Consider the following 288358-nt stretch of genomic DNA (forward strand, 5'->3'; position numbering starts at 1 on the left):
ACATTATTCTTAATTCTATTTTTAATGTGGTCATTAAGATTCAAAAGACCAAAATGTCCTACACAGGACAAGTATAGTTCACTGAGATTTATGTAGAGAAGATTAAATAAGGATAGGTATAAAAAGCTGGTTCTCTTTTCAGCTCTGGAACTTGGTAGCTGAGGCATTCTACCAAAGTCACAGAACTTCTCTGAATTCCAATTTTCTTAGCTCTAAAACTAAATGTCAAAACACTATTTTATTTCAGGAATCAAATAAGTTGGTGTAGTTTTAAATGACATGTATTATGACTACTCAATCCTTCATTATCTTTATTACAATATTAGATTTGTAGAGTTTCTTGGTGAAATGTATTGGATTGCTTATGTGGTAATAGGTCCACGGTACCTAGGCAAGTTTGTAGTCTTCCTTTTCTACTTCTCAATACCTTCAGCTCTTCTCCACTTTGCTTCCTTGCTACCCCTAAGAATGATCTCAGATAGTCCTTTATCTAATGGATATTTGCTCTTGCGGGCCCAGTCTCTTCTCTCAGAACGCTTTGTCTCTTTTCTCACATCCCTCAAGGCTAAATTATCTGGGCTGGCTAAAGTGCAAAGTCACTAATCAGAAGGGAATGGTGTTGTGGTAGAAAGAACTCTAGAATTAGCTCTGAAATGTCTCAAATCTTTGGTCTTCAGTAACTACTTTTCTAAATTTCAGAAAATAATCAGTTCTGGTTTTCTTAACTGCGCAGTAGGGTTAGTGCTAGTCTTTAGCTACTTTTCACATATGAAGATCAAATGAAATAAAGGTCTCTGCAGGGTGCCTTGTAAATAGTAAAAAACACAAAAAGCAAGTAGATATTGCAGTTCAGATTAAACGTATCCATGCCAGTGGAAAGAAGCCAGTGACAAATCTCTGAAAAACTTCCATCATTATGAAGAGGTGTTTGAGTGTGAGTGTTTAACAGAGGCCTTCCAGAGGTAAGATCTGTTCTCTCTTGTTGAATTGAAAGGAATGGCACCGAACACTGCCTAGGAATGAGATACAATTAGTGAAGAAGGTGTTATGTGTATCATTTACATATTAAAAAATGGATAGCCTTAAAAAAAAAAAAAACCCTGATAACCTAGGTGTACAAGTATACCATTTAATTACAATATATACAAGTTTACTTTTTTAAAAAATCATGCAAGGTAGAGATGGTAATGGTAATTCCTTTGGCATCACACCCAATAAATCTCTTGCATACAATATCCCATCATAGCTTTCTCCTTCCTGGAGAACCCAACCATCCCTCCATACATTTACATGTGCCATTCCACCACGTCACACACACATTACTTCAAAAAGGTCACATTTAAAAAGTTAGATAAATATTCCTGTAGTTTGGAACCAGTAATAGAAATAAGTTATTGACTCTCTGGTGAGATGAAGCTATAGTGTTACTCTTAATAACATCAACTGAATTTGAAATTGCTTGATGGTTCTTAATTTCTAAGGTTAGGTCTTATGACTCCAAGTGTTTCTATACTAATTCTCAAGACTAATAGATACCATGCTGTGTCCAGAAAAAGTTTCTGAAACAGAAATGAATAACAGATGGTTTTTCATATATTGGAAGGACTTTGATTCAGATGTTCAAGATGATATTCCAAACACTTGGATGGTATCTAATTGTTCTGGAACTAGTAAATGGAAAACTCGAGTGGTTTATTTAATGTGATTGGATATAGGAGATGGATAGTGTTCTGTTTGACTCTAATTGCACATGTTTTTCCAGTGTATATGGAAACATTAGTTGTACTATATGTTAAATGATTAACATTAGAAAATACAGTCAGCATTTCACAAAACAAACAAACATAACAGAAAATATTTCCAGTTGAAAATTGTCTACATACTTTTTCGTAAATATCCATCAAAATTCAATGTTGAATATTTAATGAAGAATTTCTTCATTTAGTAGAATTGAAAATTAGAAGTGATTCTTGGAAAAGTTGGTGGAGGCAGAAGAGGAAAGTTGAGTCCAGGTTTTTGCTTGTTTGTTTGGGATATCCTATAACCACTGAAAGCCATTGTGAAAGAACATATTTAGATTCCAATTAATCTGAATAGGCATTAAAACAATAGCAAGATTCTTGGGGCATCTGGGTGGCTCAGTGGGTTAAGCCTCTGCCTTTAGCTCAGGTCATGATCTCAGAGTCCTGGGATTGAGCCCTGCATTAGGCTCTCTGTTCAGTGGGGAGCCTGCTTCCCCCTCTCTCTCTGCCTGCCTCTCTGTCTACTTGTGATCTCACACTGTCAAATAAATAAATGAAATCTTAAAAAACAAAACAAAAAAACAATAGCAAGATTTTTTGAGTACTTTGCAATTATCACAAACAGGCTGATGATTCCATTTTTTTCAGTTTACTAGAAGAGCTTAAGTTTTTTATTTATTTTTTATGGCTTTTAAAAGTCTTATTTCTGGGGCACCTGGGTGGCTCAGCGGGTTAAAGCCTCTGCCTTAGGCTCAGGTCATGATCCCAGGGTCCTGGGATCGAGCCCCGCCCGCATCGGGCTCTCTGCTCAGCAGGGAGCCTACTTCCCTTCCTCTCTGCCTACCTCTCTGCCTACCTGTGATCTCTGTCTGTCAAATAAATAAATAAAATCTTTTAAAATAAATAAATAAATAAATAAAAGTCTTATTTCATTTATAGGTGCTCTCATCAATCCTGAGGACAATTTGTCTTCACTTTATTAGTTTCACTTCACTTCTTTTACTTATTAAGGCACATTGGGAATGTGAATATGTTTGTATCTGTGGTATTTCAGCAATATGGAAATAAAATATTGTTCTAAAACAATACCATTTGAGAACGTAATCCATTATGTTTATAATATTTTACATTGAGATCCACTGTTCCTAGTGTTTCTGTGACTTAATTGTTAACTTATTTTACTTTTTATCAAGGTAACCACATTTCTTTCATTTTTCTCTATATCAAATTGTGAAAGAAGGAAGCACACACACGAACACGCATTATCATTAGCCAGTCTAATCTAACTTCAAGTCTTACTCTACCATTTACCAACAACGTGACCTGAACAGATAACTCTAATACCAAAACCTTCACTAAATCATTTTACTTTTTTTTTTATTTTTTAAATTATTTTAAAGATTTTATTTATTTGACAGAAAGAGACAGCAAGAGAGGGAACACAAGCTGTGGGAGAGGGAGAGGGAGAAGCAGGCTCCTCGATATCATTTTACTTTTTTAAATTTTTAAAAATACTTTACTTATTTATTTGAGAGATAGAGAAAGGAGGAGAGGGAGAGAGAGAATCCTGTTGAGGGAGGAGCCCAATCTGGGGCTCCATCTCAGGACCATGACAGAGATCATGACCTGAGCTGAAATCAAGAGTTGGATGCTGGGGCACCTGGGTGGCTCAGTGGGTTAAAGCCTCTGCCTTCGGCTCCGGTCATGATCCCAGGGTCCTGGGATCGAGCCCCGCATCGGGCTCTCTGCTTGGCAGGGAGCCTGCTTCCTCCTCTCTCTCTGCTTGCCTCTCTGCCTACTTGTGATTTCTCTCTGTCAAATAAATAAATAAAATCTTAAAAAAAAAAAAAGAGTTGGATGCTTAACAGACTGTGCCATTCAGGTGCTCCTTCACTACCTCATTTTAAAAATAACATAAGAAATGATGTCTGGGTGGCTCAGTTGGTTAAGTGCCTGCCTTCAGCTCAAGTTATGATTCTAGAGCCCTGGGATCGAGTCCCACGTCGGGCTCCTTGCTCAGAGAGAAGCCTGTTTCTCCCTCTGCCTGCTGTTGCCCCTGCTTGTGTTCTCTCTCTCTCTCTGACAAATAAATAAAATTCTAGGGACGCCTGGGTGGCTCAGTTGGTTGGGCGGCTGCCTTCGGCTCAGGTCATGATCCCAGCGTCCTGGGATCGAGTCCCACGTCAGGCTCCTTGCTCGGCAGGGAGCCTGCTTCTCCCTCTGCCTCTGTCTGCCACTCTGTCTGCCTGTGCTCGCTCTCTCTCTCTCTCTCTGACAAATAAATAAATAAAATCTTTAAAAAAAAATTCTAAAATAATAATAATAATAATAACATAGGGAAACTCTAGAAATTAAATGAAATAATGTGTAATATTTGTATATGTATATACATACACATATCTACAATAAGAATATATAAAGAATGTTTCATAATGTATTTAATCCATGTCTTCATGATTTCTGTGAGGTATTGGTAATCACAATCCTTTCAGATTTTCATCTCAGAAGATCTTGGTGATATGTAGCCAGTAATATTCTGTCAGTCATGGAATTATGTCTGCTAGAATTTCATATAAAATGTATTACTGACACCTATGTAACAGGCCTGTAGTTTTCTTAGTTCCTCCTTTTTCCCCGATTTTAAATAAATTTTGTGGAAAAGTCAAATTGAAAAATTTAAAAAATTTATTTCTCGTCTATTCCTTGAAATGTAAAATGATTCCTTGTTACATTTCTCTGGCTCCAGTGCCTTTTCTTCTTGATTCGCATTGTTATTACGACAGTTCGTACTTCCATGGCAATCTTGGGCATTCTTGTTGCCTTGTTACCATTGTGTAATTGTACAAAGTACTTTAGATGTCTTAAGTCTTTCTTTATCTTATGTTTTATCTTGCTTACATTTCCAAAATTGATTACGAATTATCTTTTTATTCTCACTTGTTTTATCAGTGCTTTTTCTTCTTTACTTTTTAATTGCTTGCCTGTGTTAATCCACTCAATTCATGTCATGTTTATCAATTTATAATTTTCTGTCTTTGTAATTTTCCTCCATCTTGGTTTTTCTTGCATTTGTTATATTATTTGATAGATTTTTTTATTCAATCATTTTCTTTTTGTCTCATTGGTAATGATACATTAAATACTGTCCATTTGCTTGATTGATTATATCTTGCATTCCATACGTTTTTAAAGGAAGTTTTTTACACATTTGTTGACTTATGATCGGGGTATAATTTAGCTTTTCTGTCTTTGAACCATTATTACAATATTGTTTTTCAAACAATAGTTATTAATTTCCTCTTATGTGGCAGCTATTTTGGACCTTGTCTTTCTGAAGTTTACAACACAGAAAATAGACAATCAGTTAAGCAATAGATCAATATTTGTGTACATATTTATAAAATTTACTGCTTATGATAAATGCTTCAAAGTAAATAAATGGGACTCAGGTCAGTCAGTTATTGAGAACAGAGAATAATTGTGGGGGGGGTCGCACATTTATAGAGTAATCAGAGGATGCCTCCTTTAGATTACAATTAAGCTTAAATATAAAATATAAGAAAGGGACAACAAAGCAAACTATAAGGGAAAGAATAGTCTAAGCAAAAATAATAAATTTTGACAAAGTTCTTAGTTATTAACATCCCAGTGTCTTTGGAATGACACTAGACAACCTTATGATGTTGGCAAGGCCATGTTATATGACTTTCTAGTAAATGAGTAACTGAATGAATTTATATTAACAAACAAACCTCAAATTGTGTGGAGATCAGATTGCAATGAATAAGAGTGAAAGGGGAAAAATCAGAGTATTGAGCCAATTTAGGAGTTCCAGAAACATTGAAGATTGTGTCTATGAACACACAGTGGAACTAGAGACAAATAAATCATGAAGGTAGAAACAACAGGTGTATGTGTTTTCCCAGACTATTGAAACACTTATTAATTTAAGTACCTTATTTAGGATATATGCTTTTCAGTTTGCTACTGTATCTACTAATACCAGTCTTGGGCAGGCTGCTTCAGAAATTGTATATTTAAATAACCCAAATGGCCTAGAAGGCATTTAAATTAAGATATGTATTTTAATTTAAATATATATCTCTCTGCATTCATGAAGCTCACATTTATTCAGAATTGGAGAGATGATATAGAATAAATATATAGGTAGTAACATTACTATCACTAAAAAATCCTAGGTTCTATCACTCAACGTTCCTTCATTTCTAAAGAAAGAAAGTTGCAGTAGTTACTATTACTGCCTAAAATATATTAAAACTTAGTGCACGAAACACTCTTGTCAGTATGCTCTCAGTTTTTATAGATTGAGAATTCAGATATGGCATAATGGGGATGATTTGTCTTGATTCCACTATGTTGGGGGCCTCAGGGAAGATTAAATGGTTAGAGGCAATTCAGTGCCTGAGGACTGGAATTAATCTGGGGACATGTTCACTCACTTGTTGAGTAGTTTGATTCTGTCAGCTGGGACCTTGGTTGGCCTAATGGCTAAGAACACCTACATATTATCTCTCTATGTGATTTCTCTGTGTAGCTATTTTGGGCTTCCTCAGAGTATACTAGCTAGGTTGTAGGAGGAATACCCCAAGAGAACTAGGAAAAAATTGTATTATTTTTTAGGATCTAACATTGGAATGCTTGTATCATTACTTCCATTAGAATTACAAGCCTTGGGGCACCTGGGTGGCTCAGTGGGTTAAGCCTCTGCCTTCGGCTCTAGGTCATGATCTCAGGGTTCTGGGATTGAGCCCCGCATCAGGCTCTCTGCTCGGCAGGGAGCCTGCTTCCTCCTCTCTCTCTCTCTCTCTCTCTGCCTGCCTCTCTGCCTACTGTGATCTCTATCTGTCAAATAAATAAAGTCTTAAAAATTAAAAAAAAAAAGAATTACAACCCTTTCCAGATTATAAAGAAATAACATAAGTTCTACCTCTTAATTGGAGGAAACTCAAAGTCACATTATAAAAAGGACATGTGCATTTGGCAGTGTTGTTGCAACCATTTCTGAAAAACACAATCTACCTTGCTACTGATACAGTAAATAATGGGACTCTGGAAACATAATTTGCTTTATACAAGACTTGCAAAGAGCCAGTCACATCATTACTCCATTGCATGTTTCATCTTAGTTTAAATGTTATTTTAATTTTCATCTTAATAGCTTAAGGTCATGGTTGAAAACCACACCATTTAAAGACCATTAGGAAACACATTTTTCAGAATAGTCAAAGAAGCATTTCAACTTATTAGCTTTCCTATGATGAATCACAAAATGAATCAGCTTTATACTAGGAAGTCAGCATGGCTCAATAAATTAATCAATGAACTAAGGCTTCAGCATATGGTATACACACTGTACTCCCCGCAAGATATTTTAGCCTCATTAAAATGGTCCAAACCGGATGCATGTGCAATTTTTTTAAGGCAACAATGAAATCCTTACCAAAAATGATATTTTTGCAAACCTTTTGAAAGTCCTCTCAATATATTTGTATGCATTCTTGAATGTCTACTTTCCTATTGTTCAACGAATCAGTCAGAATATATTGGAAAAATGATGTATTTCCTGTAAAAAAAAAAAAAAACCTGGGGAAACCTGTAATATAATTGGCCTCTTACAATTTATATTTATTGGTAAAAGTTAAGGAAGTGATAAAAATATTGAATTGTGGCTCACATGGAGATTGATACTAATGCATTCTTTTTCCAGCATATATTCTGCATCATAGAATATGAAATAGAAGTGTCATGAGAGGCATATTCAACTTAGCACACATGTCTGTCAATAATAACATGCTGCCAGCAAGTCACTGTGTTAAGTGCTTTCCTTCCTTTGCTTCATCTAATGCTTGTGATATGCCTGTACAGTGTCTTTAAAAATAGAGACCTATTTTTTAAGTCATAAAGACAAGAAATCCTGGGATAAGCAGTCTAAGGCTTATTAGACAACTCAGCAATGCTCTAATTCCTGTTCTTCCTATACATGAACTCTTATACCTCCAGGTCATGTGTCTAAATTTGAGGGGGGAAGAAGGGAAAGGCCCAAAGCTGACAGATCTAGGGACTGAATGTATACATCAGCTTCATATAATTCTTAACAAGAAAATGAAAAGTTTGCTGGAAGGAACACTCAAGTAATTCCTTGCACTTAATTAATGGGAATTGGATCACGTGGTCACCTTTAAATTATTTTTGAGAAGCATGAGGAGACAAATATTTATTTTCTTCTTTTGGATCTATAGGAGAGCAAGGCTGGGGAAAGAAAGGAGCTGTGAATATTCTTTACGGCATTCACTTCACATTGTCTTCCGCACATCCTATGGAGTCATTGCATTTATTGTCATCTGTGATTTACAGTTGAGATGAGGGTGGTTGGCAGGGTGAAGTAGTTTCTCCAGTGTCATATGGTCAGTAACTAATGGAGCTGGACTACAAACTGGGCATCTAAATGCAGAGTCACATTTTCAACTGCTACACAATGCAGCTTCCTGTTACCACCCTGGATCAGAAAGTCATTATTTCAGGAAATCTCCTTTTCTTTCTTTCTTTTTTTTCTTTTTTAAGATTTTATTTATTTATTTGACAAAGAGACAGCCAGAAAAGGAACACAAGCAGGGAGAAAGGGAGAAGGAGAACAGGCTTCCTGCTGAGCAGAGAGCCTGATGCTGGGCTCGATCCCAGGACTATGGGATCATGACCCAAGCTAAAGGCAGGCGCTTAATGACTGAGCCACCCAGGCACCCCAGGAAATCTCCTTTTCATAACTCTTCCCCCTCACATAATCACCAGAGCATATATTAATAATTTTGGATCATCTGAAAGATGCCAAAGTTTCTATAAAAGTTATCTTTATTAAATCAATTAATATATCTTTATTAAATCAATTAAATAAAACAATCAATTTTTAATTTTTTTAAAATTTTATTTTATTTGGTTTTTTTTTCAGTGTTCCAAAATTCATTGTTTATGCGCCACACCCAGTGCTCCATGCAATACGTGCCCTCCTTAATACTCACTACCAGGCTCACCCAATCTCCCACCCCTTTCCCCTCCAAAACCCTCAGTTTGTTTCTCAGTCCACAGTCTCTCATGGTTGTCTCCCCCTCCAATTTCCCCCAACTCACTTCTCCTCTCCATCTCCCAATGTCCTCCATGTTATTCCTTATGCTCCACAAGTAAGTGAAACCATATGATAATTGACTCTCTCTGCTTGACTTATTTTACTCAGCATGATCTTTTTCCGTCCCGTCCAAAACAGAAAGGCTTATAAGTATAAGAAATTTGTCTGTGGTCACACAAAAATAAGGGCAGGCTAGGATTTGGTTCCAATTCCACATAATTTCAAAGTCCTTTGTTTGTTTTCATTTTGTTTGTTTTTACTACACAACAAGGGTTACAATTTTCCTAAATATAATTACGGTTCCAGATGCCACCCTTTTACATCCACTCTGAAAGGAAGATTTGAGAAGCAACTTATCATCTACTTATCAATTCATCACCTATCAATCATTCTGTCTATCATCTACCTATCTACTAATAGATACATATTTAATATGGTGGGAAAACACAGAGTATAAAACTTACCAGTTTAACCATTTTTTAAGTGTCCAGTTCAGGTGTTAATTATATTTATATTATTTGCAACAGATCTCTAGACCTTTTACAACTTGCAAAATCAAAATTCTATGCCCATTAAACAACTTCCCATTTCCACCATCCCATGACAACCACCATTCAATTTGTTGTTTCTGCAATCTTACCACCTTAGATACCTCATATTAATGGAATCTGCAGTACTTCTCTTCTGGTGGCTGGCTTATTTCACTTAACATATTGTCACGTTTCCTCCATGTTGTAACATGCCACATAATTTATTTCTTTTTAAAAGCTGAATCAGATTCCTTGTATGTATATACTGTGTTTCCTTTATCCATTCATCTGTCCACAGTCATTGAGTTGCTTCCACCTTTTAGCTATTGTGAATAATGCTGCAATAAACATGGGTGTGCAAATAATCCATTTGAGATCCTGCTTTCATTTCTTTTGGATATGGATAGTATTATTGGGTCATTATAGAAATAATTTTAATTAATAAAATGACGGAGATTGCCCTTTTTATCTACCCCTGCATCCTTGTAGTTTTATGTGAGAACAACTAACCTGTGGCCTTTGACTCTACAGTTACATAGATCCATACAAATAATCTTGTTTCTCCAGATTTTTAGACCCTTAATGAAATCTTCTGCTTTTAATCCCATTCTGGACATGCATGTCTTGCTTATTCTATCCTTCAATGTCAGTGACTCCAGATGAAATGCATTTATAGTAATACTTTAGGCGTTAGGCTGGGTGTGTGGAACTTAGATGTCTAGAGAGGCAGTTTTATAATGTGATAGAGAGGACAGGATCTAGTTTGGGGTGTCTGGGTCTATCCCAGCTGTACCACTCGTTTTCTCTGTGTCTTTGAGCAAGTATTTCAACTACCCTGTGACTCAGTTTCCGTTTGTGTGAATTGGGATAATAATACAAGCTAATTCTTGGGATAATGTAAGGATTAGGCTAGTTACTATGAATAAAGCTCCTAAGACAATATCAAGTGAATATTATGTGCTGGCTGTATTACTTTTTTGTTGTCATAGTATTTGTTATTGCCCACTCATTTTTCATTCTCAGAAGCCATTCTATTTTCCAAGTCCTCATAGAAGAACATGGTTGTTAGTCCCACCATAGTTATTCAACGTGCCACTTGCCATTTCCTATATTAATTATTTGTCAAAGGTGGTTAAATTAGAATTGAATTATGGTGTGTTCATGTTGAATCATAAATGTTCAGTTGCAGAGCCAGCCAATACTACTGATACATTTTAAAGCTCAACCTTGGTTTCACTTATTTGTGGAGCATAACAAATAGCATGGAGGACAAGGGGAGATGGAGAGGAGAAGGGAGTTGAGGGAAATTGGAAGGGGAGGTGAACCATGAGAGACTATGGACTCTGAAAAACAATCTGAGGGTTTTGAAGGGGTGGGGGGTGGGAGGTTGGGGGATCCAGGTGGTGGGTATTGGAGAGGGCACGGATTGCATGGAGCACTGGGTGTGGTGCAAAAATAATGAATACTGTTACACTGAAAAAATAAAAAATTAATAAAAAAATAGTGTAAACATTAAAAAAACAAAACAAAAAATTAAAAAAAAATAAAGCTCAACCTTCATTCATGATTGAATTTTGTAAATAATTCTGGGCACATAGTAAAAGCTCAGTGTATATACTATTTTATTCTGCTTTATAACAATTATCAAACTCAGAAAGTATGTCATATTCATTGTGATCTTAGCAAGAAAGGAAAAGCTAAGCTCAGATCTTGCCTTTCTTGGCCCAGCTCCTTTTCATTCATTCAAACTGTCAAGATAAAAAAATTGTACAGTGGAGACAAAGAAAAAGAACAACACTAATATTAACTGGAACTTTGGCAACAAATGTCAATTAAAAAAAGATCTAGTGAAGTAGTCCTTGACTTTTAGAACAAATATATACTTAGAAATTTACTGCACCACTGTGCCAAGAATTTTACCTGCCAATAACAGAGAAAATGGAGCTGGAGAAATGGAGAACCTTCTTTGATGCATGAGTCAAGCTTGCCAAGGCATCTTGGTCCAGTCATGGCTATTGACCCTGCAGTAGGTACGACAGAACTCAGAATTGCCTGGGGTGCTTCTAACTCTTATTTTCCAGGTAGAGAGAAAATAAATATATGACCTTAAGGTTCATTAATTGTAAGCATTTCTGAATCTCCCAGTAGTGCTCTCAAATATTATTCTGAGTATGTTCCATTTCTCCTCCAAATCTCTCTAGCAGTCTGCTCTCTGCTCTGTGTCCCAGAAAACTGACTGTAAGGATTAGATCAAAGTCCCCCTTGACGTCTGGCTTTCAGTAGGGTTTGCCAATGATGAGCAAAGGGAAGCAAAGAGAAAGAAGGGAAGAGATGTTGGTGGGATATTTATTCTACAGATTCCCTCCAGCAGAGTTGCCATGAGATGCCAGTGCCCCTCTGCTAAAGGTCACAGTGCCTGTCAAATGTCTTTTGGCCAACAGCTTTTTTTCTAGCTTTTTGCCTATTTCCTTCCCCTTGGTCCTTTAGCACCTGCTACTTCTTCTGTAATTAGTTTCAGGATTCTAGAAGATGCTTGGGGTTTTTTCTAACTCTTACCTATACTTTCATAAAATGTTCTTTTATTAAACCCTTCTCAAATCACACAATTCAAATATCCCATTATTCTCTTTCTGGGATCATGACCAGAAAACACATCAGAAACACTGAGGTGAAAATACATTTTCTTACAAAAAGGGGGCCAGACTTAAGGAAGATGAGAGAGATTATGCATGCTGTACAAATGGCTCAAATTCTCTTATAACATGCCTTAACATCCAGAGTTTACACTTGAAACAAGAATTTATAAGAAAAAGCTTTGACCTTAATGTAAGATGTTTAACTAGGTCTCCCCTACTGTCTCATTCACTGTCTTTATTTGTCAAATGGAGTGCTTACTATTGGTCTCTCATTTCCCATAGATTTTGCTAATGGTCAGCTAAGATCATTAATATAAAAATACTTGTGTAGTAAAACAGTATATTAATATTAATTATTTATATCAATGCAAAAGGAGGTTTTCAAAATTTTTATTATGAGTGTAATCTTTTAAAAAGACAAGTACGAATGAAGAATTGAAATGTTAGCACAATAATTTGAAGGTTAGAAGCTAAAAATAGTTAAGTCTAAATCTTAGTTTGAATATAAATATATATTTATAATATATATAAATATTCAAGTATACTTGAATCAATTTTCAGAAATTTTATTTATGCTAAATGATGAGTATATCATGACTAAGTTACTTCTTATATAGTATTATCTTTTTTTTTTACATAGTATTATTTTAAAGAAGTGTTCCTATTTTATTCAGAGTGTACAATTTTTAACAAACTGCTTTTGGTGACTATTTGAAATGTAAATTTTAATAACTGAAGTGCACATCCTGAAATGCAGAGGGAAAATACATGAGTAATGTGCACGGTAAGTTAAATATTTAATCCAGTGAAATTATTCAGAAAAGGCTGCTTAGATTTTAATACTGTGAAAAATGTTAAAAGCAAGATTTTATTTTGACACAAACAATTTTAATGAGGAAACATACTTGTTTTCTCAAGGGGGAAATATTAAAATTGCTTTAATATTTGCATTTATCATTTTCTTTTACTTAAAGCATCTTGTGTCAATTTTAGTGGCAACAGCAATCTTCTCTCTAGATTAATCTACTTTATCTACTTCAAATAACATTGAAATAATTTTGAGGAAGTGTGTATTTTCGTTAATAAAACATATTAACAATATTTTTTTTTAACAAATTCTACATAAGAGAACTAGCCTCAGTTAACGTCTCTTTGAGAGGGGCTGAAACTATAAAGTACAGTGAAGAGTAATTTAGTGCATTATTTCACATAAAACTCTTTTTAACTAAGATCTTTTCCTTTTAAATTAAAATTTAAAAAGGGGCACTTGGGTGGCACAATGAGTTAAGCATCTGCCTTTGGCTAGGGTCATGATCCCAGGGTCCCGGGATCCAGCCCCAAGTCTGGATCCCTGCTCTGTGGGGAGCCTGCCTCTCCCTCTGCCCCTCCCCCAGCTTTTGCTTTCTCTCTCAGATAAATAAATAAATAAATAAAATCTTTTTAAAAATTAAAATAAAAAATTAATAAAATGAATTTTTAAAGCTGTGACACCTGTCTAAATGTCACAAATAAAGTTATCCCAAATATAAGTTGGCAAACTTTCTAAAGTGCCAGAGAAAAATATTTAACCTTTATGGGCCATTTGATTTTTGTTGTACCTGCTCAACCGTTCTATTGTAGTGCAAAAGAAACCACAGACAATACATACATGAATGTGAGTGGCTGTGTTCAAATCACTAATGTTGCAGCCATAGTGTGCCAGCTCCTTTTCTAGAAAGTCAACAGGCTGTAATTATATTTGATTGGATGGCAGGAGAATTTTCCAGAACACTTTTAGTACATATTTAAAACATTTTAACTAAAATGAAGTCCACATTTGAAATTAGCTGGTAGAGATCATGCTCTTACTAAAAGAGTATGTTTGTGTTTTAAACAGAACTGAGTAGGTTGTGTTTTAGGTCTAAATTTCTCTTTTGTGAAGGAAATCTGTTAAGTGTTAGAATATGAACAATCATTTTGTCATTAGAGTAGTAAACGAAAGATAAGTGTCTCTAAATTTAACTTCAGGTTACAGTCATATGAGTGTAGAGAATGATTCTAATATACTGAGCCTTGGTTTCCCCATCTGTTAAATAGAGCTCTTTGTTCTGAATATTGCATTATTAATATAAAATGCTTAAAGTTCCAGACAATGGCAGGTGCTCAATAAACATTAAATGTTCGTCATCTTTAGTATTTTACAGAAACAGCATTAGACCTGAAGGAAAACTCGTAAACTTTTTTTTAAGTCCTCTGCCATGGTGGCAGAAAACAGAGAACTGCAAGGGTGAAGCAGAAAAGACTCTGTTGATTTTCTTGCTTTTAATTCTCTGTCACTATTTCCTCAAACGAAATAAGACCCTTTTGTGGCATGGAGTATTTGGAATGGCCTGTATTATCCATTGAATAAATATTGCTCTCATTGACTCACTTGGGGAAGAGTATCTGGCAGTTCATAGTAGGATAAAATCACAGGTTGTTAGAATAATCCAGAAATTCATAGTCTTTGTAGTGAAAATCATGCATAAATATGAACTATCCTTACCTACCTTTTTATAGTTCAGTTCGTTTTCAGATCTATCAAAGAGAAACCTTACATTTATTTACTTCATTGAAAAAATGTGAAACAACATTGATCAGAAACTAACTTCAATGCTAAAGTCATGATTATATACTATGAAACAATAAAGGGACATATCTGTAGGAAAACTATTTAAAAAAAAACACATTTAAGAGAATGTAACACTTTTTTTTTCATTACAAGTTATTGACTTTATTTTGTACTTAGAATCATGAAAATACAGAATACTTTGAAAAGTCGAGATACCTTTGCCACATACTCACAAAATGTTCCCCAAAATGATAAGGCAGAAACAGACAACAGAAGCCATTACAATCACAATTATATGAAGTGACTGGATATACTTAATAGAAGCAAATAGCTGTTATTACAGTGACTTATCAAGATCCAAACTACTTCCATTTAGGTCAACCTTATCTTTAAATTCTGTTAAATTAGACCTTTGTATTTAACTGCCTTGCAGTTTTCATAGGCTTAATCTCATCTATTCACAGATTCAAACTATTCATGATCCAGGTACATTTTATGGTCCACAAATAAAAATTTATTTATATATTTTGAGACAAATATTTCAGAAATTGAGACTCTAAGTCAACTTCCTGGATTTTTCTGGTCCTACAGCAGCCTAATTCTTTTGCCAGTTTTTCTCCCTCCTTTCTCCAAATACATTATTTTTTTTTCTTTCTCAGTTAGAAAGAAAGAAAATTATTTGATAAGAAAGTCCTTTTAATGAGAAACATATTTTAATAATAATAATAATAATTAATAATAATAATCTGGAAAGACCTGATTGATGATTTGTATTTCAGGAGATTATTCATTTTTCTTCTATCACCACATTTCTAACCTTCTTCCCCTCTCACCTCCTATTTTATAGTTACTTCCCAACTGGCTTTGCTTTTTCTTACTCCAAACATCACACACAAATAAGAGGAAAGTTCTGCAGAATTCATAATGGCTCTTTTCTACTTAAGTAGTTTCTGAACTCTCCATGAATTTAGAATATCACCCAGCCCCCTGTGGTTTGTATTCTTGCCTCTTCACCATAGGGCCTGACCTATCTTTATTTGTCTCATCTTTAATTGCCTCTATATCCATCTTAACTTTCAATTAAAATGGAAATTTTATTTGTGCCCATGCTTCTGTTTCTTTATTCAAGCTGTTTATTCAACTGGAAGTGTGATCTCTACTTAACCTCACTTGGTGACATATTGAATTTTCAGGCTTCCATCTGTAGAAACTTTCCCAGAGTTAGCCTTCCTCCCATAGATTGTATAACTAATCCTCTCACTATATGTTTCTTGAGAGTTCATCTTTATATATCCCCTGCTGTACTCTATCCATAGAAAGGGCTGCATAAATATTGTGTATTAGGTTATTTTTTTTTCAAAATGCAAAGAAAAATAAAGGCAGAACTAACATTAAATTTACTAGAGCAATATGATCAATAATGTTTGGAAACTCCATTTGGAATCTTTTTTTTTTCTTTTAAAGATTTATATATCCATTTTGAGAGAGAGAGAAAAGGAAGGGCAAAGAGGGAGAGAAGAAGACTCCACACCGAGCACTGAGTCCCACTCAGAAAGTGGATTTTTCCACCCCAAGATCACAATCTGAGCTGAAACTAAGAGTAGGACGCTTAACCCACTGTGCCACCCAGGCACCCCCATTTGGAGTTTTTGATAGTGCCTTGGTAATGGTTTCTGTGACTTTACAGTGGCTTGTCAAGGGCTTCATAATAGTGAAAAACAATGACCAATAGAAACATAGCACCAAAGATCTCTGGTCTTCATGTGGAAAGACATTAAGAAGTAAATTTGATGATGTAAAGAAAAATACCTTGGTCAGAAATTATCTTCAAACATGTTTTTGGTGGTACAAATATTAACTCATTAGATATCCACTGAATCACTTCAATTCGAGTGGTAAGTAAGATCAAGGAAATAATTGAGAATGTGGGATCTTGCTACAGGAAATTTTCCAAGTGCAAATGGGCCCTGGTATAGTAGTTTGATAATTTTATATATGTGCTTATTCATTTATTAGGTGCTTATTCAATTATTGGTTATTAATCTAAATTTTACTTGAGCAAAGGATCCTATCCAAATCTCTTTTTGTGTAACCAAAGTACAAGATGCATTTTGTTGTAACATATTGACTTGGGGGGGGCACCTTAAGCATTAGCTTTCAGCTCAGGTCATGATCTGGTGTCCCAGGATCTACCCCTCCTCAGGGTCCTGCTCAGTGGCTAGTCTGCTTCTCCCTCTCCCTCAGCCCCTCCCTCCATTTGTGCTCTCTCTCTCACTTGCTCTCTCTCTCTCAAATGAATACATACAATCTTTTAAAACAAAACAAAACATATTGACTTGGAATACAATTTCACGTTTTACAAGAATGGGCCTTTTGATGTGGGAGTACTATCAATCATTCTTTTTGATGCTACATCATTGGCAAACATGCAACCCTCAATTCAGCAAAATTGTAGCATATTCTAAGACTATAAATTAATGTCAGATATGGGAACACTAAAGGAAAAAGCAACCTGGTGAGTGTATAGTTACACACATTTACTGTGTTTTAGCCTATAGTTGATCAGTTTTAGTAAGTCCTTAAAGAAAGCTATGTCTTTAACTTAAAAAAACTTCTAATAACTTGATTTCTATTTCATTAAAACTTCATACTTAGTTAGATTTACCGAGGAATTTGTCCTTTCTCTACCAAATTCTCAGGGAGGCTAAATTCTTCTTTTTTTTTTTTTCCTTTTCTTTTGCTTGCTTTCTTTCTTTTTTGTCTGTCTGCCTGTATTTTTTTCTTTTTTTTTCCCTCAGAAACTACTTGGAATTTTAGGAATTAATTTCCAGTGTGCCTAAGTTTTTCTATGCAATTCAAGAATAAATAAAATATTATCGTGCAATTGTAAACTCAAGAGAATAAAGTTGTTCCAGTCACAATTTCCCTTGTCAGAACTTGTAGATCCTGGTCACATATTTAAAGGATTGATCTATAAATTAACATTTTCCCAGATGATTCTAAATCCTTCTGCTCCATTTATCTTTCCTATCCTTTATATCCACTTCTTTGGTCTGTTAGTGTTGAAACCACTTAAAGCAGCTAAGAAGCACAAATTCCAGTGAGTCCAATAAATTCAGATAAAACTCTGAAAGGAGGATTTTTTAGAAAGTTGTTTCTTAACATGGTAAAAATTCTTGAAAGAAGAGAGGGACAGGAATTAGACTGCATTCCCTTTAAAAATAAGTTCGATTTGATTTCTTATAAACAGAATCTATCTGTATCATCACCTTTTTATTCTCATTTTTAGAAATACTAAGATTTGTATCCCTTTCTTTCTGACCTACATATTTAAATAAAGCTGTTTAAAATTTCACTTGCTTTGTAAACAAAGTGCTTGTTTTGATGATCTATACAATGAATGTATGTAGTAAAGCATCTTTCATATTTTTATTAATTTTATTTCCACTTGTTAATATTGCCAACATTTAAAGCCAAGTTAATGGAACACCAATGAGAAAATCAAAGCTATTTATATTAAGCATTTTAAAGTATTTTAAAATATGGTCATGCTCAGTTGAAGAATCCCAGAATTAAAATTTCCTGCATGAAAGTGAGCAGGTTATCGCTTAGAACATGGAAATAGCCATAATACATTTTAGTGAAGTGTTTTATTCTTCATGAATACTTCATTTTCCATTTATCCATAAAGGAATCTTCACATTATGAATATCCATCAATACTCAGTTATAAAAATGAATGCATGAATAATTTCTAAGTGAATATATACATGGCCAAAGTTTGATTTGGCTCTCCATTCAAAAAAAGTAGTGTCGGTGGATATTGGGGCATTATCACTCAATTCATGCTTATATTTTTTCAGAAGTTTATAATCAAAGTAAAAAAAATCTGACATAGCTGAGGAATGCACAATGAAATGTATTTAGATTTTTTAAAACCCTATATATTCTATAAAGATAAGCATAACCATGCCAGAGCCTCATTCATGTATTCACTAATCATGTGGGGGATTACTGCATTAAAAACTAGTATCAAATGCACAGGTGCTAGCTCATAAGCTAGCTCACATACCATAAGATAAGTTTGAACACAAAACTCCTTATCCTCATACTTGCTCTTGGCAATGGAAACAATTTTTAAAGGTTATCTCCGAGATCACGTTAGTGATTTCCCAAAAAATTAGGTGGTGGTGAATGAATGTGGAGTTCTTGTAAACAACGGATGTGCTTAACTATTTACAGGAATGTAGTGATTAAAGTCTAAATTTAACTCTCCTCTTAATGAGAGAAGCATTTGGGAAACTACCAAACAACAGGCTTTACACACAGTGTGCCTTTCTCTGTTCCTGTCTCTTAGAGTGTAGAAAGCTGCGGCACTCATGTTCCTCAGAGGGACCTCGAACAGAACTCCACTTTTAATGTGATCTTTGAGCCTGCTTTCATTTTTTTTTTTTAAGAGAACATCATAACAATTTATAACATAGATATAAAACTGACAGTGTAGGAGCTGACAAAGACAACATGTGACACACACCTAAAACTGTATTTCTAAGACGCTTTTAGTCTGGCAATTATTAATAGTACATATTTAAGACCATATCCTCAATATGAACTGTTATTCAATTTGCTAGATAATAATTCTTTTCCCACAATGAGTGAATACAAGCACTGTTCTTCATTTTTTTTTTCCAATTTAGGGAACATAATACTTTTGTAGAGCAAAAAGAAAAAATCAATTCTTTCTGTATTTAATTTCAGTGTTGGTAGGTCTAAACATTTCAGTGTTAACTTCTTCATACTTCATAAATACTGTGAGTCAGAGAATAAAATGGTTAAATGTAACTTCTTTTTCAACTATATTTGAAATATAAATTACTTTGGTGGTTTTCATCCTACTTTGTAAATCACCAAAACTGAAGTAACTACAATACTATTTAATATTGTGTCAGGAAATGGATTTGATTAAAATACAGATAAAAATTGGCCTTTTAATAAGGTAATAATTGGTCTTTTATTCTAATTTAATTTGTTCTTGGGAGTAAAATATCTGGATATAAATGCCAGGAAATCTTGGCTTTATGGTTTTAATTAGCTCTATTCCAAACAGGGCATACAAATAAAAACTAAGAAAAAAAATCAAAATAACAACATTTTCTAAACAAAAAATTACTACATAACATTAGGCAGGAGGTTAAGTTCCCATTACAAACAATGATAGATTATATTTAAATAAAATATTATTAAAGTTATTAAATTATTCCATCTTTAAAATATGAATCATGGAACTTATGAATTCAAAATCCTAATGGGATACAAATAAAATAAATAAGATTAAAGTAAAATATATAATAGTATTTTACTATACTTAATTCTGCAACTAATCTCTTTTACATATATTTAAGTAAATTAAAATGAAAGCTGCTGCTTTATTTACCTATGAGTCGGTAGAATAGTTACAATGCTTTTACATTTTAACCATTGGTTTCTCTGCATTTTAAATTTAAACTTCATATTACTGAAATGCAATAGATTATATTGGCTTTAGTTAAACTTCTTACGATTTTTGCCTGGTAAATAGAACTTATAAGTAAAGATAGCCAACCCAATAAACCAGGTTGAACAGGGCAAAAGCTGTTGGGAAAATATTCGAGAATAGGAGTCAATTTTAGCAATGCGTATGTGTATCCTTCCTTCCCTCCATGACCCTGTTCTGCAGTCTTCAAAGCAACAGAAGAAGCTGGCACAATCTTTGCCCTCCAAACACTGATACCCATAATCCTCTTCTCCATGGGGCAGAGAAATGTTATTCATTGGAATCAGAGTGGATCCAGGATGGAGTCCAGGGGACATCTGAGTGAAATAATAAGTGAGTTTTTGAGAAAAAAATATAATAAAGAAAGATCAATTTATCTCCTCAAGGCAAACCCTAAAAGATTGATATGCAATTAAAATAATCTTAGTTTACAGAAATCAAAGAGGTATTCAATCCTAATGTGTTTTTAGATTATAGTTTACTTTGTAAGACATGAGTTACAAAGACCATGCAGGAAAAAAACCTCATATATGCAATATATTTTATAGCTTTAGAAAATTGACCTACCAAAATATATTATGTAATTTATTTATTTTAGTGATAATGAGAACAAATAGCAAAGATAACATTTCATAATGCAGAAAAGCTCTGAGGAGCTGTGAATGAATACAAAACACACAGGTTGGGTTTGTAACAGTGGATAAGGCATCATATTTTGGAGACAGAATATATAGGAGTTAAAAACTCAGGTTTGAGAACAACTGTGTTCAAATTTGACTTTTTCTACCAATATAACTATACTCACAGCTAGAATTATATTAACACCTAATCTTTGTGATGGCTGTGATGAGTAAATTTCAGGGCTTATTTAAAAGATAACTGCTCCATCTTGCCCAGTTATAATAGTTATTATTATCAGGATTATTTGAGACACATATCAAATTAACTTTTTATGATACCAGGTTCTGAATAATACTTATATAATAAAAATATTTTTTAAAAAATATTTAGAAATCAAGCAAGTCTAGGATACCATGAAACGCTAAAGAAATCACTTTGGAGTCAGTCAGGCTTGGACAGAAATCCCAGCTCTGGCCAGGAAAGCTATGTTGCTCTGAACAGAAAATGTTAGTGCTCTTCTTTTTATCCCTGTGTCTTCTCCTTTACAAAAGTCACAATAATACATAGATCCATTAGATAATTAAATGAGATGATGTACGTAAAGCAGAAAGCAAAACATTTTAAACATAGCAAGTATTCATCATAGGTAATCTTTTTGTTATTTTCATTGTCATTGACAGTGTGGTATAAAATACATGCTTAAATAAGGAAAAGAACAACAATCTGGACCTCATAAAAAATGCTACTGGAGGAAAAAAAAACCCATTAATGAACTCTTGAAAAAATGGCAATTAAAACATTATTGAAGACTGAAGCTTTAGTAACGCTTCCTTCAGAATTCCTGCATATTTTGGGGGTTATTTTAAAATGTGAATCTTAAGATATGGTTCATATATACAATGGAGTATTATGCCTCCATCAGAAAGGATGAATACCCAATTTTTGTAGCAATATGGATGGGACTGGAAGAGATTATGCTGAGTGAAATAAGTCGAGCAGAGAGAGTCAATTATCATATGGTTTCACTTACTTGTGGAGCATAACAAGTAGCATGGAGGACAAGGGGACTTAGAGAGGAGAAGGGAGTTGGGGGAAATCGGAGGGGGAGACAACCCATGAAAGATGATGGACTCTGAGAAACAAATTGAGGGTAGAGGTTGTATGAGCCTGGTGGTGGGTATTATGGAGGGCAAGTACTGCAGAGATCACGGAGTGTGCAACATAAACAGTGAATTTTGGAACACTGAAAAAATAAAATAAAAAAGTACAAAAAATGTGAACATTACAACTTGTTATAATTGGTGGCTTTATTATCTAATCACTAAATATAATGTTGAGATTATTAAAATTATTTTAACCTGATCTTAAATTCTTCCTAATGAAAATATTTGCAACATTTTTTATCCTACATTTTGAAATAAAGAAATTTCAAAGCCATGAAAATTAAACATTGTATGGAAAAGTTTTTTAAAAAATTAAACACAAAAAATAATTTTAAAAAATTTGGATCTATATTCAAATCCATTTTGTTTCAAATCCAAACCACTAAATATTAAAATTCAGTCAATGTCAAAGTAGCCAATAATCATATTTAGTGATATTTTAAAAGGTAAATGCATCACACAAGTCATAATAATAGAAACAAAATGTGCAGCCTGAAGATAAGGAATACATCCTAAACACAAATAAATTCATTACTCTTTGTGCCTGGATGTATCATAAAAAGCAGAAGCAATATATTATTAAATGTTAATGACATATGTTTTGAGCTTGACACTTGGGTATACTTGACTAGACTCTGAAATTTTAGTAGAACACTAAAATCATGTACAAAATGAGGCAAATTGGTATTCATTTCCTTGTCACTTAATACTTAAATAACATATGTTCAAATGCTAATCTGAGTGAAAATTGATTAAAATACAAGCTTGTTAGTTGACAATTTCAAGGTTATACGGCACAAAATGCGTTCTATATATCACTTAGCACTGCCATAAATGGGAAGATGGTGTGTTTGATGGAAGATATCAATTGTGCATGAGGAAGATGATTAAACATTAGAGTGTCCAAAAGTGGAGAAAAACTGCAAGTGGTTCATTTTAAAACTGGACTAATCTCTGGTGGTCAAAATCAGGGAGAGCTTCTACTGCTGTGACACTTCCAATTGACAATTTTCCAGTTTCCTGCTTTCCCTTCAAAACACCACAAGTTCATAAAGAGAAAGAAGCTACACCTTAATGAATGGTAGATGTGAATAGAAATATGACTTCATAGGTGCTGAGAAAAATATCCTGAGCTGACACAGTAGCAATAAAATAAAATATTTCGACACAGATTATGACCTGGCGACCACTAATGATGGAGTAATCAGAAGAATATACATATTCTAAACCTTATTTATCTGAAGTGCAACTGTTTCATTTCTCAAGTAAAACTCCTGTGGCCCCCCCAAAATAGCAAGCATTGAAAAAATAAGAAATAAATCAATTTAAGTAATATAAAAAGAAACTACATAACCGAGTAGGATTTTCTTTTACCTTAAATAATATAGTTTTGAGACTATACCATTTGTTATTCTTTGAAAAAGTCACTAGGAATATAACTGAATTTAACATTTTGAGAAACTGATCCCATTCTCATTATTAAAGATATATTTGTCTGGCTATATGTTATATACTACATTATTTATATATTAAAGGTTTATTTATTTATTATTTGAAGGGGCGCTAGGGGTAGAGGGACACAGAGAAAAAGAGCGTCTCAAGCAGATTCCCTGCACAGCACAGAGCCCAACATGGGGCTCAGCCTCTAAGACTATGATCTGAGCAGAAATTGGGCAGAAACCTACTAAGCCACCCACGTGCCCCCCACCTCTATTTTTAAAAAATTTATTTATTTATTATTTGAAAGTGAGAGTAAATACTACATTATTTATATATTAGTAATAGATTTAAATATACAAAATATATTTCAAGCACCAAGATACACTAATGCCGAAGAAATATTAAGTAGTAAAGAAAATATTTATGTTAATTAAGTAGTAAAGAAAATAATTATGTATGTGTATTTGTGTATGTTTGTATATTATAATTATTACTTGTATCATATACTAATATCATCAATGTTATTAAATATTAGTAACATTAATATCAAACATTATTAGGTCATGTTACCAATATTATGAAATACTAATATTTCTGTTATTAATTTCCCATTTAAAACTTTGCATGGGAGAATGCAAACCTGAGCACAGGTTTCCTCCACTCCACTTTTATAAAATTCCATTGAAGTATCAGTTGGGATTTCAAAAACTACAAAATCCACATCAGTGTTAAAAACAGAGAGGAAGTGGATTTGAGCAGCCAATTAGCATGTCAGAATTTGTACTGTCTTTGAAAGACAAAGAACAGGTGAAAATAGGCCAACATTTCAGGAAGCCACATTTCAGAAGAGGCTCAGAAAATGGAAAATTTTTGTCTTTTTAATCTCCATTTATTTTTAATTTAATTTTTTTCAGTGTTCTGAAATTCATTGTTTATGCACCACACCCAGTGCTCCATGCAATACATGCCCTCCTTACTACCCACCACTAGGCTTACCCAACCCCTCAACCCCCTCTCCTCCAAAACTCTTAGTTTGTTTCTCAGAGAAAATGGAAACTTGACTGTGGGAGCTATTGTTCCCACCCAAGACACTTCAGAAATACTGTAATGCAGGATGAATGGGGATGATAAACAGGATGGAAAACATGAGGTTAGTTAAACGTCTATCTCCAGAAGAGCTACTGCTGTTTGAACCACTGCTCATCTGTGCATATAAAGAAGAAGCGATGCTGACAGGTCAGAGTCTGTTTATGTTTAGAACTCCATAACTTCTAAAAATAAATAAACAGATAAATTCATGCCTCTCCAGGGAGGATTAGGGCTTATGAAGCTGATATTGGAATGTTCTAGTGATATCCTCATCATCACTTAGAATGTACATGTGTATGTCTGGGAGCAGTAAGATGTCACACTTCCCATCCACACACATGAGAATGAAATGTGACAGTTGCACACTCAACAGTTACAGGCCAAGCTTGCAGGGTCTACTGGTGAAAAATCACAGAGAACTTCCAAGGTAAACTAACAGTACAAAAGAAAAACATGAAGACAAACAGTGAAATGAAAAAATATATATATAATAGTTTTGGGGGTTTTTTTCCAAATATTTATTTATTTGACAGAGGAGACAAAGATCATGCGCACACAAGCAGGGGGAGCAGCAGGCAGAGGGAGAGGGAGAAGCAGGCTCCTGCTGAGCTGAGAGACTGACATAAACCTCTATCCCCGGATCCTGGGATCATGACCTGAGCCAAAGACAGACCCTTAACCGACTGAACCACCCAGGCAACCCTAAAAAGTTTCTTTTATAATTTATATTCACTGTAGAAAATATTTTGCTTCTGAAAAAGTATGAAACCAGTCATATAATTGAACTAATTCCCCTATAGTATCTTTGTTTACTTCTGATTTTTAACTTGTACTTTATGTATAGTATTTTTTCCATAACTAGATTTAAAGATTAATGAAAGCAAACAAACAAACACATACTATTGTTTTGTGTGGGTTTTTTTTTTTTTTTTTCCTCTCCAAAGTGCCTTGTCCATGGTTGGTGAAATAAATTTCCATCATTTTAACTAAATTGAGAGAATACAATAAGTCAGTCTGTCCTCAAATGGGTTAAAACAAGACCCTGATATAGGTATGTATAACATGGTTTTCTGAGATTCCTAATCATCTACGGGAGGAATATTCTAGTCTCAACATGACTACTTTTGAATTAGTAATGAGTGGCTTAGGGCACCTGGGTGGCTCAGTTGGTTAAGCAACTGACTTCGGCTCAGGTCTTGATCCTGGAGTCCCTGGATCGAGTTCCGCATCAGGATCCCTGCTCAGCAGGGAGTCTGCTTCTCCCTCTGACCCTCCCCCTTCTCATGCTCTCTCTCTCTCTCAAATGAATAAATAAAATCTTTAAAAAAAAAATGAGTGGCTTACCACAATTACATTTTTATGACCTTTATCGGTTTCGTAGTCTTGATTTCATCCTTTAACTTTCTCAACTTCTTAGATTTAAAAAAAAAGGTATTGACATAAACACAATTGAATCATATTCTTAACAAGTATAAATAAAAACACAATAATATGTATTAGATGGGGTGGAAATATGGACCAAATGAAAACATCATTGATATTCACAATAAAAAATAAAGAGAAAGATATGGAAAGAAGGATCAAAGGAAGGAAGGAACAAAGGAAGGAAGGTGGGAGGTAAGGGGGGAGATAGAGAGAATGAGGCAAAGAGGAAGAAAAGGGTCTAATATATCCCATGTACAGTAAGGTAAAAAAGCATTTTTATTAATTTGTGCTTTAAAAAGGATTCATGGAAGCTCAAAACCTAAATTGGGACACAGCCAAATATTACCTCTTTTTAAAATAAATTGGAATATTCTGGGATCCTCAGTTAAGCAGTCAGACCTCAAGAAGTTGATTTTGGTTTTGCTTAATAAGACATGTTGATCTTCCCAGCGACTCTAGTCAAGGTCTTTTTTTCTGACTTACTGCCATAAGCTATCTAGAGAACAAAAGGAGGAAATGCTAGATTTTGAAGTATTCAGAATTTTGAGCTTAAGAAAGAAAATGTGGATATGGAAGGAAGAAAGAGAGGGGGAGAAGAGGAAGAAGGAGGAGGAGGGAAGAGGGAAGGGTTAGGAAAGAAAGAAGAGGAAGAGGAAGAAGAAGAAAAACAGAAAGAAGAAGAACAACAACAACAAAGAAACATTTGAAAGGGAGATGAACCATGAGGAACTCTGGACTCTGAGAAGCAGAGGGTTTTAGAGGGAAGGAGGGTGGGGGGATGGACTGGCCCTGTGACGGGTATTAAGGAGGGCAAGTATTGCATGGAGCACTGGGTGTTATACACAAACAATGAATCATGGAACACTACATCAAAAACTAATGATGTACCACTGTACGGTGACTAACATAACATAACAAGAATAAAAATAAAAGGAAAAAAAGAAAGAAAGAGTGCCAAAGCAAGATCCTTCAAGTCTTGTGTGTTTGATTGTCCTGGCTAGCAGAATAAAATGCAGATTCTACCAACCATTAACTAGAGCACTTGAGACATCAAGCAGAGCTGTTTATTCTTCATAAAAGTGCATTCTGATTTACTTGATTAACAAGACCAGATGGCTGAACACTGAACCAAGCAGGGAGTCAGATTTGATTACTGATTTCAGTTTTTCAATCAAAATGTCATTTAGTATTTAAAGAACTCATAAATCACATAACTGAACAGAAAGGAAAGACTATAGAACTTTATTTTGGCTCTAAAGAAAATATTTTTTTGTACCCAGGTAGTTGGTTATATGTACCAATTTAACTTTGGATGTTTGAAATTTAGTTTTTCAAAGCTCATATTTATTTTTTATTCCATATTTCTTAATCTTTACTGTTTGCTTCCTGGGCTTGATGCTAAATTTTAAATACTTAATATAACTTTTTTTCTTAAATAACTATTCTAGAACATTGTGTAGGACATGGGTGTCCTTAATAAATATTTGGTGAATGAAAGATTAAAAAACATCATAATTTTAAGTTTTGCACTCCAATGTTTAAGGTTTCTGAGTAAATGTGACAGTCAAACTGATTAGCTATAGTCCCAGAATAGACACTTGGTTGAATGTCTTTGATAATATAATAATAGTATGTACATTATATATTCCTAGAATGAAATCAGAGAATCTATATGAACTTATAGATTTCCTGATTTTATTCACAATTTCTAGAAGTAAAATTTTCAAAGTAGTGATTGAGCATAGCTATGGATGAGTAAATAATGAAATGGAAAATTCAGGGAGGGTACTTTGCTTTGATTAAAGGAAAACAGTAGAAAACCTGCATTTTTATTTACTTAAAAATGGAGCAAATGGATATTCAAATTGGCATCATTGCCCTCAGATGGTTTGTCCCTTCAGGGGCTACAATATGTCCCACAGATAAGCTAAAATAGGATAAACTGAGAGAGTCACCGGCTAATTCTGCAATGTAAGCTCTCAAATGTGTACTACCAGCAATGTGCCCTGTTCTCTTGGAATACTCTGGGAAACCAAAAGCTAATGCACATAGGGTTTGGTCCTTGGAATATAACATGGAAAGTAAAATATAATTTAAGAATATGTCAAAGTTTTATAAAGAAATTAATGAAAACTGGGAGGAGGGATGAAAAGCATCGCATCCTAGAACTTACTAAATTAGGAGATAATATGGAAAATTCCATGCTTTATTATATACGCTTTATGGTAGGCTTACAAGCTTGCCACTCAAGCATAGCTGTTGTATATAGTTCTCATTTATTTAGGTATTTGGGAACAAATCTGCTTTGAAAACATTTGCTGGAATCATCAATAAAGTGCCATTTTGGTCAATATTGGAAAAACAGATGTTTGCTTTTCTGAGTCTTATGAGAACAGGAATATAAAGGAAGGATTACAAACTTCAGGCACCAGAAAAGGCCTGGGTATGAGTCTTGGATTTTCCACTTCCTCAGACTGTCTTTGTGCAAATTACTGAACTTGTACTCATAAGAGCATAAATGAAATCATGCAGGTAAAACACCTGGTATACTCAGGAAGTGTTGGATATTATTTTAAGGTTGTTGTAATTGCCATTAGATAAGAATTTATAGTCAATCACCCAACACTTAAGTATCTTAGAATTAATAGAACCAATTCTAATATATCAACTTGATGTTATACATGTTGAAGTAGATATAGGATAGGGAAGGGGGAGTAAGGGCACAGAAATACATACAAACCAAAAACACTTTTTAGTTATGACTTTCAAACACAGCTGAATACTAACATTAAAGAGGGTTCTTTAACTCTAAAAATGAAGCAATTTTGGGGGCCACCTGTTGTTAGTACCCAAATCCTAAGAAACAAAATAGAATCAAAGAGAGATCTTAAATAATTTTTTTCAGGTACTAAGAATCTACCATTGAGGAAAAAATCACAGCGTAAGAAACCACTCTTTGAAAGGGGACCTTAGAGTCTTTTCTAAGGTGAAGTATTAATATATATTTTTCCTGGTGGGCAATGACAGTATAGTCATTAAAATCTTATGCTGAGTAAAATAAGTCAAGCAGAGAAAGTCAATTATCATATGGTCCCACTTATTTGTGGAACATAAGGAATAACAGGGAAGACATTAGGAAGAGGAAGGGAAAAATGAAGGGGAAAAATTGGAGGGGGAGATGAACCATGAGAGACTGGACTTCAAAAACAAACTGAGGGTTTCAGAGGGGATGGTGTTGGGGGGATGGTTTGGCCTGGTGAGGGCATGTATTGCATGGAACACCAGGTGTTCCATGCAAACAATGGGTATTAAAGAGGGCATGTATTGCATGGAGCATTGGGTGCTATATGCAAACAATGAATCTCAGAACACTACATCAAATCTAATGATGTACCGTATGGTGACTAACATAACATAATAAAAAAGGAAGGAAGGAAGGAAGGAGACAAAGAAAGAAAACTCCAGTTTCATCTTAATGGGATTTGGCTTTTGTTAGACTATCTCAAGAATCCCTATTAGTCTAAGCGAATATAACATGAGTACTCAAAACAGTATTTCAAATAGTAAGTTGCTGTTTATAAAAATAGAGATTTTTAACATACCGAGCTTTTATTCTTTAGCTTTTTGTCTCTAGTAGTCTTTACTTTTTTGTTGCTGGTAAAATAATGCAAAGTGCCATATTCCATCAAGGCTGCAAAAACAAAAATGAAACAAACAGAAACAAAGAGATCCATCGCAGTCACATAAGAAACCTTAGGTAAGGACTTCCTGGCGATTGTGCTCAGAGTTGTCATAGTCAGAACCGTAGTGATACCTGTTGAGGGAGGGGGAAGATACAAAATAAAACATAGCAACCCATTTTTATTCTTCCATCTGATTTGGCAATGTTGGGAGTAGAACGAAACAATGGAAACAAAAGAATATGATTACCCGTGATTTACAGAAAAAATGATTGGTAACCATAGCTACCTTACTTTCAATGTGATCTTTGTGTCTGCAATGAGTTTTAATCATCTAAATTTGTGGACTACAAGTTGCTGACTCTGCACACTCATTTTCCCATTCTTCATAGCAAGAGACTGTCCAATTTTTAGCTGGTATGAAGATGAATGGAAGAACTTCTTTGCCACCTTTGCTCAGCTATGTGTGGACACAAGCTGAGATCTAGCCAAGGAGAATTAAGTCAAGAGTGTAAACAGTGTCCAACAGATGGCATTCAAAATGCAAAAAGGGCATCAAAAGTTTCAAATTTCCAATTGTAAAGTAGGTAAGTCATGGGGAGGTAATGCAAAAAGCATGGTGATTATAGTTAATAAGACTGTGTTGTATATTTACAAGTTTCTGAGAGTAGATCTCCAAAGTTCTCATCACAAGAAAATAAATTTTGTGACTATGTATGTTAACTAGACTTATGATACTGGTCATTTTGCAACATATACAAATATTGAAACATTAGGATGTACTCCTAGAACTAATATAATGTCCATTGTATTTCAATAAAAATAAAAGATGGCATTAAAGAGATGGAAAATGCCTGTCTTTCCTTCTTCCTCATAGCTTTCTCCATGAAATGCAATGGCCAGGGCACCAACAGCCATCTTAGAACATTATATAATCATGAGAATTAAAATCATCCACAACACCAGCAGAAAATTGGAAGGAAACTGAGCCCCTCACACAGAAATCACCTTTTGACTACATACCTCTGGACTTCTCACATGAAAAACAAATACTCTTCTACCTAATAAGCTACAGTGATTTGAGGTTTTCTACCACACATAGTTAAAATTAATCTAAACTAGTACAGTGTTTCCATATGCAATAACTTGAATTAGCACTATTTTTTTTAAATCTCAAAGTTTAAGCAAAAAATACTGGCTAGCTTATGTCAATGGCTAAAAAAAGCACAGGGAAAATCTTTATATTTTAAAGAATCCAACATATAAATTGGGTATCTCCCTGGGCCTCAGCCCTGTGTATGTATCTCTGTGTATGTCCTTGTTTCTCTTTAGTGCTGCCTTTCTTGTGGTTCTTACAACTGCTAATCTTGATACCCCTAACTCACAGCTGTACAGGACACATCTCTCCTTACTTAAACTGCTGTAATTCTCATTCTATGTCCACCAAATATAGCTCCATGAATGGAATTATGTACTTTTCAAAAAGTATTTAATGTAATGCAAAACTCTTCATAATTTGGCCAATTATTTATACCGTGGCAACATCAATGATGGAAAAAAAATAGAAAGGGTCTCTTTAATATAATGAAGGCAATACTACCTTTATCCTCATGTCTCCTTTGAAACATGCCCTAATAATTCCTCTTACGCACTTGTCTTTTTACTTGTATCATCACGTAGGATTGAAAAAAAAGTGAAGACAGGGGTATGATGTATTGGGAGTCATGGTGACAAATTTAGGTTCAAATTCTGACTCTTTTATCTATGAGCTCTGTGACCTTAAGGAAGTTTCTTAACTCCTCCGTGCCTTTCATCTAAAAAATTGACACAGAAATATCTTGCTTAGTTCTTATAATACATTTATACATAAGATATTTATTTTATTTATTAGATTTTAAGGTGGATACTTAGAATATTAATTTTATATCTTCCTTTCTAATATTAGCATTGTAAAGCTATAATTTCCCCTCTAAGCAATGTTTTTAGTTGCATCTCACAATTATTTATATATTAAATTCTAATTACTTGAAACCTAAGAATATTTTCTAATTTCCAGTTTGACCCAAGTGTTATCTAAAGGGTCATTTTAAAATTTCCAACTAGATAAGGCCATTTATTATCTACATTATTTATATTAATAATTTTTTTTTTAATTTTTAGAAAGGGGGCAAGAGAGAAAGAGTGAGAGAGATGGAGGCATCGGGAAAATCCCAAGCAGGCTCCATGCCCCCACCACGAAGCCTGACTTGGGGCATGGGTGCCACAATCCTGAGATTGTGACATAACCCAAAATCAAGAGTCAAATACTCAATGGCTTGAGCAACCCAAGTGCTCCTATTTATATTAATTTTTAATTTACTTCCATTATGGTCAGAAAATATACTCTGGAAAATTTTGGTATTTTAAATTTTATTGAGATCTGGGTTAACGCTCCATATGAACTTGAAAATATGATATATTCTGTAGTTAGGTGTAGTCTTCTATAAATATCAATCAGGTCAAGTAGTTGATAATTTCATTCAGATTTTCTACATTTTCATTGATTTTCTTCCATGTATTTTTTCTATCAGTGATGAAAAAGGATGTTAAAATATCCAAATATGATTACAGATTTCTTTTTTCCCTATTATCTCTGACAATTTTTGCTTCAATTATTTATTTTTTTTAATATTTATTTGACAGAGAGAGAGATCACAAGTAGGCAGAGAGGCAGGCAGAGAGAAAGAGGGGGAAGCGGGCTTCTTGCTGAGCAGAGAGCCCGATGTGGGGCTCGATCCCAGGACCCTGAGATCATAACCCTGGCCGAAGGCAGAGGCTTAACCTGCTGAGCCACCCAGGCGCCCCTTGCTTCAATTATTTTTAAACCAAAACGATAAAGGCTAGGCATATGGTAACTGCTAAATGATTTCCATGAATAAACAAGTCTTTCTTCTTCCTCACCTAATGCACTTTTTTTTTCTGGTAACTTACTAAATCATAACATTGTCACAGTCAGACAAAAGTAGATTTCCAAATGTATTCCTGGCTTCCATACTTACGTCCCAATTTACTAAAGAAAACACTTAAAGATAGTGTGTGTTTTGATTTCAATATCAATGACTGCATTAAATTTCACTTTATTAAAATACTATTACATTCCTATTCATAAAATAATGAAAACTAGAGCAGAATTTAGCTTTCAGACATTTCTTTAATTTAGTAATTATTATCACAGTGTTAGCTTAAAAATTGGTGGATTTCCTCTTAAATTATCTTTGAATCCATGATAATAAGAAAATCTTTGTGTTAGTAAGCAGATTCATTTATATTTCCTGCTCAAAATCCTACATGTCACATTGAGAATAAAATCGAAAGTCCATAAAGTAACCTACTAAACCTACATGATCTAACAGTTAGCCATATCTCCAATTTCACTTTTCTCTTTACAGTCAGTTCGAGCCATAGCTGTCTTTTTTCTGACCTTCAAGTATGATGGCAGGGAAGATCCCATTTTAGGACCTGGTGGTACTCCCTGTCTGACCTATCTTTCTACCACATATCCACCAAGCTAGCACCCATGCTATACAGGGTCTCTGCTACCTCCTCAAAGAGGTGTAGCCTGACTCCACAGGATAAAATAGCAAACATCATATTCACATGCACAATCTCCTGCCATTCTCTTGCCATTTATTTTGCTTTCTTTTCATAGCCCTTATTACTCACTGATGTTATATGCTCTTTATATTTGTACATTACCTGCACACCCCACTAAAACATAAATGCTATGAACATGGGGATTTTATAGCTACTGTTCACTGTTAACACTGAAGCACTTAGAACACTGACTGCTTCATAAAAAAAAAATTTGGTAAATGTTTGCTAAAACACAACGTGGAATAAATGAGCTCAGGAAATTGTACTTCCATGACATATATATGCATGTTTGTATTTGTGTGCAGATACTTGCTTAAAAAAATTTTGAGCTCCAGATACATAGGGTCCAAAACTGTAAGAGATATTCTTCAAGTTAGATCTGACTATGACTTATCTAAATGTTGATATGCTAATATTAAAAAATATGAATTCATATAACAATACAATTCCACAACTGGCTATTCCCTTTGAAGATAAAATGCCTTGGTTTCTGGCTTCATACAAATATCATGGTAGAAATAATCTATTCAAATTTTCTTTGGGAAAAATATAACAATAATGTTTAAAAACAAAAATATAATATTCAAGTCATACTCATAGTATCATACAAAGAATCTAAAATAATTTATTTACATTGGAACATAAAATAATTTGAAATAATAATAGTTTAAATAGGAAACAAAACTCAGGTATTGAGTTCATTTTATTCACTAGCTATAAGTACACTTCTCTTTAGACCCCACAAGGGACTGCATTTTCAAATATAGAGCTGGGTGCCTCAGGCTTTATCTTGCCACTTCTATATGATTTGCTTTTTACTGTATTTATTAAATGGAGTTATTCACGAGCTATCATAAAAACCACATGAAAACCTCATTATTGTTGAAAACAGACTGTCCCAACTTTATATATTTTAAGACACAGTTATCAGTAGCATGATTCATGTCTTGCACTGATCTTGGGAATGAAATTGATCAATAAGTTATCTTTGTATATCAATACATAAATGGAAGTTATTTTCTTTTAAACAAACACACAGTAATTTGACACATTTTCTTATATGGTTTTGATTATTGCAATTGATTGCCAAAGAAAGAAACCAAAAGTTTATTTTTTCAAGCATGAATTACAAATTACCCTCTTAATCAGTGTTATTGTGCAGACAACTCTCAAAATATTCATAGACTAATTACACATTTTATAGATTACAGAAGCCCAGAAGTTTCTTGCCCCTTTCAGTGACTTGCCCTTTAGAAAAGTTCACTGTTGATTAGCACCATTGTAAGAGCAGGGGATTTCAAAGCCTTCTAAACACACATTGGTCAATAAATGCTGGCTATCAGTGAGTGAGCTAAAAAATAAAATAAAATCTTGATGAACAGTGATTAAAAATATAGACCAAATTGAGATTCAGGGATTATGCATGGGTTTTGTTTATTAATTCCTGCTGAGTATTTATGTTTCCTTTGAACTCCATTAGCAGGAAAATTTTAAATTCTTTGTGATTCTACTTCCTGCTTATTTGTCATATAGTCATTTCAACATTTTATAAAGCACTAGAATACTTGTAAATTTTTGCTTGATTGTAATGTAGAGAAATATTATAACATATTCAATGATGAACTTTCTTCACACTAAAATATTTTAACAGTCCCATGACACTAGAGCATAATATTCATATCATACCAAGTGATGTTCTTGCTGGTACTGCATCTTTATTGATCCAAAAAGACACCCAAGAAAGAACAACGGTCAGGATACATGGAATGTAGGTTTGAATAGTGAAATATCCCATTCGTCTGCTCAGGTCAAAAAAAATTGTCATGATAACATAATCCCCTGGAAGAAAGAAGTTTTATTTTTGCTATTATAATATATAAAAGTATAGATACAAACCTATAGATTTAAATAAAAAATCATTCATTGATTGGCATTTCCTTCTTACCAGAGATTGTGTGAGAAATTTCAGTTGAGTTCCGTAACCCTACAAATGCAAACTGATATAATCTCCAGTATTTAGGATCAGCCACTTCTACAGAAGGTTTTTTCCACTTATACTCAATTTCATTTTTAGGGTACCCATCTAGGTAAAAATTAAAATAAAAATATATAGATTACCAAGATTCAAATCTGTTACTGCTTCAATACCAACATCATTCCAAATTCATTTTTATATTATAGGTATATCATGGCATAAAACATGGCATAAAATTGTCTGAAAAATCATATAATGATTAAATAATGATAATCCATGTAACTCCACTTAACTAAAAAAAAAAAAATAGAATCATGTTAGTGTCTAGGGAAACTCAAGTGTCCACTCCGATATAAAATTCCATCTCATAAATAGAGGTAACCACTAACTTGATTTCTGTGAAATCCTTCCCTTGTGTTTCTGTTATTGATTTTCTGATATGCGTTTCTAAACCATAGTTTATTTTACATTCTATTTGAATTCTAGATTGTTGCCATACTAGATGCATTACTTTATATTTTACTTATTTTGATACAATATTTGTAATAGTCACCCATGTTGAAGTATATAGCTTTAGTACATTTTTTCCATTATAAAGATGTTCTCAAATTTATCTATTTTTTTGGTGTAGACACCTATAATGTTTCTTGTTGGTCAATACTAACATTACTACTAGTAACATTACTATACATACTCACAAAATTCATGCATGCAAATTTCTTTGGCATATATATAGGTATGGAATAGCTGGGGTCATGGGTTACATATAATTTCTATCATCTCATAATAATTTATGAGACAGTTCCAATCTTCTTTTCATAAAGAGTATACCAATAAATTTTCTCAGCAGCCAGAGTATGAAAGTATACTTGGGTCCATATTCTCATTTAACTTGATATGGACAGTCTATTTTTACTGGTTTGGAAGCATATTTTATTTTACATTTTTCTGATTATGAATGAAACCTAGTAATTTTTTCATATGTTTATTGGATTCTTAGGTTTCCTCTTTGGAGAACTGCTTGTTGAATCACATATGTCTTTATTGGGTTTTCTCCATCTCTCTCTCTCTTTTTCAGTCTGAATTAGTTTTATATCCTGAATACAAGATCATTGTTATTTGCGTTGAAAATGTTTTTTCATCTTAGAAGTTTCTTAGCATGGAGGTGCCTTCTCTCAAAAAAAATAATTTTTTCCTGCCACCAAGAAAAATCCTTGGTAATCAAGTGAAGGAAATTTGGGCTGCAAATTCATGTGAGTGTGGGTTTGCAATTATATCCTCTCAAGGAGTTACTTCACCCTAGTTTGCTGATTGCAGAGTCAACTTTTCTTTTAGGCATTAGTGGTTTTGTGTGTGTATGTGTGTGTATACACATCTGTGTATATAGAAGGGGATGCTTCTTCATGTTACCCTAAGCGTCCAGCCTTTGTATCCCAGTTGTATGTAGAAATTATGTTCTATTAGAACTCTAATCCACAAGGCTGTCAAAGTCACAGCTCAAATTTACCTTGTTTGGCAAATGTCCTTGGGTCAAAATTGGCTATAACCTTTCTGGCTTCATTTTTTTATGCTTCAATATCTTCCTGGGGATTTCACTTCCATGTTTTTGAGAAGATTTTTAATAACATAAAGTTTTAAATTGTTTTCAACAAAAGTATTGGTCTATCACATTACAGGAACAGAATTCACTATCAACTTAAAACATTTCCAGAACATTATATCCTTTTGTACCAGGATCACCTCATCAGCATTCAATGAAATAGCACATCTCTCCTCTAACTTATTAAAAATCTGTTCCCTCTTTTCTTTTTTCACATCTTCTTTTTGTTTTATAGGGCTCTAACCATTCTGCTTTTCCATATTTTGTACTTTTTAAGATTATCTTTATCAATGCAATAGAATATAGTCATAGTATATAGGAAATGGGCACAAATAAAAATAGCTCGTTATTTTACTATACTAAATTTCATGATGTTGACTTTTAAAATGGGGTTGTATTGAAATCTTTTGATTATATTTGTTGTGAAGTATTAGGTATAGAAACCTTAATTCTCTGCTGGATCCGAGTTGAATACCTGAAAAGTTAGCTATGATTATTATGTTTATGTTAGTGATAACCAATTACATTCACAGGGGCAGATTATTAATTTCTAGCAATGACAATCAAAGCCAAAGAACTATCACACTAAGAATTTAGTCATGGTGTCTAGGAGGCAAGTATAATAATAACGACATTTTCAAATATTTGCATTTCAACTATTCCTTGAGTGCTTGGATTAATCAAGTCTTTGTTATGATTTGGGTGTTTTATTCATTGAGAAGTTAATGTTAGAAAATTAAAGCAGTGAGATAGATTATAAATTTAAAAGGACATTTTAATGAGACAAAAATCCTTAAGAAAAGTCAAGACAATCATTAATAGAAACAACAAGAGATAATTGGGAATTTTGTAAATGATTAAGTAGGATAATACTCATGAATACACAAAATCTATAGTGAATAAACAGTAGAATGTGATATATGAAAAAGTCAAGTTTCAATAGAATGAAAATAGTAATTTGTGGATATAGGCAGTAACACTTTTTAAACTCATTTTACATGGTTTCAAGACTCGTTCAATTATATATTATCTAGAAAAACATTTTTATAAAAATTAAGTAAATGTGAGTAAATATGAAATAAAATCGATATTCATACAGAAAGATAATTATTTTCTTGGAACAAAATACTTTTTATATTCAAATTATTTAGTTCTAATCATATCTCTGTGTTTCAATCTTTCTTTTGAATAAAATAAGCTTATTTCTACCTAGGCTTTTCCCATTCATTAAAGTCTTCTCAAAGATTTGCTATTCATGTAGTAAATATTATTCACCAAACCAATCTTTGAAACATATTTTAAAATCCAATGTAATAAAGATAAATCTTGCCTCATGGAGATGATAAAATTTGAATCAATATTATATTCATAGCAGTGTTAAAACATTTGAACACAAACCTATCTTCAGGACTACTTTATTTAATCAAAATAGGAAAAAGATACTTGGATAAACCCAAAGTTTTTAAGATGATATAATTAAAAATATACAATTACTATGCATTTATTGTCACTTTTTAATTTAAAAGCAAGAAAAATAGGTCATTTGTAATTATTTTATTTGAGAGACGAACATAATCCACACTTCTTAAAATTATGTTATATTTTATTTCATTTTATTTTACACTTTTTTAATAAAGAGTTTATTTATTATATGACAGACAGAGATCGCAAGTAGGCAGAGAGGCAGGCAGAGAAAGAGAGGGGGAAGCAGGCTCCTTGCTGAGCAGAGAGCCCAATGCGGGGCTTGATCCCAGGACTCTGGGATCATGACCTGAGCTGAAGGCAAAGGCTTTAACCCACTGAGCCACCCAGGCGCCCCTATTTTATGCTTTTAAATAAACAGAATCTAAGGCTAAAATTCTATAAAATGATTACATATTTTGTCACTTACAGCTTGAAAATTCCAGTGGACAGGAATGTTCATCCATGGGAAAGTTATGAAGCTGAAGGTAACATTCTGCATTAATTGTCAATCTATTCAAATGAAAAAAGTAAATATTAAATAATAGGAAATAGTTTAAAGCATTAAAAATCCTTTGTCTAATTTTTAAGAATTATTTTGGTCTCTAATAACAGACTATGATATATTAGAAAATAATAATAATTGTAATGTTTTGAAGTTTTAAGTGGTAATGTTATAGCATTCACAAGTAAGAAAATTTTAAGATTTTCCTCTCCAGCCAACTAAGCTGACACTATACAATTTCTGTTTACAGTTTAAATTTTATACTTCAGGATCACAACAAACACACACATGCAATTAACAGAGCATACATGGTTAAGGATGGTGATTGTTTTCCATTAAATTTCCATAAACTTCTTTCCATTAAGGATGATTCTTAATAAGATTAGGATGATTCTTGATAAGGATATGATGATATGTTCAAGACAATGAGTCAAATAAACTTGAATCTTCATTTAATCCTTTCTTAAGAATGTTTTACTACATTATTGAATTTTATAGCAGGATTGGCTCCTAGAGAAAATCTCAGTCAACCATTTGCATTATTGATTAAAACACATAATATTCACACCACACTCTCTTATGTTTCAGAAGAGAAGGATATCAAGAGGTTTTTTTGTTTGTTTTTTTTTTTTCCCCTTTGCTTTTAGTCCCTTTCATATACCAGGTACTCTGAGCTTAAAAAAGAAAGTTTCCAAAATATTCCACCATTTTAGATTTTAGTGTATGAAAGGAACTCAACATTTCTTTCTTTGTAAAACTGAAAAAGGAAAATTTGTGAGTTGATCAAGTATTAGTATGGAAAACAAATTAGAGCAACTACATTTTTTTCCATAATATTACCTTAGAGTATATAGAACTCGTCCATCATTCCAAATTCGAAGTAGACGATTAGGAGTTGTTATCCAATGTGCATCAGATTTTCTTGAGTTTCTGAAGAATGTGTCAGGAATCCAAATTTTCCCTACCATATTGCTGTTAAGCATAAGCACTTTCATGGTACTGTTGAATTTTAAACGACTGTCAAACCAGGTTTGGGCAAAAATTATATCTATTGTGTATTCCTGAAAGATAAAAAGAAGGGTAACAACCTATAAGAGTAAAGTCACTATTCTAGATGTTTTCTTCAGACATTTAAATTTTTACATTATAAAGTTTCTGTAAGTAAATAACTCTTAAACTCAGTCCTTTCAAAAAAAAAAAAAGTATGGCATTATTTTAACCTTTCTCTTTAATTTTTTACCTGAGACATAGAAATAAAATCCAAAATTCCTAGTAATAACTAGGTTATTACTTATATTACTTACATAACTGCTTCCCAGTCACACTGTAAATTTTACTCAAGATTTTACAATACATGAGATATAGTCACTTGATATAAAAACAAATTATCTTAATGTCAACAATTATATTAATTTTGTGATATTTACATGGAGCTGAAGCTTTAAAAAATCACAAATAAGTACAGAATCAACGTGCAAATGCTTACCAAATTATCTAAAAGACCTTATATTGTCTTTTATCCAAAAAATTAATTACAAGTATGTGGATTCACGGTCTTCAAATATTTCAAACAAAGCACACACACACACACACACACACACACACACACACACCCTTATTAAATGGGTATAACATGCCAAGCACTATGTTGAACTTTGCATGTATCCCATCCTTAAAACCTTACTTGCAACCCTGTGAAATAAGTATTGCTATCATCTTTATTTTAAAATCACAATTTTAAATTGTGCCTAGGTGGCTCAATTGGTTAGACGACTGCCTTCGGCTCAGGTCATGATCCTGGAGTCTGAGGATCGAGTCCCGCATCGGGCTCCCAGCTCCACGGGGAGTCTTCTTCTCTCTCTGACCTTCTCCTCGCTCATGCTCTCTCTCACTGTCTCTCTCTCAAATAAATAAATAAAATCTTTTAAAAAAAATAAAATAAAATCACATTTATTGAGTAATACAGAAGTAAAATGATTCTCCCCACATCACAGAGGTAAATAAGCAGACGATAAGGAGACTGAGTCACCACAGACTGAATCCCAAATCCACATCCACAACAACCACATATAATGGTGGTCCTAGTGGGGCCTGATGGATGCCAGGATTAGAGCACAGGCTGTACCCATTATCAGCAAGTAACTGTAAAGAGGAAATTGTGCGGTAATGAGAGAAGCTTCGAGGAAGTGATTAGGTATTATCTACTTTTATACACTGACAAAATGCTTGCCATATTAAAGCATTAAACTTGATTTAATAAAATTAATAGATAAGAATGCAGTAATTACCAATGCTACTGAGGAAAGTGATTATAGTATGTGTGTATAACTTTGATATTAAGAGAAATAAAAGAGTAAATTGAAAACTATGAGGTATTATATAAGTTACTTCTGGTGGGAGAGATTGGTTGCTCACTCCTGATACAATGCCAGCAACTGACCAATTACATGGGTGGACATATTTAGTGTAAGAAATGGAAGTATAATTGGGAGTTTGACAAATAAATGAAAAAAGGTAAGGAAAATAATAAATAAACAGACTGGAGTCAACTTGTTAATAGGGAAGTGGTGTCAAATCCTAATTTCCAAGCAAGATATTTATAATTGTAATTTACATGACTAGAATAGGAGAAAATGGAATAAAGAAGAAATAGAGACTGGAAAGGAAAACCTTCTTTTGTGTGTTTTATTCTTTTTCTTTATTTATTGAATAAATTTGACATGTAACATTATGTAATTTAAGGTGGACAGCATACAGCATACATAAAGCTACTTTGATACATTTATATACTGTAGTCTGATTGCCATTGTAGCAATATTTATCACATTACATAATTATGGTATATTACTGTCTGTATTAATCTCTGCTGTGCATTAGATCTCCATGGCTTACTTACTACTTATAAGTAGTAAATACTTATTTTGCAAATAAGGTTTTTTTTTTTTGTATTCTGCATTATTAACAGTAGTAAATACTTACTTCAAGTTTGTATCTTTAAACACCATCATCTTATCTGTTTTGGTTGAACAGTGTTGCAGTTTGGGAAATGCATATACATATTAATAATTATTTAAAATCCAACAAAGCCCTAGACATTATGCAATTGAGTATGAGTGTGCTTATAAAGGGGTTAAGCAATATAGATAAACTACTATGAATAATATGTCCATATTATAATGTAATATGTGATTATTCAGTAATCTCTCCATATATTTAGCCTCTATTATGTGTCATTGAACATGACATAAAGTCCTTAAACACAAAAACACTTGCATTGTGATCCCCTCCTGAAATAGTCTTGATTGCCATGAGGTTGCCAGAGTAATTTAGGGAGAGAGATGACTAAAAGTTAGTTCTTTCCAACTTAGTATGGAATGACACTGAATCAAACTGCTGTGGAATAGAGGCTGAAGGTACTTTGCAACCAGGTAAGCTCTATACATTCCATTACCAACAACTTGCTGAAAGTCTTGTTCATAATTCAAGCTGAGTCATACTGCAAAACATATTGCATAAGAAATAATGATGAACTATACTTATTCTGTAGATGCTTAATCATCTTATTTAGTAACATTAATGGATTGGACATGCATTTAGGTGGGCCAATGTGCCCTCATAAAATATCATTGGTGTACTTTCTCACTGAATCTTGTGGAAAATCCTTGGACAGCTTTACAACAGTTATCTTTAACCTTTATTTTTATGTCCTGCTTCTCAGGCCAGATGTCTTTGCTTTGAAATAAATCATAATTTATCTAAAAAACCATTCAGAATCTAGCAATGTAACCTCTGTTAGTCACACGCTTTCTGGTTTTAATAGTAAAGGCAAATAGAAGGAAGCCTTATACTCATTCTATAGTGGATCCTAAAAAGAATATTTAATAACTTTATGTGGCAGAATTACTTTGTACTTTTGTATGAAATCAAACAGTAGAAACTGCTTAAGATAAAGGATGAGGCTTACATAACTGCTAGGATTATGTCTTGGCAAAGATCCAACATTGGTTGGTAAAGGAACATCATGCTACCTGATAGGTATGCTTGGCTGCCCTGTTCCTAACTAAAAGAGCATTAAAGGCTGCACTTGAGAGGGAACTAACATGTATAGGAGTGGGGTTTAGCAAGTAGAATCCTGCTTAGCAGCTGATAGGATCTTTCTTAGAATACCTGTTGATAAAGTGTTAATCTCCATTGAAAGAGTTATGATTTCTACAGAGCAAACTCTGAGCAGAGAGTCTTGGGGGAAACGGGAAAATTTTCCTACCCATAATTATTCCCTCAACCTAGGACCAAGAAGAGAAAGATATAGAGCATGTGTCTTGATAATCCAACTTTCCTAAACCCTTTGCAGATGCAGATGCTAATACTTCCAAGCTCTTTTAAATTGCTAATCCTTAATAAGTGCCTCACTGAGATAAGAAGGTCATTAAAGTTTGTGCTGTTTTATATGTAATCGAAAAATCCAATTTCATTTACTCATTTGTATTAGTGTAACTTCCAGAAAATGATCAAACTGTGCTATTGTCCCTCATGTTCTTCTTTAGAGGTTATAATTATCTGCATAAGAAATAAGCAAAGGAAATATGAAAGGGAATCTCCATTTACTCAGGACAATAAGTACCATAGTGTCCAGTATAAGCATTTTGCAATAAGGACCAGGGCATTTAACATTCAAGATCCAATGTACATTATGATACTTTGTTTTCTTGCAAGTTAGCTGAGAAAACAGCATGAGTGAATAAAGGTGAAGAAATGAGTCATCTTGATTTCTAACTCAATCAAATCAAAACATAGTTGATGAATGTGTGTGTCCCACAGTCTTCTTACTACATGGTTAGACTTGCAATCATGCACATGTCTCACATTTAATAGAACTAGTTAATTCAATATTACTGTCTTTCTACTAATGGAAGAAACTTTACACAAAATGCAGACCTGCCTAAGGAATTAAGATAAGTGCATAATCTCATAATGAAATTTGTTTAATCCTGATCTGGTCTTCACACCATGGCATTAATTTCTCCCTAAACTAGCTATTCCCGTGCCCAAAATAGCATGCTGGGCCAAATAATGGTTTAGAGTACATTAGATACTAAGGCTACGGACATATAAAAAAGGGTACAGGCACAGCTAGCCCACAGTACAAACACGTTAGTGGTAAAAGTTCATAGGTGGCTATTCCACTTTGCTCAGTTATTATAAAAGCACTGGTTCTTGATACTAACACAATATGGTAAGTAAAATCTTGGTATTATTCTATTTTTCAAATAGAAAAAGAGTTATGGAACAAAGATGATTTATCAGTATAAACCATTGAATTCATCCAGAAAAACACTGAGAGATATTTAAAAAGTAGACATGAATCCTGGGTTCCGTTACCAAACTTTTGGGATCTTAAGTTTTATGTCTCTAAATGGAAATTTCCAAAAGAACATAGCATCATGTGCACTCATCATTAATTTTTTAACAAATATTTTTCAGTGTTTAAGTTACTTCTTTGTCGTTCTGGGTTTACAAAGATGAAAGTGGATTCTACCTGTTATGAATACACTAAATATAAAATAAAAATTAGAAATTAATAAAACCTAGGAAAGGTACAGTTAAAGAGAAATGGAAACAGTAGAGGAAACTTTAGGAAGACTTTATGATAGAAGTTGTATTTAGCCTGAACCCTGAAGGATATATGAAATTCAAATACATGCCGGGGTCAAATAATAAAAGTGGGGAGGAAGTAAAGGTGGTAAAATGTAGGGCATAATGGGAAAAAAGAATGTAAGTCATATGTAATGAAAGGAATAGTGTGTTTTCTGACCATCAGGGAATGTGCATTCCTCCGATATATAGGAAATTCTAAATCTAGAAGAGTTTTTGAAAACAATTATCTAAAATTACCAATTACCAATAATTGACTCTGGAACCTAGACAGAGCTCCATCCCATGTATTGCTGAACTGAAAGTCTTAATACTTCATGTGTTCATTTTATGTACTATACTTAATCATGCATTTCCTATTAGATATTTATTCTATAATATTCAATATACAACTTGAAAGAGTAAAACATCAAACTTAAATAATCACAGATAGCTAAACCTTACAAAGGATAAAAATTTAAAAAATTTCCAGTCCTTAAAAAGTTTATAATACACTAGAGAAAATAGAATTAGATTCTAGATGTATATAACAAGTAACCTAAAATCTGTGGGGGGAACAATTCTTATGAACCTGTTTCAGTCAGGGTTCTCCAGAGAAATAGAAGCCATAAGGGGCACCTGGGTGGCTCAGTGGATTAAAGCCTCTGCCTTCGGCTCAGGTCATGATCCCAGGGTCTCAGGATCGAGCCCCACATTGGGCTCTGTGCTCAGCAGGGAGCCTGCTTCCCTCTCTCTCTCTGCCTGCCTCTCTGCCTACTTGTGATCTCTGTCTGTCAAATAAATAAATAAAATCTTTAAAAAGAAAAAAAAGAAGAAATAGAAGCCACAAGATAGATGGATGGATGGATAGATGGATGGACAGACAGACAGAAAGACAGAATAAATAGATTTATCTTAAGGTTTTGACTCAGGAAATTGTGAGGATTTCAAAGGCAAAACTTGCAGGGCAGGCCATCCAACTGAAAAACAGAGAAGAGTCCTTATTTCAGTCTTGAGTCAGAGATCAGTCTGGTGACAGAATTTCTTTATCCTGGAGGACCTCAGTCTTTTCTCATAAAGTGTTACCCGATTGAATGAAGCCCATCCACATTATAAAAGGATGTCTACTGATTTTCACATCTAAAAATGTCTTCACAGCAACATCTAGACAAATACCTGGATACTAAGAGCCAAGTGAACACATAAAATAGACCATCACAGAGATGTAACAGCAGGAATAGACATTCATCATTTTGGGAAGTCTTAAAAAATTATACATATGTGTTTTTGCTAGACAAATTAAAATGACTAATTTTTGTGGTACGAAGAATCATATTTCCCCTGCTCATGTTTCTGTGTAATTTACATTCTTCATTTTGCATTTTTACTCACTCTACCTCTCAGAGAAGTCTGTTCCATATTTTTCAATTGGCTAAATGTAATATATATATATACATATATATATATATATGAAAAAGAGACAAAAATTTGTTAAGAAATGTTAAGAAATTTTTGTCTTTTTCATTCTCTGAACTCCAAGCTTGATCAGAATAATCTCTCAAAGTCAGTAGGTGCACAGGAGTGCTGACAAAGCCAGGAGTCCAGATTCTTAACCCCATTCTACATTCCCACTTTAATCACTAATTAGAAAGGTTTGTTTGCCTGTCTTCTATGCATATTTGTCAATGGATTCAGAATCCATGCAGAGGGATAACAATAGGAGATATTTTGGTCCTTTCAAATGCCAAATATGCTTCAGAACACATAGACTGCCATTTTTTGCCCCATACAGATATCCACTTGTTAAGCGGTTCTCAGATTCAATTTTGGCATTGTATAAAGGTAATAAAATTTGGAATTCTATTTTCAACTGAAGGACTCCCAAATTAAGTCATATGATTTATGTTTATTTATGTCATATATTTTGCAAAGTAATTCCAAAATGTTACCTGCCTTAAAATTACTTCATGGGATCAAATATACAATATTGCCTAACCCCTGTACCATTCGTCGGATAATAAGAGTTGTGGCTGTCCTCATGTAGGGCATCTAATGCTAGGATGAGAAAAGTCTTGGGCATGTCAATAATATCTCTTTCTATCAATCTACCATGAGAAATCCATTACTTCAGATCTTCAAATTTTAAACAATAAGGTCCTCTAGGCATTTATAAATTTGTGAATTTAACCTTCCACAGTTAGACATGCCTTGAGAAATTTCATCAAAATTATGTCCCATTGATACTGAGTATCACATGGAAGGACAATTTCTTGAAAAAATTCTAGGGGCACCTGGGTGGCTCAGTGGGTTAAGCCTCTGCCTTCAGCTCAGGTCATAATCTCAGGGTCCTGGGATCGAGTCCCACATCGGGCTCTCTGCTCTGCAGGGAGCCTGCTTCCTCCTCTCTCTCTCTCTGCCTGCCTCTCTGCCCACTTGTGATCTCTCTCTGTCAAATAAATAAAATCTTTTTAAAAAAATTCTAGGAAATTCTCTAATGCATAGGCATCAAAAGGATGTTTATGCCATTCTGCTTTTCTGAGATAGATATAAAAGAGGCACAAATACACACATGAAGTGTGTGCCATCTGCAACACAGGGAGCTGAAGTGAGGAACAAAAGACGATCTAGAAGACAAAAGAAAGGCTTTCTAGATTCACCATAGCTGCATCAAGCACGAAGACAAAAACTTAAATGGCGGGAGAAAAAGCACCCAAGTGAAGAACCTAACATATAGTCAAGAAAAGTCCAAATTTTTTCAGTATGGAAATTTGGAGTTGAGAACGCATTTAGAAGGGGGCAGTTTAGTGTAGTGATTAAAGATGAATGCTACCATTGGGAAGACTTGCGGGGGTTGAATTCTGAATATAACAATTATCAGTTGCTTTGAATATATTTCCCAGCTCTTTATGGCTCACTTCCTCCTCTCGGATCCCTGTTGTCCATAGTATATAATATTCTTGCTAATATTTAACATAAATTACTTAAAACAATGATTTCACACATAGCAAGTATTCTATAATATTGTGGTCATAATAATGAAGGAAAGAGTTCATATCATTTTTAAAAGGGGGCAACAGAGCTTTTGCAAACATTCCCATTACAAAGATTATGAGACACAGAGCTTTTGCAAAAAAACAAAACAAACAAACAAACAACAACAAAAAAAAAAACAGAGCTTTTGCAAACATTCCCATTATAAAGATTATGAGACACAGCCATATAATGCCTCCTCTGGAAGACAGGAACATTTTATAGACATAGTTTTATTTTTGAGGAAATTTCTTCATGTATAGAGACAGCTAGTTTCAATACCAAGATTTTAAGTCATAAAAATTACCTAGCTTCTGGAAAGCTATAAATATTCATATTATTAGCTCATTTGCAAAATTTGAATCAGTTAATCAGTTTTGTTTCATGAAATATTTGGCCCACTCAAAACTTGGGACACCGAGTCTTGTTTTTCTCCCACCTCAGGGGCCACTCCTTCTCATTCTCCTTTGCTAGTTCCCCTGCCTCTTTCATATGCCTATGCAATGCAGTGCTTCAGTTTAATAACAGTCCCCTTCTCTCCACTCTCAGGATAATCTCATCCAATCTCATGACTAAGTATCATATATGTAGTCTGAAGAATGCAAAAGCTATATTCCAAATGCAACTACTTCCCCTGAAATCCCAACATGCATGTATGACCACCTCCTTAATGTTTTCATTTGGATAGCTAATAGACACCTCAATCTTAAAATTTTGAAATAGAATCTTTGATCTTCATTATCCTCCAAAAAAAAAAATCTCTTCTCTCTCTTCTCTGTTTCATTAAATGACAAGTTTTCAGTGAAAAAATCTTGGAGTCATTCTTGACTCCTCTTTTTCTCTACAATTCCACTCTGGTCTTCAAAATACCTTGGCATCACTGTTTTCAAGTTACTTACAAAATCTGACAAATTCTCATTTGTTTCACCATCACTAGATTTTTCCTTGATTATTGCAATTATTTGTAACTAGTTTCCCTGCTTCCACAATTCACTTTGTATAGTTTATCCTTCACTCAGAAGGATAATAGTCTCACTGAAAATATTAAGTCATATCACCACACTGCTCTAATCAACACTTTTATATCACATTCCCATACTCATTCAGCCAAAAAAAAAAAAAAAAAAAAAAAGGCAGGATCAGACCTGTAAACTCAACTCTTAAAAATAGTGTCTGGCATATAAAAGACCATAAATAGTTATTTATGGGATAAATGGAGATACATATATTTTAATCCCTGCTGTCTATAATGCATTTGAATTAATCTTCAAGAATTAATCTTCAAGGCCAAAAATCTCATAAATTCATGGCTGAGTTCATAGTTACATAGGTCTATGATCTAAACTAGAGTTATACCAATACTTTTACCTCTGCAATTTGTGAGAGAAAGTTACAATCTAATTGGGGAACTTATAAATACACAGCATGACATCTGGAAAGAAATAATCTTCATGTTTACTATTAAAAGCATGGTAAGGAATTCTCCGCAACACATGACTGATATTCAAGTGAGGACTCTGCTTCCTAGAGAAGGCCTATCACGAATGAACATCTGTGTTCCATCTACATGGGTAATATTTGCCATTGATTGGTTCACTCCTAGATAGTTACATTCTTTGTTCCGTTGTCTTAGTGTGACAAGTATTCCTGAATCTGTAGTTACATTGCATTAAAAATATATTCCTCAAAATTGGTGTACTTGAAATTTGTTAAAAGGATAGATCTCAGGATGTCTGGGTGGCTCAGTCAGTTAGGCATCTGACTCTTGGTTTCAGATCAGGTCATGTTCTTGTGGTTGTAGGATTAAGCCCTGTGTTGGTCTCCTTACTCAGAGTGGAACCTGCTTCAGATTCTTTCTGTCTCTCCCTCACTCTCTCTCTCTCAAATAAATAAATAAAATCTTAGAAAAAAAAGGTTAGATCTTAAGAACTCTCACCATACATGCATGCACATACACACACAAAGAAAAAGAAAAAAAGGTAACTATGTGAGGTGACAGATATGTTAATTAGCTCAATTATGGTCATCAATTCACAAGGTGTATGTATATCAAAACATCAAGTGGTACACCTAAAATATATACAACTTTTATCTGTCAATTTTATCTCAGTAAAGCTGAAAGAAACATTTCTTGCTGTTAAAATTAGTCTTCTTATCTAAGCAAGATGGAACATTATATCTGGAAATGATATATTTAGAGAGAATTTGCATGTCTCATGTTTTAAATTATTTATATTAATTACCACTTTATAGATTCTTTCCATTGTCCATATTCTCAATGCAGAAAATGAATTTTCTGGCACTCAGTCTGCTGCTAGAATAGCATTGTTTGTGCTGCTTTAGAAGCACTGACTGCCAGTATTTACCTCAGTCGTTTGGATATAATTGTGCATATCACAAAGCTGAGGGTTCTTATGAGAAAATCCAAGGTTTAGCACACAATTTGCAGAATTTCTATTATAGAAATTTGTCATAATTTCCATAATTACAAAAGATCAAATGTTAAGACTTTTAAATAAGTCTTTTCCCCTTCACATTTTAATTAAATTGCAGAGCAATTGATATTAGTTCAGATTCACTGCCAATCTAAGACCTAAATCTTCAGTATTTTATTAAAATCCCTTCCACTAAAAAAATCTAAAAATAACACATTGAATGAGAGCAAAGGCATTGTCTTTTAATTATATGTACAATTTTAAATACATGTCAGTTAATCAACAAAATGGTTCCGGATATATCAAAAGAAGGTATTGTAGTGAGAGGTTGTGATGTAGTGTAAAGAACACTGGCTGAATGGAATCAGGAAATCATACCATAGTTCCAAATCTGTGATTTTCTAGAATATAATGCTGACCAAGTTTATTCTGTCTCACTGGAAAAATGAAGGCACAAGGCAAGATCGTTATTACCGTCATCCTGAGCTCTAAAGTCTGGTGATCATTAGAACATTGTTGATCATGAGAATGTTATAAAATGTTAGAAATTATCTTTTTATTATGTTATGTAGTCACCATATGGTACATCGTTAGTTCTTGATATAATGTTCCATGATTCATTATTTGCATATAACACCCAGCACTTAATGATTTAAACATAAACAAGGATAAAGGCTAAAATGGACAAGATGTCTTTCAATGATCCTTCCTTATAAAAATACTTCTGAGATATAGGTGTTTTTGTTGCTTTCATTTAATCCTGCTTAATTTCTACTAAATTGATTGTTGAAAATGGTTTTAGGAAATGGCCATGAAACTTGGTTGACTAGAAGTCTTTGAAGGCCATTTCAACATTCTGATTCCAAGTCCCTGTCAGGAATTACTGAATCAGAATCTCCAGCAGCGATGACTGAAAATTTGGATTTTTCTTATAAAGAAAAAAAGTGTTATTTTCTTATATAGTTTGGGTTATAAAGGTCTGGAAATTTTTGACAAGATTCTATCCCTTCCTCAATGCATTTACATATTATATCCACTAGTTTTCTGTATACCAAAAAAAAAAAAAAAAAAAAAGAAGAAGAAAGTAGAAGAGAGAGAGACAGCCTTGTTATACAGAATAATAGATCTCTAACTGTGAACCTTAAGGCATTTAAACACTTTTTGCAGTCAGTATCTACAGATGGGAAAATTTATGTACCATTTCTTCAAACTGAACCATGTAGGCTGCCATCTCTCTAATTATAAGCTCCCTCTATTAATCAGCATATGAGAACTTGTGTGTGTGTGTGTGTGTGTGTGTGTGTGTGTGTGTGTGTGTATTTAAGAGAAGTTTGGTTTTTAGCATTCAACTAAAATATGTGCCTCTACACAATTTTAGAATGTAGTCTTCTATAGGCCTGTAATATTAACCCCTTAAAGTTACCTTAGGCCATGTCGAAGTACCACTACGTGAGGAAAACTGCTTTTTCTTAGACATTTATTGTTTTGTTATGTTTTTTATATTATTAGCAAAGTATTAACATTAGTCACTCTCCTCCTATAAATAAATTTTATGTTGAGATACAAAACAATTTAAGCGGTTGTCTATTAACTTTGGGTTCAGTATTGAAAGCCTCAGGTAGGTACCATATAACCCAAATAATACAATTTCAAGCAAAGGGGTAAAAGAAGAAGAATCAAGAGTATGTCTGAGTCAACTATCAAAAATTAAATAGTGACTTGGAGCAGCTGGCAAGAAAGCAAGTCTAAAACCAGCTATTAATCACGTATGAAAGTCACAAGTTGAAACAACTATCATTCTACCAGAACTTTCCCTTTTAAGCCTAGCCTGAGGCCAGATTTACCAAGCAGTAGGGGCTCATTCTACAACATTCTGTATTTAGTAATTCAAAAAGGACTCAAATTGGAGCTAACCTGGGAATCTCTACCTTGAGGCATATCATTAGAAAAGAATTCAAAATAGACACCTTCAAAATCTGACCAAGATGTACCAGAGATCTCAAAGGTGTTTATATGCATATCCTAAGGCAATAGTTATGGGTAGCCAAAGGATTTTGATAACATTACTTTTAATTACAACAAATTGGAAACATTCCAATTGTTAAATAATGGATGATTAATAAATTTCGGTACAAATACATCCCCTAATATTATGCAATACTTAATGATTTTTTTAAAAAGTAATTAAGTGGAATAACAGTCATGATATAATAAGTGGAAAGATAAAAAATTACAAAATAGTATGTATAATAGAGCATTTATAAAACTATGCACATAAAGATATTAAAATGATAGTAACAATGTTTACCACTGGATAACAATAATCTAAATATTTTTTTCCTTTGACCTAAATGGAATTTCTAATTTTCCCATATTTCTTTTATTTTATTATGTATTTCTTTTATAAGAAGAAAAAAAATATGATTTTTTTAAGAAAAAAAAACTATAAGGTCACCATTTGTAACTTAAAATAAGTATAGGTTCGTACATGGCATTCTTCCTGGCATTTCCCCTTCTGTTTTGATCTGATTTGCATTATTTAACCATCCTTCCCATTAGGTGTTATGCTTCTCTGATGGAAGGAGGTCATATCTTTTATAACTTAGCAGCCAATGCACCAACTGTCACAATACAGGTAGTAAATAAATATAAGACAAACAAAACCACACAGTAAAAATTAAAATGTAGTTTTTTACATCAAGAAATAATAAAATTATTTTAATAAGTTTTGAGATTCAAAGGTTAATTTAATTTTCTAATCTTAGAACTTTAGCTTCCTATGTATGGGGCAAATGAACATACTGGATCAAAGAAGCAGAGAGATGAAAATAACACTCATTCGTTTATAATTTTTAATTTTATCTCTCCTAGTGCTGAATCAAAAAAATACCTAAATTTTATGCTGTTTTAAGATGAAGCTTGTGAAAAGAAATAGATTTTAGAGTATCTAATGCCAAAAGAATTAACATAATATGCAGAAATAAAAAAATTAAATCCATGGAAACAAGTCTTAAGATATTCTACAAACCAATCAAATAAACTTAAAATCGTTAAATATAAATGCATATTTTAAATACTTCAATTCATCATAGCCAAGAAAGCAAAAACTCTTTGTCTTCCCTCCATTAGCATATACAGATCAATTATCCAGATACAAAAGTGTATATATACATATATTTTCCATGCTTTTGCTGTTTCATAATTCCTCAACTTAATATACATGGTGAGGAGTGACTAATTCCTGTTAATATAGTAAAAGAAATAAACAGGGTTTCTTTGACATGTAGAAACTATGCCCAAGGCATTTTCTCCTTGAATCCAGAAGCAGCAGGGACAAAAAAGAGAGAGAATGACGGTGCGGGGGGGGGGAGGGGGGGGGGGACCAGTTGAACTTTAGCGTCAATTGCATGAAACACTGAAAAAATGTGTTCCTTGCAGTGTAAGAAATTTTTTAAAAAAATCTCTGTGTGGGCACCAGCTTTCTCAATATACCTAAAATATTTAAACACTAGTTATATGTCTGGGAAGTTTATTATCAAACATGAGTGATAAGATAAAGTAAAAAAAGACCTAAAATTCAGCCCTCACCATTTTTACACAGATTATTAACTATACCCCCTCAACATCACCCCCTCCACACACACACACATTTGATACTTGGTCAACCCACTTAAATGAATGGAACAAAATTTGATGGCTGGGAAATCCTTTATGTCCTTTCCATAATGAATCATATTTATGACTTTTATAGTTCTACATATACTTTTGCTTAAGAGTGTTTTGTTTTGGGACACCTCAGTAGGTCAGTCAAGCCTCGCCTTCAGCTCAAGTCATGGTCCCAAGACCCTGGGTTCAAGCCCCAGGACCCTGGGCTCCGTGCTCAGCAGGGAGCCTGTTCTCCTTCTGCCTACCCCTCACTCTCTCTCTCTCGCCCTCTCTCTATCTCTGACAAATAAATATGTAATTTTTTTTTTTAAAGAAAGAGTATTTTGCTTTTCTTTTATAGGGAATATTTCTATTTTCCTTTTCTGGTAAAAGGAATCTGAAAGAGGGGATTATTTTTAAATATGCCTATACTAGCCATGAGGAAAGCATCCTGGTTTTTGCCTAGTTTACTTAAGGGTTTGTGTCCTGCTAAACATCTTGTAGTCATCTCCAGCCAATAGTTACTTTGCAATTCAGCCCAGCTGGTGTCCCCGCTACTTTCTAAGTTGTGCTCCTCATCACTGGCGCCCTGATTCCTCTGCTCTGCCCCTGTTCCCAAGACCAATGGCGATTTAAAACAGGAAGAATCTATTCAGCTTCAGCTCTGTACTCTGGGACTATGTGATGTATCACTCTGGCAGTTAGAATGATACAAAGTAAATTCTTCAGACATGAACTGGGACCTCATTCTTTTTTCCGGTTTTTAATTAAATTCCAGCTAGTTAACATACAGTGCTACATTTGTTTCAAATGTACAACAGAGTGACTCATCATTTCCATACACACCTGGTGCCTATCACCTGTTTCACCCATCCTCTCTCCCCCTCTTCTTTGATAACCATCAGTTTTGCTTGTTCTCTATAGCTAAGAGTCTGTGTCTTGGTTTGCTTCTCTCTCTCTCTCTCTCTGCCCCCACCCCTTTGCTCATTGGTTTTGTTTCTTAAATTCCACATATGAGTGAAATTGTGTGGTATTTACCTTTCTCTGACTAACTTATTTTGCTTAGCCTAATACCTTCTAGATCCTTCCAGGTCATTGAGTTTCTCTCTCTCTCTGGGCCCATGATTTCCAAATGCTCCTATCAGTAATCTCTTAATATTGGACTATATAAGGGTGTACCAGTTTCTATAAGTAAGCCCATGTCCAAATTATACCTGTAATTTTCTTCCTTATTTTTTATTGCCAGAAATATTCAGAAAGGTTTTTGTTGTTGTTGTTGTTGTTGTTGTGTTGTGTTGTGTTGGAAAGTTTTATTTAAGTGTTTTGTGTCGCCTTTTAACCAACACCAAAAAGAGAAAAATAATTTTGCCCTTCCAAACTGGAGTGTCATTTCAGAGAGGACTGGGCATGCATATTGAGAGCTGGGAAGTGTCTGCCTCCCTAGGCTGCTCTTCCCAGCCATGCCACCCGGGGTGGGATCACCAGTCCAAGGAGTTCACTTTCTGGGAGCCCTGGGAGACCTTGGAATGAGTGAGGGAGCAAACTCCCATCCTGCAGAGAAGGACTTGGTCTCTTCTGAAGGTAGGGGCATGAGTCTGGTGGGGCCTGGTGGTTCCAGAGGGGAAAGGAGATCCAGAATATTCCATGGAAGCTCCAGGTCCTCCAATCTGTAAAATACGTTTGCTGGAAAAATAAGATGCTTTGAAAATTTCTGCAGTCTGTGTTGTCCACCTACCCATGAGACAACTACTCTGTTGACCAAAGGTGGCAGGAGGGAGGAAGCAGAGGCCAGAGGCCAGGAACTGGTCTGGCCCCAGTGGAGGATTCCAGAAGGGAGTGAGGCAGGCACTGGTCTTTGGTTTCCTAGGTCCTCTTTCTGGCAGCTGTATTGGCTATTAAGACCCCAACCTAGCTGGCCCTTGAGATATGGGCTCCCAGGTTGTGGGCAGTGCTGAAAGAGGAAGGTTGGCCATCCGTCATAGGTCAGTGGGTGCCCAGGCCATGGGTGCTCAAAAAAGTATGCCCAAAGGGAACAAGGCTAGCTGGAGGAACAGGGGTCCTGGGGACGGCCTGCTTGCCAAACTGGCTGAGTCACAGTGGTCATAGTTGGCACTGATGTAGGCCAATTAAGCTATCAGGTGGGGGAAATGTAGTTCTGCTTTGGATGGTGTGCAGCAGGTTTCCCATGGGACCCTTGGTGAAGACTGCCATGTCCTCCCTGTCATAGGTTTCATGGTGCAGGGCACAGGAGAATGCACCTGGTTACTGCGGTGAGCATAGTCCACCATGGAGACATACTCTCGCTCATGGCCTACCACCTTGTATCCAGGCCCATTGCCATACAGGATGGCAGTGAAGGGCTTCTTGTCTGTATCACTCACCATGGGGGCCAGACCAAAGATAGAGTTGCCTGGGGTGTACCTGCCAAAAATGAAGACATAAGGAGTGGTCCACAGTGACAATGGTCAGTGTGTCTTCCAGGGAGATCATGGTGAGGGCCTACCCAATTGCCTGGTCCATTTCCACCACCTCATGCAGAGCCACTTGGCCTTTTCTTCCAAGTTATACCAGGAATTTTCATCTATTGCTGTTTCTATACTTATTCCCCTTATGTATTTTTTTATATATATAAGGTATTTATTTATTTATTTGGGAGAGAAGACAGAGGAAGGGAGAGAGTGAGCATGAGGGGTGGGGAAGGGGGAGGGCAGAGGGAGAGGGACAAGCAGACACCCCACCTAGCAGGAAGCCTAACGTGGGGCTCTATCCCAGGACCACAAGAGTATGATCTGAGCCAAAATCAGACTCTTAAGTGAGCCACCCAGGTGCCCCTTATTCCCCTTGTGTTTAGCCTTCTTAGTTACCCATAATTTCATCTTGGATTCCCTAGATGCCTTATTGATTTTGACTTAATTCAGAGAATTGCTATGCCCCTTGAATGCTCTTTTAGCTAGTCAGAGGGTAAGCTGCAATTGTTTTGTTATCTTGAAATGCTTACCCAAAAGAGTAAAATCACATAATTTCTCCAAAGCCCCCAAAATTAAAAGGTTAAAAAAACATTTTAATTCCAGGTGAATAACCTTTATTAATTTTTTTTTGCCTTCAGTTCTGATTGTATATTTTTTCTGTTTATATTTAAGATTTTTTTTACTATTAACTTTTAAAAATTTTTAATTCCAGTATAGTTAAGATACAGTGTTATATTAGTTTCAGGTGTATAATGCAGTGATTCAGCAATTCTGTATATTACTTAGTGCTCATACATAACACAGAGTTTTAATTAAAGCACACATAGTTGAACAGCCTTTACCCAAATTACTTTATTCTTGTTCAGTCCTCATTAATACATCTGTTATTCATTAATTTAAATTCTCAAATTGTAAACTACAGAATTAATCTATTTATTGACTAAATTATACATTTATTCAATGTTCAATTATTGAATATCTTATTTTTTTGATAGTGACATGAAGGCTGAAGTCATTAATCTAACCTTAAAAAAAGTAAAGAAAAGCATATCTTATTATAGAATAATCTTGTTTTAGGTCTTATCAGTAATCTAAAAAGAAATTATTTTTATGTAGCCAGGCTTAAAAAGAAATAACTATCTTTCCTGAAGCCAAATTTTGGCTAATTTAGAAAATAAACTATTAAGCTAATACCCTAATTTTGTTCCTTACCAGTAACTTAAGTTGTATTAATTATTAAGGGGAGGGGAACCTATCCTCTTGGTTGCTTAATTACACTCAAATCTGTTTGCTTGATTACACTCATATTCAAAGCAATTTTGTTCATTTTATGAAAACTGAATTCTAATTTTCCTACATTGTTTAGTTAAAAGTCTTCTATGTAAACTGCTCCTTATTCATCCCCAGTAAGACAATGTTTCTCTTTTAATAAACACTATCAAGTATTCTATGTCTTTTTTTCTTGTATGTGCTTTAATATCACTAGTTTTAATAGCAATTTCATTTAATTAGCTTTTTAAAAAACTATCACTGGCCAAGGTTAGAAGTGTGCAGTTTGCCTACTGGGAAAACTAAATCTTTGATACCATGAAACTTTGATACAGGAAGATCATCACAGAAGTTTCTCAGTAGCCTTTCTTGATAAAGAATCTCTGGATTACTAATACAGCCTTGAATCCTATTTTTTATTTTAATGACCACGTTTTTTAAATGAACTTATTTAAATTAAAGACAAGAGCCCAAGACTAAACATATATAATTCAGCAAATGTAGATGTCATAAGCTCTAATGGGTTTATCCTCTTCATTGGTTAATTAGAAATTAAACATTTTAACATTCCCCTAAGGAGAAAATTAGCATTTTTAGTGATGTATCCCTTTATAAAATCTCATATTTGCATAATGTTAAATTAATATACACAGGTATATAGAATGCTTTGTCTTTACAAAAGTCAGCAATTTGTTTAGGAATTCAATTGGGGCAGAGTAAATACTCAAAAATGTATGTGAACTTCCCTTTCCCTTGGTTTCTTTGCCCCTGTTTAACCTCCATCTTCTTGACAACCTTGCTGATTCTTCTATCACTTCAGATTCATCTTTCAGGTCCTTAAATGTATGTGTTCCTTAAGGTCTGATATTTATTCCTTTTTTTTCTTTCTTTACTGTAAGACTGTTGTTCCCATCTCTAAGAGGTTCAGCTAATTTCTGACAAATATTTGCTGCAGCTCTAACTTTCTCCTGAGAGCTTCTCAGTTCCAATTCTCAAATTCAACCTATTTCCACAGCCAAGTCATATTAATTTGCAACAAGGAGACAAAGATGTCAGTTGTGCTGTGGCCAAAATGCCATCAGTACAGTAGTTGATGAGGCAGCTGTGACAGTTAATGACAATCATGTGACCATCATATTAAGTAAAAGAAAAAAATGTGGGCTGACAGTAATACTGTAGGAATCAGCACACACAGCCAGTTGTTAGGCATGATGGCTATTCAGATAAAAAAGAGCTTAAGGCCTATAAGAAAGGGATGGTTTCACTGTTGTACTAATGAATAAATGAGGTAAGAGAGAAAATCAGTTTTAAGAATTGTCTTTGGATGGTGTTTTGGGCTGAACAGTATCCCTCTAAAATTCGTATGTTGAAGCCCTAAACTCTAGTATCTCAGACTATGAATTTGGGATTACCTCAGAATAGAAGATCTACTAACCAAACTACAGCAACCACTTAACTGGTGTCTCTAAGCCTCTTAATGGTCTTGTCTATCTTCTACACTGTTAGAAGGGTGATCTGTTAAAAATATAAATTCACCTATGATACCTTCCTTATGAAAAGTTTCCATCATTTCTCTGATCTAAGGGGATACAGTTCATAAAACCCACATTTCCTATTATGGCTCGGAAGAACCTCCTTAATAAGGACCATAAGCATTTTGTCAGTCTTACTTCCTTACTTGTACTTTATGTTCCAGTGTTATAAAACTCCTGGAGGTTCCCCTGATCTTATCAGGTTGTTGCATTCCTACATGACCTTGTGCATGCCCCTGGCTCTTCCAGTAAATCCTTTTCCTTCTCCATTTTCCCCACAGTCCTTCTAGTTATCTCTTTCCAGATTTCTTCAGGGATCTCCTCTTGATGGATCAGGTGATAATTTTTCATGCCTTAACATAGTTCCTACCAACACAGCTCACTGGAGTAAAAGGCTACACGTTCCTAGATAAGGGATATTTTAGCACTAGTCCCTGAACTTGGCATATAGTCATTTCAGAGTTGCCCTGAATTCTTTCAGGATAAGTTATCAGAATTTGCCATATATTCATTCTATTATTGGGCGTATATATTCAAGAACTCCATGGCAGACAATTATTTTTAATGCTCATCACTCACCATATTTATGGGATCAACTGGTCCAATGCTGTTTACATAAACATCAGTTTCAATTACAGTGGGCCTCACTGCAAAATACCAACATAAAGAATGGTCAAAAATAAGATCAGAGGTTGTGTTAAGTAAATCTTAGCTTTAAATAAATCTTCATAAATAACATTTATCATTTAAATAATAAAATATTCTTCATTAGGAAATGAAGAAACATCACCCATTACAAAAACACAAATGTCTTTTGAACATTTCAGTTCACAAGTCAATTATGTATGTAAAAGTCAACATTTTTCACTAAAAACATTTTTTAAAGATTATTTTTTTTTATTTTAGAGAAACAATGAGCATGAGCAAGGGGAGGGGCAGAGGGAGAGGGAGAGGGAGAATTCCAAGCAGACTCCATGCTAAGTGTGGAGTATGACTTGGGGCTTGATACCGGGACCATAAGATTATGACCTGAGCTGAAATTAAGAGTTGGATGCTTAGCCAACTGAGTCACACAGGCATTCCTAAAAACATTTTAGCATACAACATAAAAATGTTATAAATATCTAAATCCTTTATTAAAATTAAGGAAATTAATTTAATAATTAATTTGCTAGATAATTTGCTCTCTGCAATATGCTAGGATTTTAGAATTTGAATGAATATTAGTATCTAAGTATTACGCAATTCTACTTAATGCCTATCAGTTGTGTGCTTGTAACTGTTCAACAGCCTTTCTTCCATAGTGGATCCGGGAGAAGCCCTGATTTGTAGCTTTTGCCGATACCCATGGGTAAATATTCCCACAATGGCTGGTTTAAGGATACAAATGTGAAGTCACTGAATGCAGAGTTGGGATAGTATCTAATAAGTAGCTATCGTGAGCTGGTATAAGCATGCTCTAGCACCAATGGGACTCGAAGCATGGTTATGAGGATTAAAGGAGAGAATGTAAAGTATTTACCTTTAAGTCTGATTCTGATTCTTATGAGGAGCTTCATAAATATTTGTTCTTACTTCTTTCTCCCCTGTTAATAACATTCCTTTAAGTGGTTTATGTTGGCTTCAAACTTAGGTGCATTTTATTTAAATTTCGCAGAGTATATTGTATAGATATTTCTATGGATTTCATCTATTATGTTGTGTATATTACCATTTGTGTTTTCCCAGTCCATCTTAAATGGTATATACTTAAATGGTATATACTGTATATCAGTATGTTTATAGTCTGTCAAAATGTGTAGTGCAGATCAGCCTTTTTTATCAAATTATCATTATCAAATGACACGATTTATGAATACCTGTAATACTGCCATATTAGATGATGATTTTTTGTTTATTATGAAAAATATTTTCATATAGTTTGCTTTATTCCCCTGTCCCACCAAATAGAATATAAAGGGTTCATTTATTAGCTTAGCAAATACTTATTAAAGAGTGAATGTAAAGGGTTCACAATGTTGACAAGAAGAAGAAAACTATTTTTTTATGAAAAAAAAGTCATATCTCAGAGAGATTTATTTAGAGATGATGCAAACAAAAGAAAGCAGATAAGCCTCCTTGAAGATTGAAAGTTTCTATAATAAAGGGCATGTTTAGTAACACTTACTCAGTTCTCCTTTATAGACTGTATCTGATTTCTTATTTCTGGACTAATATTTATCATTCTTAAAATTCAGACACTATGTTTGACCTGGAAGGACACACTTGCCCCTCTAACATAGTTAAGCCTGCCTGTTAGAGTCTCTATTCAGCCCCAAGTCCCCTGTCTTGGAAATTTCCAATCTGGCAGATTACCGATGCTGGCAAGAATTCAGTGGAGAACTTGAGGTATTTTGAAAAAAACAGTATATAATTTTACAATATATAATATATTATAAGTATATATATATATCCTTTTGCAATTATAAAACAAATTACACTTAGAAAAACATTAAAATATTTGCATAGTTTGGTTTTCTTCAAGTAAAGATTTTATTACGTGGTATATATACGTTATTTAGTTAAAAAAGTAAATAAGATTTGTTAAAAATAGCTTTGGTATGCAAAAGTATAGGTCTCTAGACCTACACAATACATGACAATGTAATTCAATCTGCTAGACAACAATTAGATTTCTTAAATAAAAGTATGTCATGTGATTTATAGCAGGCTTTATAATTTAACTTAGGCTGATGACTTCTGAGATGAATTCCTTTAATTGCCATTTATTTTTGATTGTGAATTGAAGCCAATAAATATCAGATAATTATGCTAGTTTTAGCTAGATTTATAGAATGGATTTTATGAAAGCTAATTAATAAAAAAATAGGTTTATTAGTTCCATTTGTAAGTATATTTATTTCCAGTTATAAGCAATTAAGTGCAACGTACCAGACTTATTTAATTAGATTTTTTTCAGTTCATCTGATAAATCAACAAACACTGAACACCTCTTTATTGCATGATAGTAAGGGTTGAATACTGTCTATGCAGATAAATAAATGATACCTGGGGGCATTTTTATTTATAGGTCATACTTTTCACATTTATAGTATAGAACGTTTTAGATATGAGTCATCTATCCTGGTTTCCTAATACCAATATTTCCTTAATCAACCATGAGACATATATATAATATTAGGAAAATATAAACTCTTGCATTAGGGCATGAGCCACATTGAAATATTTCACGAATAACAGAAATCAAGTTCATCTGCGATAGGATAAAAGAAGAATCACATTACTGAGTCCAATGTAGAACATTGCTGTTGATGAAGATATTCAATAAATATCTTAATAAATATATATTTGTAAACTATAAGTATGTCCTTAATTATTATGTACTCCATTTTTTAACTTGGGACTGCTGGTATTTCATCTAGTTCTTTAAACTTCAGCCCCAAAACGTGAGGAAGAATAAGCCTGAAAGTGAACTAAAATATGTCAGATTAATTTTAAAACACCAGCTAGAGATTGTATGCTTCAAAATATATACTAAAGAGGAAAACAACAGAAAACTGTCATTGTTCCTTAATAATGACTCATTACCACTTTTATTGATTCATCTACGAATAATACTTGTGGCTGAAATCACTTAAATACAGGCTTCTTGGTAGAGTGAGTACATTTTCTTAGCTCTATAATTTTGTCAATACAAAGTTTGTTCAATTGGAGGATTTTAATAATATTTCAAAAAGAAAACATCAGATTTCATTCAAAAATAAAAAAGGACACTAAAAAGAAATTGTCATTCCAGGCTCATTAAATGATCTTTAGGATGAAGGCAGAGATTATGTTTAATTCTTCAACGCACATGGAGATGAAAGATCTCCTTTTTTGTGATAAACAATGATGGGAAAAAAGTATTACCATAACAAATCACATTTTTGAGAGATGGAAAGGAGGTAGAGAGGACACTGGATTATTTTTGCAAGATCTCTTTCTGCATTGTGATTCTAAGTACTTTGCTTTAAGTATCTCAACAGAATATAAGATAAACTCTCCGTGGGAGGGAGTGAATATAAGAAAGAATGGACATTATGAGCAACTTAAAGAAAATGCAGAGAACAGTAAGAAGAATCAAAAAAGAATTTAAAAAGAAGAAAGCAGTGAGATCAATGAAGTTTCCACACTCAACTTCCACATAGCTAGGGCAAAATTGAAGACAGCCAACTGTAGAAATAGGTAATCGGTTTTTAATCAGAAGGTACAAAATAAAACAGATTTTAAAAATACTTTCTTCATAATTATGTTTAACCATGCTTTCTTAGATGACATAGTCAAATTACTCTAAGATATCTTTAGCCGATTATGTAGCTTCTGGCTCACTTTTGTATATTAATTCAGATTAATTAATTAAGGGTAATTAAAAATTAACTCAGGTCAATTAAAATCTCTAATGCTAGAATGTAAGTTTAACAGTCTTTTCTATTGTAACAGAATAGGCATTAAAAAAAAAAAAAGAAATAGCCCCACTGATTTCTATATTACCATTATAACACACAGGTTTTGAAAGAACCATAACCAATATGTTTTTCTTGCCCTAGAGTAGACAGCAAGGTTTCTCAACCCAAATATACCACTTTGGGTCCAGATACTTTTTCCCAGGCCTTTTTAACAAGGAAATGTCAACTAACACTCACCATCTCCTTCTTCAGGTTACATATGGACACATAGATATTTGGATATATATGGATAACAAGGTACATATGGATATATAAATTCTTTTTTTTTATAAACACAGTGAATTTTAATTAAGCAATGAGTTACATAAGATTGGGAAAAAAGTAGACTAAATATCCAACAGAGTATAAAAAATTTTTTAATGGACTGTTCACTTGATGAAATGCCTGGCAACTTTTTTTTTTTTTTTTTTTGACTTCTAAGTTTCTATGTCTATTTTTTTTTTAATTTTTTCAGCATAACAGTATTCATTATTTTTGCACCACACCCAGTGCTCCATGCAATCCGTGCCCTCTACAATACCCATCACCTGGTGCCCCCAACCTCCCACCCCCCACCCCTTCAAAATTCTCAGATCGTTTTTCAGAGTCCATAGTCTCTCATGGTTCACCTCCCCTTCCAATTTCCCTCAACTCCCTTCTCCTCTCCATCTCCCCTTGTCCTCCATGCTATTTGTTATGCTCCACAAATAAGTGAAACCATATGATAATTGACTCTCTCTGCTTGACTTATTTCACTCAGCATAATCTCTTCCAGTCCCGTCCATGTTGCTACAAAACTTGGGGATTCATCCTTTCTTTCTTTCTTTTTTTTTTTTTTTTTTACAGCTTTATAAACATATATTTTTATCCCCAGGGGTACAGGTCTGCGAATCGCCAGGTTTACACACTTCACAGCACTCACCATAGCACATACCCTCCCCAATATCCATAACCCCACCCCCCCTCTCCCAACCCCCTCCCCCCATCAACCCTCAGTTTAAAACCACCATGAGATATCACCTCACACCAGTCAGAATGGCTAAAATTAACAAGTCAGGAAATGACAGATGCTGGCGAGGATGCGGAGAAAGGGGAACCCTCCTACACTGTTGGTGGGAATGCAAGCTGGTGCAACCACTCTGGAAAACAGCATGGAGGTTCCTCAAAAAGTTGAAAATAGAACTACCCTATGACCCTACAATTGCACTGCTGGGTATTTACCCTAAAGATACAAATGTAGTGATCCAAAGGGGCACGTGCACCCGAATGTTTATAGCAGCAATGTCTACAATAGCCAAACTATGGAAAGAACCTAGATGTCCATCAACAGACGAATGGATAAAGAAGATGTGGTATATATACACAATGGAATACTATGCAGCCATCAAAAGAAATGAAATCTTGCCATTTGCGACAACGTGGATGGAACTAGAGGGTATCATGCTTAGGGAAATAAGTCAATCGGAGAAAGACAACTATCATATGATCTCCCTGATATGAGGGAGAGGAGATGCAACATGGGGGGTTGAGGGGGTAGGAGAAGAGTAAATGAAACAAGATGGGATTGGGAGGGAGACAAACCATAAGTGACTCTTAATCTCACAAAACAAACTGAGGGTGGATATATAAGTTCTTAAGTGCAATACAATACTTTAGTCGATAGATTCTGATACACAAAGCCTGAAACCATACTATCACAAATTCTGGATAGAAAAAAAAAAATGCCTCCAAAGAGCTCTTCAACAGTTAAGTAATTTATTACTTAACCAAGCTACTATGCATGGTACATATGTCTACTTAAATTTAAATAGAAATTAAATTAAAGTAAAAATTTTTTCTCTTAGACATACTAACCATATTTCATGTAGTCAGTAGCCAATAACCAATATCAAGTATTCAATATACATACATAAGAGAATTTTAATATATATATTTAATTATCTATTTTAATATAATATAATGCAATTTATACATATATTTAATTATATATATATATATATATACACACACACACACATATATATATATATATATATATATATATATATATTCTTTTTTGGAAATGTCTTCTTAGAAAAATAGAAGATGGGCCTCTCATTCTATAGTTAAACTTGTCTTTAGGTACCAGACTTAGTCACCTGCTCCCGCTCCTATATCTGGTGGGAGAGGGAGGGTGAGAAAGGAAATTAGAAAGGAACAATGGGATCTAAATAAACACAAAAGAATACTACGCAGCCATTAAAAAATGAAATCTTGCCATTTGCAAGAATGTGTACGGAACTGGAGGGTATTATACTAAGTGAAATAAGTCAATCAGGGAAAGACTATCATATGATCTCTCTGATATGAGGAATTTGAGAGGCAGGGTGGGGGTCATGGGCAGAAGAGAGGGGGAAAAAATGAAATAAGATGGGACCAGGGAGGGAGAAAAATCATAAGAGACTCTCAATCTCAGGAAACAAACTTAGTTGCTGGGGGGTGGGAGGGGAGGGATAAAGTGGCTGGGTTATGGACATTGTGGAGACTATGTGCTATGGTGAGTACTGTGAATTGTGTAAGACTGATGATTGACAGAAGCAAATTATACACTATATTAATTAAAAAAAGAATTAGGAAAACAAACAAAAAACAAACAAACTAAAACAACAACAAAAAAGGAATAATTACACTAAAAAAACAAATAATAGGCAAGGGGGAAAATCAAGAGAATGTAAGTGAGATAAAGAGAGAACTCAGAGAAAAAGTGGCAAGCAGAAGGGAGGCAGATTATGATTGATTAGCTTACATGTAACTGAAACCCATGCAAAAGAAAACTAAAGCAAATGGAAGAGAATCAAAATTAAACACTAGAGTGGAAGGAAGGAAGGAAGGGGAGAGGGAAGGAAGGGGAGAGAGAGGGAGGAGAAGGAGAGGGAGGGAAAAGAAAGAAGAAAAGAAAGAAAGGAAGGACAGAAAGAAAGAGAGAAAGGGAGAGAGGGAGGAAGGAGGGAGGAGGTAGCAAAGAAGGAGAGGGGGAAGGAAGGAGGGAGGGAAGGATGGAGGCAAAGAGAAAGACATTGCACTTTTAAAAGACCCATCAGTTACCTAGAATAAAAGTTACTCAAAAAGAACAACTCTGAGATAATTAGTGTTATTAATATAGTATAAGTATTCAACTGAAAAAAATATTCAAAAGGTCTCCAGGAAGAAAAGATGAAATAAATTATGAGGGCAAAAGAATTGGATTGGCATCAGATTTCTCAAAAATGATATGCAAGCAAAGAACTTTGAAATAGCCTGATAAAAGGAAAACAGTGAAAGAAAGCACAAGCCATATGCAGCAATCTGTCCTACAAGCATCAAGTCAATGGAAAAAAGTTTTTGAGATATAGAAACTTTTTGGTAAAGCTACTAGTTTAAGACAGGACTGGAAAAACTTCAGAAAAAAGACCAATGGTGAGTATTTTGACATATGTCAAGGCAGATTAAATACTAAAACAAAGACTGAAACAAGAGACTGAACCTAATTTACAACTGTTATAATTCCTGTAAAGCAGAAAATATGTTGACTAAAAATAATACAGCAAAAGAGAAGGAAACGATAGAAAAAGCTCACTGCTCTGTGCACAGTAGGTGGGATTTAAAGGATACCAATGACAACTGATAATCAAAAGAGCAAAAGGTTAAAAAAAAAAACAGGGACTAATGCCATTGGGAAAGTTAAAAATATGAAGGAAAACTAGAACAAAAACATAAAACTTTCAAAGTACTAAACTAAAAGTATTATTAAATGAAATCCAAATAATCCACATCTCATGCAAAAACAGAGCAAATATAACTAAAATATTATGGAAGTGTTGCGAACAAACCTATCAGTCATAGCCACAAATGAAATGGAATTAATTTATCTATGAAAAGAAGAAGATGTTTTCATTTTACCTCAGAAAGTAAAACCTAATAATATGCTGCATACAGGAAGCACAGCTAAAATGAAGCAATTCATGAAGGCAAAAATTAATGGGGAAGGCAAAAAGATACCAGACAAATAGAAACAATAAGAAGCAGCAGGAAATGATACTTCCAATGACACATAATTTAAGTCAAAAAGCTTTAGATGTGACAATTAAGGTCTCCTTTTTAATGGTTAAAGCCATAAGTAATTATGAAGATATTAACCAAGATATTTCTAAACTAAATAACAAAGCAGCTACTTTTATGAGGTAAAATCTACAAAAGAAGCAAGAAAAATGGATAGGAACATGATAAAAATTTAGAATGAGAAGAAATCATTAAATTCTCAGGTCAAAAACTAGAAAAACAAGAAAGAAGTAATACAGAATAAAATACAATGAAGGTTATAATAAAGACAAGATAGCAATTACAAGGAAGTTAATAAAAAAATGGTAGAACTCATTAAGAAATGGGATTCTGGGCTTTGGGAGACATTAACAAAGTAGAGGAAAACACTATTTTAATTTTCTTGGCCAAAAAAAGGGTCAATAATATAACATATAAAGAAATTACAAAAGCAGGGGCACCTGGGTGCCTCAGTGGGTTAAAGCCTCTGCCTTTGGCTCAGGTCATGATCCCAGAGTCCTGGGATCGAGCCCCGCATTGGGCTCCCTGCTCAGTGGGGAGCCTGCTTCCTCCTTTCTCTGCCTGCCTGTCTACTTGTGATCTCTGTCTGTCAAATAAATAAATAAAATCTTAAAAAAAAAAGAAAAAGAAATTACAAAAGCAGAAGTAAAGTTTGAAGCAGAAGAAATTTTTTAAAATCCTAAGAGACTACTTTGAAGACTGCTTTGCAAATAAAATTGAAAACATAGATAAAAGCGACATTTTTCTTAAGGAAATACAGATTACCAAAATTCATCTTGACAGAGTATAAAGTATAAAAACAATTTCCATAGGAAAACAAGGTGATTATTTCAAAAAAAACAAGAGATCTGAATGATTTTACAATGGAATTCTTTCAAATCTCCAAAGACCAGCTGTCAATAAAGTTAAATAAATTGCTAGACCTTTGAGAATAAATGAAAACTCCCTATCATGAAACAATTATTAAAAGAATATCTAAGAAAGATGAAGAAAGTACTCAAATACAAAATGAAACATGAATATCATTCATGAATACCAATGCAAAATACTAAATAGTACATTAGCAAACAAAATACAACACCTCATTAAGTATACACTACATCATGGCCAGGGAGGCTTCACTCTAGGATGCAAATTGTTTCAATTAATATAATATACCATATTGATAGATATAAGAAGGAAAAAAATTCATAATTATTTTCAGAAATGTTAAAAATGCCTTTGACAAATTTTAATACCAATTTCCTGATTTAAAAACAAAATCAAGGGGCACCCGGGTGGCTAAGTCGATTAAGTGGCTGCCTTAGGCTTGATCACGATCTCAGGGTCTGGGATCAAGCCAGGCATCAGGCTGCCTGCTCAGTGGGGAGTCTGCTTCTCCTTCTGCCCCTGCTGCTCCCTCTGCTTGTGTGCTCTCTCTCTCTCTCAAATAAATAAATAATATATTTTTAAAAAGATTTTACTCAAAAAAACAAATAAATAAAAATTAAAAATAAACAAAATCAAGAAAGTTGAGGGAAGATTTCTTAATGTAAATCTTTGTAGGACAAAACATTAGTCATTTCCATTAAGATCTAGAAAAAGGTAAAGTTACAATCTCCACCATTACTCAGTATTATATTAGAGATATTAATAAATGCTAATAGATAAGAGACATCAATTTGTTGCATATGAATAGGTAAAGAAAAAAATTATCTATTATCTTGATAGCATATTTCAAAAAGTCAGATAATGCTTAAATCATAAAAGGTTAGTAAGCAGGAGGGTGGTAAGGTATAAAATAAGCATTCATAAATCACTAAGATTGATACACAAATCTAATAACCAGTAGAGGACATAGCTGAGAAACTATCTTTTACAGAAGGGAAAAAAATAAATACTTAGGACTCAATTTTAAAAATGTGAAAAACCTGTATGAGTAAATCTTTAAGATATTCCTGAAAGATACAAAATAAATATGAAGAATTGCAAAGACATGTTCCCATATTCGATGAACAATGTTATGAAGATTCTGATTCTCCCAGAGTTAATTTACAAATTTAACACAATCCCAATAAACATACAAATTTTGTGGGTTTTTTAATGAAGCTAAATTTATTGTTAATAAAGCCCATATATTTTATGAAAAAATGTAAAATTAGGGTTCCTGGGTGGCTCAGTCAGTTAAGCAGCTGGCTTTTGATTTTGGCTCAGGTGATGATCTCAGGGTTGTGAGATGGAGCCCCATGTAGGGCTCAGCACTGGGTGTGTCAAGCCTGCTTAAGATTCTTTCTCTCCCTCTCTCTGCTCCTCCCACTCCCTCTCTCCCTCTCAAAAAAAACCCAAAACCCAAAAAACAAGCAAACAAAACAAACAAACAACAAAACAGAAAAACTGAAAGAAAAAAAGAAAACAAAATGAAATCACAAGGTGGAACTAGTCTTACAAGACTTAATACAAAATGTTTTAGCCTCAATGTACTGTTTAAGCTCTATTATTAATATAGTGTAGTGACAAATAGAAAAATAGATGAGAGAATGGAACAGAAAGATCAGGAATAACCAAAGTTCACAAGAAAATGTAATATATGAGAAAGTGGGTGTCTCAAATTAACGGAAGCAAAAATTGATTTCTTTCATAAATGATGCTTAGCCAACAGAAAAGCCACTTGGTAAAGATAAAAATTAGATTCATACTTCATACCATAGAGTAACTCCAAATGGATTAGGGAATTAAATATAAACAAATAAAACGATGCAAGTACTAAAAGTAGACATGGATGAATTCCTCTCAAAGTGGAATATAACCAGTAATACTTGAGCCAAACTGTATTAAAAGTGCATAAAATAACCATTGAAGGGGCGCCTGGGTGGCTCAGTGGGTTAAGCCGCTGCCTTCGGCTCGGGTCGTGATCTCAGGGTCCTGGGATCGAGCCCCGCATCGGGCTCTCTGCTCGGCAGGGAGCCTGCTTCCTCCTCTCTCTCTGCCTGCCTCTCTGCCTGCTTGTGATCTCTCTGTCAAATAAATAAATAAAATCTTTAAAAAAAAAAAATAACCGGGACGCCTGGGTGGCTCAGTTGGTTAAGCAGCTGCCTTCGGCTCAGGTCATGATCCCAGCGTCCTGGGATCGAGTCCCACATCGGGCTCCTTGCTTGGCGGGGAGCCTGCTTCTCCCTCTGCCTCTGCCTGCCATTCTGTCCGCCTGTGCTCGCTCGCTCTCCTCTCGATCTGACAAATAAATAAAATCTTTAAAAAAAAAAAATAAATAACCATTGAAGGAAATAGGGAAGATAAGAACTTAAGTTTGTTGAACAATGTTTTAATTATATTCTGTAAAACTGAAGATGAAAATAATTGTACTTGAGTATTTTATTCCAGTTAATTTATTTTCATTGTCAAATGGCATGTTAAATTTTTAGAACTACATTTTATATTTACTGGAATTGAAAAAATAAGAAAATATACTTTGGATAAATCAGAGCCAGGTGTCTCACTGTTGACAAAAGAAATTACAAATAAGGAAATAGGAAACAGTAGAATGAACCCCATGGTGTTTAGTTCGGAAGCAGAGCTGTCAGTATGAACTCATGGTTTACAATACATGTAAAAAGGGATAGAGATAGAAATATAGATAACTGTGAATGTGTTTGTAGAACATATATTTTCTATTTCTCCTCACTGAAGTGGTTAAGAAGCACTAACACCCAGTATTAATGAATATACCTACTGCCCTGATCTTGATTTCTAAATACCTTAGAGAAATGGTGAATTTCACTTCTTGGATCAAGATGAGCCGGGAATATCTTATCAACTAAAAAGTAAGGATATGATCAGAAAATGATGGAGACACATGAAGGGACACAGAAGCCAAACATTTGGAAGTTTCAGTGCCAAATTTATTTTGATCACCAAAATAATGATAGTAATGGGTTATAAGCTATAAAGTAAAACATATATATAAGTCTATACTGAGTATAAATGAATAAATAAATGGAGGATAAACACAGCTCTTCCTTATAGTACAATTACAAATATTATGCATAGAAGGAGTGATGATAATAATGAGTGATGATAATAATGATGATAATAATGAGTTTGCCACTAGGCAAACAACACAGTAATAAATACTGTTACAGATAATAATCATTGATGGATAATGGACAAACATGGGCTGAGAAATTTTTACATAGTTGACTATCCTCCTGACTATACCTCCTCACAACATATGTATTAATCTAGAAGGGGAAAAATAATAACTTTACAGTGGAGAAACCTACATGAAACCACACTAACCAAGTGTTAAAATTAATACCACTAGTAATAAGATATGCTAACATCATGTACCTCCTAATACAACACACTGAAAGGGCACACCATCAATTCTGTGTTATCCTTAGCAAAAATGTATCAACTCAGTGGAGTAATGAAAATACCAAACAAACTGACAGACATTCCACTGGCCAGTACTCTTCAAAGTTATCAAGTTTATGAAACATACAGAAAAATAGAAATTACATCAGATCAGAGGAAAATAAAAAGACACGAGAACAAAATACATTGTATGATCTTTGTCAAAATTCTGAAACAGATAAGAAGACATTAGTGAGGCACCTGCCATATTTTGAATAATGTTTCTAGAGTAGTTAATGGTATTCTTGATATCATTTTCCTGATTTAGTTTAAGATTTCTATGGTTATATAAAATGTTAACATTATGGTTAAAGGGTTTGTGGAAATTCCATGTATGGATACCATTTTATTAAGGCTAAGTGTTACTTTAAAATTAAATAATTAAAATAATCTAAGAAAACAGCAGATTGCATATTAGGAAATTAGATTAGCATAATAAGCCAAATGTTGTAAAACAATGAAATTTAAGAAGATTTTTCAGGGCCCTCAGGCAGCTCAGTCAGCTAAGCAACCAACTCTTGGTTTCCACTCAGGTCATTACCCCAGGGTCTTGGGATGGAGCGTCCCGGCTGGGCTCCCACACTTAGTAGTTTGCTAGTGGATTCTCTCTCTCCCTTCCTCTACCCTGCCCCCATGCATGTGCTCACTCTCTCTTTCTCTCTCTCTCAAATAAATCTTAAAAAAAAGAAAGAAGAAAGTTTTTCAACAGAAAAAATTGACAAAGCCAAATTTTGATTTTATGATAACACTAATAGAATTGAGAAAGTCTTTCAAGATTAATTCATAAATGAAAGAACAGATTACTAATATCAGAAATGATAAAGAGGAAAAAAGTTCAGATACTAAAAACATTAAAAATATCACAAAAGTTATTATGAAACAATTTAAAACTAGCAAATTTGAAAATTTATATTCCTTAAGAGGTTCAGTTTACAAAACTATTAAAGTAATTGAATTGTTAAAAATTCTTCCCCAAATTAGGGACGCCTGGGTGGCTCAGTTGGTTAAGCAGCTGCCTTCGGCTCAGGTCATGATCCCAGCGTCCTGGGATCGAGTCCAGCATCGGGCTCCTTGCTCAGCAGGGAGCCTGCTTCTCCCTCTGCCTCTGCCTGCCATTCTGTCTGCCTGTGCTCGCTCTCTCTCCCTCTCTCTCTGACAAATAAATAAAAAATCATTAAAAAAAAAAATTCTTCCCCAAATTAAACTCTAGGCCAGCATGACTTCATATAATTCTCTAAATATTTAAGGAAGAAATAGCATCCATTTTAGACAAACTCTTTCAAAGATGAAAAGTGAGGGAAAACAGAATTTATTTGTAGAAGTTAGCATGATCTTGGTTCCAACACTGAAAGACATATTACAGGAAGTTAAATAAATCTCTAATGTCCTTCATCAACATAGATGTAAAATTCCAAAACAAAACATTATCAAACTGAATCTAGTGATATTTTTTAAGGTTACTGTATCACAACCAAATGCCATTTATTACAGAAATGAAAATTTGGTTTGAGGTTTAAAAATCAGACACTTACTTACAGAACAAATGGTAAGTAGAATACGGGGTGATATAAAATTGATATGATTATTTTGATAGATGTACAGAAATTATTTGAAACATTAAGGAGGAAAAAAGAACTCCAGCAAAATAAGAAGAGAAAGGATTTACAAAGATTGTCTTAAAAAAAAAAAAGCCTATAGCAATCATACCTAATAGTAAAATATGAATTGCTCTCCCTGATATCAGGAAAACCCAAGACTATTAAAATTTACTCCAGTCTTAGCCAATGCAACATAACATGAAAAAAGTATAATTTTGGAAATAAAATAAAATATTCATTATTTACAAAGAGACACTATTTGCAATGTAGTCATTATTTGTAAGTTATTATCTTTGTAGAAAATCTAGCAAAATATAACAATAAGCAATTAAAAGTGAGAAAAAAATTTCACAAGTTTCCTGTAGACAAAATAAATATGCAAAATAACTTTTCTATATACTGCTAATATAAAATTAGAAAATAAAATTTTAAAAATCTATTTACACTTGCAACACAAATTCCAAATATATAGAATCAAATCTAGTAAAATATATTCAATACTTCTTCACAGGAAACAATAAAAATAAATGCATAAATAAAGAAATATATGATGAATTTGAATATGAATTTAGTGTAGTAAAAATTCAATATGGTAATGATTTCAATTTCCCCATATTTTTTTTTTAAGATTTTATTTATTTATTTGACAGAGAGAGATCACAAGCAGGCAGAGAGGCAGGCAGAGAGAGAGGAGGAAGCAGGCTCCCTGCCGAGCAGAGAGCCCGACGCGGGGCTCGATCCCAGGACCCTGAGATCATGACCTGAGCCGAAGGCAGCGGCTTAACCCACTGAGCCACCCAGGCGCCCCTCTGGAAGTATTTTTTAAATTGACTATATTTTTTAGAGCAGTTTAAGAGTCACAGAAAAATTGAGGGGAACTTGAAAGTAATTGATAAGATACACATTGTATCTATTGAAAAGGAAGATTTGTAACTCATTAAGTGATGTGTAAACTCTGTAAGAACAAGGACTATTTTGTCCTCAGAAACTAGAAATTTCTTTTTTTTTTTTTAAGAGTTTATTTATTTGAGAGAGAGAGAGAGAGAGAGCATGAAAGGGGCGAGGGGCAGAGGGAGAAGCCAGCTCCCTGATGAGCAGAGGGCCCGATGCGGGACTCGATCCCAGGACCCTGAGATCATGACCTGAGCCGAAGGCAGCGGCTTAATCCACTGAGCCACCCAGGCGCCCCTCAATTTCCCCATATTGACCATAGATTTAATGTATTCCCAATGAAAATGTTGGCTGGTTTATATTTTTGTTTGTTTTTAATATCATTAGGGGGACTTAGAAGTTAATTATTATAAAACTTATACATAAATGCAAATGACTAAGAAAAAAAGTAGGATTACCTACACTATTATAGGTTTATAATTAATTAAAACAGTGCTGCATTTGCACAAAATTAGAACCCAACTTACATTTTTTTTTTAAAGATTTTATTTATTTATTTGTCAGAGTGAGCACAGGTAGACAGAGTGGCAGGCAGAGGCAGATGGAGAAGCAGGCTCCCGCTGAGCAAGGAGCCCGATGTGGAACTCGATCCCAGGACGCTGGGATCATGACCTGAGCTGAAGGCAGCAGCTTAACCAACTGAGCCACCCAGGCATCCCCCAACTTACATTTTAAACATTCTTTTTTATGAAATACCACTCAGCTTTTCAGGCAGTTTTATCAAAACTTGGCTGTTGTACCCTCTATTGTAGCAGTTGTAAAATAATAACTTCAGAAATATTTGTATGCCTTTCTTCCCACATCAGACTGAATTTCTCAACAGTGCCAATTAATTATTAAACCTAGCAGTCTCTGACATACATCAGATATTCAAGGAATATGAACTGTATGATTAAAATAATATGAGTAAAGTAGGTTTCCACCAAAATAAGGTCACCAAAATCCCAACATAACTCAAACTTACCTCCTATATCTGGGCGAAGTTTATTGTCATAGCCTTGAAGCAATGAGTTGAGAATTTGTGTTATATCTCCTTCATGAATCCTTGGTGCCAAGACCCAGGTTTTGTTCACTGTTAAATCCTCATCATCTTCGTCATCCACTTTATCAACACTAAATAATTAAAAAAAAATCGAGTGATAGAAAGTTCAACTAAATTCTGTACTGAAAAACACAGTATTAGATAATCATAATTCCTATAATTCCTGTTAGGAAATAGTAAGATGAAAACAGGCATTAATAATATTTAACATTCGGTAAGGCTAATGCTTTCCTCCTATGAACCATCCTATTATAATAATACTCAAAATTAAGAATTCAGTACAAGAAATGAAACACATAATATTGAAATAATAAATTAAATCTTAGCCACCACAGCTGTTATTAAAGGCCATAGAGATTAGGCACTGAAAATGTGAATGGCAGTCTTAGATTTGTACAGTACACACTCTGCACAACTGTATGTGGTGACTCTAAACCACCATACCCCAAAATACAAAAATAAAAGGTAAATAAATACAAGAAAATTTGTAATAACTGGTGAGATATTTAAAAATGCATGTGTAAAAAAGAAGAATAAAGGAAAAAGTATTGAACACATCTATGATTCTTCCTTTCAATTCAGAAGAACTCAGGTATACATTCCAAGAATTTGTCAAAGATTATCTTGTCATCAAATCATGAATGGGTGACTGACCTGCCACATTTATGGAGAGGGGCATGACTATCAGGTTTTATGATTAGAAGTGAGACTTTAGAAATCAAGTAATACCATTGCCTTTATTTTGTAAATGAGAAAACTGAAGACAGTAGAGAACTAGCCAATGCACAAACTCACTTATTAGCAAGGCTGAGAATCAAGTCCTAACTCTCCAGTCAAGTCTTCTCACTATACCGTCGTGTTTAACAAGCATATGGATTCAGCTTAATTCTGCACCGTGGTAGAAAATGCAGCAATATATATATTCATCTACAATTCTTCAAAAATAAAACAAACTCCTCTTCTCTTTATTACTCATAAAGAATGCCATCTTCAAATGAGTATGATCATCCTAGACTGAACATCTAGTACATCTAGTACATCTCAGTCCCCCAGTGAAAAGGGGTCCAAAGACTAAACACTTACATTAGTGAAGTCAGGTAAATCCAAAATATATGAGTTATTTGTATATGTTTCAGAGATAAGCTTCCCTCTAGCAGTAAACATGCAAATTTGATTTAATATCTTGAGTTGATTTTTCTACAGTATCCTTTTAGATTTCTTCTGCTTTGTACATAAAACATCTTAGCTAATGCAGCCCTCACTGTCTTTATCCTTCTTAAATTTTTTTTCCAGGGGCGCCCGGGTGGCTCAATCAGTTAAGCGGCCCACTCTTGATTTTGGCTCAGGTCATGATCTCAGAGTCCTGAAATTGAGTCCTGCTTCAGGCTCCCAGCTTAGAGGGGAGTATCTTAAGGATTCTTTTCCTCTCCTTCTGCCCCTCCCTCCACTCGCATGCCCATGTGCGTGCGCTCTCTCTTAAATAAATAAATAAATCTTTAAAAAATTTTCCAGTTTTATTGAGATATAATTGACATATATTATACTATAAATTTAAGATTTACAACAGAATGATTTGGTATATACACATATTGCAAATCCACCCTTTTATCCTTAAGGAGTACAAATTAATATTTTTTTTTTATTTTTTTAAAGATTTTATTTATTTATTTGATAGAGAGATCACAAGCAGGCAGAGAGGCAGGCAGAGAGAGAGGAGGAAGCAGGCTCCCTGCTGAGCAGAGAGCCCGATGCGGGGCTTGATCCCAGGACTCTGAGATCATGACCTGAGCCGAAGGCAGCGGCTTAACCCACTGAGCCACCCAGGTGCCCCACAAATTAATATTATAAATTAAATCTTCACCTTTAAAGTATTTGCTACCTCATTTTTCTCCATAGTAATTCTATGGATAGTTATTATCAACAGATAGTGGGGTGGGCTATTATTCTCGATATTTCTACTCTCCTTCTTGTCAGAGAATTATACTTTTCACTCCACTGACTTCTGACTTGGTCATGTGACCTGAAATGTTCCTTCCTTGCTGGAGGATTATACTTCCCTGTTCTGTTGAACTCAGGTGTGGCCCTGTGATTTGCTTTGGCTAACGGAGTATGTGTGACATGCATCACTACTAAGCAGAAGGTTTAATGGCAGTGCACAGTTCACCGTATCATTCTCGTGCTTCTGCCAAAAGACCAGCCTTCATAAAGGTTTCACCATTACTTCACTCCCAGAGTGAAGACAACATGGACAGAGCCACAGTTGACCCACAAGGGACACGTAGCCTGAATGAGAAATCAGCATTCAGTGTCATAAGCCACTGAGATTTGAGGGTAGTGTACTACCACAGTATACAACTTAAATTCATGTGTGAACACTTATGGTACATTAAGTTAACAGGTTTTTAATGAAGAGCTTATTTATATTAATTGTCCTGCCATATTTAACTTTAAAAAGTATATAGCATAGAAATATAGTTGTATGATTTATTTAAAATAATTTATTTCCTACAATAAAATACATACATACACATACATGCATTCATTCATAAACTAAAGCACTGAAAATACTGAAGTATAAAGAGTCCCTGCTGGAATGTCCTCCAGGAAAGTTATCTTATCTAATTAGAATTGCTAAGACACTGGCAACAGCCCAAATTTTAGAGCATCCATTTAGCTTTAAATCCCAGTTTTATAGAATGAAACATCTGGTGGTTAGAGGCAGGCCAGTGCACATATAAGCAGTGATCTTTCTTTGAAACATGATTGTAGTCAAATGGAAGTTTCCAGGGAAAAAAATAAAAAGCTTTTTCTATTTTTTAACAGTAGCAACATCCTGATAATCCAAAAGCGCATGCTCATAGTGATTTATATTTCCCTTTTCCCAGCTAGCTCAGAGGTTAAGATGAGGATCTCAGTGCTACCACAAAGCTAACTGTCCTCATTTTTGGCAAAAATAGAAAGGAAATTTCATTATAGTTAATTTTTTCTGCATCTTCCCTCCAAGCTTTCCAAATTACCTTCAGAATATTCATTAATTACATTAAGATCTTATTGGTATTATTTTGGTGATGAAAAAGTACTTGTAATTTAAAAATAATTCACATAGTTTATCTGATGTCTTAATATCTCTTTTACAGGCTGGAAGACTCTTGTAATGTTTATATACATTGAGTGACCATTCATTTGGGGGAAAGAAGTATGATTCTTATGTAACACTGAGACTTTCTTTACTCATGCTCAAGGACTTCTTTTAAATAACTTGAATAAATATAATTTTACAATTAATGGAAATGCATTTAGACCCCTGAGTATAAAATTTTAGTAACTGTTATTTTAAAGATTGATATTTTTTATTGTTACTAACAAAAGCTCAGTGCTTATACGGCACCATTAATTTCTTACCATGTCTCAGGAATTATGTGCTACATTCTTTCCACATTTTATTTCATTTAATCTAGAGTAATCTCATGAAATAAATATTAATATTTCTACTTTACAGATGAGAAAAAATAGATTTATAGGGTTTCCAGGACATACCCTATTAAATAACAGAACAGGGAAGATTAACTTAATTTGAAGGCTGTTTTCTCTCTCTCACATTTTTTGTTTTGTTTTTTTGGGGGGGTGTTTCCATAGTATTATCTCATTTTATCTTTAATAAAAAATCCAGGTGGTTGGACTTGGACTGTGAGTTTTCCAATTCATAAGAATGCAGCAAAACTTACGGTAGGTAATTAGTACATTTGGATTGTGCGTGGATAGGATGCTAATCTCCATCCTTGAATTCCAAAAGGTTGGAATAATAATTTCGGGGAATCACACACACATTCTCTGATGAAAAAGACTTAATAACATGTGTGTTTAACTTTCAATCCAATGTTTTAATTCATTTATAAGGGTAATATCATGTACCACAAAGACAAAGTTGTATTCCACATCTAAATTACCTTATTTTCTAATAAAGGAGAAAACTATTTAAACAAATGATATAGAAAACCATCATATGCGGGACATCTGGGTGGCTCAGTTGTTAAGCATCTGCCTTAGGCTCAGGTCATGATCCCAGGGTCCTGGGATCGAGTCCTGGAGTCCTGCATCTGGCTCCCTGCTCAATGGGAAGCCTGCTTCTCCCTCTCTCACTCCCCCTGCTTGTGTTCCCTCTTTTGCTGTGTCCATCTCTGTCAAATAAATAAATAAAATCCTAAAAAAAAAAAAAGAAAACCATCATATGCAAAGATGTTTATTACAGTATTATCTATGATAGCATAAATTTTAAATACTAAAAGTATGTTTAAGTAAATAATTATGTAACCCTATGATTTATGGATGTATCTGTTTAACTGACTTTGTGAATATCTACAAAAATAGAAAATTACTTTCATATTTTAAAGTTATATGAAAAATAACATACAACAATTTGTTTTTACCAAAACCTACATGTAAAATGGCTGAAGATTTAATGGAAAAGTGGCATAATGAGTACACTAAGAATTCTACACTAGCAGAGCTGCAGAAAATTGAATTTTGTCTATATGCTAATATGTGCTAGAATCTTTTTGTAGAACTTTATAATATAAATACATGAAAAGGAGGTAATTTGTCATTAATGTCTACCTAAAAATGAGTTGGCTTTTCTTATAAATCAGATAGTATTTTGAAATACATTTCTTTTTTTTAAGATTTTATTTGTTTATTGGACAGAGAGAGACACAGTGAGAGAGAGAACACAAGCAGGGGGAGTGGGAGAGGGAGAAGCAGCTCCTCGCTGAGCAGAGAGCCCAATGAGGGGCTTGATCCGAGGACCCTGGGATCACGACCTGAGCCCAAAGGCAGACGCCTAATGACTAAGCCACCCAGGCACCCCTGAAATACATTTCTAATCATAAAATTAAATAATTAAATAGAGCCTTTTATGGAGAGAAGCAGAGCTTGATGCTCTGTTAAGAAAACAACAGTGACAGCCCTGAAAATTCGCTACTCAGTTCTTTCATGGGAACAGAGTTAACGGATATCCCAGCTGCAGACTCTCCAGACCCGACCTGCATGGGCACCAGACCCAAGTTTCCCCCAGCAGCTTTCAGCAATAACTGACCATAGAAGCAGTCCTAGTACCTGTCCATTCCTGCAGGACTAGGGGCTTCTCTATAGGACAACTCCTATTAGACAACTCTCACTGGCCTGGTCAAAACTTTATTGGAAGTGCCCAGGAGTCTGAGACTCCTCTGACACAAACTGCTCCCCCAACCCCCTAATCACCGCAGAGGTGTCAGACCACTACTATCTGAGGCCCATCTCAGCTTACTTCCACTTCCTCCTATTTATCTTACACAGCATTTCTCTGAAAAATCTCTTCCACGTCTAACTCATCTTGGCATCTGCTTCTTCAACATTTCTGCTTCTCACGCTTTTTTAACTGACAGTACTAATTATTTACTAAAGAAAATTTTTGAGTCACCTACACCAATGTTGGTTTGTCTTTTTTTGCCTAAGCTATTTTAAGACATGACACAAATCAATCTGTTTATATAAGTTATTGTATGTGAAAAATTACTTTAATGAACGTATCACTGTTCTTAATAAAACAAGCAAAAGTTTTTAACTAGTAATAACAAACATAGGCTAAGTAAAACAAGGTATGTTATACCATATAATTATGAAGAGAATTCATCTTTATAGCTAGAGAAAAATCATATAAGTCTATATAGCAAGTCAATCAATTAATATAAACTATCTTTCATAAAAAAGCTTAACAATCATCAGGGTTTGCCCCGGATGGCTTTGGTTTACACCTGTTGTCCTAGAACAATAATAGCACCCTCTTTCACTCACAAAATGGCCTCATTTGGAAGATAAATTATATAGCCATCCTTTATATAGTTCATATAGAGGTGACTGCAAATGTCCTGGTTCTGACACCTGGGGAAAACTCTTCCATTAATCTGTTTAAATGATGGAGAAGAAACTCCAAAGCCGGGCCTCATTTATGAGCTGTTGCTCATAACAGATTAGCATTTATTTATAAATATCAGATATATTTCTATAAGCATAAGTCAAGCTACAGGTTCCAGAAGAGAAACATACCCCTTTTAATGTTTCTGAGTAGAAGATATCCTAATGCCAAAGCCTACAGGAGCTAGCTTTTAAAGAGTAGTTAGAGGTATTGATTTTAGATCTGAAATTAAAAGATGAGAAAAACACAGTAAAGAATACAAAAGAGAATTTTGTTTTCTTTTTTCCTTTAATTTCTAGTTGCTAAATTCTTTTGTACAGAGCTTCTTTCTATAGTTGTAGCTCTGAATCATTTTTATTATTTGTAAAAGTTAGTAGGGAAGCAAAAGAAGTAAAAGCATGATAGGGTTATAGATCTGAACTTTCAGAGTTTTAGAGAGATGAAATGATAGTCCACTCAATTGGATGATTTTTTTTTTTTTTTTTTTTTTGGCACAGTGGAATACAGGATCCATCAATTAACACACATAGAGGCAAATACTTAGGAAATTCGAGGAAGGAAGAGGGAGCCTAGCCCCAAATATTAAGTAATTGTGTTCCACTTTGTGTTTCCAAAATGTCCAGGGCTTACCTCTCCCATGAAACTGATCACATTGTATCTTAATTAACTACCTTATTTATTTATGACCTTCTCTAAGCTCTTTGAAAACAAGGGTTAAGGTTTTCAGTGTGGTATCATTGATACATAGCCCAATGGCTAACACATAGTAGGTGTCCAATAAAAATATTCATTGAATAAATGGAAAGAATATTAGATCTCATCTTGCTATTTGCAGCTAAAATTACAGTGAATCAAGGAAATAAACAACTAAAAACTGTAACTGTTGGCCTTAATAGGAGAATTTATTATTATAGGTAATCTCATATAAAATTAATTAAAAAAACAAAGTACCTTTCTGAAACCAGCACCAACCCCTCATAAATAAAAACAAATTTTTTTTCACAGTAACAATACAGTTTATACAATTACTAAGAGGAAATGTAATAAGGTAGGTATAAGTTTTATGTGAAAAAAAAAAAGAATAAGAAAAACAGAAAAAAAAGGCAAAGTAAACATTTTGGCTATAAAACAAGATTGTTAATATATTTTCCCCAAATTAGCTTATAGAATTAATTAAGTTTTAATTTGAATCCCATAGTTCAGACGTTAGAGGTTAAAATCATTATAAGTAAGTACAAGAATCAATACAGGAGTTTACAGAAATTAATGAAAAAGGGAATTGTTAGGTGAAATTTTCCCTGCCAGAATTTAAAAAAAAAACGCACATTTTTTAGAGAAGAGAAAATAAACCATAATTTTCATTAAGTCTATTAAAATGATGACTGGGTTGAAAGTATATTAAAATAAACACTGAATTCTCTATTGTTCCAATTTATATATATAGATCTTGACAGAACATAAATTAGTCTTAGAAACAATATAATTCTTCATGATATTCATATTCTCTAAGCCTTCGATGCTCTTATGCATCAGATAAATTCTATAAGTGGGCTAAAAACTTTGCAAAGTGGAGGCTGATTAAATTAGAACACATATTAAAAGATCTTAAAATTAAGTTGAAGAAGGAAATGGCAATTAGTTCCTTTGAATGCAGAAAAATTACTTTTTTTCCTAAATCTTGGGATTACAAAATGAGAGATTAAAATATTTTCACTGACATAAGGATACCTTCAGACCCATTCACTTAAAAAGAAGAGAATCCAAATGCATAGAACAAAAACAGCAAAACTATCTTTCTAGTCATTCCAGGTGTGACAGTTTGAAGGTTTTTCAAAAAGAACTCTGACTAAGGAAATGACAGACACAAACATACACTCATAAACCACCTGCACAGAGCAACAAATTAGTTTATAGAACATACATGTCAGAGTAACACTTAAATTTAATCTAGCCAATATGGTTACTTTGTTCTAGTCAATATGGCTATTTTGTGGAAAAGACAATCTTTACACAAAACACTCTTCTTCATTTGTTGTAAGATTATTTTGATAATTATACATATCTAGGATGAGTGAGAGTTGAGTAATGTCCCTGTGGTTAAGCAATTCACAAACTGTGCAACCACAAGTAATAGTCCTAGAAATCTACTCAAATATTAACTTGTCCAGAATCTGATTCTAGCAGTCTTAAAGCTACCTGGAGAACCAAATCACACCCTGATCATACCAATATTAAACTATTTATATTAGATTAACTATATTCCAATCATAGACTTTCTGAAATGCCCAGGTAGCTGCAGGTTAGAGTGCTTCTCTGTCCTTAATGCCTAGCACAATCTCTACTACTGTGTTACTCAATGTATTTGTCTAAAAATAAGGAGAAAGTTTAAATCTCCAAATACATTTTATCCGGGAGGAAATGGATTCCTACAGTTTGGAAGTTCACTATTAAACTAAATGATACAGGCTACAACAGGATGTTACTATTTTATTTATTTTTTTAAGATTTTACTTATTTATTTCAGAGAGAATGAGCATGTGAGAGAGAGAACATGGAGTGAAGGGCAGAGAGAGAAGCAGACTCCCCACTGAGCAGGGAGTCCCATGTAGGACTGAATCTCTGGGACACCAAGATCATGACTGGAGCCAAAAGCAGACAGCCAACAAACTGAGCTACCCAGGCACCCAGGATGTTGCTATTTTAATGCCACAGGTTAGATGACCAGAGTAAAGGATCTCTCAGAAGATGTAGGAATACAGTTTTCACTTTTAAAAGACCTATTAAACTGTGAGACTATACCACTGGCCACAGACTAGTAACGTTCTCTCTGTCTCCAATCTCTTGGTCTCTCCTTCACTAATACTGATCCATGACAGCTGACCGCATTCAGTCTTTCCCCAGAGTTGCAACTGACACCAGCTTCCTTGTTATCTCCATTATAGCTCATCTAGAATTCTGAATAGCAAATATAGCATTTTATCACCAACATAAACTACTAGAGTTCAGATTCTCTGGGGACAGGATTCTGTCTTCTTTGTCCTGTTCATCTAGCATATATTCTTACATATATGCCCCGTATTCAGGATACACACACTATTAGGGAAGGATTCTGTCTTACTTACCACTGCATCTCCAGTCATTAGAACTCTGCTTAACACAGAGTAGGCACTGAGTAAATATTTGTTGAATGAATGCTAATGCTCAGTAAATGTTTACTGAGCAAATTAATAGCTAAGACTATTTCCTGAAACATGAGGCTTCAGTTGGTTAAACTATTATAGTACAAATAGAATTAGATTCTGAGATATTTAAAAATAGAAAGACATAAATTTCATCTGCCTCCCACAGAGTACAAGAACTCTAACAAGCTTCTGCTTGAAGAAGTCTAGTGATAAGACATCCATTATTTTGTTAAAGGCCTTTAGTGTTGAAAGAAAATCTGCCTCCCCATAGCTTTCCCTACTCGCTTATGGTTTGTTTGCTATACCTATGTGTAATAAATTCAACCATGATTTTATATAGCATCTTTAAAAATAAGTTGCTATCTGAGTCCTCAAAAAAAAAACCTTATCTGAATTCCAAATTATTCCTTTTAACTCTTTAACCTATGATATTCCTTCTAGATCAAGTGTTCCACTTTGTTGAAGTTTTTCCTAAAATAATTAATCTAGCACTACACATAATATTCCAGATTACGTGATAGGTACACAGTAGATTTTTATACTTACTATGCTTCTACCAATGACATTGTCTGTTCTTTCCTTTCCTTACTCCTAACATCCCTCTTTTCCTTTTTTTCTCATTCATCCATAGTCATGTTATTTGCTATAACTTATATTGCATTTGTAATCTGAGAAGTGTGAAAGAATGCAGGCTCTGGGCATAAAACACATGGACTTGAGTCTTGGATTCAGCATTTAGCAGCAATAAGCATGTTCCCAAAAATTGCTGTGCCCCAGCTTTCCCATCTGCAAAATAGGGAGAAGAACAGTATCTGAGCAGTATTATCCCTTCATACTTGACTGGTTACTTGACTGAGTATAACGTTCTAGGTTGAACATTTATCTTTATAATTTTGGAAACATTTCCCCCATAGTCTTCTGGTACTGTGATGAGAAATCTCATGGCTCTCTAATTTTCTTTCCTTGATTGAGATCTTTTCTAACAGCCTTGGAGTTCTGAGTGTATGTTTCCTTACTGTGACTACAAGATGTTTTGGTTTGAGTAATACCATAATCTAGGCCTTGGCAGTGAGTATAAACTACATATAGGTAGTACTCATGTCTAGTCTATTTGCCACTGTAAACCTAGCGTGTTGCGCTGTGTATGGCACGTAACAGGCATTCAAGAAATATTTGTTGATTAAAAGAATGAATGAGGGGCGCCTGGGTGGCTCAGTGGGTTAAGCCTCTGCCTTCGGCTCAGGTCGTGGTCTCAGGGTCCTGGGATCGAGCCCCACATCGGGCTCTCTGCTCAGCAGAGAGCCTGCTTCCCTTCCTCTCTCTCTCTGCCTGCCTCTCTGCCTACTTGTGATCTCTGTCTGTCAAATAAATAAATAAAATCTTTAAAAAATTAAAAGAATGAATGATCTCTCTGGAACCCAAAACATATCTAATAATGCATAAGGATTCAAGGACTTTACTGCAATTGAGACAACTTTAACCAGTATAAATAATACTAGAATCACTGTAATTCTCAGAATATCTGTTGTTGTATCTTTTCAGGTAAAATTTTAAGTGCTATGTACTTGGCACAAATTTTCTCTCTTGGTCTTGAAGCAAGCTAGAAAGGAGAATGTCATTTCCATTTTCACAAATGAGAACTCTCTGCCTCAAAGATCTTCCTGAAATCACCCTAGAGGGAAATGGTGGAGCTAAAACCGGAATTTACATTCTAATGGCCAAGTCCAGGATTCTCAATTGGTACCTTGTGTATATGTGAATTATCCCCCTGAGGCCCATACATTTAATTTATGCCCACCTTTCCTCTTTCTCTCATGATAGTCATTTATCATATTTTGATAATATCTCAAGAGCCTTTTTTCCCCACTTTTCCACCTTGCCTTGTCTCCTCTCCTTTGGGACCCTGCCATCATTAATATTTTCTTAGACAAATTCTAATCACCTTTATACAACTATAAAATATTAGATTAGTCTATTTCATGATTGAATGAAAAGTCTAACATTTGCTTTTGTTGCTTAGGCAGAGGTATGTCTGATAGTATATAATGAAACAAAATAGAAGAGGGATATAGCTAAAAGACTCTATACAAAGGAGATTTTTCTATTATAGTATTTGCATTTTAGTTCCAAAAGAATTTTGTCTATTGGTTCTTTGAATATTTTATTGTCATGGAACATCATTATTCAGTAATTTTGTCCTCAAGTTTGCATCAGTATTTTATTAGAAAATTAAGTCAAAACTCTAAATGCCTAAAGAAAAATCATTCACTACCACCTCCACAAAATACATTACTGAAATTACTTGAAAATAATACATTTTATAAAGGAAGTGTATTTGAATATTTTCATTTGGGCAACTGACTGTTAAATTGTATGATTATTGACTCATGAAATTGTTTGGAAAAAACAAGTTATTTTCCCTGGGCTCTCTCAAATATAACTGCTTTAGTCAAAGCTTATCATAAATTACTTCTTAGAACAACTAAAGCCTCCAAGCACTTTTTCAACTCTCCTTAAAAATCTGATTAGAATTAGATTTTTCCAACATTATAAATAAGTCAAAACTAGCTAAGAAATTTTAACCAACTTCTCAAGATGCCATGGAGCCTCACGGAGAATGAAACACAGGAACCATGAGTACAGCTTTCAGTTACAACAATAGGATAGGCTTTCATACTTCAGCAATATAAAAATCAATAGTGTCTCTCCTTTATGCATTTGATGGAAACTAATGAGGAAACAAGCTATTGTCTCTGATTAAATATAAGAAATAACAAATTCCAGTTTGGTAAATTTCCAAATAGGTGACTTTGAATATTTATTTTAGAAACCAACATAAGACAACAAAATTCTTATATACAGAACCATTTATGATTTGGCCTTTAAAAGAAAGGCCCTCCCAAATAAGAAAGGGAGATGAAAATATAAATGTAACTGGTTTATACACCAGTTATCTCCAGCTAAATATTAATAGGGTAAGAACTTCACCACAACTGTAGCTACTTTAAAGTGAAGATATAAACTCTCATCATGGAGGCCCTGACAGCTAATTATAACAGAAACATATAGATTTACTTTTGAATATTCTTTTTTTTTTTAATTTTTTTGACAGAGACAGATCAGAAGTAGGCAGAGAGGAAGGCAGAGAGAGGAGGAAGCAGGCTCCCCGCTGAGCAGAGAGCCCGATGTGGGACTTGATCCCAGGACCCTGAGATCATGACCTGAGCTGAAGGCAGAGGCTTTAACCCACTGAGCCACCCAGGCGCCCTTTGAATATTCTTTTATTGATTGGCCAGAATAATCCAAATTACTTACACTATTATGATAAAATCAATTATTTATCTATTTTAACTGCATAACACTTCTCTCTCACTAACTCTTCCATATGGTGAAAAAAAAAAAGTACATGGAATTCCAATTATATTTTACTCTTTAAAACTGCAAAGAAAAACCAATAGAGCAACCATTGAGTTGTTTTATGTTTTAGTTCAAATCTAAAACATATTGATAATGAAAACTTGTAGAAATCACAAATGATCTACTGCCCTTCATTTCCTAGATGAATTAAGTATTTAAAGAAGGTAAGGAGTCTTGACACAGATCATGTCTCCAGACTTCCAGAACCCATCTGTGTCAGCTATACTACATAACTACCTCTGAACAGCTTGAAGAGAGTTCTGGAGCCAATTATGAAAATTGTAATGTAAATATCCTCAAAAACAAAAGATGTTATGCCTTTTATTATTTCTTTAGATGCTTTGTTTTAGATATTTCAATGATCAGCTTGTTTATTAGGTTCCAAGGAAAACTTGCAGTTATAATGGCAAAGGAGCATACAGGTTGTTATTTCAGAAACCCACTGGGTAAATCTGTTTTTATGAGAATACAGATTCATTTGTAATATTATGAAGATGCATGAAAACACTGATACATGATCAGCCAAAATATCTTCTATAATTTTATAATATATTCAAAGAAATAAGTGATTATTATATGACTTATATGCAAGAAATAATTAGTCAGTAGTATGTTTGTGTCCATGCAGAATAAATTTAAGTTTCTAGGGAGAAAGGTAAATAAACTAAAACTGTAATACTTTAAAAAATCATATGTCAAACATTTTCTGGCAAGTCTAATATTGCTTAGCATACTTTAATCCATTCTCTGTTTTTGGAGAGAAGATATAGTTGTTCTATCTGCTGATAATGACAAAAATATTCACTCTAAATATATAGTAAAATTAATCATAATAATTTTGTTTTAGTAATGATGCAAGTAGTTATAAAGACATGTTTTCATCTGCATAGTGGTTGCATTTTACTCTTGAGTTCTAAACAGTATCACATAATACAATAATATAATGTTAAATGTGCATTCATATAAAACACAGTTACATGATATGAATAGTATGTCCAAGACCATAATAGAGTCTGTGTCTTAATATATTTTAACTCCTTTCAACCACTACTCTTATATCCAGGTGCAATACCTGGGCATTTTATTTTTCTGTCAGAATGATTTCAAAGTTTTATTGGAAGATATTACAGCCAAAGGAGCCCAGATCCTGTTCCTGTTAAACTGGAGGCTTGGGGTTGCTAATGTCTCTCTCTTTGTCTCTCTGTCTCTCTTTCTCTGTCAAACACACACACGCACACACACACACACACACACACACACACTCACACACACACACACACACATTCAAAAATTATACAGATAGCTCAATAAAATATACATGTCATCTCTAACATAAATATAACACCCTCTTAACCCTGGTTTTTAAACCATATTTATAAGCTCTCTCCATATGTAACTTTGGGTTTTTCCAGAAGAGCAAAATAATAATAATAATAAAGGGGAAAAAAGCAATATATACTTATAGAAAAGCATCATACATACCATGTTGTGTAACAAGTCTCTAAAATAACTTTCTCTTTAAAATGCAGAATTATCCAGAAAGTTCATCAATGACATTCATTGACTAAATTTAGTACCAAAATCATTTCTACTCCCCCTCCTAGGAACTGAACCTTTACTAGTTTCCACTGTGCCAAGTCAAACAAGCCAAAACAAAACAAAACAAAACAAATCCAAAACTGAACTGCCTCCCATGCTTTCACACTTAGGCTCATCTCATCCTATCTGAAAATAAATGTATCTAACCAGAAAATAAAACGATGGTAAAATATTGCGCTTGTGCCCAGAGAAATGCAAATTACTTAACTTAGAATGATTTCCAAAAGAAAAAGAAATGAGGGGGAAGGGGGTTGATCCCAAAGAATAGTTTTAAGTCCTTGAATTTACTCACCAGTTTCCCAGATGCAGGGTCAGTAACAAGAACATGAGCCTCACCACTCTACTTTGACTCCACAGAAGAAAAGGAGAGAAGAGAAAAGCTTTCCAAGAACCCATCAGGATCGCTTTCTCCGCTCAGTTCTCCAAGCTAGGACTTTTTCTCCCACCTCAGCACCATCCAGGAGAGTACGGTGGGGATGAGTGTGGCAGGGCAGTACACCTCCCAGCCAGGTAGGATGCGACTCCCAGCGGAATTGAGCCGGGGAGCCAATCAGACACACAGGATGCTGGCATAAATTGTCTGAAAAAGAGTTGGACCAATCTACGGCCCAAAGAGGCGGGGCTTCTCCTACTAGAAACCGAGCCCAGTGGGGAAAAGGGCTCCGTTTTTCCCAAAAGAAAAACAAACCTCTTCTTTCTCTCAGCCTCAGAGAAACGTTTGCGTGGCCTTGACAGATTCCCTCCCTGGGGAGAGAAGCTCCCTTCTTCCCCCTGGCCTTCCCTCCTGCCTGACACTATTTCGGGGGCCACTGCCTCTTTTTCTCCCGTTTGAATTCTGAGTCTGCCTTCCCAGAGAGACGCGTGGCAAGCTTACACAGTACCTAATCCGTTTTCCCCAGGCTCACGATGGTTCTGCTAATTTTTGTTAATTATCGTTGTTAATTGTGAGTGTTGGGCGTTGTCTCATTTCGCTTTGCAGTCCCAGCACCTGGCACAGTGCCCGGCACAAATGAGCTCTCAGGAGATGCTGAATATCTAATTGAATGAATGAATGAGCGGGCTCGGTGCATTCCTGATAATCACGTTTCCACCCCCCTTCCGCTGCCTTTATGAGTGAAAAGATTGGCAGTCTCCTCTCTCAGGGCACTAAATCATGCTCCGGAATAATGCCTGGCAAGAACTATCTCATTTTACAGAAACAGAAAGAAAAAATTCTATTTTAAAATGGTCCTCTTAGCCACAGGAGCTGAGACCTATTACATGGGTAATCCTTGGTCTCTGCTCCCTCCCCAGTTGCCTTCCCGTTTGTTGAGCTCCCTTGTTTGGTACCTAACTTCAGAGGCTCTGCTTTGAGTTTGCAGCAGAGCCCAACAGTTGCCATGGCAACCAGAAGCCTCTGGCAGCTTGAACAACTGTAGAGGCAAGACAGTGGTGGTGCTGGTTGTAGAAACAGGCTGTCTCTGCCCAGCCATCTTCTGCCTTTATGCCTTCCTCAATCCCTGCTTCCCACTGAAGCCACCTGGAAGTGAGGTCTTAGGTTGTCTCATTAGTTACCCCACAACCACCTGCAATTGACCAGTTTCAGGGTGAACAGGCAGATAAAAAGAGAGTATTTGTCTCCAGGCAAATAATTCAGGGCAGAAGAAACAGTGTTTGTGCATAAGCCTAGGGTAACTCTTGCTACCTTATCTTCTGAAATCACTTAAAGGAACTGGATGGCAGGAACAAGGCTACAGATATTTCCTGGCCCAGAATAACGGTGCAGTGCTGGGCTTTTCTCTCCCCTCTGACAGATTCTCCATCTTTTTAGTCTCTGAAAATAGTATTGACCTCCTTGTTTTTCTTCTCCTACTAAACATTAATTAGGCAGCATTATTCTTTTCAACAAAGCATGTTAGTCAAGGTAACTCATACCAAATAATTTATTTAACAATAAAGTTTCATTATAATAGATTGTGAGGTGAATAAATTTAGTTAAAAGTTGAAGTCAATATAAATCTGAGTAGATTTTCTTTTTCTGCTTTAATTAGGAATGTGCTTTGTATAGCTATTTAACTGTTTCATTGGATGCCCACACTAATTCACTGATCTGATTAGCCAGGGAACTAGAAATTAATTCACTAGAGGTATGTAGTGAATAGCAAACACTTGCCTTGTTACTCTTTGCATTATGCTAAGATTAGGTAAGATTTTTGCATATTTTAATGGGAATATGATACTGCATAGTGTTATACAATAGTAGTCGATAGTTCTTCCATCAGAAATTCTTAACATGGTTTCACTCTTATTGTTCTTATATATAAATGAAAGAAGCTGAGAACAGTTAAGTGAAATTAATGGAGGAAGGGTGAAGGATATACCCTTGCATGATTACATGTTGCCTGTTTACTCTTATGGAAGATAAAGGCCTGGAGTAATTTCCAGACTGGGAAATTTCCTGTATTTTCCAAACTCTAGATTTTTGGCAGTTTTATGCTGAAATATTTTCAAATTTATCTCACTCCTTTCTTTCAAGCAATTTTATCTATTTCTATCTCTTTGATTTTATTTCCTTTCTATAATATATATCTTCTGGAAAACTGATCCAATTCTGCTGCCATTGTTAATTATAATTCCCCGTAAACTGAGTAAAAGGGATCTGAGACTTCCCGAACCTAAAGAAAGAATAATTATTTTGAATATCAGCCATGTCTTGACCCTGATACTATGTTTCATTTGATTTAATAAACCAGATTGGAGGGGTGACATATATTGTGAGTCCCAGAAAAAGCCAAGTAAGTATACTATACTTATCAAACAAAGCATAGTATCTCACAAGATAATACTCAAGAGAAAACAGATCAGGTGTCATGCACAATTCCAGATTCTGAGGCCAGAAATTGCTATAGGTGAGGAACTGCAGAAAGCTCTCTGTCTTCCATTGTGGCAGTCATTTCCAACTTCAGTCATTTGACCCCATGAGCTATTTATCAATATCTGGAGATATTTTCCATTGTCACAAATTGGGGGGTGTGTTGTAAGCTACTGGCATCCAGGAGTAGAGTCCAGAGTTGCTGCTACATGGTCTAAAATTCAAAAGAAAGATGTCCTACAACAAAGAATTATAAAGTTCAAATTGTAGATAAAATGAAGTTGAGAAGCCCTGAAGTATGTATGAAGGAAACAGGTAACCAGATTCCACTGTAGTTGATGATTCCTTTACACTGTCTTTGAAGTCACAATTCCCCTCCTCCTTCCTTTGATAGTCTGAGCTACAACCACCATCACTCATTTTGTATCTAGCTGCAATGACTATCAACTCATGGTGCACAGGAAATTTCTGTTTTCCAGAATTTGTTCAGGTAGTATCTTAGAATAAAGTGTTTGAGATTCCCTATTAAAAATGCAGATTCATGGGCTTCTGTCCAGACTTAATGAATTAAGATTTTCAGGAAGAACCTCTGGAAGTAATCAGGCATCAGAAAGTTTGAGAATCATTGTCCTATAATCATAATATAACCAGTGAGACAGTGACCTGATTATGTATGTGCTAACCTAGCCCCCCAAAAGTCAGGTTTTGACATGATTCATCTGGTCATTATTAATTTATTTGTTAAAAATATGTATTGAAAAATTCTGATGTCAGACATTATGATGCCTGACCTTAAGGATAAAATGGTGAACAAGACTTACAATTTTGTGCCTCAGTTTCTTCACTTGTAAAAAGGAAATAAGAATTATATTTAGCTGATAGGGGCGCCTAGGTGGTTCAGTGGGTTAAGCCTCTGCCTTCAGCTCAGATCATGATCTCAGGGTCCTGGAATTGAGCCCCACATGAGGCTTTCTGCTCAGTGGGGAGCCTGCTTCCCCCTATCTCTCTGCCTGCCTCCCTGCCTACTTGTGATCTGTGTGTGTGTCAAATAAATAAATAAAAATCTTTTTAAAAAAAGAATTATATTTAGCTGATAGACTTGTTTTAAGGATTAAATGGATTGATATATGGGATCACTTTAAACAGTATGTGTATATTAGAAATTACTAAAAAATGTGAATGGGTAAAGAAGATGTGGTATATACATATACAATGGAATACTATGCAGCCATCAAAAGAAATGAAATCTTGCCATTTGCAATGACATGGATGGAACTAGAGCATATTATGGGGAGAGAAATAAGTCAATCAGAGAAAGACAATTATCATATGATCTCCCTGATATGAGGAATTTGAGAGGCAGGGCAGAGAGTTGTGGGGGGTAGGGAAGGAAAAAAATGAAACAAGATGGGATGGGGAGGGAGACAAACCATAAAAGACTTCTAATCTCACAAAACAAACAGGGCTGCTGGGGGGTGGCAGGGCAGGGATAGGGTGGCTGAGTTATGGACATTAGGGAGGGTATGTGCTATGGTGAGTGCTGTGAAATGTGTAAACCTGTGATTCACAGACCTGTGCCCCTGGGGCAAATAATACATTATATGTTAATACAAAAATTTTAAAAAGGTCATTGTGGTTAACTCATTGAAAGTAGGTTTCAAATCTAATTCATTACTCCAGCCCTAAGCAAAATGCTTGTCATCAAGTAGTTATTTCTAGTAGCTATAGTCTAATAGGGGGAGTGGAGAGTGTTGGGGGACACTTGTTCTCACCCCACCTTCAACGTTATCATGATACCTGGTTTCTCCAAAACAAGAAGACACTAGTATCCTGTTCTTGTTCTCTCAAAGCACTTGTACTTCAGTCAAAACAATAACAGGTTCCTAAATTTATTCCTCAGTATCATACTTGTTTTGTCTTGTCAGATGCTCCTCCTTTGGTTCAGGAGGACTTTCCTCCTCATTTGCCTGGTTTTCATTCTTCCCAGTTAAATTTAGGGCTCATCTTTTTCCCCAAAGCCCTTATTGTTTATTCACTCCATACTAGTCTGTCCTATAATAATAGTTAAAACCTACTGAATGTTTACTATGTATCAGCAGGGATTTTATTAACAGTTCTAAATTACATGTGCTTATAGTCCTCTATTTACTTAAAGCAACAACTTTATATGGGTAGCATAGAATATACTACCATTTTTGGCAAGTATCTGGATTGCGATCCAAACCTTCAGTTTTGTGCTTTTAAATTTTATACTAAGAGAGGCATAGTGCTTATCAGACTTCATATTACAATATGTGTATCTTCACCTTTCTCTCCCTAGAGTGCAGCACAATGAAGGCAGAGACTTCATTTATTTTCATCACCCCCTTTGTCCAAATCAGTGGCTAGCAAGTAATAGACAATAAGTATCTGCAGAATAAATAAGTATTCAATGTAAAATCAAATGAATAAACACATTAATGGCTTTAATCCTTTTATATATTTCTGGAGCCCTTAAGGGATCTTTCTTCAACACCATCAGTCTCAAGTGCACATCTCTAGGTAGATGAAATCTAGATTTTGTTGCTTAATTTATTTCTTCCAATGGGACCATGAGAATTAATTACTTCTAGTTATAGATCAATATGATCAAAATTAACAAATCAAATCATCTTTATTTATATAATCAAGTTATTACTTGAATCAAACAGAAGAGAGAGCCAGCACAAAGAGATTTCAAGACTGAAGGCACAGACTCTTGTCAATCTGTTCAACCTCCTGAATCCTGTATGTGGCCTCTGAAATGCAGCCAAGAGAGGGAGTTCAGAAGCTGATTCTTGGTGGCAGATGGCAATGGATCTATAGCTTCTAACCCTAAGTCCGTCCCATTTTTTTGTTTGGTTCTGTATTGTAATTTTTTTTATAAAGATCTTATTTATTTATTTGACAGAGATCACAAGTAGGCAGAGAGGCACACAGAGAGAGAGAGAGAGGGAAGCAGGCTCCCTGTTGAGAAGACAGCCTGATGCAGGGCTCAATCCCAGGACCCTGAGATCATGACTTGAGCTGAAGGCAGAGGCTTTAACCCACTGAGCCACCCAGGCACCTCTGTATTATAATTTCTTAATACGGCTTTCCGCTGCTGGTTATCTCTACTTTTTCTTGTTTCTTCCATATTTTCCATTCTATCTGATTTCCCCACTCATATGCAAATATGATCATGTATAACATTAAAATATGCATACATACATATTAGCCATCTCATTTCCCACTCTGTCTTCCATGGTTATCACTTTCTCCCATTAATAGCCATCCTTCCCTACTTCTTCAACATTCATCACTCACCAAACTCTATGGTCTGCCTTCTGCCCTCATGACACCAATACCTCTATTTTGCTAGATCCAGCAAATGTTCTGCTTAGCTTGTATGATCTTTCATCAGCATTTGGTCCAGTGGGCCATTTCCTCCTTCTTAAAACACTCATACATGTCATGATACCATGCTTTCCTGGTTTTTCTCATGCATCTTTAGCTAACTGTTTTTAAGCTTCTTTACATATCTTCACATTCTTTACATCTTTACGTGTTTGTTCTATCTGGTCCCAACGTTGCTCAAATATCAGTTCAACTTCTTTTTGTATCACACTCTCACATGCAGCAAACTCATCTATTTCCTGAGCTCCATATCTATATCTATATTTATATTTATATCTATATATATATCTATATCTATATATAACTTTTAAAAAAGGAAAGTGGCACTTAGTTAAGCAGTTTTTTAAGCACCTGACTCGATTTCAGCTCAAGTTATAATCTCGGGGTTGTGAGATCAAGTCCCACATCAGGCTCTGTGCATAACAGGGAGTCTGCTTGAGATTTTTTCTTCCCCTCTCTGTCGGCCCCTCCCATTCTCTCTAAAATAAATAAATAAATAAATGGTCTTTAAAAAAATAAAAAAGGAACTGATTCCCTTCAAATCACATTGTAAGTCTGGAATTTTTACTGGGCTTCAGACACGTATATCCAAATAGTCAAACTGAAACCTCACAGTTTTTCTAGATATACACATCATCTAATATATTATGAACTCTTCCCAGATCTTATCTCCAATCTATCCCAGATCTTATCTCCAGTCTGTCCAGTGCAAATAAATTGCAGTGACTCACAGTCTCATAAATAAGAAGGTCCTTGTTCAAACTTAAGATTGTCTACTATTGGGGTGCCTGAGTGGCTCAGTTGGTTAAGCCGATGCCTTCAGCTCAGGTCGTGATCTCAGGGTCCTGGGATCGAGCCCCGCATCAGGCTCTCAGCTCAGCAGGGAGCCTGTTTCCTCCTCTCTCTCTGCCCACTTGTGATCTCTCTCTCTGTCAAATAAGTAAAATATTAAAAAAAAAAAAGTTTGTCTACTATTAATTGTGTAAAAACAAGAATCTTACTCATTTTTAATACCTTAATTCCCACAAGATTGCAAGAATAATGAAATTAGTCAACTTATATAAAGCTCTTAGAACAGGGATTGGCACACAGTAAGCGATAAATTAATATTAATTATTGCAATTGTTATTATCATTTTCCAACTTCTTTCTATTTCTACTGCCAATTAATGCAAGCAGCCATCCTCTTTTACTTGGACTACTAAAACATCTTCCATTTCCAATCATACCAACCTCTGATTTATTTTTTATGTAATTACCAGTCGGTATAAATTAATTATGTTCTGTGCAAATCATTCAATGATTTCCTATTGTAGGATAAAACTGTAATATTTGTATTATGGCCTTTGAGAACCTCTAGTTTCTGGTCCTTTCCTCTCTCCCCTACTCCATTTAGCACCCCTTTCCTTTCTTCAAAGTGTTCCAGCCAGAATGACTCTTTTTTGGTTTTTTCATTGTTGTGAGTCATTGATACCTTTGGGGTTTGCAGGTGATTTACCCATACCTGGATCACTCCATTCACCCTTCACCCTTCAACTGGTTATTGTCCTCTTTTCAGTCAGCTTAACTGGTACATTTTTTTTTAAGATTTTATTTATTTATTTGTCAGAGAGAGAGAGAGAGAGCGAGCACAGGCAGACAGAGTGGCAGGCAGAGGCAGAGGGAGAAGCAGGCTCCCCACAGAACAAGGAGCCCGATGTGGGACTCAGTCCCAGGACGCTGGGATCATGACCTGAGCTGAAGGCAGCTGCTTAAGCAACTGAGCCACCCAGGCGTCCCTTAACTGGTACATTTTCAAGCAAGCCCTAGTTCCTCTATTTAAATTAAGTCCTCCATTATGCCATCCAATAGCACGCAGTACTTTTCCTTCCCTTTTTTTCCTCTCCTCAGTACTTTTCCTTTCCTTCCTCAGTACTTTTCCTTCTTTCCTTCACTTGCTATATTTTATAATTCGCTGATTTATTTGATTTAAGAAATAGTCACTAAGCACTAGGGTTTCGAGCATTCTTCTATATACTAAAGATGCTGTAATAAACAAATCAGTTTCATGATCTCATGGAGCTAGCTAGCATTTTGTTGAGCTTCCTATAATGTAAATTGCATATATCTTCATTTTTAAACATATTTTCCATAAACATTTGTTTAATTTTTGTCTGTTATTTAGGCTGTCAATCCTTGATAACAAAAAATTTTATCTCTTCCTCTTTTTGTTCACTGTCCCCAATATCTGGTATACTGCCTCATCAGAGCTATTTTCTGAAGGAATAAATGAATGAATGAAGGAATGAAAGTACATGAAATTTGGAATTACATAAATAAACCTTGTAAACATCACAAATCACATAATTAAGTTATATTTGCAAAAAGATGGAATGTAAAATTAGGTCACATAAATTTAAATCCTGTCTACATTATTTTTGTGATTTTTAGCAAGCCATGACACCTCTCAGTTATCTCACTAACCTAAGATTTCTTAATTGGAAAATAGAGATGACAATTACTCCTACCAAAATGGATATGAAGGTTAAAAAAATAACTTTAGTATTACTCTTTGTAAATCATTAAATAATACAGAAATATTTATTGTTGATATTATTATTATTATTATTTGATGATCAATACAAAATTATAGTAAATAAAGAAGACATGACAAAGAAGTACAAGATATCAAGAACTAAAAATGATACAGTCCTGTATTTCTCTAAACATTGGATATCTTAAATTATTTAGATATCTTAACTTATTGAAAGCCTATAAAAATCCTGGGAGACATTTACTACTACAATTCCTTTGTAGTGGCGAAACTAAACACTAGAGATTTACTTCCCCACATCACGTAACAAGTAAGAGGTAGAGCTGAGATTTAAATCTAGAGGTTCAGGTTCCAGAGCCCATGTGTTTGACCTGCTATGTGGTATCGCCTTTTAGATGACCAATAAGTCATGATCTCAGCTCTGAAGGAAATCATCCCTATGTCTGCCAAGACACCTCTCCCCTCTCAGGTTAACCAACACTGTTATTTCAGTGACTACATACTAGGGCATCATTATTGTGAAAACCTTTCATATTTTATTTTAAAGGGCCAGCCCATAAAAATGTCAAAAGTGGAAAAGAGTTTTGAAGAATGACCCTCAAGCAGCCATGTTTCAAAGGAATATAGTCCTGTTCAGGATATGAGACACTAACAGGAAAGAGATCCAGCCCTTGGAGATTAATCAAAGCCTGACATTTAATGAAAAACCTAAAGGTCTTGATGGAGCTTTATTATATCAATTACTCATATAGTCTAACATATTTTATTTTTAAGAAATGCCTTGCTGGCAGGACTGGCATTGAAATAGTAGCCCCAGAACATCTTTGAATGGCCTTATCCAATACCTAACTCCCTTAACATCCAGTTTATAGAATACATTTTGTCTATTTGTGTCGTTTTGACTAGCAGCTGAAAAATAATATAGTTTCTTATGGCCATTAAGGTCCAGGGGTCCTTCAACATGCTTATTTCCCCCATCTATTGTCTCACTATAGCCCTTGGTTCAGCAAAAAACATAGCAACTACAGGCAAATACTGGAAAACCATGTATAGCCTTCAAGTCTCCTCTTAGCTGTGTGATGAAGTGCTATGCATGCCAAAAGGATTATTTTTATTGACAGAAATCTGGGGAGTCTTTATAAGTATAAATTCTAAGTTTTTTAGATTATGGTGGAAGGATTATAATGTTGGATTGTCAAAATGTGTTAAATGAGCCCATGTACTAAGCAAAGATTTTGGATTCAATATGCTAAACAAGGGACTGAGAGTATTTGTAGCAGTTTGCTTTAATGGTTGATTAAACCTTTTACCAAAAGGTAAGGAATGATGACGTTAAAATATTTGCGATACTGTAAAATAGGTATCCAAATTTGGGGGAAGAAATGGTTGTTAGCATGGATTTGTCCCACTCACCAACTCTAATCTATGCACCTCAGTTTGTCCAAGGACACTTCCTTAGCCTTAATGTATTCCTCAAGGAAGCTCTAGCAGCCAAGAAAAATTCTGGAGTAGCTATTACCTGTAGGCCAGGGATGACAGTGGCAAATGGTGCCATTGAACTGGATTCCCAAAATCCAATGGGGATAATGGGATCCCAGGATTCCCCATATTCAGTGGGTGTGATAAAACCCCAGGACAGCAGGAACTGAGTGACAGCACTTAATCACTAGAATTAAAGTGGGTATGGCTACAAAAATGGAAAGTATAGGCAGTACAGTAATCATTATGGTTTGATCTGTAGAGGTCCTCATTGTTAGTCAACTGATCATGGTATCCTTAGGACTAAAGCAAATGGTCAGTCTATAGAATCTTATTGATTTGTATAGTCAGAAAAACATTAGGTCTGGTGAAGAGAGATATCATTTGATTTGCCACAAGATAGTCCAATCCCCTCAACCTATTTTTACTCTTGAGACAGTTTTCTGGACCCAGAGTCTCTTAATAAAGGGGATATTGGATTCCCTTGAAAAAGGTTAAGACCACACAGACAAAAACTTATTCTGTAAATCTACCTCTTAGCCTTCCTCCAAGAAATGTGGCCAACGTTTATCAGAGTGACTATGTATCATAGAAGTTGCCTATCTAGACAGTGAGGCTCTAAGGCCCTAGTTCTAACTGACAAGCAATTCCTGGGAATCCAAAATGCAATGTAGTCCAGTAAACATAGTAGACATCTATAGAGATAACTGGATGTACGGTTTGGTTACCATAGTAGGCCTGTGTGCACCTAAACTCATCATGTGATTTTGTCCCAGCTATAAAATACATGGTTGTGAGCACAGACTCAGTGACTGGCAGAAAACCAGATTAGTTCCTTGGCTAGTAGAGAAAAAAACAAGTAAAGGCTATAGAACTACCTTTATCTACCAACATAATAAGCAAGATGTAATACCAAACTTCTACACATCAAGGACTTAAAAGGTGAAGGAGTAGTGCTTCTTACGACATACATATTCAGTTTGTCTAGTTGGCTTATGTCAAAGGCAGACGGACGTGAAAGAATAACATGGATTATAAAATACCTAAGTAGGTAATTATTCCAGTTAGAGCTGTTATCATGTGTTTTCATTGCTGGGGTTTCCACAGTCCCCTGACATGTGGTATTTAGCAGATATTTTATTGGTGAAAACATTAGTTGACTCTTAGCAGAGGGTCACCAATACACTGTTGCTGAGTTACCTCAGGCCTAAATCTAACAACTGTCCTGAGGATATCATCTAGTCTAAAGGCACTTCAGTTGTTTTTTTATTGTATAAGACAACATACTGTTCCATTACATAGATGACACCATAATGACTGGACCTGGTTAAAAAAAAAGAAGGAACTATTCTAAACACCTTAATAAGACACAGGCTAACTGAAGGTGATAAAGAATTCCACAAAAATTCAGGGCCTTACAACATAAATGAAATTTCTAGGGTTTCAATGTCCTGGACATGTTCTGATATCCCTTTAGAGGTGAAAGTAAATTTGCTGTATCAAGTTCTTCCTATTATTAAAGAAGGAAGAGAATGTCTCTGGATTTTGGAGGCAACATATTCCTTATTCAGGTTTATTACTCCAACCCATTTGCCAGGTAAACTTAAAGTTTGTTCTTTATTAGGGTTTTTATAATTTTTTATCAGCACTCAGAAAAGAGAAAATTCAGCAATAAGTTTAGATTATTGCATAAGCTGCTCTACCACTTGGGCCACAGGATACTACAAATCTAATTATGTTCAAAATGATGGTAGCAGATAGGGATAGTGTATGGTATTGATGGAAAAACTCTTCTTAGTGAATCACAAAGTAGACTTATAAGATTTTAGAGCAAAGCAATGCCATTCTCTTCAGATTATTATCTTGTTTTAATAAGTAGATTCTGACTTGCTACTGGTCTGGTCTGTAGCAGAGAATGCACACTTCCCATGAGCCACCTAGTTATCATACAACCTGAGCTACCCTTCACCAATTGGATTGTTGGGCATGGACAGAAGTCTATCATCAAATGAAAGCAACGCACATGAGATCAGACTTGAGTGAAACCTGAAGGCATAGATTAAGTCACATGACCAAATGGCTTAGACATCTACAGCCCATAATCCAGCTCCATTACCCCTCTCTCTCAATCATTATCCTTAGAACCCCATTAGGAGTTTCCTATGACTAGTAAGTGACAAAGGGAAAAATCAGGCCTTATTTACAAGTGACTCTCAAGGATTGACTAGAAGCACCCCAAAGTAGACAACAGCAGCTCCGTCATTTCACTTCATGGTGCCTCCAAATAAAGTGGGGAAGAAAGGTCTCCCAGTAAGCAGAACTTGGGAGTAGTACACCTGTTCTGTTGATTTTTTTTTTTTCTCCCTAGAATGAGAGATGGTCAGAGGCAGGACCCACACTGATTCATAGGTTGTGATTAAAATCAGAGATTGGAAGGAATACATTGGAAAAATAGTGACAAAGAAGAAATGGAAGAGATATCTGGGTAGATGTCTCTGAATGAGCACAGAATATCAAGATATTTTTTCATCCATCTCTGAATGCTCAGCAAGGAGTAGTTTCAGCAGAATAAGATGTTTATTATCACATGAACAAGATGATATGTTGTCTGACTTTCAGCCTCTTTCCCCAAACACCCTGGTCCTTACAGACTGTCTCTCACATAAAGTGAACATGGCAGCAGGGATGAATATTATGCCTAATACCAACAGCATAGATTCAACAAATATAGTCTGACTTACAGTTTTCCAGCTTTTTTTTTACTTTTTTTATTATGTTACGTTAGTCACCATACAGTACATCATTAGTTTTTGATGTAGTGTTCCATGATTCATTGTTTGCGTAAAACATCCAGTGCTCCATACAATCCATGTCCTCCTTAATATCCATTTTACTTATTTATTTGAGAGAGAGAGAGCTGGGGAAGGAGCAGAGGCAGAAGCAGACTCCCTGCTGAGCAGGAGCCCAATTTAGGGCTCCATTGATCCCAGGACCCTGGGATCATATCTGAGACAAAGGCAGACACTGAACCAACTGAGCCACCCAGGCGTCTAAACAATTTCCCAGCTTTTTAATAATAGATACTAATACTTAGTTCCCAATATGGTAAGGGCTTTAACTAGCTGCCTGGGAATAAGTTGATTAAATAGGACCTTTCCAAGGATGCCATTTTCTTCTGCAAGTTAGCTGAGTTGTCATGATGGGAGGTTGTGAATACACCCCAGTTTACAGTTTTCCCTTTCTCTATTGCTATGCCTGATGACCTAGTCATTTTGGTCCTAACCACAAAATTCTACAGAGGGTTGACTCATTTTTAGCAAAAGTGAAAGGTCCAAATTACAAAGTCTCCAAGAATACTTGAAAATAAATAAGGTCTAATGTGTTGATTCACAGTATTGAAGTAAAATCTTTATGGACAGATCTCACATGACATAGCAATCATCATCAGATATCTACATCTATTTTTCTGTACTTCTACACTGTATTTGTATTCCATTTACAGCAGTTTGTATTTTATATTATGGTGTTTGTCACTAAATGGTAAACTCTCTATGGCAGAGACTCTCCTTTTTGTCTTTGTATTCCTAATATCTGGCTATAGTGGGCACACTGTACCTGTTGAATCAAAAAGGGTAAATACTATAGAAATGAGAACAATATTTAAGTCATAAGGACATAATTAAGAATTGGAGGCTTGTCACAAACAGGTATACAGGATAAGATATGTAAGGGTTAATATGAGGAGAGATTTCTCATCAGAACTAGAGATAGTACAAGGATTTGGTGCAAGTTGAGCCTTTCAGAATTGTGTATACTGCATTTTTTTTTTTTTTTTAGCAAAACAAGACTTGAAAGTTTATAAGGGAAATTGTGTCAAATTTCATGGGTAAAAAAGAGGACTATATTTGTCTGGATATACAGGGAAGTGGCATAGTCCAGGAGAATGAAAAATTAATTTATGAAGCAAATTATAAGGCAAAGAATATAGAAACAAATTTATATTAAAATATTTTATAAGTAGAGTAAATGGGAAGGAACAAATTTCCAAACATATATGCATATTTTAAATATTTCTCTAATATTTAATATTTGATTAATAGTGCTGATTCTTAAGGGTCTTTATAGTATTAATATCAGTGAAATTTTCCCATCAAAAAATTATGAACATCTGTGCATTAGTCTCTGAAAATTATATTTTATTTTATTATTATATTATTCGTTCTTTAAAGTCAATATTTCACTTGGTAATGGTTTCTTCCTTATTGTTAAAGGCATCTATAAATTATTCTGCCCAGAACAAATGTTTAAAATTGTTATAAAGGCATGGAATTTACTGTCATGGTCTTTAGAAATACATTTATCATCATTAATTTTTTGCATTGAAAAGAAGCTTAACATAAAGAACATGTTAGATAATCTTGTGCCTTTATAAAAACATTGAAAAGTAACATAGGATTTACTAATTTTGAACCATATTTCCAAACCTGCCTATTTAACAGAAGAACCTAGTGGAGCATCTAAAAATAGAAATTCTGTACAATCTGATTCAGAGTTTCAGTAGGTAAAATCCTGAAATTTGTATTTTTAAGAAACTTCTCATGAAAATGTATATATGTATATATATAATATATATAAAAGAAACTTCTCATTAGATACATAAGTAAAGGCTATGAGAACCTGCATAAAAATCACTAAATACAATGTCAAAATGTAATTGATACATATTTGTTCAGTGACTATACAAGTAAACTACGGCTTTGCTGAATTTATCACCTTCTCAAGAATGTTAAAATGGTTCCAAGAACTTAGGAAGTATTTATAAACCATTATAATAGTTATCCTTCTCTTAGGGTTTGATGGCCTCATAATGAAAGGGTGGATGGGATTCACAGTCTCTGGAACTTCTTTTTACACAAATAAAATACATATTTTGTTTTGTTTTTTTCTGGGAAGAAGTTTCACCTCATTCTCATTGATTCAGCAAATATGGACTACCTACAGGGATCCTTACTCAAAAGTTAGGAGCTACTGGCCTAAAGTACCCATATAGCTATTGATTTGCACGTATGCTGATCTTCCCTCTAGACCCACCACCTACATTATTTAAATTTTAAGCATAGTGCAATTACCATGAATTCATATATCCTTAGAATAAAAAGGGTAAGTGTGATCAAGAAACAAAGTCAGACAGTAAGACTTATCCACACTAATTTACACATGGAATGCCACAGAAGTTTTGTTTTGTTTTGTTTTCATAAAGGAATTCAAAATAGAAATTGGTACTTCGAGATAATTTCATCAACATTAACCCTCTTTTATAGTTCAGTTGCCTGTCTTGCAAGAACTTTCTGCTGATAGGGCGGAGAAAGGTCATAGTTTTGATGTCCTTCTAGTCCATGTTACTTCAATCTGTCTAGTAGCTGCTGTCTTTGTGGGTTTAAAGTTGTTTGGTCAACCAAATAAGGACACTATAGATTGAATTGATCAATGTCACCTTGAAGGGAGATTAAAAGCTCTTTTTTGCAAGGCAGTGAAATACAGGAGCTAGGAGAGAAAGTTTACTAATATGCTGAATGGCAGAACTAAGTTTTGAAAAGCCTAGATGCAGAAATTAATATAAAGAAGTTATTTTAAATCATGATAACTGAAATGTAATTTGCAAATGGTAAAATTTTCTATTTAGATGTACAATTACACAGGTTTTAACCAATGGATACAATTGTGTAACCACTGTTGCTGTGAAGACGTAGAATATTCCCATTATTACAAAGTTTCCCCATGCACCTTTGTAGTTAGTCCATGTCACGCCCGGCCCTGGAAATCACTGACTTGATTTCTACATCTATACTTTGCCTTTTGCAGAATGTAATATACACAGAACCGTAAAGTATGCAATCTTGTATGTCTGTGTCTTTCATTTTCCAAAATAAATTTATGATTCTGCTTTATTAGGTGTTATCAATATTAGTTCCTTTATTGTTAACCAATATTTAATTGTGTGACTGTATCAAGATTTATTTATTCATTCACCAGTTGATGCATATTTTTCTTTATGCATATAGTTGCTGCTATAAGTGTTTGTATATAGGTCTTTTTCTGGATATATGTCTTCATTCCCTCAGCTAGATGCCTGGGAGGGGGCTTCCTGGTTTCATATTATATTATTATAGTATATTATTTATATTATTGATATCATTTTCATATTGCATCTATATCATGTTATATACATAATAAGTGCATCTTAAATATTATACATGAAGTGCTAAATTGCTCTCCAAAGTGGTTGTACCATTTTGCTTTCCTGAATTCAATGTATGAGAGCAGTTCTACATCCTCGTCAACACTAAGCATTGCCATTTTTTTAGCCATGCGAATATGTATGTAATCAATCTCATTTGGGTTTTCATTTGCATTTCCCCAATAAATAATGATACTGAACTTCCTGAGTGTGTTTGTTTGCAATCTATGTCTCTTTTATAAGGAAGAGTCTGTTCAATTCTTTTCTACTTTTAGTGGATGTATTATTGTTATTATTATTATTGAATTATGAGAGTTCATACAAGCCTTTTAATGGATATAAACATATTGTGCTTCATAGATGCCATGTTTTGTACAAATTGAAGTTTTGTGACAAGTCTGCACCAAGCCAGTCCATTTGTACTATTTTTCCAACATTTGTTCCTTTGTGTCTCTGTGTCACGTTTTGGTAATGCTTACAATATTTCATATTTTTTCATTATCATTATATTTGTTATGGTGATGTTACTATTGTAATTGTTTTGGGAAACCATAAACCATGCCCATATAAGATGACAAATTTAATTGATAAATATTGTGTGGGTTCTGACTGCTTCGTCAACTAGCCATTCCCCCTCCTTCCTCCTCTCCTCAGGACTCCCTATTCCCTGAGATACAGCAATATTAAAATTAAGCCAGTTAATAACCCTACAATGCTCTCTAAGTGTTTATGTGAAAGAAAGCTGTATGTGTCTCCCTTTAAATCAAAAGCTACAAACTATTAAATTTAGTGAGGAAGGTATGTCAAAAGCCAAGATAGGTGGAAAGCTAAGCCTCTTGGGTCTGTTAGCCAAGTTGTGAATGTAAAGAAAAAGTTCTTGAAACCAACACAAAGTTCTATTCCAGTGAACACATGAATGATAAGAAAAAGAAACAGCCTTAACTGCTGATATGGAAAAAGTTTGACTGGTTTGTATAAAAGATCACCAGTCACAATACTCCCTTAAGCCAAAGGCTAATCTAGAGCATGGCCCTAGCTCTTCTCAACTCTGTGAAGGCTGAGAGAGGTGAGGAAGCTGCAGAAGAAGTCTGAAGCCAGCAGAGGGTGGTTCATGAGGTTTGAGAAAAAAAGCCATCTCCAGACCATAAAGGTGCAAGGTAGAGCAGCAAGTGCTGTTGGAGAAGCTGCCGCAAGTTATTCAGAAGATTTAGCTAGAATAACTAATGAAGGTAGCTACACTAAACAACAGATTTTCAGTAGAGATGAAACAGCCTTGTCTTGGAAGAAGATGTGATCTTGGACTTTTAGAGCTAGAGAGGACAAGTTAATGGTGGCTTCAAGGTTTCAAAAGATAGGCTGACTCTCCTGTTAGGGGCCTAATGCAGCTGGTAACTTTAAGTTGAAGCCAAGGTGCATTTACCATTCCAAAAATTCTAGGGCCTTTAAGAGTTATGCTAAGTCTGCTCTGCCTGTGCTCTGTAAATGACACAACAAAGCCTGGATGACAGCACATTTATAACATGGTTTACTGAATATTTTAAGCCCACTATTGAGATCTGCTGCTCAGAAAAAAGATTTATTTCAAAATATTACTGCTCAGGGGTGCCTGGATGGCTCAGTTGATAGAGCATGTGGCTCAGGGTTGTGAGTTCAAGCCCCACACTGGGTGTGGAGATTACTTAAAAATGATATCTTAAAAAAAAAAAAAAATATATATATATATATATATATATATATATATATTTATTTATTAACAGTAAACCTAGTTACCCCAGAGCTCTGATAGAGATGTATGAGATTAATGTTGTTTTCATGTCTGCTAACACAGCATCCATTTTGCATTCCATGGATCAGAGAGTAATTTCAACTTTAAAGTCTTATTTTTGGGTGGGGGCATGGGTGAGCCTGGTGATGGGTATTAAGGAGGACACAGATTTTATGGAGCACTGGATGTTATATGCAAACAATGAACCATGGAACACTATATCAAAAACTAATGATGTACTGTATGGTGACTAACATAATAAAAAAATAAATGAGAAAAAAAATAAAGTCTTATTATTTAAGAAATATACATTTTGTAAGGATCTAGCTGCTGTAGATAGTGATTCCTCTAATGGTGAGTAAATTGAAAATCTTCTGGAAGGATTCACCATTCTAGATGCCATTAAGAACATTTGTGATTCATGGTAAGAGGTCAAAATATCAACATGAACAGGAGTTTGGAATAAGTGGATTCCAAACCTTATGGAGAACTTTGAGGGGTTCAAGACTCAGTGGAAGAAGTAGCTGTAGATGTGGTAGATGTAACAAGAGAACTAGGATGGGAAGTGAGGCCTGAAGATAGGACTGAGTTGCTGTAATATCATGATAAAACTTTAATGGGTGAGGAGTTCTTTCTTGGGGATGAGCAAAAAAAAGTGGTTTCTTAAGATGGAATCTACTTCTGGGGCACCTAGGTGGCTCAGTTGGTTAAACACCCAACTCTTGATTTCAGCTCAGGTCATTGTTGGAGGCCACAGTACGGTTAGAGTCGAGGATCAAACCAGGCCCTGACTTGTGTCCCCTTCAAAGTACAGACACCTTGACAAGGTTAAGGACAGGAAAGTTGAGTAACACTGAGAAAAGGGTCTGTGCTATGTGTCGTGCGCTCGCCTACATGACTTCCCACACACTCCCCCTACAGAAGGGAACAATGTGGTCAGGGTCATGAATTCTTAGTTGGTCCTTGTTGTTCTGTACCTACCATAACCCACTCCCTGGTTGATTGCCTTGCTAATGGCTTTAGCCGAAACTACCTGACATCACGAGGTTTGCTTGTAGTTAATGTTAACTTGTTATAGAAACTTGCGGTCATCTGACTAGGTATTGATGTATTACTCCTCCTATTCTGGTCTGCCTTATAAATGATTGTAAGATGTGGAATAAATTTGGCACTGTTGGACATCCTTCTCAGTGTCCCTCCTGCCCCCATCTCTTTGTCTCTTAATTTCTTTTCACAATCCTCTTACCCTCATGTTTTCCTGGTCGATTTGTCGCGCTGGCCGCGGCAGTCATGATCTCAGGGTCCTGAGACTGAACCAGCATCTGGGTCTGTGATCAGCACAGAGTCTGCTTGAGATTTCCTCTCTCCTGGTGAAAATGCTGCAAAGACTGTTAAAATGACAACAAAGCAATTAAAACATTACATAAACATAGCTGATAAAAGTGCCAAGATTTGAGAGGATTCCAATTTGGAAAGAAGTTCTACTGTGGGTAAAATGTTATCAAACAGCATCGCATGCTAGAGAGAAATTGTCCAAAAAAGAACAAATAGATATAGCAGTCTTCATTGTTGCCTTTTTTTTCATTGTTGTCTTACTGCCACAAGCCACCCAACCATCAACAACCACCACCATGATGTCAGCAGCCATCAATATTGAGGCAAACTTCCACCAGCAAAAAGTTTACAACTCACTGAAAGCTCAGATGATGGTTAGTGGTTTTTTAGCAACATAGCATTTTTTTAATTAAGGTATGTATATTGTGTTTTTAAAACATAATGATATTACACACTTAATAGACTAAAGTATAGTATAAACATAACTTTTAGATGCACTGAGAAACCAAATAACTGATTTAACTCACTTTATTACAGTGGTCTGGAAACAAAGCTGCAGTATCTCTGAGGTATGTCTGTATAAAATTTGTAAATATTTTCTCCAATTATGTAGTTTGTCATTTTATATCCTTTAGTTCTTTGAAGACCAGAAATTTTTAGTTTCAATGAAGTACAGTTATCAATTTGGTTTTCTTTTATGGTTTCTGCTGTGTGTGTCCTGTCTAAAAACACTTTGCTGATTCCAAAGTCAAAAGGATTTTCTCATATGACTTCTTTAGAAGTAGTTATGGTTTGTACTTAATTTTATGATTCAATTTGTGTTCGTTTTTATTTACTTTGCAAATTATGCATCAAATCTTTTTGTGTGTGTGTAGATATCCAATTGGTGCATCAACATTTTTTGGAAAGACTATCCTTTTTACATTGATTTTTTTTGTCATTTTCTGGTGGAAATTAATTTCTAATAAATGTGTAGTTCTATTTCTGGACTGTTTAGTCTGGTCCAGTGATCTTCATGTCTATCCTTATGTCAATATTACTGTAGATTTAAATCTTGAAACCAACTATTGGGAGTTCTACTCTATTCTTGGTTTTCAAAAATTCTTTGATTATTTTAGATTTTTTACATACCTATAAATATTTTAGAATAAACTTTTCAATCTATAACAAAACCAAATCGTCCCCCACCCTGTGGTGGGGGGGAAGCCCTGCTGGGATTTTGTTTGAAATTGCACTAGATCCACAAATCAATTTGGGATCATTGATATTTTAACAATACTGGAAGATACACTTTTTTTTTTTTTAAGATCTTATTTATTTGACAGACAGAGAGAGAACACAAGCAGAGTGAGTGGGAGAGAGAGAGGCAGGTTTCCTGCCAAGCAGGGAGCCCTATGTGAGGCTTGATCCCAGAAACCTGGGATCATGACCTGAACCAAAGGAAGCCACTTAGTGATTGAGCCATCCAGGCACCCACTGGAAGATATACTTTTATGTACATTTCTGTTTTCCATGTTTTTGTTTTTTTGGTGTTCTTTTTTTTTCCTCCTATGGTGTAATAAGGCAATAATTGTCATCTGGCTTGCATTATTTCTAGTCAATACATTTAAGACAATTTCTGTATTTTTCTTGATATGTAAATTTCCTTTATTTCCCTTGATTGCATTCAAGATTTTCTTTTTCTATTTCTCTCCCCACATTTTGAATAAGATAGGTCCAGGTAGGTGGGGTTTGATTTGTTCTCTTAACATATATGCTGATAGGGGTTCTATGCTCTTCTTGGCCATTATTTCTTCAAATATTTTCTCTGCACCCCAATTCTCTCCTCCTCTTGGTTTTCTAATTACACACATGCTTGGCTCTTTCCTATTGTTTCTCTGCTTGGGATTCTCTTTTTTCTTTTCTCTCTTCTTTTGTGTCAATATAATAATAAACCCGTCAAAGGAATTCTTCATCTCCAAGAGCATTTTTTTAAAATTCTAGCATTTTATTTTACTTTCTTAAGTTAGCCTACATTTCATGAAATTTCCTCATACATGTATATTGTCTACCTTTTCTAGATCCTGTAATATCAATTTTAGTTGTTTAAAAGTCCCTATCTTATAGTCAAGTATCAGGCCATTTCTGAGTCTGATTTCATGATTGCTTTATCTCTTGAAAATAATTTTAATATTTTGTTTTACATTTTTGTGTGTCTCAATTTTTTAAGGAAATATCAGGCATCATATATACAATGACAAAGACTAACAATATTTATTATTGGAAATAGGTATACTGTTAGTCTAGGGGATGTACTTATTTAGTTCATAGCTGAACTCAATTTGGGTTTTGTTATTGGTATTGGTATCTTCAGGGATATTATGATGGTTAATATTCTATGTCAACTTGACTTGACTAAGGGATGACCACATAGTTGATAAAACATTTTTCCCAGGTGTGTCTGTGAAGATCATTCCAGAAGAAATCAGCATTTGAATTGGTGGACTGAGTAGAGAAGATGACCAACCTTCACCAATGCAGGTAGGCATTATCTAATCTGTTGATGACTTGAATAAAACAAAAAGGAAGAATAAGGCAATGCACGATTCATCTGCTTTCTCTGCTTGAGCTGGGACATAACTCTTCTCCTGCCCTTGAACGTCAGTGCTTCTGATTCTTGAGCTTTTCGGCTGAAAGTGATGCTTTCGGCGTTTGGACTCAGATTAAGATTTGCACCATTGGTTCTCCTTGTTCTCAGGCTTTTGGGTTTGAACTCAAACTGCACCACCAGCTTGTGCCTCCAGCTTGGAGATAACAGATCATGGGAGTTTTCAGTCTCCGTAATAGCATAAGACAATTTCTTATTGTAAATCTTTTCCTACACATCTGTATATACATACCCTATTAATTCTGTTTCTCTGAAGAGCCCTGGCTAATACAGATACATAATTTTCAAATCCCTCTATCACTGGGCTGTTCTTACCTTGTATATAAGGCAAGGAGTACAGCTCTAGATTTTTTTTTTTTTTTTTGGTGTTTCTGCTCCTTTTCCATCTTTAGTCAGTTTTGCACACCTGCAACCCAAGTAGGATCTTTCTATACATTTTTGTCTTTTCTCAGGTATCAGACTGTTTTGCTTGAACTGCCTGCGGTGTACAGATGGTGGTTTGCTATTTCCCTGGTCCAGTCTCAGTCTTGACTAACTCTGTGTTACTAGACTTTGGAGTAGAAATTTCTGTGCTTTATTCTCTTCCTCCTCTTTGCAGCCAAACTCTTCCTTCTATATATGGTTGGTCTTGGGACAGTGTTTCCTGTCTTTTCCCAGTGATACTAGATGTATGCTTTGTAATACATAGAATTTTAAGCCTCAGTCCCCTATTCCTCTCTTCAGGGGTAAACATTTTGCTTCTATTCCTCCCCCAGAAACAATGGCTTTTTCTGCATCCTGATGTGAAACTGTTTGCTGTCTCTATCCTACTGGTGCTCTCTTTTAGTTTGCAGGAAAGAAGGGTCCAGGAAGATAGTCAGGGCTTTGAGCCTGTCACTGCCATGTCACCCTCTGGCCTCCTATCACTTCATGTACACCAGCACACAAAATATAACTTTCTCCATTTTTTTTCCGATTTTTTTTAAAATTTTATTTTTTATAAACATATAATATATTTTTATCCCCAGGGGTACAGGTCTGTGAATCGCCAGGTTTACACACTTCACAGCACTCACCATAGCACATACCCTCCCCAATGTCCCTAACCCAACCACCCCTCTCCCAAACCCCCTCCCCGCATCAAACCTCAGTTTGTTTTGTGAGATAAAGAGTCACTTATGGTTTGTCTCCCTCCCAATCCCATCTTGTTTCATTTACTCTTCTCCTACCCCCTTAACCCCCATGTTGCATCTCCTCTCCCTCATATCAGGGAGATCATATGATAGTTGTCTTTCTCCGATTGACTTATTTCGCTAAGCATGATACCCTCTAGTTCCATCCACGTCGTCGCAAATGGCAAGATTTCATTTCTTTTGATGGCTGCATAGTATTCCATTGTGTATATATACCACATCTTTATTTTTTTTAAGATTTTATTTATTTATTTGACAGAGAGAAATCACAAGTAGGCAGAGAGGCAGGCAGAGACAGAGGAGGAAGCAGGCTCCCCGCCGAGCAGAAAGCCCGATGTGGGGCTCGAACCCAGGACCTGGGATCATGACGTGAGCTGAAGGCAGCGGCTTAACCCACTGAGCCACCCAGGCGCCCCTATACCACATCTTCTTTATTCATTCATCTGTTGATGGACATCTAGGTTCTTTCCATAGTTTGGCTATTGTAGACACTGCTGCTATAAACATTCGGGTGCACGTGCCCCTTCGGATCACTACGTTTGTATCTTGAGGGTAAATACCCAGCAGTGCAATTGCTGGGTCATAGGGTAGCTCTATTTTCAACATTTTGAGGAACCTCCATGCTGTTTTCCAGAGTGGTTGCACCAGCTTGCATTCCCACCAACAGTGTAGGAGGGTTCCCCTTTCTCCGCATCCTCGACAGCATCTGTCATTTCCTGACTTGTTAATTTTAGCCATTCTGACTGGTGTGAGGTGATATCTCATTGTGGTTTCGATTTGTATTTCCCTGATGCCGAGTGATGTGGAGCACTTTTTCATGTGTCTGTTGGCCATCTGGATGTCTTCTTTGCAGAAATGTCTGTTCATGTCCTCTGCCCATTTCTTGATTGGATTATTTGTTCTTTGGGTGTTGAGTTTCCTAAGTTCTTTATACGTTTTGGACACTAGCCCTTTATCTGATATGTCATTTGCAAATATCTTCTCCCATTCTGTCAGTTGTCTTTTGGTTTTGTTCACTGTTTCCTTTGCTGTGCAAAAGCTTTTGATCTTGATGAAATCCCAAAAGTTCATTTTTGCCCTTGCTTCCCTTGCCTTTGGCGAAGTTCCTAGGAAGATGTTGCTGCAGCTGAGGTCGAAGAGGTTGCTGCCTGTGTTCTCCTCAAGGATTTTGATGGATTCCTTTCTCACATTGAGGTCCTTCATCCATTTTCAGTCTATTTTCGTGTGTGGTGTAAGGAAATGATCCAATTTCATTTTTCTGCATGTGGCTGTCCAATTTTCCCAACACCATTTATTGAAGAGGCTGTCTTTTTTCCATTGGACATTCTTTCCTGCTTTGTCAAAGATGAGTTGACCATAGAGTTGAGGGTCTATTTCTGGGCTCCCTATTCTGTTCCATTGATCTATGTGTCTGTTTTTGTGCCAGTACCACGCTGTCTTGATGATGACAGCTTTGTAATAGAGCTTGAAGTCCGGAATTGTGATGCCACTAACTTCGGCTTTCTTTTTCAATATTCCTTTGGCTATTCGAGGTCTTTTATGGTTCCATATAAATTTTAGGATTATTTGTTCCATTTCTTTGAAAAAAAATGGGTGGTATTTTGATAGGAATTGCATTAAATGTGTAGATTGCTTTAGGTAGCATAGACATTTTCACAATATTTATTCTTCCAATCCAGGAGCATGGAACATTTTTCCATTTCTTTGTGTCTTCCTCAATTTCTTTCATGAGTACTTTATAGTTTTCTGTGTATAGATTCTTAGTCTCTTTGGTTAGATTTATTCCTAGGTATCTTAGAGTTTTGGGTGCAATTGGAAATGTGATTGACTCCTTAATTTTTCTTTCTTCTGTCTTGCTGTTGGTGTAGAGAAATGCAACTGATTTCTGTGCATTGATTTTATATCCTGACACTTTACTGAATTCCTGTACAAGTTCTAGCAGTTTTGGAGTGGAGTCTTTTGGGTTTTCCACATATAGTATCATATCATCTGCGAAGAGTGATAGTTTGACTTCTTCTCTGCCGACTTGGATGCCTTTAATTTCCTTTTGTTGTCTGATTGCTGAAGCTAGGACTTCTAGTACTATGTTGAATAGCAGTGGTGATAACGGACATCCCTGCCGTGTTCCTGACCTTAGCGGAAAAGCTTTCAGTTTCTCTCCATTGAGAATGATATTTGCGGTGGGTTTTTCATAGATGGCTTTGATAATATTGAGGTATGTGCCGTCTATCCCTACACTTTGAAGAGTTTTGATCAGGAAGGGATGCTGTACTTTGTCAAATGCTTTTTCAGCATCTATGGAGAGTATCATATGGTTCTTGTTCTTTCTTTTATTAATGTGCTGTATCACATTGATTGATTTGCAGATGTTGAACCAACCTTGCAGCCCTGGAATAAATCCCACTTGGTCGTGGTGAATAATCCTTTTAATGTACTGTTGAATCCTATTGGCTAGTATTTTGGTGAGAATTTTTGCATCTGTGTTCATCAAGGATATTGGTCTGTAGTTCTCTTTTTTGATGGGATCCTTATCTGGTTTTGGGCTCAAGGTGATGCTGGCTTCATAAAATGAGTTTGGGAGTTTTCCTTCTATTTCTATTTTTTGGAACACTTTCAGGAGAATAGGAATTAGTTCTTCTTTAAATGTTTGGTAGAATTCCCCCGGGAAGCCATCTGGCCCTGGGCTTTTGTTTGTTTGGAGATTTTTGATGACTGTTTCAATCTCCTTACTGGTTATGGGTCTGTTCAGGCTTTCTATTTCTTCCTGGTTCAGCTGTGGTAGTTTATATGTCTCTAGGAATGCATCCATTTCTTCCAGATTGTCAAATTTGTTGGCGTAGAGTTGCTCATAGTATTTTCTTATAATTGTCTGTATTTCTTTGGTGTTCGTTGTGATCTCTCCTCTTTCATTCATGATTTTATTTATTTGGGTCCTTTCTCTTTTCTTTTTGATAAGTCTGGCCAGGGGTTTATCAATCTTATTAATTCTTTCAAAGAACCAGCTCCTAGTTTCGTTGATTTGTTCTATTGTTTTTTTGGTTTCTATTTCATTGATTTCTTTTTTTTTTTTTTTTTTTTTTTAAAGATTTTATTTATTTATTTATTTGACAGAGAGATCACAAGCAGGCAGAGAGGCAGGCAGAGAGAGAGGAGGAAGCAGGCTCCCTGCTGAGCAGAGAGCCCGACGCGGGGCTCGATCCCAGAACTCCGAGATCATGACCTGAGCCGAAGGCAGCGGCTTAACCCACTGAGCCACCCAGGCGCCCCTATTTCATTGATTTCTGCTCTGATCTTTATGATTTCTCTTCTCCTGCTGGGTTTAGGGTTTCTTTCTTGTTCTTTCTCCAGCTCCTTTAGGTGTAGGGTTAGGTTGTGTACCTGAGACCTTTCTTGTTTCTTGAGAAAGGATTGTACCGCTATATATTTTCCTCTCAGGAATGTCTTTGTTGTGTCCCACAGGTTCTGAACCATTGTGTTTTCATCATCATTTGTTTCCATGAATTTTTTCAATTCTTCTTTAATTTCCTGGTTGGCCCATTCATTCTTTAGAAGGATGCTGTTTAGTCTCCATGTATTTGTGTTCTTTCCAAATTTCCTCTTGTGATTGAGTTCTAGCTTCAGAGCATTGTGGTCTGAAAATATGCAGGGAATGATTCCAATCTTTTGATAATGGTTGAGACCTGATTTAGGACCGAGAATGTGATCTATTCTGGAGAATGTTCCATGTGCACTAGAGAAGAATGTGTATTCTGTTGCTTTGGGATGAAATGTTCTGAATATATCTGTGATGTCCATCTGGTCCAGTGTGTCATTTAAGGCCTTGATTTCCTTGTTGATCTTTTGCTTGGATGATCTGTCCATTTCAGTGAGGGGAGTGTTAAAATCCCCTACTATTATTGTATTCTTGTCGATGTGTTTCTTTGATTTTGTTATTAATTGGTTTATATAGTTGGCTGCTCCCACGTTAGGGGCATAGATATTTAAAATTGTTAGATCTTCTTGTTGGACAGTTCCTTTGAGTATGATATAGTGTCCTTCCTCATCTCTTATTATAGTCTTTGGCTTAAAATCTAATTGATCTGATATAAGGATTGCCACTCCTGCTTTCTTCTGATGTCCATTAGCATGGTAAATTCTTTTCCACCCCCTCACTTTAAATCGGACGTGTCTTCGGGTTTAAGATGAGTTTCTTGTAGGCAACATGTAGATGGGTTTTAGTTTTTTATCCATTCTGATACCCTGTGTCTTTTGATTGGGGCATTTAGCATATTAACATTCAGGATAAGTATTGAGAGATATGAATTTAGTGCCATTGTATTGCCTGTAAGGTGACTGTTATTGTATATTGTCTCTGTTCCTTTCTGATCTACTACTTTTAGGGTCTCTCTTTGCTTAGAGGATCCCTTTCAATATTACCTGTAGAGCTGGTTTGGTATTTGCAAATTCTTTCAGTTTTTGTTTGTCCTGGAAGCTTTTAATCTCTCCTTCTATTTTCAATGATAGCCTAGCTGGATATAGTATTCTTGGCTGCATGTTTTTCTCGTTTAGTACTCTGAATATATCATGCCAGCTCTTTCTGGCCTGCCAGGTCTCTGTGGATAAGTCTGCTGCCAATCTAATATTTTTACCATTGTACGTTACAGACTTCTTTTCCTGGGCTGCTTTCAGGATCTTCTCTTTGTCACTAAGACTTGTAGATTTTACTATTAGGTGACGGGGTGTGGACCTATTCTTATTGATTTTGAGGGCGGTTCTATGAACCTCCTGGATTTTGATGCTTGTTCCCTTTGCCATATTGGGGAAATTCTCTCCAATAATTCTTTCCAATATACCTTCTGCTCCCCTCTCTGTTTCCTCTTCTTCTGGAATCCCAATTATTCTAATGTTGTTTCGTCTTATGGTGTCACTTATCTCTCGAGTTCTCCCCTCGTGGTCCAGTAGCTGTTTGTCCCTCTTTTGCTCAGCTTCTTTATTCTCTGTCATTTGGTCTTCTATATCGCTAATTCTTTCTTCTGCCTCATTTATCCTAGCAGTCAGAGCCTCCACTTTGGTTTGCACCTCATTAATAGCTTTTTTTATTTCAACTTGGTTAGATTTTAGTTCTTTTATTTCTCCAGAAAGGGCTTTTATATCTCCCAAGAGGGTTTCTCTAATATCTTCCATGCCTTTTTCGAGCCCGGCTAGAACCTTGAGAATTGTCATTCTGAACTCTATATCTGACATATTACCAATGTCTGTATTGATTAGGTCCCTAGCCTTTAGTACTGCCTCTTGTTCTTTTTTTTGTGGTGAACTTTTCCGCCTTGTCCTTTTGTCCAGATAAGAGTATATGAAGGAGCAAGTAAAATACTAAAAGGGTGGCAACAAGCCCAGGAAATATGCTTTAGCCAAATCAGAAGAGATCCCAAATCGTGAGGGGGGAGAAAGTGGATAAAAAGAGGTTCAGAAAGAAAAAAGAAAAAAGAAAAAAAAGAAACAATTAAAAAAGAAAACCAATAAAGATAAAATATAACAAGGAAAATATATATATATATATATATATATATATATATATATTAGATAAAGTAGTTAAAAAACATTAAAAAAGAAAAGGGTAAAAGTTAAAAAAATTTAGCAGAAGAAGAGAAAAAAATTGTAAAAGAAAAAAAAATTAAACTAACTGCAAGGCTAAAGAATCATGGGGAGAAAGCCATGAGTTCCGTGCTTTGCTTTCTCCTCCTCTGGAATTCCGCTGCTCTCCTTGGTATTGAAACTGCACTCCTCCGTAGGTGAACTTGGTCCTGGCTGGGTTTCTTGTTGCTCTTCTGGGGGAGGGGCCTGTTGTAGTGATTCTCAAGCGTCTTTGCCCCAGGCGGAGTTGCACCGACCTTACCCGGGGCCGGTCTGAGTAATCCCCTCGGGTTTGCTTTCGGGAGCTTTTGTTCCCTGAGCGCTTTCCATAGAGTTCCCGGAGGGCGGGAATGAAGATGGCGGCCTCCCGATCTCCAGCCCGGAGGAGCCGAGAGCCTGGGGCCCCACTCCTCAGCGCACCCTCAGAGAACAGCGCCCAATTACTCCCGTCACCCTGGCCTCCGGCCGCGCTCCGAGCTGGCAGAGCCTGTGACTGGTTCAAGGTAACCCCGAGCTTAGAGCTCACTCCTCGGCTCTGTCTCTGTAGCCGGCTTCCCTGTTCTAATACCCGCAAGCTATGGGACACTCAGCCACCCCCGATCCTTCTGTGACCCGGCGGGACCTGAGGCCATGCTGCCCCTGTGTGGGCTTCACCCCGGTTAAGTCTCTGGAGCAATGTCCCTCAGCGGAACTGACTTTTCAAAGTCCTGATTTTGTGCTCCGTTGCTTTGCCACTTGCCGGGAGCCGGCCTCTTCCCCCAAGGTCTATCTTCCCGTCGCTTTGGATTCACTTCTCTGCCAGTCCTACCTTTCAGAAAGTGGTTGATTTTCTGTTTCTAGAATTGCTGTTCTTCTTCTCTTCGATCTCCCGTTGGATTTATAAGTGTTTGCGATCTTTAGATAAGCTATCTAGCTGATCTCCTGCTACCTGAAGTAGTCTCAGTCTGCTACTTCTCCGCCATCTTGACTCCTCCCCAACTTTCTCCATTTTTGTTTTGTTTTGTTTTTATCTTGTCCTCAAACTTCCTTGTGACAATAAAGTGCTATTAAGAAAAGCTTTCTAGTTAACAGGGACTCCCATTTTATCTGGAGGCCCCTAGCTATTCCAAACTGGTGTGTTAGCCTGAGTTTACCTGTAATTATTCTTCTTATTATTTTTTTGTTTAATCTCTTCTTACTCAGTTGTATGATGATCTCCTTCTTCTAAACTTTGCCAAAAGTGGAACAGTTCTGTGTCCCCTCTGTCCTCTTTAGGAATTGGTTTATATAGTTGCCTTTAACCTTAGTAGTCTGATGGGCTCAAAGAAAGTATTGATTTTGTACATTATTAATCTTTTTCTTGTTTTTAGGGTAGCAGTGACATTCATTGCAGCTTTCTACATCCCAAGCAGAAATGAAAGTCTACTCTTAGCTGTACAAAAATAATTATACAATGACAGAAAAAGTAAGGATTGGAATGATTATAGTCCATGTAAAAAGAAGTCAAAACACCACAGCTTTTATGTAAATGCATATCAAAATTTAAATTAATAAAAGCCTATTTAAAGAATAAGCAAAACAAAGTTTAAACTGAATGCTGAAGTAATGAAACTACATTGGTACATTTTAATTCTGGTTTTCCTACATAAAGAGGAACATTAACAAATGAAAAGTTATGACATTTGAGAACAATCTAGGAGGCTAGAGGATTAGTGTATGACACAGGTTGTTTAGGAGACAAATGAGAAATCAAATTAAGTAGCAAAATATGATAGCTATTTGGTGTAGCTCCTTGTGGAGAATAAAGCTGGTACTTATAAGTAGAAAAGTGAATATTTATTCACTTACTAGAAATTAATAAAAAGAGAAATGTAGCTTGAGATAAATGTTTTATTTATTTATTCATTTTATTTACTTATTCTCAGTTCTTGTACTTTTCTAAATATGTGAGTGTAAACAAATTACTTAACCCCTCAGAGTTCAATATGCAGATTTGTAAGATGGAGACAAAAATATCAAATTTACACATTGGTTTGCCAAAGCATTTTTCAATTTAAGACATGCTTTGAAATTGTTGGTTATCCTCATTACCAAAAATTGAGGATACCAACAATGAAAGAATGTATCATTTAGTATATGTCTACTATATGTTAGGCATACTCTCATGTACTTTACATAAATTATTCCATTTAAAATAAATTTATAAAGTTTTTGCATTTTAACCATTCTATCATCTAGTTTCTTAGATTATTGATCTCTGCCTCTGCTCAAATTCAGAGATTCATCACCATTTCTGCACCTAACTGCCCCATCTCTGAAACTATAAATCTGGTATTTAATACTCAGATCAGAAGTATATTTTGTGCTGCTTGTCTCCTTTTCTTTGAGTTTGTTATTACTGATTCTTCTTGCCATTAAAGTATTAAGAATTAAGATAGAAATTTGTGAGTCCATGAGAAAACAGCCAAGGATGTATCTCAGTATACTTAATGAAGACCATAGAAAAGGAATACAGAGTCTTAATGATACAAATATGTATTGTCCAACCCTGTTGATCAGAGCTCAATGTTCTTTGTGAAGGTGTGATGTCAAATCCATGTGAGAGGATTTACTACTGTGCTTTACACACAAACACCAATTCCATAGGATTTTATTTATTTCCAAAAATTAATTCCAAAAAATAGTTATAGTTGACTTTTTAAAAAATAATTGACTCTTGAAAGATGTGAGAGATAGGGCCACCAACCCCTGTGAGGTCAAAATCCATGTAGACCTTTAGATTCCATGAAAAATTAATTACTAATAACCAACTGTTAACCAGAAGCTGATGTTACTGTTAACATAAGTAGTCAATTAACACATACTTTGTATTATGCATTATATGCTATATTCTTAAGATGAGCTCAAGTAAAGAAAATGTTAAGAGAATCATAAAGAAGAGAAAATACATTTACAGTAGCATGCTGTATTTATTGAAAAAAGTCCACATATAAATGAACCCATATAGTTCAAATCCATGTTGTTCAAGGGTCAACTGCATTTGATTCAAATAAATGAAAATGAAAATACTGGATTCAAGAGACTTGAGGTTCCTATCTTGTAAGGATTCTTAAAGGCTTATGTGTTCTATGAATTTCCAAGAAGGGTCATTAAAATTTTATATTAACTATAAAATCTCCATCTTCATTTTGTTGTTTTGTTTTGTTTGTTTTCTTAGACTAGCTCACAGCTTAAAGATTCTACAGAATGTTTAACAAAACACTTTATTGTATTAAAAAATGACTTCACTATAGTGTCTTCTCTGTATATTTCCTGCACAAACATTTGATAGTTTTGGGACACTGATTTTGCATTCAGTGACTTGACTTACTACTCAAATATCTTTTATCTGGAGATAAGGAGTAGATTTCACAATTGAAAAAGAAAATTGTGACCTAGGGGGGAAAAGACTATTTCAGAAAAACTAATTGAAAGCTTCTATAATATTTGAAAGAAAAAATTAGTTGAAATTAGATATTATTCTAAAATATTTGCATACTCAAAGTAAGCTATTGAGATTAAAAATTATGTCAGTATGGAAAATTAATAATATGTGACATTAAAGGAACAATTACTTTTTAGTAGTATTTGTATTAAATCTCTTTGTATAGATTTTTCATTTCATTTAATCCTTAGAAGAAATCTTCTACTTTAATAGTATATTTATTTTATAGACAAAATAGAAGAAACTCAGAGAAGTTAAATAACTTGCCCAGGGTTACACAGCTACTTAATGGCAGAGCTGGTATTTAAATCTCAGATCTTCCTAACTCCAGAACCCTACTGTTTTCACTATACTTCAAAAGGATTTAAGTAGCTGCTTAAAGCTAAGAGCATATTTGCTTCATTTAAGTAACATGATGCCAGCAAAACATCAAAGAAGGAAATTGCAAATTAGATACCAATGGTAAAAAAGCATTCGTTTCTTTAATCATAAGAGAAGCTTGAGACTTGAATACCCAAAATAACTAAAACCATGTTTCCCACCTATATTTAAAGATATTTTCTCAATCTTTCCTTTGTTCACTCTAATTTATTAGATGCGTGGGTTCGTTAATAGTACTTTATGTATGCAAATTAAACTCAGGATATCGGAATCTGCTAATGAAGAAAAATCAGTCTCACAACATCAGCTCAAGTGTCTTTATTATAATGTCTCATTAAAGAGATCATAGGCTTACTCAAAGACAAGATTAAATAATCACGATGTAGCAGAGGTGAACATAATTTATTAGGTATAGAAGTACAAGCAGTAACGTTGACTACAGTGAAATACTGAAAAATAAAAACCATTCGTATAAGCAATATGTGCCATAGTCTCTGAATCTTTAAGTCACTGTCTGATAATAAAATAGATGCTTGGTAATATCTTAAAGATATTTGAAGCTAGTATTATATATAACTCAAAGCAGAGAAGAGTTCTGTCAGGTTATGATATTTCCTTGTAGGACAATTTCCAATGAAGTCTGCAGCAAATTCTGATAAATTAAGCTTACACTGAGCTTCACCTTATGCATTACATGTGATATTGACTAGTACACGATTAAAAAGTCAGATCCTGAGCTATTGTTGATGATGATTCACTGGGAGTGTCATCTGTGCAAATGGGAGCTTTGTTTTATGTTGAACAGAGGAACTCTTGTAACCAAAGGGATTTAAAGTATAACCCATCTCTAGCTACCAGACAAAAGAACATTGATACCTTTGGGAACTCATGGATTCAATGCAGGCTCAAGAGACAAAATGATTCAGATCGGAGATAGAGATCAGTCATTACAGTGACAGGGAGAAAAGAGTTCAGTAACAAGAGTCTTGAAGTGAAATATAAACATTTCAGAATTGACTGGAAGACGTGGAAAAGAACATGGTGAATGCTAGGGGGGCAGGGGAGACTAGAAGACAGCTTCTTTTTTATTAAAAAAAAGGTAAATGTTATTTATTACTTAATGCAGAGAAACTGGAAATCAATTTAAAAAGTCATCCTCCTTTTGAGTTCACTGGATAATAATGGTATAGTAAATCCCATATACTTTTCATAAATGAGTGTAAACTTAGTTATGCCTAATAAATCCTTTTGTCAACTTCAAATATTTCTGAGTTAAAACAAAGATGAAAATACCTCAGTACCATTTCATATAGATATATGAACCATGTGTATATTTTCTGAATGTTAGAATTAAGATTTTTGTTCCCAGAATGAAGAAAATCAGGGATAAAGTATCTTTCTCAAATATTTCTGCCATAACAAACTTTAATTCTATTTGAGTATTATGCCCCTCACAATAACATTTACCTCTATACTCTGAAAAATTTATATTCTCTGCTTGTCTTTTAAATAAACTGAGATTTTGGAGGTAAGGAAATTGTGTATTATCCATCTTTATGTCTCTAGAGCTTAATATATGCATGGAATACAAGAGTAGCATAATAGGCTCATTGAAATAAGCAATTAAGTAGAATGAATAAGCACTAATACAAAGAGAAGCAATATGTCATTGCATACATAGGACTGGAACACAGGTTAAGAATTGGTCTTAGATGGTGATTTTGGCATTAATGTAAGCCTGTTTTAAGGCTTCAGTTTCTGTGTTTGACATTGAAGAGCTTAAACTAGATCAGTTGTTTTTAAACATTTGGCTTATTTTTAATTTTTTGTTTGTTTTTAGTTATAGAGTCCTGTTCTCAGAGGAAAACTTAGCAAAAATCCCAATACACAAACAAAGGTGAAGACAGAGTTGAGTGGATAAATCAGGGGCATTGGTAATGGAGCCCTGCCTGCTTCTTCCATTGTTGTTTGTTCTTAACCATGTACCTACCATTCAACAATAATCCTTAATCTCTTAAATGAGAATTGCAAATAGTCTAGTTGAAAACCATCTTTCTACTACATGATCTTTAAGCAATGGGTAGATTAAAAATGTAAAATGTATTTGTAAAATGTGTTTTAAATAATAAAATATATAATATATAAATATAAATCATATAACATTAAAATGTAAATAAATAATTTATAAATAAAAAAGCTAAATAAAATATATAAAATATAATAATGTAGCTTTTATAATTAACATACCATCACCCTACCCTGTTCTTGGCATGCCTGTCTTGCTGTGATTGAGCAATTGTCAGGATTTCCTAAATAATCCATTAAAATGTTCAATATGATGTTAAGAATGTAAGATTTCTCTACTTACTTTTAAATGAATTTGTTCTCAGTCTTATAATTGTATGTGACTCCTTTTAATATACCTTCTCTTTAATGTCTAACCAAGTTGTAGCTACTAAGGGAGTATACAAAACAAGAAAGTTAATTCAATATTAAAGACTTTTTTTCAAGTGTGGTTAATTTGAATTCCACAATTTACTCTTCAACTACTTTGTAAGACAATTTTCTTAATCTAACTAAATCATTGCCATACTCATGAATTTAATGAGTGTACAGTTCTATAGTAAATGTTTTCCCTAAAAAAATCCTTAAAATATTAATGAAAAATAATTTTTAAATTGTTATTACAGGTTTGTCATTATTTAAAAATGGTGTAGGTTGTGTTCTACTTGATAATGACTTTGTAATCTTGGCTTGAATGCGATCACAGATATTTAGTTCCTTCCTATTATTAATTTTTATTTTAGTAGTATGTCTTGATGAATAAAATACTTAAAAATACTATTTGACTTTTATGAAAATGAAAGACAAACATTCTTCTGAAATTATTCACTGCTTTCACTGCTAAGGAAATAGAATAAAGTCTTTGTCATATGTTTCAGATGTAAAATTTAAACCTAACATAGGTTTTATAGTTTACATCTGTGAATTAAAAAATTATTTTGAATAAGTCTCATATATTCCTTTTCTACTTATATATTCAGCAAGAGAACATTAGTGTAAAAGATTCAGGTAAACACAGCCCTGACTTTTATGGAAGCTATATAGTAAACAGAAAGCAAAACCTCAATTAATAATAATAATACCTACAGTTTTTTTGAGTGTGCTTTGCTTGTGCCTGACACTCTTCTAATACTTTTAAAGATGTTAAACAGAAAGGAATTTAGTAATAAACTCAAGGTTTAAACCTCTTGGGAAAGACTCCCTAAACCTCTTCATGACAAGGAAATTTTAAGATCAGAAAGCCATCATTGCAATTATTAGCTGCAAGGCAACTGGCTTACAGTTATAATCAGAAATTAGGAATTACCCTCTAGAATGTTGGATTCAGAGCCATTTCACTAATCTCTTAGAAGAAGAAGAAGAAAATCTTTTGGACACCTCTTAGCCCAGTTAGCTTAGCTCATTTCCAAATTCAGATCTCACATTAATTCAGCTGGTTGGCAAAACTGAAATCAGAAATGAGGTCCTAATATCTAGGAAACCGGGAAAGATAGTTTCAGCACACTTAAAGGAAATTGGAATAGTTTTTCAAGTGGACCAGTCTACCCCAAATACTGCTTTTGTGTGCTAAGATGGTACATTATTTTACAAATTGAGATTGCTTGGTTCAAAAATTGGATCAAGGCAGAGGATCAAGGAAACCTATATATCTCCTCCAAGCCTATATATCATGAATTGGTATAAATGTTATTTTTGTTAAAGGAAAACCCCTAATAATCCTGGAAAACAAAAGTACACTATAAAGAGGCCATGTATTTTAGATAATTTTTAAGATAGATAATTTTTAAGATCATAATGAAGAAGAAAGAAGACTGATGCAAACCTACCACAATGCATATACAAAGCAAGCCACTGCAAAGGTTATTGTAATTCCATGATATTCCAAAATTAGCATAAAGAAATAAGGGATGGAAAGGGACTCCTTAGTCAATTCTCAGAGTTAGTATTTAATTAATAATATACCTTCCCTTGAATTAAATGTGTTACAACAGCATTGCTGTCTAAAGAGTTTTATTAGTGTGTGTGTTAACAGGGGTCAGAGGGGGGTGGGGGTGACTAAAAGAAAAATATAAGAGAGCCTAGAAAATTGGGACACCTCAAAAAGTCAATATCCCAAGAATAAAATTCTCTTTATTTTGGCAATTAGGAGGGCACATAACCATGCTTTCTCTGCTTCTCCCATATAGTCTCGAGTGAAACCTGCCAGGTAACACTTCACCTACTTACACAGAATATAAAGACAGCTTCCCTCTCCCTGTCCCAATTCTGGGATAAAACTTGTTTGGGAAATCAACCTATACCACTTGAATGGATTTATATAGGTACATTAAGTACCTATATAAAGAAATCTGCATTTTCCTTCCTTAACATAATAAATTTTCGAGAATTTTGAGGTAATTCATAGACCTAAAGAAAAGGATAAAAGTGAGTGACCAAAATAACTGAACCCAGAAGAAACAAAGCAAGTCAAAGAATATCCTGAGTACTAGATATTCTGAGAAGTTAAAAAATATATCTATGTATATATACATATACATATACATATACATATACATATACATATATATATTTATTTATTTAGAGAACACACATGTGCACATGAGTTTGGGGGTGGGGCAAAGGGAGAGGTAGAGAGAGAATCTCAAGCAGGGTGTGATTTCGCCACCCTGAGATCATGACCTGAGCCAAAATCAAGGTCAGAAGCTTAACTGACTGAGCCACCCAGGTGCCCCTCCCAGGAATTTTTGGGAAAAATTAATCCAAGAGAAAAAAAGCTGCTTGGATAAAGAAGAAAATATTAACCAATATAATACACTTATAATTTAAAAATAGGGTTAAGTAAAGATGGATTCGCTAAAAATAAAATTTATTACCTGAAAGGAAAAATCAGAAATTTTTCAGAACCTAGAGCATCAGTCCAAAGGAGATATTTAGAGGCCAAGCTAATGTGTTTGCCTGTTTTCCTTAAGAAGAGAATTAAGAAAATGGAAGAGGAGAAATGTATGTTGCTTTTGTAGTGGCTTTTGTTTGTTGTTGCCCTTGTTTTATTTTTTAAGTGGTTAATTTTCCTGGAACTACTCCTCGGATTGAAAGGATCTATCAAATGCTGAGAAACAATTATTTTATTCTTTCCTTTAACTCTGACCTACTAAAAAACTGACAAAATTATGGAAATCTGAAGATTAAAGAAGTGTTTAAAAGATTTAAGAGGGGGGGTGCCTGGGTGGCTCGGTGGGTTAGAGCCTCTGCCTTCGGCTCGGGTCGTGATCACGGGGTCCTGGGATCGAGCCCCGTGTCGGGCTCTCTGCTCAGCAGGGAGCCTGCTTCCCCCTCTCCCTCTGCCTGCCTCTCTGCCTCTCTGTCTCTGTCGGAGAAATAAATAAAATCTTAAAAAAAAAAAAAGATATAAGAGGGAAAGGAAATATTAACTGTAAAGGAATAAGAATAAAATATACACCAAATTTCTCTTTTCAACACTAGATACTAGAAATAGAATAATGTCTTTAAATTTATGAAAGAAATTTATTTTCAACTCAAAGCTGTATTCCCAGTAATAATTTAACTTTGGAAGATGAAACATATTTTCAGTCAAAAATTACTCTTCAAATATTAATTGTTAGTTTATCAATCTTGTCATTTAAAGAGTTTTGAGGGACGCCTGGGTGGCTCAGTTGGTTGGACGACTGCCTTCGGCTCAGGTCATGATCCTGGAGTCCCGGGATCGAGTCCCGCATCGGGCTCCCAGCTCCATGGGGAGTCTGCTTCTCTCTCTGACCTTCTCCTAGCTCATGCTCTCTCTCACTGTCTCTCTCAAATAAATAAATAAATAAATAAAATCTTAAAAAAAAAAAATAAAGAGTTTTGAAAGAATTCCATGAGAATGTAAGGCAGAATTTTTTACAAAGCAATTTAAATAAAGAGATAGATATAGAATACAATAAATATTAGCTACAATATAAAATGGTTAAACCAGTGTTTAAAATCTAAATTACCTCTAAGCATAATGAAAGACATTAAACTATCAATCACAGTCCCTATTTTAAAATGTTTGATGATTATGACATGAAATATCAAAATGATTAAAGTAATCACATATTATGACAATATGGTTAATTGCAGGAATGAAAAGAGGGTTAATTTAATTATCCTTCCTGAATATAGTTGAGAAATCCCACTTAATCTTGATAGATATTGAAGAAGTACTCACGAAAATTTAACATGCATTTGTAATTACAAAGAAATGGTTACAACTTTAGATTTAAAAGTAAATTATTTAGTTAATAAGAATATCTATCAGAAATCTATCAAAAACTTCAAACTTAATGCTGTAAAATTAGATACATTTTCAATTATGGTCAAGGACTAGATAAGAATGATGTTGTTATTCAGTACTATTCTGGAAGTATTTTTTAAATTGACTATATTTTTTAGAGCAGTTTAAGAGTCACAGAAAAATTGAGGGGAACTTGAAAGTAATTGATAAGATACACATTGTATCTATTGAAAAGGAAGATTTGTAACTCATTAAGTGATGTATAAACTCTATAAGAACAAGGACTATTTTGTCCTCAGAAACTAGAAATTTCTTTTTTTTTTTTTAAGATTTTATTTATTTGAGAGAGAGAGAGCATGAAAGGGGCGAGGGGCAGAGGGAGAAGCCAGCTCCCTGATGAGCAGAGGGCCTGATGTGGGACTTGATCCTGGGACTCCAGGATCAGGACCTGAGCCAAAGGCAGTTGCTTAACCAACTGAGCCACCCAGGTGCCCAGAAACTAGAAATTTCATTGCATATAGCAGTACATAATACATAAGTGTTAAAATGACCAGATAAAATAATGATGCATAACTATTGATAACTTTTCTATGCAACATAAAAATAGCAACAAACTTACGAAAAACCTAGGAATAAAACTTACAAAATGTGTAGTGTCCATATAAAGACGTTGTTGACACTTTAATTAAGGATGTCTAAGATAACTGGAATAAATTAGAATATTTTATATTCTAGAATAGGAAATCTTTACAATATAAAGATGTGAATACTACTAAAATTAGCTTATAAGTGTTAGAAATACTCTTAAACTGAAAGATAATAATAAAGGTAGGCAATGTAAATTAAAACAATAGTGGTATCATGTTTCACAAATTAGATGCACAATAATTTTTGAAACTTTGTTAATGCTCTTTGCAGATCTAGTTCTAGTAATTTCCAACATGGAATCTACAGGTAATTATTTCAAGATGTCATGCAACAAGGTTAAGAAGTAAATTTTTTTAATAAAATATATTTTTTTAAGATTTTATTTATTTATTTGACAGAGAGAGATCACAAGTAGACGGAGAGGCAGGCAGAGAGAGAGAGGGAAGCAGGCTTCCCGCTGAGCAGAGAGCCCGATGTGGGACTCGATCCCAGGACCCTGAGATCATGACCTGAGCCGAAGGCAGCAGCTTAACCCACTGAGCCACCCAGGCGCCCTTAATATTTTAAGAAAGAGAGAAACAATGGCAGACAGCATTTGTGGACCAAAGAGATAGTGTGTAGAAGTAGCATTGGGTGGAGGAATGGCTAGGTATGCCTGGAACAATATAACAGAAAAAACTAAAAACTGAACATAAAAGAAGAAAAAAAAAAAAAAGAAAAAAGTAAGTGAACAGAATTCACTTGTTTTTCCTAAATAGAAAATCTTTTGTACATTCCAAGGAAGTATTATGTATAATTAATACAGTTTAAGTAAAAAGTGGTAATAGGGAACACAGGGAAAAATAACCTTCCCTTTACAGATATGGCCAATATGGCAAACCCATAAACATAACAGAAGTAAAAACTGACCTAAAACCAGAAAAGGATCCAATACTAAGGATGAGCAAGTAGTAGAACAAAAAGAGACACATGATAACGGCAATCTAGAGGATAAGAACCACTAATATGGTTAGCACCTAGAACTGACCTAAGATAACAGAAATTATGGATGTTTAGGTTGAGAAATAACAAATTTTTTTTAAAGATTTTATTTATTTATTTGACACAGAGAGAGAGATCACAAGGAGGCAGGGAGGCAGGCAGAGAGAGAGAGGAGGAAGCAGGCTCCCTGCCGAGCAGAGAGCCCGATGCGGGACTCGATCCCAGGACCCTGAGATTGTGACCTGAGCAGAAGGCAGAGCTTTAACCCACTGAGCCACCCAGGTGCCCCGAGAAATAACAAAAATTTTGAAAACATATGAAAGTACTAATGTGGTTACATTATAAAACTAGATACATATATAGTACATTAAATTGAAAAAAAAATAACAATAAGCATGTACTATATATGTATGTATGTATATGTATGTACAATCACACACACACAACTGAAAACATTGTCTTCATTAAAAAAAAAAAGGTTTGTTTATAAAAATGAGAAAGAGAAAGAAGAAGAGAGAAGATAGAGAATGAGAATTTGAGAGAATAAGATTCAAATATAAATATTTATGTCACAAGAGCAATAACTTGGTGGATTGGGGCATTGAAAATATTCTCCACATCATCTGGCATTTAATATATACTATTAAGTGCTGATCTACCATTTATAAATATGGAAACTTCAAGGAACTTTTCCCAGTTACTATTCACACAGCTATAATGATCAGTATTCCTTTTTTTTTTTTTTTAAGATTTTATCCATTTATTTGACGGACAGAGATCACAAGTAGGCAGAGAGACAGGCAGAGAGACAGGGGAAAGCAGGCTCCCTGTCCCTGCTGAGCAGAGAGCCTAACTCGGGGTTTGATCCCAGGACTCCGGGATCATGACCTGAGCTGAAGGCAGAGGCTTTAACCCACTGAGCCACCTAGGCGCCCCAGTATTCTTGATGAATTGGATTAATCTCCATGTTTTTAGGGCAGGTGGAAGTATTTAAAGCCACATATACTTTGAAATTTTAGCACATTAATTGGTATAAACACAAAACTTGCCGCTGACACTACTATATTTTAATATTCTTTATTGAAGATAAGCAGTGACAATAGAAAATGTGGAGATTCTTCATTGTAATGCATTGTTCTTTCCATCTAAAAGAAAGCAAAAAATAGTTATCAGTGTTATTTGAGCAATCAATTTGCTGGCTGTTAATCGTCTATGAAAAGACTTGATACTTGACTAGAGAGCTATGTCGCTTGACACATAGCCTTCATCTCTAGTTTGGGTGCATGGCATGAAAGAGCATTTATGGATGAACAATGAGAAAAACAATAGAAATTTAGGAGCTTTGTGGACTGGCTAGAGTGGAGGAAAGGGGGACAGAGAAGAATTGCCCCACAGAACAGAAATTTGATCAGTTCTGAGGAGATAAAAACAGGCAAAAGTTGGGCTTCCAAATACTCAGAAGAATAGGAATTCAATCTAAGAACTCTGAAAATTTACCATCTTCATGACTGAACACCATCTCTAACGTGGAGGAAGTCTGTTCTCTCTGTACATTGAGCAAGGGGAAATCTGGGTCTTTGGCCGATAAACTCAAGGATTCACCAGAGTTGAATCCTGTCCTTTTCCTTGGTTAATGCCAGGAGAAGGGAAATGATATATTTGCTTTATAATTCCTCTCTGGAAGCATTTACTGTTATGTTAGATTTGGTTAGCTTTTTTAACAACCTTACTGGTATTCCTAAAGACAAGATTAATTCCACTTTTTATGCCTACAACCCTAGAAGTGGAGATCAAGACATCATAAGCAAATACTGGGAAATCTAGACTATCAGAATGATCTTCCTGATATCCTTCATTCCACCAGTTGTTGGCTCAGAAAAGCAGTAAGCTAACTCCCACCTATTGTGTCTGCACCTACAGGCCATTCCTTTCACTATAAGATCTTAACCTTCAAAAGAGACACAAAAGGAGAAAACAATTATTCAAATCTTCTGCCATTTTTTTCAATGTTTATGAGAATCTACTCCAGATAATTTGGAAAGCTGAGCAATGATGCCTCTCAGATGCAGAATTACTGAGCTTTCTTCTACTCACACAGTCCCTGACTCAGAGCTTATTATGTATCTTCTTAATCATTTTTTTAAATTTTCATCCAGTTGTTAATGATTATTAGCTAGTGCATCTCATTCATTATTTAATTTTTTCATGGTTCAGACTAGAAGTAGCAATTTTTAAAGAAAATGACATGTAATTGGATGACTTCATAATGCACACCTGATTATATTGAGATTTTCTTATATATTCAATTAATAGTTTACTTTATAGGAAAAAATAAAAATTAGTTTTAGTCATCTCTCTAAAAGTTTCAAAATCAGCTCTCTGATTTTTATTTTATATATAATATATATTTTATATTTTAATATAATAATATATATTTATATATATAATTTTTATTTTATAAAAATTAACCTGAAATTATTATATCTTAAGGTGATCTGGAAAGAGAAAGAAGGTACGTGATCATGTGGAAGACTTACTTTTTAACATCTAGTATTTAAGTAATTGGGCAGTTGGTCTTTGTAGACTGAGAATTTTCTTTCTTCTTTCCACTGACCTCCCAGATTCTTAGAGAAGAGAATAGACTGACTCTGCTCATAAAATACCTGGGACTTTATTTTTGTTAATTCTGCTGTTTCCTACTTCCAGCTTTGTGCAAGAGAGTGGGAAAGGCATGGTCCTCCCCAATGTGCAATTTTAGCTCCCCACACACCTGCAACAAGTTGACTTGAAATTCTGCTTATGTTCATTTTACTTTTCATGAATTCTTACATTTAATGAATTCTCCTCATCTTTTTCAATCTGTATTTTTGCAGCTAAGTTTACCACCACATCTCCCATTGTTTTGTTAATATGGAGGCTCCATTTGTGCACTAAGAAATGCAATCTTTTACCACTTTATCTTTATTTCCTCTGAACTCCTTCCTTCCTTCCTTCCTTCCTTCCTTCCTTCCTTCCTTCCTTCCTTTCTCTCCCACTTTCCTTTCTTCCTTCCTTCCTCCTTTCCTTCCTTCCTTTCTTTCGTTTTTCTCCTTCTTTTTTTTATTTTTAATTTTGACCATATGTCTCTTCCAAAAGAGATTTTGGGGCTCTTCTTTATTCTTCTCCGTTTTGAGATAGTATCACACTAAAATGGAAGTCACCTTGCTTGTATAATTATTTATAAATGCCAAAAGGTGAAATCTGGGCATTGGAGAGGACAGATCAATTCTCTTATTTAATTAATTTTCCCAAAAAGAGATCCTGATACTACTAAATTTTTCTGAATATTAGAAAATATAAAATCTTTGGATTTTTTTAGTCTCAGAACATACTTATTTATAAGTTTATCATTTCTGAGTGTAATTCTTACATAAATTCTTGCTAAGGTGACAATTTTCAATGTTCTTTTTTAAAAAATTAAAGTATATTAATTTTTAGAATTAAATTGATAAATATCCATTAAGTATCAGATATTTTGGGAGGATACAAAACATTCTTTCTATGAATATAAAATTTAGTTACAAGAATAATGTGTAGAGGCAATACAAAGGAATTTGTAATATCTTCCAATAAGTAATAAATACCAAATTAAGTTTATGGGATAAAAGTTATTTAAGGATTTAGTGAGCGAAGAAATTCCTAAATATGGAACTTAACCTGCATAAAGAAAGACAAACCCTTGCAAGGACACTGGTCAGCCACTGACCACTCTGATGAAGTAGGGATATTTGGTTCGTACCACTTGGATATAGAAATATGGGAGAGATTTGAGGGTAGGCTTAAGAACGCTGTCTCCTAGTATTGCTGTGCTTGTTTTATTTGTACAGAGTAGAGACAGGAGATTTACTCTGCTGATTTAATGCAGAATTAATAAGAAGAGAGGGATGGACTGCAGTAAGTCAATTAAAAGCTACTGCAGTAATTTCTGTGGAAGAATAAAGGTCAAGATTAAAGAGATGGCAGGAGGAAATGTGGCAGAAATTTGTCAGACTTTGCTTATTTTCTGGATATAAATGGCCAGTTTCATCACAGGAAAAGTCAAATACAGAAATAAGTTAAAGCCCAATCAGGTTCAGTTGCTTCTTTCTGTCATTTCTAAGTATCATACACAATTTTGAACATTAAAGTACATAAAATTGGCAAGGAATCCTCTTTAATGAATCCAGAAGATTGTTGTGGGAAAAAATGGACACTTCTGGAAGAGTACCAACTATATCTGATTGTAGTATGTGGCAGTTTATTAGGCATTTGGTGAATATGTGTTAACCATCTTATGTATAAGCATGTAGCTGTACGAAAACATGGCATATATCATATATTAACACTGACATACCAACCATTTTACGGCATATATATGCATATGACTTAGTGTTTGTATTAATTTGTGAATGATCAATACATACAAACCCACCTAATATGATTATTTCATCCTAGAGGAAATAGATCACTGATAACTTAGGGCTTTATGATTTAATTAAAAACTGTAACCCTTTGGGGTGCCTAGGTGGCTCAGTCGTTAAGCATATGCCTTCAGCTCAGGTCATGATCCCAGGGTCTTGGTATGAGTCCCACATCAGGCTTCATGCTCAGCCTGGAGTCTGCTTCTTCCTCTCCTTCTATCTCTCCCCGCTGCTTGTGATCTCTCTCTCTCAAATAAATAAACAAAATATTTTAAAAACTATAAGCTTTTGATATATGGAATTGTTTAAGCACTATATTGTACACCTGAGACTAATATAACACTGTATGTTAACTATACTGGAACTAAAATAAAATAAAATAAAAAAGAAAGAAAATAAAATAAGAAAGAAAAAAGAGAAAAAAAGAAAGAAATTATAATCCTTCGTGAGTGAGAGCTCTTTATTAATGCAGTAATCTGAGAATTCAATAATTCAAGTTTTGCACAGTTAATATTGATTTTAGTCAAGTTCTAAATTGTTGCCTAAAATAAACTAGTTAGAGCCTTGCCAGTTAAAAACTAAAGAATGAAGAGTGCTCTCTATAAGAGTGCCCACCATGCCCCTGTACTGTACTAACCATACAGTCATTATCAGGTTGAATTCTCTCAACAACCTTGAAGACTAGATTTTAATAAACATAGTCATAAATCACAATGATTAATTATTTATTCTTAGGTACTATAACACAGTGCACCATATGTGTATAGTCTTTTTTTTTTTTTTTTGGTTAAAACTACTAATAATCATTTTCATGTGTAACTTTCTCTATGCTTTTAAACTCACATAAATGCTGTTCATATACATAAATGATATTTTTCCCAAATGGCATATCAGTCATAAGATGCTAAATTATAATGCAGAAATAAACAAGAGCAAAATTGGGCAATAGGTACATTTCTTATGTATGTTCCATATGCAACCTAGGTCAGCAAAGAGCTCTGTTCATTGTAGTCACTCAGAGAACTGGTCTGACAAGGATTCCACCTTGACAGTTCTCAAGTTCACTGTAGCAGAAGGAATAAAGTAGAATTAACTGTGCATTGAATTTTAAGGCTTCCATTTAGAAAAACGCACATTACTTTAGCCAAAGCAAGTCACACAGCCACATCAAACTTGGAAGAAAAACTAAATATGTAGCACAAAGATAAGTGAGATAATTTTTCAACTTGACCTAAAAATGTTTGTGTATGGGAGTGGCTTAAAATAATTCACCATGGGGGCGCCTGGGTGGCTCAGGAAGTTAAGCCTCTGCCTTCGGCTCAGGTCATGATCTCAGGGTCCTGGCATCGAGCCCCGCGTCGGGTTCTCTGCTCAGTGGGGAGCCTGCTTCCCCCTTCTCTGCCTGCCTCTCTGCCTACTTGTGATCTGTCAAATGGATAAATAAAATATTTAAAAAAATAAAAATAATAATAAAAATAATTCACCATGACTTAAAATAATACTATTAAACATTTTGAAGTATTGTATTATATAAAGAGCTAAAATTTGTTTATTTTCTGGGTAGTAGTGTAATAGTAAACAGCTTGCAATCAATCTGAGTAACACACTTTAATGGATTTGTTTCTCTTCTAAAAAATCTGTAATTTTTTTATTATTGGAAAAATAAAGATGAATTAGATTTTACCTTTGGCTCAATACTGGGCAAAAAGACCTAAAAACTCTTCCAAATGACCACAAATTACAGTGAAGTAGTTTAATTATTTATAAAGAATAAGTTCTTTATAAATATACCTTGCTAAATAATCCCCAATGTTAAGATCCCTAAATTTTATAAGAAAATCTTCTACATGACTTGATAAATACTTCCTTCAAGTATACCAGAATTTTAAGTCATCATTTTTATGGATGCATTTAACCACCGTTTATGTACTGACCTCATTTTCTCAACAACCTAAAGCCTCTGAACACTCGTTCTTTTCCAGAAGTAATTTTATTCAAAGTCTGTGGGGAAAGGTTAACACAATCAAAATGAATATATTACTTTAAATTTTATATCTCCTTAGCTCTCTGATTCACTACATCTACCTTTTAAGCTCTTGGCCTTTCAACATCCCTAGACACAAATTCAAATAATGTGTAAAGTATATTACATTGTAGTTTGTGTGAAATATAGAGAAACATCAGATTTTTCATAGAAATGAATAAAAGTTCTGAACAAGTAAGGTGGCTATAATTTTTGAGACACAAAAATCTTTTTCTAAGTCATTGGGAAAGAAAGTTAGACAAGTCAATTACTATTATATATATGAGAGAAGGAGAGGGAGAATGAGAAAGTTTCACTGTTCAAATCACCTGATGAACTTAGAGTCTATTATACTAGGCTAAATATTAATTCATTGGAAGATTTTATTTAATCTGCATGTTAAATATAAGACCTTTAAAAAGAGGAAGAGAGAAGCAGATTTACATCTATTGAGCATCTACTATCTTTTAGGCATTATGGGAGGCACCTGGACAGGTAGGTAAGAGGGAAGATAACAGGTATGTACATGTGTACAAGCACATATATATGTAATATAATATATAATAAGTATATAAATATTATATGTACATAAATACATATATATGAACTTGGGTGATATACTTTCTGCCTATGCTTTAATTTTCTCATTTATGGAAGGAGAATACTAACATCTACCTCACTGATTTACTGTGAGGATTAAGTAGGGTAATTATCAAAAACATGTAAGTAGTCTCTTCTTGTCTCTTTATTAAATGTCTCATTTTGGGGGGTGTCTTGGTGGCTCGGTCAGTTAAGAGTCTGCCTTCAGCCTAGGTCATGATCCCAATGTCCTGGGATCTGACCCCACATTGGGCTCCTTGCTCAGCGGGGAGCCCACTTTTCCTTCTTGCTCTGCCTCCACTAGTGCTTGCTCTCTTAAATAAATAAATAAAATATTTTAAACATTTTTAAAAAATAAATGTTCCATTTTATGGTTATTCTTTATTCATTCATTCAACATTTTATTTTATTTTTTAGCATGTTTCAGTTTCCAAATACAACGCAGGCCCTGGGGATTCCTTGTGTAATAAAATATATGCAAAGTAATTGCTCTTGTAGAACTTATATTTTATTGACTTTATACACTTAAAAAAAATCATTTGTGAAACTTTTGATTTCATGATTTCTACCCTACACTTTTGGTGATTAATTCTTTGAAGGTACTGTCCAAATAAATCGCCCTTCCTCTGTTGTTTCAGAGAAATAAGTACCCTAATACCTTTTGCCTTTCATAATTTTAGAGATATAACCTCATTTTAATAGTGAGTAGTGCCAAAGCATCCAATAAAGATATTGTAAGAAATATATATATAAAAGGGAAGTTTCTATATTTATCCACAGATTTGTTATCTTATTCCTCAATACAACCAGTTTTCCATGGGTTATGGTCTGTGTCACCTGGACATAGCCTCTGACTTAACTGTGGTTCTTTTTAAATCCTAAAAGCTAACACTATGCCTACAAATCAAATAGTAAAACACAATTCATTGTTGTCTTTACAAAAAGAAACTAAGTTTCCAAATATTCCAGGAAAAAAAAAAACAACAACAACATATTTTCAATATCCAGTTTTGAATTAATGAACCAGAAGCCTACAATTCCGGAATAGATGTCTGAGGCCAGAAGTTACAATGGGGTCTAATGTCTAACCCCTGTTTTTGCCATCCCTTTTTTCTACCTTAACTCAAATGCCTCAAGTTGCCAATATTGTTAAAATAACTGTATTTTGAACAGGATAAGTTTGAACACTATATACAGGAGTTATAAAAGCCAACAACACAGAGGATCTAAAATATGATCTAAATCTGTGATCTAAATCTGATCATATTTTCCTTACTAAAATGTACTAGTCTAGCTGTTCATATTAAAGTTTGTCTAGTAAGTCCCCATCTTAACCTTCCTCAGAACAGTAATTTGAACTTTTAAAATATTAAAATATTATCCCAGAATACTGTTAACAAAATTATTGCAGCGGAATTGTTCTAATCTTCAGTAGTCTTGATAGTGACTTAGTGACTTAGTTCCCTGGAATTTTTATAGTCTCCTATTTGGACAAAAATCGTTTTGCACTTCTTCTCAGGTCATCCTTAGAAGAAGCACAAATTGAGCACTAAAATTTTCAGATAAGGAAACCAAAGTTTATAGAACCTGATCATGAAATAAACATGGTTAAAGGTTAAATTTGAAGAAAATCTCAGATTATGGAACCATCCCTTGAAAAGTCAGTTGATTAGTATAGATTCACAGTTTATTCTTCTCAAGCACAGTTTCACTTGTTCTTTGGCTCTTCCAGTTACAAATGCAAAACAATTATTATTAATTAGTCTCCAGGAGGTATATCAGTCGACTTTAACTCTTATTAATCTCCTGCCCTACCCTTCCTTTTCTCCAGGAAATCATCTTGCTTCTGATTTCTCAAACTCCCCTAGCAGTGTCAGCCTTTCAATTTTTTCTCTTTAGCTCTCACTGTTCAGAATGCTCTCTCTTTGTAGAGCTAACAACTTTTCCTTCTCCACCCTCAGCTCAGATGAGTCTCCCCCCCACCCCCCAAGAAATATTTCCATGATTCCAATGATGCTTCCTCAAAGTTACCAAAGCACCTGTGGATTTTGTTATCAAAGCATAAATCTCTTTAAAGTGACTCAGTGCCAAAGTTTCAACCACTGTGTTACACCTGACTCAAGGCCGAGTCTGTGTCTCATTTGCTGTCGCAATTCTAACATCAAATTGAACCTCCAACAGGCACTAAATAAATGTTAACATGACTATTTTGGTGTAGGGATGTTCTGTCCAATACATTTATTCAAAGAGTCTGCAATAAATAATTACTATGTACTATGTTGTGTAAAAGACCACACAATTTACAAGCAAATAAAGTAGTTCAAAAGTGCTATGATGGGATTAACTTAAGAAACAATTGCCAGTATGGAAGAGATCTTTCTAAATCAGTTTTGGAATTCAGGGAAGGCTTTACAAGAAGGTGATACTGAGTCTCAGGTTCAAGGTGTAATATAGTTCATGATCCCTTTTCTGAAATCCTGGAGCCAGATGTGTTTCCTACTTCAGAGTTTTTCACATTTTAGAAAGGTAATGTGATGGTTATATAGTGTGTTTTTTATATAACATCCCTGATGGGATTTGAATAGCACTCAGTATTTAAAATATTTCTATTTCAATAGAGAAATTTAAATATTTACTTTAATTAGTAAATAATAGTATCACATTCGTTCAAGTCAGATCTTGCTTCCAAATAAGCATAGGGCTGGTTGGGTCCAATTTTCTTGCCAAATAAATTCCAAATCTCTTTTTGTTTCGAGAGCCTTTTGGATTTTGTTAATAGGAAATAGATGACCTAGGACCTAAAAGAAGAACAAACATCTACAGGGTTCTTACTTTTTGGCAGGCACTGCTACTTTGTATGTTTATGATTAAATCATTATTACAACCTTGTAATGGATGTACTATTTTGTGAGTCAGAGAGAGATTAGGCTCACAGAGAGACTCGAAATCACACAGCTGAGTGACTGAATCAGATTTGAAAGAAGGCAGTCTGGTGCCTGAGGCCATGCCTTCAACCACACACTGAAATGTCTTTCTGTAAGCTATGTAAACAAAAGGAGTTGACAACAGGGTAACAAGAAAAGAGAAATGAATGAAGAGGGAAGCTGGGCAAAGCACATTCTAAACCATTATTCCCAAAATAGAGAACAAAAAGCTTTAAAAAGCAGGTAACAGAATTAGTATTTTATGATTTATTTGGCATCAAATAAGCAAAAAAGGCAATGGGGTGTTAGGAGATAAGGTGCAGAACTCAATGAGCTCTATTCCAAACATTGTAAGTTTAAGTACCTATACATTATTCCAAGGGAGAGGTTCCTACTCAGTTGCACAAGTGTGTGGCTTGGCAAAGAGTGTAAGGTGAATATGTTGATATGAGGCTCTCGGCAAAGGAATAGTAATTAAGCAAAGCAGGTGAGTGATACCCAGACAAAATATGGTTCAAAAGAGAGAAGGAGAAAAGAGAAAAGAATAAATTCCCCACGAAACAATTATGTAAAAGATCAGAGGAAGGAGAATGCTAGAGAATCCTAGAAATAGCACAAAGCGAAAGACGATATCAGAAGACTGTGATGTTCTAGATTCTAATTTCCTGGGAAAAATATAAGACAGTAAAATGAAATAACTTTTCATTTAATAAATATTAAATAAAACCCCCAAGTAATATGGAGATGTTAAATATATCTTCTTTCTTAATAAAAAAAATTGGTCAATAAAAAAATAAAGATTAATATTATAAAATAACTAAAAACACCAAGAAAAAATAAACTATAAGGCAAAAGAGCACAGTGGAAAACTGGTAGTCAAACACTCCTATTTTTTTTAATCAAAAAGTAGTATTAAATTGGGATTGTGGACAAATTCTAAAGCTAATCTATGGTAATAGATAACCAATGTGGTAAAATCAATAACCATTGACATTTTTATATTTGAATTTTATAATAATAAAATATGAATTTTACATTGAAAACAGCACAAACATATAGAGATATACCATGCTCATGATTTAGAAGGAATAATGTTATTAAAATGGTCATACTACCCAAAGCTATCTACAGCTTCAATAGGATTTTTCACAGAACTACAACAAAGAATCCTAAAATTTGTTTGAAGCCACAGAAGACCTCAAATAGCCAAAGCAATCTTAAGAAAGAATAAAACTGGAGATATTACCATCCCAGATTTCAAAATACACTGCAAATATATAGTAATAAAAAATGTATTGTACTGGCATAGTAATAGACACATAGCTCAGTGGAATAGGATAGTAACCCTAGAAATAAGTCCCTGCTTATAGGGTAAATTGATCTATAATGAGGAGGCAAGAATATATATAGGGGAAGAGTTAGTATCTCCATTAAATGGTATTGGAAAACTGGACAGCCACATGCAAAAGAATAAAACTGGACGACTTTCTTATACTTCACACAAAAATAAACTCAAAATGCATTAAAGACCTAAATGTGAGTCTTGAAACCATTAAACTCTTAGAAGAAGGCATAGGCAGTAATCTCTTGGATATCAGACTTAGCAACAAGTTTATATGAGAATATGCCACCTCAGGAAAAGGAAATAAAAGCAAAAATAAACTATCGGACTACACCAAAATAAAAAGATTTTGTACAGCAAAAGTCATTGATGAAACAAAAAGGTAACCTAATGAATGGGAGAAGATATGTACAAATTCAATAAGGAGCTGAAAGACTCAATAAGGAATTAATAACTGAAATGCATAAAGAACTTACACAACTCAACACCCAAAACACAAGCTGATTAAAAAATGGACAGAGGACCTGAATAGACATTTTTCCAAAGACAAAGATGGCCAAGGGGCACATGAAAAAGATGCTCAACATCATTAATCATCAGGGGAATGCAAATCAAAACCACAATAAGATATCATCTCACACCAGTCAAATGACTAGAATAAAAATGACAAGAAATAACAAGTGCTGGTGAGGTTGTGGAGAAAAAGATGCCCTCATCCACTGTTGGTATGAATGTAATTTGGTGCAATCAGGGTTGAAAATAATATGGAGAGTCCTCAAAGACTTAAAAATAGAATTTTCATATGATCCAGTGATTCCACTACTGGGTATTTATGCAAAGAAAACAGTAAGAGTAATTTGAAAAGATATATGCACTCTTATGTTCATTGCAGCATTCTTTACAATAGCCAAGATATGGAAGCAACCCAAGTATCCATCAATAGATGAATGGTTGAAGAAGAAATTTTATATATATATATCTACATATATATATATGTATATATATACACACACACACATATCACTTTATATATATCTATATAAAATGAACTGTTACTCAGCTATAGAAAGAGTATGTAATCTTGCCAACATGGATAGATGTAGAGGATATTATAGTGATATGTCAGACAGAAAAAGACAAACACTATATAACTCTACTTATATGTGGAATCTGAAAAACAAACTAAAAACAAAATAAAATAAAAATAGATTCATAAATACGGAGAACAAACTGATGGTTGCCAGAGGGAAGGGTAGTAGGGAAGTGAGTGATATACGTGAAGGGGATGAAGAACTACAAACTTCCAGTTATAAAATAAATAAGTCATGGAGATGAAAAGAACTACATAGGGAAATGTAGTCAATAATATTGTACTGTGACAGATGGTAACTAAACTTAACCTGGTTAGCATTGTGCAACATATAGAATTATACTTCAGTAATAAACATTAAAAAGTAAAATAAAATAAAATAAAGTCATGATAAAAAACAAAGTGCTTATTAAAATAAGTCAGATGGTTACTTATTTGGTTTCATAATACATATATTTCTATCAAATTCTAGCATTATGATTAGTTCCTGACAAATAATACTCATGGTAAAAAATAGTCAAGAAAACTCACTATAAGTATCATTATTTAATATTTTGGGGGCTGAATTTTCCAATGTCATTGTCAAGAGGGGAAAAAAAGAGGAATATATTTGAAAAAGAAAGAGACAAAAATATCAACACCTCCAGTTTATTTGATTACATAATTGGAAAATTCTAAATTATTAATGAAAAACTACCAAAAATAAGCTAAGATATTTAAAAAATGATTTTTGACACTAAGTTATTTTAGAAAAATCAGTGGAAGTAAACAACTTTTTAAAAAGTATAAGAGGGTGGTTGGGTTATGGACATTAGGGAAGGTATGTGCTATGGTGAGTGCTGTGAAATGTGTAAGCCTGATGAGTCACAGACTGTACCCCTTGGGTAAATAATACATCATATGTTAATAAAGATAGGAAGATAGATAAATAAATAAAGTTATTGCTAAAAATAATAAAAAGTATAAGAAAAATATTCCATTTATAAAATCAAACATGAATATAAAGTTCAGTACATCTGCTGAACTCTATGCATAAAGATCTCTAAAAGTAAAGCTTTATTAAAAGACATAAAAGAATTAACTAAATCAAGTCTATTATACATCAATATAACAGCAATATTGTTATATAATAAATTATTCATAGATTAATATGGCATATTATGACCCTATTAAAATTACCAATAGGGTGCATGGGTGGCTCAGTGAGTTAAAGCCTCTGCCTTTGGCTCAGGTCATGATCCCAGGGTCCTGGGATCGAGCCCCGCATTGGGCTTTCCGCTCAGCGGGGAGCCTGCTTCCTCCTATCTCTCTGCCTGCCTCTCTGCCTACTTGTGATCTCTGTCTGTCAAATAAATAAATAAAGTCTTGAAAAAAAATAAATTTTTAAAAATAATAAAATTACCAATACAATTTTTTTAAAGATTAAAGAAGCTTAATGACTGATCCATCCAGGTGCCTCAACAATACTACTTTTATTTAGGGAAACTGTTTCTGAAATACACTTGGAAAAATAAACATTTGGAAATATCCAAGAAAATTCTGAGTACAAGAAAAGAAAAGAGTGGATGATATTCCTACAAGAGAGTAGATACTTGTATAAGTCCACAGAAATAAAAAAGTATTTTCTTTTGATGCAGAAGAAAATAAACAGATTTATGAAATGGAACTGAGATTTTAAGCAAGAATATGAACTGCTCACAACATCTATTATGATAAAAGTGGAATTTAAAGCCAGCAGGTAAAAAATGCATTAATCCATAAATAGCACTGGAGCAACTGAGATATTTATGTAACAGCATTTAAAAGAAGAAGAAGAAAGAAAGAAAAAGAAAAATCTAGAGGGTCAAAGAATTAATACAAAAAATGCAATAAGGAAAAATAAAGAAGGAAATAAAGCTGCAAAAACACTTGGAAAAAAAAGAAAAATACCATATATGTTTTTCTTATATATCAGAATGGGAAAAGATTTACTAGCAAGGCATAAATCCAAAAGATAGAAAGAAAAAGACTGATAAAATTTAGTTTACATAAAATTTTAATATATTTATAGTAAAACCATCATAAGCAGACACAAATGCAACCATTACACCGAGGAATCTATGGTAGGCAGAATTCTAATATGGCTCCCAAGATTTACAGTTTCTGAAAACCACAGGACTGTACAATTCCTTTCTCTTTAAATGATTATGGAATTTGTGATTTGTTTATAACTGATAGAATATAGCTAAGGTGAATGGATTTTACAAATTTAATTAAGGTCTAGATGGTTGACTTTGAGTTAACCAAAAGGGAAATGAGTCTAACCTGATCTAAATGTGAGCCATTAAAAAAAAAAAAAAATGCAGACATTCCCTGTACAAAGAGACAAAAAGCACCAGCGCTTCTCCACCCCACCTAGAAGAATTCAGCTCTCTAGTGTTAAGAGGATCTGAGAGAGGCCCAGGGGTCAGGGACAATGGGTGGACTCAGGTCCTAACCTGAGATTGACTTTGAAAATATTACTTTGGGAAGTGAGACTGAGATTCCGGATTATAATTATAAATTCTTTTAACTTGAAATGTTTATTACTGCTTATATTACTTTCATAAATGATTTTAAGGACGTACACCTGAGGAGGGAAGTAAGTAGAATCAGTGCCTTTGGACAACAGTATGAAGAGACTATTTGTGAAAATAAGATATCAGCTAAGACAATAATGAGATAGAAATGAGATATTTCAGGACTGGTAGAAAAAATACAGGAATATAGAGAGTTTGAAAATAAAACAAAATGGGAAATTGTCGAATGAGAGCCCCAGGAATGAAGAAAGTAAGCAAGGGGTATGAAAATAAATCAATGCTTCATCATTTGGCAACCAGTCTATCTTACCACTCAGGGGAAGATGCACGGACCTGGACAGGTTGGACCTATGGCCCATCTTGAAACTATTTTCCAACATCTTTCTGTATGCCTTTCTTCCCCTAGCAGCTTTGTCACTGATGTCTTCCCAGAAATCATAGCACTGAATGAGAAATTAGCCTAGAGTATGTAGTCCAGCAATTTCCCATGCTGTGTTGAAGGAGGCAAAGAGAGCCCTGACTTAGACATAGTGATTCTCAAGGTCAGAGTCCATAGTAATAGAATATAGTTGTGGGGAAGTGCTCAGCAAGGAAAGGTATTTCAAAGAGCTGCCACATTTATAATCTAATTTTATCCTTAAAACATCCACGAGATAGATAAGCTAGGGCTTACTATTTCTGTATTTCAAAGGAGGACCTGGGCGCCAAAAGGATAAGTGACCATATTATACGACAATGTGTGTGCACATTTTGGTGGTTTCTATCTATAACACTGTGTGAGAACTGAGAGTTTTAAATGGTTCTTCTGATGATCAGAATGCTTTCTGATGGTTCTGAGAGTTTTAAGGGATTTAATATTTTCTAAAACTTCATCTCTCTTACTACTAAGTAAAATTTTGTTTTCCAATCCAAAGATTTCTTGACAGTAGTTATTTCTGTAAGGAGAGGATTATAGATGATTTTTCATTTTCCTCTTTTCTTTTTTCATTTTTTTCAGTCACAGAGCATGTTAAGAGACTTCCTGACAAGATAATCCTTAAAAAATACACCATGTAACATGAAATAACTTTTTAAAAGTATAGCAAGTCTCTAAAGAAGACCTGAGTAAACATTTAAAACAAGATAGGAATAGCTTAGAATCCTGAATACAAACATGGTCTCTGAAACCAAACTATTTGTGTCCATATCCAAGTTCTGTGTCAGATAACAAGACAATAAATATTTGCTACTGATGGCAATTAGGAAAATGTTTAAGGTACACAAACATTAGCATCAGTACAACTTGTCTTGAAAAACTGGCCTCATTATTGTTGCAGCTCTGACCTTCTTCAGATGACTAAACCTCTCTAACCCCAGTGTTTTCATGTATAAAAGGAATATGGCACTTTGTTTACATATTTTGTCAAACTAATAATGATTGCTATTCATTATTAATTAGATTATTGATAACTATAAATTATCATTACTGTTATCTTTGATAATCACAAAGTCTAATTAAACTTTGTGACATAATGATGTTTCTAAAGAATTATTTTGTACATTACCATGACTAGGTAATTCTCTGACCCAGCATTAACAAAATAATTCAGAGATGTCTGAGATGTAAATATAATTCTGCCAAGATCAATGAGTAAAACTATTAGCGAGAGGACAGTTTTCTTGTTAAGCAACCACAAAAAGACAGTAAATGTCTTACATATTCACTTAGCTTTGATGAAGAGATCCACAATCTTTTGCCAATGATATTTCAGTGGAAATGTACAATTTATTGATTAGTCTCAGAAACCCCCCTATATACTGAGAATGACTAGTATCAGCTGGTCTAAGCCACTTATCAACACCCACTGTCTTTTTCATTCAACAAATATTGACTGTATCCTTGCCATAGGCCAATCATTGTTCTTGGGTCTGGAAACACATCAGTAATGAACAAAATAGAAAAATGTATTTTTCTTCTCCAACTTAGAATACAAGGAGAAAAATAAAATATAAATACATAAATAAGGTCATTTTGGGTAGTTTAAGTACCATGAAGAAAGTAAAACGGTAATATGAAGGTTGGGATGAAAGGTAACATATTACACAGGGTAGTCAGGGAAGACCTCTCTAGTGTGATGACATTGGAGAGGAGACCTGTATGACAAAAAGGAAAGATGCTGGAGAAGACCAGGGGAAAGAATATATTGCAAGCAGAAAGAGATACTGTGAGCAGTGTAATAAATGAGCTTGAGAATGGTGTAAAGTGAGATTGAAGCAGTAAACAATAGCAAGATCCCATGTAGCCTTGTATACTGGTCAAACCTAAAGGTTAACTCTCTTTGAGTTTCTGAACAGCTATGTGAGCCTTTTGCCTGTTAATAGGGATAACTAGTTTCTGGGGAACTCCATGTTGGCTATGACCCAACAGAACAGTAGGGATGGGACCATTCAATCAAGTGCCACCATATGCATTCCGTTGAACCAGACTTTGTTTCTTTAATGCTGCTACAACTGGTTTAAAGATGTCAGGTATTTTGCTTTGCCTATAGTTTGTTTTAAGCAAAGTGCATTATTTTTAAAATCCAATAGCTAAATAAGTAAGTAATAATCTTTAACTCTGTGGGTGAATAGTTTAAGAGGCTTAAGGAAAGAAAGTTTGTTCCCTTTAAGTATCCCATGATTATACAATAAATATGATATTAAATATAAGGTATTATATTGTTGTCTCCCATATTAGGGACTAAAAATATTTCTTTAACAAGTCCTAAATCTTAAATTTAACTCTTTAAGAAATATAGATTTATCCGGAATGCCTTAAGAATAACTAGAGGAATAGAGAGACAGAATGCCATTTCTTCATTCTCGCTTCTCTGATTCACTCATAGGTGTGGCTCCAAATAAGCCCTCAATATCACAGCACTAAGGCAAAGGACTATCCATTGAAATGCTGATGAAAAATAAGGTAACAGCAGACCGACTTTCTCCCCTCCACAATTTTCCCACTGTCCCAAGGCAAGAGCCTCTCAGGAAAAGAGCATTTTCCCCCATAATGGCTTTTATTGGCAATAGATGCTGTTTATGTGACTCATTTAGGCCATGTTTTGTTGGTTGCTAATCTCCCATTTCATTGGCTTGTTACACATGGATAAGTTTTCTTTCTCTGGTTATAGTTGAAGAGAATGAGTTAATCTTCTTCTAATTCTTTGCCCTTGACCATTTACACTATTTACACCATTTACTGAAGCGAGTTCAAGAGTATGAGAGTGACTGGGAAATCTATTAAGCAAATTTTACTCCTCTTTCCATGCATACCACGAGACTACATTTCCTATCTCACATTGCAGACAGGTTTGGGGATTTATCTATTGCTAGTCAATGTCATCAAAATGTAAGCAAAAGAGTTCTCTTTTCCTGAACTACAAGTGTTCCCAGGTGCAAATGACCGCCTTGTTGTCTCAGCTGTCACTGTGATGAAGATAAGCACTGCAAAGCTAAAAGTGATGTATTGGAGATGGTGGAGCCCCAGGTGAAGAAGCCTGGATCCCAAATTATCTTGTGGAGAGCCACCATTGATCAAGAGTACCCGTATAGGAATTTTATGTGAGTAAGAAATACATTTTTCTTGTTTCTGAGCCATTTTCTGATACATTTATTTTAGCAGTTGTTGTTATAAGAAAACAAGTGTTGTATTTTGATTCAGGAAAAGAAGATTTGGAAAAGTTGGTTCTTTCCTGAAGTATCAAATAAAGTGATGTAAACAAATGAGAAAGTTGTTCTAAGAGAATCTTAAACATCTAAGTGTTCAGACGCGCAACGCTTTAATGATAGTCTTCCTTTAGGAAAAATAAATCTTTCACACTAGCTACAAAGTCCTCTTATAATTACCAGACCATTGACTTCCAGGAAGATTTAATAAGAATAGGTAAGATTGGATTTTCAGAAACGAAAAAGTTGAACAAATTATTAATAACATTTGTTTGGTTGAGTAAGAAATAGGTTCACATAACTAATAAAATTATGTTTTACTTTTAACTGACTTCTAAACTCTTGAGATCCTAATTTTACATATTGGGATAGTAAGAGAAGATTATCATATGCATCTCTAATAATATTCAATAAAAGTACTGCATACAGTATTACAGTTGTCTTTGAAAGGGGTGTTTATGATATTTGGTTGGGGGCGTTACATGCTCCTCTTATTTGGTCTTTAAATTGAAATTTAGTCGCAGTTTATAGTCCATACACAGTCATATCTAAAAAGTGGTATCTTACATAAAGGCAGTGAAATGGTACAAGATGTCATTAAAAAGAGCGAGGGTTTAAGGGCGAACTAAAACCATAGGCTCTAAATTAGTGTTGGAATTGGTTATTGAGAGGATGAGACCACTGGTTGACCAGTGAGCTGGACCTGTGTTATCAGAGGCTTCTTCACCCCTCCCCTGTCCTTGGAATATACCTCTCACCTACTATTCCCACACCAGCGGCTATTTCAAATCTGTCTTGAAAAAGTAAGGTGTTGTTGAGATTATCCGGACTGAATATGTGACTGGACCTAGGTAAGACCACTATATAAATTTTTAAGTTTCTGGTGGTGAGGGGCAGAGTTCTGCTGTATTTATGGATGTCTAAGACAAGCCTCATTGGTAAATTGTCTTGCTTATTAAACCTACCACTTACCAAGCTGCAAAGTTTTGCCTCCTCTGGTCTCTCCTTGCCCTACCCGTACAAGGGCCAGTTTCAGATTTCACCAAGAAAACTCCTGAAGTTGTAAATCAACAATTCGACTTTCTGATAATATAGAGAAGTGATATGGTTATTCTTTTCTGACTTGTATGTCACAATGTAAAAGAATATAAAAATGAATTGAAAATAACTTTGCTACATCAAGATTATTTATACCACACAGAGCCTAATCAGTTCATACAAGACGGTATTATTTGGTAGTAGGAAGAAATTGATAAGGGACCCAAAAGGTAATATAGCATAGTAATTTAAAAAGTTTTGAAGTTAGAGAGGAGCGTGGGTGGCTCAGTTAATTAGGTGGCTGCCTTTGGCTCCAGTTGTGGTCTTGGGGTCCTGGGATTGAGCCCCACATGAGGCTTTCTTCTCAGCGGGGTGTCTGCTTCTCCCTCTCCCTCTGTACTCTCTCTCAGTCTCTCTCAAGAAAATAAATAAAATCTTAAAAAATAAGTTTTGAAGTTTGAGTTGTCTAGATTTATTCTGTCCTTTTTGAACTGTGAGTACTTGGCCATTTTATTTCCCATCTTTGAACTTTGCTAGCTTCATATGTAATAAGTAACTAGAAATAATACATACAATAATGTGAGATTTAAATGATATAATGTGTTCATGATATTTAACACAGTGTTTGCCACATGGCTATCTCCCAATAAATGTCAAACATTCTTTCTAAATAACCTTTATTATTCTTTTTACCCTTAATTACAAAGTAACATGCAAAACTTCATACAAGATAGGGAATACATAGAAATGCAATAAAATGATAGTAAGTATCCTTGTTGAGCAGTTTCAGGTTACCACACTCCTTTTAAAGAATTTTCCATGTTTGTCATTTAATCTTTAATAGTAATTCAGTTTTTTATTAATAAGAAAATTTAGGCTCAAAAAAGGTGAAATAAATTGACCAAGACCACAGGACCAGAGTTAAATTAAAAAATTCCCAAGTGTGAACTTTTAAGTAACATACCACACAGCTGTCCTCCATGATCCAGTAACCAGAAATCTCACTGCCCACCCAAAAACCCCCTGGCTAGAGATAAACGTTGTTACATTTGGGATATGTTTTATCAGTGCTTGTTTTGGTCAGATTGTTGATGATGGTTTTTATATCCTTTGTATTAGTATCCTAGGGTTGATGGAACAAAGTACCACAAACAAGATGGCTTAAAGTGACATGAATCAATTCTCTCAAGGTTCTGGAGTTCAGAAGTCTGAAATCAAAATGTTGGTGGGGCCACAGTCCCTCTGAAGCCTGTTGGAGAGGATCATGTTTTACCTCTTCTAGCTGTGGGTCTACCCAGGCATTCACTACCTGTAGCAGCATAACTTCAAGCTGCCTTAGTGTTCACGTGGCTGACTTTTATTTGTGCTGTCTTCTTCATGTGTTATTCTCCTTGGGTGTTTCTTTTTCCTCTTCTTGTAAAAGGCTGTTGGGCAGAGGGCCCATCCTAGTCCAATATGACCTCATCTTAACTGACTACATCTGCAAGAACTCTTGTCCCAAATAGGGTCGCTTGCTGAGGAACCGAAGATTAAGACTTCAGCATATCTTTTTGAGAGACCCAATTCAACTCATAACAACCTTATAATAATATCTGAGAGTAGATTATTTTCTTAATTTACATATTTTAAAGGGCTTTAAAATCAAGTACCTATTAGGATAATAAATAAGAGGATTTTAATATTTTGGTGATTTTTTTTAGACCAAAAATATACTGGAAAATTATAAACTATATTAGTGTATGGATATTTTTATTTCTTATTTTCTTGGATTATCTGGATGTATAGTTGTTTTTTCATTTTTGTTTTGTTTATTCTCTTGTATTCTCCAAGCTACAGACTTTTGCTGATAGAGGACTGGACTAGAAACAAAACCAAAATCAAGCTAATTTCTATCACTGATGATACAAAATTAGATATTAATCATATTGGAAATAAAAACCCTTGACAATTTTCTTCAGCTAAACTCAAGTATGTTGAGAAAAGAGAAAATAATCTGAAAGTATTTTCATGTCTGCATAAGTAGGAGAAATACATATCCAGGTAATAGTGTTGTTCATTCAGCACCAAGTAGTGAATAAACTTCTTCAGATCAGAGCTCTTTCTTTTCTAAATTTCCTTTGTGCCTTCACTCAATTCCTTCCATCTAATCATTGTATAGCGTGAATGTCACAGTGAGTGTGAAACCTTAATTTATATCAGGATATACATTTACAAATTGAAGGAACAAGAGTGTTCATTCACTGTCAATAATTTATAGAAACTTATTAAGACAGAGTATAATGCTAGATACAGCAGGGTATTCCAAAATGAAGAAAATTTCCAAACCTTAAGGACCTTAGAGACAAATTGAGGAAAATTTCGTAACTGTAACTGTGTAATTTTAGAACTCTGTATTTTATTTTTACCTAATTTTATGCCAAAACTAATCTATATAACTCTTCAAAAACATATTGTGTAATAACATTAAATTTTTTATTTGCATACAGTTGACACACAATGTTGCATTAGTTTCATGTGTGCCACTTAGTGATTTGGCAAATTTATACATTATGCTACGTTCACCACAAGTGTAGCTGCCATCTATCCCATTTTATGCTGTTACAGTATTAGCAACTGTATTCCTTATGCTGTGCCTTTTATTTCTATGATTTATTAATTCCATAACTAACTTGTAATTTAAAAAGATAGTCTTTGGAAAAATCTAAAGTGATAGACTTTGACTATATCTTAAAATATCATTAATACTCACATATTAAATAGAGATATCTATTGTTACAAATTCAAAATGTCTCTTCAATTAAAAATATAGCCATGCACAATTTTTCATTTCTAGAACAGAGAATAGACCTAGAAGTGGTCATGTTTATAAAATGAACTAGTGATTAGTGTTAGAATATTTGTAAAAATAAAATAGCTTACCAGTGATTTTAGCTTTGATGAGCATTCATTACTGACTTATTGGCAAGCATGTTTCTCAAAACACATCAAAATAATCATTTTGACTCATTTTTCAAATAAGATCAATACATTGATGATGTTGAATATATATATATAACGAATACATATGTATGTATATTTCTTTAATGTAAACTTTTTATGAAGCAGAATACACATATGGAAAAGCACAAATCACAAGTGTGCAAATCAATGAATTGATACAAATTAAACACATACATAACCAGTGGCCAAGTCAAAGAGAACATTATTCAGAATCCGAGAAAACTCCCTCATACCCCTTTCCAATTTACAACCTTACAAGAGTAAGTAGTTTTAACATAATGGATCAATCAGTTTTTTAACTAATGAAATCACACATTTTCATCCATAATATTGATGTAATTTTTTTTGTTCTCAGTCCATCCATTACTATACATTCTTATTCCCAATCTGTACATGCCTATGTATGTACTATATATACAAAATATAATACTATACAATTATTTTGTCCAGCCTATTCTTGATGCATATTTGATATTAAACATGTTAGACAATTAGCTAATTATTCCCAATAGCTGTGATTTTTAAAATATTTTTTAAAAGATAAAAACATATTTTGGGGGTGCCTGGGTGGCTCAGTGTGTTAAGCCTCTGCAGCTCAGGTTGTGATCTCAGGATCCTGGGATCGAGCCCCACAACGGGCTCTCTGCTCAGCGGGGAGCCTGCTTCCCCCCCCACCTCTGTCTGCCTCTCTGCCTACTTGTGATCTCTCTCTCTCTCTGTCAAATAAATAAAATCTTCAAAAAAAAGTTAAAAACATATTTTTTACCTTAAAAAACTATCAAAAACCTCATGTACAGTTTAAAATACATGCCGTGCAAACAAATCTATTACAAATGATGGAATGAATCTTGGCATATCAATATTTTGATCCGTGGAAATCAGAGTTGTATTGTATGGTCTTCTATTTCAAACTTTCAATAAATAATCATAAAACTTCAAGATATTCATCTTAGAAATTGCTTGACTATAAAAGGTTTATTATGACATCTTATTCAGAGATGCTGTATTATTCATGATATGTATATAATTAGTTTCTTTTGCCCTGAGGGATTGTAAAGAATCCAGATCATTCGTCATGATTAAAGAGAAATTGAACAGTTAAATCCTTAAATACATGTGACAAGGAATAAGGCAACCCCTCTATGTTATCCAGGATATTCTTTGGCTTCCTGCCAATGATGTTCAATCAGATGGGGACTTCTGACAAGATGCACTACCTCTGAATTAGAAGGTCCATATTATCGTTCTTGATAAAAACACAAATATCAGTTGAGATGGCCCAACTGTTCCACCCTGCTGAGATTACTTTTCCTTTATAATTCAAATAAATTTAATATCTCTACATCCACCCACTTGGACATCTAACATCCTTCTTTTATCTTCAGATTCCTGCCTGCCAGGTGCAGGCAGATTTAAAGAAACTGTTTTTCTTCTCATCACCTCTGGCCCCACTTGTTTCTTCTTTTAGGTCAAATTTGGCCCATCGAAGTATTTTGATTAAACAAAAGTATATTTAACTTAAAAGGAAATAACATTCTCCATTAATGCCACTCTGGCTGTTTATATCAATTATAGCTTTAAATTGCCTTTCTTTCTTTTTTGCTTTCTTTCTCCATTGCACTAAGTCTTTACAATCCTTTATAGTAACAAAATTTATAACACAGTTTAAATTCTGCCATCAGTATATTTATTGCTTTCTTTAAAGTGAGTTTGAGACAAACTCCTAATATTAGGATTAATGGACTCCTATGGGTGTTTAGTTCTTGGTAGACTCTCCAACTCCAGAAATCCCTGGAATGGTTTTCAAAACATTATAGTAAATGTATTATTTTTTTTAAAGATTTTATTTATTTATTTGTCATAGAGAGAGAAGCGAGAGTGAGCACAGGCAGACAGAGTGGCAGGCAGAGGCAGAGGGAGAAGCAGGCTCCCTGCCAAGCAAGGAGCCCAATGTGGGACTCGATCCCAGGACGCTGGGATCATGACCTGAGCCGAAGGCAGCTGCTTAACCAACTGAGCCACCCAGGCGTCCCTAGTAAATGTATTATTAAAGACACACTGAAATAATCTACTGGGATAGAATCATAATTTTATTATTTATTAGCTATCAGCTGGGTGACATTTGGTGATTAAACTATCTTCCTACTTAAGGAGTGGAAAGAATAATGGGATATAGTCCATAGAGCTGTGGTGAGGTAATTTATGTAAGGCAACACCTGGCACACAATAAGAACCATGTATGCACTGATTATTAATATTATAATTATTACCAAGTGCTTCTAAAATACAATATGTAAACATTATTTGTGAAATTCCAAACTAAAAGAAAATCAGAGCAATGTGGTCTTGGAACAAGGAAGGTTTTTGACTTCTACCTCCACTCTTCAACAGCTATGGAACTTCAAGCTATTATATAAACCCTCGGGGCTTCAATTTCCTAGCCTGTTAAATGGGCACAGTTATTCCTACCTTGTAAGTATGGTTCCAGGGATTCAGTGATACAATTAGTGGCATGCTCCAACAAGTATATACAAAACCTCCAATAAATATGTTTCCCTTGTAAAACTAACAAATAAACAATGAAAAAAAAAATATGTTTCCCTTACTTATTCCTTTTCTTTTGATACCTGAGTGTGACTTTTTTAATACTTTACAGTCACTTGACAAGGATGAAACAAACAGTGTTCAAAGGTGTTAGTAGATTAGAGGTAGAGAGACAAGATGAATCATCATACCTAAACATGTCACATTTTATTCTATACTCCTGCCCAAAAAAACAACAGAAAAGCATATAGTGTGGGATCTTAAAAAGAATGAAATCTACTGCACAAATAAAACCTGACACATTTCGTTCCTGACAGTTTCTCTACCACAGCAAGAACTATCTTTACACTCAACCAAAAAGATGGATATAACTCAGGTGTGTACATTTATAAACATCATGAGACTAGATTAAAATAAAATTCAAGCAAACACTTGTAATCACAAGGATTAAACTTCTTTCATTTCAGATAAGTGCAACTGAAAATATCATTTAATCTTCCAATTATTTTCCTTGCCGATAGCTGCAATCATTGTAAAATATATAATTTGGACAGAACAAAAGGAATGATCAAAATTCCAAGAGGCATGGTGTTTAATTGTTATATGATAAAGCTATTGACTTTTAAAAATACACTGCTAGAAATTTCATATATATAATCATTTGTTGATTACTTATGCTAAGGGTAAAGAGGGTTAATGATATTAAATTGTATCTAAAAACCTCTTGTAAGTATTCACTCATTTCAACCAGAACCAGAGCACTATTTTTGTTTTTTATTTTCTAAAACTATAGCTAATGTCATTTTTCAAAGAGAAAGAAAAGAGCAGGAATAGCTTTTGGGGTCTCAGGTTTCTTTCTTTTTTTTTTTTTAAGATTTTATTTATGTATTTGACAGACAGAGATCACAAGTAGGCAGAGAGAAGGGGAAGCAGGCTCCCTGCTGCTTGAGCAGAGAGCCTGATGTGGGTCTCTATCCCACGACCCTGAGGTCATGACCTGACCTGAACCCAAGGCAAAGGCTTAACCCACTGAGCCACCCAGATATACCTCAGGTTTCTAAAGTGTTTGACTAATGAAGAATCTTTACATCTATACCACATCCTTACAATATATCATTTCCTTGATGTATTTAGTACCAAATATAATTGTTCTTTAAATATTTTGAGATTGAAACACAACCAATAACAAAATATAGGAATTTGAGTGTCTAATGTAATAGAGATCCAAACCAATTTGTGATTTCATACTTTAGGACTCTTGTTCCTAAAATTGTTCCAGATCTGGGTTCTTTAGGGTTGAACTCAACATGTAAATTCCATTTTCTGTCTTTCTGAAACTACCAAATTAGCATATTTATATGGTATAAGTCTAGAACCAGTTCATCTAGCTAGGGGAGAAGGTCAACTCAAGAATGTGGATGAAGTGGAATAATTTTAATATTTCAAGATTTTCCAATTGAAAGTACATTTGTTAAAGACATAGTGATCCTCTTGGTCTTTTTTTTTTTCTTTTTTTTTTTTTGGACGCATTCATATGTATGCTTCTTTTGTAAATAACAATGTTCCTCCATGCTAGGGCTTAAGAATTCACTTCCGTGTCTCAGACACATTTTGTGCCCATTCTTGAAAGCCAGAAACAGGGAATTAATCTTAGATAGTTTGCTCCCTTTAAAACCTATATCTAACCAGTCATTGAGATCTATCCAACTTCCTAATTGGATCTCAAATCTATTTATGTCATCCATATCCATTGCTTCCAGGGAATACTAATTTTCTGATCATTCCTAATCTCTAACTCTGGCTCAGATGGCAGTAAGTTCCTTCAGGTCCTCAAGGACTTCAAAGTCAATTATTTTCCCCTTCGAACTTTCTCCCCACTCCAAGTGTATGTGTATTCACCTATGTTCTTCATTTTATTCAGTAGTGCAATTTTTCTTATTCACCCATTCTTGAAAGACAGAAACAGTTTCTGGAATTAATCTTAGATACTTTTCTCCCTTTAAATATATTTAACCAGTCATTGAGATCTATCCAACCTCCTAACTGGATCTCAGATCTATTTATGTTCCCATTTCCTACATCTACTTGAAGAAACCATTTCTTGCTACAAAAACCACTACAAAAATCTTTTCAGTGATGTCATTGCATTCAGTCTTCCCCCACCCCCTTTTCTCATTATCTACACTATAGCCGAGTGATTCTAGAAAGAAAAATTTCACATATTACCATCCATAAACCTTCACTATCTCCCCAGAGTACATAGGACAAAATCTAAACATCCTAATTTGGGTAACAAGACTTGATGACTTGACCTATCTTATCTCTCCAACACAAAATCCCATTACGTTTATTCATTTATATTCCAGCTATATGGTATTCCTTTTTTTTCCCCTTTAAATTCACATGTTTTACACACTAAAGTATCCTCTTGTTCCTTCCTAGTTCCTACTTTTATCATTCAATTCTTAGTCCAGATGTCCCTGCCTCTAGGAGCTCCTTCTTGAACATTGTTCTCCACTGTTGACTCCAAAGCCAGTGTGATGAAGAGACAGTAAGAAAATTGCAGCACACAATCTTCCCTGTAGGGCTATTGTAGTGAGAAGTGATAAAATGACTGCCTAAATTTACTGTTAATTTAGTAACTGAAGTGAAAAAAAAATCTTTCTGCAACTTAAATTATGTTTTACCATAAGAGTGATATTAATAAATAGGAGTCGCCATTTTTTAACACACTAGATTATGGTGCTCTTGTATGCCTCATTAAAATGAATCTAATATCACCAAAACCAAAATAAGGAAGAAAAATGAGAAATACACATAACAGGTTTTAGCAGAGAAATTAAGCTCTTTTTGCCAAATTGTTTAGGTTTAGATCCCAACTTCAAAATTTTCCAGCACTATGAATGTGGGAAGTAGCTTAATTTGCTTTGAATTTTAGTGTCTTAGATTGAAAAAAAAAACTGATAAAAACAGTATCTTATAGAGTTGTTATGATAATTAAATAAGTTAATACACATTAAAACGTTCCTATAACAGTATCTGGTACATTGTGATCATCCAATAAATGTTAGTAGTAGTAGTAATAGTATTGGTAGTAGTTTTTAAGATGAGTCCATTCTTGTCAATAGGAGCAATTTAGAACATTTAATATATTTTGTAAATGAATAAAATCCATTATCTCTGGAAAAAAATTTTTGAGCTAAAAATGAGTAATTACATAAGTGATCCCTTTCACAGAGGGTCTTCAATATTACAAATGAGTCTAACTCACTGTTAAGTAGTTTTTATTTCTAGAAATAGCGAATTGCCACAGAAAAGTATTTGAGAATTTGATCAACTTTATATTTTGATCAGCATGATTCTGTCTCCAAAATCTTTTTTTATTGTACAAAATTATGGTATTAGATTTGAAAATCACTTTCTATCACCATAACAATAATAGCAGCACATCTGAGAAACATTAGCTTCAAGTGAAATGGATATAAAATCAAAAGGCTATTCTCATTTAATATAAAAATAACTTTCAACAGGCCAGCTACAGCTTCAATAACAATTCATAAAACCTATTCAGTTACGTGATACAAATTTTAAGAGCTTAATTGTACATTCTAACTGTTCATCTATTTATTCTTTATTATGAGCTATAATTATGATCAATTCTTACCATGTTGTGAAGGATCTAACCCCCTGATTATGACTTCATTTTCTGCCATCCTACCCTGTTCTAACCACAGTGTCTTCTTTCCTTTTCTTGAATAACCTCAGGCCCTCCTCCACTTTGCACATGGAAACAATTCTAAAAGCGCTTATCACTGAAAAATTTCTTCTCATCCTTCCTGTCTTCTCTTCAACATCACCTCATAGACTATGATTTTGGCCAAATTTTATCTTTACTTTTTTTAAGGTTTTATTTATTTATTTGACAGAGATCACAAGTAAGCAGAGAGGCAGGCAGAGAGAGAGGGGGGAGGAAGCAGGCTCCCTGCGGAGCAGAGAGCCTGACGCCGGCCTCGATCCCAGGACACTGGGATCATGGCCTGAGCCGAAGGCAGAGGCCCCAACCCACCAAGCCCCCCAGGCGCCCCTGGCCAAATTTTAGAAAGCAGTTTCCTCCACCCATCTTTTCTATATGTTCCTCTTTTCTATCTCTAGCTTTTGTTTTTTCTTCATGCCATTTAAATTGCAATTTTAACATTTTTTTTCTGTTATAGTTTTTCTTTCTTTATGGCACTTAAACCCCACAAAGGAAAATATGGTTCAGCCTTTCACTCATTCACTGCTCTATCTCCACAACCTGGAATGTTACCCAACATCTAGGACGTGCTCAATAAAAATTTTTCAGTGAATAAATTAACACATAAGTTAATGTGATTTCTTCTGAATACAAGAAAAGAAGCATGGCTGGTAATAGATAGCTGAAGATGGGTGGCTTTTTCCATGTTGTTAAAGACATCATAGATGTTTCTCATCATAAAACAACACCCAAACTGACTAAATTGTGAAATCAGAAGGAAAGCCAGACATAATCAAAAAACATATCTGGAAATATTATTTTATTCTTAATAAGACAATTATTTCTAAACATAAAAGCAGAAAGAAGACATAAAATTAAACTCAGTAGATTTAATCACATACAACTTAAAACTTTAAGATTTTATTTATTTATTTGACGGAGAGAGACAGTGAGAGTAGGAACATGAGCAGGGAGAGTGGGAGAGGGAAAGCAGGCCTCCTGCTGAGCAGGGAGCCCGATAAAGGGCTCCATCCCAGGATGCTGGGATCATGACCTGAGCCGAAGGCAGACACCCAACAACCAAGCCACCCAGGTGCACCCCCCAATTTTTCTTAAACAAAATAAATGCAAAAAATATTCACAACATGAGTGGCGTGTGAAAGGTCAGTTTTTAAGTTATAAATGTGTGATTCAGATTAGTAACAACAATGAAACTACATCAAAAGTGAATAAGTAAAGAACCAGAAATATATTTAATATATAAACTAGCAAGCAATAATTGAGTTTTTGCCATGTGTTGTATTTGAGACAGTGTGCATATGCTTTACACACACATTGCCTTATTTAATTCTTATTTAATTCTTCCAATAATCCTGTGAAGATATTAACTCTATTTCATAGAAGAGGAATTTGAAGAATAGATTTTAAGTAATTTGTTCAACATTACACAATTCAGAAGTGGGACATATATTTAAACCTAGAACTGTCTAAAAAAAAAAAAGTTTTAAGTTGCTAAGAACTCTGGTAGATGACAATTTCAAAGTAGGGAAATATACAAAGGAAAAAGAAATACAGTTCCACAAACAATTAGAGAATGCCCCTCTTGTCTCTTATTACTTCCTTCTACTTCCTGTCCCATTTATCTGTCCTTCTTTTGAATAAAACTCTGAAGAGCATTCATCCCCTTTGTATCCAATTTCTTCCTTAATTCACTCATCTGGCTTTTACTTTTCCGCTTTTCCAAAACTACTCCTGTCCAGATTGCCAATGACCCTCACTTGGCTAAATTCGTGGTCAATTTCCAGTTATCATATTATTAGAGCAGGCTGTAGCATTTAACAGAGACAACCACTCCTTTTTCTCCATTACTTTCTATATACACTTGGTTTTCAGGATACAGCACACTCTTGATTTTTCTATGTTCCCAACATTATTTCTTCTAATTCTTTTTTGTTGTTGTTGTATGTTCTCCTCATCAGTCTTTTAATGTGTGAATACACCAGGCTTCAGTTTGGAACTTTTATCTTTTCTACCTAGATTCTATCCCTTAAAGAGCCACCCGGTTTCATCATCCATATGCTGACAACGCTCAACTTAATATTTCCATACTAGACCTATGCCCGAGACATTAGATCATATATAACCTCATAACTTCATGCTTGATATCTCTACCAAGCATCTGATGTCTTTTCAAACTATATCTACAATACACACACACACACACACACACACACCCAAAAGAAAAACACCTCTTCTACCCTCCTTAATTCCCATATCAAATGAGAGAAGCTCCATCTTTCATCTGCTTAGATTAAAAACAATAATACTTGAATCACTCTTCTAAAAGTTTTTTATTTATCTTATCATGGTAGGAACACTTACCATGACATCTACTCTCAACAAATTTTTTCAGTGTATATATTCTTGTTGACTATAGATATAATATTGTGCAGCAGATGTTTAAAGCTTATTCATCAACTTTATACCCATTGATTAGTAACTTCCCATCTCCTTCTTCTATTAGTACCCAGAAACCATTATCTACTCTTTGATACTGTGAATTTAACTATTCTTCATATCTCATCTAACTGGAATAATACAATATTTAGCTTTCTATGACTAGCTTATTTCACTTAGCATAAGATCCCCAAGGTTCATTCATGTTGTCACATATTGTAGAATTTCTTCCCTTTTAAAGCCCAGATAGTATTCCATATATGTATCTGCCACTTTTCTTTTTCCATTCATCTGGAAATGAATATTTAGGTTGTTTCCACATCTTTGCTATTATGAATAGTGTTGCAATAACCATGGGGATGTCCATGTCTCTGCAAGATCTTGATTTCAATTCCTTTGTGTAAATACAAAGAATTTAACTTAATTCTATTAACTTAACTCTATTACCTCTATTTCTCTCAAACTCCACATCCAGCTTATCCAGAAATCCACTTGGCTACACCTTTGAAGTATATCCTGAAATTTGAGACCAGTGAATTTACAATTTTCACTAGATTTGGAAAGGTTTTAGCCATTACTTCTTCAAAATTGTATCTGACCATTTCTGTTGAAGTTATTCTACAACTCACCTCTATTCTTCCAGTTAAATTGCTTTTTCTGTCCTTATTTTGGATAGTTTTGACTCTGATGTCTTCAATTTCACTATGATTTTATTTGCCATGCCTAATTAATCTACTGTTACCCATTAATGTCATTAATCCCATCTAGTATATTCTCCATCTCAGTCATCTCAGTCATTGTAGTTTTAATTGCTAGAAGTTTGATTTGGAACTTATTTGTATCTTCTGTGTCTTTACTTGACCATTTGACCAAATGTAGTACTGTTACAATGTTACAATGTCTTTCTGCTGATTCTAAAGGTCAGGTCAGTTTTTATTGATTGATTATTCTCTCCATTGTGAGCTGTGTATTACCACCTTGAGTAATATTTGATTAAGTGACAGACATTATGAGTTTTGCCTTGCTAAGTGCTGGATATCTATTTTGTCTGATTTTTTTTTTTTTTAACATCTCTAACCCAGCTCATGAGACTAGGCATTTATATCAGCCTGTGAGAACAGGGAAAGGTTCCCTCTGTCTCTCTTTCCCCAAAGTTGATGCCTCACACATTTGCTCTGATGGGTAATTTTTCAGAACACTCAGGGTACCCTCTACAGATCTCCAGAGTTCTCTTCCTCTGTGTGCTCTCTTACTTCTGATAGTCTTTCCTGTGAATTATAGCTGGGTTAGTTTCTCCAGCTTCAGCTCCTCAACTTATGAAATCCTTCAGGTCCTGCTTTAGTTGTCCCACCCATGCTACAGCTTCTATAGTCTCTCAAAGCTATCAGCCTTACCTCATTTTTTGCCTGTTTCTCAGGGATCATTGTTCTCCATTGCTGGATATCTATTTTGTCTGATTTTTTTTTTTTTGAGAACTTCAGATGTGAGAGCAAATCATATCCCTGTTACTTCAATTATGAGAGCAAATCATATCCCTGTTACTTCAATTGGAACAGCTGTAAAAGTCATCCTGTGGATTTTTTTTTAAGGGGGAAAAAAAAGAGATGTGATATTTTCAAATATGGCTACATAACACGTATATGTATTTCTTAATACAATTAAATTCTTGTGCATTTTTCTTCTTTAAATTATTTCATATATCTTCACTTTCTTAATTACTCTTACAATGTTTATATCACTTAAATTTTGCTAAGCTATCAAGAAGTTTACATTCATTTGAATAAATTATAATTAATGGGAAATAAAAACTATTACATTTTCTTACCTTCAATAGATAGACCAATTACAGTTGTTCCTCAGAGATAGAAAAAATATATTGCTCACTGCAGTCTAATATATAGAAACAATTTTGCGATAATTAAAATTAACTTTCATTAAGAAATGATTCTTGTCACTTCATCTTGAGATCTAATATTGAATGCACTTGAGTAATTTGCCAAAATCATGCTCAATTTAAATTATTTCATAAAATCCCAGTTGACATAAATATGGACAAATATAAAAAATGATTAATTTTCAATCAGGAAAAATACTCCCATGTCTTACTTCATTTGACAGATTATTGAGTCAGAAATAACTTAAAGTGACTCCACCTAATCCTCTTTTAAATGCAAGCTTGTCTGCAAAATCAGAAAAGACCCAAACAACACAGGCAATAGAGATAATGCAAGAAGATGAAAGTTAATGATCTATTTTGATTCGTGTTGAGACAAACTAATGTTTTATGGACAAAAAGTAGTGCTTTCTGAGGATCCAGTGAGTAACACACTCAACTTGAAACAGAAAAATAAGTTAATTGGGACTCAGCTTGTATTTGAGCTTTGCAAATTATTTAAATTTTCTGAGTAGAAATATCCATATCCATATCCACATCTATGAAATCGCAATATTAATTCAACCTACAAATTTGCTGTGAAAATTAAAGGAGATAATGCATTTTTTTCTTTTTCTTTTTTTTTTTTTTGCAGAGCTTTATACATGCGTGCTTATGATATGGTCATTCTGAATTATTAACTATTTCAATACCTATATTAGTCTATAATATACAATTAACTGAAGCATACTATGAATTGTAGGAATCTGAGAGTGTATCTTCTCAATGAAAGATTTATTTTTTAAAGATTATTTATTTATTTATTTATTTACTTACTTATTTTATATAGATAGCATGTGTGTGAGCAGTTGAAGGGTAGAGGGATGCGGAAGGGAGAAGGAAAGAGATTCTCAACCAGACTCTGCACTGACTGTGGAGTCTAATGCAGGGTTTGATCTCATGACCCTGAGATCATGACCTGAGCTGACACCAAGAGTCAGACACTTAACTGACTGAGCCACCCAAGTGCCCCAAGTGAAAGCTTTATTTTAAATTTAATTCCCCCAATTAGGTAAACATTTTTTCTAATATGAACATTCAAATGTCATTCTTCCTGTCAAGGAACACTTAGAACACATGTTATTTTAGTTTGAAATTGATGTTTACAATTTAATAAATAAGCAACCAGCATTCAGTGGTCTGCACATTGGAGGTTCTTATGATATATATATACTACATATACTACAGAATATGCTATAAACTATAGTATATTTAAGCCATCATTAAGTATTTCTAGATGCTAAAACTATAAACTTTATTCAAGTAGAAATAAGGAACTTGAAAAAGGAAATCATTGACAAACAAAAGACAACTACAAACCCTGGGACAGAGTTATCTGTGGATATAATAGGCTAGGTAATCTGAAGAGAATCTTAATATAACTAGATCCTATGTAAAACATTATTATGAATGTCTGGAATCCAACATGGAAGAAAAAAAATCTCTATAGAATATTTTCTCTACCCAAAAAGCAAACACAAACAAATACCAGTAAGCTAAAAGGTGTGGAAGCCTGAAGGGAATACTAATATTAGCTCAGAGCCTCAGCCTTGAATCCTGGTTAAAGTGATAACACTAAACCTGTGTATCCTGTATTAACAAGAGACAAGGTCAGCTCAGAAAAGTAGAACCTTTGGAGACCTGTGAGAGCAAATACAAATTTTCTCTAGAATAAAAGATACTCAGCATGGGTCCTTCTGGATTCCCACATATTAAAGTGAAAAATGTTGAGCTCATAAGCATTAATATCAAGCATATAAGAACATGGAATTACTAGGGTCAAAGAAACAAATATATTGATGAAACATTTCTAATTAAGTTAAATTCCCCACAATACTTTAGATAGTAAAAAGAAAATAGAAAATAGAAGTTCTGTAGAAAACATTTTTGAAGTAAAAGATACAATCACAGAAAAATGAGTAGGAAACCAGTGAATATCAAAAATTCTAAGAAACATAAAAATGAAACAAAATAATTTTAGAAACATAACATAACACATAATATTGATATAAAAACGTCAATGAATGAGTTAAACAACAAATTAGATATAGTTGATGAAAGTTGTATTACACTGAAAGATCAGGAAGTTACTCCAAATGCAAAGCAGAGAGGCAAAGAGAGGAAATTATGAAGGAAAAAAAATGAATTGATATAAAAGATAGAGTGTGATATTCTAACATTTAATCAGACTATTTGAAAGGAGATTAGAGAAAATGATAGAAATCTGATAATTTTTTTAAAAAGATGAATAAACTCCACAATGGTGAAAGATATGAATTCACAAACATAGAAAGTACAAGATATTCTAAGCAGGATGAAAAAAAAAATATATATATATATACATATATATATATATATATATGTATATATATATATATATAAACTGGAATACTTTATTTAAATAAACTGGAAAACTTTCAGGCACAAAAGGATGATCCTAAAAGAAATCAGTAATATTGAAATCAGACTTCTTACCAGAAACAGTGTAAGTCAGAGAACATAGGAATGGTCATGTAAAGTTTGAGGATTTTTTTTAAAGGACAAGCATACACTAGTAGAGTAAGGGTGATATGAGCATGTTTTTGGAAGAGTTATTGCCTATAGAATTATATGAAAGTGTTTTCTACAAAATGTAGAAAAAGAGGGGAAAAGGAAATGAATTTGGAGAAGATGTGCAATTACAGACAGGATAGCTATCCACTAAAAGAACAAAATAGAATGCATAAGAAAATTGAATTATAACCTCTAACATATAAGAAGGAAAAAATAGGGGCACCTGGGTGGCTCAGTCTGTTGCGTGTCTGTCTTCAGCTCAGGTCATGATCTCAGGGTCCTGGGATCAAGCCCTGCACTGGGCTCTACCCTCAGAATCAAGTCTGCTTCTCCCCCTCCCCTCTGTGATGTCTCTTGCTTTCACTGTCCTGAATAAATACATAAAATATATTTTTTAAAGGAAAAAATAGATTATTAAAGGATAAAATGTCAGGTATTGCAAAAAAAAAGAGAAGAAGAAGGTAGAGAAAGAGAAAGAAAGCACAAAAAGGAAAGGACAAATAGAAATGAAGTAAATATGAAATAGAAATTAATACAAATATGGTTTTAAATGCTAAATAAACAAAAAATAGATTAAACTTAATATTTAATGACAAATTGACAAAGAAGTTTAAAAATATCCAGCTATATGCTGTTTAAAATTAACTCATTTAAAACATAAGGATAGTTAAAGGTATAAAGTCAAAAGATGAGAAAATGTTAAATCAGGAACAATGTTCACACAAATGAAAATTAAATCCAGATAACATATGTTAAGATAAAAAGTTTTATTAGGGATAATAAAGATCACTACAAAATTGTAAGATAGTTATTTTACCAAGGAGATACAGTAATTCTAAACGCATATGCCCCTAATAAGATTGTCTTAACTGTAAGAAGGTGAAAATTGGTAAAAACTACAAGGAAAATGATAAATGCACATTCACAATTTTCTCAGTTATTGATAGATAAGGCAGAATTTTTATAAATATTTCTAAATTTTGAATAATAAATAAAATAATTTAAAAAGCTTATGAAAAATGAAGGAAACCATCAACAAAATGAAAAGGCAAGCTACTGAATAGGATGAAATATTTGCAAATAATATATCCAATAAGGGTTATATGAATGTATAAGGACGTTATACAACTCAACATCAAAAATAAATAAATAAGTAATCTGATTTAAAAAGACAGAGACCTGAATAGATATTTTTCCCAAAGAAGATATACAGATGGCCAAAGACACATGAAAGATGTTCAACATCGCTGGTCATCAGAGAAATGCAAATCAAAATCACTTCACACCTGTCAAACTGGCTAGAATCAAAAAGATAAGAAATAACAAGTATTGGTGAGGATGTGGGGAAAAGGGACCCTCCTGCACTATAGGTGGAATGTAAATTGGTGCAACCAGGGTGGAAAACAGTGGGAGAATCTCCCAAAATTAAAAATATGATCCAGTAATTCCACTACTGAGTATTGAAACCATAGAAAAAAAACACTACTTTAAAAAGATATATGAACCCTTATGTTTATTACCAGCATTGTTTATACTAGTCAGATATGGAAGCAACCCAAGTTTTCATCAACAGATGAGTGGATAACGAAAACATGGTATGTAACACACAATGAAATATCAGTCCATAAAAGCTGTGCAATCTTCCATTTGTAACAACATAGATGAAACTCAAGGACATAATGCTAAGCGAAATAAGTCAAAAAGCGAAAGACAAATACCTTATGGTTCACTCATATGTGGAATTTAAAAGCAAAACACATAGACAAAGTAAAATAAAAGAGAAAAAAAAAAAAAAACAGACCTCAAAATATAGAAAACAAACTCGTGGTTGCCAGAGAGGAAGTTGGTGAGGGGATGGGTGAAAGAGTTTAAAGGAGACTAAGAGGTACAAACTTCCAGTTACAAAATAAGTACAGTCATGGAGAAGAAAAGTACACCACGAGGATACATAGTCCACAAGATTGTAGTAATACTGTTTCGTCAAAAAAAGTGACTATACCTCAGTAATGTACAGAATGTTGAATCATTATGTTGTATACTTGAAACTAATATGACACTCTATGTTAATTATATCTCAATAACAAGTAAGGAAGATATACTAAAAGGAAGACATGGAAAAGGCTTTAAATAATACAAATAACAATTTCATTTGAAAAGTCGTATGTAGAACTCTCCACACATTTAAGAATAACATTGTTTTCACACACTTACCTATAAAGCTAGTGAGAACACCAATCAAAAAGAAATCTGCATCAGGCAGAACATCTTTCTTCAACTAAGCTAGAAAGTCAACAACAAAAAATAAATATTAAATTCCTCACTATTTTGGAAATTTTTAAAAAGTCTATTTCTTGGTAACTATGGCTAAAAAATAATTTTAAACGAAAATTTAAAATTAAATATAATGGAAATAATGAAAAATACTACACAGCAAATTTGTCGGAAACAACCAGATACAGGTTTTATCAGGAAAGTATTAAGGATGGAAGAATGGCAAAAACTTGAGGGTGTTTGCAGGTATCATTATCATAATGAAGCACAGGACCTAGATCAGTCCAAAAGAAAATTAAGAAGTGAAGAAAAGGATGAGGTCGGTAGGCCCATAGGTCTTAACGAAGTTAAGAATTTGTAGCTACTTGGGAAGAGTTGTGGAGAATTTGAAGTCTGTTGTCTGAGAGTAAGATGATTGAAATTGACATTTGCGATTTTCTAACTTCTCTTCTGAAAAGCTGTTTTCCCCTGACCCAGGTAAAAACAGGACTGGGCAAAAAGTTGGGATAAATTGTTCTTCTGTAGTTGCAAATAAGATAAAAATTGTTTAATGAGGAAAGTTTTTAAACAATTTCAAAAAATAAATAAAATGATCTTCAACAGAGACATGTTCCCAAGTGGCTACACCAAGGTCTTCTTGAAGTATGAACCACTACTACACAAAGAATTATTTTAGAAATTAGTATAAACATCTACAGTTGCTAATAAAAATATAGGCATCCCTATCATTCAAACTCATGTGAACTGACAAACCTAATAGAATTATATTTTTTGGTAGATTTCTTATGGAGGAAACTATATCCTTGCCGATCTAAACCTTTACTATCTCTATTCTCCTTGATATTTGAAAAGGAAATCAAATATATTTTTGTGGAAGAGAATACATCTAGGTATATATGTTACATTTTTTTATATCTTCAAACTAAATGGGTTTTTTATTTAAAATTTTTGTGCTCTCTTATTAATAAACCTCAGTAAAATATTTTATCATTTCTCTTCACATTTATTCTTTACATCTCCATTTAATATATCTGACTTATTCAATGATACCCTGCTGGCTTCAGTCTTAAAAGTTTTCTACTTCCTCAAACGTTTTTAAATCATTTTACTTTGATTTTTTTATTTGGCTATGTTTTAAAAGACAAGTTTAACAAAAACATAAAATATACATTAAAAAAATCTATGTTTCTGAAATTTTTTCATGCTAAATGGCTTATAAGATTTCAAACAGCCGCATATGTTAGAAGTTATTTTCAAAGAGCGGTGTTTAATGTGCAGAGGTGGTCAGGCTTGGCCGAGATTGCCGCTATTAATGGGTATCTGCATCTCTTTTGTGTTTCCCAGGTGGGAGAAATAGCATAATAGCATAGTTCATTAGCATCGCCAAGTGATTTAAATTGGATAGGTTATGAGCATAATTTCAGTCGCTTGAAAATGTGCAAAGAAAGATCATAAATTGTAATATATGATCGTGGGAGTTAATTTCATTCTGAGTGGAATTAGGATTCTTGAAACAGACATAAGCTTTAACCTCCTTGTTATTTCCACTAAAGAGAGTAATCGGAAAAAAAAATCAGTACAACATATACATCATGAAGAATTATGGACTTTGAGAATTAATTGAAGGCATGATTTAAAATGAGCAGTGGAACTCACAGGCATCCATAGGCTATTAGCCTCAGACACATTGAACAGAGCCCAAAAGATAGACTGTGAGACTAAAACGAATATATTTCATTTAATAGTCATCATTCCCTACTCTTTAAACATAATAATTTCTTTAATTTAAAGTTGTAATGAGGCTTCAATACAAAAACTAACTCTGGGAAATATAAAAATGATTCATCGAAGGAGAAGAATAAGAATGATTCACAGGTAAAATATGCCCTGAAGGGTTTTCAACAGGCAAAGATGAAAGGAAAATAAGGTACATGCCACGGAAAATACATACAAAGTCACAAAGAAGGAATATATACTATCCACTGGGAGGTCAGGAAGTCCCCCCACTGCAGAAAGAGAATAAAGTGCTTGAAGGAAAGGACAAAGAAAAATAGGATCTGTAATTTAGGATATGGTCATATTATGAAGGATTCTCTCTGTTTAGTTTGAATTTTATCCTTTTGAACTGGTTAGCTATGAAACAGTATCCTGACATGATCAGATCTGGATTTTGGAAGAATTTTGGAAGATGGAAGATGAAGAGGAATGGAGAGAAACAAGGTGAGAAAGTCATTCAGTAGGCCAAGGGAGGGAGACAGAGGCTAGAGAAAGCGTGGCATTGAGATTTTTTTAAAAATGGTGGGGGGTGTGGATTCAAGGGAAGCTTCAGAGAAAGAAGCAACAATTTATTTTTTTCAACTGGACACAAGAGTTGATGAGCGGTTGAAGATGAAAGTAGAAACAAAAACAGAGACAACAGTGACTATAAGCATTTTTTGTTGTTGTTGACCCAGATGGTCACTAAGATGGTCAGTACCTAAGATACCTTTCTGAGTAGGTAGTTCTACCACTCAGATATTCATATTGTGGTTATTGTGAGAATTTTCATACACATGAGAGTGTTAATAACAGGTTTCCACAAAGCCTTTTGGATACCACTCTCTTTGAAATTTCTTTTTTCAGAGAAAACAAAATGAAAAACAAACAAAAAACAAAATAATTGGGCAGGTAAGGTAAATACAAAATCACTTCACATTCAATAAAGAACGCTGGCAGTCAATTGTATGTTGCTCAGGTGAATCTATTTTGGGAAACTGAGATGTTGACTACAAATATATCCCAATAATTCCACCACTATTACTTATTAACAAAAAAATATTACTAAAGCATTCACCTGTGTACAAAATGTTGTCAATGGGTTATATAAGTCAGAGACCACATCTTTCAGAGACTACCAAGGTACAAAGCTTTATGAAGGAACAGCAGCCTTCTGAAATGTTTCTCCTTTTTCCCACATTATCAATAGGCACTTACTAGTGACTGCTTGGAGATGGGCATTTGGGGGTTGATTTGTAAATAAGGAGCTTCGTATAATCCATATTAAAGTTTATCAATCTGAAATAGGGGTGCCAGGGCAATTAATTATTGCCACCATTTTCACAAAACCACAGGTTAATTCCTTACGTTATGCTCTTCATTCATCACACAAGCTCTGGAAATTACCAAAATAATGGTGCTACAAAGTTACTCAAATATCCCTGGAGAAGATGTTATGTGAATGCATCATATACCTCAAGGGAACTACAAGTGCCTTCATTAGTCATTTCTTTATAGGCAATTATGTTTCTGGACTTAAAAATTGCTTTATTTTTTAAAAAAGATTTTATTTATTTATTTGAAAGACAGAGAGAAAGAAAGAGCTGAGGGGCATTGGGGGGCAGAAGGCGAGGGAGAAGCAGACACCCTGCTAAAGCCAGACTCGTCCTAGGACCCTGAAATCATGACCTTAGTCAAAGTCAATGCTTAACGGACTGAGCCACCCATGCACTACCAAAATTGTTTTTTATTGTGTACTGGAAATGTTTTTCTCCTTATACTGTAAGATGATATTAATGAATATAAAACTAAAAATTAAATCCTCATATTTGCATTTGTTCCTAGGTTTCCTTGACCACCATGCAATAAAATTTCTTGAGCATCTACTAAAAAATTATTTCTTTTTTAAAAAAAGGTTTTAGTGATTCATTTGAGAGAGAGAGCATGAGTGGGAGGGGCAAAGGGAGAGGGAGAAGCAGGCTCCCGGGTGAGCAGGGAGCCCGACATGGGGCTGGATCCCAGGACCCTGAGATCATGACCTGAGTGAAAGGCAGACACTTAACCAACTGAGCCACCCAGGTGATCTTAAAAAGCTGTTTATAAGAGGAAAATCATTTAAATAGTATCATTACATTTTAAAACAGCTTCAAAATACAGCTAAATGAGTTAACTCCATGGCACATGAGCAACTTGTCAGATTTTTATTAAAGAGGAAGGTGGAGTAAAGATCTTTATCTTACTCAGGATTTGTACAAATCAGTAAAATTCAGGGTATTTTGTATATCAAAACCATGCAACAGAGGTGCTTGGGTGACTCAGTCCTGTAAGCATCGGACCTTAATCCTAGCTCAGTTCTTGATCTCAGGGTTATGAGTTTAAGACCCACATTGGACTCCATGCTGGGTGTGGCACCTACTTAAAAAAAAAAGAAAAAAAACTGTGCAAAAAAGAATCTAGTATAATTTGAGGTTGTAAGAATCTAGTATAATAAGTTGTGGCTGAGTTAACTGATATATCCCTCCTCCTGGGCAATTTTCCCTTGTCCCATTTATAATTCACTAGGCTTTAGATATTTACTTCATGAGCAATCCCTAAGACTATAAACAGAAATGTTATCAAACACGTATATAAGCAAGATTTCCCATTATTTCCACTGGAAATAATGTCATCCAGTGCTGCATAATAACAAAGCTCTTGCTTATTATGTCCCTTCCTTAACATCTTTCTGATGGTATGACACTGGGCAAGTTATTTAGCTCCACAGTGCCTCAGGCATCCCACTGGTAAGATGGGCATAATATTAGAACGTGCCTTGTATTTTCTATGGTCATTAAGTAACTGGATTCATGAAAAAATCATTTGTGCAGTACCTACTGAAGTAAAACTAGCTCAATAATGTTAAGTATTATTGATAAGAACTGAACTGTGCAGAAAGGAAGAGAAATGAGACAACTTGAAAAGCAAATAAAGAAATGGGTAAATCTGGATTCTGGTAGACTGTATGGGGAGGTTGATAAGAATGAAGACCTACTGGGGCACCTGGGTGGCTCAGTTGGTTAAGCATCTCACTCTTGATTTCGGCTCAGGTCATGATTTCAGTGTCATGGGATAGAGCCCCATGTCGGGCTCTACTCTCAGATTCTGCTTGTCCCTCTTCCTCTGCTCCTCCCCCACTCTCTCTCTCTCTCTAAAATAAATAAATAAAATATTTTTCAAAACGAATGAGGATCTTTCCATCAAGGGGACTTGAGAGCAGAATGAGAAGCTCACTCAAGGCCAAGTTGTTTGAGGAATTCATTCCCAAACCAGAATGTGGAAATCAGAATCTATTGACAACCAACCACCTCATGATGGAAGATAATCTCAAATACTTCCGAATGTATGCATCTGGTAACTTCAGTGGGGATCATAGCATGCTGGGCCAGCTTTACCCTAGGATCAAAGTAGAACTGGAGATGCGCCAATAGAGATTTCCCTGTGAGCAAGTTCAGGAGTAGAAGTATTACCTCTGTTACACATTGTTCTGATTTGTGGACTCCGACACACTTCTCCACTTTTTAAATTTAAATATCAACATATTTACACAGTAAAAATTTAAAAACTCAAACTACCACAATTAAAAAGCCTAAGAGTTAACCTCTTGCTAGTCTCTACAAGGCGTTTTCGCTAATTACAAGAAAGATGGAAACTTCATTTAAAATCAAAGCTTGGACCACTTAGGCAAGTCTGCCACCTAAAAGTAGATGCAGGATGATTCCTTCTTCTACCATTGATATATCTTCTGAAACAGAAAGTCCTGTAATACTATATACTATACATACTAATTAATGCTAATTTAATATATTAATATTAATACTATTCATTCTTATTTAACAGCTTCTCATATAGTTGAATGGGAATTGAGAAACAGAAATGACACTTGTACACTGTTCTATGAAAAGCTTAATTCCCAAATCTTAAGTGTTTTGTTTGGGTGAGGAGAGGAAGATCTGTGGTAACAGTGCTTTCAGGTGACTGGATTTAGAATAATAATAATGATCACAAGAATGCCAATGATTTCTAACGTTGATGGAATAATCTATGTTTACTGGGAACTGTATGTTATCTAATTCAGGAAGTGTATGATAATGAATATAAACAGCATTAAATGTATGGAGGAAATATAACGGGGATGTGACTGTTATCCTTAACAAGAGCAGTAAGTTATGACTTGGTGAAAAATAAATGGGTGACTTTTTTCTTTCTAATCCTGTGATAGAGAGGTGGGGGATACAGGATTTTCACCAAAAAGACTCTCAGGAGTCCACTTGTGACCTTGGTAATTTTACCTCTATCTAATATCTGATCCAAAAATAAGACACTGTCAACAGATAGTTGCCAAATCCTCCTGGTGACAGACTCTAAAGTAATAAAAATGTGAACGTGATGTATAAAATCAGAATCATGATGCTAATCTATAATAACGACACAAAACAATATGAAAGCAAAAGCCTTCCTATTCAATGTGTCTTAACACATCATCACAATGTAGACTAAATGAGAAGGCAGATACTGATGAAGAGTTAGCTCAGTGCATAAGTAATCAGAACAAAGGAGTATGATAGATTGAATATTAGCTTAGATTGAATAAAGCTTACTTTGCCTGATGCAACCATCTGGCAATAGGAATGACTTTGCCCATGGGGCGCCTGGATGTCTCAGTGGGTTAAAGCCTCAGCCTTTGGCTCAGGTCATAATCCCAGGGTCCTGGGATGGAGCCCTGCATCAGGCTCTCTGCTCATCAGGGAGCCTGCTTCCCCCTCTCTCTCTGCCTACTTGTGATCTCTTCTGTCAAATAAATAAAGTCTTTAAAAAAAAAAAAAAGGAATGATTTTGCCCATATTCAAGGACCAGGATATTCTGTTGAGTTTGCTAAGTCTCTTTCTTCTCTGATAGAGCTCAGAGGGGAACTGCAGACGTTTGCTTCTAAGGATCTCTGTTTATTAGGCTTCTGTGGCTAACTAAGAACACTTAGGTTTTTAATTTTTCTATTTTGAAATATTGAAACTTGTAATCAGGTTATATTTCTAGTCCATAAGACCTAAAAGATGTTTTGTCATGTGTATGACATGATTTTGAAATTTCTTTTTTGACTTTTGTGTTTAACTCTCAGAGAGCAGATATAAATCTTTGATTTTCTGTACTTTGAGATGTTGGAGTACATACCTAATTGAGCCCCTAAATTCTTGAGTTATAGAAAAAAATTCTGATTCTAAAATATATTATTAAATCAATTTTCTGATTAGTAAAATGTCTTTCTGCTGAAATATTCAGTGTGCCATATGTGAGTTTACTATGTAACTCTTAGAATAGCCTGAGAATGATAATTGGAACCACATAAAAAGTGAGAACACATGCAGCCGTGATCTGCTTGCTCGGAAGCTTGGCGAGACAAATTCCATTTTTCTTGACTTTCAGTCTGCAATTGTTATACCATAAATAACTTCTCTTTTCTTGTATATTATCTTTAAATATGCATACCCACTCATCCCATTATTCTTAACTTGTGTGAACAGCTGGATTCATTACAAAAAACAGAACTTTCTTTTTCTTCTACGGAGAATGAGATGAGAGAATAATTTAAAACATTTATAACAATGTGGTGGCAAATAGGCAAGATATGGATGTCTTTCCTGCCTCTCTGTTCCAGTAGCTACTTGTTTCCCAAGCGTCAGAGTGCCCTGCCCTTCTTAATGAAGCCCAAGTGTTCTGTATGGCTTGCCCTATAATTTTCTGGACAGAGTGAGCTGTTGTGTGTGCCAAGGGAGAGCTACACACTTCATTATCTTTTCAATTGGCCTGAAAATTATTTGTTTAAAAATCTTTCCCACTGCCATTTTTAGAAGTGTTTGCAAAAGTGATTGTTATAGATTTCCCTCTAATTACAATTTCAGACTTGCCTCGCATTCATTCTGTCCTATAATTCCGTAAGAAACTGAACTTGGGAGTTTAAAATTCACCTGTCTTCTGTGGCTTTGTTTCTTTCTCAAGAGTTGCCCCATCATGATTCATTGGTATTTTGGTTCACAAACTGCTCTCTTTTCAAGCATTCAATCATTTGCTTTTCATTCTCATGAGAGCACTTTGCAGAGCATCTTCTGAGGGACAGATTGTACCATGCTCTTAATTTCTCCCTTCACTACCCACAAAATTATCACATAACAGCACAGGAAATTTATCCAGTACAGCACTCCTCTGCTGATGTCATTTTAGCTTGAGGAATGCTATAATTTTAGGGTATTTTTCTGCCACATTTGCCTAGTGTACATTTCTAAAGCATTTCATCATTTAGTTCTCTAAACCTTTTTACGATTTCAAGTCTTATAGAGAGATTCAATTGTTGTCTGTATATAGACAATTACATTTAAAAAAAATCTGACCTAGACTCCTCAATCTTCTTATTCTACATCTAAATAACTGCTAATGAACAAACCAATTTGAAATACTTTTGACTTCTGATGTTGTATTTTAATGTCTGATACATAATTTTTTTCTCATCAAAGAGATTCTACTTCCCACAGTTATCCCTTATTTCCTAGTCTTCTTGAGGTATGGCTGAAAGAGTTGTCCCTGCCTTAAAGAACTGGCATCCATCATCTCAAATCACTTTCTTTTCCAAACTAGTTTATAGTCATGAGCTCAAAAGGTAGCTCTCCCAACCCATCTTCCTACATTAGGAGTAGCAGGAAGGCATCAGAAAATGAGAGCTACATGAAGTCCTTTCTTCTCCTGCTGTTTCCTAGCTTCCAATTAATAAAAAAAAAAAAAAAAAGTCTGCTCACATATAACTGTGATTTTTTTTTTTTTAATGTTGTGGTTTCTTCAGAGCAGAGTTTATTTATACCACATTTGAAATCAATGTTTTATGAATAATTTGGTAGAATAGTTGTTAACGTCCCTTACATCGTGCTCTAAGGAGCCAGGCTAGACAGAACGTTCATTTTTCAGACTCCTCTGCAGCTAGAGATCTAGATTTGATCAAGATTCAGCCAAACAAACAAACAAACTCACACAAGATTTGAAAAGTGAATGCCCGGAGAATGGAGGGCATTTCTTGTTCTGTTTATTCTGGGGAAGCATAGTCTGGAAGGTTTGGAAGTTTCTCCACTAATATTAGCCTTAGCTAAATGTTCTTCTAACTCTACAGGACTTAGAAGCAGGGCACAGAACTTTCCCTAATCTGGATTGTGGAGAACAGCATTCTTCTGCATCTGGGCATAATAGTGGATACTGTGGCTTCCTGATTATGAAAGAGAAACTAGTTTTCTTGGTAGCTGTCCTATAGCACATCTTTGGTAGACTCTCCTAACCTAGACCTCTATGCAACTCATATCCTATAAGAAATCCATTCTTATTCTTTTGGTCTGCATCTTCACAATGGTAAAATAACTGGTGGCAAGAGTGTTTGAAAGTAATAGATTAATAAGGAAATAAAAATTTGGAGTTGATGAAGTAACCTGGTTCAACTTTGAGAAGGCAGTGTTCTTACTACAATGAGTTGGGCTGTGGGTAGTCTATGACATAGAATGGTAAAGGGGTTACTTGAATTCTGAGCGGTGGTATATGGTTGAAGTCATAGACTTTGGAAAACTATGACCTATATATGAAATCAAGTTCTACTGTATACTAACGGTATGATATTAACCAAGTTATTTAATTTATCAGCCTCAATTTCATCATCTGTATAATAATAATAACTTGTCTTTGTTATAAAGCTAAATAAAATATTTAAAGTGCCTAGAAAGATGTCTGGTAGGAGTGTTTTTGTTTTTGTTGTTGTTGTTGCTGTTATTTTAAATATCATTGTTATTGTACTATTATTGTTGTGATGGTTGTTTTTTGGCAGGAACTCTGAAGTTCACAAGTTAATTAGCCACAGTTTTCTGAATTTTCTGGCAGAAGACATGAGACTCTTGGGTCAGAGACAAAACTCAGTTTTTCACTCAGTGACAACAGCCAGCATATCATCATGTAAGCATCCATTTCCCGAGCCCATTTCCTACAGAGCAACAAAAAGACATTCAGGAGACACTGTACACACAATGGGTTATATTACAAGAGAGGAATTTAAAGTTCAGGGAACCTATTTTTTTTGTATGGGGAATGAGCCTGGCTTTTGTTGAAGAGAGAGGCATTACCTTTATCATACTTGTGGCAAACTGGACTTCTCAACTGTCTTTATCTTCCAAGGCTGTTTACTACACAAACATGTTTGAAAAGATAATTTGAGGCAAAGGCAGCCAGTGCCTTCGCAAATGTGCAGAAATGTGAATAGCCCATGGAGAATTATTTCAAAAAAGATCTTTTCCTTGCTTCTGTACTGTCTTGGCTTCTGGTGAGTTTTTCCACGAGTATATACTACTTTATTGATTCCTCTGATAAATCTGACTGATAGAGGCTTGGATTATATCTGTTCACTTTATCTCATATAGCATTTGACTAAGCCTATTATCAAAATGCCTTTAAGAAACAGGGTGAAGTAAACCCACAGTATTGACCACAACAATGGTCTTTCAGGTTCTCAAACTCAACCAGATAAGTAAATCCCGTAAATTGTTGGGGCCCATCTTAGGAAGCCAGGAAATTTTCTCTATAAGCTTTTGTATTAACCTTTACTCTTGTCCTGAGGCATTAATCTGTGTAGAACAGAATGTATTAATAATCCCATATGCTGCCCTGACCTCAAGAAGGAAGTTTAGGACTATTTTCACATCCCTAACAACCCCAGCCAGGGAGTTGAGGGTGAACTGGATGTCTTTGTAGGTCAAGATGGTGTCATTGATCACTTCAGGTAAAGTCAGGAACAAATTTCCTACAAATTTCTAATTGGGTGACTCTGATAAACTGCCCTCAGGATGCATATAAATAATGAGTCCGTTATCTCTCCAGGAAGCCCCCTTGAATTATCAAGGATAACCTCCTTTTGGAAAGAGTTCTGCAGTCTGAAAGCTAAATGATCTACTGGCAATGTTTCTTTAAATACCTGAAAGTCTCTAAAGTGCAATTTACCACGTTTTAAAGAGAAAGAGCAAGTTAGTGCCCAGTTTCCATGCAAGAATTATAGTCCTGGAGCACACATGATTCCCTTGGGAAAAAGTGATATTTGCAATTGTCAGATATCTCCAGCTGGGACCTATATAAGTTGAGAGGGGCACAGGATGGCAATGCCTCCGATGTGGCTGAGAACAAAATAAACATGAAATGGCCAGAAGAGGACGACAGTTATAATTATGAAACATAGCTTCATTCTCAGTTGGCAAACAGTGAACAGAAGTATATATTCATAATTTATCTTCTCCCATTATACATATATTTTCTTTCCTTCTTTCTTTCTTTCTGTTTCTCTCCTCCTTTTGTCCATTTTCACATAGCCTATGTTTTTGGAGATAGGCTTTATATAGTTATGAATGTCAACATGGAATTATGACTGTATTAATGAAAGGTTGAGATTGAACATTTCCCAAAGAAAAATCCAAAGGCTTCTAGAAGTGTTTCTTCTCCTGGGGTGCCTGGGTGGCTCAGTCCGTTAAGAGTCGGCCTTCGGCTCAGGTTAAGACCCAGGGTCCTAGAATTGAGTCTCGCATCTGGCTCCCTGCTCAGCAGGGAGTCCCCTTCTTCCTCTTTCTCTCCCCCTCCCCCTTGCTCATGCTTACCCTCTCTCTGTCTCTCTCTCAAATAAATAAATAAAATCATTTTTTAAAGATTTTATTTTTTGACAGACAGAGATCACAGGTAAGCAGAGAGGCAGACAGAGAGAGAGGGGGAAGTAGGCTCCCTGCTGAGCAGAGAGCCCCATGTGGAGCTCAATCCCAGGACCCTGGGATCATGACCTGAGCCGAAAGCAGAGGCTTTAACCCACTGAGCCACCCAGGAGCCCCTAAATAAATAAAATCATTAAAAAAATATATTTTTTTCCTTTTGGAGAGTTCTTGAATGTATTTTTTTGCTGTTTGGTGATAATTTGTTGTGTTTTGTATGAGTTTATTGTTATTTCTATCTTATAAAGATTATTTTTGTAAATTTAAGTATGAGAAGAAGGGTGCTTGTGAAAATAGTATAGCCTCACTGTGGTTAATATAGTAAAGTGATAGACAGTGACTTTCTATATTTTGGAAGTTTGAAAGCTCTATCTTATATAACCCAAGTTCTGGATGATTTATGTATGACCAGTCAAATGCAATTCTGTGAGATTTGGAGACTGACGCAAGATGAAGACTGTGCTTCTCTCTCAGCTGTTTCTGTGGGCAAGCAGAATTAATAACGTTGGTTGATTTTATGGTGGCAGCAATATCAGACATTCCAGTCACTAACTGGATAGATGTTAGGAGACAGGACACAGTAAGAATGTAGCTGGTAAAACCTGTATGTAGCACAAGGTGGTTCTGGATCAAGAAATATCATACCAGCTTCCCTATTAGCTCTGGTGTTAAGGATCTTGAATCAGTGATTTCTTAATCATAGAATAGATAACAGCCTTGTTGGCCTGGTCCTCCCCAGTATAGATATTGAAATTTTTTTCTGAAAATTCATCCCCTATTCTGTTTTATTAGCTTTCTTAACAATTCAATAGGAAATTTGAAACGCTGTAATAAGTCAGCTCCTGCTTAAAATTCCTAGGAAGACTGTTTTCTACAACTGAGATATGGTTCATGTAGTGCCATAGGTTTTTTCCCCCCCAAAATATTTATTTATAAAGTATATACCTTTAATAAACTATGTATACACCCTATAAACTATGACCACAGATCATCTAAGCATACCCTTCATGTTCCTATAGATTTTTTCCCTAAAATTATATGCAATATTTTGGATTCCTTCAAACCTAAAATCAAAACCAATTCATTTAGATTTCATGGCTTTGAGTAATTGTCTCCTCCAGGCACTGACTTTTTAAGTAGTTTCATATTTCAGTGTTTATGGAGTTGTAGTTTTTCCATGAGCAGTTAATTACAAATGAAGTGTTTTTGTTTTTGTTTTTTAATAGTATATACTAACACGATGGCCCCAGCTGCATCTTGATGTATGAAATTTAAAGATGTTTTCTAGGCACTTATCTCTTTATTAAGATGAGTCTGTTTTGTTATTCAATTGAATAATAGATGGCACAACTATCACAGACAATTATGCAAGATTGAATGTTTCAGCATCATTAAGATGAAGTCACTTTCCTTTGAGCTTTCAAGTAAAATCTGGCTGAAGTCATTTGCCAGAGTTTCTTTTTAGAAACTTATTCAGTCAAGAAATCTGTTCATATTTGTTGAGCATTTAGTATATACAAAGAACTGAAGTCTGCAATAGAGCATAGAAAAACAATAAACAGAACATCATTTTAAAATGGTGACATTCACTTACCCATGCTGTTTCATATGAATGAAACTATATACAGAAAATGAAGCAAACAACACTCTAATGGCTAGGATCTGAGGGTAACCAATTGAGTCAGTTTCCTAGAGTGCCTTCCCTAGTGCTCTGCCACAGATTACAGAGTTTCAGCCTGGAGGTTCCCCATGGGCTAATGTAATTTTTGTGAAATACTATTAAATAGGTAAGGTATTTGTGTATTTATATTAATTCCTTTCAGGACAAGAAAATTAGAGAATCACTGTGTAATTTAATGGCAAAACCATGGAATTTGGAATTCAATATATTAAAAATGCGGTTTTCTTGTTTTGTTTTGTTTTTCGAGACAAGGCATTTGGCCTTAGCTCAAAAGAAACTATCCAGAATGTAGCACAGGGAGTTGAAGACATGGAAAACTAAAAAGAGAGATTAAGGAATAAGCAGGATACAACAATAAGATTTAACATATATCTAATGTACATTCCAGAAAGGGATGGGAAAGAGAAGAAAAGAGAAAGAATGATGTTTAAGGATACAATGACTGAAAATTTTCCAGAACTGGGAAAAGAACCCACAGATTTGAAGAATCTCCCTGAATTTCAGTCACACACTTTGACATAAGATGGGCACAACCCTTAATCATTAAGATTATTATAGATTAATGGAGAAAACAAATATTGGTAAGTGTGGGCAACATAGGAGCCCACTATGAGCATGGGGCCATGCAACCATTCACAAGTTTTCCACAAATGTGACTTGTGTTTCATGAGTAGTCCAGATCAGTGAGAGGAGTGCGGAAACAGTACTAGCTCCATAGAAAAACAGAACTCCTTCCCTCCAATGCAATGTCTATTTGTGAAGTACCTGAAAATCACAAACAATAAATGATGTAGACCCTAATTTTGCCCAATGTAAATTTAAGAAGTGTTATAAAAGCTTGTCTATGTCTTGTTAAAATAATAAATTATAAATTATTATCCAGTGTGTCAGATCTCCTTTTGTTAAAATATTAGCTAGAACTCCATCAGATTTAAAGTACTGACTGGGCAGAAGGAAACAAAAGCAAAGATGAACTTTTGGGACTTCACCAAGATCAAAAGCTTCTGCACAGCAAAGGAAACAGTCAACAAAACAAAGAGGCAACCCACAGAATGGGAGAAGATATTTGCAAATGATAACACAGACAAAAGGTTGATATCCAGGATCTATAAAGAAATCCTCAAACTCAATACACACAAAACAGACAATCATATAAAAAAATGGGCAGAAGATATGAACAGACACTTCTCCAATGAAGACATACAAATGGCTATCAGACACATGAAAAAATGTTCATCATCACTAGCCATCAGGGAGATTCAAATTAAAACCACACTGAGATACCACCTTACACCAGTTAGAATGGCCAAAATTAGCAAGACAGGAAACAGCATGTGTTGGAGGGCATGTGGAGAAAGGGGAACCCTCTTACACTGTTGGTGGGAATATAAGTTGGTGCAGCCACTTTGGAAAACAGTGTGGAGATTCCTCAAGAAATTAAAAATAGCGCTTCCCTATGACCCTGCAATTACACTACTGGGTATTTACCCCAAAGATACAGATGTAGTGAAAAGAAGGGCCATCTGTACCCCAATGTTTATAGCAGAAATGGCCATGGTTGCCAAACTGTGGAAAGAACCAAGATGCCCTTCAACGAACGAATGGATAAGGAAGATGTGGTCCATATACACTATGGAGTATTATGCCTCCATCAGAAAGGATGAGTACCCAACTTTTGTAGCAACATGGACGGGACTGGAAGAGATTATGCTGAGAGTAAATAAATGCAAGTAGAGTAATTATCATATTGGTTTCACTATTTGTTGGAGCATAACAAATAGCATGGAGGACAAGGGGAGTTAGAGAGGAGAAGGGAGTTGAGGGAAATTGGAAAGGGAGGTGAACCATGAGAGACTATGAACTCTGAAAACAATCTGAGGGTTTGAAGGGGCGGGGGGGGTGGGAGGTTGGGGGAACCAGGTGGTGGGTATTGGAGAGGGCACAGCTTGCATGGAGCACTGGGTGTGGTGCAAAAACAATGAATACTGTTACACTGCAAAGAAATAAAAAATAAAATAAAAATAAAATAAATAAATAAAGTACTGACTGGGCTTCAGTATTAGAAAAATTATAATGATGTATGCTTAATAATGATGTATGTTTTAACAAGTCATTAATAGTGACACCCTGTATAAACAAAACCTCATTCTTCTGAGCAGAAAGTGAAATGATAAAATCATTCCTTCAGAAATTAGTACTGTACTACTGTGAAATATGCTAATCAAATAACTTACATCTATATTAAATGTTAGATGTGACCACTATTCCTGTATCAAAATTTCTCAAATGGTATAAAAAGTACCCCAAGTAATTATGTTTGAATAAAGAAGCAGCAATATATCATGTGCACATTTAACTGTAAAATTTAATATCAAGTAAATGGACAGTTCAGGATTTTGAAAACAGGGAAGACCAGGTTTTCAAATCTTGATTGCCACTTCCTTTTACTCAAATTCCAGCAGTAATTATTTTGTTACTGTCTTCTGCTATTGTCTCACTAAAATAAGATTGCATTCCCTTCTCAAAATGTCATTTCATCTAGTTTATGTAATGTTAGTGTTACCCAGCATGAATTATGAGCATAATGGGTAATGAAGACAAGGAAGGTTTTCCAGCTCCATCTTGGTCATCAAGTAGAGACTGTATTTCCTTTGCTTATAACACATGTTCAAATTCCACTCTGCTCATCTCTTAACCTTGTTTTGGCACTGTTCCTGAGGTTAGAATATGTTGTTTGTAATTTTTCTGTAGTATTCTTTGCCAGAATAATTTCTGTGCGACATTAAGCTTTAGACTCTATCTAGTCCTGGAAACAGGAGGCAAAACTTCTAATTCCATAGAAAGCACTTTGATACCTCAGTTACTCCCTTTCTGAATTCTCTCTAGAACAAAGATAACATAAAAATTTTGTCTTCTTATATAGAGAATCTAAATAAAATAATCTAATTAAAAAACTAAATTCATAGTAGCAGAGTAGAATGGGGGTTAATTAGAGGCTGGGATTTGGTGGGAAAGGGGGGATAAAAAATAGAGTGGTGGTTGCCAAGGGCTAGAGAAGAGGGTCATGGGAAATAATTGTTTAATGGGTACAGAGTTTCAGTTTTGTAAGATGGAAAGAGTTCTGGAGATAGATGGTGGTGATGGTTGCATAAGAATATGAAAAAACTTTCTATCACTAAACTATAGACTTAATATGGTTAGGGTAATACATATAATGTCATATATATTTATATTTATTTATTTATTTATATATATTTACCACAGTAAAAAAGTTGGAACAAAAAAGAACACCTATGGAATATTTCTCTCCCATGTTGTGTGATGAAAAATTAATTCTTTTTCACTTTTCCAACAAAAAGAGATTTTTTTTTCTATCAGAATATAATTTCTAATACATTTCTTTGGTGATGAAAAACATTTGTCCTCTAGGAGGATGCCACATCTGCATCACGACCCACTTACCTGAATCACCAATCCCCTCCATACTTCTTGAGGGACAGTGCTGTGAGGAGTGGTTGTCAGTATCATAAAGTAGAGGTCTTCTCAGCCCAATGTAAACTTACATCCCAATGTAACTTTGACAATGGAGATGTCAATGACAAAATCTATGAGATACGTGTGTTCTCTACTCTCCTACATGTTCATTAGTTGTATTTTTATATTATATACATGATGCAGGCATATGCATCTTAACAGCTCAGTTATAAATCCTAGCATCCTTAAGTAGTTTTAATTGTATTGATTGGAAAATACAATGGTATATAGAAGCATTGAGAGCAATAGTGTTTTTATTGTCCTCTTTTTTTTTTAAAACTTATTTTAAAATTCTGTTTTCATTTTTGGAGTTTTCCAAAGTATATATTTTAAAAATCTCAATTGAGTGTAATAGCCAGTGTTTGAGGTGTATGCTGGACCTTTTGCCCCTCTTCAGTGGGCACTGCCTCTCTCCCTGCAGAGGGGTGGGCCCAACAGCTGTGCTTATCTTTTTAACTTCTTTCTTTCTTTATTTATTTATTTAGATTTTATTTATTTGACCCAGAGACACTGGGGAGAGAGAGCAGGTGCACACAAGCAAAAGGAGCAGCAGGATGAGAGAGAACCAGTCTCCCTGCTGAGCAGGGAGCCTAGACAGGTGGGGCTGGATTCCAGGACCCTAGGATCATGCCCTGAGCTGTAGGCAGCAGACGCTTAACCCGCTGAGCCACCCAGGCACGCTTCATTTTGACTTTAGATGATATACCTGACTGAACCAAAATGCTCTGATTAGACTATTTTACTCAAAAATTTGAATTGAGCTACTCAGGCACTGAGGTTTTGCTCTAACACATCAGTGAAGTCTGTAACCCTCTCCTACCTTCCCTGATTCCAGGGGCTTTAATGCTTACTCTGAGATGTCACATATCCTTTTGCTGAGTTCCTTTTATGCTACAATAGGTGGAAGTTGCTCATGCTCTTAGTGAAAGGAGTCATGGAGAAGATGCTGACTTTTAGTAAGGAGACCCAACTTCCAGTAAAATACTCTACCATGACTTCACCACTACCTCAAGTTACCTAGAGGAGTTAAAAAGTGCAATATAATTACTGGATAGGATACCAGAACATCAAAAAGAGGAATGTCATGATCAATATGAAGTAAAGTTTAAAACAAGGAAAAGAACTAGAGAATTATAAATATTTTCTGCTCAGGTACAGACTCCGTTGTCTGGAACCAAGCAGAGTGTGAGTTAAGTCTTAGGGTGATTCCCTGTGTACACCCATTGTGAGGTGTCCCTGTAAGCTGACCAAAGAGACAGGCCTGATGACTTTCAAAGACTGATAAATTCTTCCATTTTTACATTTATCTGACATTTCATGTGCATTTTAGTTTGGAAATAAGGATAACTTTAAAACAATAAGTGTCCCCTGGGGCAAATAATACACGATATGTTAATAAAAATAATTTATAAAAAAATAAATAAAAAAACAGTAAGTGTAAAGGCAATTCAAAACTGTTATTTTCCAGTTATTAGTTTCGATGTTTTTATTATTCTACATGTTAAGACATAATTTAGAAATTCTCTACTTTTATTATTTTTGTTAATTCATGGAGGAAATATATAAGATTTTAAACCATTCATGGAATAACGTGTTCCACAAGAGTGAATTTTCCAGGTAAGTGGACAACAATTAATTAAGCTTCTACACTAGAGAAAGGTTAAATTTTTAAAAAATATTCATTTCCTTAATTTCTTAAACCAAGAACACTGGATATAAATCAACACCTTCTCAAGGGGCAATTGAGGGATTTAGTGCTATTTTTACTGCTTGCTTCTTTGGTTCCACTTTTCTAGTTTTCTGTCTGAATCGGAAAAACTTCAAGAGTTAGTACTGACCACAGACTGGAGACTATAAACCTTTTTCCATGTGGCAGTGTAACAATCTTCAGGGACTACTATTACTTGAGTCTCATTGCTTTCTCAGCAGTTTCCCTTGATTTACATTTTAAAGGTGGGACACAACTTTCAACTCCACAGAAAGCCCTTTGGAAGCTCAGTCGTTTCTTTTCTGAATTCTTCAGAGCAGAGGTGACACAAATGCTTCCATTTATAGTATGTTTTCATCTACACGAATCTGATGGAGCCTGGACTATAAATTGATACTGGGGAAACTGGCTGAATGCCATTGAAGAATGTAGCATTTTGCAGGCTGTAATTTGACTGAGATGTGACCTTGGGGCTGTAAATACTGACCTCAATATTTAAATTGAGGGTGTATGTTTCCTTAGGAAAATAGCAGCAAAACCATGTTAGTCTCAATACTTTTTTCAAATATTTAATTAAAAAACACAGGGTGAAAATAACATATGATATATATTGATACACACACACACACACTCATATTGTTCATAATTAACTACAGGGTATATATTATAGGATACAAATTAAGAGTAAGAGTAATTCTAGTTCATTATTAAATTTTAAAAATGAATACTTTGGGGGAACCTGGGTGGCTCATTGGGTTAAGCCTCTGCCTTCAGCTCAGATCATGATCTCAGGGTCCTGGGATCGAGCCCCACATTGAGCTCTCTGCTCAAGGGGGAGCCTGCTTCCCTTCTCTCTGCCTATCTCTCTGCCTACTTGTGATTTCTGTCAAATAAATAAAATATTAAAAAAATGAATACTTTGCTATATAAGGTTTGAAATCATCACTTAAATTCACTATATTATATGAAAAATTAACTTGTAGCATGCATTTCATTTTATGCTGTTTCTTTTTTTCTAATATAGACTAAATTAAAAGCTATAGACAAGCAGAGTAGGGCCAATATTTTTTTCTGAAAACTCTTCAGGTGAGGGACTCCTGGGAGGTGGTTCAGGACTAACTCTTGATTTAGGCTCAGGTCATGATCTCAGGGTTGTAAGATCAAGCCCCTGGTCTGTCTCTCTGCTGCGTGGAAAACCTGCTTAAGATTCTTTCTTTCTCTCTCTCTCTCACCCTCTGCCCTCTCCACCTCTCCTCTCTAAAAAGAAAACAAAAACAAAAACAAAACTCCTCAGGTGATTTTAAAATGTGGGTAGAGTTGAGAAATATTGCATGGGAAATTACCATGTTTATAAAAAGTGTTTTGCTATTATATCTTTTTGACATTTAAAAGTATTTCATTTCAGTGATATTTGCAATAATAATCAAGAGCAGGTCATTTAAATAATATTGTATTCAATTAAGAGAATAAGAAAGCTGCAAGATTCCCCATTTACAAACAGAATGATAAACTTGAGTCTATCTAACAAAAAAAATCTTATTTATTTTATGCTTTCAGGTAAATGTGAACTTTTTATGATAGAAAGTAGCCAGTTTTCCAGGTGAACTTGCTTTCCATATCACCACTTTCTTAACGTGTTAAAGGAATCAAGGTTAGCACTTCATGAAGCCCCCCCCCCCTAAAATTTCAGGGTAGCTTTATACTTTCCTTGTCACCCTGTAACTTTTTGTTTTAAAAATAAATTTAAGAAATTAACATTTAAAATCACTATTACAAAATATCACTGTTATATCCAAATGTAAAAAAGTCACAATAAATTCAATTCTTGTAAGCAAACATGTATGAATGGCCAGAGTACAAAAAACACAATTTGCAGATCAAATATATTTAAATTAATTTTAATAAATACAAAAACATAATGTTTAGCATTAATTTGTGTGTGATTGATTAGTATTTTTTTAAAACAGCAAGCATAATGACACATTCAATAAAGGCCAAATTATCTTACATACGTGAAAAATAGTGACTTTTCCCAATTACAACAAGGTCACAAATTACAAATATTATTAGCTCTCGAATGATATTCTCAAATGAGAAAACCTACCATACAAGTATGTTGTCACCCAGAAAATTTCAAATTTCACCTTATGTGAATATTCCAAGTTTAGTGTTGGAGCTGTATCATGCATTGTCTATGCATGTAATTTTATTATTAATATGTAGCAAGGGGAAAACATTTCATTCCTTTCTGGTTTTTGTTTTTTTTTTTTTTTCAAATTTAGCAACAAATATGAAGCTTTCATAAGTTTTCATGCATGTCAACTCTAAAGGGAATATTTCATGGAAGGTCACATTCCTCATTTTAGAGCACAACAAAACATGAATTTGTATCTGCTCAAAAGAATCTTAAAGAAAACTGGATACCAACAAACTTGAAATCAATTACAGAGCAGGCACCTAAGAGCAATAAATAACTGAGGACTTATCCGTGGATGGTAAAGTTTAATTCATAAAAACTGTGGCTCAAAGTTCAGTTTCATTTAAGCCATTCTAATCATACATTAAACTTCTTCACACATTATGCAGAATTCAAAACACAACCAAGTACTTCAAATACTATGCTGAATATTTAAAAAATAAATATGGGAATGAATCTATCAGCCATTATTTCTAAAGTAATTCTGTATTTAAATCCTTTGTTTTGCTTTCCTAATATCATTTTTTCTCACAAATGAACTTTGTGGGAAGTAGTCAGATTTATACAATAATCTAGGCTGGAATTTGACAGCATGTTATGGTAAAGTAAGTCTTCTAAAACGAAGCATGAAAAACTGTAATTCTCACACCAACTGAGCTATTTCAACACTAACAATCCCAACTCTAGAATGTATTTGGGGTCTGTTTAGACTTGTTTCAATAAATAGTAACTTGCAACAAACAGATGAAGTCAATACATAATTCTTTAAGTCCAATGAGTTTAAATGTCATGAAACCAACCATGTGGCAAATAAAACAAAACCTCTCCAACACCTAACAAAACTGGCAAAAAGAAAAGAGAAAAGAAAGAAAGAAAGAAAGAAAGAAAGAAAGAAAGAAAGAAAAATAGTGTGCTTAATTTTAAGCATTTTTATACATTATCATTACATATGGTTCAAAAAAGAAAAATGTAACATACTCCTAGAAACTAAATTGTAACCAATGTTTGTGAATAAATAGTTTCACAAAAATGGGTTCTTGGTTGCTTTATAGTTCAGTGTCTCCTTGGTTTTGTCATATAGTAAAGCAGATGGTGGACTTTTCAATGGATTGATGCCCCCCAAAAGGTATGAATATAAATCTGAATTAAAGCAAAGAAAAATACAGCTTTTTTTTTTTTTAACTTTGTCTAAAATACGTGTTAGACCAGCATTTCTGTGTACCATATAGAAATTCTAAACTTCCAGAACTTCAAGAATCACACAGTGATTTCCGGTTGTTGTGAGGACTGAATGAGGTATTCTATGTGAAGGGCTTAGAATACTGACTAGGATGGCATGAGCTCTCGGCAAGCCATTTCAATTCAAAAAGGTATGAAACTGACCAGTAATGAATATAGATAACTATGCATTTGACTACAATCAACCACATATTTAATTTAATGAAATCTTTTGCAAACCTCCATTTACAAACTTGAAATTCAAAGATTTTTCTATCCTGTCTTGTAAGTGAAATTGTGAAATCAATTTGAACCAAGTAGCAATACATCAGAAAGATGTTTAGAACTTTATATAGGAAGGATATCTCCAACCATATATATGGCTCAAGACTAAATTCCAACTAATAAGTCTGTTATGGATCTATTGAAAAAAAAAAAACTATTCTATTAACTAAGTTAATGGCTAGTTAATAAGAGTTAATTCGAGATTGGGCCCATTAATAAAATAAATTGTTTAGATTTCATAAAATCGTCTGAATTTCTCAAAATGTTCTTTCATACCTGGAAATACACACACACACGCACTTCTAATCAAAGGTAAGAACTTATTAAGGATTCTTTGGGAACTATAAATTGAAACATCTATTGGTTGTTCTTCCCTACTGGTCATATTAACTGATATTACATATTAACTACAACATAGAGAAAGTGATTTAAAGTGGTGTTATAATTATATATATGAGAAAGTGTTTTTCGTGTATACAGACAAATAGAATATTTCAACTAAAGAAAGTTGAAAACAGTGGTATAAATATGTCTAATATTTATATGTCTAAGTGATTAAGAATTTCCAAGAAAAACATGATACAAAATTCTTATAATAGATTTTGAATATTTTTTGATCACTTTCCCCACATGCCTTCACATGAATTTCATCTATTTTAGTATTTTAATCATGATGTTTATCGTGATGGAATCATAACTGTTAAACATTTGTGTATATATTTATGCATATTTAATTTCTCCCTTTTCTGGGGAGTTAAAAAGGGAAAATCCTTTACTAGGTTTAATTAGCAACATCCTCATTTTTTCTAGTGGGTGTTTCTTTTTGATATTTCTTTTCCTGTTTTTGAGGTCCTAAATTTGTTTTTGAATATGATGAAAATATGAGTGATTATACTAATGGAAAATATTAGTATCTTTTATACAAATGCTTGTTACAAAAGATTATGGATGTTAAAATTTCATTAAATACTGGATTTCATCTTTTAAAGCATGAATTCAATGAAGAAAAAATGATTATACTTTGTCTTGTCCACACTATTATGAGTAATTTTGACACAGTGTCTCTGTATTCCAAGCATGGATATTAAAAATAACCACAGCCCTTCTCAACTTAAATGGTATGCTTCTCTACACTCTGAATTAATAAGAGGTCAACCCACGGTGCCCATGAAACCGCAATTAAAAGGAAAATGAATTCACTACAAGGTAGCGATGGGTCAGCTTGATTCCCTTGAAATTCTGAAATTTTTTATACAAATCTTGTCATTTGTAACAACTGGATGGAACTAAAGAGTATTATGCTAAGCAAAATGAGTCAATCAGAGAAAGACAATTATCATATGATTTCACTCATATGTAGAATTTAAGAAACAAAACAGAGGAGCATAAGAGAAGAGAGGGAAATATAAAACAAGAGGAAATCAGAGAGGGAGACAAACCATACGAGATTCTTAATCATAGGAAACAAACAGGGTTGCTGGAGGGGAGGGGAGTGGGGGGGCAATGGAGTAACTGGGTGATGGACATTAAGAAGGGCATGAGATGAATGAGCACTGGGTATTATATGCAACTGACAAATCACCGAACTCTACCTCTGAAACTAATAATACACTATTAATTAATTGAATTTAAATTTTTTCAAAATAGTAAATAAATGCACTACAGGGTAGCAATGGGTCAACTTGATTCCCTTGAAATTCTGAATCTTTTTATATGAAAAAAAATCTGCAAATTGCTTCAAAAATATGCAAATGCATGTAAGAATGTCAGAAAAAACTAACAACAGGGACAACCTATACAGTTTGGTGTTTGGTAAATTTATTATTAACAAATCTATTAATATGGTCTCAGATTTCAAGTTAAATAATAAATCGTTCCCTGTTTCACAGTTATTGTCTGAGACATCAAGAATGGAGCATTTGAAAACAGTCTTAATAGATGTTGAAGAACCATGACTTTGCAGAAGGTGACTTGACTTAGTTCCCTTGCCCTCCCATTGAAATGATGACAGGTCATGCCAAAGTATGGTAGTGACAGAATCCACAGAGCTTTGGCGCTCCTCTAGTATCTATGATACCATGGTAGAATTCAGTTCCCTTAGCCAGGAATATAGAAAGAACCAATCGTAATTAAATACTGATTACATCATATATATACATATGTATATATGTGTACAGATATATGTATATGTATACACACATATATCTATCAAAGAAAAATAAAAATGAAATAATGGAATCTGTGTTCTTTTTAAATAAACTATGAAATATTTAAGAAAAAAAATTGGAAACATCACTCAAGGGGATCACTTATCCAAACCTGAGATAAATTCGAGAGATCCCTGAAGATTGCTAAACAGTAACACTGGCATTTTAAAAATCACTGACGTTTAAAATCATTACTAAATAGTTATACTTATTCCATTTTTGTATTAAATAATAGCAACATGAATAGGAAGAAAAAAACAAAACAGCTACTATCTTAAGCACACTCATGATCTTATAGTTCGTTAGAACAATTCTCAGTGCTATATTAATTCATGTGTTCCATTTAACCTTTGCTCTTAAGTTTTTAGAAGAAGGTGCACTTTATCTTTCAACTAAATTCTGTGGGTGTGATAATGAGTGTTATTAACACCATCCCCATGGTATGGCACATAGTGGGAGGTATAAAAATATTTGTTGGATAAATATTAGCTGAATCAGAGTAGCAGCTACACAATAATGAGACTATATCTCTGTATATGCACATGTTCTTATCTACATTTTGTACATACTGTGACCCTTTACGTCAATGTACAACTGCCTAAAAGAGGCGTCATATTATGGGCCAAAGAGACCTCTGTTAGTATATTAAAAATGTATTTCCTGAAAAATTGGTCTCATTTTAATAAATTCGTGTCACTTCTATTTTGCATCTTTAAAATGGTTTATGGAAGGGAGAATGATTATAAACACTCACGTTCTATAATTTTAAATCATTTTAAATGAAGCATCCATACACTCTCCTGCAAGACCAAAAGCTCCCTTTGATTTATCTAAACTTCAAAAGGTTAAGAAGTGCATAAAAAAAATACAGCAAAGTGGAGAAATAATAGAAAATCCTGATCTATGTTCTCAGAAAATCTGAACTGTCGGGATGTTATTAAGCTCGGATAAGATTTTGGCCATTAAAACTAAAAACAAGGGTGACAATAAGAATAACTTTTATGGCCCATCTACCATAAATGTCAAAACAAAACAAAACAAAACAAAACAAAAAATCCCAAACAAACAAAATACTGGTGCCATCAATGTAGGTGCAGCCCTTTGTCAAAGGTAAAGATGAGTCTTTTCTGTTGTCACACAGAAACTGCTATTTACAACTATTTTTTACATATGTACATATTTATAAATTTATAACTTATGGTCAGACATGAAGGGGGAAATGCATAACTTAACAACAACATTTTTAAAGTGCCTAATAATGTATACCATAAAAAGCATTTTTATTGCTTGGCCTCAAACACGGTACACTCTTTTTGACTCTCGCACAATTTCCTAAACTCTACCAAAGATCCAGGTTATATTTAAATGTGTTAGAAATAGGATCTCGTATGTTAAAACTATTTAGATGACAAAGAAGCTGTAATTGGAAGGGAATTAAAGAAATACATTTATTAGCTCATGTAACAATTTTATTTTATTAAGGATTACGGATTACCTTTTGTGAGGGAATTTTTAATGTCAAAGCTGTCTCCACGGCAAATTCTGTTAATAAGATGCATTTGTGACCTTGGTATTAATACAGTCATGCAAAGCACATAATAGAATCACACTAAAACAAAGAAAATGAAAAAGAAACTTAAACGAGGCAAAGGAATAACAAGTTTTGCTGTGATTTTGCTTATTTCCATAAGATACTCCTTTTATTTGATTTTATGAACATACTTACTTATGCACTATACTGAAATACTGTACAAAACTGCAAGAAATACCACTATTTGACTACTTATGTTTCTACAAAAACACCATCATAAAGGTGTATCTATTAGTAAAAGTCAACTAATAACTGCTAATGTAGATGTGAGTCAAAAGGTTTTCAGGTTTTCCAAAAATGTTAAATCTAGGCATGAGACACAATTGTTAACTTCTATTAAGACATTTCAGGGGCATAGAGAGTATATTTTAAAATATTAAAAGAAAAATGAATTTTATCCATTAATAATTAGTAATTATATAAAATTGAAAACTATGGTTTCTAATTTAGTTATTTGCGTGTGTTCTAATTTAGTTAATCAGTGTGTGTGTGCACACACGTGCACAAGCGTGCGCATGCACGCGCACATGCTCATTTACGTGTGTGCGTGTGAACTAATCCACGATCTGTTGGTGATGCTTTAAAGTTTCTGTTTAAAAATGTTCAACTCTTACCAAAACCTCTTCTGGTATACAAAGCTGTTGTAAATTTGAGTCAGTGAAATTTAAAGTTGCAATTTACAAAAGCAGATTTACATTAATTCTGATCTGAAAGCGCTGCTTCAAGACAGAAAAATGTGCCAATTAACTGCCCTTTCCTTTGTAATTAGTGGCTTCTGAGTCCTGGTGACGAGAAGCCTTAAGGCAGAATTTGCAGTAAACAGGAAAGAAGAGAATCGTGTAAGTGCTCATCTAAACGCTGGGACACCTATGAATTCTCATTGGCGGGAGTTTTTGGCACAATTTTCTAATCGACATGAATGTTGCTTTACTGCAGCCAAGTGGGATGCTTTTTCCAGTCACCAGCACCAAGAAAACTTAGCTGATCAATTTCAATACAACACATACCTGGAAAGAGTAAGACACATTTGTCTTTTTTTTTTTTTTTTTTAATTTAAGGTAGTTTCCAATGATTAAAATAATCTGTAGGATTTCAATTATTACTCTCAAGTAAACTCTGAGGATAAAATGTAATGACTGTGACATTCTGATATTACTAAAGTCTAGGCATAATTAACATCCTGTCAGGAGTGACTCATAATTATTTGAGTTTGTCATGCGGTAATAGGTTGCTATAGATGCTATACAGAGTAATTAAAAGCTGATTTCAGATCTCTAGTTTTTTCTTCTGATGTGTGCTAAGCTTCCAATTACACTAGCAGGGTTTCTGAGCACTCATGAAGGGAACAGATGTGGCAGATATGAGGTTCTGTGATTTAGAAGAAATCATCTTGGAACAACAGTGTTATCTTACATTAAAGTTAGGCTACAGTAGAAAATAGTCCTAATATTTAAGATCTAAATCAAAAGAGTTCATCAAGTGTGGTATAGGAGCCCCATTTTCATCACTACTAGGGAATAAACCAGGCCATGAGAAAGCCACTTTAAACGAGTTCCTAGGGTAAATCTTTAAAAAAGGCAATGGCTCTTTGGGTATGGGGTGCTTTCTGCCTGCAATTCCACAAGTTAGCAAATGAGTGTCTCTGTTAGAGGTCTACTGGTAAGCTATATAGCTATATACATACTGTACATATTGGTTCACAAATTAGCAGTTATTAGTCAGACTGTACATAGCAAAACAAAGTTCTATGTTGCTATACATCCCAAAGATAACCTGTGTCCAGATTCAAGGACTGACCCCTAATACAGGTTCTCTGTTTAAATACGTAGCCCAGTAAACTAAATTAAATGTACCAAACAAAACTGGGAAAACTATTCTAGACATTCTGTCAATTTTGCTAACGCTGTTGAAGGTTTTCTTGGCTTCCGCTGGCTTGTTCTCCGGCTTCTTATTGGGTTCTGGTGTGGTTGCACTCTTGGAGATGGTGGAGAGAACTGGGTCTTTTGAAAGATTCGGGGCATAATTGGCAACAGCCACTGCATAAGCATTGTTCTGTATCATGACAGAGGCTTTTTCTTTTTTCTATTGAAAAATATAAGAATTAACACAATGTGGGTTGAGCCTGCCATTTAACATTTTCCAAACTCCAGTTCAAATTCTGAAGAAAAGTATTTTGATAAACATCATTATCCATTAGAAAGATGAAATTTAGGAAAATAAATAAAAGGCGTCCTGAAACCATGAGGAAAGCTCAGAGTAAAATCAGTGATACCGTCTTCCCGGAGAACCATATTTTGTTGTTGTTTACATGGAAAACAAACAATCAAAACCACACATTTAATAAATGATATGACATTTTGACTCTTGTAAGTTATTCAGATATTTGTTAAATGGATGAGAGAATGAATAAATGAAATGTAGAAATATTTTAACCAGAGGAACGATCATCTACAATGACCACATTTTCTGAATAAAGAAATTTAACTTCTTTAACTAGATAACAGGGTTTCTCATTTTCATGTCGAACGTTTTACTAATATGATGAGAAGCTAACCATATACAGTTGGCAGTGAAATAAATACTAAAAATCTGGGACAAAGATAAAATACAAACTTTGTTTTTTGCCTAGCTCATCCACAACCTGATTCCCTTCAGAATCCCCATCTACTTGAATATGACTCACAGTTATCTCCTGCCTGGACCAAACAACATGCTTTGCGCTCTCCCAGCTTTCACTTGACCTTGTCCAATTATAGACACACTCTAGCCACAGGGATTTTTTTTTTTTTTTTTAAGACATCAATGGGATCATGTCACTCCTCAGCTTAAATCTCTTGAATACTATCTCAAGGAACTTAGAATAAAATCAGTAGTTCTTACCATGGCTTCTTTACTTCATTAATTATACACTAGTCTCATGAAATAACTTCAGTTTTCAAGAACACTTCCTTGTTTGAGGCCTATGGCCATGCTGCTTCCTAGACTGGAAGGCTCTCCCTCCATCATGCTTTTCATGTGTTACGTTAGTCACCATTGAGGGTGTCATTTGTGAAAAACTTCACTACTGGATAGGAGGTAAGTTCTATGCCAATTCCTATGTTACAAATTCCAAAATAGAGGCTAAAGAGGTTTCCTGACATAACCAGGTCTCCTGTCTATTAAGTGGCTGAATGATCACACAAACTCAAGTGCGTGTGACTTCTAAAGTTCTACTTTAAGCATCTTACTGTGTGACTTTCTCTTTGAGGAAGCTATTTGAAACCTGGGAGTATGCTTTTTCCTAAACTTTTCCAATTGAAGTTTGTATCACCAGGTCAATCTTCTAAAAAGACTCTTTAAACCATCAAGTATGTAACATATAGTGTTTATGTTATCATTATATCAATTCTACCTAAATATCATTTAAAATAATATGAAACTGCCCTTAGAATTCGGACTTTGGGGATGTTCCTTCACCTCTCCCTGCTTCACCTTCTAGTTCGAAAAAAAAAAAAAAAACAGGGGATAATTATACCAAAGCCATAATGAACTGTTGTGAGAATTAAATGAATAAACGAATATTCAAACCACATACAAAAGCACAGCCTCTTAGTGGAGAGTAGTAACAGTTATAACTCTATTACAAGCTAAACAAGATTATTGGCTTATAAAATGTATAGACAATATACATAAACATTGCAAGCAGGACCTCAAAAAAGGTGTCTTGGAAGAGGGACATTTAAGTTAGGTCAAGATTTATGGTGCGAGGCTTAGACATTTTGACAAAGAAACATAAATGCAAACGTCCTTTGTTGCAAGAGGAGCCTATGGTTAGAAACTCTGTACTGACTCTTACCAACCCCCTTCCTGCCCAACACAAATAACCTTCAATCGTATATAAACCCACAGTTGGTGCTAAAATTATTTAGCAAACTCTGAAGCAGACACACTAACAAAGCAGAACAGGTCCTCTAACTAATCGGGATGAATATCTGCTGTAAATACCCAGAGGGCTGTACCAGGATGTACCGGCAAATATCACCCCTGCATGTTTGTATGCTGGTGTGTGTGTGTGTGTGTGAGTGTGTGTGTGCGTGTGCGTTTAACCCCAATATTGAAGATACTATAATAAGCAGTGTTAAAAATAATTTTAACGTATGTGTGTAACTTTTATTGACTTAACTACAGAGAACAAAATTTCATCATACTTCTTTTTCATCGCTCAAAGTATGGCTTCAATCTCTTAATGTAAGTATAAAGTTGAGAGACAAGCTCAGTACCTGACAAGATGATGGCTTGACTTCACAATGCTCTCTTGGAACTTGGAAACTTGATTATTTTCAGAACCAACAGCAAGCAAAAGTGCAACAGTCATGAGTACTATCTTTAGTCAAAACCCAGTGGTGGACACCTATAATTTCTAACCAGTGAATTAAATGAAGCCCAGGACACCCTCATGGTCTAAACCTTCATAATTCCTAGCCAAGCCCAGTAAAGTCTTTCTGGCTCAAATCTTACAAAGTCTTGTTTTAAAGGATAAAATAACTCCCTTCAGTCCATTTGAAAGTAATTGTCAGAAATCTGCAGTAAAACAAATTGTTCTTATCTATTTAAGATTATTAATATCATGTATATAGAGAAAAAATGCTGTTGAATTCATAGATGACTTACAGTTCTTAGATCTGCTAAACCAGAGTACATAGATTAAGTCCACATAATATATTCTATTACTGTTCTTTCTAAGACAGAAATCTGCTGGTGATAGTATTAAAACATATTTGTACTCTAGGCCATTACTAGAAGATACTATCTCACCCTATTCATTATTAACTTCTATTAAAAAGAACCAAACTGTATTATGTTATAAATCCTCTTTGAGTGTCATACAAGCCTCTGATCAAGGCAGACCGTCAGCAGGTTGAGTCCTTGGGACAATGATTTTGCCCCTTTGAGACTAATTTTACTTTATTCAATGTGACCCTTGACCTACACTCAGACTGTCAGAGCCTTGAAGAGAAATAATGCAATGAAGACTATCATTGTGTTCACTGTTCAAACCAGTACTAACTGCCACAAGGTAATTTTTTAAGGTTCATGTCCGTATATAAAGTTTTTTTTTTTTTTTCTTTCGAGAATTAGGCAGGTTCCAATAGTTCACACTACCTAATTTCTCATAGTCTAATTTGGTCATTCTGTATTTCTGCTTTAAGTCTCTTAGGTAGGCCACTTCATATAAGAATAAGGCCATGTATGCCTGAAAATATAAGTAAAGAAATCAATGTTAAATGTGAAGAATGAAACCAAACAGAATGAGAATGGGGGAAATGAAGGCAAGTGGACACTGCAAATTTCTATTAATTTTAAGTAACTGCTAAGGCTTTTGTAACCAATACATGGATGATTGACATAATATCTCTCACCAGAATTCTTACCTGTTATATTTCACTAGGCTTCTCTATCACATATTCCATGGGTAATTAAAACATAAAATATCCAGAAATGAACTGGGGTTACTTTTACTCCCAACCTAATTCTGTATACCTCCCTATATCCCCTAACTTGTGAATGATACCACAGTTGAGCCAGGAAATGATAACCAACACACACTGACCCCTTAGACAGATCCATTTTATACCTACTCAGCTCAAAATCGCTTCTCATTGCAGTAAGTACGCCTTCCATGTGTTTTTCATAGCACACTAGTGTTTGTCTCAATAATGGAGTGTATACTTTTCTCATTTATTTTTTTCTTCTATTTAAATGTGAGCTCCTTGAAAGCATAGACAGTGCAATGCAGAGCTCCTAGCATAGTTCCTAGCACAGAAAAGGCTTAAAAAATGTTTACAGGGAATGACATGCACAAGAATGATTAGTGTGACCAAAAATACATATTTAGAAAATATATAATATATAAAATATAAAGTATTTTATAGTGTAGGCATTTATTAAATTCATAAAAACTAGATTCCCATAGTATGTCCTACAATTCTGCTATGTAATTATCTTGAAAGTCCTCAATTTTACTATTCCACATGTCTGTGGAAGTTGTTTTACTATAATTGAGACTCATATAACTGGAAAGGGGGAAAATAAGGCTAAACACAAAATCGGTAACATATATTTTTAAACATTACTGGGGGAAAAGAGTAAAATATGCCACTATAGAATATGTTGATGATGTTACTGAAGTGGAATGAAAATGAAATATAGTGCATACTACTTAAATTTTCTATTTTTTAAACAATGTTTTATAGGGTTCAGAATATTCTGAGTTTATTACTTTGTTAGAATGTCTGAATATGTATTTATGATTTCAAGTGTGGAAAATTCCTGATTATAGAAATCAAAGTGTTTCCCCATGGGGCAAACCAATCTCAGCTTCCTTAGAGTATTAGATAAAATAATGTGTTAATAACTTGAGCAAATGTTCTATCTAAAATATAGCCATCTATTAGCAAAGTGACCTGGGATACAAATAAAAATAATAATCACATGGTTTCAGAATTGGAAAGAATAGCAGAGATTGTCCTTAGGATCAGGAAATGGAGCTCTCATAAATGTAATACTAAATAAGACAGACTTTGGAAAAAACCCAAGGTAGCCAAAAGTGGCAACTCTATGCTCTTACTATATACACCATGTTGCTTTTTTAGTCTATTGTGGCTACTATCCAGCCCATTAACTGTAAAGCAGCAACATGCTCCTTGGTCCGATAATGCTGCTATTAACTGTCTGCTAACCATCCTGACTGAGAAAAGTGATACTTACAGAAGATTGTTTGAAGGTTATACAGTCCATCCACTTCTCTAAGTACTCTAAAGTCTTTCCTTGGATTAAATTGGGCCATGAGAAAGCTATATACTTGGACCATATTAGTTTAGCTCCTTGAAGAATTGCCTTCACTGAGTTGTATGTTAATGTAATGCCTTCAGCTTTTATTGAAGGGGACTACAAGAAACATCAATATGAAATTCATTACTGCCTTTATTGGGAAAATGCTGACATTACTTTCAACAGTACCCAACTTTCCCTAATATAAAACCCATATGATATCGGTTTATGTAATTCAGTATAGGAAAATAGTTTCCATAAGAAAATTTATACTTCCATTTTTTGATTAAAAAAAAAAAAAGATAGTAACTCCCCACCACCCCATGGTTTACTCTAGTAGCCAAGAAGTCCAGAATTTAAAGTTCTACTTCTCTAGCTATGGATTACGCTTAATGTCCTGGCCCAAATGGTGTACATACTTACATTCTATTTTCCTTCATCCTGATATCCTACTTCTACTTATATTTTATTTTATAATAATTTAAGCACATGCATTCTTTTGGTAAACTGCCTGAAATGCTTTTGGAACAAGGCTGGATGTTAAAAAAATGCAAACAAATGAATAAAACACTTGAAATGTGATGTTTTCTATGAATTGCATGGTGTGAATCATAAAACAATGGCACATTTCATGTTAGTTTGGATATTACATTGCTAAGTCTGTGTTTTAAGTAATTTAATATTTAGCGTGTTTCCATAGAATATGCTTTTTTTGGCCAGTGTAGAACCACTGACTCAGATTTAGAAATGGAAATAATCTCAAGAGACTAAAGTCATTTATTTTTAATTTAATTCAAATAAACTATGTGCTAACTGTTATGCCAGGTAATAGAGAAAATGATGAGTAAGACATAACTATTATCCTCTTAGATCATGTAACCTACTGTTGGAAACAAAAATGTTTGTAGTAAAAGTATAACTTAATAAGGTTACACAAAAGGAATTTGTATTGGGTACTTTAGAAACATATCAGGGGTGGCAATTATATTCATTTAGAAATATTAAGTAAAATCAGGTGGATATTAAAAACTAAGTAGGGGTTCATCAGTTAGGGAAGGAAAGAGGGGGCATTTTAGTAAGAGGGATCAGCACATTCTAATGTCACAGAGATGTGTAGGGGCATGGATATTTGGAGATGTTTGTAATGGCTAGAGGGAGAATATGAGCATGCAATTTAGCTCTGTGTTCAATCTTGGATGCACCACTTATTAGATGTGATCCTGAGCAAGTAACTTTATGTTGATCAATCCTATAGTTTCTCATTACTATTTTTTAAAAAATATTTTATTTATTTATTTGACAGAGAGAGAGAGAGAGAGATCACAAGTAGGCAGAGCAGCAGGCAGAGAAAGGGGGGAAGCAGGCTCCCTGCTGAGCAGAGAGCCCGATGTGGGGCTCGATCCCAGGACCCTGAGATCATGACCTGAGCTGAAGGCAGAGGCTTAACCCACTCAGCCACCCAGGTGCCCCCTCATTACTATTTTTTAAAGATTTTATTTATTTTTATTTATTTGTCAGAGAGAGATGGTGCGGGCTCAAGCAGCAGGAGTGGCAGGCAGAGGGAGAAGAAGGCTCCCCGCTGAGCAAGGAGCCAGATGTTAGAATCAATCCCAGGACCCTGGGATCATGACCTGAGCTGAAGGCAGATGTTTAACCCACTGAGCCACCCAGGCATCCTTAATTTCTCATTTCTAATACAGAGATGTCCCCAGCCACATAGTAGTAAGTGTACAGAAATTAACAGTAATATTTCCTTAATTCAACATATATATAAAAAAGCTTATGAGAAAGGTACATACTTGGGCCATATTAGCTGAACAGCTTGAAGAACTCTTTAAAGAGTTCAGCAGTTAACATTAAGAATTCAACAATTTCTTAAAGAGCTGAAAAATGAAACGATCCGATACCCATTTTAGAAAGACGATCCTAGCTCTAATGTGGAGGATGGATTGGAGGGAAATATGACTAGGAACTGTGATAAATAAAAAGACTTAAAATAATGGGAGACAGTGAGGGCATAGAGACAGTAAAACAGGCACCATCTGATGGCAGGTTAGCTGGTAAGGGATACTTCCAAGTTGTTGGTATGTGAAATTCGGTTTTGCCATAGATTAAAAAATACATACATACATACATAAATACATACATGTAAGCAGGGAAAAGATAGAAAATCTATTTAGAAGGCTTTATTGTTTGTTCTTCAAAAAAAAAAAAAGACACAAAGATTGGGATGTTGTATTCATGTAGAAATGCCTACGGAACAGGTTTGATATATGATCCTGGAAGTTAAAAGGAGGGTAAGGGGTGCAGTTGTAGATAATAACTGTGGAAGATGAGATAAAGGCATGAGCTATAGATTTGATTTGGTTCTATTTCATTCATTCATCCCATATTTATTGAACAACTAATATTACAGGATACTGTGAAAAGGCCAAGGATAAATGATTTATTGAAATAAATGTGGTCATTTTTATAGTGATCAATGAAGGGAAGGAGACATAAATATGTAATTAAAAACTGTGATAAAGGAACTAATGCAAAAGGGCAGGGTACGATACGCACTTACAATTGGGTCAAATCATTTAGGGGACGCAGGGTTCATAAACTTCCTGAAGATGGACATTTGTGCTGAGGATGTATAAGGATTGTCTCTTTGCGGACAGTAAATGGGTAGACGGTGTGCTTCGAGTTGCAGATATCCCAACAGATATTGTCAGTAAGACACTTCAAGTAAGAATCACATAGTGATTAATAAAGATAAAAACAGCAATAAAATAAAGACAAATTACTGTCTTTGGGGATAAACAAGGGCAGATGCTAGGGAAATTGGATCTTCTCTGAACTTGGGCAGAGACTCTCAGAATAGAATGAATAGAGGCAGCTGCTAGGATTTGAGGGCAAGAGGTTGATATTCTGAGGCTTGTTTCAAAGACGGAAAGAGAAAATGCTGCTGATTTTGGCCTGTATGGGGTTCTAAAAAACAGCAGTATTCAATGGGCCCAAGGGGATCCCTTGAGAAAAATGAAAAGTTATTAGCAGATCTGAATATGTGGACTTTATTGGTGTTCTTCAGTTAACAGGAAAATAAATGAAAAGGAAATCAGATTATAGTGGACTGAGAATTAAATTGAAAATGAGAACACAGACATTGTAAGAAATGCTTTCAAAAAGCCTGAATGGAGAAAAAGGATAGAATCTGAATGTGGGGGGATGGGTCACATAGGATCTGGAGAGAGTTTTGGTTTCGCTTCCTGGTAAATTAAGCATATTAAGCATACTCCTTAACTGAAAGGAAGGAGGCGTTCAAAAAGGAGAAGATGGCTTTGAAGAAAGGAGAAGAAAACACTGATGGTTCAAGCCTGAGAAAAGAAGAAGAAAGAAAGAGATTAAGAGCTGGAGTGGACAAATTAGTCTTGGCCATGTGGAAGAACACTGGGTATCAGGGAAGGTTCCAGAAGAACTGGGAAATTTCACAAGATGATACTTTTATAAATGCAAGGGCACAAAAACTGGACTTGGATCATTTGATCCAGCACCACATTTTTAGGGTGATAAGGTTTTGTTATCTAGTTTCACACCTGAGCCTAAAAGTGGTATAACATCTTGTCCAAGATCACAGAGCAGGGTAGGCTGTGTCTTTTAACAAGAGGGCTCAAATGCAGCTTGAATATAGATTGAGTGGATTTATGTATTGGCATAAACTAACTTTAAAGATCATCAGAGCACAATCTACACAAAAATTTTATGTTAAATACATCTATCTTTTTTCAAACATATATTAGTGATATGTGTCTTTGAGATATTATTCTTATGAGGCAACGTAATATTTGCTAGTTTACGAGTGTTTAAGGACTTATCATTTGCTCTTCGGATTGATGAATAATTTAACTGCATTTGCTTATGATACCAACTTCAAAAGCAGAGGGCTTCTACTTGTCTGATAAAACTGGAAGGATGCCGATATGGGCAGTGGATAAAAACTCTGTAATTCAAGAAAATTACCATTTTTCCACTTAAAAATTAAATCTAAGGAAAACTAAAGCAGAGGTAGCTGAAAGTAGACTATACTGTAATCTTTTTTTAGGCAGATATGCTAGTTTGGGGCACTCTACTTTATCTCCTTTCATTTTTAAGGACCTGGATATTTCTAAGCTAAGTTTAGGAAGCACCTCCCAAAATTCATTTGAATCAAGAAATTGGGTTGAGTACTCACTGATAACTTCACCATTGTCAAGTTCTAAAATCCTTTCCATAAAGGCAAAGAAGTCTCACTGGTGTTGCATTGCCAGACTTAATAAGGAAACTCATTTATTCTTTTATTCAACAAAAAACTCTGAAGTGCCTAGCAAGTACCTGTCATTGTGTTTGGCCCTTTTAGCTACGGAAAAGTGATTAAGAACATGCAACAGGTTGGATGTAATATTCCCTTTAACTTAACCATGACCTTGAACCACTTAGAACTGAAATAATATAGAATTTATTAATTATTTTCCTGCAGATTAGGTTGGAACATCAATGATTTTGTCCTAGATTTGTCTTTACTCTGTGTGATTTGGTATGTGGTTTGATTTAAATCCAATATTCATTAGTACCAAGTTATTTCTTTTAGAATGCATTATCAGGAATGTATTTTTTGGATTTATAAGTACCCCTATTTTTCAAGTTCAGGGAGAAGGCATTTTATTTGATATGCCAAATCACAATGTCAATTTGACTGGCACCCTCAGAGCATTAAAAAGTGACATATCAATAAATATCTATTCTGAGCATTTATACCACAAACCACTATTTTTCTTATGTGACAAATTTATAAATATGTCTGGCATTTAGAAATATAACTAGCATTTAATCTTCAAAAAAGTTAGTATGAAAGTGTATGTTTAACTAATATAACTAAAAAGAAATAACTGCATAGACAGCAATGAAAAAGCATTACATTATATGGAAAATGAAAACATAAATCAACAATAGAATGTAATGGAAATTCTGAAATAGCCTTGAAGTTAAGCATAGAAAATTAATCAGATTCCCTTTAACATTCATTCAGTGGCTGTCAGTATGCAAAACATCACTTATAAAATGAAATAAACCAGCACTTATTAAAACTGACACAGTTTATAAAATTAAAAAAAAAAAGAGTGAGACTTTTAAATGATAACATCAACCATTTTTATGCTTAAACTGAAATATGGTCTTACAAATAAGAAAAAAATATTTAAATAACTGATAAAGAAGTAAGATCATCAGGTATGTTATTCCAAATTTAATGGAAGAAGTATTTTAATAGATATATTATTAAAAAGAAGCCCTCCAAGTAGAACTGAACTATTAAGAAAACTTTATGTATCTCATTGTGATATATCCAGAGCTTCCTCTTAATGCAGATGAATAATAAACTATAAAAATAAATGGAACAGCTATTATATTAATGGTCAAAACTCCCACTAGCTTCAGTACTTGCAATCTAAAAATGGACACCAATAATTCCTAAAGAAATTAATCTTCAAAACAAATAACTCTCATAGACTATGTGAGCAACTTAAAATTTCTAGGCATTTCACAACTAGTTATACTTATTCCATATAACATTCTAGGAGAATAATGTTGCTTGAAATTTTATATCCAAGCAACAGAGATGGGGGATAGGTGAAGAGTAACTCAACCCACTGATAGGGTCTGAAATTCTATAACAGGTAAAATTAATGCCAAAGCAGTATGGTATTTAAGAGTACTAATTTAATGGTCAAATAGATCTGCATTTAAATATACTTATTAACCAGTTGTGTGAACTTGGGCAAGTAAATAACTTCACCAAGTCTCAGCTTCTTCATTAGAAAACTGAGAGTTAAAAAGAGACCTTAATCATAAAATTTAAAGATTACATGATAGAGCATATGCCAAAAACTTAGCCCAATGCCTTACACACAGTCAGAGCTCAACAGATGCTGGGGAGTTTGAACAGAAGTAATACACAGGCACTCCTAAAGAATTTCAGGCAAGAGCATACTTTAAAAGAAATCTGTATGATTTATATATATCTATATCTATGACATAGATATAAAGATACAGATAATTTACATTCACATATTCTTCATGTCCGTTTTTAGGAACATATCTGTTACAAGCTAAATCTGGTAGGAGATTCTCTTAATCGTGGTGAGAAGGAAGTTCTCACTTACCTTGTCATTTACTACACTCTTCCCATCCCAAGCCCATCCTCTTTTGGTGAAGTAGTTAACAGTTGCAAATTCAATTAGGGCAGAGAACACAAATGCATAACAAACAGCGATAAACCAGTCCATGGCAGTTGCATAGGCCACTTTGGGGAGGGAATTCCGAGCACTGATGCTTAGAGTTGTCATTGTTAGAACAGTTGTTACTCCTGTGGAAAGACAGGAACAAAAACAGGAATGGATACTAGCAAGACAGAATTGAAAGTATTCTTTTTCTCAAAGTTACTTTTGCTGCCAGTTCTATCCACTAAACAAACAAACAAACAAACAACAACAACAAAAGCTGGAAGAACAGTGCAAAGTTAATTATCACAAATGGCTATTTTAATTCTTGAAGTAGTAACTCTGAAATGTCTTGCTTTCATTTTTGTTTGTATGACTCTCCTTTTTTTCTTTTTTAGCATTGTTAAGGTTAAAAATACGGCTGATTTTGAAAGTAGGATTTCCTATGAGGAAAGCAGTTACTTTAAATTGTGCCATTGCACATTAATATTATTTTTTAAAAAATCTTACCCAAAACCTCACGTGAATTTGTTCATCATTTATTTAAATCATGCTCAGCAATGGACCAATCATCCACACCAGTGATCACAATGGAACTATGATTAAGAAGTTCTTTATTCCAAGTATAGCTACCTAAATATGAAATTAATTCTGGATCACTTAGCATTGTGAGGACATAATTTCTTTCATAATGAAGCTTAGAATCTATAGAAAATAAAACAAGCAACTAAACTTCAAACTTTATAAAAATGCAAATCACTACTTTTAGGGAATATTTTATGCCTCTGTTGGTTTAAAAAGTAATTTAGTCCCTTTCATTGTAAAGCTTTTCTGCCAGTAGTCAGGGAAGTCGCAGTAATTAAGTAAAAAGAAAGCAATAACTCATGAGGTAAGTTGCAATATCAGCTGTCAAAATGTCTGCAATTACCTGTTTTATCAGAGGTTTAATCATGTACATAGGGGTTACATTAAATTAAAAGACTTAAAAAGTTAAAGAAATGTTCATTCATATATTAAAGTTTTATTGTATTGTATTTTTTGCTTTCCCTTAGGATAAATAAAGCAGCTTTTTCTTCTCATCTACAATAGTTAGTAATTCAAAACAGCAAATAATTCTATTTAATCATGAGTGAATGCATATAGGAATATGATGGTAGTAGTAGCAATAAAAGACAGAAAAATAAATTAAGCTCACCTGCTGCTAAGTCAATATTAAAAAACACATCTACAAAACACATTGCCTTTTCATGCATCAAAGTGAAAGGTTTTAGATTGTGAGGATGTTTTCTTTTGAGAATTCGGTACAGTAGAATAATTAAATAGAAGACATGATAGATACAACCACATACACCCACAACCGAAATCATATCCTCCTTCAACCCCTATATGAGTGCCCACGTGCTCACGCACACACACACATACACCCATAATAGAGAATGCAAATTACAAATCAATATATAGAAATACACCTAACTTCATTAGCAGTTAAGGAAATACAAACAAAGAGATAATGACATACCTTTCTAAAACCATATAGTCAGCAAAATGTTAGCAAACTTTAAAAGATTTATACTATGGTAGTATTGAGGAGAATGTGGGATAACAGACATCCTGTCTGAATAGGGATTACAGATTGATGTCATATCTAAGACTGTTGCCTAATCCAAAGTCATAAAGATGTAAGCCTACATTTTCTTCTATGAGTTTTATACTTTTAGTTCTGATATTTAGGTCTTGGTCCATTTTGGAGTAATTTTTATGTAAGGTGTGAGGTAGATGTCCAAATTCATTCGTTCACATGTGGATAACCAGTTGTGTCAGTGTTATTTGTTGAAAAGACTTTTCCTTCCCTATTGAATGGCATTAGGATTGTTGTTGAAATCAACAGACCACACCACATTGACTTCTTATTACATATGTCTCCTGAGGCAAGGGAAACCAAATCAAAAATAAACTATTGGGACTTCATCAAAATAAAAACTTCTCCACAGTGAAGGAAACAATGAACAAAACTAAAAGGCAACCTATGAGGTGGGATAAATTATTTGCAAACAACATATCTGATAAAGAGTCAATATCCAAAAATATATAAAGAACTTATTAACTCAATAACCCAAAAATGAATAATACAATTAAAAAATGGGCAGAAGACACAGATATTTTTCCAAATAAGACATACAGATGGCAACCAGACACACAAAAAGATGCTCAACATCACTGATCATCATGGAAATACAAATCAAAACTATAATGAGATATCACCTCACACCTGTCAGAATGGCTAAAATCAACAACATAGGAAATTATCAGGTATTGACAAGGATGTGGAGGAGGAGGAACCCTCTCACACTGTTGTTGGGAATGCAAACTGGTGCAACCACTGTGAAAAACAGTATGGAGATTCCTCAAAAAGTTAAAAATAGAACTACCCTTTGATCCAGGAATTGCACTACTAGGTATTAACCCAAAGAATAAAAAAACACTAATTCAAAGGGATACATACACACTGATGTATACAGCAGCAATATCTATAATAGCCAAATTATGGAAACAGCTCAAGTGTCCATCAACTGATGGATGTATAGGAAAGAAGTTGTATACACACACACACACACACACACACACAGAAATATTATTCAGCAATAAAAAATAATGAAGTCTTACCATTTGCAACAAAAAGGTGGAGATATAGAGCATTATTATGTTAAATGAAATGAATCAGTCAGAGAAAAAGAAATACCATGTGATTTCACTCATATGTGGAATTTAAGAAAGAAAACTAGCTTAGGGGAAAAAAAGAGAGAAGCAAACCAAGAAGCATACTCTTACTATTGCACTACTGCATATTTACCCCAAAGATACAGATGTAGTGAAAAGAAGGGCCAACTGCATCCAATGTTCATAGCAGCATTGGCCACAGTCACCAAACTGTGGAAAGAACCAAGATGCCCTTCAACTGACGAATGGTTAAGGAAGATGTGGTCCATATATACTATGGAGTGTTATGCCTCCATCAGAAAGGATGAATACCCAACTTTTTGTATCAACATGGACAGGACTGGAAGGTATTATGCTGAGTGAAATAAGTCAAGCAGAGAGAGTCAATTATCATATGGTTTTGCTTATTTGTGGAGCATAAGGAATGACATAGAGGACATGGGGAGATGGAGAGGAGAAGGGAGTTGGGAGAAATTGGAGGGGGAGATGAACCATGAGAGACTGTGGACTGTGAAAAACAATCTGAGGGTTTTGGAAGGGTGGGGGGTGGGAGGTTGGGGGAGCTGATGGTGGGTATTATGAAGGGCACATATTGCATGGAGCACTGGGTGTGGTGCATAAACAAATTCTGGAACACTGAAAAGAAATTTTAAAAATACATAAAAAAAAAAAATTCTCGGGATGCCTGGGTGGCTCAGTTGGTTAAGCAGCTGCCTTCGGCTCAGGTCACGATCCCAGCGTCCTGGGATCGAGTCCCACATCGGGCTCCTTGCTCAGCAGGAGCCTGCTTCTCCCTCTGCCTCTGCCTGCCATTCTGTCTGGCTGTGCTCGCTCTCTCTCCCTCTCTCTCTGACAAATAAATAAAATCTTTAAAAAAAAAAAAAAATTCTCCAGGGTAAGCCTAGGGCAGAAAAAAAATAAAAAAACTATGACTCTCAAAAGAAAGAAAGAAAGAAAGAAAGAAAGAAAAAGGAAGGAAGGAAGGAAGGAAGGAAGGAAGGAAGGAAGGAAGGAAGGAAGAAAGAAAGAAAGAAAGAAAGAAAGAAAGAAAGAAAGAAAGAAAGAAAGAAAGAAAGACCATAGATATATGGGCTTGTTTCTGCACTTTGAGTTCTATTCCATTACTCCGAACATTGATCCTTATCCAAGTTTCAAATGTTCAATGATTGTAGCTTTAGAGTAAGTGTTGAAATTGGGAAGCTTGAATCCTCCAAATTTCTTAGTCTTTTTCAAGACTGTTTTGGTTATTCAGGGTCCCTTGTATTTACATGTGGTTTTATAATAAACTTGCTAATTGCTGCAAAAAAGATTGCTGGAATTTTGATATGCACTGCATTTAAGCTACTGTTTTGGGCAGGATTGCCGTCTTAACTATATTAGGTCTTCCAATTCCTGAAAATAGAATACCTATGTAGCCTTTATAATTATATATATATATACACAAATATATGTAGTATATATACATATATGCACAACATATATATTATATATATGTAATCTATTTAGAGCTTCTTTTATATCTTTTAGCAACATTTTATAATTTTCAATGTATAAGTATACAAACCTTTCACCTGTAAATTTAGATTTATTTATAGGTATTTAATGTGGATGTTAATGTAAATGGAAATATAGTCTTAATTTTTTTTTCAGATTGTTTAATGCTAGTGTAGAGAACTACAACTGACTTTTTGTGCTGGCCTTGTACCCTGCAACTTTGCTGAATGTATTAGCTCTAATAGCTTTTATGTGGTTTACTAGGAGATTTATATATATAAAATCATGTCATCTATAAATAGAGTTTTACTTGTTCCTTTCCAAACTGAATGCCTTTTATTTGTTTTTCTTGCCTAACTGCACTGGCTAGAACAGGCAATATGAGGTTGAGTAGAACTGATGAAGGCAAACATCCCTATCTTGTTCCTGATGTCAGCACAGCAGCTTTTAATCTTCACCTGTAAGTATGATGTTAGCTTTTTTTCTTCCATCCACGTGTATCAGGTTGAGAAAGTTCTTTTCTCATGACAATTTGTTGGGGTTTTTTTAATCATGAAAGCATACTGTGTTTTGTTTTTTAGGGTTTTGAGATGATTGTGTGTTTTTTCCATACCCCATAAATTCGTTGTTTACATTGATTGATTTTTGTATGTTGAACCAAACTTTCATTCCTAGGATAAATCCTATTTGGTCATCATACATAATCCTTTTTATATGTGGCTGGTTTTAGTTTGCTAGTATTTTGTTGAAGACATTCTATATATCTAAGGAATATTGATATGTAGAGTTGGTTTTTGCTGTTGCTCTGTTTTGTTTTTACTTGTTATTTCTTGGTCTGTTTTTGGTTTTCTTGGTAAATGGTGCTACAGAATGAGTCAAGAAGGTCCCTCATTTATATTTTCAGAGTTTGAGAAAGAATGGCATTAATTCTTTTTTCAATGTTTTGGTAAAATTCACCAGCAAGACAATCTGGCCTTGGACTTCTATTGATTTTTTATTGTTGCTCATTTCATAGCTTTACTTGCTATAGATTTGCTCAATCTATTTTTGATAATTTGTTTTTTCTAGGAATTAGTCCATTCTAGGTTATTTCATTTGGGGGGTAAACAATTGTTCACAGATTCCCTTAGAATCTCTTTTACTTCCATAAGGTCAGTAGTAATGTTCCTTCTTCCTAAATTTAAACTTTTGAGTTTTCTCACTTTTTTTCTTGGTCAGTCTAGCTGAAGTCTTGTTCAGTTTTGTTGATCTTCATGGTAGTGTGTTGATTTTCTCTAATATGATTTCTATTCTCTATTTCACTGATCTCTATTCAAATTTATATTAATTCCCTTCTTCTTGCTAAGGGTTGTGTTTGCTTTTACAGGAGCAAAGGCAGAAGTAACAAAAACATTTCCCTATAAATTCTTTTAGTGGCATCTCCCTGGTAGCAACTTTTGCACTAGGGAATTCTGAGTCAGGTAATATACAAAGACAAGCTTTTTGCGAATGTCTTAAAGGAAGACACCCTAAAGTGAAGACAATACTTCCTGAAGGAACTCCACTTTCCTCCCTCGATTACCAAGAGACTTTTAGTTGGAATGTCTTACTCCACCATTTTTGTGGGTATCTATCCTAAGCCCCGGCAATTCTTCTAGATGGGGCAGAGTGGTATAAGATACTGATTAACAGCACTGCTATGTCCTCAAATGAGCTTGCAGTTGGATTGCCTGGTTTTGGATCCTGGCTCCCCTACTTGCTATTTAAGGTGACTCTGAGCAAGTTTCTCAACTACAAAACAGAATTATAAACTGACAAGAAACACCTTCTTCAGAAGTGTGTTGTGAAGGTTAACCATGCATTTGGCACAAAGCCTGGCACACTATAAGTACTCAATAAATGTTAGCTATTTTAATTCTTCTTGTTTTTGTTGTCATCATTACTGCTATTATTACAAATCTATCTTACTGAAATGACAGCAGGAAAATACATAGTGATAAATGACACACAAGGTTCTTTACATGAACACACCTGTAAAAGTAAAAAAGTGGGAAACACTGGCATATTCATTAATTGGGAAATAGTTTAATAAATTGTTGATTACCTACACTAGTAAATACCACAATATTACAAAGAGTAAAGCAGGGCTATTCGTTGACTGCAAATATATCTGTAATACATTTTGCTTAAAACATTTCATGATTCAGTTTTCATGAAAATATATGCATTTAGATTTGTGTATCATTAGAGATATACCTGCATGAGCTTAGTAAACAAAAAATAAAATAACAAATGAGACTCCAGTTATCACCATGGGGAGAAGGTATTTTGTGACATGAATAGATGAAATATAAAATGGACTTATACCTGATTTTTTATTATTTCTTTGGTATTTTACCAGAAAAACATGTAAGGATACAATCTAAGATGGTAGTATTGGTATCTTTGGGACAATTAACATTGAAAGAATCCATTTTTTCTTTTTTTTCCCGTAGTGAACTTGCTTTCCTTTTGTGATAAGAAAAAAAAATACAAAATTTTTAATTTAAACAAGGGATACTTGACTACATTTAACATTTGCAATTCAAGTGTGAATTTCTGGGAATGATTGATGGATACATTAATGCTAATTTAAAGAAAATCTATCAAAAAGTGCAAGTTTAAATTAGGCAATGACAAATTTAATTATGCTTCTAATCTACACTGCTGGTTTAAAATTAGATCTGGGTCTAGTCATTCAAACCAATAAAACATTATATCAATTTTAATATGAATCTATCTACTATGAGGCAAATTTTCACCATATTCAAATCTTCCCCATAACTAAATTTTATTTTCTTTCATCTGATTTTATAAATTTGAGAATAAAATTGTTAACATTGACTGTACATTTCTACCTCTTTTCTTCCTTTCCCTTTTTTTCTTTCCACTGAAAGGATGTGATTCTCATACATCAGCTTTTCTGCCTGCTAGTTCAGCTTTGCCTGTTCCCAACACATTACAATAGAACTGGGCATTACATAAAGAGGTGCATTTACCTGGAAAGCTCACAGACCTTCCACATGCCTGTCCCCTCCCAACAATGGGCATTTTTCTATACCTACTAGGGTCTCCAAAAGTGAATAGTCCCACATTTCTTTAACAGACTATCTCCTTATCTTCTGTGTGTGACTGCCATAAAGCAATGCTTCCCGGGGAGGCTTCAGTTTCTTTTTCAGTAAAATAGAAGACAAGATCTTAAAGTACTTTCAGCATTAAAATGCCATGCATATATGCGGAATATGCGACCATCCCCCGTACAGAGACAATATTGCATATAGAGCTCTTTGATACTCTGGTTTTATTCTATGTTAATATTTCTTACTTCAAGGTGTAGGTGCCAATGTCTCAACTCATTGTAGCCAAGCAAATTGTGTCAAAGTGAAGGAATGCCAAGTGTTGGGTGCAAATATGCTCTGACAGAATAAAATCAAATCAGGGAAAGTGTCTGCAGCACAGAGACTGACCTGTGAGCTCATGGTCAGATGCCTAAATCTTAATCTTGTACTCTTGGGGACATTCCCTAGCCCCTTTGTTCCACAGTATCCTCCTTGGTGAAATGAGGACTAGGAATAGTGTTTTCTGGGGGCGCCTGGGTGGCTCATTTGGTTAACCATCCGTCTCATGATTTTGGCTCAGGTCTTGATCTCGGGGTCATGAGACTGAGTTCTGCATCAGGCTTGGGATTCTCTCTCCCTCTCCCTCTGACCCTCCCCCTGCTCATGCATGCATCTGTGCTCCCCCTGCTTCTCCTACAATAAATAAATAAAATCTTAAAAAAAAAAAGGAATAATGTTTTCCTATAGTGTTCACATAGTGACCAAATGAGTTACTACATGTAAAGCAGTGTCTCTATTGTAAAAAGATTCCTCAGTGCATGTGCAAAAAAATATTACCCTGGAAGCAAAGTCAAGACAGATGTACGCCAGAGAAATAAAATGAAGTGGAATGCAATCTTCCTTTAGACCTTTATCCCCATTGAATGCTTGTGTGTGAGTGTTTGCTGTTGGGGTGTCGGGTGGAAGTTAGGAAGAAGTTTCGGAAACCAAACAAGCACAAAACTGCCATAGAACACAAATGTAAAATTGTTTGATACCACCTGCTGGTTACTGCTAGAAGTGGCAGAAAAAACAGACATTCTGATAAGACAAGTGCTAGATTTAACACTTACATATCTAGTATGAATACACTATGAAAGGTTACAATTTTATTTTATTTTTAAGGTTGCAATTTTAACTCATAACTGTGCTACATCTGAATGATAAAAACGTTGAAACTTCAGGTTACAGATAGAAATTAGAACCTAGATGACGTATCTTGTCATAAAACCTAATTAAGTCAAACTCCACTAATTTGAAATTTGTGAAAATTTAGAAACTATCAATTATAATCTAGAAGAAGGTGTTTGAAAGGGTACTTTTAGTGTGTACAATACTGTGAAGGATTATATATTTTTTTTCTTTTTGCTTGCTTGAATGTATTCTGGATATAATAAATTAAAAACTCATATCCCTCTACTCAATCCTTTCCTTCCTCATGTTCTTTTCTCAGTGAAAGGCCCCTATGATCTAAAACCATTTGCATACTGGAAGTTGAAGTTGCAGTTGACGTGAATATTTTCTTTGTTTGGGTAATTTGCCAGTCTAGGCAACATACTGTTTCCTCTACTGAGGATCTTTTCCTTCTTAGTCATCCCTCTTTTTTGACTTAGCTAATGCCTGTTTCTTCCCTGAGTAAATTACTAAGTGCCTACTAAATGCGAAATATTTTATGGGCACACAGAACACAGCAATGAACAAAATAGCAAAGATTCCTGAACCCTTCTAAGGCTACAGTATACAGCGCGGTTTTATCCTTCTGCAGGATTTCACAACCCAAAGGCATCTGTGACCTGGTCTTAAACATACTTCTATCAAATTGTCTTCCTTGAATTTATGTTGGTTTACATGACTATATCCCTCAGCAAACTATATGGAGTAGAGACTTGTTTGTCTTCTCACGCAGTGGTAAAGGGTGCTCAGTCGAAAGTAAGAGGTCATTAAATAGTGTTTAAATGGGGGCGCCTGGGTGGCTCAGTGGGTTAAAGCCTCTGCCTTCGGCTCAGGTCATGATCCCGGGGTCCTGGGATCGAGCCCCACATCGGGCTCTCTGCTCTGCAGGGAGCCTGCATCCTCCTCTCTCTCTCTCTGCCTGCCTCTCTGACTACTTGTGATCTCTGTCTGTCAAATAAATAAATAAAATCTTTAAAAAAAAAATAGTGTTTAAATGAACTAATAAATATTTACTGAACTACTCTCCAGTAAACTGTAATTGATAAGCATTCACTTATTAGGATAACTGTAAGGAATTTATTCCTTCTCTTCTAATGGAATTCCTCCTAATTCCTACATAGGCATTTTGTCCTCATTTTGTGCCGTATATGGTAGAACTATGAGTGCAATGTGAGCAAAACCAAAAAAGATAAAAATATATTTTTTTAAAAGAGTGCAAAGAAACCTAATATCACAACAGGGCAAGGTCTATGATGAACTGTAATCCCGCGATCTACTTAGCCTGCGAATCTGAGTTAGGCTTCTCTAAGGAAATAAGGGGAAAAGTTAAAACGGTCACAAGGCAAGGGAGTATAATACTTGACCGGGGAAAGAACATGCACAGGAAACCAGGGACATGAGGAAACATGGCATTTAAGTGGAATTGAAAGAAGCCTGTAAGGTGGGAAGACAGAAGATAAGAGTTTCATGGAAGATGTCCATACTCCCGTCTCCAGCAATTCAAGAGAATGAGCATTTAAGTGCCGCTACCCGTACGTGATGCTTTAAGCAGCACCTCTTCCAGGGTTAAAAAAAAAAAAAAAAAAAAAAAATCTTAGCTATGTCTCTCTGAATGTGCCTGCCTCTTCACAATTTGGGATGGCAGTTTGCCTGTCACCTCGATTCTCTTACAAATGCAGTAAAAGTCTTTAACTTTCAGTTTGTTCAGCTGTCTCTTGTGGCAAGGATGGAAGTGACAACTTGCAAGCTCTTCATATGTCAGTGCTGAAACCCGAAGCCCAGTGCCTCAATGTTAATACAAGATTTTTTATAACAAGATTTTTTTTTATTAGTCAAATGTCTATTTTTCCTACTTCTGAATTTCTTTCTAGTTGTGTTCTGGGTAGTGGAGTTGGACAGATCATCAGAAAAACTGGGGAATATTTCACAATCAATATGATATAGGCAACCTTCTGGAACTAATGTCAGCAAATGACTGATAGTCAACAAAACAAATTCACAGATCTCTGAATTTGACCAGCATAATTAAATTTGAAACACAGGTGCTCTAACAGTCCACTGTGTTCCTGCTAGCTGAATCTCAGAAAGGGAGCTTTAGGGGCGCCTGGGTGGCTCAGTGGTTAAATCCTCTGCCTTCGGCTCAGGTCATGATCTCAGGGTCCTGTGATCGAGTCCCGCATCGGGATCTCTGCTCAGCAGGGAGCCTACCTCCTCCTCCTCTCTCTCTCTGCCCACCTCTCTGCTTACTCGTGATCTGTCTGTCAAATAAAAAAAAAAAAAAAATCTTAAAAAAAAAGGGAGCTTTAAAAGCATATAAAAATGAATCAAAATGAATTATAATATGGGAGTATTGCTATAATACTGTTGTATCTACATCATTTTAAAACAACTCATGAAAACTAGAAAAACTGAAGAAATCAACCAAATATTTAATCTTTTTTTACCTGATTTATTCAGTCAGCTTACCTAATCTTCTCCCTCCCCCCCCCCAAAACTGGCTTGATTATATGTTTGGCAAAACTATTACCTATGAAGTTTGGCCAAATTATTTAATACTTTCACCATAGGCATAATCAAAATTATATTTTAAGATTGAAAGTAAGAAGCAAGTTCACACAGTAATGGTACTAACCCTAATTTAACATATATATATATATATACACTAATTGTTAAATTAGTAATAGGTTAAAAACTTTCATGGATATAGACAAAAATTTATTTGCCATCATTATGAATGTGAAGTACATACATGAAAATGTATAGGAATATTCAGGAACTCTGGGGAATTGGGAGCCTCAAGCTATAAGGATCAGTTAATATTCCAAATCTAGGTTGAGTGCCCCTTCCGTGTTTTCAGAGAGCACCCTGCATATTCCTAGAATATTACATACTGTAATCTTTGCAATTGTTTACCTTCCCACCTCCTCAAACAGACCACAACCTCTGTGAGATTAAGGATCATTCTTGTTCGCTTTGTATCTGAAAGCTCTAGCACAGTGCCTGGCACATATTTTCAAACTGAATGAATGAATGTGGTTTAAGAAACAAATAGAACTATTTGTGTGGATATAGATGGAGAAATGACTGGGTATATTTGAGTGTGTTTGGAGCTAAATACATAAATACATAAATATAGCCTGATGCCAGCTATTTTTTTTTTCTGGAATTCAATGACTAGGGAAATGGATGCCTTGTAGTAGTTAAGATTAGAGCAAAGTATGACCATTGCAAGTGTTTTTATGTAAACATTTTATGCGCTCAATAACCCTATTCAAAACATTGTATGTAGAAGTGCATATATAGTATATAGAATATAATTAGTGTGTATAAATAAAATATATATGTAAATATATATCATATTACATATAGATAATGTTACAGTTGAATCTTGGAAAAGGTATTAAGCGAAGCACCAGGGAAAAACTATTCTCTGGAGTGAGCAGGTAAGAAAGCAGATAAAATACAAAGAAAGCCTCCAACTTTCATTTGACAATTTTGGTATAAGGCATACAAGGGCATGATGGCCTGGTACCAAAGACCTAGGCTTCCTCTTTCTTACTTCTCTGCCATTTATAAGGTATTGCCCATATTCTGGAGATTTGAGAGGGCTTGCCAATGTCTGACCTACATTCCAGCAAACAGACAGGAAAAGGAGAGCCACACCCTTTCACTTCAGGGGCATGCTTCTGAGCTGAAGCCCACAAAGGGAAAATTACACATCTAATTTCTATTCCTAGGTCTTTGAAAACTAGTCATCCGACTACATCTAGCAGTAAGAGAGGAAAAGAACGGTAGTCTTGATTTGGTGTGCCCTACTAGAATCAAAATTTCTAGTCTTCCGTGACTCACTAAAAGACAATCATCTCTGACAGATGTAGGCTTGTGACTACCCAGAAATTTTCCCATGAAAATTTAGGAAAGGAAGAAAGGAACGTTTTGTATTTATTGACTCTCTAACATGCCAAACTACATGATAAATAAAACTAAACCAAATCGGCAGACACTGGCCTCTTGCTAGACATGCCAATGTGCTTCCTGTGCAAAGGCAGCTTCCAGGCAGTCCCCAGCCCCACTTTCAGATACCCGTCTAGGTAGAGATTTCACAGCTACTGGTTTTCCATGACATTCCATCTTTTAACCACTCTTCCGGTATTCTTTTCGTAGGCTGTCTTTGCCACTGATCATTGATTTGCTCCTATTCCACAAAGCAATGTATTGCTCTTCTACTCGTCCTAGTTACTGCTCTCTCTTGGCAGTAGCATTTCTTCTCATCTCCTAACCTTCTCCCATACCCAGAAGATCATCAAGGATATATCTCATAAGCTCCCAGTCCAAATATCTGACCATCTCTTGAATATCTCCACATGGACTCAGTAAAAATTTACTGAACCTTCTATATCAATTCATTTTTTTATTAAAAATGTATTCAGTCTACTACATACCTGTCACTTTGTTAGATGTGTGTATAAAAAAAAAAACATAAATTAAATGCTCTAGGAGAATAGAGCCTACTAAACAATGGAGATAATTGGTAGGGTGTTTTACAGACAGTATAACAAGTGATGGAGAAGGTATGGGGTGCTCTAAGACTCCCTAAGGATACCTATCAAGATTTTGGAGTAAAAGAAGGCTTCCTGGAAGAAATAATGCATAAAAGGAGATTTGAGGAGTCTGAGGAATATGCTAATGAAGAAAAAACATGTTTCTAGGTCTCATGTATATCAATCAATATAGCAAAAGGTGGGCTCGCAGTGGGTTAGGCTTGGGAAGTCTCACAAAGACCTTACAATCCTGTAACAGTTTTAGAAGTGAGTACAATGTAGACTCACAGAAAGATTTCATGCAGGAGAGGGTTATATACTAAATTGAGTTTAGAAAAATCACTTTTGTTACACTGTGTAGAATGGAATGGAGAAGGTAAGACTAAGGACAGGGAGACCAGAGAAGACTTTTTTTGTAATCTGACAGAGATGAGTCCTGCAGAAACCTCAAATTTTAAACATTCACAACTGAACCAAAACCTATTGTGTCTTCTATAATTCTCTATTACTTAGGGAATAACATTACATTTATTTAGCCACTCAATTAGAAATCTAGGCGTGTTCTGCAATGACTACATTTCTCACCTCTTCAGATTCACTGTGCCCTGCATATTCTCCTTCCTTAATATCTCTCAAATCTATTAACTCTCTCCTTCACCAATATTTATTGTCCTATTTTTATTCCTTTATTATTTCTCACCCAGATGATGCCAATAATCTCTTAACAATCACCCTGTATCGTTTATACCATCCAAATCTATTTATCCAATATTCCTCATAATCCTCTAACCTAAGCTCAAGTATGTCAATTTTACTCCTTTGCTAAAATACCTTTCAAGCAGCTTCCATGGCTTTAGCATGGGATGTAAAGCAGTACATGAACTGGTTTCCATCTAACATCGTTATAAATAAATGAATCCCACACTTAAGATATACTGGTTAATAATTGGTTGTTCTCCATATGCTTCATGTTGCTTTTGATAATTATGTACCTTCTGCTTAGAATATGTCCTTTTCCATAATGCTAATTTGCAAGACTTGACTTGATTCTTCTTCCCTGTGGGCTTCTCTGAAGGCTCCTTCCTCAGATGTAATTGTTTCTTCTTTTTGCTCTTTCCTTATTTTAATACATTTCTCTCTTGGCATCCATAACCTTTTACTTCACCTACTTATTTACACACTAGTGCCACTCCTCCACACTCTGAGTGGCTTGTGGGCATGTGGCTCATTGTGTCCTTTCAAATGCTGCTGCTGAGGGGCACCTGGGTGGCTCAGTCAGTTAAATGTCTGCTTTGGTTCAGGTTGTGATCCTGGGGTTCTGGGATTGAGCCCTGCATTAGGCTCCCTATTCGGTAGGGAGTCTGCTTGCTCCTCTCCCTCCGCCTCTCCCCCTGCTTGTACGCTCGCTCACTCTTTCTCTCTCTGTGTCAAATAAATAAATAAAATATTTTTAAAAAATTAAAAATAAATAAAATACTGCCGCCGAACTCAGATTCTGGCAATAGTGCATACTCATTATCTGTTGATTCACTGATTGAAAAAACTAATTTTAAAAATTGAACAGTAACAATGGTGGACCATATTTATAGTTCTATAGGAAAGACTATACAAGTTCAGAATCTAGTAAGCTTTAAAATAAAACAGAGGTTTAATCAGAAAATTATAATATAAATGTGATATAAAGATAGCATAAATCTTAAGCACATAAGTCTTACATTCTTATATTACTGTAGATTGGATAATAAAAAGTGTCACTGAGAAGTGCCTACTATAGTTATTATTGTCATCCTCATTTGCAGTTGAGAAAACTGAGGTCAAGTGAGTTGAGCACCTTGCTGAAGATCATACTGTTATCAAGTAGGAGAAGTGGGATACAAACCTAGCAGTCTGTCTCAAAAGCCCATACTACTAGACTATACTGCCTGATCTATAAACAGTCAGTTGTATGTCCACATCATGTACTTTTCAGTATCATGAATCCAACCCTTGCATTCCACTGCTGAAGCCTTTATGATCTTAATAAACATTAAAGTTATATCATGCATTAAAGTATTTAGATTCCTTGAGAAGTGGCTATACACAGAAAAATGTGCACTACAGTCAGGCAAAGGTTTGGATTCTGCTTCTGCCTCAACAGTTAGGTGACTTTGCTAAGCTTTGGTACCTCCCTCATCTGCCAAATGGAAATGATAGTTTTTATAGATGTTGGGAGGACAGTACAAGTATACATGCCCAGCACATAGAATTGCTCAACAAATACTACATTCTCCTTTCCCTCTATCTCTTTCTCCCAGCCTCAGTGACTTTATCTCTAAAATGGGAATTATAATATATATTTTATATGCTAAAATGTTAAATGATATATGCAAATGTCCCATTTAGAATCTGTCCAATAACAACCATAGTTTCCCTGTTATTGCTGAGTTTATTAGGCCCCCAAAGTGTGGATAGAGAAGCTAAGAATCCAAACCAAGGATGCAAGAGTCCCATCTAGTGGTGGTTTAAGTAAAATCAAAAGACACACGGATTACACTGCTTAAATGGATGCCTAGAAAGCCTCGGGCTATTTTAGTTATTCATTTCCTACCTTGAGAAATAGCCCAATGCGGCTTACGGGAGAAGAAAAAGGAAAGCTTTAGGAACTGGATTCCCCTCCATCCTTCCACTGTTCCAAGAAATCCCGAGTCTTTTCATTGTGGATCCTCATATTTCTGGTCTTGTTAAACTCATCATCTTCATGACTGAACTATCCTGCTTCTAGATTTCTAAAAGGATATGTTTGAGCTCCTTTGATAGACTTGCTATCAAATCAATGCAGTAATGTCATTATGACTTAAGACCAATCTCTTGTAAGAACTATCCATCAATCATCATCTATTATATTTGCGAAGTGACTTCCAAGAAGTCTATCATGGTTCACATCCAAACTCAGATAATGTCAGGAGTGAGATGGAAGTTCTGGATTAATGTAAGGCTGGATCTAAAAATAACTAAAAACAATCTGCCAGGAGTATCCCTCTAGGATCCCTGTAATTCTACTCCATTACCAAGAAATTCCAGTCTGGTGTCACTGCTAAATGTCACGGTAGTTATTACGAACTGCATGTCGGTGTTCCCCTCAAATTCTTATGTTGAAATCTGGCCCCCAGTGTGATGAAGGTAGAGCCTTTAGGAGATGATTTGGTCATAAAGGTGGAGTCCTTTTGAATGGGATTAGTGCCCTTATAAGAAGAGGCCAAGGGCACTTGGGCGGCTCAGTGGGTTAAAGCCTCTGCCTTCTGCTCAGGTCATGATCCCAGGCTCCTGGGATCAAGCCCCAGATCAGGCTTTCCGCTCAGCGCGGAGCCTGCATCCCCCCTCTCTGTCTCCGCCTGCCTCTCTGCCTACTTGTGATCTCTGTCTGTCAAATAAATAAATAAATAAGAGGCCAAAAAGCTAACTCTCTCACACAATGAGAGGCTGGCCATCCACAACTGAGAAGAGGGCTCTCACCAAAACCCCACCATGCTGGCCTTCTGATCTCAGACTTCCAGCCTCCAAAAACGTGTGAAATAAATTTCTATTGTCTATAAGCCACCCAGTCTATGTACTTTGTTGAAGCAGCTTGAACTAAAACAGTAATATTCTGATTTCATGAATTTAAAAGAAAATAATATATTCAGTATGATGACAATAAGACAATAAAAGAAGACTACATAAAACACTATCCTGTATAAACTCTCCATTGTTATCAAATCCTTTTACTATTTCGGTCTTGTAATTGTATTGCCATAAAGTGCAGGGTGGCTGTTCAAATGTTAATAGTCTTGGTGATTTCTTATAGCTCCCTGAGGTGATTTAACAGGGGAGATAGTACGTTATTGTGATGAATAATGCATTAATAAAAATATTTTATCACAAAAAAAGTGGAATCACAAAAAAATATGGAATCATATCACAAAAAATGGAAATCATTTCTTTAAAAGTTTAGGATATTTGAAAATAAATAATAGCTTTAATTTTTTTGAGAGTTTAAAACCTAAGGATAAATATGCACTCAAAATTTTGCTATAGTGAAACTAAATATTTAATGACCCAAACCTGTATGAAAAGTAAAATAATCAGAGTAGAAAAGCCATTATTTTCCATTTTGTTATTTCAAAGCTTAAGGGAAGAAAAAATTATATTTACAAGAAAATTAAAACAAAACAACAAAAAATGAAACCCTCTTCTTGAAACACATGGATTCTCTCTCATACATGCTATCAGGCTATCAAACTTTCATAGGTGAGTTCTAAGACAAAGTAAATTGAAGAGAAATAGTTTTATAGACTTCAGTCAAAAGAAATAATCAAATTCTTCACTTAAGATTAAACAAGAGTTTCTAATGATTAAGGTAATGCTATTTTAAGAAGCTCTACTTTTTAAAGACCTGGATTAACCAGATTAATTTTGCTTAAAAATTCAGAATATGACACCTGGAAGGACTGAAGTTTGAAAAGTCATTTAATGTATTAGTTGCTGTACCATAATCGGATTTCATCAACTTCAGGGCAAAGAATGGGGCAAGGAATCTTGCCTCAATAAGCTCAAGGAATACCTCAATAAGCAGCTGCTGATTCTAACAGTGAACTAGCAAATTCAAATCTGAAGGTTCACCTCAAGTTCTGATCTATGTTTAGTAAGCCTGACTCTCAAACAGAAATTACCCTTGTGAGAAGCAATCATCCAGCATAGTTCTGACTTCAGGCTCTAAAAGAAGATGGGAAAAGAAGAGGGAAGTTGTCTGACAACACAACAGTGCAGTAGAACACCCATTGGATGGGTGCAAGGTCAAATTCTTTCTTTGTTACTGACCTGCTGTCTGATAATGAAATAGTTGCTTATACCTTTGGGTTCCAATGTTCTTGTCTGAAAAGAGGGCATAATTAACTTTCCTAACTGGAGTTTTGTTTTGTTTTATTTTCAGAATTAAAAAATGAGTAAATTTGAAGTGCCCGAAAGCATATGACCAACCGACGGTGCTCAGTAAATGCTAGTATATAATTTTTTTTCCTCATTATTATGAGATTTCAGTGCGGAAAATAGGACTGGATAACCTGTCCTCGTGACTTGAATGCTTATAACTGTACTGAAGTGATACTTGCACATCCTGGACAAAGTCTAAAAATTAAAAAAAAAAAAAAAAACGCTAGCATATACTTTTAATTCTTTTTCCCTACCCTCACTAATAATTCATTTTCATCAATCAAGCTTAACCAGGCCACCTATATTCCCGAAACAACTTCTAAATCTGCCTCTAGAGTAGAACTAGCAAGTCTTTCTAATTTTCCTTGCCATGGTTTATTAATGTATTTTGCCTCAGTCACTTTCCTAATTGGCAGTGGCTGACTGGGATGTGTCTCTGACAGCAGGAAGGAGGTCGGCCGGTGGGCTGGCAGCTTGCATGTGCTGCCTTGTGCCAAAGTCAATTCTGGGATGCCAGGTGTGCCTCCTGTTAGCACTCTGCAGCCCAAGCCTCAGGGAAGGCAGGGATCTGGAATACGAATTGCGGAGACTGTATGTGCCCCGCACCCGCTTTCTGTTCCTTGGTTTCATGTCGTGTTACCACCCAGGTGTTCTACTCCCGATGTCACCTTCTCGCTACTTTCCGGTTAAAACCATCTATGTCTCCTTCCAAGGCTGGCCCGAGAGACTTTCTGATTTCCTGTCTCTTATTTATTTATTTATTTATTTTAGGGTTGTTGTTTTTTTTTTTTTTTTTTCAGCTTTACTGAGGTATAAATTGACAAATAAACTTGTAACATATCTAAAGTATACCATATGACAAATTGATATACATGGTGAGAGAATTCCTGCCAGAGAATTAATTAATACACTCATCACCTCACATATTTACCTTTTTCCCCCTTTTGGGGTGAAAACACTTGAATTCTAGTCACTCAGCAGATTTCCAATACAATACAGTAGTACCAACCACAGTTGCCGTGACACACATTAGCTCTTCATTCCTTATTCATCTTATAACTGAAAGTTTATGCCCTTTCACCAGCTTCTTCCAATTCCCCTCACCTGCCAGCCCCTGGCAGCCAGGATCCTACTCTCTGTTTCTCTGAGTTCAAGTTTCTCTTGCTTTGCTTTTGATGTTTTGTCCAGTCCTTGTGGAATGCTCCTTCTTATATCTTCATGCCTTGATCATAGGCTGCAAATTCCAGTGTCCACAGGGACTAGGTGGGGAAAATACACAGGTAAGGTGGGCAACAGGGAGGGGCAGGGGCTGTGGTAGACTAGAGACTGACTGTCCAAAGTGGCTGCCACTACTCAGTTCCACTTGTGTGTTGTCCCACAGGAATACGAGTCCCTGTTTTACCAAATTTTCTGATTTTTCAGACAATGAAAACTATCAGCTTTTATACATATAAATGTGTGTCCACCATTATATATACACATATGAAGACAATAAAAGAGATATTCTATATGCAAAATCTATCCTTTTTTATCCTATGTAACCCGACAGAATTCAGCAGCTGGCTCAGACAAAGTAATAAAAGAAATTGTTTTGTATACAGATATGGGAAGTAGTTGAAACTTGGTTGAACTGGAGATCATAAACTCTGGCTAAAGGAATTTAAATTCAAGAGAGAAACACACACATACACCACTTGGATTGAGAGAATATCTTACAGTATCTTTGGTTCTCAGACCTGCTATTTGTAGAATATACAAAGTATACAGTGAAAGTCTATGTTTACTCAAGACTTCACTAGCCTTGTGCACATGCTGTTTCATGGGTCCCCTTAGCACCTTGATGTGGTAGCTGGCACACGTTTTACATGCATTACATTTACATGCATTACATACAGTGGAGAAAATCCTGTTTAGAAAGGCTACACACTTGATTAATCTAGAAGTGGAGACAGGACCTGACAGAAGCTCTCTTTGCTCCTGAAGCAGTGTTTTCCAAACACGTAGTAAGCACTCAGTAGTGTTAATTGCTTTATTATTAAGAGGAAAAAAAAAAGTCTATATTCAGATCTAGTCTACTTCAGATCATGATTCTCTTTATTAATCAGCAGCCCACTTATTATTAGGGAATTTTCTGCCAGAGAGATGACTGGTCTCTCAAAGTTTTAGTGGAATGTTTGTCTTATGTACTGATTTTATGACCCCTTCAGTATGTAGCTGTGTTTCATATACCAGGTGCACAGAACCCATTCTGTGTATAGCTTTCTAGAACTAAATAAAGAAGCTTGTTTTCACCACCAATTCCGTTGTAAACAAGATGTTTCTAATTCTAAATGACTTGCCGAACAGGCTGGCGAGGGGAAAGGAATGAGGCACAGTAGGACTAAATGTTGAGAAAGTTAGACAATGATAAAGGAAACAGAATAAAGGGAAGGTAAAAATGTGGGAAGGGAGGGAGAAAATGAGAGACAATATTGATAAAGGCACAAAGTTAGCAGATGTACTGATAACTCAAAATGATAATTTAATAATTAGTTATCTAAAATTTGATTTCATAATGTATATTGTACATTTAATTAAAAAAAAATTACCCTTACCCTGAGAGAGGAGCCCTCAGCTTCTGGGAGGTAATCTCTAGGCCTTGGAAGGATATATACCTGAGAGGAGTGACTTAGTTTGCCTGGGGACTGTGGGCTAGCTAGCTAGTAACAGTTGGATTTAGAATGTTTTGCTTTTGTTTGTTTGTGTTTGTTGTTATTTTTTTAAGCAGGCCACATCAACTTATCCTCCTAAGCAGCTGGAAAATGAGATCAGCCACAAGACCAGTCAATCAGGCCCCCTGTGACAGAGCACCAACAAAGACACTGGACACCAAGGTGCTGGTAACCCTTCCTGGTGAGCAATGCTCTGTGTGTATCCTCACACATCTATGCCAGGAATGTAATGTTGTCCATTGCTCTGTGTGAACAGGACAATGGAAGAGCTGCCTCTGAACTTGGCCCACAGTCTATGTGCTTCTTCCCCTGGTTGATTTTAGTCTATATCTATTCCCCGTAATAAACCACAACTGTGAGTGTAATGCCTTTCAGTATATTCTCTAAGTTCCAGTGAATTATTAACCTGAGGGTAGTTTTGGGAAACCCCAATCTTATAATTAATATCAGAATGATTGCAGCCCTCTGTACTGTGTTCCTTCTAAACACAGTTGGCTAACCAATTGCAATGGATAATTTTCATTTATTTATTTTTTTTTCCCAATAGTCATTCAACCTTCTTTTGCAAATAGTCCTCTAACTTCCAAATTTAAGCAATTAAGGAACTACCTTCTAGTTTATATGAAATTTACCTCTTTTGAACACACAAACGTATGTGCTTATCTACCTATTTATTTATCATTTATCTATTTAAAATATTTTGCAATTACTTATTGTCTCAGTTTAACTTACTTATTTTCTATCACTTTAAAGAGAGGCTAAAATAACTGTACTTCTGAAATTTAAATTCCAGAGGGGGAGACAAATTATGTAAAAATATTTTTCTATAACATATTCAAAGATAGTATGTGCAATGAAGACAAAATTAGAGTAGGCTGGAGAACAGAAACAGGATTGGGAAGCAGTTAACAATTTTAAGTTAGACTGTTAGTCTTCTTCTTCTTCAAAAAAATGAGAGTTTAGAAATTCTCTAAGGAAATGGAAGGAGTGAGCCACACAGGTATCTGGAGAAAAAAAGAGGTCCAGGCAGAGAGAAGGGACAAAGCTCATAAGTGAATGACTGCCATGTCCATAAGGAAGAGGCCAGTGTGGATGTTACAGGAAGGGTAAGAGACAGGAAGGGTAGCAGAACTAGAGGTTGGAAGTGGAGGGAGTTCACACTGCATTAGAACTTACTGACCTCTGAAGGACCTTTCATTTTTACTCTGAGGATACTGGTGAGCCAATGGGTTTAGAGAACAGGTACGACATGATCTGTCTTCCATTTTGAAAGTATCCCAATGACTACCACGTTGAAAACAAAGTCCCACAAGAGTGGCAGCAAGAAACAGTAAAAAATCTAGTACATCATTATGGATTGAATGTTTACATCCCTCCAAAATTCATATATTGAAGCCTTACTGTTTAGTGTGGCTATATTTGGAGATGGAGTCTCTAAGGAAGTAATTAAAATTAACTGAGGTTGTAAGGATGGGGTCCTGATTCAGTAGGATTGAGTAGGATTAGTGTTCTCATAATAAGACACAACAGAGGGTTTTCTCCCTCTTTTTCTCTCCCCTCCCTCAACCCCATGTGCACACACCAAAGAAGGCCAAGTGAGGACATAACGAGAATGTAGCCATTGATAAGCCAGGAAGAAAGTTCTCACCAGAAACCAACACTGCTGGGCCTTGATCATAGATCTTTAGCCTTTAGAACTGTGAGAAAATAAATTTCTGTTGTTTAAGCCTCCAAGTATGTGGTATTATATTATGGCATCCCACACAGAATAAGACATTCAGTGATCAAGGAGAGAAATGATGGTGTTTCAGCCAGGGTATAAGCAAGGTCATAAGTTTTGAGGAGAGGAGAACTGAAAGTTCAATTGTGTGCATAATGAGTTTGAGCTGTATATCGGAAATCCAGATGTAAGGAAGACCACTGGATGGAGATGTCTAAAGGGAAGGGGTCTGGACAGAAGCTATAAATTTGGTTTATTACCAAATTTATATATTGGTTTCATAGTATAATGAAAATTATACTATGCCATGATGGGGTCACCAAAGTAGAAAATACAGAGAAAGGAGTGGCTGAATATTGAGCCTAGAGCCCTCTGATATTTAAGTGGTCTGAGAAAGAGTATGGACCTGCAAAGGAGACTAGGAAGGGATACATCAAGAGTATGTTACTACCTTGGAAACCAAATAAAGAAATTCTTCCCAAGAAATGTCCTCTCATTTAGTGGGAGGAAACTACCCTGTCAAAGGCTACTATTAGATCAAGTAAACTGATCTGAGAATCGGCCACAGGATTAGCAATGATGAGGACCTCGACAGGTGTCATTTTGGAGACAAAAGCTTGATTTGAGTGGGTTTGAGAGCTCAGAGGAGAAGAAAAATTGAGGACAGTAAATAAACATAACTCTTCCAAGTAAAACTACTAAAAAGGAGAGCAACCAAATAAGCTGGAAGCAAGTGGTTTAGTAGAGTCGTGGGAATCTGATTTGAGGATTGGATAAATAACACCATAACTCTGTACTTCTGTTAGGATGATTACGGATCGCAGACATTGCTGACGTTAGAGAGAATGGAGAGGATTGCTGGAATGATGTCCTTAAAGCAGCTGAGATGGGATATCTCCTAGTGCACAGGTGGAAGGGTCAGCATCATAGAGAGATGTAGTCAAGCAGCGTCTGTGCATGTAGACGCTTGGATAGATGAGGCTATGGGATTCTAGGGAGATTCTCTCTAGTTGCTTCGGTTTTCTCAATGAAGTAGAAATCAAGATCATCATCATAGAGCTAAGTGAGATATAAATGAGATACAAAGAGCAGAGTGAGAATGTGTGAGGAATTACTTCTGACAGAAGCCTGCAATTCTTCTTTCCTTTCGGAACTACTCCTTCGCCATTTGTGCAGTGGATCTGACAATACCCAAGGAGTGGCCTTGCTAATAATTGTGTGCGTAGCCATAAAAAGTGCATCAGGGATGAGAATGTGAACCTGTCTAACCAATAAGACTCAATTATGGGGCTTTGAGATGGGATGCACATCTAAGATGTGTTTCTTGTTTCCACCTATACAAGGTCACGGTTAATTGAGAATGAAGTTAACAAGTAGGCACAAACGAACTTGGGGTTCCTTTCACTATAATTAAAGGAGCCTTGACTAAACTGAACATACACTGGTGTATTACACTTCAAGAAAGGAATATGAAAGATTCTGAAATTCCCTTCAAACAAACCAAACACTAATATGTCAAAGAAGCTGGATTCCTGCCCAGATCTGTCTTACTCAGGGGTTTATAGAGTTCAAGATTCTTGAAATATGCCACCTTGGGAAGTGATTACTGCTACTCAAACTAAAACAAGATCTGACCGGCCTTAATGTATATCTTGACAAGAAGGAAAGAATTAAGTAGTAGGTGATAAGCAGTAATATAATAGCAAATAATTACATAGTACTTAACTATGTGCCATAATTACTCTAAGTGTTCCGTGTGTGTGTGTGTGTGTGTGTGTTTATTCCATAAATTACCTCATGAGGGAGATATAATAATAATTTTATAGAGGTACAAAGAGGTTAAAAAAAAAGTGCCAAAAGTGACCCAATTTATTAATGGCAGAGCCAGATTTTGAACCAAGATACTGTGGTTCTAAAATGTGTGCTTTAGATTTTATGGACTTTATAGCAAACAACTGTTTTTTTCTTATGGTAGCAGAACTACCAATCCAATATCTAGTCAGTCTGTAATATTAGAATACTGAATTTATTCCAGATGGCAATTTCTCAGAGTCTCAGTTAAGAGACCATGTTGGGCTAATGATATATAAATAGATATTATTGGGAGGGACCTGTGGAAAAGCTTATTAATGGCAAACAGAGAGATGAAAGACGTCTTTTGTCCTTTTTGCTTAGTCCTTTCTATTTCCTGGATATGAATGTGATCGCTGGAGCACCAACAGCCTTTTTGGCCTATGAAGCAAAACTCCATGCTAAGGATATAAAAGGAGAAAGGCAGAAAGAGACTGAGTTCCTGATACCCACAGTGTTGCCACACTAGTCTTGGACCACCTACTTGTAGATTTAATTTACATAGAACAAACCTTCATGTATTCAAGCCACTCTATTTGGGGTTCCCTGATATAAACAGTCAAACTGAATAGTGGAAATATATAGAACTAAGAAGAAAAATGAGCAATCCAAACATATCCCTTTTGGAGTTTTACTTATTCCAAAATTCATGTAAGATAAATAGCTAAGGCCCTTTAATATGCCATGAATGATGCATGAAATAAAAAAACATATGAACTCCCTGTACTCCTTTACCGACAAACCTAAACCCTAACAGCTATTTATTATTTTATTTTATTTATTTATAAGATTTTATTTATTTATTTGACAGAGAGAGAGAGAAAGAGAACACACAAGAAGGCAGAGAGGTAGGCAGAGGTAGAGAGAGAAGCAGGCTCCCCACAGAGCAGAGAGCCCGATGCAGGGCCTGATCCCAGGACCCCAGGATCCCGACCTGAGCCGAAGGCAGCCGCTTAACCCACTGAGCCACCCAGGAGCCCTGATTTTATTTTTTTTAAAGGATTTTCTTTATTCATTTGAGAGAGAGTGGAAGAGAACACAGCAGGTGGGGGGGACAGAGGGAGAGGGAGAAGTGGGCTCCCCACTGGCAGGGAGCCTGATGCAGGGCTCCATCCCAGGACCCCAAGATCATGACCAAAGGCAGATGCTTAACTGACTGAACCACCTAGATACCTCTGATTTTCATTTTTAACAGCTAAAATTCTCTATTCCATGCTGAATATATTAAACAAAAATATCAACACATACTTCTTATATATAAGCTTATTCATACATTCACATGTTCATATATAAACTTAGTCATATATTCATAAACTTATCCATAAATTTGAAAAATGATTTGGATGCAAATATGGAGATAATAATCATCAAATTCCTTATGATTATTTCTCATTTATATGAAGTGCTGTAGGGTGTTAATCAGCTAAAAGAACCAGGGCCACAATTTTACAAAATGAGGGAATGTATATGTTTATACAAACACAAAATGAAGCTGGTATATTGAAAAGGCACCCCATCTGCTTACAGGAACTTTGAAAGCACAAAAACCCAAAGTATAAGAGTAAGTTTCCCAAGTGCTTTCTTACACTACTAATAACAGAGGGCAGTTACCTCATCAGGAAGACAAAGCTGTTCAGTTTTATTCAATGACTTACCCAGACAGCTCTCTACAACAGTGTTGATAAATAGATGCTCAGTAAGTATTTTGAATGGGGCATGAATACCCAGAGAAAGTCAAAGGAGGCTTCTATCATAAGATACACAGGCAATCCCTTTGAAAAAAGATCTTTGGGGAAAAAAAAAAAATCAAGCTGGTTCCCCAGCCACAAAATAAACACAAAATACAAAAAACTGAACAGTAAAACCCTATATAATGGAACAAAGTCTTCTGATATAAGGGATGTGGATTAGAATTTCAACTCCCATGCCTACCGTCTTGTTTGCTCTGCTTTCTTATTCTGTTCACAGTGTGAAACCAGATCTCAAAGGTTGAAACATTTGACACCTGTCTCTTGGAGCATATTAATTTCTTAACTGTAGTCGTTTTTTACCTGGGTGGGTTATCCATCGCAGAAAGCCTTACAAGCATGAGGAGGGCAGATGATTTAATGATCGCTCACTAGATTGTAAACCTGACTATGAATTCAGAGAGAGAAATTTGAAGAGGGTAGAAATTTGGCTTAGGTAACTGCTGTGTTATCAGTCAGATAATGTTCAAATAAAAAACAGACAGGAAACAGTGAAAGAGGGCATGAGGGTGTGGAGTACGATGGCCAGGCAGCTTTCAAGGACCACTCCAGGCAAGACATAAGATTTTTGTTAATCTTTTACTTGCACACACATACACACACATACACTCAAACGGAATTGTATTTATTACAAACTTTATGGTGAAAAACGTGTGGAGTATAATACTAAAAATGCTCTTACCTACTGGTTTCAATCAATATGAAAATCTGACTTGGGTCCCTACACCTGTATTGTAAATAATTCATATGAAATTTATACATTCAAATATAGCCTGGATTTTTAATTTTTATGTTACTTTTATAACCAATCCTTAAATATTTTTGTATTTGTTATTGTTCAATTTAGCAGCCCTGACACTAACAACACATTCTATTCATTCAAAGTTAAATATTAATTAATTTATTTATCTCTCCTCTGTATTTGAGGAGAGGCCAATATTTACTATTGGCCTCTTTTAACATATGCATCTATATAACCTATGCTATGAAATATCTATCTTTATTTGCCTCAATAGTTTAAATTTTCCTCACCACCTTTGTTAAACAAATACTTCATTATTTTATTTTATCCGACTTGTTGAGTCAATATTCCAGAATGATCTAAATTTATATGTAAATGTATAACATCAATTATGTAATTTCTTCTTAACTTAAAACTTTTCTTCTGTATTATTTGTGCTCTGAAAATCATGCAATTTTATTCTTTAAACCATCTGAATGGAAAATTCCTCTTATTTCTGGCCACATCATTTTTTTGGTGCTGTTTTTGGTTTAAAAATTTGCAATTTTCGAATAGATATCTGAAAAGATACTTCTGAGTTTAAATCCTGGGAAAGCTTTGATGCGCTCATTCCTTGCTTTTTTTTTTTTTTTCCAACTCATGACTTTTTAGAATTATTTCACAGAGGTGAAATTCATAAATATACAATTAACCATTTTAAAGTGTACAATCCAGTGGCATTTATGCATTCATGAAGTTCTGCCAACCACCATCTCTCTCTAGTTTCAAAATTTTTCCTCATCCTAGAAGAACATCCTATTCTTACTAAGTAACAACTCCTCATTTCCCTGCCTCCATCTACTAGCAACCACTAAACTGTTGTCTGTCTCTATGATGTACCTGTTCTGAATAATTCTTATGAAAGGAACCATACAATTTATGACCTTTTGTGTCCACCACTTTCACTTAACACAGTGTTTCTGAAGTTCATCCACATTGTGGCATGCTATTAGTACTTAATCACTTTTATGGGTGAATAATATCCTATTGAATGTATAAAGCACATATTAATTATCCACTCATCCACTGGAGGAAATCTAGTTCGTTTCTACTATAAGGAATAACGCTGTTACAAACATTTGTGCACCAGTTTCCTTGTGAACATATGTTTTCGCTAATCTTGGATATATACCTTAAGGTGGAATTGGCAGGTTGTATGGAAATTCTATGTTTAACATTTCAAGGAATGGCCATACTGCTGTCCACAGAGGTTGCATCATTTTACATTCCCACTAGCAATATATAAGGGTTTCTATTTCTCTGCATCCTCACCAAGGTTATTTCTTGTCTTTTGTTTAATTATTATTATTATTATTATTATCGCCATCCCATTGTGTGTGAGAAGTATTTTATTGTGGTATTCGTGTTTCTTTAATGTCCAATATTGTTTCATATCATTTTATGTGCTTGTTTGCCATTTGTATACTTTCTTCATAAAAAAAAAAAGTCTATTCAAGTTCTTTGCCCATTTTTAAAATCTAGCTTTTGTCTTGTTTCTTTTTGTTTTTGAATTTTAAGAATTCTTTATTTAGTCAAGATATTAAATCCTTATCAAATATATGATTTGTAAATATTTTCTCCTATATATAATTTGTCTTCACACTTTTGATAATGTTCCTTGAGGCACAAAAGTTTTCAATTTTAATGAAATCAAATTTATTTTTTCATTGTTACTCATGCTTTTGGTGTCAAATCTAAGAATCCATTGCTAGATCTAAGATGGTAAAGATTTCTCATATGTTTTCTTCTCACAACTTTCAAGTTTTAGATTTTATATTGTATCCATTTGTGTCCAGTGCTGTATCTGAAGTGAAGTAGGTGTCCAACTTCATCCCTTTGCATGTGAGGGTCATCGAGCTTCTGGTATCCTTGCTGAAAATCCCACAGAATATTCTTAATGCACTCATTGAAAATCAATTCACCATGAATACTTGATTGTGTTTCTTTCTCTTTTTCTTTTTTTGTAATTTGTGAGACAGAGGGAGATAGCGAGCACAAGCAGGGGGAGCAGCAGGCAGAGGGAGAAGCAGACCCCCAGCTGAGCAGAGAGCCCAATGTGGGACTCAATCCCAAGACCCTGGGATCATGACCTGAGCTAAAGGCAGATGTTTAACTGACTGAGCCACCCAGACATCCCTTGAGTTTGTTTCTATCCTGATTTTATCCTATGGATCTTTACATCTATCCTTATGACACTACTACACTGTTTGATTAATGTAACTTTCTTTGTACTAAGTTTTGAAACTGGGAAGTGTGAAGTAACCAACTTTTGTTTTTCTTCATCAACATTGTTTTGGCTGTTTGGAGCCTCTTGTAATTCTATATGAATTTGAGGATTGGCTTTTTCCATTTCTGCAAAATAAGAGTTTTTTTTTAACATATCGAATTGAATCTATAGATCACTTCAGGGATTGTTCTCATTTTAAGAGTACTGTTTTCTAATCCATGAACATGGGATGTCTTTCCCATTTAATTAGGTTTTTAATTAGGTATTTAATTAGGTAATCTTTAATTTCTCTCAGCAAAGTCTAGTAGTGTTCCATGGACAAGTCTTATGCATACTTGGTTAGATTTATCCTAGGTATTTTATTCTTTTGGATGCCATTGTAAATAGAATCATTTTCTTAATTTGCTATTGAGTTATTCATTGCTGGTGTTGAAAATCAAACTGATTTTTGTGCATTGATAATGAGAATAGCTAATGTTATATAGCACATATTAAATGGTAGGCATTGTTCTAAAAGTTTTACATATTTATGCTTTCAGAATACTAAAATGGGTTGCAATAGCCCATAAGATAAAGGTACATGGTATTAGCCCGGCATACAAGGCTGTTCTCCTTAGGTCTCAAACTATAATTCTATCTGTTGTGTCTACACTGACACTGAAACAGCTCACTGTCACTGAACACACTACGTGCTTTCATCCCTTGATGTTATGCACAATTGATCCTTCTAGGCTAGGATTTTTGCCTCATCTCATCTGTCTGAGAAACTCCCACTCATCCTTCAAGCCTTAGCCCAATAACTTTAACAGAGGGTACTCATTGAAAATACAGCATGTTAGAGGGGAGTTGGGTGGGGGAATGGGTGAAATAGGTGAAGGGGATTAAGAGCACACTTATGCTGAGCACTGAGTAATAATGTATGGAATTGTTAAGTCACTATATTGTACACCTGAAACTAATATAACGCTGCATGTTGAATATATTGGAATTAAAATTAAACAAAAACTTAACTAAAAAGAAAGAGACTTAGCTCAAATGTTGACTAAGCTACTTAATCAGCTCTCTTGTTATCTTGCAACTTGTATGTACCTCTTTTATAACCCATTAATCTGTGTTGCCATTATCTTTTCTGCCTATCCTGTTGCTCTTCACTATACTGAACTAGCTGGATGTAGGGACTGTATTTTACATGTATTTGAGCTCTAGGGCTTGGTACAATATCCAACAGACTGGATTTTCCATAAAACTTTCCTAAATGAATGAAGGTACCGAACACAAAAAGACAATCTGCTTTGCACAAAATGTGCTCAGCCTACTTCCTTCATCCAAAAAGCAGTCATTCCCCTACATGTTTTTTTTTTCTTTTAAGATTTTATTTATTTATTTTTATTATTATTTTTTTTTTATAGAGAGATCACAAGTAGGCAGAGAGGCAGGCAGAGAGAGAGAGGGAAGCAGATTCCCCGTCCAGCAGAGAGCCCGATGTGGGGCTCAACCCCACGACCCTGAGATCATGACCTGAGCTGAAGGCAGAGGCTTAACCCACTGAGCCACCCAGACGCCCCTAGATTTTATTTATTTATTTGAGAGAGAGAGCACGCACCAGTGAAAGCAGGAGAGAGAGCAGGAGCAGGAGCAGAGGAGAGGGACAGAAGGAGAAGTCAACTCCCACACCTTGCATGGTTTAAATCAAGAGAATTAACTTTGTTATTAAACACACTAGTGGTAGTGAATGAGGAGTCTCTTTCTCTTTTTATTCTTCCCTTTCTCTCTCTAACCCGAAACACAAAGATCCTCTTTGTCCATCTAAAAACAAATCAGAGCAAAAATAAAAATGGAAAGCCTAGAAATATGGTACTGTTATACGCCAAGTCAAAGCCTCTAAGAACCTTCCCCTTAAACTAGCATGAAAACAAATGATGGAAAGCAAAATGAAAAGAGAAGCAAAACAGAAAGAAGACTCAAATGTGTTTCCAAAAGATCTGAGTAGTGTTTATACCTTTTATTAATAGTGTGGCACAGACTCTGTATTTTGCCTCTGTCAGCCTCAGCTTCCTCGTCTATGAGGTGGAGCCAACATGCCCTGCCCCCCACACCACAGATTTATTGGTGTGAGTCTCAAGAGAGAGGAAGCGTTTGAGGTGGAGCCAACATGCCCTGCCCCCCACACCACAGATTTATTGGTGTGAGTCTCAAGAGAGAGGAAGCGTTTGAGGTGGAGCCAACATGCCCTGCCCCCCACACCACAGATTTATTGGTGTGAGTCTCAAGAGAGAGGAAGCGTTTGAAAGTGCGCTACAAAATACAATGTGCTCCACAAGAGTGTGTAGCTGTTCACTCACCGAACACAGTTCTCGCAGGCACAGATTCTCTGTTAAGCCAGAATGACACTTGAGAGAGAATGACAGTCATGATGCAAGGCAGATATGTCTGAATCACAAAATACCCAATTTTTCTTTTCAAGTGGAAATGAGCTGTCATTACGGTATATTCACCTAGAAGAAAAATTTAAGAAGCTTAAGGAACTGTAATAGTCAATAGTTTGAACATTTTGGAAATGGAACGGATTTGAGAAAGAACAATCCCTGATTTAAAGAAAAAAAAAAAGAATTTATCACATATACGACGTGAGAAGTATAAACCTTTAAATGCCTCTTTAGCACAGCAAGAATATTTAAGAGAATTTTAATATTACCAAGAAACTTGCACTACATGTCCAAGGCGTGACATTTGTTTTTCTCTCCAGGTCATGCCTACTGACCAAAAAGATACAGGATTCGCAAATGCTCTCTGACCGTGAATTATCTTACATGCTCAGATCTCTCATTCCCACTGGTACCAACTTCAAGCCTCCGCTTTGATTGTTCTAATTCCCTGGCTTTTTAAAGTGTCAGTCTCTGGCCACATCTCTAAGACTAACCCCAGGCTTTTGGCCCAAATTTTCCATTTTTGACCCTGTCACTATTCTGAATCTCTCAATTGTGTACATCGACTCTAATCTACTGTTGTCATTTCTATCCAATCCTGAGAGCCTTTCCTTTCTGCTTCCCCACGGTTAGATCTGCCAGAGATAAAATCATTAGTTCAACATGGCAGCTTTCTTAGAGGAGTGTGATCCTTAGGAAGGGCATCAGCTTTCCCACACCCATCAGTAGTAATGATCCAAAATTCAAGAGTTGAATAGTCACAAACTATTCCAAATAGGAGGAAAAGAATTAGAAAACTAGGAAAACTGTGACACTGTTTGATGATAAAATTGGCTTGTCTGCAAAGTAACACTCTTTTTGAATTGACAGTATATTTTAACTGAGTATTTCTCAAACTTTATGTAAACCTCCTTAGAATCTCCTTGGATCTTCTTATAATACAGATCTTAATTGAGTAAGGGGTCAGGTCAGAGACAGTAAATATCTAAAAGCTTCTACAATATATGCTGCTAGTTCCTGGACCCCAAGAACAAAACTTTCTAAGCAAACTAACGTATTTTAGTGACTTCAACCCATCGATTTTCTTAGAAACTAGTTTAAGAGTCATTTTACTAACCTGTACTGGACTTAATTGTTTCTTTTCCAATTGATTGGCCCAGCAGATCATACTGATTTAACCTGGAGCCATCAGGAGCAACTTGTACTGAATCAGATGCATTATAAGTCCAAATATAAGTGACCTCTGAGGTTGTGTAGGCATCTGTAGGAAATCAGAAAAAAATATCTAAGCACTTTAGTATAAACCATCAATAAAGTACAATGTCAAGGGTTATATATTGGATATAATCACTATTTATTATAAAAACTGATTTTACAGATCCTATTTTGTATAGTAAATATATCTTTAAAATTTACAATTTTTAACATGAAGAGTATGAAGTAGATCAAGAGAGAAAATCATGACCAAAGATTATTTTCATTACAACCACTTTGAGAAGTGAACAGCAAATTCCTCTTCAGAGCCTGCAAAAATCACTGGGCCCTGAGATGGTTAAAACATCCACCATAGTTCCAAAGTAATAGATAAAGACATTGTAGTACACAGGTTATAAATGCCGAAAGCCCACTTAAATGTTTTATTTGGAAATAGCAATCACTCATGAAATAACATTTATAATTCAAATTGATATTACTCTCTGGGCATAAAAGTAACTTATCATATGAGAATACTGATGAAATGCAATCTCTTTATTTTAAGTACTATTTTCGTAGTTTGTTTTATAGGTTTTTCTTCAAAACTTTCACCTAGTTAAGAATTAAATGACTTAGCTATCATGATACAATGCATTCCATTAAAAGAATGAGAACTAATTGTTGCAGAACATGTAAAAATAAATCAGAATGCTATAGTTTCATCAAATACTCCTTAAAACATATTCATTTTGAAATTAATGCACACAGACCTCACCGGACTATACTTTCATAGCACCTCCGTTATGGATTGGCCAGAGATAAAACACATACAGACCAAATATAACCTTCTGATTTATCTGGCCAAAGATACAGAACTTAGTGGAAGTTAGATAATTCTAGCACTAGAATTGTCTTAGCTGCTCTCTGGCCCTGGCATTTCCTTTAAGCCTGTATGTCCGGGAGGGGAGCAGCTGATCTCTCCATGTGGGAAGTCTCTCCACAGTGGAATTAACAGCCAATTCTTGCTATAGTATTGACTTTTTGAAGAACTTCTTTGTACTTTTGCTCATGGGAATGTTTAGAAGTATTAGCTACTCCTGGTTCTTGAGCAAAACTCAGTATCACAGTTACATTCTCAGTTTAAGGACTAGCTGTTTCCAGCAATATCTCTGCCCACTAGATCTCTGGGACTCTGGGAAGCTCATTTACAGGCCATATAGAAGTCTTCTAGTTTGATAGCGTTGTTCTGGGGTGGCCCTGCTACTTACCTTGGTCTGATGTTGACAGATCACAGACCAACTCACACTTAAGCGTCAGTCACAATAAAGGGAATGTTCATGAGTTTGTGTCTTATTTGTTGTGTGGTCTTAATGACATACTACAATGTTGTCTGGTTTCTGCATGTTACTACTAAATGCTCCTATCAGTGAAATACTGTTTTCATTGTACACATATTCACCTATATCCATAATTACATTCTGTGAAACAATTTTTGAAATAGGACTCTAAAAATATGTAGATGTGTGTGTATCTTTATAAATGTGCATATATATGTATATATATATATCAAATATAGTCCTATAGTTTGCATATGAATGAATTCTAGTTACTCTAGGATCTAAATTTTATTAATTTTGATTAGTTAATCATTGGTGATTCTGCTGCTATGATTAAATAAGGGACATCAGTAATGTGTGTAACTAGCAACCCATTTGCACAATATCAAGTGGCTTTTTTTTCAATGAATAAGCATTAGTAGTTGTGAATATCAATAAATTATGAACTTTTTTAAGTATAATGATTCCACTCTTGAATTTTGATGTTTATTTTTAAACATAAATAAGAGAAAATGAAACCCTACAAATGCAGCGACATTTTTAAGAAACTAGTGAGACACCGAGGGGCAAGGACTCTATCTTGTTCATAACTACAGCACTTGCACCTGGCACAGGGCCGGTCACCCACAAAAAGTTCTGTTTGTTTTTGCTAGATTAATCAATAAACTCTTTATATTTTAATTACGTTATTTACTTTTACGGAAGATGGAATCTGCTGAGCAGCCCAAGAATATGCTAAAGAAGGTGAGTGATCCTGCCCATGTCTTTTAAAAAGGAATTATAGCATTTAATTAGTTAGATAGGAAGATTTTTTTTAGATTTTGAGTCTAGTAAGAGAAAATAGAGCAGAAAGTCATGCAGCTTACAAGCTTTCCCAGTCCGCCAACACACATATAAACCAGGAGGCCACTGCACTATTTTTCAGTAAAGTATAAAGGAGAGAAAGATAGTTTGGCTTACAAATTTCCCTATAAATTCCATCTCTAAATTAGATTTTCATTGAATAATTTCATTTAATTCTCTTAAATAACCCATTTTTCAGTCATAATCTGCATTAAACATCAAATGCACCCTGACTGATTCTTAGTATTTGGTAACCAGAAAAAAAAAAAAATTCCCGAATCATTTTTAATTATTAACTTTCATCCCAAAAGATGACATAATTTCTTTTGGATCAATGCACAGAACACATCCAGACTCCCATTTAGGAAATTTTAAATCACGTTAAGCAGCAAGAAAATACATAAAGACGTGAGGCAACAGAAATAAAGCAAAACAAAAATGAATTCAAAATTATAAACTTATACAAAAGATGCATCTTTAAGAACAATGATAAATTTCCAGAAATTCTATCACTTTAGGGGGCTTTTAAGCAAGAGAGGAATAAAAAACTAGAAGGCAAAGCCACGGCAGTTTCTGACAAAATCTGTTGTGTCAACATTTTAAGGCAGTTTAAAGCTTGTGTTGGCTTGTTAATATATTACAACATGCTAATGCTCATACTTTTTAATTTTATTAATATTTATTTATTTATTTATTTATTTGTGAGAGACAAAGAGAGAGAACTGGGGGTGGGAGGAAGGGAGAGAGGGAGAATCAATCTCAAGCAGGCGCCATGTTCTCTGAGGAGCCTTGAATCCGGATCTCAAGACCCTGAGATCATGACCTGAGCTGAAATCAAGTCTAATGCTTAGCCCACTGCGCCACCCAGGGGGCCCTTAAAGTCCATCTTTTTAACACTTAAATATCAACCACTTACTATTGGCAAGGATAAATAAAAGAATATACAAATCAAATTGTTTATTCAATGTGTCAGAAAATAAACGAAGAAAAATAAAAAGCAATTACTTAGAGAATGCCTAACAATAAACTTTGTTTGTTTTCTGTATCAATTCCAGATACAGAAACTCACACATACAACATTTCACTATTCTATAGATACACTACAAGGGATTTTTAGATTTTATTTAAAATATTTTCAGGCATATTTATTTCATATTCAGAATTAAGACATCACGTTATTTATATTTGTTGCCTTAATGGCACTAACTTGTCCAGTGAAAAATTCTTTTCCTTCTTATACCATTACTGCATTTTGAATAAATCCTTTCGTTGGTTATCAAGGCTTTTCAATTTTCTCTTTAATGCCATTTATGTGATGCAAATGAGTTTCTCTCTGCTGCATCTGCTGTAGTTTTTCTCCATCATGTTTACGTCGTGTAACGTGATTGACTATCTTAAATAATTTTGGGAAAAATGCCAGTATTGAAGTGATAGTTTCCATGACAATAAGAGAAGGCTTTGTAGTTAAACAAAGAAGAGATTCTCAAAGAAAATTGAGAGCTGACACCTTTTGTAAGAATAAACAGAACAAGACTGAACTTCTCATTCCACAAAACTATGGTCATCCAAATAGTTAGAAGAGTTTGCATTCATCTTAGCCATCATTCTCTTTTCTTTTACTTAATACATCTGTGGAGTGAAGGCACCTATTCAATCACGCATATTTTTAACCAGGTGAGGGAACTGCATTTCTGTTCAACTGAATGAAAAGTCAAAAGGTGCCTCGAATGGATAAAGATGGGGATAATAGAAAGAGCAAGGTTTCTGAAAAGGTCAGGTGATGGGACATGCTAACACCAGAGAAACTGTTCCAGCTGTGTCCGTGAATTTATTGTGAACCTGCCCTAAATGTGGGCCTGGGGAGATGATTTGACCTCCCTTCTTTTCAATTATTCCGGGAGAGTGAATGCTTCTACTTGACATACAAGATACAACCTCAGTGACCTAGAGAATGGCCACATGCACAGAGCCTTTTCTGAAATATCTTATGTAAGCAGAAGATATAACAAATCCAGTTACTCATTTCCTTAAAATTTATTTTAGGAAATTAAAAAAAAAAAAATCCTTCAATTATTTGGAAAGTAGGAAGATAATTGCACAGAGCCAGCTTCTGTGCCTGCCATTTGCAAAAGGCTTAACAAACAATATCATCTACCCTTTACAGTTCATTCCTAGTTACAAAAAAAAAAAAAAAAAAATTTGCATTTTTAAGGAGCTAGCAATTGGAAAAGAAGGTAAATGACATGGTCTTGACCTTCACAAGCAGCTCCTGGACTACCTTCCATGTATAAAAACACATGATGTTCTTTAGTGGCAGTAAAGTGATAATTTAAACCTCATGATTAAAATATAATGATATTTGATGGGGCACCTGGGTGGCTCAGTGGGTAAAGCCTCTGCCTTTGGCGTGGGTCATGGTCTCAGGGTCCTGGGATGGAGCCCCATGTCAGGCTCTCTGCTCAGCAGGGAGCCTGCCTTCCCCTCTCTCTGCCTGCTGCTCTGCCTACTTGTGATCTTTCTCCCTGTCAAATAAATAAATAAAATCTTAAAAAAAAAAAAAAGAGAGAAAAAAAATATAATGATATTTGAGAGTGCCATAGGGATGGACAATTAGTTCCTAGAGGGAAATCAGCAAGTCTTTTACTCCTATATTTTTCTGGGCAAATATTAAGCATTCCATAATATTAGAAGAAACCATACCGGTAAGCAATGATGCTGGCCACCCTGGATTCTACAGGCCCAAAACATGTACCTTCATCCCCATACTTACAGCTGCCAAATTTCAGAGGACATGAATGAGCGTCCATGGGAAAGTCCTCCAAGTGCATTGGACATTCAGCTTGAACTGTAAGCCTAAAAGCAAAAATTTCACTCTTTGTTGAAATAAATTGACAACTCATGATTAATCACTCCTCCCTGTTCTCAACAGCATCAAGGATGAGGTAGGACTTTCCTTATAGCATTGAATTAGGCTAATTCACATTTAAATGTTTATTTAGGTGATCCTTCAAAAGACATGAGCATATATAAAAACTGAGCTCAAATAACAATATTTATTTACAAACATTTGGAACTCTGTAGTTTGTTAAGAACTAAAGAAGTTTTTTTGTTTTTTTGTTTTTATTAAGAAGTAAAGAAGTTATATACACATTTTTGAAGGGCTATTTTCACATTAACATTCACTATGACATTTAAAATCCTGGGGAAAAAAAAAGAAAAAAAAATTCTCTATCATGAAAAGAATGCTGCTTTCCTCCCTCATGTCATCAGCAACCATAGAACAAAACTGATACAAGAATTCAATACTAGCTCATAGGAGTTCCCTCCAAAATATGTCAACTGTGAATGAGAATCACATACTATATACAGGTACATGGATTTAAATATAGAAGTAGATACAGATAATATATAGATATGCTTCTTAGAAATACCTTGTTGAAACTAGACTATGGGCTAAATTATGGACAGAAGCAATGTACTGTTAAATAAATATTGTTTTTCTATATCTACATGATCACATTAAAGAGTAATCACAGCAAAAAAAAAAGAGTAATCATAACAAACTTGTTATAAAGACAGTCATCAATTATTCCATTTCACACACAGGTAAAATGGATAGAAATGGTATTAAACTGAACTGAGAGAAGACTCTTATGATGAGCAAAACAAATGTGGCCAACAATTTAATTATTATGCATACTTCTAGGAGATTATTTAAGTAGAACACCAAGAAATATTTTCCAAAACTGTATGTTCTCTGCCAACATTTTGTTTAAAGCCAAAATTTCCCATCATTGTCTTAATCCACGGGAATATTCAAAGTGTAATACCAACAGGGATATTGCATCTGTATTATAAAATTCAGAGAGAGAGGCAAAGAATAGCTAGCACTTCCGTTTTAGGCAATGGCCATTTAGTAATCAGTCCTCAAGAATTTTTTCTTTAAAGATCGGGATTATATTTTTGCCGCTTTTTAAATAACTCACACAACTGAAATCTACCACCTAACATTTCATATGAAATAATAACACATCAAATGTTTAGAATACATATCTAATCTATATTTAATGCTAATAAGAATTACCCATGTTTTAAAGCCTTTATTAAGCATTTAATTTTTATTTTTATTTTTATTTATTTTTTTTTAAAGATTTTATTTATTTATTTGACAGAGAGAAATCACAAGTAAGCAGAGAGGCAGGCAGAGAGAGAGGAGGAAGCAGGCTCCCTGCTGAGCAGAAAGCCCGATGTGGGGCTCGAACCCAGGACCTGGGATCATGACCTGAGCCGAAGGCAGCGGCTTAACCCACTGAGCCACCCAGGCGCCCCAAGCATTTAATTTTTAGATTATACATCATTTTATTAGGTTTGTGATTGTTTTCTTTCTTATATAAGTAACTTATTTTAAAAGATTAATTTATGAGTAGAGTTAAAATGTAGTAGTTGCTATACTGTAAATATAAATATATACTGTATATGTAAATATACAGTCAGCAACTGTGTATTTCTTTAATTTTTAAAAAAGATTTTATCTATTTACTTGAGAAAGAGAGAGAGAGAGAGAGAGTATGGGTGGGGGAAGGGCAAAGGGAAAGGGACAAGCAGACTCCCCACCAGACTGGGAACTTGATACTGGGCTCTATCCCAGGACCCTGAGATCATGACCTGAGCCAAAGTCAGATGCTTAACTGACTGAGCTGCCCTTCTTTAGATAATTTTTTAAAGGTTGAATCATATGAAATTTATGCTACATGATACTATTTGACTTACAAAATGGCAATTTATATTGTTCAATCTAATATATATGCTTATGGTATTTGTAAACAGTATTAAATAAAAACTACCTCTTGAAAAAGTTTTTTTTTTCTTTAGATTAACTTTATTAGGAGGATCAAAATATTAAGTAAAAACTTGCTTAAAAATCACTTAAAATGTTGATGGCATATCTGACGAAATACTAAAAATAAAATTACATGATGGTATAAAGGAAATTTTAAATTATGACATTCAAGCTGTACTTAATTAAAATGTAGTATGAAAAAGAGATAGACAAAAACAATTCTTAATAGTTAAGGTAATGCTTAAGTTTTAACACTCAGATGATAATCAGTCTCATAAACACTATTTTATCTTATTTTATTTACCTTTTTAGAGAGAGAGAGAGAGCGTGTACAAATGTGCATGAATTGGGGGAGGGGGCAGAGGGAAAGAGAGTGATAGAAGGAGAATCTTATTAAGCAGGCTCCATGCCCAGCACAAAGCTAGACATGGGGTTGAATCTCACGGCCCTGAGATCAAGACGTGAGCAGAAATCAGGAGTCACATGCTTGACAGACTGAGTCACTCAGGTGCCCCTGTTTTATCTTATTTTAATATCTAGGGATTTACAAAGCATGCTATGGGTACCTCAATAATCTGTTATAAAAATGTTCAATTTGTGGGGTACCTGGGTGGCTCAGTGCATTAAACCTCTGCCTTTGGCTCAGGTCATGATCTTAGGGTCCTGGGATCCAGCCCCACATCAGGCTCTCAGCTCAGCAGGGAGCCTGCTTCCTCCTCTCTCTCTGCCTTCCTCTCTGCCTACTTGTGATCTCTGTCTGTCAAATAAATAAATAAAATCTTTAAAAAAATGTTCAATTTGTGCTAATACTTGACAACTAGGTTGGTTGTTTAATACATGGATTTTCAATACTTAAATGCAATATATCAAACCTGAAAGCTTACCTCATTGTGTACAGCAGAGTCCCATCGTCCTGGATTCGAAGAAGCTTATTTGGCATTGTCATATTATGAGCGACTGATTTCTTCCCATTGTGAAAGAAGGTATCAGGAGTCCAGATTTTGCTAGCCATTAAATTGTTAAGTCGAAGAATGTTCATAGGACCTTTAAATTTTAACCGTTCATCTTTCCATTTTTGTCGAAAGAAAACATCAATTGTATATTCCTGAAATAGAAAATAGAATTCTTTGGAAAATAATAAATGTTTCAGACATAAGGTCCCCATAAAATTCCAACAAAAACAGTAATAAAAAGAGTGTAAAAAGAGAGAATACTATACTGAGAGAAGAAAGTTTTGAAAAATTATTTCTTTACCAATAAAGTTGCCACTTACAATGAGATAAGCATGTGTATATACACAATTAGCCACATATTGTGAAAAGAAAAGTTTAAGTCTACTTTATCCTGGCCTCTTTCAATCGAACAAGGTCTTAAATTGCTTTCCTGCATCCTAGAACTTAGGAGTAAAGGAGAGGGAGCATGCTTGGGAACAGGGTCTTGGTTATTGTTCTAAGTAGTTTATCTCAAGAAAGGGTAAGCAGGCAGCCTTCTCAGTAGCCAAAAAAAAAAAAAAACCAAAAAAAAAAAAAGCAGGAAAAAAGAAACAACTATTAAACATACTGTCAAATCTGTATGAGTCATCATCTGCTGTTGCTAAAAGAACTATAAAATATCATATTTCTTTTTTAATCCTAAAAAAAAATGGTGAGATACCATATTGCTAGCAAGAATGTATTAGTGGATGATAATTTCAATAGAGTTTATTTTATAAAATCTGTTGTAATAAAAATACTTAGACAAGTTATTGTAATAATTAAAATACAAATATTTTACAAATCAATGCCCTCAGGTTAAAATGTACTTTTAAATATTCATACAGATGAACTAGTGGTCAATTCCTATATTACCACTGTTCAACACTTTGAGGTTGCTTAATCAATCAGTATGTCTTTCTCACCTCCTCTTTCTCACTCCCCTGCTCCCTGCCTTCCTTTCTCTCTCTCTCTCTCTCTGTCCTTTTTAGAATAGACTGTATACATTTTAGACATGAGGTCCAATTCACAATTGTGATTAATACTGACAATCTATTAGATATTAAAATTTTTGTCAATGTGTTTTTGTGCAAACACTTACATGATAGATCATCAAAATACTCAATTACACACTTGAGAATGGAAATTCAGAAACTATCCTTTGAGCCCAAAGCCACAGTCATCACGTTTGAAATAAACACCTTAGCAACTGGCAATTTCATTCAACCAAAATTATGCATATGAAAAAGGATAGATTAAAAAGGCCATGCACTTATGAAAATATCAAATTATTTGTACAAACTTTAATCAAGTAAATGATTCCAGTGATGTCTCAAAAACTGAATGGATGAAGAGAAAAAATATCAACCATAGGTCATGATATATGAACAGGAAGTAAGCAAAGGCTCTGGGCTGTGTCCCTGTTCCTTAGGAGACAATTTCATGATTAAACGGACACTCATCTCAGTGGTTTAGTCCTAATTTTAAAATGTTCAATTCCGTATAGATATAACTCAGTTTTAAAAAAAAAAAAAACATCTAGATTAAGAGATGAATCTTCACTATCTAAGTGTTTATGCAAGTGTTTCTTTCCAATTATGGTTCCCTCAAATCCAAGCCTAATGTGAATCCCTAAGACATTTATTTGCCCAGGAAAATTGAATGCATTTTACAACTTTTTATAAAACATCAAACTCAAATTTTCCATTTCTGTAAAATTATGGTAAGTTTTATCTGTTTCAGAAGCTGTTGCTAAGGCAATCATTTCCTGCAGATTTACCCTATAGGAGATACACAAGGTTTATAAGCAGGAAGCTTCAGGTGAGTTCTTTTTGAAAAGTGTTTTCAGGAACACTGTTTCTGAGCATTCATGGTGTCCTAAGTATGTCTGTCAACCTGTTGAGAATGATCTGTGCCTTTTCTCCCCCACCCACTCCACCCAGGTACTCACATTATGTTGTTGGCAATTTTAACAATCCCCACTTCTTACCATTTCTCACCTAAAGCAAGTTTCTTACCTGCCTGAGTCAGGAACTACTCATAACCACACTCTCAGTCCTTTGAACACCCAGAAAATACATAGCCAGATGTGTGTGTATCTTCATGACTCATAAAGTGTTCTATTACTATAAGATCCCATGCTGCAATGATACGTTTGTTCCTCTGCCTCCAGACAAGCTTGCAAATCTTCACAAAAGGCACAATGGCTTTAATTTGTGTATTATCTTTGTTTGTTTTCAGACATATATAAGAGTATAAAGAATATAGTAAACATCTTGTAACCATTACCAGCAGAAATGCCACCTCAAATATTATTGAAGCCTTCTCTCTCATTTATTCCTACTCAATCACATTCCCCTAACTCTCCGAGGAAATAATTATCTTGGATTTGGTGTTTATCATTCCCATACAGGTGCTTAAATATTTACCACATAAATATATGTGTTTCTATATCACATTTTCAACATTTATGTAAATGGCATCATATAGTGTGTATACTTTCCTGACACTAACTTTCTTAGCTACATTATCGAAATTCATTCATGGTAATTTATCTAGTACTTTGATTCATTTCCATTACTACATAGCATTATCTTTTAAGAATATTTCACAATATTCACTCTTTTTCTATGTTCTTTTTTTTTTTTTCTATTTCCAATCTGTTATATAGCAAGTAATACTGCTACAAGTATTATTATACTACACTTTCAGGACAAAGACCTAAGAGTTACTCTAAACCAGAGCCAACTTTCCTCATAAAGGGCCAATTAATAAACACTGTAGGCTTTACAGGTTGTACGGTATTACAACCACCCAATTTTGCTACTGTAGTGTGAAAGTCTTCACTGATGATACATAAATGAGTCAGAGTGGTTATATTCCAGTAGGTCTTTGTTCATAAAAATAGGTAACTGATAGGATTTGGCTGATGGCCCACGGAATGTCCACACTGCTGTAGAGTAAACCTACATGTGGGAATACCATAATGTATTTTATGTATATCCTCAACATAACAAGATATTTTCAAATTGAAATCCTAGAGGTTTGTACCCATGAACTCTCTTGTTTGTGTACAACTTGATATAAATAGAATATTTCATTTTAGCCATTGTGGTTAGTGTGGCATGGCTGATAACTTCTACCATTGGATTTCTCTATTGATTAGTGAAATTTAACATATCTTCATGTATTTATTAAACACTCTACTTTTTATGAAGGGTCTGTTTATTTCATGTACTCCGTTTCCTCTTGGGTTGTCTTTTTATTATTGAGTTATAGAAATTATTTACATTTTCTGAATATAAATATTTTAAATATTAAATATACTACTAAGTATATTTACTGCTCAGTAAGAATTATAATAAAGATTATAAAGGTATGCAAATATCATAAATACATCCCTGTACATTTCTTCTAAAGATGTGAAAGTTCTGCTTTTAAACATTTAGGTTGTGGAATTATTATGTATTACATGAGAAAAAAATTCAACATTTTTTGTTTGTTTGTTTTCAACTTCTTAGTACTATTTATTGACTGATTCATCTTTCTCCACAGATTTGTAATGACATTTCTCTGATGTATATAGTGCCCATACCTATGTACCCAGTGTCCATGTTTCTGAGATTTCTCTTCTTTGCTATTGTTTATCTATCCCTGCATTAATTCCAAAGTCATGGTTACTACAGTTATGTAATAAGCATAATTAATAGTATTTTCAGTATTATTCAGTCAAAGACAATTTTTAATTCCCATTATGGCTTTTCTTTTTCTTTACATAAGAGATACTGTGAAGTACGTTTGTATTTCCAAATGTATTGGTTTCCTTAATTATATTTTTGTCATTGATGTTTAATTTTGCTGGATTTCAATAAGAGACTATGTTCTGAAGATACCATTTCCAATTTATTAAAAATATCTTTGGCTAATAATGGTAATTCAGTCCGTTTACATTTAATGTGATTACTTACATATCGGACATATCCCCAGGCTGTATTGTTTTTAGCAGTGACAATTAAAATTATGAAGATAGAAGGGATCACTTATATAGATGTGTCATGATTAACTGATGAAAATAAGGAGGAAAAAATTCTAGAAAATTAAAGAAAATGAACCATTGAAGAGCAGAAATACACACACACACACACACACACACACACACACACACAAAATAGCAGGAAAGAAAAATACCAAACCAAGGAAAAAGAATATTTAAGAAGCATGTAGAGATAAACAGTGTCAAACAGGGGCGCCTGGGTGGCTCAGTGGGTTAAAGCCTCTGCCTTCGGCTCAGGTCATGATCCTGGGGTCCTGGAATCGAGCCCCGTTCTCTGCTCAGCAGGGAGCCTGCTTCCCTCTCTCTGCTTGCCTCTCTGCCTACTTGTGATCTCTGTCAAATAAATAAATAAAATCTTATAAATAAATAAATAAATAGATAGATAAATAAAAGTAGTAACTGAAGCCTTGCTAATAGAGAATATAAAGAACGATATTGGCACTCTCACTGCCCCCATAAGTCGATGCTGGTCGTAGAGGTAAACCACTCAGGAATGGTCGAGTGATGTCTCCTTCATTTGCTCTCAGTGTTTTGTGATTTAGAATCAGGTGAATTTGCAAGTTATAGAATTTAGTTTTGATTAAACTAACTCGAACAAAAATAGACAAATGGCTTCAAAAGATCATTGCTAAATGGCAGCATGGATTGAAGAAAACACTAATCATTACGCAAGCACAAGTGAACAACAACAGCGAACCAGTATCTGTTCTATGCCTAACATGAGGTCTTCATTAGCCACATAAATAATGGTGAACTAATCAAGTCTTACAAGAAATCTGCAAAGCAAATTTATAATTATCAATGGGGCTATTTAAAGTATGAGTTTATAACCACTGTTTCCTAATGATGACATTCATCTTAAGCACATATTTTACCCTGGAATAATGGTTACTGTGGCATAAGGCCATTGCAAGCAGCAAGTTGTTTTAAAAACTAAACACTCAGAACATGAGGAGAAGCACCTAGAATTGGTGGATGACTTTTTAAAAATTAGCGTGATGGTTCAGTAACCAATAGCCAATGACAGATTTCTTAGATTTGAATTTATGTATCTTTTTCACCCATAAGTTACCAAAATAAATATTAAAATATAAATTTAGAATCAGATCTTTGATTGTTATTATTTTAAAGTACTTAAGAAAAATTTTAAAATAATGCAGTTAAACAGATGAATTGCTAAAATATTATCATGAAGGACAATCTTAAGTGAGAACAAAAATAAATCTACTTTATTAATAAATATCATTTCTGAAATAATGATATGCATCTTACCTTTTATTATTCCAATTTCTGTATTACTGTTTATCTTATATTTTAATGTATTAATAAAAATATACAGGTAAATAAATAAATAAATACAGTTGATTCACCAGTTTTTGTGGTTTTTGTTTTCTAGATTAAAATGGCAGAATAAAGAGTATTTCAGTCAAATAATATTTATTGCATATCCATTAAGGATAACAGGATTTCCAAATTATTTGCACTTGATTTCCTTAAATGCATATAAAATGCATATTCTCAGTATTTGGAAAGATCTTTTCTTGAAAGATTCCTTAAAATAAACCTCAGGTTTGCCATGAGTATGTAATAATAGAGTAAGTCAATGCTTTATTTGTGTTGCAATTTCTTCATATAAACTGAAGACTTGGACCCATAAATTGAGATTCTAAAAGGAATAAATAACAACAAGATCAACTACAAAATCCCTCAGGGAATATACAAACAACTAAGAAGCAAATTTAGAAAGAAACCAAAAAAATCACAAAGATGGATTAGCATGCAGCTATGCCACAGTCTATGCTCAGGAGACGTGACTCTGACTGTTGGGTGAGACCGACAAGTTGAAGAATCCACATGCTTCAAGATTTGAAAAATTCTTTAACGGAAACTTATCCAAATTCTCCTTTTTATAGCTGGGGTTATAGCAAAATTACATCAGTTTCCTGTCTCCAAGCTTGGTAGAGGCAAAACCCACACAAGGATACAACTTCCAGTGCAATGTTTTAACTACCAATAAGTATTATTTCCGTATTTGGTACTGCAAAACAAGGATGATTTCAAAGACACATTAACTTAGTGAAGGCAGAGTATTTTTTGTGCCTGATTACATTAATTATAAGTCAATGCATGTAGCCAATTCCTGAAGAATTCTATCTACTCACTGAAACATAACCAAGTTACAAGACTGCTCTGGGGGTGATTTTTTATTTGCTTTGATTTACTGAGCATGTTTTAAAGTACCAAAATTTATTTCATTTTACCCTTTTTGCTAAAAAAAGGCTAGTCTCCTCTGAGTAAATTCCAACCAGTGTATTTCTTCTATAACAAAGAAAAATGTGGTTCATGAAGCAGGTATGTAGCTATTAAAGAAATAACACCCTTGGAATATATAAGAGTGGTTAAGCTCAAACACTTCCAGTTGGTACTCAAAAGGGTATGAAAAGTACATGTAGCCCAGTATTAGCATTGCAAAAATTGCAAAAAAAAAAAAAATGGAGAAGCTTTAGAACAGAGCAGCAGTGTGCCAGTCAATCCAGTTAATACAAGATCATAAAACCTTATTATGCAAAGAAGCTCACACAAACAGACTCAGAACACCACAGCTGCTGCAATCTCTGACCACGGTGCAGGTAAGGCGTCCAGGTTTTCTCTTTGGAACTGGGGGCTGGGCAAGTTTCACAAACAAATTAAAAACTGATACTACAGTTTCAGAATCTGAGAGTAGATTATTAAAATATATCTAAATAAAATATTCAAAATGATGAATAGTTATAATAGTTAAGTGCATTTTGCTTTAATAGAATTTTTAAACTTCACAATAACTGTATTAAAATATGCAGAATATCCTAATTTCACAGGTGGAAAATAGCTCAGAAACCATACCCATTTAAAGAGAGAGAGAGAATGCCAAACTTTGAATTCAAGTGTGCTTCCTAACACCATTCCCTTTTTGTTACATCATACATAAAAACAATCCTTGAAGGAAGGACATCAGAGTGAAATTTCCATCTTTTATAGACCAGTTAATAGATGTTAGTCATGGATTGTGGAAGGTTACAGGGAGAATTTAGTTGCAAAGTTGAGAATGGAGTTTTAGAATCTTTGTCGAAGTCTTCTTCCCACATTGAAAACTGACTTAAACATTAGATTAAAAGATAACAAAAATAATAAATCAAGTAATTTAAAATAGATGTTAAGAACTTAGGCTCTGTGGTTGGGTGGATTAGGGTACTTGAACTTGAGCAGGTCTTTTAATCTCACTATTCCAGATGACTTATCTATAAAATGGTGATAATAATAAAATCGACTTCTTCTTATAAGGACAAAGTGGATAATATGTTCAAAGTTCTTGGAAACAGTTTGGACATTAAGGAAGGAAGCTTGATATAAATCACCTTCAAAATATATTTTTCCCCCGTTCCCCATACTCAACAACTGGGCAGTGGGACAAGTGAGGGACACCCAGCAGCAAAAGGTCATGAAATAAAGTGCCAATAGCACAGGCTGAACCACATAAAGTCCATTAAGAAATAAGCCACCTGAGTTTTTGGTGTTTGGACAATAAAGAGGTCACTCAGAAGATATCACAAATGTGCCCCATGAGAGAGCCTGCCTTTGCCGGCTATACAAACGGCACTAATTGCCAAGAGGGAACCACCAACAGAACAAGCTAAGTAAAAATATATTTTCCTCCATTTTTATCATCTCCCTTTCTCTTGCCTCAACTCTAGCAGACCCAAAAAGAGGAGAGGAAGAGCAGATTATAGCCTTTTGCCCACTGCACATCTCTTAGCTGTGAACATGGCTGTGAAAAGGAGAGAAGATCCAACCAGCATCAAAGACTGATGTTTCAATTGGCCTGCACTGGACTCTTTGATATTTGAAAGTGAACAGAAAGCTATAGATGCACTCAAGATATTGTCATGATGTTGGGGGTGGGGAGGGAGATCCAAAAATGAAGTGTTGTTGAATTTGATCAGTTGAAATTTCTAAAGCCCTTGGGGTGAAGTCCAAACACTTTCTTGCAGCATCCAAGTCCCAGCACGATCTCTCCCTCCTTTTCCTCTCTAGTCTGGTGTTTGGCAGTACCCACCCTCCCACTCCACTCTGCCTGGAGCAATACTGATACTTCAGGGCCTCTGATGTGTCCTGTTCCAACCAAGTCCCGAAACTCACTGATCTCTGCTACAGAGGCTCTTCCCCGCCAGTCCCTACATTTGGCCAACTTAGATTCCACACTAACAAGGACTGCGATCACCTTCTTCAACGCTGTAACACCAGCATCTAACAAACTGCCCGGACACCGGAAATAAACAACAATTAGTCAATGAATGAATGAATGAGAGGCATCATTAGAAATTAAATGTAGTAACAAGGATTCTGAGCAACAAGAACTCTAATTCCCCTAAAAAGAAAGGCATCAGCAGAGGCATATGGTAGATAAGCTCTCAGATATCTTATGGCAGTCACCTGCACGCAATACCTTAATCCTTAAATTTAACAGTGTGAAGTGTATAATGTTTGCATTTGTGTTTTTGTGTAACTATATTAAACTAACCACAGTAGTCTTTTAGTCTGTACAGTGGCTACATTTTAAAGAATATTGACACTTATCAAAACAGCTATGCCATTAATCAGTCCTCTGGTAAAAGAGACTTACTGTGTTTTAAAGTTTCATTTGGAGATGGTTTTGCAGTGTTTCTTTTTTGGGCAATTGGCCATAAGGCCTTTGTGATCTGGCTCTGTGTTTCTTTCTAGCCTCATCTCTTCAAGAGATTCTCATCCCACTCCCCATCCCCCCCCCCCCCCCCCCCCCGCCAAGATCCTTTCAAGCATTCTGGGCTCAAGTCACACTGAATTTTTGCATTTTACTAAATTCAACCAGCCTTTCCAGTTTGTGCTAAAACACTCCCCTCATTTGTCCTCTGTAGTTATCTTCTTTTCCTAGAAACCTTCTCAGATATAGATATCCTATACCCACATACCCTCTGCTACATAGTCATCCATAAATACTTCAATAAAAGCATGATCCCACTGTTTCAAAGTTGATAACTTTTCTTAGCTGTTTCCTCACATCACTGTGAATAACTTGAGGACAAGCACTGGTTATACTTAGGGATTTCAGCTCCCACACGGCGACAGACACAGAGCACGTACTTAGTAAATCTTGTTGAAATGAGCAAACACAACTCACGCCCTGTAGTAGCTCAGACAGCAGAAAAGAAGAAAGATGTGAAGATTTTTATAATCCAGTATGCAAAGGCATAAAAACGTGAGTACACCATGTGGTGGAACACAAGGACAAGGACTAACCCTACTTGGAGTAGCCAACAAAGACATTGGAGAAGATGAAACTTGAACTTGGCCTTGAATAAATGAAAGATCTCCAGTTGGCAAAGGAGGGAAGCATCACAAGAAAAGTGAAAAACATCTCCACAGAGTTGTTAAAGATAATGGCATGTTCAGAAAACAGTGAGTTCAATACAATCTTTAAAAAGAAAAACCTCACTGATAGTTATAATGCCTTACAGCTACTGCCCTCTGTCTCGCCTCCTCTCCTCAACCATGTTGCTTAAAAATGTTGCTTCCACGATTTCTCCATTTCCTCACCTCCCACATGCTCAACCCACTGCAATCTGGTTGCTTTTACCACGATCAGCAAATACCTCTGTGTTCTTAATCTAATGATACATTTGAATCCTTTTCTTGGCTTTTCCATAACATGATATCCTTGCTCTGTCCCTACTTTTGCAGTGCTCTCTTGCATTGGTATTGGGCGCCTGGGTGTCTCAGTGGGTTGAAGCCTCTGCCTTCGGCTCAGGTCATGGTCCTGGTGTCCTGGGATTGAGCCCCGCATCGGGCTCTCTGCTCTGTGGAGAGCCTGCTTCCTCCTCTCTCTGCCAGCCTCCCTGCCTGCTTGTGATCTCTCTATCTGTCAAAGGAATAAATAAAATCTTTTAAAAAAAATTATATTCTCCTGGTGTGGTAGGAACCCATTGGGAAAATCCTCACCATGGGATATGATACTTTCTGTGTCTGCCAACAATCTACATGTAGTGGTAACCCCTAAGAAAATTTACAGGAGTAGCATCAATAGACAACATCTATTATTCTTGACTAGGGAAAACAAATTCTGTGTGACTACCCCCAGAAGAGAGATTCCACCTTTGAAACTTGGAGAAATAACATGCGACCTCTGCAATTTTAATTTTAAAAAATCACTCATGTTCAGAAATTATAACTATTTATTATTTAGTTTATAAAAAGGAATGGGGGAATGTTAAGGAGTGCCCTTCTCTGTAAGAAGTCAAGAGAACTATCACCTGAACCCCACCCTCTTGCAGGAAGGTAGGATGGAGTCAACCTAGTCAAACTGCCTTTATTTGCCCTCTTTTCTGAAACTATTACCCCACTCCCTAGGTTAGATTTTACTCTGGGCAAATCCAAAAGTCCTCCCCATTACCACATGAGTAATACCACCACCAGTATAGAGAATCCTACCTTTTTTTTTTTTTTTCCCAAGATTTTATTTATTTATTTGACAGAGAGAGAGACCACAAGGAGGCAGAGAGGTAGGCAGAGGGGTAAGGGGAAGCAGGCTCCCCGCTGAGCAGAGAGCCTGATGTGATTCGGGGTTCGATCCCAGATCCCTGAGAGCTGAAGGCAGAGGCTTAACCCACTGAGCCATCCAGGCGCCCCTACAGAATCCTACCCTGACAGAAAAATGTAAATGATACAAACATCTGACTATTGTTCATCATTGCATCTGATAAGGAATAAAAGGCAGTGATTTCTAACTTTTGTTGTTAAGGATCAAAACATAGTCTGTTTCAGAGAAGGAAACCCCCCTTTATGTTGACAGACACCTACAGTCGCTTCATAGTCTCCTCTAAAATCGGTTTTATTCTCTTGTATTCTAGAGTTTCTGTGAAAGTACAATGACCATTTCACTCGAAATCTCTTTCTTGCACAATGTTATACATGCCCATGGTTTCAATACCATCACATGGCTCCCTATGCTTTCCTCCCAAACTCTGCATATAGGTCGGCACCTAGACATTGCCGATTAAATCTCTCACAAAGACCCAAACTCATTGTATCCAAAACATAAGTACTCATCCTCCAAACACCAAAACAACAGCAAAGTAAACTTTCCCTTCTGTGTATCACATCCCCGTGAATGGTACCACCCATCCAATCTCCCAAAACTTCAACCTGTGCTTCCTTCAACCCCTGCATCCAATAGATCATCAAGTCTGACTAATACGAACATGTGGAGATCTACATTTTTTCAGTTTTTCCAGCTTTGGTACCACTAATTTGGCCCAGTCCATAGTCATTCTTGTGTGGAATAAAAGAGCATCCAAACTATTTTTTCCTTTCCCAATCTTCTAATACAAATTACTGGATTGCAAAAAATCTGACTCCATCACATGTTCTCTGTATTACTCCAACCCCCTACCTTAAAATGGCTTTTTGCTGCCTTTAGCATAAAGTCATAAAGTCAAATACCTTAAACTGTTAAAACGTAGACTAGCATACCCCACGACTAGCAATTACAGTTCCACAGATTGTAGAAGGAACCCAGGAAACAATCCAATCCAAGTGTCCATGAATCACATTTTAAGGGACCATATTAAAAACTCTAAGAGGATACTAGAAAATACTGACTAGCTGAATGAATGCTCTCAAAGTCTAATTTCTATCCTTCCAAAATATCAGTAACTTTCTAGTCATCAACTTCAACAGGCCAATTTTGAAGTGGGTAAAATGACTGCTTGTGGTAAACAGTATTTGCCATGTTTATAACAGGTTTCCTTATCTAGCTACATTTACAAATGTCAACTTCTGATAAGGGTTAACACCTAAGTCCAATGTCAATTTTTGACCAAATGTCAAGATCTAATAACTCTCTCAGTCTCCCTATGATGTTAACCACCAAAATACAGAATACCTCAATAGCTTCTGGTGAGTCTAAGAGATAATGCACTCTGTTTTCAAAGGGACAGAAAATGATTAATCAAGGGGATTTAAATGATCAATAAACCAAAGTCATAACTTAATCTGACAGCCTGCTTCTTAATAGCCTAATGGGAAACTCAGGTTCAGAAATCTGAGATGATTTCAAAATTTGCACTGTTTAATTTCTAACCCTAACACTTAGCACTGCAAGAGATTACCATTTGGACTGAAGTTTTTAGTTTAGGTTTTAGCACAGTAATTGGTAGCTATACCACTTATGCCTAAAGAACATGCACACACAGTGAAAATGTTTACTAATATGGAAAAGACCTATATAGAAACTAAGGAGAAAAGAAAAAGCAAAAATAACAGAGGAATGAGTTATAAATTGCTAAAATGCACATGCCTACTGCAAACTTTGTCAACTGTCAGCTACTAGTACATTCCCAACTTTAATTAACTTCTTACTCATGAATTTTTTAGATATTGAAATAAAAGATTTTTAAACTTAATTGCAAACACTGTAATTAGAATCTTTAATTATAATTTAGATCTGCAACTTTCTTTGGACAATTACACTAGTTAATGATTCTGAGATAACAGAATGTAAGTGTGTGTGTATGTGTGTGTGTTCCCTTGGTTCTTAATTCCTTTTGCTATGCTGCTTTTTCCTCTCAGGCTAATGTCACAACAAATCTACATCACTGACCTGAACAGGATGTAGGGGTTTGGGTCTATGCACACTGCATAGAAATTAGTGTATTAGCTAAGCTATTAAAAGTGAAATTAAATATATTCTTTAATTTTTTCTCATTACCAAACTGCTTCTATAAGGCATGAGTTAGATATTTTCATGTCCACTTGCACATATGGTTAATAATAATGTGTTTTCCTTCCACATATAATATATTTCATTTTCTTTAGAGTGTCACAGATAAGTTTCACTTCTTGGCCATCTATACGAACATAAATTTAAATTTTTCCTCATTTATTTATCTTGCTTTCCAGCAAAAGTAATATCAAGATTGAAAATCATTATATTTGGTGATGATGAAGACCAAATCATTTCTCGTTATAAAATGCATATATGTTTTTAAGTTGAGTTCTGTCTTGCCTAATAGGTTCACAATATGAGCGTGTGTTTGTGTCCACACACACACATGTGTGTGTTACATGTGTATAGAGGTTAGTCAACTTTAATTTCCTCCAGTTTCATCTTTCTTCTTAGATTTGGACAAATAACAAACAATACCTGGTGAGTGATGAAACTATCTCTTGTCTCTCACTCAAAATCCTTCCCATATCACACAGTATTATGTATACCAATTATTAGTGTATTATCTCTGAGCTCCAAATGCAGACTCCTTTCTCCTTTTTTGGAAGACAGCTCCGTGTGTGTGTGTGTGTGTGTGTGTGTGTGTTTTCTTTGCTTGTTTGTGATGCTTCACCCCAAATGTAGATGCTCTCTTCTGCATATACTAGTTCTGCAGTACTTAGAGCCTTCTTTTACCCTGTTTTATTATTAAAGCACCTTGTTCTAGTTAATAGTTCATTTTATTAGATTTTCCCTGTTCAAACTACATTTATAGATCCTTTCTTCTGACTGGACTCTGATGACAAAGTACGTGCCCCCTTGATGGTTTTGCAATTCGTAAAACTTCCTCCAAGCCACCTACGGGCAGGACTGAGTAAACAAGGTGAATAAAGATGGAAATAATGTAGAAAATCTGACATAACCAAAAGAATTCTATAGGACCGTGTTAGGCTAGGTAATGCAAGGAAAATGAATCATTAAGAAAAAGGTCTGGGGCCTTAGAGTGTTTCAAGAGCCCACCAAAATGTTAAGTATGTACTTCATCTAGGGAATATCTCTAGATACAAAGTGCATGTGCACATTTCTCTCTCTCACACACACACACACACACTACAAAATAGAAAAGGAAAACTAAAAAATCAAAGTAGTTTTTTATTTAAATATTTCCAACTACAACTCTACTTGAATTCAATTTAACCCAGATCATTTGGATTGTGAGCGCATTTTAATGTTTAAAACAATATGTAGCAAGGTCTTCCCAGATAGGAAGCAAATTTGGAGCTTGCTAAAATTTTTTAAAGTTCTTGAGCTTGATTCACTGAAGAGGGCAAAATTTTTAATTCAATTCAGACCAAAGAGTTTAAGTTTGTTCTGTTGCTAATGGCCGCATACCTAACAACAGCTACCAACTTTTTACTTTTATTTTTCTGTCCATCAGCTTGTTAATAAGTACCGTTTTTAAGAATAACAGCAGCAAACAGAACCACAGACCCATAACCGTTAGAAGCATGATTGCCTGATAAAGACTGTTTCACTCACACATGGTCCTGTCCTAGCTCTGGGGCAGACTGTCCTTAACCTCTGAGTCTTCAACTTCACATGTCAGCAGTCCCTGTGCTGCCTTTCAACTTGACTTCAGTGGATTCCTTATGTTGACTGCTAGGCTTTCGTTCCTGCTGCAGGATTATAATGCCTTTCCCATTTCTTTCTTAGTTGATTTTTTTCCCAGAATTTACAATTTGCAAAAACAGATACATTTCCCGACAAATGTCTACAAGGAATTTCTACGTGGAAGCACTTACTAAATGATCACAGTTTCTGTTTTTCTTTTTTTTTTCTAAACTTCAGCTTTACTAAGGTATAACTGACAAATAAAATTATAAGCTATTTAAAGTGTACACAGTAGTGATATACATATACATTGTGAAAGCATTCCCCCATCTAGTTAATCAACTCATTCACTAACTTATATTTATCTGTGTGTGTGTGTGTGTGTGTGTGAAAACATTTAAGCTCTACCCTCTTAGAAAATTTCAATTATACAATACAGTGTTATTAACTATAGTCACCATACATTAGATCCTCAGACCTTACTCATCTTATAGCTGAAAATTTGTACTCTTTTACCAACCTCTCCCTACTACCCCATCCCCAACCCAAGGCAACTTCTTATCTACTCTGTTTCTGAGTTTGACTTAGAAAAATCATATTTCTCGTGTAGGTGATATCATGCAGTATTTGTCTTCCTCTGTTTGTCTTATTTCACATAGTGTAATACCCTCAAGGTCCATTGTGTTGCCACAAATGCAGATTTTAGGTTTTTCCCATTACCAAAGATGTTCATATATATAATATATGAATTATATATGAACTATATATATCTGTATAATATACATAATGTTTCCATATCTTGGCTCTTATGAATAATGCTGCAATGAACATGGGAGTGCAGAAATCTCTTTGAAATCCTGTATTCATCTCCTTTGAATATATACCCAGAAATGGAATTAATTAATCATATAATAGTTCCCTTTTGGGGGCACCTGGGTGGCTCAGTCAGTTAAGAGTCTGCTTTTGGTTCAGGTCATGATCTCAGGGTCCTAGGATGGAGTCCCTCATAGGCTCCCTGCTCAGTGGGGAGCCTGCTTCTCCCTCTCCCTCTTCCACTCACCCTGCTTGTGTTCTCTTGCTCTCTCTCTGTCAAATAAATAAATAAAATCTTAAAAAAAAATGTGTTCCCTTTTTAAATTCTGAGAAACCTTACCATTTTCCATAGTGGCTGCACCAATTTATATTTTCACCAACAGTGTACAAGTGTTCCTTTTTCTCCACATCATAAACAACACTAATCTCTTGTCTTTTTAATGACAAACATACTTGACAGGTATGAGGTGCTAGCTCATGGTGTTAAAGATTGACATTTTCCTGAGGATTAGTAGTACTTGGTGCCTGACATGTGTCTGCTGGCTATCTGCATATCTTCTTTGTAAAAATGTCTGTTTGGGGGCGCCTGGGTGGCTCAGTGGGTTAAGCTTCTGCCTTCAGCTCAGGTCATGGTCTCAGGGTCTTGGGATTGAGCCCCGCATCGGTCTCTCTGTTAAGCAGGGAGCCTGCTTTCCCCCCTCTCTCTGCCTGACTCTCTGCCTACTTGTGATCTCTGTCTGTCAAATAAATAAATAAAATCTTAAAAAAAATGTTTGGTTTGTCTTCCTTTTTTAAATTTGATTGTTAGGGGGATTTTTTTTTTTTTTTTTTGCTACTGAGTGGTGTCAGTTCTTTATTTATTTTGGTTATTAACACCTTATCAGACATATGATTGGCAAATATTTTCCCACATTATGTAGGTTGCCTTCCATTTTGTTGATGGTTTCTTTTGCTGTGAAAAAGCTTTTCGGTTTGATGTAAACCTGCTTCTTTATTTTTACTTTTGATCTCAGATCCAAAAAAACCATTACTAAGACTGATGTCAAATGGCTTCACTCCCATGTTTTCTTCTAGTGGTTTTATGGTTTCAGTAGTTCTGTTCAAGTCTTTAATCCATTTTGAGTTGAAGCTACCTGCTTTCTAAATGTGTTAGTAATCCACCATAAGATTAGAACAAAGAGGATTAGTCTAATCCATTGTCACCACTGGAAAAAAGTCACCTTCCACATTTTGCCAAAAATATATGAATGAGTTTGTCCAAAATCTCCAGAAAACAAACATTTCATATGTCTAAGAGAAGTATATGTTTTTCTATTTTTGAGATTTTAGGTAGAATAAATACCTTTGTAAAAAAAAAATTAAAAATAAAACCCAAAAACATTAAAGGTAACTGAGTAACTTCACAACACAATATAGATTCACAACATTCAATGCTGTGAATGAGTAATATTCACAACACAAGATAGACAACATTGGAAATTATGATATTTTGGGTCCTATATTATTTGCCTTTCTGTTTTGGCTGGTAATAATACACCAAAGGTAACCATAAAAGAACCATGTATATACGATCTTGCTAGTTTTTCAGTGTCAGATGAAATTCTAACTCTCTTTGACTCCACATAAAGGTTAGGTGCTCATTCTCACTGTGTCTTTCTAATATTTGGGAGATTCTACTGAGACAAACAGAGCAAATACATTGTCTTTTCAGTCAACCAATAGTGTTTGGAATACATATTCTTACTAAATATGTCTCCGTCACCTTTTAAGTTCCTGTACACTTAAAACTGACCTACGGAAAGAAGCAGATGAATATTTCAGATCACAAAAGAAGATACCGCAAAAGAGGAGGAAGGATTATGTTGAAAGGATTTTTTTCTGTTGCTGTGGAATTGTGGTTAAGGCTTAGAGTTAAGGTGGGGGGGAACACTTAAATCTTCATATTAGAATTTGAAAGAACTTCAAAGACCTGCTAGTGTTTAGTATCAACCAAGTCACCAAAGTTGGGGGTCATTACCCCTGTGCTACCTTACAGTTTGAGCCATCCAAGTGAATGTAAGAAAAGGACCATGAAGCTGGAGAAGAGTCTCTGGTAGAAGACAAAGCAAGTGTTTTCAATGATAGAAATGGCATATCTGCTTCCTGAAGGAAAGGTAAAGAGGTTCCAATATATTGGCTATGTTTATTGATGCCTGCATTCAAGGAAAATTTAGTTTTTGTGTGTTTATCCCAGCGAAAAGCCACCAAACTTGGTGTTCTTCCCCTTGGGTTGTCAGAGAAGGGGGGAAGTTGGGGGAAGGTGACATGATGGAGGATGACCAGGCAAAGAAAGGATAAGAGCATTTCCTCGAACTCTCACTTTCTGGGCCATAAGGAAGGTGGATGGAGTCTTTCAACAAAAATTTCTATTCCTGAGAGCTATCGTTAGCAATAGAAAAGGAAAACCAAATAAATACTAAAATTTTGATGCTTAATTAATAATTATCTATGATGTTTCTAGCCTGCCAGTTTCTAACCCAACAGACCAACTTCCTCCTCTTTACCCATCTCATTTTAGAGAAAAGTAAATACCAATTCCATGGAATCCAAGAATGTCAAGATTCTGCTTTCTTTAGATTGATTTATATATGCCTACTATGTATGTAGCATGTAGGTATTGTATGTGTTTAGGGAATGTGAAAAGGACCCTACCTCCAATGGAAGTTTTGCATTTATAGCACTGACCATGAGCACATTGTGCAAGGAGTGGTTGTCTATGAAACTATACAGATTTTACTTATCAAAGTCCAAGCAGGTCCTTCAATCATAGAAAATGGTTCTCAGTGATATAATTATTTGTATTTCACTAATTGTTTACCACACTGTAGCTACATAGGCAAACTGTGAAAGAATATAAAATGTGAACGGTTAATATAAACACTCAAGGAAGAATAGTGTACCACTGACAGAAACAAGTATCCTTAAGTCTCCAAGTATTTGGATCGATTAGGCATGAGACAGACACATCATTCTATAACACTAAAAATATTTGCTTATTCTAACCTCCCCCCATATAATGGGAACATAATATGAAATAAAAATACTATTTAATGAAAAACTCACCATATCTGTATCTGAGACAGGGCCAAAACTGGTCACGTAGATGTTAGTGAAGACTTCAGTAATACTGTCTGATATGAGAAAAAGAGATTAAATATAGATAATATATAATGAAAGCCACTGAAAGAGAAGGGGTCAAATACATGGAATGATTAGAAAGCTCTGTGATATTTAAGAATATTGGTTTTTACTTTCTTTTCAACTTTCGCAAACAACAAAAATTTCTATAATGCCCAATTATTTCATAGATTCTCACAATCCTAAATGCTAAATTCCTGGAAGCATTATGGCATTTTTACGTGGAAACTATACCTGATTTAGAGCATTTTGTTTTAAACATATTTCTGAGAATTAATAGTTTCTCAGAATCTGTGTTAACTGAACTAGTTTACAATAAATTTACTACCAGTACTAAAAATAAAGTGTGGTTAGTATGGTTGCTATTTGATAGAGTGCTAAATCTGGTTTTTAAACTAAATATTTCAGATGGTACTTCATGATGGTAGAGGTTTAGTTTGTAGATTGTAAATTAGTATATCTTCTCAATAAAGCACAGAAATGAATTGTTATTTGTTAGAAATAAAAATGTGATTAATATAAAAAGCTTCATTATTCAGTGACATAAAAATAAAAGCAATTAACAGACATTAATCACAATGGATTATTTCCATACAAACTTGTCTTTAAAGGTATTTACAAATGCATGAATTGTTAAGATTTACTTGAATTAGATTCAAATGTTATGTAAATTATTAACTGTAACACAATTAACTGGATTGCTCTTTTTTTAAAAGATTTTATTTATTTATTTGTTTGTTTATCTCTATATCAAATAAATAAGTAAAATTAAAAAAAAAAGAGCTATCCAGTTAACAGAGAGAGACAGCGAGAGAGACAGCACAAGCAGGTGAAGCGGGAGAGGGAGAAGCAGGCTCCCCACTGAGCAGGGAGCCCCATGTGGGACTCAATCCCAGGACTCTGGGATCATGACCTGAACCAAAGGCAGATGCTTAATGACTGAGCTACCTAGGCACCCCTGAATTGCTCTTTTAGCCCCGTGATTTAGATCTTTTAAGTAAGCCAAATAGTGATGGAGGAAAGGCTCAAAAGGACTTGAAAAGAATAACTCTTCCAATGTACTTATAGAAAAAAAATCATTAATTTCTATCATCATGAACTGAGTGTCTCATTTATTATCAAATTTGTAATTCCACAGAAGAAATATCACAAAATATTTTTCATATTGTACTGGACACTAATTCAGAACCATAAAAGAGAGAGTAAACTAAGTCTGGGTATACTGTATCCAATATGACCAAAATAAAAAGCAAAAAGGATTTTGAAATAACAGAGCAGACTTTGAATGTTTAGACTTCAAAGTCTTGAAATATAATAATCTGCATGACAATCCTATGAGATAAATTCTCTGTTATTATCTCAATATCTACATGTACACTTATCTATACACAGAAAGGTAAGGAAGTATGCCTAATGACCCACACTTGGTAGAGTGAATAGAGCCAGGTTTTAGAACCCAAGCAATCTGGCTCCTAAGCCCTAAGGGAAAAACAAAGCTAAAAGTGTTTTCTCATTAACTAAGTATCTCTATTCACTGTATTCATCCTAATACTCTGCACCAAAAAAAAATGCAGTGTTCCAAATAAATATATTTATTCAGCTTTATTATTTTCTATTCTATTTTATTTTAAAAACTATTTTCATGAAATTTTATCATAAAACTCATCTGGGAAATAAATATGTTTATAAAGTTTACCCTCAGCTGCCAGCTGCCCCTAAGACCTGCCCAGAAAATCAGCTTTGTGGGCATTGTAGCTTGTGCAGTCTCATACAGCCCTGTGCTTGGAAAAGCCCCAAGCTTGCTTTAGTGTCCTGTTTTTCTCTTTTAAAATTCTTAATTATCTTTTGAATAAAGGGCCCTGCATTTGCATCTTGGACTAGGTCCCACAAATCATGTAGCTGGTCCTAGACATGAATTATATACGCTATTAGAAAGAAATTATGAAAATGGGACTCAGGTTTGTTTGCTTTTTCCTCTTATTCATACCAAATCAATACTGTCACACTTACTCAATAAACAATTGAATAAAACTTTAGTTATTACAGATATTGATTTAAAATGTTCCATGAAGAAAAATGGAAATGCTGAGGTAGTCTTCACCTAAAATAGAGGCAAATGAAATTATTCTCCTTAGTCTGAAGTAGCAGAACTCGAGAAGAGAGATGACAAAATGTGGGAATATATTCATGCTGAGGATATGAAGAATATCCATTATATGCCAAATGGCAGGTAAAGGGTATGGAAGGTTGTTATCAGTACCTTGTGGCTGCAAGGAAATGGCAGCTCAGAATCCAAAGAGAAAAAATGAGATTACCCTCAAAGCTCTTAGCACTAAGAGCGACACCTAAAGACACAGAACACAGATATGCAAATTTACCTTAAATAAAGGATTTCATGGTTGATCAACTTTATAAGCACAGTGAAAGAATGGAGGCATTGCAAGGAATAGTCTCCAGCTATGCAAGTTCAAAAAAAGGAAAATCAGCAAGACAAACACTGACCATGAATACCCAATAGCTAAGAGACTTGAGAAAGTGATTCTTGGTTATAGCAACAGAGATGTCAACAATCAACATGACTTAGTAAAATATTTTAGGGTGAGGACTACGGGATATTTGGTACATCTAACACAGTTTCCTAAGGTTCTATTTTCAAAATGCTACCTCTGATTATGATTTGGCTTTCCATAGAGAAGAGAAGGGAAAGGAAAGAAAGGGGAGGGCAGGAGAGAAGAAAGAAGATTTTAAGCATTTCTGTGATTTGGGGATCTTGTGACACTCATCTGTCGAAGGCCGTAGTATCTTCTGGTTAATTGTTGTTTTCCCATATGGATTTAGAACAGGGTTAAATTGTATTGCTAATTAATACCTGCTATAATATTGGGAGCCATGGGACAGGTGTCTGTCACAGAGTAAAGAAATGTACTAATAATCTGGCGGCAGCCTCACTCACCGAGGAGTGAGTACTCTCCATTTTAAGTACTGTGAGTTACCTTCTCAAATCCTGATCCCATGGAGTGCACTCACCTTGCAGTGTCCTGACTGGGGACCTCCACCTTGGCTACTGCTGCTTTCGCTTCCCTTTTGGTTGATTGTCTACCTGCCTTTAAGTTGCTCTTTAAATGTCCTCTCCTCGGAGCAGAGGTTCGCTATGCCCCTGTGTAATGTAAGTCTGCTTCCCTTATTTTCTCCCTGACACTTCCTTTTCATAGGACTTTTTAGAATTTACCTTTATTTTCATGCCTTATTTTATTTATTTATTTTTTTTACTCACTTTCTGGTTTTGTCTATGTTTGGTCTGTCTCCCCAACCAGGATTCAGATTCATGAAAAGACAAGGACTATGTCATTTCTGTCCACTGTCCTATCACCAGGGCTTAGCACAATGTCTACCACATATTAGGTGTCCTATATTTAACAAATAATTTCTAACTATAGTTCATGTAGAATGTAAACCTTTTCCCAAGATATTTCACCTACATTACAAATACTATGAATAGCAGAATGAGTAGTACTGTCATTAGTGAAGACAGAGCCCAAATTATCCATTGATACAGGGAGGCTGAAAGCCTGGGGAACTGGATCCCAGTGAAGACAATTTATTTTTTTCATTAAAAATAATTTATTGCCAAGAAATGCTAATCATCATCTGAGCTTTCAGTGAGTTATAATCTTTTCCCTGGAAGGTTCTTGTCTCAGTGTTAACAGCTACTAACTGATCAAGGTGCTGTTTGCTGAAGGTTGGGGTAGGTTATATGAAGCAAAAGGAAAGAATATATTAATGAAAAACACTATTTCAGTGGAAACCAAGATTCAATTTTTGAACAAACAATAAGTGGTTTTTAACATAAATGTATACCATGAGTTACCTCAAAATAATTGTTTGTAAGCTAAATTCTTGGCTTTAGACATGCCAACAGCAAAATATGCAGAAGAGAATTTTCTATATAGGTTTTTCCAAGGCAAAAACACCAGGAGGTTAATAATAAGTAGTTGAGGAGAAATAAGGGCTGCATGTAGTACAGGTGTGATTCTAGGATGCTTAAGTGGCCCTTGCCTTCTGCCATCTGCCTTCAGCTCAGGTCATGTTCCCAGAGTCCTGGGACCTAGTCCCGCATCAGGTTCCCTGCTCAGAGGGGAGGCGGCTTTTCCCTCTGCTTGCCACTCCCCTGTTTGCATTCTCTCTCTCTCTCCTTCTCTCTCTCTCTCTTTGACAAATAAATAATAATGAAAATAAAAGCATCAGAAAAACAACAACAACAACAGGTGTGATCTTTAGGAACAATCATCAAATTCAGGATTTGAAAGGCAGTTATCACTGGGGAGAGAGGAAGGGAATAACCTTCTCAGGGTTACAGAGGGGGTTTCTAATGGTTTCTAATGTATTCTATTATTTTCCTTTTTTTTTAAATTGATCTTAATTTTGGCAAATTCTAAGATTGGATGAAACTGGTCATCAAATAAGTCATACTATTCTCTGTACTCTTTGGAATGTTTGAAATACTTCATAAAAAAAAATAATAAATGACCCTGAAGGATATCCAAAATGAACATGTAAATAATTTCAAGAAAGGCTTAGGGGTACCTGGGTGGCTCAGAGGGTTAAGCCTCTCCCTTCAGTTCAGGTCATGGTCTTAGGGTCCTGGGATCAAGCCTCGCATTGGGCTCTCTGCTCGGCGGGGAGCCTGCTTCCCCCTCTCTCTCTGCCTGCCTCTCTGCCTACTTGTGATCTCTCTCTCTGTGTCAAATAAATAAATAAAATATTTTTTTTTTTAAAAAGAAGGCTTAAATTAGTTGGGAAAAAAACTGTTCTTCATTAGGTAATGCTGCATACAATAAAATTAAATTGTTATTTAATTTTTAGTTAACATACAGAGCAATATTAGTTTCAGGAGTAGAATTCAGTGATTCATCACTTACATATAACACCCAGTGCTCAATCACAAGTGTCCTCTTTAATACTCACCATCCATCTAGCCCATCCCCCACTCACCTCCCTCCGTCAACCCTCAGTTTGTTCTCTATCATTAGGAGTCTCCTGTGGATTTGTTTCCTGTTCTCCCTTTCCCCCCTTCCCATATGTTCCTCTATTTTGTTTCTTAAATTTCACAATAAGTGAAATCATTTGGGTCTTTCTTTGATTGACTTATATCTTTTAGTATAATATATTCTAGTTATATCCACATCACTGCAAATGGCAAGATCTCATTCTTTTTGGTGGCTAAGTAATATTCCATTGTGTATATATACCAAACTCACTTTCAAAAATCCTTTGCAAATAGTCCAGTCTGGTTCATGAATACAGTTAATATGTGTAGGCAGGTTGGGGTAATATGGGGTAGGAAGTTTATAAAGAAAGAGAGGATATATCAAAAGAGACCCAGTGTACCACAATGTTGAGAATATTATCTCTCTTTCTGTGGCAGCAGGACATTCACTGAAGGACTTCAGGAGAATCTTACCTGTAAGGATACTATACTAGAACTGTTATGTTACATTTTAACAGTGGGAAAACTGAACCAGAGGAGACTGAAGATGATGTATCCAGTTTGGAAGATGCTGCAATGGTTAAAGCAAAAGAAAAAAAAAAGTGATACTAAGAAAAGAAAAGTGTAGAAATCAAGAGAATAAAGGCTGGGTTGTTTTTTTTTTTTTTTTTTTTTTTTTTAAGTAGTATGTTAAAAGATACTGAAATTAGCCCTTTTGCTCGACTGGTATAAATGATGTGTAAAGCCTGGAAATGAGCAGTTGCAGTAGAATTGCCAGGGCATAAAACTAAACATAAAACATGAAAGAGGATTGGAAATCATACACCTCGACGAGGTCCATCTTACCACCCTTTTTTTTTTTTTAAGATTTTATTTATTTTTAGAGAGAGAGAGAGTGCATGTACAAACGGGGAGATGGGAGAGGAACAAAGGAGGAGAGAGAGAGGGCGTCTCAAGCAGACTCCACACCAAGAGCAGAGGCTGACTCCAGACTTATCTCACTACCCTGAGATCACTATCTGAGCCAAAACCAAGAGTTGGAAGCTTAACCAACTAAACCAACTGAGCTACCCAGGTGCCTCCTAAATTTTTGTCAAATCTTATTTTATTTTCTTTAGCTTTTTTTTTATTATGTTCAGTTAGTCACTGTATAGTACATAATTAGTCCCTGATGCAGTATTCAACATTTCATTAGTTATCCTATTTTAAACTGCAACTGTTTCACATTTCTCCCTGGCTCTATATGTTCATTGACTTATTATGTTTACTGTTTAATGCCTATTTCTACTAATAGGGTAGACACAAGCCACATGTGGCTATTTAAATATAATTTCAATTAGTTAAAATAAAATATTTGGTTCCTTAGTTATACTAGCCATGTTTTATCCCCATCCAACTACTGCTACCACATTGGATAGCCAGGATGAAGATTTCTATCATCACAGAGACTTCTGTTAGATAGTACTGTCTATATCTTCCCACTAGAATTAAGTTCCATGAAGACAGGGACTTTTGTTTGCTCAGAAAATTAAAGCCACAGCACAGAACAACCCCTTACATAATAGATTTTTTTGCCAAATTAATGAACAAATGAATTACCATTCTTAGTTCAGTCACTGAAGGTAGATATAGCCTCTGCTATCACAATGCTATAGCATCAGAAGAGAGATACTATGCAAAATCAAATAAATACACAATTACTATGAATTATGTAATATGTGATATGTATATGCTATGCTATGTAATATGCTATGAGAATATGTAAGAAAAGGCTCCCTCTCCTAGAAACTCTTCATTCACTTGGTCTCTGGAACACTACAATCTCTTGATCTTATTCCAGCCTTACTGGTTGCTTGACTCCTATACCAGCTTCCTGTTAATATTGGAATGTCCCAACATTCAGTTTTTGGTCCTCTTTATTCATACATCTTAATTAATTTATTTCATGCAGTCAAGGATGCCTGAAATTCTTTTTTGAGTCAGAGCATTCTTCTAAAGTCTAGGCTCCTATACATAACTGGCCAATTGACATTTCCAAGTGACTGATAGATTCTTAAACTCATCCTATCCCAAACAAAACTGATTTTTCTCTCCTAAATCAATCACACTAATGAATCCCTATTGTATCAAATTGTTGTTCCAGTGCTCTGGGCCACAAACCTTAGTTTCATCCACAATTTCTCTGTTTTCAACAGTAAGTCTGGTTGGCTCTCTAAGATATCTATAATCCAACAACTTCTCACCTCTTCTCCATTACTACTGTTGCTTTTTGTTTTGTTTTGTTTTAAAGATTTTATTTCTTTATTTGACAGAGAGAGACAGCGAGAGAGGGAACACAAGCAAGGGGAGCAGGAGATGGAGAAATGAGCTTCCCAGCAAGCAGGGAGCCCAATGCAGAGCTCGATCTCAGGACGCTAGATTCATGACCTGAGCTGAAGGAAGGTGCTTAACAACTGAGCCACCCAGATGTCCATCCATTAATACTGTCAAAGCTACCATCATCTCTCTGTAGTAACACTGTTTCTACCTATTCACACATACAGTCTCTTTTTTATAATAGCTTTCTTGAGGTATAATTCACATAACATAAAATACACCTTTTTAAAGTATACAGTTCAGTGTTTTTTAGGATAGGGTTGTACAACGTCACTACTATCTAAACTTTGAATATTTTTATCATCAGAAAGAAACTCTGCATAGATTCCTTATGTTCCCTCCCGCCACGCTCTGACAACTAGCAATTCAGTTTCTGTTTCCATGGATTTGCTTATTCTGGACATTTCATATAAATGGAATCCCTTCTATTCCTAGTTTATAGAGAGTTTTTTTTAAACTGGTGAATAAGTAGGTTTTGAATATTTCCAAATACGTTTTATGAAATATGAATATGATCATGAATTCTTTGCCCTTTTTTCTATTATTATGGTATATTACATAATTTATTTTCATGTATTAAAACAACTTTACATTCCTGGGATAAGACTCACTTGGTTTTGGTGCCTAATTTTTTATATGTTGCTGTACTTAATTTGCTAGTATTATTTTGAGCATACGTATGTCTGCGTTCACAAAGCATATTAGTCTACAGTTTTATTTTCTTACAAGGTCTTTGTTTCATTTTAGTATCAGAGTAATACTGGACTAATAGAATGAGCTGAGACTTCTCTTCTTCTCTGAAGGAGAATTTATGAAGCATTGGTGTTAATCCTCCTAGAAGTGTTCAATAAGATTCATCAGTGAAGCCATATAAACCTGTGATTTGTTTTGATGGAAATTTTATATTATTATTATTAATTCTATCTCTTTCCTTATATAAGTCTATTCAGAGTTTCAGTTTCTTTTTGTGTTAGTTTTGGTAATTTGAATCTTTTGAGAAAGTTGTCCATTTCTTCTAGGTTATTTAATTTGATGTCATACTAATGCAATACAAATGTATTAACCTACAGTATTTTTGTAAGACCACAGCAGCATTATTTACAATAGCCAAGATACAGAAGCAACCGAAGTGCCCATCAACAGATGAACGGATAAATGTGGTATATATATATATATATATAGTGAGAGAGAGAGAGAGAGAGAGAGAGAGTGTGTGTGTGTGTGTGTGTGTAATGGTGTATATAATATATATTTGGAAGGCAACTATGCTCACCACTATACTACCAACGCGTATAATAAATATTTGTGTATACACAAACACACACACACGTAATAGAATATTAGCCATAAAAAAGAAAGAGCTGGCCATTTGCAACAACATGGATGGACTTAGAAGGTATTACATTAAGTGAAATAGGTCAAAAAGAAAAAGACAAATACCATATGACTTCATTTATGTGGAATCTAAAAAGCAAAATGAACAGACAGACCTAACATGACCTAACAGACTTTCAAAACAGAGAACAAACTGGTGGTTGCCAGAGGGAAGGTGGGTAGAGGGATGGACAAAATAGAAAAAGGTGATTAAGAGGCACAAAAAAACCAAAATCAAAACCAACCAACCAACCAAACACTTTGTAAAAGAAAATGAGCCAGGAAGTTAGCCAGGAAGGAGAATCCAGAAAAATAGTGGAATCCAAAGTAGAGAAGAATATGGTGACCCGAAGATGAGAGGTAAGAGTGTTGCAAAGGCAGGGAACCTGGGTGACTTATTTGGTGAAACACCCAACTCTTGATTTCTATGCAGGTCACGGTCTCAGGGTCATGAACTCAAGAGTGGTGAGATCAAACCCCACATGGGGCTCCAAGCTCAGCAGTCAGTACGGAGTCTGCCTGAGATTCTCCCTTTCCCTCTGCCTCTCCTGCTCATGCTCACTCACTCTCTCTTAAATAAAGAAATAGTTTTTTTTTTTAAAAAGAGTGTTACAAAGTCAATTTAAACCCTTATGAAGAAGAGAGTGGTGGACAGTCACTGCTGCTGAGAGATCAAGTAATCTGAGGTCTGAATAGTCACTGCATTTGGAGACCTCGGAACCATCAATGGAGGAAAGAATGTGCACAGAGACCAGCACGGAGTGAGAGAAGAGGGAGAAGAGAAAAAGGCTAGAGTGATTGGAAACAACTCTTAAGGAGTTTGATTGCGAAGAGGAAGAGAACACTAACAACAGAGGAAGGTGAGGGAGAAGAGACACTGCTTGTTTAAGGTGGAAGATGTCTGAGCATATGGCAACACAGATGGAGGGACTGGAGTAGAGAGAAAAAAAATCGGTGATAGAGGAACATTCCTGGGTAGGCAGTGCATGCATTAAGGGACTGACAATGCATACAGGGAAGGAAGGAGGAGGAGGAGGAGGAGGGAATATCCTTGATTATATCAGGAGTGAATAGAAAGAGTGTGGAAATAAATTGAAGCAGGTTTTTAGGTCTGGTGGCAGGAAAGTTAAGGACATAACTTGTCTTAACACAAGTTCTGTGCAAAATATCTGTCCATCATTCTTAGTATACTAGATAATGATTTCAAGTAAAAGGTTTGATATTTAAACGATTATATTAACCACATTTAAAATAGTATATATCCACAGAAGACCAATGTCACATCTGCTGCCAGTTCTTTGTCTATATGCCCTTGACAATCACAATTGTTCTATCTGGCATGATGTTCTGCAGCACCCGTCTTTGATTCTCTGCCTGGGGGCTTTCCCTGGCTGTGCAGGGCAGACTGGAAGTGCAGAGAAGCTCATACTCCTGAGAACAAGCAATGACTGATGGGAGTCGGAGGAAATAGAACTCAGCTTTCTCTCCTCCTTAGTGGAGACAACTCTAAGGCATGTCCCACACCATTTCCTAGAGGACGTCAGTGGGAGAGGAGACCAAACCCCAGTAGTTTTCAGCAGTAACCCGCTCAATAACTAATACCTGTACCCTGTTTTGGCTCCCCTCCCTTTCTGTGTCACTTAGCCATCTCCTCTCCAGTGCCTCCTGATAGGACTTCTGAAGTTAATGCATATGTTACAGTCTGCTTCTGAGAGAAATCAGAGCTAAATGCAAACCTTATTCAGCTATTCTAAGAAGAAAAAAGTGATAATAATTAAAGACTCAGGAAAGATACTAACTGTATTCACTGGAGCTAACCATCTAAGCAATAAGCTACATTGTCTTCACTCCTGTAATCTGGATATTAACAGTGATATTAATAAGGACATGAACTTACAATACTAAGAGCAAAATCAAACTGTGGAGGATATCCCTTCAAGAAGATCAGGATACTAATAAAATTTTGCTTATCATGTATCATAAATAGAATGTCACACATATATCTTAGAACAAGTTAGTCATTGCAGTGTTTTGCTTTAACTCTCTCAGCAACAACAAAGACATTTTGTTTCCTGGGATGATTCCCATAACACCTACATGTGCCATTTGTCATTATTCAATTTTGTCCAAGCCAAAAAATACTTATTAAGTGACTTCTGTGTATATGGCACTTAGTGTTCCCTATTAAAAGCTGGAAACTTTGCGGGGCGCCTGGGTGGCTCAGTGGGTTAAGCCTCTGCCTTCAGCTCAGGTCATGATCTCAGGGTCCTGGGGTCAAGCCCCGCATCAGGCTCTCTGCTGAACGGGGAGTCTGCTTCCCTCTCTCTCTGCCTGCCTCTCTGCCTGCCTCTCTGCCTACTTGTGATCTCTCTTTCTCTCTGTCAAATAAATAAATAAAATCTTAAAAAAAAAAAAAAGAAAGCTGGAAACTTTGAATTTGATAATGTAATTTGTTACCATTCTACCACAGAGGAATTGTTGCACCTTGCCCAATACCTTCCTCCCAGCAGGCACTCAAGATATGTTTGATAAAAGGGAATGGCAAATAGTACAGGGTCAACAAAGTGCCTACAAAAGTAGGAAGAATTAAGAACAGTAATAAAATCAGTATGTACTGTGTTTCAGTACAATCATAGTTCATTAAGGCTCTACATTTTGGTCTTTGATTCTTTGTGATGATTCGGAAATGTGAAATATCAACATATATTAAATACACAAAAGGGGCTCCTGGGTGGTTCAGTGGGTTAAAGCCTCTGCCTTCAGCTCAGGTCATGATTCCGGGGTCCTGGGATCAAGTCCCACATCGGGCTCTCTGCTCAGTGGCGAGCCTGCTTTCTCCTCTCTCTCTGCCTGCCTCTCTGCCTACTTGTGATCTCTGTCAAATAAATAAAAATCTTTAAAAAAAAATACACAAAAATTCCTCTCAGTGTTAGATTTCTAGTGTTCCTAAATTGTTGCTTCTTTATATATTGTTTGTTCTTGTAGTTTTGTTTTACTTTGATTTTTTCCTACTAACGAAAATGGATTTATTTAAAGAGCATAGCTCGTTTAGGAATCCTGAACAAGAAAAAAAAAAAAAAAAAAGAATTCTGACAAGTGTCAAGATGACTATATGCTTGTGAACAGGATACAAAATGTCCTTAAAGAATTAACTAAATACATCCCATTATGACAGTCATTGATTCTGAGTTGCAAATGAATCTGAATTAAAATCACTGCAGGTTTTATTCAACCCCAAAAGGGTTTTGGCCTATTCTGGCCCTTGGAACCATCACCAGGTAGAACACCAGGTGGTGTCTCTCTCTTTTTGAAATGTCTTTCTTAATATCCAATGACTCAGCTTACTCTGGTGAGGAAACTGAAGACACATCTCTCTCCCCAAGGCACTAGTAAAGGAAATCAAATAGATAAGGGAAAGGAGAGACTGAATAGACCCTGATTCCCATCAGTTTAGTGGGGCTATTCAGCCCAATTAACAAATAACTAACTAAGGGTTTACTAAGTACAGTCCAGAGACATCCACAGGCTGACAGACAAGGGAGAGAATGTTTCCAAAGGGAAGTCGTATGTGGTACCAGAAGCAATTTATGTTCCTCAAGGTAATGTTTCATTAAGCAGTAGCTACATGTTCAGTCTGGGATTCTGACAAGCAAAAGACAGAAGATGTGCTCAAACATATCACTTCTACTACTTCAAGTTAGATTCTCTTGTAGTGAGATTCTAGTAATCCCATCTTCTCAAATTGTGAAAGATGACATCTAGAGCACATGGGATATACTAGAATACTAAGAGTCTATATTTCAGTCTGGGCACAGGCTATTACAAATCTAGTATTCCTGAGTTAGTAACTTGGAGCTCATTAGTTGTTCTCCAAGTACCGACAGATGCCAGATTAACAACTAACTTGTGAGAATTTAAAAATGAAAACTATGCTCATATAAATTTACATTTTGCTCCCCAAATACATATAAATAAGAAAGGATTCTCATATCCAACATATAATAAAGATAAACTTCTATCTTTTTAAGATAATGAATTATTTTATGTCAGCATGAATTGAGAATTCTTAATGCACTCAGAAATATAATTCATACGTATTGCTATTATCAAGGGATTGAAAAATCTTGCTGTATTCATTTTCTTTACTATACAAAGGTACATAAGTTAAAACATGCCAATTGACTTTATTTTATGATCTCTTACCATCCCCACAGAATACTGCTGTTGACAGTAAAATAATGTTCACCCTGAAAAATGACTTTTCTGTTTTTTGTTTACTATTTTGTAGAAGGGAAGCATTTAAGTGTAATACAAGTATAACTACTGGAAAATACAATCCAATTTCAAAAGCTCATATTGAACACGACTTTCAAATATGCAAAATTCCGCCTCTCTATTTCTAGTCTTGGTAAAAGGTACCACATCAGTTTCAAACTCTTAGACTCAGTCTGACCTTCTTACTCATATTCTACATTTTAATTGCTCACCAGGCTCTGTCAATTACATTTCCTACATATTTCTTGAATTTGACTTTCCTTTCCAGCCTCACTAGCAGTGGCCTTTGGAATGGCCTCTTTTAGTCCTCCTGCCTCCCATCTTGCCAACTCCTATCTACTTTCCATGATTCTGTTAAAGTACTCCCTCCTAAGTAGATATTGTGTGATGTTTCTTCTCTGATTATCTGATCAGACCTTTTTCAGTGACTCTCCTGTACTTAAAGATCAAGTTTGAAGATTAGAGCATGGCACATAAGACCCTTCGTGATCTGTCTTCGTCCACATTTCCATCCTGATTCAGTATTATTCCATAATGTCTACCTCATCCATGTCATTTTCCTTCATTTCTTTGTTCTTTTTCCACACTTGCTCTTTCCTGTATATAAACTCTCTTCTCAATTAAACCTTGTTCTTAAAAAATAAGCTCAGATAACACATCCTCTGTGAAGCTGCCCTTGCCATTTCTGGGGTATTTAATTAGTCTTTCTGTTGGTTCCAGAAGTTTTTACTCCTTTGAATGAAATAATCAAATCACCTTGTACTTTCAATGCATGGGAAGTTATCAGATGGTCCTGTGTTACCTCCACTCTATTCACCACTCAAAAGCTCCCAGCATTTTGTTTTATATGAGCAGTATGGAGCATCACAGATAATCATAGAATGATATGAAGCAACATCCTGAAAACAATCATTTATCATTCACTGTTTGCTATTACATAGTTTACATTTTCTTTAGAAATATGAGTAGGAAATTCTTCTCAATCTTCTTGTTCAAATCTAAATGGACGGTAGATTATGATCAAAGATAAGGCCATATGAATCCTGACACTCTTAAATATGAAATACATCAAGTTTCTCTTTATGTCTTAGATAATCTGAAATAAATTGCATGTAGGAATATTATGATGGTGGTAAAATTGCTGAATTACATTAATCATATATGGAAAAATTTTAAGGCAAAGTTTTAGATTTAGATGCTAAAAACATTTTCCAAGAAGAATGCAGTTCTCACATTCAAAAATCCAACATTTTTCATCTACAACATTCCAAAGTTAAATACATGGGGAGCCTTGCTGGCACTATTACAAACCATTGCTATCTTTCCCTGAATCTCCTGGATCAGCCTCAAAAGAAACTGTACTTCTAACATAGAGCTTATTGATATTCTAATTTGATGATAGTATCACTTTTCTTCTTAAAAATAAATTTGGCTTAAAGTAGTGTAGAAGGAAAAAAGAAATCTCCTAAAGTAATTAACTTTATCACCCATCACTGGATGCTGTTTCCTGATGGCATGTGCACTGGAAAATGTTATGATTACTCTACACTAAACCTGTAATTAGGAACTTTTAGAATGTACGTAGCAACCTTTAAGACCTGTCCTATCTGTTGAATTCTTATTGTGTGATAATAAAAGGAACTTACTGCCTATTAAGCATTTACTGTAAGCCTGGTTTAGGATAATTTTATAAAATTATCCTAGTCCAGGATTTTATAAAAAAAATATATATATATATGTATATATATATATATTTACTTATTTTTTTAAAGATTTTATTTATTTACTTGTCAGAGAGAGATCACAAGTAGACAGAGAGGCAGAGAGAGAGAGAGAGAGAGAGGGAAGCAGGCTCCTTGCCGAGCAGAGAGCCCGATGCGGGACTTGATCCTAGGACCCTGAGATCATGACCCGAGCTGAAGGCAGCGGCCCAACCCAATGAGCCACCCAGGCGCCCCTATTTACTTATTTTTATGATCATCCTATGAGCTATAAATAATTATATTCAATTTATCCCTCACCTAAATTCAATAGCTGAAACATTTTTCTCTTGCTTACATCTCATCCTCCTAACTACTTGAATAGTAAAACATCATTCAAAAATACAAGGATTTTTTTCATTTAGCTTAAGACTCTTTGGTATCTTCAGTAGTGTCAGTATAATTGAACCATATACATTTATTACACATCTGTCAGACACCAGCCTTAAGTTACATATTTAGAGAGATATAATAGTACAGAAATAATAAAGAAACCTGTCATCTAGTTAGGTAGTCAGTGTTGATTTTATGCAAAACATAACGTCATTGAAACTTCAGCATGAAAACTTTATATAGATATGTATGTGACACACACACATATACATTTTTCATCCTATCATATATATCATATATGTATCTTATGTGTATATACACATACATGTCCTCTATAAATGTGTGTATTATATATTGATATAAATATTTAAACATGTGTTATAAGTATGTGCGTGTGTGCACACATATAAATATACAAATTTTGATGTCGAACCGCCCCTTATTTAAATCAAAAGACATATCACTCTAGCTTAAATCTGGAACTTCTGAAGACAGCTACATGTAGAAAGACATGGAGAAATGGATAAGTGAATTTTCTTCCCTTTCTCCTTTTTTTCTTCTTGTTTTTCTTCCTTCAAAATGAAACATATTTGTGTGCCTGTTACTCTATGTAATTCACTTAGAGAAAAGACAAGGAACATAGTATGTAGCCATCATGGTCTTGGAGGGAAAAGCAACAAATAAATAAAAGTGTGCATAAATGGTAAAAATCATCAAACCTGCCAGGTGTGGTGTGAGGAGGTCAGAAGTGGGAGATGGTACAGAGAGAAGCAGCAGCACTGAATTCAGAGCCGGGGAGGCAGAGAAAGTTTTATAAGCCATCCTTTTATCCACAGAGCATGCTTCTTTTTACTTATTTTTTCTTTTCATCTCAGGACTTTTCCCTTCCATCACTTGAGCTCATTTTATTACAATCTCACAGTTGCAAGGTAAGAAGAAAAGGCAGGATAGCTATTACCTTTACTAAATATTTATACTTGTGTAGGCCAATTTCAGGAAACCTTGATTTTTACCTTAGGAAAAAATCCTAAGAAAGTAGATTACAGCATAGGATTTAGACCTCAAAATGAGTGCAAAAACAGGTAGCAGAAGGAACATAACAGAAAAGATTCACTAGATGCAAGAGAGAAATGAAAGGACTTTAAGAAATTAACTATGAAATTTAAATGATGACAGAATTTTCTGGTGGTCTTTTAAAATTGGTTTAGATGCTGTCTCTAGATGTGGTCAGGAAATGCTCATTTTAATTTAATTCAAGTTCCCAAACTCAGCATTCTTTGCAATTCACAACATTATTTTACTTCGATCTGTTCCGGATCTGTCCCTGAATCCTAATTACACATCAAATGTCTACACATTCAATTACAATTACACATAAAAATTTCTACACATTTTTCAAACAAAAAAATATTTTTATTTTAAACCATTGATACTAAAAAAATTTTAAGAAATACCAGAATTTTTTACAATCAAAATTTTTAAAGTCAAAATATTGAAAAGAGATATATGTAATAACATTCAATACTTATGCAAGAAAAATCGACCTTTCAAAAAGACAACTAGAGACCACACTTGAAATCAGAATTGGATTTACTATTTGTTAGTGTAGAGCATACCTTTAATTTCTCAGATCTGATCAGATCTCTCACATAAATTTCTATGTAAGATTCGAGTCGCTTCATTCCTCTTTCATTTGCTCTTACGTTTTATCCTTTTTCCTTCTAGCCTCTGATACAATGTTATGAACAGTTGATTTTCCCCCATCCTACATTCAGTTTCCAGCACCACTTCCTACAAAAGTATTTGTTATATAAATTTATAAGTTGATACACTTGGGATTTTACCCGAAAACGATTCCCACTGTTCACCTTTACTTATTCTGGTCATTCCTGGTAGTCCTTTTAAAGCGCTGTTTCAACTCGCCAGACAGTTTTAAAAGGCAGCTCTGGTACAACCCCAGCTAATAGATCAAAGAAATTCCACCCCATGTTTGCCTTCACCGAGCTCAGAAGTAAGACTCTCAGCCCTTTGCTGGAAGGGTAGAGAATCACTTGATAAAAGAGCCTTTGCACCTTGTGCAATAAAAACACATCCAGTTTAGAGTGACAGGGACAGTTATAGCTAAATCAAGGTATTTCATTTATGCCCTGATACTCCCCACCTTCAGGTCTCCTGTCTGGAACAGACACTACATTTCTGAACTCTATTTACAACTGTTGAGATTCAACATTCTGCTTATATTTGTGACTCACTGATTACGATGACAAAACAGAAATAGTAAGTGAGCTACATAATTTATTTTTCCTTTGGTCTTCCCAGAAATAATGTTTGCTTCTCCTCTCAGTGTGAAAGTTTTTATGTATCCCATCTGTAAATGTTCACAAGAATATAAATCCAATGCAGAAATGAAATACATCATTTCCAGAATATACTGGGCAGTTCTCTTTAGTTCCTAAGAATATATCACCACATAAAGAAAAGAACTGAAATCCCCTTTTGCCCATGTAAGAAGAGATTTAGACTTTTTAGGACTTCCTTATTCGGGTAATTTCATCCAGTGTCCACACTCATGCACAGTACTTCTCTCTATGTGGCCAGAAAATAAGGCCAGATCACTACCAAGGCTCCTAACAAAGGAGACTATTTCTGCAATCAAGAAGGCTTAGTGCATTCATATTAATTTTGGGGAATGTCTGTAGCAGAATGCCTGGATCAGACAATTTGATGGGGGACGAATAGTCAGGGATGGACCTAGATCAAGCTGTAAAGTAAAGAAGTTTTCTCTGGAAGGCCTCACTATTTTTTCATGCCTAATATTTTCTCTGAGCAATAGAGTTGTCCCCATGCTCCCCAAAGATTCAACAACTATTAACTTGGCACCAAATTTGGGCATACCATTTTCACAGTGCTGTGGAAGACGAAAAAAAGCACAAGTGAGTTCACTGTTCTTTTTTAAGTGCATAAAATAAGAAGCCACAAATTGTAAGAAAATGAGTATTATATTTATTATAATCATTCTTGATGGTCTTGATGGCCAAGACCTGGTAATTATTCTTGACTTCCATTGTCCACATCTGTCCATGAGGAAATCTGATGGCTCTGTCCTCAAAATATCCCAAATCCTGCCCCTGTAATGATCCCTGTTGCTACCTCTGTGGTCTAAGCCTTCTTTGTCTCTCACCTGGATAATAACAATGCCCTCTTAACTGCTCTCCCAGTTTCCATCTTTGCCCTCAGACAGTATACTTTCATCACCTCACACAGAGTAGACCTTCTAAAATGTAAGAAAATGGATGGAATCATGCTACCATTCTGCTTGGAACTCTGAAATAATTCCACATTTCACATAGAGTAAAAGCCAAGGCTCATCTACTGTCCAACAAAGCCCTAAGCAATGCAGCCATCCTCTCCATTCCATATCTAACTTCCTCTCCTACTAATTTCCCCTGCCATCATCTTGGCCTCTAGCTCTAGGCACACTTTCACCTTAAAGCCTTTGAACTAACTGCGCTTCTCCCCATCCTAAAGTCCTCTTTACCCACCTGTCCACATAGGCGACTCCTTCAACCTTTAAATCTTCATGGGAATGTCAACATCTCAATGCGGCCAATATTAAGGACCCTGTATAAACTGGAAAACGCTTTCTTACTCCCAGTTTTCCCACTATCCATACCCTGCTCTATTGTTTATTTTTATTTTCTCCACAGGATTCATCACTTAATGGCCAGATTCCATATTGCATTTATTTACTATGTTTATTTCTGCTCTACTCACAAAGATGTCAACTCAGGAGCAAGAATCTGTTTTGTTCACTGATGCATTCCAATAGATTAAAACAGTTGCTGGCAATACTCGGGACCCAATAAATACTTAATAAAAAATGAATACATTTATAAAAGAAAGCATTAAAAACAGCTATCTTTTACTGAATGCCTACTATATGTCAGCGTTCTGCTAAATGTTTTGCACTCATCACCTTGCCTCCTCTCACAAAACCCCAAATGTGAGGTAAGTACTATTCCACCTCTTAGCACATGCAGAAACTGACATTTAGAAAAGTTTGTTACTTGTCCAAGGTTACACACCAGTTAAGTGGCAGAGCCAGGATTGAAACTCACGTCCAACACTAAGACTTTGGATATTAGCACTCTGATATGCTGAAAATAGCAACTTGATTCACTATACAGTTCTGCATAATCATAAGATCTGTTAGGTGTAGGAAAGGATTTAAGCTTTGAAGACTGGGAAGCAGAAAGTAATTATCAAGTGAGAGGTTATTCCCAGAGTCTAATCCTAATTTACAAAAATATGTAAAGATACTGGCTCAGAGTTTCTTTTATAGAAAAGGGCTAGAAAAACACAAGGAACGTAAGAGTAGATTTTAATTGGTTATCCTTTAAATTCATTTCATCATATCTTGATTCTCAATTTTCTCCTGGTGATTACTCCTAAGCTTCTCTAATGCTTGACCTCTGTTCTTGACCTTCAATTAATGCAATACCTATACTTGCCCCTCTTCCTGTGCACAGTAGCTCATTTCAGATTTGCATTTGTCATCCACTTCTGCCCCATCTATGTCAGACCTGGCACCACTTGTGTCGTAGATTCCAAAATTCTTTGGAGGAGGAGAGGCTTGGATATAATTACACACACTAACTCGTTTTATACATTCCTTACAGGCAGCCATCAACCGAGTAGACTCTTAATATGTGCATCCTGATAAAAATATCCTGGTCTACTCCCTTCGGAGGCACCCTCCACCCACGCCAACACTTCACTTTCTTTCTCATTTGCCTGGTGAGTCATATCAGTACTGGCAATTTATATTAAATGCTTCAATCCCAAATTCTTGCTTTCTTTTTTTGTCCATATTTTCTTAACCTGAATAGTCCTTCTAATTGCAATTGTTCATGTCTTATGGTATAAACATGGAGGAAAGCACAGCAGTCAATAGACTCCTAGCATGTTAATTTGCTAAACAATATTTTTGAGGACTAAACATCCATCATGCTTTAAAAATACTTCAACAGATTGTCTTTCTAAATGGTGCCTTAAACAGCAGTTGTCCCTTCCTTTGCAAGCTCAGTGAAGAGATAATATATCCTTTGGGGTCAGGCTCTGTTCCATTTTCTCCCCAGTAGACCCCTTAACTGCAAATAACTTTTCTTAAATGGATTCTCAAATTTCTTTTTAAATCAAAGTTATTATTAAATTAAAGAAAGTAAGAGAAGAATAGTTACATGTACAAAGCATTCTCTTTAGCACTTCCCGCAGGGTAGTTCATTTAAATACGTAGGATTCCCTATGTTCCCACCGCCAAACATGCTCCCCAAGCACAAGAACCCTCAAATAAGCAGGACTATACTAGGCACAGCACTACCAGAGCCCTATTGGAAGAAACTGTGTCACAGTCTAATATGCCACAAGTTTTCTGCCTTGTTTTCATTTATTTATCATTTTCTGCATACTTTAAAATACAACTGGGTCAATTAGAATGGCAGTTCAACGGTAAGACTCTTCAAGGCGCTTTCTAAATATATGCTTCATCAGCTTATAAGACCACTTGGAACTAAATGTAGTTAAAACAGTTTCTTTTACATTTCTCTTCCATTATTCTCATAATGGCCCCGATGTTTTACCTATTCCAAGAGCCATGAGCACTCATCTCCAGCTTCGTTGAACCTTCTGGGATGTAACATCTCTTGCCTCCTATAAGGCTTCAACGTCATGTCCCTGTTTGCTATTTGGATCACGGCCTCGGTGCCCCAGCCCACATCAATCCTCATGAAAGAATACCACTTACTTCGAAATGCACCCTTTAAGCTCCTAAAATCAATTTCCTCAACCGATGTTCTACTGTGCTCCTCGCATATCTTTTAATAATTCTGAAGTTCTCCAAAAATCAAAATCTGCTTTCCTTTGTTCAGCTTGTAATCTCTTTTCCCAAGACCTCTGATTTTATCCTGTCTAGTCCTTCTCTATAAATCTGCCAAAGCCAGTCTGCCAGCCAATTTTCTGACTTTCTTGAAATCTCCCCTTCAGGAAGAAGGCCTTTTTGCCATAACTGCTGCTTCTTCACACTCTTGCCCAGGTACAAAGCGTCTTGCAGTTATTATTATTATGAGGGGTATGGCAAACCCACTGAGCAGAAAGCGCCCACTACTTTCTACCTTCCCAAATGGATGGCCTGGAATACCTCCTCTTCTTGATGTTTATCAGGCAGTTACAGGGTTTGGTGGCAGTTGTATGAGGTAAGTAAGCCTTTGAGAGATTTATAATCTGCATATCAAAATCACCGAGATTTACACAAGCCCTGGGTCTGCAGAGATTGTCATAGGACAATCAGGGACAAATCTAATGGTTCCCGAATTAGCATAGTCTATTTTCCTTGGGAGATGGAAGGACCAAGACCACATGGCTGCCCAGCAGACGTCTGATCTAGTCTTAGGGAGAACACTTATTTCCCAATCTTCACATTTTCATAGACCTTCCCCTCCCTAGAGGGAACAATCCTGAAACAACACTTTTTAGCTCTTATGGTGAGCATAGCATAAGGTAAAGAGATGCTGAATCACTATGTACTATACCTTAAGCTAATATAACATTCTGTGTCAACTATATTTTAATATAATAATAATAATAATGATGATGATATCTAAAGTAG

The 288358-nt window shown here is 35.0% G+C and overlaps 2 protein-coding genes and 1 long non-coding RNA gene across 4 annotated transcripts in view; 1 reads left to right on the forward strand and 2 right to left on the reverse strand.

The window, feature by feature from the left end:
- Positions 1 to 19621: 19621 nt before the first annotated feature.
- GABRG1 (gamma-aminobutyric acid type A receptor subunit gamma1) lies at positions 19622 to 90791 on the reverse strand. The gene is made up of 10 exons (XM_047719211.1): positions 90720 to 90791; positions 89752 to 90060; positions 75234 to 75382; positions 59350 to 59417; positions 39601 to 39821; positions 38686 to 38768; positions 35165 to 35302; positions 34906 to 35058; positions 29509 to 29597; positions 19622 to 20485 (listed from the first exon to the last, which is right to left on the reverse strand). Exons 2-10 carry the CDS (start codon positions 89853 to 89855, stop codon positions 20177 to 20179), a joined length of 1314 nt encoding a protein of 437 aa, XP_047575167.1. The 5' UTR covers positions 89856 to 90060; positions 90720 to 90791; the 3' UTR covers positions 19622 to 20176.
- Positions 90792 to 90878: 87 nt separating this feature from the next.
- On the forward strand, positions 90879 to 124232 carry LOC125093689 (uncharacterized). Its single transcript, XR_007125319.1, has 4 exons — positions 90879 to 90984; positions 109344 to 109447; positions 111508 to 111593; positions 124187 to 124232. It is a non-coding gene; the product is annotated as an uncharacterized LOC125093689 (long non-coding RNA).
- A 70377-nt stretch (positions 124233 to 194609) lies between these two features.
- The window catches only part of GABRA2 (gamma-aminobutyric acid type A receptor subunit alpha2), a 124333-nt gene continuing 30584 nt past the window's right edge, over positions 194610 to 288358 (reverse strand). Inside the window, exons 4-11 of one of the 2 annotated variants that reach the window (XM_047719213.1) lie at positions 266515 to 266582; positions 248072 to 248292; positions 245118 to 245200; positions 240091 to 240234; positions 238890 to 239042; positions 207464 to 207666; positions 201222 to 201401; positions 194610 to 196556 (exon numbers count right to left, since the gene is read on the reverse strand). In XM_047719213.1, coding sequence (XP_047575169.1) covers positions 196260 to 196556; positions 201222 to 201401; positions 207464 to 207666; positions 238890 to 239042; positions 240091 to 240234; positions 245118 to 245200; positions 248072 to 248292; positions 266515 to 266582 — 1349 coding nt within the window. In that variant the 3' untranslated portion in view covers positions 194610 to 196259. The remainder of the gene's footprint in view (positions 196557 to 201221; positions 201402 to 207463; positions 207667 to 238889; positions 239043 to 240090; positions 240235 to 245117; positions 245201 to 248071; positions 248293 to 266514; positions 266583 to 288358) is intronic. The other variant, XM_047719212.1, reaches the window with a different exon arrangement.

Source organism: Lutra lutra, chromosome 2 (genome assembly GCF_902655055.1).
Source record: "Lutra lutra chromosome 2, mLutLut1.2, whole genome shotgun sequence".
NCBI lineage: Eukaryota > Metazoa > Chordata > Mammalia > Carnivora > Mustelidae > Lutra > Lutra lutra.

Excerpts from the sequence above, each read along its gene's own strand:
- GABRG1 (XM_047719211.1), bottom strand. The coding sequence starts at position 89,855 with ATGGGTTCTTGGAAAGCTTTTCTCTTCTCTCCTTTTCTTCTGTGGAGT. Across the intron at positions 75,383-89,751 it reads ACCCTGCATCTGGGAAACTG|TGTTGATAAAGTGGATGACG; the intron begins GTGAGTAAATTC and ends TTAATTATTTAG. Across the intron at positions 29,598-34,905 it reads ACCAGCAAGAACATCACTTG|CCTTGATGGAATATGGCACT; the intron begins GTATGATATGAA and ends TTGTTTTTGCAG.